The 243,793-nt window shown below is 42.1% G+C and overlaps 3 protein-coding genes and 1 long non-coding RNA gene across 7 annotated transcripts; 2 read left to right on the plus strand and 2 right to left on the minus strand.

The window, feature by feature from the left end:
- Positions 1 to 54,833: 54,833 nt before the first annotated feature.
- Positions 54,834 to 67,263, minus strand: LOC143745259 (uncharacterized). The gene is made up of 4 exons (XR_013205967.1): positions 67,178 to 67,263; positions 60,745 to 60,908; positions 60,170 to 60,281; positions 54,834 to 55,384 (listed from the first exon to the last, which is right to left on the minus strand). It is a non-coding gene; the product is annotated as an uncharacterized LOC143745259 (long non-coding RNA).
- Positions 67,264 to 87,288: 20,025 nt separating this feature from the next.
- On the plus strand, positions 87,289 to 95,962 carry LOC143744715 (uncharacterized). Its single transcript, XM_077236352.1, has 6 exons — positions 87,289 to 87,383; positions 87,493 to 87,578; positions 87,712 to 87,826; positions 88,149 to 88,267; positions 95,147 to 95,261; positions 95,411 to 95,962. The coding sequence occupies exons 1-6, from the start codon at positions 87,335 to 87,337 to the stop codon at positions 95,584 to 95,586; spliced, it is 660 nt and encodes a 219-aa protein (XP_077092467.1). The 5' UTR covers positions 87,289 to 87,334; the 3' UTR covers positions 95,587 to 95,962.
- A 668-nt stretch (positions 95,963 to 96,630) lies between these two features.
- LOC143745256 (coiled-coil domain-containing protein 172-like) lies at positions 96,631 to 118,179 on the minus strand. Its single transcript, XM_077237265.1, has 8 exons — positions 117,977 to 118,179; positions 117,696 to 117,781; positions 115,862 to 115,978; positions 115,407 to 115,572; positions 105,907 to 106,008; positions 105,710 to 105,812; positions 97,083 to 97,170; positions 96,631 to 96,928 (listed from the first exon to the last, which is right to left on the minus strand). Exons 1-8 carry the CDS (start codon positions 118,053 to 118,055, stop codon positions 96,899 to 96,901), a joined length of 771 nt encoding a protein of 256 aa, XP_077093380.1. The 5' UTR covers positions 118,056 to 118,179; the 3' UTR covers positions 96,631 to 96,898.
- Positions 118,180 to 118,698: 519 nt separating this feature from the next.
- On the plus strand, positions 118,699 to 240,428 carry gfra1a (gdnf family receptor alpha 1a). 4 transcript variants are annotated; one of them, XM_077237261.1, is made up of 11 exons: positions 118,699 to 118,771; positions 120,893 to 120,980; positions 123,348 to 123,650; positions 124,241 to 124,324; positions 136,094 to 136,231; positions 196,259 to 196,610; positions 204,318 to 204,427; positions 206,598 to 206,732; positions 234,341 to 234,546; positions 237,359 to 237,403; positions 238,172 to 240,428. In XM_077237261.1, exons 3-11 carry the CDS (start codon positions 123,461 to 123,463, stop codon positions 238,313 to 238,315), a joined length of 1,404 nt encoding a protein of 467 aa, XP_077093376.1. In that variant the 5' UTR covers positions 118,699 to 118,771; positions 120,893 to 120,980; positions 123,348 to 123,460; the 3' UTR covers positions 238,316 to 240,428. The 4 variants fall into 4 exon arrangements, with proteins under 4 accessions (XP_077093376.1, XP_077093377.1, XP_077093375.1 ...); XM_077237262.1 differs by lacking the exon at positions 120,893 to 120,980; XM_077237259.1 differs by lacking the exons at positions 118,699 to 118,771; positions 120,893 to 120,980 and adding an exon at positions 122,438 to 122,817.
- Positions 240,429 to 243,793: the final 3,365 nt, after the last annotated feature.

Here is a 243,793-nt window from a genome sequence, read left to right on the forward strand (position 1 = left end):
GCAATTAAAAAAATGGCACCAAAAAGGTGTGTTTTTGGTTGCCAGGGCAAGACAACATTACACAAATTTCCAAAGAACCCAGCGTTAAGGGACCTGTGGATGGATTTTGTTTTTCCAGAGCAGCAACGGAGTTGTGCAAGTGTTTTTGTTTGTTCCCTTCATTTCGACAGTAATAGTTTTATAAACAAGGCCCAGTTCAACGCCGGATTTGCAGATCGCCTAATACTCAAAGATGGAGCAGTCCCAACGATAAAGGTTCACGGTCGTGCGTTGGAACCGCAGGCGGTGAGTAAAACTGCTTCAAATGTCTGTGAGTTGTTAACTATCCGCGTGTAAGCACAGAAAGTAAACAACATGATCACATACAGTTAATGTATCTATGGAGCATGCGATGTATGGTGTGTGTTTAAATACATTTGTTTAGCTGGCCACTGTAGGTTTCAGTTTGTTTATTGTAAAAATAAATCATGTCCTCATAAACCAGTCTGTCTGTTTACAACACACAAATGTTGTAAAACTCGCGCATGACATGGTGTCCTAAAAACACTGCGCTCAAGTTCAAATCATTTCTATTTTTAAAAAAACGCTCGAGACCTTATGTTCCCTTACGAAGGGAACTCAACGATGCGTCCATCGACGCCATGGGAACGCCCCCAGCGTGACTGCGTCTGAAGCATCTATGTCAACTAGTCCAATGGAAAGAATGAGCGTCACGGGCGGGTGACGTCATGACCAGGATATGATAAAAGCACATCCGGTGCAAACCGGCATTAGCTTCTGTTGCCTCAGCAAGCGATCTGTGTCAAACTGTCTGTTATATTTACTGTTGTCTGTCTGATATATATATTTATGGAAACTAAACAATTGCACAAACTCTGTGTTCTCCCTGCTCGCGCTATTTAACGAGTAGGGACACACACAAGCTTTGTGTGATGGGTTTGGGAGTAGAGCATGCGGTATCAGCCTCCGAGGGGGCTGATTGCCAACATTGTGAGAAGCTTTCGCTTCGCATGCTCCGCTCCCGCCTGTCACTTTTCGAGGAAAGTGGCCGGGCTCGCAATTCTCAGGGTGACAGGTCCCGCGTCTGCCGAGGCAGCGCGGAGAATGCATTCCTGTGGATCGCGAATAGGATCTCTTTACGGGGTTGGAGACGGGTCCGCGGATCTTATCTCCTCCCTTTCCACGAAGGATCCAGTGCTCTCTCGCCGGTCTCGGAAGCCCGCGCTGCGGTCTCTTCCGCCCGGGGAGAGAGAGAAATCAATGCTTCAGTGCTCTACCTCCGAGGAGGTAGATGTGCTGGGCATTGAAAGTGACACAATCATGGGGGAAGTGAATTTGCCATCTCTTTCCCCAGCGTATGAGAAATATATATAGCCTATATATATATATATGATAGTTTATATATTATATATAAAATAAAGTGAATATATATAAAAAATATATATAAAAATAATAAGCTGGTGGAAGTGTTTACTAAGGCTGTAGATAAATTAAATATTTATGGCCAGCAGAAATAAGGGGGCACTCGTCCTAAAAATAAAATAGATTAAACGAGTTTCCTTCCCTCTGTTTTTCCACCTCCATCACGGGGCCTTCCATTTTTCCCGATCTGCACAGCGAGCTGTCTAGATCATGGAAAAAGCCTTACTCCTCTTGTCTTTTAGCCCCCACATTCATGTATATTCAGATATTTGGGGGTTAAGAGGGTATGGCTATGGGGCAATACCCCGGGTAGAACAGACGCTTGCGAGCTATCTGTCTCCCGGTTCAGTATTGTACCTGAAGGCGTCGGCTTCTCTCACTAAACCATTAAAGAAAACTATTTTTTAATCTAGTGGGAAAAGCATATATGGCAGTGGGTCTAGCATGGGCCTGCTTGCACACCATAGCAGTGCTACAAGCATATCAGGCTGACCTGCTGCGGTATTTGGACAGAAGTGAGGGAGTTTGGCCCGATGGGGTTTGAGAACTCCGTCGGGCCACAGATTTATCTCTCAGGGATGGCAGCCCTTGTGGTCACTGAGAGACACCTCTGGCTCAATTTGATGGGAATCATAGAGAAAGATACAAGATAATCTCTCCCTCGCTATGTCCAACCCCCTGGGGCTGCTGGGCGTGAGCAGCTCCAGCCGTCTAGTTTCTCATACACAACACAGCAGCCAAAGCCTTCAAAGCAGAAGCCGGATCCGAGGACCGTTCTTCACGCTGAGAAGGCTGCGGCTCAAAAGAAAAAAGGTCCTGATGTTCACGCATCAGGCCTGTGAGGACAGCCCCGACCGAAGTGGAGCGGTGTACACCTCATTTTACGGTGCCCGTTCCATTTCGGGGTCCTCACGAGACCGTTCTGCCAACCCTGCCACCCTCGGTGCTTCAGGGCGCAGCGGTCTCCAGCGAGTCGCTGATGCTATGCTGCGGCACAGCATCGGTTTCGCGCCCTCTGAGGGGGGCCTTAGAGCGGCCAGTTCAGGTAGTTCCTGCCATTATGTTTCAGGCTCCGGAATTGGCTGTCTCGATAACACCAGAGACCAGCCTCGAGAGGCTGGTTCCCTTAGTAAATTTTCTGGCAGCGTGGAAGCTTCTGCCGAATATTTCTCATTGGGTCCTGCAGATTGTAGAGAAAGGATACAGAATCCAGTTTGGTTCTCGTCCTCCTCGTTACAACGGGGTGCTGCCCACAGTGGTGCATCCCGAGCAGGCTCTGGTAATGGAGCAAGAGGTAAAGGCCCTGTTAGCAAAGGAAGCTATAGAGCAGGTGTACTCACCCGACATTGCGTCGGGTCTTTACAGTCGTTATCTCATTGTTCCAAAAAAGGATGGAGAGCTGCGTCACATACTAGATCTTCGTCTGTTGGAGTGTTTGGTGCTGGAACTCAATTCCAAAATGCTGACACTCAAACAGATCGTGACTCAAATCAGATCCGAGGACTGGTTTGTCACGATAGATCTAAAAGACGCATACTTCCATATCTCCATCCTCCCTCAGCACAGGAGGTTCCTGAGGTTTTCTTTGGGGCAAAGAACACCAGTATCAGGCACTTCCTTTCGGTCTAGCTCTATCACCCCGCACATTCACGAAGCGTGTAGACGCAGCTCTGGCCCCGCCAGGCTGCAGTGCATATGCATTCTGAATTGCATAGATGACTGGCTGATTCTAGCGGAATCAGAACAGTTAGCGGTTCGGCACCGAGGTGTCGTTCTCGCTCCTATGCAGATGTTGGGGTTGAGGCTCAATGCCAAGAAGAGTGTGCTTTCAAGAAGTCAAGAAGCTCAATGCCAAGAAGAGTGTGCCAGTACAGAGAACCACTTTCCTTGGTGTGGTATGGGATTCAGTGACGATGCGGGCCACTCTGTCGCCCGTTCGTGTAGCTGCTATCCTAACAGCCACAAAAGAGCTGAGGCTAGGCCAGTCACGCACTGTAAAACAGTTAGAGAGACTGTTGGGTCTTGTGACAGCAGCGTTCAACGGGATAACTTTTGGCCTGCTGTACATGAGACCTTTACAGTGGTGGCTCAGGACCAGAGGGTTCTCCCCGAGGGGAAACCCACTTCGTATGATCAAGATCACGCGGCGGTGTCTCCGCACCTTGGTTATATGGAGGAAACACTGGTTCTTAACCCAGGGTCCGGTGTTGGGAGCTCTTTGCCATCGAGTTGTGATCTCGACAGATGCTTCCCTCACCGGCTGGGGAGCGGTATTGGAAGGCCGCTCAGCTCAGGGCTTGTGGAGGAGTCATCATCTCTCTTGGCACATGAATTGCCTAGAGATGATGGTCGTCTTCAATGCGTTGAGACATCTCCTCCCAGACCTGAGGGGCCATCATGTGTTGTTCTGGAACAGTGACGGTTAGGCCTCAGGGCAGCAGCGTCCAATGTGATACCCTTTGACCTGCTGTACGTGAGACCTTTACAGAGGTGGCTCAGGACCAGAGGGTTCTCCCTGAGGGGAAACCCACTCCTTACGATCAAGATCACGCGGCAGTATCCCCGCGCCTTGGTTATATGGAGGAAACTCTGGTTCTTGACCCACAGACAACACGTTGGTGGCCTCTTATTTTGGTCCCTCAAGAAATTACGCTGTCTGAGGGCAGTGTATATTCCGGGGGGGGCCAGAATATTGGAGCAGACACCCTGTCGAGGCAGGGGCTGAGGCCAGGGGACTCCACCCCGAGGCGGTGGAGCAAATATGGGAGTTTTACGGCCAGGCAGAAGTGGATTTGTTCTCGTCTCAGCATACGACGCACTGTCCACTCTGGTTATCCCTCACTCAACCAGTCCCCTCGGGGCTGGATGCTATGGTGCAGACGTGGCCGAGGCTACGTCTGTACGCATTTCCCTCCGTTGCTCTGCTCCCAGGAGTTCTGGAGTGAATCCGCCAGGATGGAATAAGCCTATTTAGTAGCACCACCCTGGCCGAGCTGAATTTGGTTTGCGGACCTAATTTTTCTCCTCGACGGACCTCCCTTGGAGGTCCCGATCAGGAGAGACCTTCTGTCTCAGGCAGGGGATGCAATATTGCACCCCCGGCAGGGGATTTGGGAACTGTGGGTTTGGCCTCTGAGGGGGCCCAACTCATAGAGAGTGGTCTCTCAACCGAGGTTGTTTAGACCATTCTAAGCTCCAGAGCTCCCGCTACGAGGAAACTATATTCACTATTTCGAGAGTTTTTCACTTCTTGGTGTTACCAGCGTCAGTGGGATCCGGTTAACTGTTCAGTAAACACAGTATTCGAGTTTCTGCAAGAACGCTTTGTATCAGGTCTATGTCCTTCCATGCTTAAGGTATAATATGTGTGGCGGCCATTGCGGCTTTCCACGCCCTGGTGGGTAGTACATTTTTGGGTCGAGACCCCCTGATCACTCGTTTCCTTCGTGGCACTTTGAGGCTGAGGCATGCAACTTGCACTAAGGTGCTGGCTTGGGACCTTGCAATAGTTCTAGAAGGCCTATCTGGGGCTCCCTTCGAGCCCTTAGATTTGGTCTCAGAGAAGTTCCTTTCTTTTAAGACTATTTTCTGCTAGCTATTTCGTCCCTATAAGAGTCAGACCTTCAGGCCCTTTCGGTCCCCACCTGCCTTGAGTGCACCGGGATGGCCAAGGCAATCTTACCCGAAACATGGATATGTTCCAAAGGTGCCTACCATTATTCCGAGGCCTATTGTGCTGCAGGTTTCTGTCCTCCCCCATTTTTCGGACCAGGAAAAGCTGAACCTCTTGTGCCAGTGCGAGCACTGGACACTTATGTTCATCGGACTTCTCTGTCGAGAAATCCAACCTATTGAGCATATAGATAGTCGAGACTATTCTTCTTGCTTGTGAGTCTTCTGGCCAACCATTTGGTGGTCAGGGCTCATTCCACTAGGAGTATGGCTTCTAAGCGTATTATCTGGAGTTCTCTCCAAGACGTTTGTGATGCGGCGGGCTGGTCCTCACCGCTCACATTCATGAGGTTTTACAGCTTGGACCTGGATGCTGCCCCAGGATCCCAGGTGCTTGGTGCAGTGTGACAACAGGCTGACACTCAGGCATTTGAAAGTCTGGCGCTTTGGGTATTCTCGTTCCCATGGCGTCGATGGACGCATCGTTGAGTTCCCTTCGTAAGGGAACGTCTCAGGTTACTATTGTAACCATAGTTCCCTGAGAACAGGGAACGAGACGATGCGTCACCCTGCCATACTTCCTGCATCCCTGTGATCGGCTTGCTTCGGCAATTTTCGAAGCTAATGCCGGTTTGCACCGGATGTGCTTTTATCATATCCTGGTCATGACGTCACCCGCCCGTGACGCTCATTCTTTCCATTGGACTAGTTGACATAGATGCTTCAGACGCAGTCACGCTGGGGGCGTTCCCATGGCGTCGATGGACGCATCGTCTCGTTCCCTGTTCTCAGGGAACTATGGTTACAATAGTAACCTGAGACGTTTTTCACCCATTTCACTGCCCATCTCACGTTTTTGTGAGCAAAAACGCGTTCTGTATGAACGAGCCCTTATATTGTTTAAGTTATAAGTTATACCGTTCCAGTAGGCCTACACACCACATAGAGACGTCCTGCTGTAGTCGTTGCTGCTGCTGCTGGTCGTCTTCAATCTCAGCCTCGGGATCTGATTCTGGATCAAAAATGTATGGCTGAATCTGATTGTTAGCCATGGTTTATTTTCGGATGTCACTCACAGCTTCCAGACGCTCTCAACGCAAAAGCTTCGCGCGCTCGTGTCGTGATTATTTAGCTCCGCCCACACGGTACGCCTCCACCCGCTCGGGTTTTTCCGGAAAGACTCGGTACAGCCTATCTTTCTTTTATAAATATAATAAAACTAAAGACTTTTTGGAGATATGAAGGATGCAATACTACTCTATAGGTACTCAAGATTAACATGAGATTGAGTGAATCTGAGCATTTCACCCCCCCCCCCCCCCCCCCTTTAAACTGACAATTACGATTTTTAGTTTGTTTGTTTAAAATAGAGATATCTATTTTCTCAAAATTCTGAATAGACAACTAAACAAAATAACATGCAATTTAAAATTTTAATTGCTGCAGTTATTTAAAAAAAACTGTTTGAATTAATGATTCAATGACTCACTCATAAAGACTTCACTTGTTTCATTATTGGATGAATCAGCATTTTTGAAAAAATCTCTTAAATTATTAAATGACAAATTCATTTTTAACTCATGTGTCACCACCTACTGGTGTAACGATGTCTTTTCCAAAATCTTTATTTGTAGTATTACAAGTTTCTTTTAAAAGGTGATTTACTTTATTTTTTTGGCTACCGTAGACATCAGTGTTTATATTCGAACTATAAACTTTTATCCCAGTCTTTCTGTGATAATGTGATCTATTGAAACAGAAGTAATGACACAGTGTTGAAAAGACTTGTTTGTGAAGCTGTTTCATACCTATAATGTGGTACATGATAACTGCTCTCTCTGGCTCAGCGGCAGCGCCAACGCAGATTTAAGTGTTCACTGTGATCGTACGTGTCAAAGGTTTTACAGACACAGGCGGCTTGTTGTCATTTAGGAATAAGATTACGTGGGTGTTTGAATAGAGATCACAATCTTTTAACGATTAATCGTGCAACTCTATTGTTTACAGAACCAAACAGAACAACTAGTTGTGAGGTTTTGGGGCGACTCATTAGAATCAAGAGCCCATGTTTATAAGCAGCAGCTTAATGAGCATAAACAAAACACGGTGTCTTAATCGATGGTGATTTCTTAAAACTGCCGGACAATAATATGTCTCTCATCACTAATAGTAAAAAATTAAACAGGTCCTGTAATCCATACACACACCAAATTATATTTTAGGGTATAAGTCCCGCATTTAAATGCAGTTGTGACTCCCAAAACTCATCAATGTTTACGTGGGCAAGGAAAACAGTTCTGTCAGTTTGTTTTTACAGTTTTGACTATTTTCATTATTACAACTTAATAACTCACATTGTAACTTATGTGCATGCAACTTTATTTCTGTCTGATTTTACTTCTTGTAATAGTAACTTTATCCCAAAATTATGGAAAGATGGAAACTTGCATGCTCTAGAGTTCAAAAGATTGGTGTCAGTAAAAAAAAAAAAGAATTCTTACAAATGTTATCATAATAGATAAAAAAATATGGAAAACCAGTAATATTATATATTATTACAATTTTAAATAACACACAAACACACATATACATATATACATATTATATATATATATATATATATATATATATATATATATATATATATATATATATATATATGTGTATGTATATATGTATATGTGTGTTTGTGTGTTATTTAAAATTGTAATAATATATAATATTACTGGTTTTCCATATTTTTTTTATCAAATATATGCAGCCTTATTGAGCATAAGAGACTTCTTTGAAAATTCTTTAAAAATGGTAGTGTAGATTTTTGTATAAATTGTTCATAAAATGTGATCTGATCCCCATCTGAGTCACAACAATAGACAAACACAGTCTGCAACAAAGAACACAAACGAAATGGCCTGTTCTGTATTGAACATTCTCAGTAAAGGATAGAAAAAGTATGTGAACTGCTTTAATAACGTTGATCCCGCCTTTGGCAGCAATAACCTCCACCAAACATTTCCTGTAATTGCGGACAAGACCTATACAACGATCAGAAGGAAGTTTCCACCATTGCTTTTTACAAAAGTGTTTCAGCTCAGCAATATTCCTTGCCACTCAAAAAAATTAATTTTGCCTCTTGTTAAATTGAATTAATTAAAATAAGCAAAAGTAACACGATTGTTTAATATTTTGTCACAACTTAATTTAATTGTGTTCAATCAACCTAATAAACCTGATGTTTACTTAATTAATTTGTGTGAAAACTACATTAATCATTTTTGTTGACAACTAACTGGGCAGTGGATCAGTAGTTCCCAGCATACTTTGCAAGGGACTGCATTAGGAGGGTACATTTAGGGATTAAAGTGTTATTGTATGTGTTTTTCAGTAAAAGGAAAGATGTTGTTTGTTAATGTTAGTATTTAATGCTCAGTTATGTTAGAAACTTAGAGGACTTTCTGTAATGTTTTTGAATTTTGTGGTTACATTATGAAGAAGAATGACGACTGTGTTTAGGCTGTGGGCACTCAGTATACACTACATATGCATTAAACCTCACTCACAGACCTGCATAAGTCATATCTAATATTACCTTGTAAAAAATTGTTCTAATTAAATTGAATGCTAGTAGCTACTATCATTGGAAGTAACTGAAGAGTCAAATTAGGTAAAGTTATAATGACGATTTTAGGCAGGACAAAATTTAATGTAGTTAACTTGACAAAACTTTATCTAGTAGGAATGACACCAAGTTCATACAGCAAGATTATAACTAATCATTTCAAACAAATTAGATTCTGTTGGAAAAATGTAATTCAATTTCGTGGAAATGTTTTCCTTAATTTAATTATGTTGGTTCAACAGCTTTTTTTGTTTTCTTTTTTGAGTGTGGATTCTGGTCTGAATCGCTCAGCTGAGGTCATTCCAAACCATCTCAATCCATTTTTCCTTTTTCCTGCAACTGTTCAAAAGCACATAGAAGAGTAAAATGAAAAAAAACGTAGAAGCATTTGTTTCAGCAATGACAGTTGTAAGTTTGCTAGGGCCATTGCAGGACATTCAATTTGTTATTGCTACTCCAATTTTAATTTGGCTTTCTGTGTGGGAATTTTATCTTCCTGAAAAATTAACTTTCTCCAAGGCTTGAGGTTTCAGAATGAAGTAGGTAATATCACCGTATTTCCTCTATTCCTCTTTCTACATTAACAGAATGCCCAGAACATGATAATGAAAAGCAACCTCACAGCATAAAGATACGTGTACTTCACTGTAGGCATGGTGTTTTATTAGATGCGGGCAGTGTTAGATTGCTTTTATATATCATAATTTGTTTAACTCTTACAATCTGTCCCCAAGCTGAAACCTAAAAACAATGAAAAGTCATCTCACTTTCAGAAACGTCTAAGGTTACGTATGTAACCCTGGTTCCCTGAGTAGGGAATGGAGAAGATACGTCGGATGACGACCAATGGGGTTTCGCTTAGAAAGCCTATCAACTTCGAGTATTACAAAACGAGGCAATGGCAAAGAAATGCCATGGGTCTGCAGAATTTGCATGGCGTAACTCCGCCCCACCTCGTGGGTATAAAAGGAGGGCCGTAACCCACCGGTTTTCTTGGGGACAATGAAATAGGGGCTGTAGAAGCCGGACCTCATATCGGCTGGAGGGACAGTCTCGATTGCACCCTTCGCCAGCAGGGTGGCAATCTCTGCTCTCATGATAGGGGCATTGCCACCGACCAAAGCGGAGCGGACTCCCCTGAAGCGGGGAGGAGACCGTGCGAACTGAATCGCATAGCCGAGCCTGACGGTCCGCGCGATCCAGCGGGACAGACGGGGAAGCTCTAGCCAGGCTCCCAGGAACTGAACCAGCGGGATCATGCGAACCACAAGCGTCCCCCCGGAGGGGCAGCGAAGCGGAGTAACTGGCCCAGACGTGGACGGCATAGCGGCCCGGTGTGGGGGCACAGTTAGCAACCGCGCCATGGCAGAGGGGGCCAGGGGAGGACCAGGCTGGTCGTCCCGCGGGGGCCTGCTCTGCCAGGGGTCTGGCGACAGAGGGAGACAGGGGCGAAGCGGTCCGTGGACGGCACGCCGTGTCAACCGCCTCTGGGACAGAGGGGGGCGAGGAGAGCACGGCTTGTGGGCGGCGCTCTGTGTCGCCCGAGAACTCTGTGAGCTCAGGGAAGAGGGGATTGTTTCTGTTTTTTAACCACATTAGGGTGCTGCCCACCCGTGGGTGAGCAGCGGGGAGTGCAGAACAAAAGATTCTCCCCCGGCCCTCCACCGGGGGAATGAGTGGTCCTGCTACCACCTCCTGAGAAACAACCATCATCCCTGAGCAGCCCGTCTCAGGAGCGCCGCTTGGCCCGGCGTTTAGCGGGGGGCAGGGCAGGAGAGGGCTGTGGTGCCTTCTTACGGCTTCCTCTGCGACCGGCCCCGGGTGGAGACTGCTGCGTGGTCCGGGTGGGTGGGGCGGGAGCCGCAGGAGTGCGCCCTCGGCGGCAAACAGGTCGAGGCGTCTGCCCGGCCGGCTGGGTGGAGGCAGCAGCGGGCCGGCGGGGCAGGGTGTGTCTGATGGCCTCGGTCTGTGTCTGGGCAGTTGAAAACTGTTGGGCAAAGTCTTCAACTGCACCGCCGAAGAGGCCGGCCTGGGACAAGGGGGCGTTAAGCAGACGGGTCCGCTCGGCGTCCCGCATGTCAGCCAGGTTCAGCCACAGATGTCTCTCCTGGATCACAGCTGTGGACATCACCAAACCCAGGGAGCGCGCGGTAACCTTCGTCGCCCGGAGAGCAAGGTCGGTCGCGGCGCGCAGCTCATCAAAGAGCCCTGGGTTTATCCTACCCTCGTGCATGTCTCTGAGCACCTGGCCTGGTAGACCTGCAGAGTGGCCATAGCATGCAGTGAAGCAGCTGCCTGTCCCGCCGCTCTGTAAGACTTCGCCACCAGGGTCGACGAAAATCTACAGGCTTTGGATGGTTGCTTAGGCTCGCCCGAGAAGAAGCACTCTGAGGACATAGTTGCATGGCAACAGAGCGTTCAACCGGGGGAAGCCCAGTGTACCCACGGGCAGCTGCCTCATCGAGGGGAGGAAAGGCGTATGAGACCAGCGAGCGGTCCCGAGAAGATAGGGGGGTCTTCCAGGACTTCGAGATCTCATCATGCACATCCGGGAAGAAAGGTATTGGGGTTTGCCGAGGACGAGGGTAGGCGGCCTTACCCAAAAACCAATCGTCCAGCCGCGAGCGCTCGGGACAGGGTGGAGGCCTCCACTCAAGTCCGATGCTCGCGGCTGCCCGGGAAAGCATGGCCGTCATCTCCGGATCAGACTCGAGCACAGCCGTATGCACACCGGAAGGTGGCAGCTATGCCGAGCCCTCACTTCCAGAAGACTCAAACCCACCTAGTGATGCTGCAACAGACATGGCATCTTCCTCTGTAGCTTCAACTGAAACACGCGGGCCACCAGAGGGTAGACCCGCGGGAATCAGCAGTTCACTAGCGGGCACCGTCATTGAAGAGGGGGGCTGGGCTCGCGGACACATAGTCGGCGCCTTGTTCCAGACCGTAACCCTCAGGTCACCCTGGCCACCAGCCACAGGACGGGGGGTGGATGAGGGGACTTTCACTCTTGCGAGTTCACGGAGTCTCGACCGTAATGACGCGATGGTCATGTTCCCACAGAGAGAACATGAGTCATCCACGAGCGCTGCTCTAGCATGATCAATGCCCAAAACATACTATGCAACGCTCGTGCCCATCAGAGTCCGATACCAATCTGCTGCATACAGAAGTACACGGGCGAGACATCTTTAAAAAGACGTGCCACGTGTAAGCTCTTTTAGTGAGAGAAAACTCAAGTGTTGAAGCACCCGGGGAGAAACGCACCGACTGGCAGACCACTGCAACAGATCAGCAGGAAGCACGCTCTCGCCGTAGATCGCCGTCACACCAACACTCGAGGTACTCGTTTGTGAAGCTGACAATTCAGAGATGGCTTGTGGAGAGAAGAATACATTTGGCTCCGAAGCGAAAACATATCTGCATGTTGCCGGCTTCCTCCTTTTATACCCACGAGGTGGGGCGGAGTTACGCCATGCAAATTCCGCAGACCCATGGCATTTCTTTGCCATTGGCTCGTTTTGTAATACTCGAAGTTGATAGGCTTTCTAAGCGAAACCCCATTCGTCGTCATCCGACGTAACTCGGAGTGACAACGAAAGGGAACTAAGGCTGCCGTTAACCTGTAAAGCTGACTGTTTAATGCAGCATAAATAAATCATAAATAAAGTTTTAAATGCAAAATGATGGATATAGAAACATAAAATTGATGAAAATATAGTTACACATTATATCAAATATATGATCTGTCGTAGACATGGTGGGGGTCAATTTCTGCCAGCATATACAGTCATGGTCAGAATTAATGGCACCCCTGGTAAATATGATCAAAACTGGCTGTAAAAAATAAATCTGCATCGTTTATCCTTTTGATCTTTCATTAAAAAAATTGCCAAAAATCTAACCTTTCATTGAAGTAAAAGAATTGAAAGTGGAGGGGAAATCACATTATGAAATAAATGTTTTTCTCCAAAACACGTTGGCCACAATTATTGTAACCCTTTTATTCAATACTTTTTGCAATCTCCTTTTTTTAAGATAACATTTCTGAGTTTTCTCCTATAATGTCTGATGAGTTTGGAGAACACCTGACAGGAGATCAGAGACCATTCCTCCATACAGAATCTCTCCAGATCCTGTAGATTCCCAGATCTATGTTGGTGCTTCTCCTCTTCAGTTCACTCAACTCAACTCATCAGGTCAGGGAACTGGGACGGTCATGGCAGAAGCTTCATTTTGTGCTCTGTAACACATTTTTGTGTTGATTTTGATATTTGTTTTGGATTGTTGTCCAGGTGGAAGATCCAAACATGGCCCATTATAAGATTTCTAGCAGAAGCCGTCAGGTTTTGATTTTTTATCTGTTGATATTTGATAGAATCCACGATGCCATGTATCTGAACAAGAAGTCCAGGACCTCCAGCAGAAAAATATGCCCACAACATTAAAGATCCAGCGGTACATTAAATTGTACACATGGGGTACTTTTTATCCTTGTGTGCACCAAACCCATCTAGCGTGTTTGCTGCCAAAAAGCTATTTTTTTAGTTTCATCTGACCACAGAACCCTGTGCCGTTAAAAGTTCCAGTCATTCTGACAACTGAATTTGCTGGAGTTTTTTTTTGGACGAGCGAGGAGGATTTTTCTTGAAACCCTCCCAAACAACATGTGGTGATGTAGGGGTTGTTTGAATTTTTTTTTTAAATTGGCTTTCTGACCCCATGACTCAAGTAATCTCTGCTATTCTCCATCTGTGATCCTTGAAGAGTCTCTGGCCACTCAAACTCTCCTCCTCACCGTGCATTAAGGCAATATAGATACACATCCTCTTCCTGGCAGATTCATAACATCTTTAGTTGATTGTAACTTCTTAGTTATTGCCCTGATGGTCAAAATGGGGATTTTCTAATCTTTAGCTATTTTCTTAGAGCCACTTTCTATTTTGTGATTCTCAACAATCTTTAGATGCACACCAGAACTATATTCTTTGGTTTTACTCATTGTGATGGATGGATGAATAAGGGGATTTGGCCTTTGTGTTTCCTCATATTTAAACTCCTGTGAAACAAGAAGTCATAGCTAGACAGTTTCATGTTATTGTCACCCTGGTGTGCTAAAAAAGGTAAACATTAATGGGAATATACTTCAGAGATATTTTACTCGTAAAAAATTCTAGGGGTACCAATAATTGTGGCCAACGTGTTTTGGAGAAAAACATTTATTTCATAATGTGATTTACCCCCCACTTTCAATTCTTTTACTTCAATAAAGGGTTAGATTTTTGGCAATTTTTGGAATGAAAGATCAAAAGTATAAACGATGCAGATTTATTCTTTACAGCCAGTTTTGATCATATTTACCAGGGGTGCCATTCATTCTGACCATGACTGTAACATTCAACCGTTTTTCTTTAAAAAAATTAATATTTGTATTCACCAAGGATACATTGAATTAACCAAAGGTGCCAGTGAAAACATGAAATAAATAAAACATAAATAAAACTGCAAAAAAATTAAATAAAACTATAGCAATTATTTTAAATTGTAACAGTATTATTTGTAATAATGTTTAGCTATATTACTATCTTCATTGGATTTTGATCAAATAATTGCAGTCTTAGTTAAGATATGAGACTTCTTTTAAAAACATTCAATTTTACTAACACAAATCTTTTGACCAGTAGTATAGATTTTTGCACAAATAGATTTTTTGCACTAATCTGTTCCCCATCTCAGTCACAACAATAGACAAATTAATTCTGCTTTGTCAAAAAAACAATGCACTGTATGTGCTTATTCAGAAAAACTATGTGAACCTTTGACTTTAATAACATGTTGGCCCTGCATCGGGAGCAATAACCTCCACCAAATTTATGGAATTGCGGATCACCGTGGTCAGGAGGAATTTTTCACCACTCCTTTTAACAAAACTGTTTCAGTTCTGCATTGAACTGCTTCATTTTATTTACACAGAATCAAAGCAGCATCAGAACTCCTTCGATACAAGTGTCTGAGGTGGACAGAGCTGCCACACGGCTTTTTATGTGGTATAGAGCAGCTTTAACTCATCTACTTAGATGAAAAAAAAAATATGACATGCTACATTAGTACAAATATCAACCCCTACCATATGCTCCATACTCAATTTCATCAACTGTGAACGCCAAACCTCTGACTTCAGGCAACCTGCACGGATGCTTACCCTAGCTGTGAAGACAGATATATTCATATAAGCTTGTACATGCAATTTGATCATGAACACGCAATTTTTTTCTTTTAAATGTGACTTGGAGTAACTCCACTGAATCTAGTACACCAGTGAACATCCGCCCTGTCTCTGACCTTGTTTTCCGCTCTCAGTTCTAAAGGCATAATTCATGCTTTGATCAATCTGTGCTAAGTGCAGGTCTGAAGCATTTAATCACAATCATTCCCAATCATTGCTGTGCATCTTACATAATGATGGATTGTGTGAATAGACTTAAAACACCACATTACCGGGTAAACCAAGGCTGATCAAAAATGGGTGCAGAATGGCTCTTGGAGTGGCAGGACTAAAAGATAATCAGGGAAATTGAGGGAAATGCTTTAATCTAGTTTCAATATTCGCTGCACACTCCTCTGCCGCCCGGCTGTTGTCTGGGTGGTTATTTTCGCATCAACACTCCACCTCTTTAAGAAGTTCGTTCCAGGGTTTAATTCATGGTATTCTCTGCTGTGCTGCTGAAAACATGCATTAGTCTCTCAGCGCCCCGAGATTAAGTAAACAAAAAAACTGTACTTACTGCAAGAGTGAAGAAGCAGGAAGGAGAAATGAGAAAGAGTGAAAATGTGCCATGGGTGCTGGCAGTTAAAACAGACATCAAATTCTTGACCTTTTCGTGACAGTAGTTTGCTGTGATAGAGGGGAGAAATTCTCCCTAAAAATGTTTTCTCCCATTCATCCCCATTCCATTCTCTGAATGTTGGCATGTCGTTGAAATCTCAATCTTTTCACCTAATTACATTGCAGTCTGCCATCAATCATGTGTCTAATGAGTTTAAAGGTTATGAGTCAACAGTTAGGACCGGTGCTATTTGTTTGTCTTCTTTTGCCTTTCTCTAGCAAGATGTGGTGTCATAAATCCACAACATTTGACTCCCTGGTTCTCATTTCTCCTTCGTTATTATGTTCTTCCCTCTGAGGTTTTAGCCATTTCTTTCTCTCCTGTTATTTAGAGTAGAGCTGAGGGAAATTCTATACTGTATGTCTGAAACAATCCCCAAAATGATCTTCAAGGACTATAAACAAAGTCCTTTTAGGCAAGTCATGCCACTCGGCCGCCATCTTGGCAACGCCTCCGGGCAGCTATTTCGGACTAACAAGACCAGGCTCCTATCTAAATGAATGGGCAGAGAGTCAGAACTGCACATTCACTGGTCACCGGGACATAAAAACTGCATGTATAGAAACAGCAGTAAAATATGATAAAAATCGCTGAAAAAGTTTGATGACTTTGCCCCAAAATAAGGTTTAAAACGCCTTTTCCCCCACAGGTTATACTTTACTACGCATGCGCAAGGGTTCTCTCCCTCTCTGACGTGCGCGCGCTGCACGGTTTGAAGCACAGTATGTGTGAGCTCTCGCTCGCTCGCTCTAGATTCTGGGAGATTTGAACTAATTTGCGGGCTTTCAGTAAGTTTCAGAAAGTAAAAGAAAGTAAAAACTTACTTTCAGTAAGTTTTTAAAAAAAATCAGCAAGAATGCATTAAAATAGTCAAAGGTGACAGTAAAGACTTTTACATGGTTGCAAAAAGATTATTTTAAATAAATGAGTTTTCTATTCACGATGTACCATGGTTTCCACAAAAATATTAAGCAGTACAACGTCCCGGGTTACGTATGTAACCCTAGTTCCCCGAAGGGACGGACGCTGCGTGAAATCGCAGTGGGAACGCCCTCAGCGTGACGCGTCTGAAGCATGAATGAAATCAGTCAATGGAGAGAATGAGCGTACGGCGAGTGACGTCATCGACCAGGAAGCTATAAATATCCCCTGAGTACACAATACGCCAGCTTAAAAGTTACTGAAGCAGCGACCCAAGGGGATGCCGAGAGTATGGCAGGACACGCAGCGTCCGTCCCTTCGGGGAACTAGGGTTACATACGTAACCCGGGACGTTCCCCTTCAGGGACTACCGCTGCGTGAAATCGCAGTGGGAACGCAATACCCACATCCCCATACGACCAAACCCCCGTCGTGTGTCATTAGGAGACACAAACCGACCAGAGAACCTGAGCCCCGGGAGTGGAGCTAAGATCGAGGGAATAAAATCTAACGAAAGTGTGCGGTGAGGACCAGCCTGCCACATCACAAACGTCCTGAAGAGAAGCTCCTGAAAGAAGAGCTGTAGAAGCAGCCATACTCCGGGTGGAATGAGCCCTTACAGCCAAAGGTGAAGGCTGATGGGCCGAACCATAAGCAAGTGGGATGGCCTCGACCACCCACTTGCTCATCCTTTTTCTAGATGCAGGACACCCTTTCTTAGGTGACCCAAACAGACGAACAGTTGTTCCGATCTCCTCCACAGGGCAGCTCTGTGGACGTAAGCATCAAAACCCAAACTGGGCACAGCAAATTAATTTTCTCCTGGTCTGACGTCAGAAAAGGCGGAGGACAGAAAACCTGCAGAACTATAGGTCTAACTGAAACAGTTGGAACCTTATGAACATAACCTGGTCTCGGAAAGAGAAAGGCCTTAACCAACCAGGAGCAAATTCCAGGCATGAGGGAGCCACCGAAAGTGCTTGAATATCTCCAATTCTTTTTAGAGATGAGATAGCGAGAAGAAGGATAGTCTTTAGAGTAAGAAACTTTTCCGAAACTTCCTCGATGGGCTCGAAAGGAGCAAGGGAGAGACCTTCTAAGATGACGGCCAGATCCCAAGCTGGTACCCTTGTGCGAACTGCAGGCCTCAGCCTCAAGGTGACACGAAGGAAGCGAGAAATAAGCGGGTGTTTCCCGAGGGAACCTCCACTTGAAGGGGTGTGGTAAGCAGCTAAGGCCGCCACATACACATTCAGTGTGGAGTGGGATAACCCTGTGGAGAGACGGTCCTGCAGGAAATCCAGGACTGTACCAACCGGGCAGTCAACTGGGTCCTGCTGGCGCTCTCCACACCAAGAGGTGAAAAGTTTGCACCTCGCGGCATATAACTTCCTCGTGGAGGGAGCTCTGGATCGGAGGATGGTCTCAACGACCTCAGCCGAGAGACCAGAATCTATGAGCTGGGCCCCCTCAGAGGCCAAGCCCACAGCCTCCATAGCTCTAGACGGGGGTGAAGGATCGACCCACTCGCCTGAGAGAGCAGATCTCTCCTGATCGGTATCTCTAGGGGAGAGCCGTTGAGGAGAGACACTAGGTCCGCAAACCATACCCGGGCCGACCAGAACGGGGCTATTAGCAGGAGACTGAGCCCGTCCCGGCGAACCCTCTCCAGAACTCCTGGGAGCAGAGCGATCGGGGGAAAAGCGTACAAGCGTGACCTCGGCCACGGATGTACCATCGCATCCAACCCCAGCGGGGCTGGATGGCTGAGAGAGAACCACAGCGGGCAGTGTGATGTTTCTCGAGAAGCAAATAGGTCTACCTCGGCAAGACCGAAATGTTTCCATAGGAGTTCCACCACCTCGGGGTGAAGACTCCATTCCCCGGGCCTCGGCCCCTGTCTTAACAGGATGTCTGCCCCCTGATTTAAATACCCCGGGAGATAAAAGCTCTCAGAGAAAGAATTTTCCCCTGGGACCATAGAAGGATCTGACGTGCCAGTTTGTAAAGCGGGCGAGAACGCAAACCCCCCTGATGGTTGATATAAGAAACCACCGATGTGTTGTCTGTCTGGACAAGAACATGGTGGCCCCTTAGGTCTGGGAGGAAGTGTTTCAGAGCCTGAAACACCGCCAACATCTCTAGGCAGTTTAAGTGCCACAGACGATGATGGTCCTCCCACAGACCCTGAGCCCACCCGTGAGAGAGGCATCTGTCATTAGCATAACGCGACGACAAGGAGCTCCTAACACAGGGCCTTGGGACAGAAACCAAGGATCTTTCCACATGATCAGGGCGTGATGACACCGTCGCAAACTCACGATCATGCGAAGCGGATTTCCCCTCGGGGAGAATCCCTTGGTCCTGAGCCACCACTGTAACAGTCTCATGTGCAAGAGGCCAAGAGGTATCACGTTGGACGCAGCTGCCATGAGACCTAGCAGTCTCTGGAACTGTTTTACAGTGGATGACTGGCCTAGCTTGACCTGATCTACTGCAGCGAGAATCAAAGCAATACGAGCAGGTGACAATCGTGCCTGCATCGTCGTTGAATCCCACACTACACCTAGAAAAGTGGTTCTCTGTAATGGAGAAAGAACACTCTTTTTGGCGTTGAGCCTCAGCCCCAGTCACTTGATATGAGCAAGAACGACATCTCGGTGCCGAACCGCCTGTTGTTCCGATTGAGCTAGAATCAAGCAATCGTCTATGTAGTACAGAAAGCGGATGCCCTGTAACCTCAGCGGGGCTATAGCAGCATCCGTACACTTCGTGAATGTTCGGGGTGACAGTGCTAGGCCGAACGGAAGAACCCGATATTGGTACGCTTCGCCCCCGAAAGCAAACCTCAGGAACTTCCTGTGTTGAGGGAGGATAGATACATGGAAGTAAACGTCCTTTAGATCTATCATGACAAACCAGTCCTCGGATCTGATTTGACCATCCCCAGTGACAGACACAGCGCCCTGTAACGTACTGGCAGGGAACAGCTGGTCTGGACACTCCACAACCCTCCTCGGAGGGGGCGAGCGTCCCTCGGGAAATCGCTCGCCGAGTCTCTCTACGCCCTGTGAAGGCAAGGTTAGTAGAGCAGACCACTGAGGGCATCGGAAAAGACAGGGCACCGTGTTCTTGTGCAGTGAACTCAGGTCTTTCACGATAGGGACCACCCTCAGAACCCTGACGTTCAGCACGTCAGGATTTTTTTTTTTTTTCGATGAAGTAGTATCCTAACTCCCTGCTGGGTGGGGGACCCATTCCGCCAGGAACTCTACTAAGGGAACCAGCCTCTCGAGGCTGGCATCCGGATGAACATCCCGAGTGACAGACACAGCGCCCTTTAACATACTGGCAGGAAACAGCTGGTCTGAGCACTCCACAACCCTCCTTGGAGGGGGCGAGCGTCCCTCGGGAAATCGCTCGCCGAGTCTCTCTACGCCCTGTATAGGCAGGGTTAGTAGAACAGACCCCTGAGGGCATCGAGAAAGACAGGGCACCGTGTTTTTGTGCGGTGAACTCAAGTTTTTCCTGATGGGGACCACCCTCAGAGTCCTGACGTTCAGCCCGTCAGGACTTTTTCGACGCGGCCTTTCTGGCGACAATGACTGTCCTCAGATCAGTCCTGCCCCGAGAAGGCCGCGCCGGAGAGCACCCCGCCTCATCCCTCCAGTTTCTCTGCAGGGGGGCACGAGACGTGACACTCCGCTTCTGCTGTGCTCTTTTTGAAGACGAACTCGACGAAAGACTTTGCTCTGGTTGAACATTCTGCGTGACAGACACAGTGCCCTGTAACGGCGCACCGGCAGGGAACGACTGGTCTGAACACACTAGAACCCTCCTTAGAGGCGGCGAGCGTCCCTCGGGAAAGCACTCGCCAGACCCTTCTACGCCCTGTTTCGGCAGGGTTAGTAGGACGGGCCCCTGAGGGCGCCGGGAGAGACAGGGCACCCTTAAGGGAGGTGAACGCAAGTCTCTCTCGGCGGGGACCCCCCTCAGATTTCCTTTGAGCAGGTCGGCCTGAAAAGCCTGCATAAAAGTCATCGTATGCAAACATGCAGCCGCCTGCCGAGCCACCGAGTAAGCCTTCCCCACCAGCACAGAGGTATATAATATATTTATTTATTTATTTATTTATTTTTTGGTGGAAGAGCCGGTGCTTTAAGTGAAGACGATGAAGCAGGAGATAGATAGCTCGCAAGCGTCTCCTCCGCCTGCAGTATCGTCACATAACCAGCAGATTTAGCACCAACAATGTTACCATAAGCATTGGACTGATTTGTGTAAATTCTGCTTGAAACCGGTCTAACCCAGGTCTTTGAAACCTCAGCATGAAGATCTGGGAAGAACGGTAAGCACCGGCTAGAAGGTTGAGGTCGTGCAGACAGAAATCTATCATCTAGATTGCTTTTAATTCTAGAAACCTGTCTATCAGCTGGCCACTCGATACTGTTATTTATTTTATTTTTTTTAGCTTTTCAACAGCCCGAGATAATACATCCATCAAACCTTCTTCATTTGCAGTATAATGTGATAAACTAGTTTTCTCTGATAATAACCTTTCGACATCCAGCTCCTCAGAACTGGAAAATCTCAATTCAACATCATCATGTGCCTCCACCCGGGCAGAAGTAACCGCCGCAGCGCGTGCTTCCAGAGCCGGGTGAGAGGCACTAGATCTCGTCGGAGATAGCTGAGATAGGGCGGAGCCCGTCTCAACGTCGCCAGCGAGATCCATCTGCGAGCCCCAAGACAAGCGCCGCCGCTCTGCCTCAACAGAAGCGGGACCCGAGCCTCGGGGAGCTCGCAGCAAATCACTCTCCTCGAAGAGCGATCGCCGCGAGCGCAGAGTTCTCAAGGGAAAACGCTCGCAATGCTGACAATCGACTCCCTCGAGAGCCGACTGGGCATTGCTGCACTCCCAAACAAGCCACACTTAGCTCGTGTGAATCCCCACCCGTGATGTACCGAGTACAGGGGGGAACACACTTCTTATACTGCTCGCTCATATTGTTTTTTTTATATAAAATATATATAGTGAAAACTCCTGACAAAACAGACAAACACAATCGACAGATTCAGACACACACAGAGCTGCTGAAGTAACTAAAAGCTGGCGTATTGTGTACTCAGGGGATATTTATAGCTTCCTGGTCGATGACGTCACTCGCCGTACGCTCATTCTCTCCATTGACTGATTTCATTCATGCTTCAGACGCGTCACGCTGAGGGCGTTCCCACTGCGATTTCACGCAGCGGTAGTCCCTGAAGGGGAACTGTTTTTAACATATATAATAATAAGAAGTGTTTTTGAGCACCAAATCAGCATATTAGAATGATTTATGAAGGATCGTGTGAGTAAATTCACCTTTACCATCACAGTAATAAAATATTAAAATAGAAGTTATTTTAAATTGTAATACTATTTCACAATATAACTTTTTTACTGTATTTTTTTCAAAATAAAATAATGCCGTCTTGGTGTGCAAACAAAAAAACCTTACCAACCTCAAACTTTTCAATGGCAGTGTACTGTATACCGAACACTGTCGAGAAGTTATTTTTTTCAATCAAATTCAGTACATACTCTGAAAGTACAGAGGAACCTTAAAGCTGGAGCAGAACTGAAACTCTGAAATACTGAAAACTTAAATACCCAGTCATGAGTGACTCCACAGAAAACAACGCATACATGTTTAAACACATTTCCAACGACTTCTGTAAGAATCAACATTTCCAAAGCCCAGTAAACAGCCCATCCAGAATGTATCATGTGCACTTTTGAGAGATTATGCTAAAGACAAAACATTTATAATGCATGTAAACTGACGTAAATCTTTTCCATTGGTTCACTGTAAAAATGTGCTATCTACTAAAAAATGATGGTACCAATATTACACATGAATTTTTTAGTAGTGTTTAATGCTTGATTTTTTTTTATGGAATCTACCTGAATAAATCATTAGATCTCCTAAATTATTTAGTTTATGACACAATGAATTTAATATTTTTTGTGAAATATTCCTTTTTATTTTAAGTTTACACTAAAATGTGTGTGATTTGGAGTGAACAGAAATGACCTTTTTGTATTTGACAGTTATGTTGTACAATTAAAAACTATGTGCTGCTAGCACAACACAAGTAGAAACAAACTTGTTACTGCACTGGCATTAGCAAAGCTATTGCTCATTGAACAAAGCTACATGCTTCATAGTATTAGTACATGTAGTTTTGCCAGTGATAGAGATTGGCATGGTAATGGATATGGCAATGTTAATGTATTTGGTCTTGGCGAAAAAGATCTGCTACACTGCTGCTGCTGCTGCTGCAGAGCAAGTGCACTTGCTACAGCCAATACATTCACAGACATTGCTGTGAGCATGTAAGACATGCTACTGCTGCTGTACATGTACAGTACACACGTTTTAACCCATATCAGATCTATACAGGTGGAGCTGGGGAAGGTGGAGGGTTCCTGAAAGCGCGCTGCATACAGCTAACAGCAACACACATTTGTTTCAATGTTGAGCCGCAGCTCATTGGCCGCTGATGCAACAGCAACCAATCATCTGTGCTATAGTAGATAATGATCTGATCGCTACCAAATGAGTTAAAGACCTATCAGCCTGCGCCATTTAGATTTTGGTAAATGGACAATGGTAACGATCGAAATCTCAAAATAACAAAAACTCTTTAAAATGTCAAACATAACTTATCATCAAACATTATCAGATGTTTCCCTTCACTCATCCGATAATTCATTTTATATGCGCTTGTCCGGTACAAGGGGATTTTTTGAAGGACAGGTAAAAGAGAATTTAACTTGCCCGACCGGACAAGTAGCCTGATTAGAAAATCAATAACAAAAAATAACTTGGGAGTCACTAAAACGAGAGAATGATTCTTATTTTATTACATTTATAGTAAGTTGTGATTGATAGTGGATAATAAATGTATTACTGACGGTAACAAGGTTGTGCTGTTGAGGCTCGCGCAGGAGAAACTCAGCTAACAACACACGAGTGCTGTTTTCCTGAATACAATCAAGATTGAAAACGTGACATTGATTTCATACAACAGTTCAATAAACAGTTCAAATTAAGTCACTTACATTTTAGATGCAATATTGAATGATTTTGTTCCATTTCAGCAGCGAAAATAGTTCCAAACAAAGATCACAGTAGAACCATAATACTTCTCACAGGAACACTCAACCGTGTTTTTATTATTGAATAATTCAGCATTTTGAATGAATCAGATAGTTCGAAGATTCAATGACCCATCCATAAATATCTGTCTCATTCTTGAATTAATCAGTTGTTTGACTGAATCGTTTAAATGAATGACTCAATGACTTGCTCATTAAGACAGTCGCCTACTGCCACATACTGGCGGTTTAGTGTTATGTTTAAAAGTATCATTCTTTCCAACGTTTCTTCTTTGTAGCATACATTTAATAGATGAAGCATACATTTAATAAGATGGGGGGGGCCTTTAAAGGTGCATATATTACAATATGCAGATTTAAATATATCAAAGCTGATTAAACACTGATGAGAATATTGGTTCAGAATAAATTATATTTACAACACACACACAAAAATCTGGACAAGCAACTTTTTTACTATGACAAGTAAATGACAGAAATGACATGAAAAGGCTTAATGTCGAGCTCTTGATATACTGTATGTGCTGCATTGTTACACCAAACAGGGGGGGAAAAAACTCTTTTTGTGTAAAATAATCACAGAAAGGATTCTAAATGAGATCCACACTGACCTCTGGGACTATTATTATCTCTCAGCTTAACTCCTTGTTCAGCTAAATTAAAAGTAGAAATATATTTTAGATTTTCTGACACATTGATATCAGTCACCTAGAAGTGGGTCTAAATGTTTTCTAAACACAGAGTCGTGACTCTCCAGGTTCAAAGCCAAACCTTTCTGTGGCCAAAGAAAGGACTTAGGTTTGCTATAAGTGGACTATTGGAATCCACCCAAACTGAAGGGCATTCAAAGGTCTGCTTTGAAGATAAGAGGCTGCAATTACAGCAAGCAGAAGGGATCATTTAGGGACAAATCGTGAAAGTCTGTCTTCCTTTCCATCTCGCACCGAAAAGAGTGGGTTTGGCGCTTCTGAAAAGTTAGTGCAAACCTTGCTGGTGGGGCTGATTGTTTTAAATCTGTGCACGTACGTTTCACAGAGTGCCAAAGCTTTGAGTTCGACCAAGCCTCTCCTCTGAGACGAGACCCCAAACATCCTCTAAATTAGAGGTCAAGAGAGAAATGACATCAGCTTCTTTTATACAGAACCCCTCGTGCCCAGCAAACGACATCCCACAGTGAGCAAGGCAGCTGGGGTCAGTCAGGGAAACCGCAGCCTGATTAAACTAAAGAGGCAAAAGAAAGAGCAGGGAATGAAGAGAAAGCTGTTGAGTGCCATAAAAACTATAATGAAGATTGTGAGGTCTTCGAAACTCCTTCTACTCTACCATGATGCCAATATCAAGGACATCAAACCTCAAAAGTGTTTTATCCTTTCTAACTCACATGGACAAACACCTTTTAGTGTGTGTTAGGGGTTGAACCGACTAGTCGACCTTAATGCAATGCCGTGACGCTTTAAGCTTGACTTCGACTAGTCGCGTAAATCGTGTGACACTACGATTGCGCTAATTTTGATACTAACAACATTGCCGCCTTGCAGACGACAACAGATGAAGAGCCCAGAGGGTCATTGCAGCGACAGCTTTGGTACATAAAGTATGTGGAAATACTTTACTAACTTAACACTAGTGTAGTGTTACAAATGTATTATAATGTTTTCATTTAGGTTCCAATACAATAAACTGAGACAGTTTCGTATACTGAATTCAGCGTTTAAGGTTATGATGATGATGATATTTGCTGCGAATCAGTTTTCCAGCAAGAGAGTGTGGCAAATCTTGTTCTGTATCTGGCAGAATTCTGCTCTCTCTATCTAACCGGCTATTCCTGTTTCTCTCTTTTGTAAGCAGATTACTGAAACTTTGGTAGTCTCACTGTTTGAATAGTTATGCTGATTGGATTGGAATTGGTAACACTCCATGTATAGGGCCGGTTCCTAAACCGGTATACATCATTTACATGCTTTGTTCATCACAATGTTAAGCCCTGCCCCTAAAATGTTTATAAATTGCAAGGGAAGTTTCCTTTAGTCAGACTTGGGTAAGATTTTGGACGAAGCAGACTACAGCAACTAAACAATCCTGCTTAAAAGATACAATCCCAACGTCTCCTGGTTTTTCGCTTCTAAGTCTCCTACACTTAAGAAGAACAAGGTTTACAACACTAGATATTGTTGAAAACTAAAGTAAAAGTATGACGCACGCTCATTGTTTTAAATTCAAAAAATTCAGTCTCTTCATTAAAATCATTAAAACATTATTTTTTTCATATATTTATTTAAACATATTAATGATTTATCTCTAATTCGCCCGCAATTAATTGGAATAATATTTTGTATGGCCTACTTGGATCTGCGCATCACTAACGCACAGATGTGAATTTATAGCTTTTTTTTCCCTTTGCTTTTTTCTTTTCATCCTAAATGATTTAAACAGCGAGCTGTTAACACCAGGCCACTTCATGTGTTTCTGTGGTCTGATAGCTGTCCGATCATGAAAAGACCAGGTGTAAATGTCCTCCGAAACGCATTCGAGACGGATTTAAATCCGATCGCTCAAACCACTTCAGGAGGAGGTCTGGGCCGCTTTACAGACGAAACTGGACAAGTGTAAATGCATCTGGTTGTTGAAACCACATTGTAAATTAGAGTGTTATAGGCTATATGTCATGTTTTATTCATTATGACGAAGCTATGGCAACACGCATAACCGCAGATGAGCAGCTCGAGCATCTATTCATCAAGCCATTGTGCAAACTATCGCAAATCAAAGTTAAAGTCGCAGACGCTTAACACACAATCATCTTCGTTAAGTAAAGAAACAAAATTATCTTACCAGTGCTTTTGCGGTCTTTGATTTTAAAATTAGCTGATGATCAATAAAATGCAGCTCATTATAGCCTACTGTTGCTTTCGGAAAGGTGAACTCCGTTAAATCTGTGTAGCGGAGGGAAATATGCCGCCACTTTGTGGGGGAAATGTTCAGCAATATCCTAAGGAAGATCGAGTGAGCAACAGGATCTGTGTCCCCCCACCCAATGCTTTTGGTCTGGGTACAACTACTGAGTTGTAGGTTGTGCCTATCGTGCTGCAAGGTTGGTAATGCTCAAGAGGCGGCGAGGTGGGCTCCAGGATTTACTCAGTGCACGGCAGCTACCTGAAGTGTGTGTGTGTGTGTATAGAAAACTCACGTTAATTCTAATTAACTACAAAACCCACCGTCCCCGGATCCAACAGGATAGGTCAGACGCCCCCACTCCTTAGTATAGCCTAAATAACCCAAAAATTATAACAGTGTTATAACAAAAACAACATTTATTGTTGCTGCATGAATTTTAGTTCTCAGCTTTCCCTTGCCTTCCCAGGAAGCATAAACAAACAGATTCAAATGCAGTAAAATCACAATGAAATAAAAATGTAGAAAACAATAAAGAAAGAAATAGAATCACTAAATTTGTATTGGTTTCAGTTCAATCTCCAACAGATTCACCTAACTGAAACAGTTCACAGATCCATTCAGTTGGCTCAATGTTACAGATAAAGTTCACTTGGATGATCACTCTGATTCAGAGGTTCACTTAAGAAAAGTTCACTCCAATTCGGTTCAAAAATATCCAAAAATCCAACTCAAGAATCCAAGAAAAAGAAAAGGAAAGTAAGCTCGGTCCACTTATGAGTTCACGTGTTCAAATGGACAGTTATATGTAGAAAAAAACCGTCCATGAATCCCTTTGCAGGCAGATTCACTTATCACAGTTTCAGGTTAGATAACTGTATGATTGAACAGTTCAGTTCCGATCACTCATAGACAACAATTTGGTATTTGCTTACCAGTTTTCAGTAGAAAAGGAAACATAGTGTACTTCACCACTTTCAACTCGGGGATTAGATGCTGAATGATGTCCTACGGAAGGCAGGGTAATGTCTCTTCACTCACTAAACCCTCTGCGATTGTCCTCGCGATCCTGGTGACAGCCGCTTAACTCGACGAGGCCGCAATCTCAGCTGATGGGGCGCAATGAGAAGACTAACAATACCTAACTCTATCCGACGACACAGCAAATCTTCTTCACTCGATCAGTGACAGTTTTCACAGTTTCACGTTCGTTTGAGCAAAATGAAACAAAACAAAAAAAACTGTCTAAACAAAGAAAACGCGAGAGTGTTCAACTCCTTCGCGGCTGAAACTTTAGGAAACTAACAGGCCCCGCTTGACACAAACACGGCAACAGCTCGTTTTTCACTCGTTACACAAACTTATTCACCTCCACGAAGACTTGTAGACAACGTCACGCAGCTCTGATGTATATTTCGGATCTCGACGTAACTTTTTAACGAGATTAAACACCCGAGTTTAACATTCACTGTCAGTTCACCGCTGCTCTCTCTTCTCTCCTCGTGCAACTCGTCATACTCCCAAAATGGCGACGCCCATGTCAAAAATCAAAATAAAAGTCTTCACAATCACAATTTGTAGATCCCCTACATTCCCCCCTGCTAAACCCTGCCATACCATCGGACTTCCATTCAGCAACTCAGTCCCTGACAAATATATAACAGAGAATAGCAGGTTAACATTCTTCACAATGCAAAACATTGGTACCACAGTGCAAAGATTCAAGGTTAATCAACTAGAAATTTTTATTTACATTCACCTTCAAAGAAACTTCTCAAACATTCAGGTTTTGCATATAATTATTCCAAAACATAGTCAGTCCTATACCTAACAGGCAATGTACCTTTGTTCTGTCGTTGAGAACGTCTAGGTTCAGGAATACTTTCATTTTCACTTTCAGCATCAGATTCACCTGAATTTACTGACCCAAGTACAGACTGACCCACTGAACCATCAGCTAACACCTCATTGTCATGGTCCCTAACACCAGTGTCTAATCCATCCCCATCCTCCCCTCGACACCCTGTGTTTGTATGCGTGTCGGATGCTAATGTAACAACAGGGACTGCAAGAACATAAGGATCTTCTGAGTCAGTGTGTTCCTGTTCTGCATGTTCTCTAGATTTACGTCTGGATGTGCAGGGTAGTGGTGATGACTGAAAAGTGCAATGCTTGAGTTGATCCCTATGTACAACTTTACATGGACCCCCTTTCTCTGGACGAATTGTGTAGACTGGTGTGTCTGCGTGATTCTGTTTCACCACAATATAAGGTAAAGATTCCCAGTGATCTTGTATCTTTTTCCTTCCCCTATGTGAATGATTCCGTAACAGAACACGGTCACCAGATCTCATGAGTGCTCCATGCGATCTGCGATCATAGGCTCTTTTTCTCTTCCTTGAAGCCTCTTGTGCTGCATGGTTAGCTACTTCCACAGCAGTCTTTAGTCTGTCGTGATGGTCTTTCACCCAATCGTCAAGATTGTCAACTTCACTGTTCTCCATGTCTTTCCATCCCAGAATGTCTAATGGCATACGAGCGTCCCTCCCGAACATCAGGTAGAAGGGTGAATAGCCGGTCGAAGTGTGGGTTCGGCTATTATAGGCCATGACCAACTCAGGGAGATACTGCTTCCAGTTTCTTTTCTTTTCCGGAGGTAATGTCCGTAGCATGTCGTGCATAGTCCTGTTAAATCGCTCGCACTGGGAGTTACCCTGTGGATGATACGGGGTTGTGCGACTCTTTCCGATTCCGTAGACTTTACATAGCTCTTTGATGACATTAGCTTCGAAACATCGACCTTGGTCGGAATGGAGTCGTGCAGGGCAGCCGTAGTGAACAAACCAATGCTGTACCAGTGCTTTTGCCGTGGTGTGAGCAGTCTGATTTCTAGTTGGCACTGCCACCGTGAAACGAGTGAACATGTCAGTTAAGACAAGGACATTCTCATATCCTCCCACAGATTCCTCCAAGAGAGAATAATCCATAGCAAGGACTTCCAGAGGGGCAGAAACGTTAGTGCATGTCATTGGGGCTCGAATTTTAGGGAACACATCCTTTGCTAGAGTACATCTCTTACACTCATGAATCCAACTTTGAACATCCTTAGTCATTGTTGGCCAGTAATAACTTTTCCTCATACGCTCTATTGTGCTTCTTTCTCCAAAATGACCACAATGATCATGCTGACTTTCATACACTTTGAAACGTAGAGATTCAGGAACCACCAACTGACAAATTTCTTCTCCGTCTCGTGGATCAAGGATAGTTCGGAACAGCAATCCTTTCTTAAGCTTGAGTCGTGTGAACTGTCTAGCAAGTTTCTTTGATTCCGCATTCGTGTCTCGCTGCTCGACCGGACTCAGATTCTTGTTGGTCAGTACAGCGCGATAGATAGGTGCTATACTAAGGTCAACCTTTTGTTGCTCTTCTATTTCACTCCAGCTATGTCCAGGAACTTTCCTTGTCACCGACACCTGTACCGATGCTTGAACTTTCTGCTGCTTTTTGGAGACTGGCCATAAGCATGTGCGCACTTCCTCCGAGTTCATCTTAATGAAGTCTTTAGCAGAATCCTCCTGCTCCGGCTCCTCAACTGATGGGATCCTAGACAACGCATCAGCGTTTACGTTTTGTCGTCCTGGCTTGTAGTAGACTTCAAAATCAAACTCTGCTAACTGAGCCATCCACCGTTGTTCAACAGCTCCTAGATTTGCCGTCTCCAGGTAACGCAACGGGTTATGATCAGTGACCACAGAGAACTTTGAGTAGATCAAATATTCTTTAAACTTTTCAGTCACCGCCCATTTTAGAGCAAGCATCTCTAACTTGAAAGCACTGTAATTTCGATCGTTCTTTTCTGATCCACGAAGGCCTCGACTCGCATATGCGATCACACGCTCAACCTCTCCTTGTCGTTGACTCAATACGGCTCCAAGACCATGCAGGCTCCCATCCGTGGTGAGTACGAAAGGCTGACTGAAATCTGGGTACGCGAGGACTGGTGGACACATCAAACACTGCTTGAGTTCGTCGAGTGCAGTCTGGCACTCAATCGTCCAGTTAAAAGGTTCTATCGTTTTCCCTTTTACTCCTTTACCGACCAAAGCATGTAGTGGTCGGGCCAACCTAGCAAACCCAGGAACAAACCTTCTGTAATAACTCATGAATCCCAGGACTTGTCTCACCTCCCTGACATTCTTGGGTACAGGCCAGGTTTCCAATGCCTGAGTTTTCTCTCCATCCACCTGTATTCCCTTGGAAGAAATTAGGTGACCTAGGAACTTCACTTCGGGTCTCAACAGGAAACACTTGCTGGGTTTCAGCTTCAATCCATGTTGTCTCAACCGGTTGAACACGATTTCCAGTCTTTGACAGTGGCTATCAAAGTCCTTTGAAAAGACAATAATGTCATCAAGATAGATGAGTAATATGTCAAACGTCAGATCACCAAGCACCACTCCCATCAGACGTTGAAAAGTTGCAGGAGCGTTGCAAAGTCCGAACGGCATCCTGGACCATTCAAATAGACCAAAAGGGGTAGTAACAGCGGTCTTTGCTCTGTCCTCTTTACTCATAGCCACCTGGAAATAGCCTGAAGTTAAATCAAGTGTGGAGAATAGTTGCGCATTTCCCAAGGCATCAAGTGACTCCTCGACACGTGGAAGGGGATAAGCGTCCTTGCATGTCACTTTATTCAGCCTCCTGTAATCACAGCAAAACCTCACGCTGCCATCCTTCTTGATCACGATTACAGCTGGAGAAGCCCATGGACTGCAACTTTCTCGAAGTATACCTTGAGATACCAGATCTCGAACATGTTTCTTCACTTCCTGAAATACCTGGGGTGGAATTCTACGATGCCTCTGCTTAATGGGAGGAACATCTCCTGTAGGGATGTCGTGTGTGACAGCTGTCGTATAACCGAAGTCACATTCGTTCTTAGAAAACACGTCAATGTGCTTTGCCAGTATGTCCTGGAGTTTTCCACGCTGAGTATCTGTTAGATCTTCAAGGTTTGTGTGAACCGCAACAGGCAACTGCTCTGTGGTGTTCTTCTCCACCTTTACCTGATGTTGCTGCGCCACCTTGACATGCAGAGCACCCTCTTTCTCCTCAAACTCAACAAGTACTTTAGGAACCACCTCCTGGGGCTTACACAGTGCTGCTATCCTACATCGCGGCATGAGTTTTACAGCTTTCTCACTAGAATTCAAGACTCTGACCGGAACTTTACCATCAGCGGTCTTGGCGAGCACATTAGCAATCAACACACTCTTTGGTAGACTAACTTCTGATGAAGCCTCAACCAACACTTCGCAGTTTACCTTCGGCGGTATTCTACAGCGACCTTCCAACACACGCTCACTGAATGGAGGAATAGTGATTGCTTGCTTCCCAGCAACTTTCACAAAACCAATCTGTTCTCCACAACTCAAAGTTTCAGTTTGCGTCTGAAGGTTAGCTAACATTCGCTGAACTTTTGCCTCCCTGGCACCATGGCTATACCGGTCCATTTTCCTCATACCTCCAGTGGCCATGAAGAGCTCTTTGAGGTCATTCAACACGTTCATTCCAACAATGCCAGGTAATCCTTTCAACTCTGTTCCATTGGAATTGTCCTCTCTGATTACGAACACACACTTTCCATGCAACGTCTTCCCCATACACTCAACGTCAGCTTCCAAACAACCTATTATAGGAATGTCTAAGCCATTAGCCGCGGTGAGTCGAACCCAATTGGCCGATGACAACACAACGTCTCCAAAGTGAGCTTTAAAATGAGACTCAGTGATAGTAGTTACTTCCGACCCCGTGTCGAAGAGGCAAACAGTTCTAACACCAGCAATTCTCAAGTCAATGGTAAGACAGTCACCGAAAGCACTTTCACAGAGGGCCTTGGAAACATTCTCTGCATCACAGTCTGCAGTGTGACTCCTGATAACGGATGGACCTACACTCTCTAACACCGAGGTAACTTGATCAGCTGCATTTATCATTTCTACTTTGTGTTTCAGAGGTTGCACTCCACTCGAGTTCTCTCTGCTCCGAGCACAGCGTCGGCTAGTGTGCCCTGGCTTGCCACACGTATAGCAGATGTATCTTCCTTCACTGTCTTTTAAAGGTGCACTTTTAGTTTTGCCCTCCTTTTCTACAGGTTTCACTTTCTCGTTGTTGTTCACCATCTGAAAGAGTTCTTCTTGTCTGGCAGCTATCTGTTGAATAGCTTCATGAAGCTTCTCCAGAGTGAGAGGAGCTGAAGAGCTATCTGTCGCAGTGGTAGCCTGGACGACACCTCGTGAACGAGTACTGCTTCTCAAATTACATGGAACTTGCACCTCCTCTTCTTCCGACCAAGTAATCGCTTCCTGCATAAGCTGAATAAATGTCAGGTCCTTCTCAGCTTTGATTCTTCTCTTCATCTCACGTCGTAACAAGTCATCCTTGAGGCCTAACACCAGCTGTTCTTTCAGTACGCCATCAGCATCAGAAACTCTAGACGGCTCACGATTCTGGATGGTGCTCAGCTTCTCCTGTAAGTCATAAGCGTAAGAGCGGATGGTTTCTCCAGGCATTTGTTTGCGGTCATAAAACTCTTTCAGTCTGCTGCCAATGGGAAGTTTGTCCCCATAAGTCTGATCCAAAGCATCAAAAATCTCATCCACTGATTTCTCTTTTCCATTAAGCATAAACTTAACTGTCATTTTAGCTTCGTCTTTGAGGTACTGCTTAACAAACTCAATTTTGTCTTCTTCAGGAATTTTCATTACTTTAAAGGCGGACTTCATTGAGTTTATCCAATCCTCTATACTCGACTCACCAGGCTTGGAACGGCATCCGCTGAACTCTGGAAGTTTACGGTCTCTTGGGATGTAAACGGTAGATGGCACTCTCTGAGCAACTGCCTGTTGATCGATAACAGCTTTAGCAAGTGAAAGCGCTTCTCTCTGTTCGGCTCTGGCCTGTATCAACATATCCGCCTGTTCACCGAACCTCCTTTCCATCTCGTCAAACTGTCTTTTTAATTCTTCTAGTTCAGCCATAGCGTTGACTCAAAGACCAGGAACTTACACTTAATTAGAATACTCGCTAGTTTATCCTGTTCGTGACGCCAGTATGTAGCGGAGGGAAATATGCCGCCACTTTGTGGGGGAAATGTTCAGCAATATCCTAAGGAAGATCGAGTGAGCAACAGGATCTGTGTCCCCCCACCCAATGCTTTTGGTCTGGGTACAACTACTGAGTTGTAGGTTGTGCCTATCGTGCTGCAAGGTTGGTAATGCTCAAGAGGCGGCGAGGTGGGCTCCAGGATTTACTCAGTGCACGGCAGCTACCTGAAGTGTGTGTGTGTGTGTATAGAAAACTCACGTTAATTCTAATTAACTACAAAACCCACCGTCCCCGGATCCAACAGGATAGGTCAGACGCCCCCACTCCTTAGTATAGCCTAAATAACCCAAAAATTATAACAGTGTTATAACAAAAACAACATTTATTGTTGCTGCATGAATTTTAGTTCTCAGCTTTCCCTTGCCTTCCCAGGAAGCATAAACAAACAGATTCAAATGCAGTAAAATCACAATGAAATAAAAATGTAGAAAACAATAAAGAAAGAAATAGAATCACTAAATTTGTATTGGTTTCAGTTCAATCTCCAACAGATTCACCTAACTGAAACAGTTCACAGATCCATTCAGTTGGCTCAATGTTACAGATAAAGTTCACTTGGATGATCACTCTGATTCAGAGGTTCACTTAAGAAAAGTTCACTCCAATTCGGTTCAAAAATATCCAAAAATCCAACTCAAGAATCCAAGAAAAAGAAAAGGAAAGTAAGCTCGGTCCACTTATGAGTTCACGTGTTCAAATGGACAGTTATATGTAGAAAAAAACCGTCCATGAATCCCTTTGCAGGCAGATTCACTTATCACAGTTTCAGGTTAGATAACTGTATGATTGAACAGTTCAGTTCCGATCACTCATAGACAACAATTTGGTATTTGCTTACCAGTTTTCAGTAGAAAAGGAAACATAGTGTACTTCACCACTTTCAACTCGGGGATTAGATGCTGAATGATGTCCTACGGAAGGCAGGGTAATGTCTCTTCACTCACTAAACCCTCTGCGATTGTCCTCGCGATCCTGGTGACAGCCGCTTAACTCGACGAGGCCGCAATCTCAGCTGATGGGGCGCAATGAGAAGACTAACAATACCTAACTCTATCCGACGACACAGCAAATCTTCTTCACTCGATCAGTGACAGTTTTCACAGTTTCACGTTCGTTTGAGCAAAATGAAACAAAACAAAAAAAACTGTCTAAACAAAGAAAACGCGAGAGTGTTCAACTCCTTCGCGGCTGAAACTTTAGGAAACTAACAGGCCCCGCTTGACACAAACACGGCAACAGCTCGTTTTTCACTCGTTACACAAACTTATTCACCTCCACGAAGACTTGTAGACAACGTCACGCAGCTCTGATGTATATTTCGGATCTCGACGTAACTTTTTAACGAGATTAAACACCCGAGTTTAACATTCACTGTCAGTTCACCGCTGCTCTCTCTTCTCTCCTCGTGCAACTCGTCATACTCCCAAAATGGCGACGCCCATGTCAAAAATCAAAATAAAAGTCTTCACAATCACAATTTGTAGATCCCCTACATCTGCATATAGCGCGTTGTTTGAAGATCGGATTTATATCCGTTTAGCGAAAAAAAAAAATGTATGTGACCAGGTGTAAATGGAATCGTTTTGATAGCTATCCGATCTGAGAAAACGCATGAAGTGGCCCTGTGTAAACAGTCCCATAAGCTGTCTGTCAGCATCTGTATAATTGTCTGCTAATAAATTGCAAATTGTGGCCTGTTGCAAAGCAAATCACATAATCCCATGTCTTGTGTTTTTATGAATGACGTCAGTGACTAGTCGACGTCGACTCCACTTTGATGCCATAACAGTCGACTTCAAAAAATCTGAAGTCGTTCAACCCCTAGTGTGTATCCTCAGTAGTTGTATATATTGAATCAGGATGCGTGTATCATGCAATATGCATGCATTTTGCTGGAAAAGTCCCATCAATACCAGAGACATCCTTTCATGTGTACTCTTAGAGATCAGATATAGGGAATATTGCAGATCAAAACAGAAGTTTGAGGGAGGCAAATCAATGGATATTTAATTTCCATTCAATTCCTTCTCCCCTGTGTTCTCCCTCCACATTTCACACCATTTCATAATACAATAATATTGGGTCTGATCAGTGTTAGCGACGCCTGGCCATGTGCTCTCAGGACAGAACCTGATGTTCAATGGTTCTCTCTCTCTCTCTCTCTCTCTCTCTCTCTCTCTCTCTCTCTCTCTCTCTCTCTCTCTCTCTCTCTCTCTCTCTCTCTCTCTCTCTCTCTCTCACCCCATCTTTTTCTAAACCAAGTCTCTTGAGCTCACCAAGGCTGCATTATTTTAATCAAAATACAGTTAAACAGTAATATTGTGAAATATTATTATAATTTAAAATCACTGTTTTCTATTTTAATATTTTAACATTTTTATTAATTCTTCTGATGGAAAAGCTGAATTTTCAGCATCGTGACTCCAAGTCTTCCGTGCCACATGATCCTCAGAAATCAGACTAATATGTTAATTTGGTGCTCAAGAAACATTTCTTATTATTATCATTGTTGAAAACAGTTGTGTTGCTTACTATTTTTGTGCAAACTGTGATACGTTTTTTAGGATTCTATGATTAATAGAAAGTTCAAAAGAACGACATTTATTTGAATTAGAATTTTTATAACAATGATTTTCTTTTAAATAATTGTATTAATTTAATGCATCATTGCTGAATAAAAGTATTAATGTTCCTTTAAAAAAGTCTTACTGACCCTTTTGAACAGTAGTGAAGATGCACACATGAACACAAAACGCAAACATATACAGGCATGAACCTAATGAATCATTCCATTGCGAAGTGAAATAAATAATTGACGGTATAAATGGAAATTCCATTGCTAAACATCCATAAAAGAATACTTATATTGGCTGTGTAACAAAACTTAATGAGCTGACTCACTATTGTCTCTACATTAAATGGCCCGTTGTCTACATAAAAAGCATTTTAATTAAAACAGAATGTCATAAGCGACTCATTTAAGACGTTCTTCATAGATTCCAGCTTCATTAGCAGAATTTCGCAAGCACACCATGCAATAGACAGAGCAAAGTGCTTAAAAATCACCTAATGCCAGTCCCTTTTAAAGCCAGTCAGTCCCCGGCCATTTTAGCTCATTCTGCGCAGCTATTATATACTATTGAGGGCCATTCCACTCCATAGCTAATACAGGCACTTGATCAAGTAAACAACACTGATGACACAATTACATGCATCAGTAATGCCATTGTGCATCTGCGTTGTATCTTTTGAAAAGAACAGTGAAAAATTTTTGTTTTACACAAACAGACATCTTCCACTGATTTTACACCTCTGACCACCTCAAAGCTCCTTTTTATATTGTACACAGTTGGTCATTGAAGAAACTACTTTATCATTTATAAATATTCCCATGACTGTATATATGAAAAGGTAATTGTAAACTAAGTTTTAACACAAAAAATAGCAGTATGCAGTTCATGTTGTTGTGCCACGGAGTAGCCATATTTTATGTTTCACCTCTTCCAGCCAGCTGTCATTGAAATGGCAGCCTGCATGTTGATGGAGACAGGACATGTGGATGCAACTTCTCAGGGTGTCAATCATGGTTGGTGTAAGATGTACAAGATGTCAAGAGTTCAAAAAGTGATATTTTCTTCCCCCTTATACTGACCAATGGAAAATGAATTAAATAAAATGTCCCGACACTTATGGAATTATTTAGTTGTTTACATATACACAATATACTAATGACACATCAGGAATTTTTAATTCTTATTGGTTAACATCAGCTTATAGGTTAAATATTGATATATACAGTATGTAATGAGCAGCAGTTCAAAAGTTTGGGGTCGGTACGTTAAAAAAGAATATGTTTCTCATGCTCTGTTTTTATTTGATCGAAAATGAAGAAAAACAGTAATATTGTGAAATATAACATTATTGTTATTTTGTGAAATGTGACCCTGGATCACAAAACCAGTCAGAAGTAGCACGGGTATATGTTTGTGGCAATAGCCAACAATACATTGTATGGGGCAAAATAATTGATTTTCTTTTATGTTAAAAATCATTAGGATATTAAGTAAATATCATGTTCCATGAAGACATTAGTAAATTTATTACCGTAAATATAAAACATTTATTTTTGTGAGTGAATGCAGCACAATCGCTAACATAATCATAATTTTAGAAAAATTGGCCCATGTGACTTGTTTTGTGGTCCAGGGTCACAAATATTATTACAATTTAAAAAAAAAATTTTTAATGTAATTTTAAATTTACTTTTCCCACTCTTTCTGCAGCCATTACTCCAGTCCTCAGTGTCACATGTCACATTAAACTTTATTTCTTTAAAATAAATTAAAAACATTAACAGTTTTTTTTATTATTATTTTTTTATTATTATTGAATTATAAAACAGAAGTATTATATGACAACTAAAGTACTTAACTACAGTTTACTGCTGAAGCCTCTGCTATTGTAAGTGTTTCTGCATGACATTCAGGAAATTCTCCGTTGGAATATTCTAGGACATGAATGATTTTGCAAATCAGAATCTTGGTGTGCTGAGCCCACCCAAATGTCTGCCTTGCCCACCCAATCAGAATGTAGGCACAGTGCATTGTGCATTGATTAAAAACAAACTGAGGCAGACTGTGTGTTGCGAAGTTTGATGAAGGGCTGTAGAAAGTACGAGGCGAACTCTCTGCTTAACTCCACTGAAATAAGAATGCACTGTTTATCTTTCAACTAGCCAGTGGCCATTCACACAGAATGCATTTTTGCGGTTAAAAACGTGAGATGCTGGTCAACAAAAGCAAAAATTAATGCAAGGTCTAGAGACAAGTTTAAAAGTTGAACGTATTTTAACTTTAACACTAAGTTTTTAGAACGCTGCATTATGCCCTAGACTCTGCAAAAGTATGGACCAGTGTTAAAGGTGCCTTGTGTAATATCCGCAAAAAAAATCAATTCATACTCCACATTCCATACCAGATGGGGGCAGTCTACCTCCAGAAAGTGAATTGATCTACTCTAGAGTAACAAACAAGAAACGGCATAGTCTCTATGCTCAGCCCCTACCTTCACAACGACCCTAGAGCCATAGCCGAAGCCGAGCCAACTCCTAATAGAGGACGCTTTAAGTCCAGAGGAACGTTGGTTGATGTCAAGTGATTTTTAAATGACATCTTCAAGCTACTCCCCTTCACCAGTGAATGTTCATATTCGTTTTGTTCATATTACATTTTTATTGTTAGTTTGAATTACATTAATTTGACGGACAGCATTCGCTGCTGTTGACCAAGCTAGCGCCATTCAGAGCTGCCAACTCTCACGAATTCACCGTCACCGATTCTGTCAATGTTATTACGCAATTCAAACAAAAAATACCGTTTTGGCGCTTGTAAATGTTAACGTTACACGACAGATCCCTAGCTCACGTGAACCGATCATCTCTACTAGCTAATAGTAAAAACACAAGAAACACTGTTGAAAGATACAGTATGCTACAACTTACCAAAATGTATTCTTCATACATAATACTGACCAATAATTTTTTTAATCAGCTTGCAGAGGTCAATAACATAGCTGCAGAACAAATGTCAGATTTACCTCAGGAAAACAATTTAGTAAACATAATATAGCTCACGTAGTTCTCATTAGACCTTTCAATGTACCCATCGCTAACTTTAGAACTTATATCGAACAGCCTTCGATACATTTCTATGTTATAACTTCCCGAAAAAACTAAACAAACATATAAAACAAACTTCTAGCGAAATACCAACAGCATCTTACTTACCAATCCAAAAGAAATGTTGCAAGTTCGGAGTCAAACCTCATTTCTTTCATTTCCATTAGTTGTCTCCAACGATGGAAAGCAGTGCCAATGTTAACTCTGGTTCTGCTCCTTTTTTTATCCGATTTTATTTGTGATTCCGAGCGCGTTTTTTTTCCCTGCAGCGGGTGGTTGTGGTAAGGGTCTCTTGCCAACGGCTTCAGCCATTCTTCCGCTCTCTTCCCTGAACTGAACTGTAGTAATGGGGTGTACTTTCCACACGATTGACATCAGGTTCAAATACGCCCACAAGCCGAGCGACTTATTCGTGTATTGCAGTTTGGCAGGTGTTGCCCGCATACCGCCTCCCATTGCCGAAACTTGTATTATGACATCTGTCGGGCCGGGGCTAGTAATTTAGGTTGATATCTCTGCAACACTATAACTTTTCATTTTTTTAATGACATCATCGCCCTTATTTCTTCTCATTCTTTTGATCCGTGCAACTCATTTTTTGTATATTTTTAACTCAATTCTGACACATGGCACCTTTAAAGTTCTGTTCATTACTATAGCAACATTAGGTCTATGTCTATCAATCCATCATGATGATGATGATGATGTACTACGTACTGGTAAGCAGATGAGCTCGGAAAATAAATGCATAATATATAAGTGTTTTTCCATAGAAAAAATATTATAATGAAAATGCTTTCCATTCATATTCTGGGCTTATCTGCTCGCCTGTTTGTAGTATGCAAGTACATTAAGGCGCTTTAAGTGTTTTTCATGTTAAACGTTTTAGAATGTCCCACTGTTTTAATGATTGAAATACTGCAGCAGGTGCTGTATATGGATCACAAGTGCCCAAAACTGTTCTCATATTTTAGTTTTTCCTCTTTTGAGATGGAAAATTGACATGCCTATACTGCAGTTCTATGGATGTTTTGCCCACCAGGTCTCCTCGCCAACTATATGAATGAATCACACGTGAACCAGCTAATAATAGACAGCTGTGTTGGAGCAGATTAAAGCTAAACTCTGCATGATGTTGGACCAGTATTAGGCAATATTAGACTCAAAATCTGAAGTAATAAGAAAATTCTTTTTAAGGTTTGCAGATGCAATGCAGAATTAGGAGAAAAATGCAAACAAATAAATAAATAAAACAGTCTGAGAAAATTTGAAACAGAGGGTAAAGGAACAAAACAGTTAGAACTAATTTCTCAACTGAAAGCGCAACAGCCTGATAAGGAGAACACTGCGCTTGTGAAGAACAGATGTGTGGGCATTGTGATATAGAATGAGCAATGTGAAGAAAACAAAAGAGGTGCAGAGGAGAGGAGAAGAAAGGAAGAAGCGAAGAGGGAGAGTGTGCAGTAATGACGTCCCTCTCTGGGACTGAGCTTCAGAAAAGCTGCAGGTTGCTATAATTCTAGTCTTGATGATGATTTAAAATCTGCAATTCACCAACGGCCTTCATGATACACTGGAGATTTTGCCACGGTAAAGCCAATAACTAAGGAACACAGCTATAACAGTCCTAATTAAGATGCAGATGCAATCTCCGTGTGCAAAAACAGTGCAACCAAGCGACAACCCAGGTTCCTACGTATTAGTGCTTTTGACATCTATTACTGTGCAGATATATTCAAAATTAAGCTTATATGTATTAGCTGTAGTGGATGCTTGCAATAAAAACAGCTTGACCGTCTTTACAGAACAAAAAGAGAAAATTTTATATAGTCCACCAAAGCCATCAGTGTAAAAATCTCGTTCTATGGAACAAAGGGGTTTATAATCAAAAAAGGAAGAGCAGTACAGCACAGACCGTTTTTGGGAAATCAATAGCAAATATAGTGCAGGAATGAACTAAATGATTTGAGAATGTGCTGAAAGACTCATTTTACCACCGGTAATGCCTATCAGGCAGGTATTATTACAGCTGCAGAGCCTCAGGAAGTCACATCTAAGGAAAAGAGTTATAATGTGAGAAGAGTGATCATGAGCATTAAGATAATCTATAATGAGGCAGATGAAGTGCGTTTCAGAGATGGTGTGACTCAGCCAGACTTTTGCACTATGAGCACACGTTTGAGTGCATGACAGCGAACCCTGTGTGGCCAACTCTCTCTCGCACCGTACCACCAACGCACAACAGCTCTGCCTCTTCAATTAATGAAGAGGAGGAAAGTCATGCAGCACTTAGTCACAATTCATTCCCATCTCGTTCTGATGAATTCACCAGAAATGCAATACCTTTAATGATAGTGACTGTGGCACCTTAATAGACACCACCTGCATGTGAACATATGAACATGCTACAATGACAACAGCACGGGTGCTCGCACACTAGAGGAAGCTCTGGCAGAGCGTTTGACAGATTTAAAAGTGTGTGGTGTGTTTTGAGTCTGTGAGAAGCGCAGCAAACTAGGCCTATATTTCAGAAAAGTACAAATGGACTGTCTGAAATTGTCTATGTTTAAAAACTGTGTCAGTGCAAGTTGCGAGATATCAAGATTAGCAAAAATGCCACATGAAATACAACCCATGTACATTCTTCTCTGAGGTAAATATATATCCATTGCGTTCATCGTAACAAAGTTATCGCGTTCACATCTGTCAACTGGCATTCTGACTGTCATCAGAATAACGGAGTCCCGGTCCAGTGATAGTTGACATGGAAATTTTTTTAGTATTTCTAGGCGTTATATTTCATCTTGTGTTTTTGTTAATCTTGATTTCTCACAACTTGTGTGCTTTTTCTGGGTGAGACGGAGTGAACTGCACAATGCTCATAGTCTCACGAACACGCCGCCGTCGTGCAGCCGTACAGAGAAGAGCAATGGCCAAAGTCAAGAATTTCATTAAATAATACATTACTTTTTTTTTTCTTCGCCAAACCCTACAGTATAGCCCAGAACACTTGGGATATATGACGCGTGCTGTCACATGGGATCATTCTGTGATACTTTTGCATCTTTTTTAAGCTGGTCGCTATTCACTGCCATTATATGGACGAGTGGAAGCGGGGCATTTTTTCTTTTAATTCTCCTTTTGTGGTCCATAAAAGAAAGAAGGGCATACACCATTAAAACAACACCAGGGTGAATAGCCTAAATAATGATTTTCATTTTAGAGTAAACTATCCCTTTAATTTGTTTTTCGATGATTAACCAAAGAAGTTTTATGGATTTGGAGTGACATTCTAGAATCTTTGGGTGAACAATTCTTTTAAGCAGAGGAGATAGGAGTGTCTCCTCAAAAAAAATAATAATAATAAAATAAATAATAGAAAATACAATAAAAATTAATTATTATATAATTAAAATAAATGAATAAGTAATACATTAATTAATTAATATGCCAAGAAAATAATTAAAAGTACAGAAATACAGCAAAATTACAAAAAAAATATTCTAAAAGGTAAAACTGCCAAACACTGACACCAATGGATACAGTTTCAGATGGAGGAAATATATGTGGTTGCACTTTATTTTACAGTATGTGCACTTGTGTGTTCATACAGTTCACTTGTGTGTACATACAGTGTTAGTACTGGGTAATATAAGGTAACTACATGGGTTAAGGTTAGGTTTAGGTTCAGAGTTGGTACCTTATTACCTATAGTAATTGCTATAATAATTACATATTATGTACATGGTGAACAGTAATGTAAAATAATGTGCTACCATATATGTAACATTAACGTAAAAAATAACAAAATTATTAATTAAATCTTACATACTGTTAATGTGTTCCATACTGCCTCTCTTTTTAATAATTGTTTTGCCATGTTGAGATCTAGCATGTTGTTATGTAATCTGGCAGGTCACTTTTAAGGTCTTTTAATGAGTCTCTACTGCTGTCTCTTTGAATACATCCTCATAATGAGTATTTCCCAGAGTGAATCATTGAGGATCAGGCAGAGATAAAGTCAAGCCCCTATTGGGTGTGCTTAGACTGGTCATGTTGGGTCATTGCAAAGCACTGACAGCCAGAGCAGAGCCAGAGTTAATCAAATAAATAAACAAAGCAAACCCCCAGCAAACCTGCGAGATGAGTTAAAAAAAATAGATTTCCTTTTTGTAATAAGTATCTGTTTGCCCTTTAAAACCACATATAAGTATGTAATAAAGTCTGGAGTAATTGAATACGTGACGTGAATGAGGAGAGATGGGTAAGAGGAGAGGAAACAGCAGAGATGGTGTGAGGTAGTAATGCATCTCAAAGGGTGTATCTCGTTATGGTACCTAATGAAAGGGAATAGCTGGTAGAATGGGTTCTGTCATTCTGGGAAGCCATCGTGTGTAACCATATGGAGTCAGTTCTATGTGTGTGTGTGAGGAAAACACACACTATACCGCCCACCATCACAAAAAGCATGGCTTCCATTTGAAGCTAACATGACAACGAGGAGCCACAAACACACAGATGATGTTCTTCCCTGGTGTGGATTGTGACAGATCTATCATCATTAGTTCTATTGATAATAATGAGTGTTGGGGCGTCTCTCACCTTCTGCAGAGTCTGGATGAAAAGAACAATTACACAGATGCTGAGAAATACTACAGAAAGTGAACAATCATTCTAAAAAACATTATGAAACATAGTACTGATTCTAAAATATGTCTGGATAAACCATGGGTCAATATCTAGCCCTAATAAACAGATTAACAATGAGGACCTTAGTAGGGGCCCCATCGACGCAGGACCCAGGGCAGTATTGACCATGACCATGAAATGGAATAGTGAAAATGACCCCAAAAAAAACATGATATACAACAAATTTTATGTATAACATGCATTAAACAACTAAAATGGTATGTTATAGATAAAAAATGATGTGAAATAGAGAATTTTGAAGATGAGAGAAAAAATTATTTTGCATTCTTTTGCAAATGTTTTGCATTCCCCAAGAAACTTTGCGTTTGCTCACAAAATGTTTGTGTTCCCCCTAGAAACCTTGCATTCACTCGCAAACACAAAAGTTTTGCGAACGAACGCAAAAGTTTTCGCGAGTGAACGGACGCAAAGATTCTCAGGGTATGCAATTTTTTTTCCGAGAGAACACAAAAGCATTGACAAATTATTTTAGATCCCATCTCATATTTATACCACCACCATGTCACCTTAGGGGCTCCGATACTTATGCAATAAACAATGCTCAGAATGTGTGACATACTGCAAGACCCCCAAATTAGTCTTAATGTGTACATCAACTAACATTTAAAGATATATGCAGACTGCATGGTCCTTCTGGTAGGTATTCAACAAATAAACTGGATAAATGCCTATAACCTTTCATTGCATAAAACTATCACAGTTCTCACAAAAATGGAGACCAATGCATTATGCATTAAAACGGGAACATTGCTCACAGCGGGCGATCTGAAGACTGACAGTAACTGTCTTGAAATTGATTACCGAGTGCGGTGAATTTGTTACACAGGCGGTGTTTTGATGGCTGTAGTGGCAGTGCTTTAAAGGGGATGCATTTAGAGATAAAACTTCTCTGACAGTGTAGCAGCATGTTAAAGCAAAACACACCGTCAGCCTGCTAAAACCCTTCTGAAGAAGCTGCATCACTAAATTGATCCCATTTAAATTAATTTTATGATTGCCATTTGACTAATCAGCCTTCCTAACCCTTCACAACGTGTGAACAGCACACCAGGTCACATATATATTAATACCTGACAGCTATAAACAGATATAGACATATAAACCCGCAGTTAGGTTAAGTAAAGCATAATGTACAATCAGCTGGTCACTAGACACCAAGGTGAAGCAGTGACTAACTAGTTTGGCTGCCATTATTGAAAATGTTTGACCATAGAAGGCTGCTACTGTGTTGTTGTTTATTTATAATATTGTTATTGTCATTTATAAAATATGTAGTTATGTAGTTTGCTAAGATGATCTGGGGTGCATTTCCCAAAAAGCATTATTGAGAAGAGTTCAACTCTGCGAAAACTCCACATCTGACTCGGATTCCAGATGAAAGACTTGTGAACATCCCTGGGTTAATCATCAGTGACTGACGAACTGGGATCTCGCCTGAGAGCCCAATTCATCAGTCACTGGCGATTAACATCAAACGTGACTGACTGATAGGGAACGCATGTTGTGTAACAATATATTGGATCCGTACATAGGCTCTTAAAGTGACAGCAGCCTAATAAACCTCCTGCTGTTTGTCATGTTAATCCGAGAACAAAAGACAAAGAGAAAATCACTCGCTGCTCTTTACTGAATAACTTTTGTAACTTTAATTGTAAGCATTAACCTGTTTTAATTTTTACAATGAAAACTATCAAGTGTTATTTTACATTTTATTACTTTAATTTCTGTAGTATTTCCTATGTGAATTCTACTGTTAGATCCACCTGAAAAACTCAAAGGCATGTTTATTTAATATTGTCTCTTTATATTGTATTTATGTGTGCTATCGTTTGCTATTTATTTGTTCTTATTTTATTACTGACTGTTTACTTTTTTATTTTATTTGTAAATTTAAACTCTAAAAATTTTGTTTTTCAAATCTGTAACTGTCAAATCCTCCTCATTACTGATTTTCTGGAGCTCACACAGACTGTCAACATACTCTCAACAGGTAAATGATTTCTTTCTTAAAATGTCTATAAATTATAACTTAAAAAATTGTAACAATCATTTCCTAACAATCATGTCTTTTTCTCTTTTTAGTTTAACTGAACATGTAAGTGTGAGCAGCTCTGTTCAGTTAAGGATACTCATTTTCTCTTCTTCACAAAGTAGATATGGAATTTATGATCCATATTGTTTGATTATTTTAATTATGACTTTATGCCTAAACATACCCAGTCAGAAAAAAAAAAACATTAAAGCTATACCATGACTTTATATAACTTTTTCCATTTAACATGGTAATGGGCTCATACTGTCCATTTTTGCTAATTTTGGCCTTCATTAACATAATTGTTTTTACATAATCAAATGAAAGAGACACATAAACTCAATTGTGTATCTTAGATGCTGTCACTAACGTATCATAACCTCATCATCTGCAGAGAGAAACTGCATAGAATACACAATGAAGGACGTAAAGAAATCATAGGGGATTGTGAAGATATATCACTGGAATGTCGTCTTCATTACATCTATATCGTGTTCAATGTCAATTATATATTCAGCTAACCTCTGTTGTAAGAACACTGTCATTTTTGCTACAATCTGCCATGTCATATAAAAAATAAATGTACCTAATTGACACAACATGTTGTTGTTGTTTTTATGTAAAACCCAAATAGAGGCAACAAGATATAAGACCAGGCAGATAGAGGGCTAAAAAAATACAATTGTAATAAATAATTTATAAAAAATTAATAGTAAAATGAATAATATGTAGATACTAATATTAATGAAAATAAATAAAATTGAAAAGGTCGTAACACCATTAAGACCCTATATAGCACTTTAAAAGGCATGGTTCTTTATGGAACCTTATAAAAAGGGTTCTATTTAGCACCAAAAATGGTTCTTGTTACAACCCGAAGAACCCTAATTTGGTACCGTTTAGAACCATTTTTCTTAAGAGTGTAGTTCATCGATTAAAATACAGCCTCCCTGTGTAAGCTATTACAAAAAAATTACCCAAATCATCAAAAAATTATGAGATAAAATTATCTGTATGGCGGTATATATGGCAGTTCTCTAGGTTGTTGCTTACTGGCTTTAAGACAGCATTCTGACTGTAACGCAAATGGTGCAAGAAGCATTAAGGACCGAAGTTTAATACTTTTTAAGATTTCAGATTAGCTACAAGTATTACAAGTATGAGCAGCAACAGTAGCAGCGACCATTAATCAGACAGCAATGTTTATGATTCGCTGTCAGATATGATACATTGTGTTGCGTAAGCCTTGTATGTAATGAACACTGCAGATGCAAGCTACTTCTATTCAGCTTCTCCTTTCTAACATTCACATAAAGAGGGACTTGATCAAGTATGTGTCTGCGAGATATATTACACAAGATAATGATAATGTGAGCTGAAAGTCATGTCCAAAAATACCTAATTACAAATGACAACATCCTTGCTGATTGGCTTGTTTTTCAATAAAGCTTGGTTACACTTCTGATAAAGAGAGGTGACCAACAAGCATACTAATGACCTGCTTTACATGTGTGTGGGTGAATGTGTGTGTGAGAGAGAGGGAGAAATGGATGGAGAGAGGAAGTGAAAAAAATAACTGAGAGAAAAAGAGAAATTGTGTGTCTCTGGCAGTTCCTGGCCTGGCTTTGTCCAAAAAGGCTCTTTTAGACTACAGACACAGCATTGTATTATTGCTGAGGAAAGTGGAAGATATTCTGGACTCAAGAAAGGACTCTTGGATCATCACTTCAGCGAGTGTTGTAGGCTACTAGAGGAAACAACAAATGATAGGACCACAATAACATTGGGTTGATGAGCAATTCTGCCCAATCATAGGTTATACAATGCATTTCAATGATTAATTTCTCACAGATTTGTGATGTGGCGGAGAAACAGGAAAAGATGTGTATTTAGGGAAGCCAGTAATGCCAGGATCAAGGATGCCAGAGCCACATTGACAAAACCACACTGACACCCAGAGGACTGTCTGAGAAATGCAGCATGTGTCAGTTATTTTATTACACCTGCAAACCTTGAAGTTACAAAATTCAACTCTTGAAAAACAACTTAAGAAAAACCTTGCAGTACTTTTGAAAAGAACAGTGAAATCACATCAGATTGACATTGCTTTCAATGACTCTTCCAGTGTCCAGTTTTTAACAACATCCTGTTGTTGCTCTAATCCTATTAGCTGAGGATATATTTCACTTTAAGTCACAATTTTCTCTATTGCCTTTCCACTGTTTTTTTCTTTCAGTGCAGTGCTTATTCTACGTGTTTGTCTAGTGAGCTTTTCGCGAGCTTAACTCCTTGGCAGTTTAGTCAATAGGCTATAATGAAGGCTGCTTTCATGATTGTGTCAGCTTATTCCCATATGGTGGCTTGCCTATAATTCTAAGTAATGGTTTTCAGCCTGTTGATTTATTGATTTCAGTGATTTGAAGCTTCAAAAATCACAAAAAGAAAGATAGATAGGAGATGCAAGAAGGTAAACAAAGTTTCTAGGTGTTTTTTTTTCCTTTTCAGGTATCCCAACTTTTGACATGGTAAGTTACTGTTTATAGAGCTGTGTATTCATAACACCGATTGATTGTTGAGATTTTCATTAGCATGTTGATGCTCTACACAGATATACATGTGAATTGTGCAAAGGATCAAAGCCACTCACTGCAAACAAGGATCAATTTGCGACACCACTTTCACACGGTTTTAACTAGAATGTGTGATTTAATGTATTCAAAAATACATTAATACAATTAATACAAACAACTTTAATTCACCTCTTCTATGATGAACTATTTAATATAATGTTATTGACTTTTTTAAATTAATATGGCATAACCAACATACAATAAGCCAATTTATGCACTAAAAAATTACTAAAAATATGACTAAAAAAATAAAATTATAAAACAGAGTGGACTCCTTTAGACCCTCATATTTTGTATCCACATCAGTAATAGATATATAAATAAATACATATTTGACCTTTGAATGTCAGATGTCAGATTGAGCAACTATAGATACTTTCTATATTTATGGATTTCCCATCCATAATATAAAACAAATATTTTGTATAAAATAATATTCTTGATAGATAATCATATAATAATCACAATAAAAAAAAAAGAATATTTTGAAGAATATGGGTAACCAGACAGTTTCATTGACTTGGTAAGAGTAAGTATGGTATGGTAAGAAAATATATGGAAGTCAATGGTGCCCCACAACTATTTTCTTTCAAACATTCTTCAAAATAATTTATTTTGTATTCAGCAGAAGAAAGAAACTCATACAGGTTTGGAACAACTTGAGGGTGAGTAAATGACAGAATTTTCATTTTTAAGTGCAAAGAAAAGATTTCAATACTTTTTACTTGAAGCCTATACCTCGTGACATTTTCATGTCTTTAAACCTTTTTTTCAAAGTTCTTATTGAAAATGCTTTGAATAATTAAATTGATCATTTCTAAGAAATAAGACTTCTTTTCAAAACTGAAACCGAAGTGGAAGTGGCTGTTGACAGTGACAGCGCATATTATTCACACAATGGCTTTAAATCATTCATAATTTGATTCTCCCTATAATTCTTCTTTTTCATGTTTTAAATGTTCTTTTCTAAAAAGCGTGTTGCTTTACAAAAAGTCTTCTAGTTTGGTGAAATTCCGCACGGCTAAAATTACATTGTAAATTGAGATGCCACAAAGCATTTGACTTTTAAACAGTGTTTTCTCAACATTGCAATTCAAACTCCTGACAAGCTAATTTATTTGTATTTGAATTATCACTCTGTAATTAATTGTGTTGCAATTGTCTTTGGGAAGCTTTCAAACTATTTTGTATTATTTTAAAATTATTCATTTTCATTTTAAATGTTTATGATTTATTTAATTATTTACTTTTCATTAAATTTACAAAACCCCTGCAGTTCCTTTACGAACCCCATGCAGTTTCGGAAACCCTGATGTAATGTAATGTTTAATGCACTTCATGTTAATGATAACATAAATGTAATAGATTTCCTGTCTCTTTGTATTTTTATATCAATATGGTACACTATTATCCTATTCATTTCAATGTAATAAACAAGTTAGGTCAAAAGTAATCTAAAAGTAGTCTGATCATTTTACATAAACTGTGTAATGTCATGATGAATTACATTACTAACTACAATATGTATCATGTAATTTGGAATCAGTAACAGATTGCAATTTGTAAGTAATCTACCCAGCACTAGCTGTTGAGATGATCCAAATATATATATACCTTAAGACAATATATCAAACCTCAGTAGGATTCAGAAATGTTGTTGTACAGTAAAGTGTTAATCGTACATCAAAGCAACAGAGAAATCCTACAGGATTTCAGTAATTACAGTTTCATTCAAATAGCTAAAAGAGGAATGGAGTTCTGGGAGTGAAGGTGACTGGTATTGAAGAGTTCTGAAGTGGCAGCTTGATGAATACCAGTCCCATTATCCAAAGACACGAGTTCAGACTCTAAAGCATTTCTTTTGGTTAGAATGCTGGCTGAACAGGAATAGGCATAAATCGCTCATTAAAACATTCAATGTTAAAAACTGTATTAAAAATGAATTTTGCCATTTTGTTTCACGACAAAATGGCCCTGCAGTAAAGGTGTCTTTAGGTCAGTTTCACATCAAACACATAGCAGCACATTTACGAAACATCAGCTTAACTACAACAGAAGACTTATGTTGTTCTTTTACACTAACATTGTTGCGTAATAGAAATATTGCTTAATTTATACTTGAGATTTTTGATTCTTTAATAACAGAAATAGATTTTTATCTAGTAACATTTTATTTGAGTGTTGTTACAAATGTTACATGTAGTTATAGCAATTACTATAATAAATACATGATACAACAAATCCTAAACCACAGCCTAATCCTAACCCTATAGTAAGTACATGTAGTTAATTATTATTACTCAGTATAATTACACTGTAACGCGGACACCTTATAATAGAGTGTAACCTAAAATGGTTATTGCAAGTGAGATACTGAGGTTGATTGCAAAATTTATAATAATGAAAACTAACTTGCAAAAATTCACATCCAATTGGTAATGAATTTACATGAACACAGAACCTCAACTCTAAACTATAGCTAAAAAAAACAAAAAACTAAACAATTGTCTGGATTCAGTCACACTTATTGAATAGAAAATGTGAATACTGAAATAAATGTGTGCTGCTTACATCAGCTCTATTACTACCTATACATTATAGAGAGAACAAAATGCGGTATTGTAGCAACCCTGGACCAATTTGCACAAGTTTTTGATGCTCAAGGGCAGAATTGCTATGCATAGTGTAAAAAAGGAACCTTTAGTTTTAATTAGAGCCCCAGTATATCATCACAATTGGCACCCTACAAAAGCTTTGAACCACTGACCCTAGTATTTACAGACACAAACACTGCACAGTGTCTTAATTCATGTGTTCTCATAAAGACTTGGAGAAAAGGCAAATTCTAATCAGTTTTGCAACTGTCTTTCCAAAATGCATCTGTAACAGTTATCCTCTGTAAGAAGAAGACTTTTGTGTTCCCACAGGACAAAGAAAGTCATACAGGTTTGGAACAAAATGAGAGTGAGTAAATGATGACAGTCTTCATCTTTTGGACGAACTATCCCTTTATTAACCACACTGCCACCAGCTTATATTTCACTTCCATTTGAACGGCTAAAAATATCAAGCAAACCATTTTTGCGGTCGAAATCAGATCTCTGCATGTGAGCCTATCCCCCTCTGGTATACTCACTGTACTTACATCCTCAATAACCAACAGATTCACAAATTATATTGTGTTTAAAAGCATAATAATCACACATACAAGAGTGAATTACCTCTCCATAATGATATACAATTTCCAATATCAAAGAAATGTACAATAAATGACCCTATACTTTATACTAAGAGGTACTCTGTGAGAAAAGTGTTTTTATCTCAGATTATCATTAGAGTGTTACATTCACAGACCCCTGCTGGGTCTAAAACCACCACACTTGTCCATTCATGGGAAGTATTCTCTGTTCCCACACAGTATGTTGTCTCCTGTCTGTTTTCCTTCTTATCTCTCTGACCCCGAACATGATGTGCACATGAGCGACTCACATACACACAAAGATAAGAGCTGTGCTCTGTAAATCAATACTGGGGAATTATATACTATATGCAATGCAGAATTAGGAATATTGGAAATTATATTTCATATTAAAGGCTGAGTATGGGAATACGAGGCTTTCAGTGATAAGAACAACTCCAGTGTGTCTTAAAACAGGAGGAATCCCCAAAGAGCCATTCACATCTGAGGCTGAGATGGAGTGTGAGGCTTACATGGGCCTGCAGGCAGAGAGAAGTTAGGCATTGAAATGCCATCTGTGCTCATCCTGTCCATATGTTCTTGATGGATACCGTCATTTAACATGGGTAAAAATGGTAAAGCGAATAGGGTTAGAGGGCAAAACACCAGTCAGTGCTAAAATAAGAATAAAAACATAAATGAATTACAAGTAACAGGACAAAAAACTACAATAGACACAAACGAAATAGACCTATCTGAAAATCTTCGAGCACTATAAATAGTGTAAAAAAAAAAACTACACTAGAACAAAGATACAAATGAAATAGCTGAAAAACATCAAGCACTAGAAATAGAATTACTACACAAATTGTAAAAAGTAATCAAATTTACATTCATATTAAAGTAACAAATGTGATTAAGTCAAGAGCAGAGAGATTGTTTGATTAACATTAATGGCACAGGTGGCAGCAGGTATTAGGCTGCTGTCACTTTACGACCAAACTGTTTACGATCACTTAAGACATAAACGACAGCGTTTACTTGTACTCACAAACTCACAAAAACGGGCATTTTGACACATAAGTTTGTATATTTGACCGTTCAAGCCCAATATAGCACCAAAAAGAACTCATTATAATCACGCATTGTATGAACATTTCTTTATCTGCCCGCGTTTCAGGTGTGTGTCCTCAGAAGCCGTCTCTTCTCACACAGGGCGCACATATACAAAGAGTGTTCTCTTTTGCTGCTTACTGTGCTCGAACGGTTTAAGATCACTTGTTTTTAAAGTGCACGGTTAAAAACACATTCAACTGATAAGCTTTTGTGACAGCACAGGACGGCTGTGGCGAGAGGGGCGTGGTTCCGCGAGGTCTGTAACGGGAGAGAGAGAAAGGAGACGACCGGTGCGTAAGTAGGTCAAGTGCAAACGACGAACACCTGTGTCTTGTTGCAGTAATTGCCGTAGAGACCGGATATAAGCCGCTGTGGAGTGAGAGAAGAGAGAGAGAAGGACTGGGACTCGTACGCCATAATCAGCCGACCCGAAAGAAGGAAAAACAAGAGGAAAGAGTATTTGTATTGTGTATTGAGTTGAGCTGTAGTTAAAGCTACGGTGAATGCGCTGTGTGCTCGCCTTTTGTTTATTGTGGTTTTTGAGTGAATAAAACGTACAAGTCCCCAGTCACGCCGACCCTGTCTTCCTTCCAAACCCTGAACCTCATCACAACGGCAATGTCACATAAGCGTAACCGTGATAAAGACGACAGTCCAAAATTTCAATCAGTAGACAAATTTCTACCTGTTTATTGTGTCTACTGGTATATCGCCCCCTCTAAGACTGAATATGTCTCAAAAAGACAACTAAGGCTAACTGGAAAAACATGCCTGCGGCAACATTTCTGCAAAAAGATACTACATTGCTTCTTGCTTGTTTTTGCAATAATTCCAAAGTTAAATGTCCATTGAGTGGCACTAAATGGGAGTTAAGTTTTTTCCAAAAAAGATGAATGTGAATATGGCTAAAAGGCTATATACTGTAAAAATAAAAGGTGCCTGGAGGAACCTTTTGGGGTTCTTCACTTTGCCACACCAGCGGAGCCGTCTGTAGATCCTCTAGGCCCTCTAAAAGACCCTCTAAAAAGGGGCGGTTCTCTGAGGAACCACCCAGGTTTCCTGAGGAACTCTTATATAAGGCACTGTTAGGAACCACTTTGGGTGCCTCAAGAAACCAAATTTATTTATTTTTTTCATTTAATTTCATGTTGTTACTATGGTTACCATTAACTTCTATTATAATAAACAAACTGAACAAAATTCAAAATAAGAATTGTTTATTACATATTTTAGATCAATTTTAATACATACTAGAGATGCACGGTTTGCGGTTATAGCAGCGGACTCCGCGGATAAACCGTGGATCGGGCGGATGACGTGACGAAAAAAAATATTTTAATTCAATTCGGGCGGGTGGCGGGCTGTTTCTAGTCTCGCAGCTGTCATCAGCAGCGCCTTGTATCAGCGGATCGCGGGCGGGAAATTGGTCAAAAACGTTGGTGCGGATGGATGGCGGACGGATGATGAGTTTTGTGATGCGGTTGCGGATGAAATAATAGCCCATCCGCGCATCTCTAATACATACACTTAATGCACTTGGGGAAAAAAAAGCTAGCAATAGATTAATATCAATGAATACACAAAAAAGCAGTATAATACATAAGCAACATGAATAATCAACCATGTATATACAATAGGCTATACAAGAAAAGACATCTCAACAAAATGCATGGAAACACATAAGTTCCATGTAATAAATCAATGTAAAAATTTTACATTTTTTGGAGTTTTGGTTCCTTGCCACTGTTGCCTTTTTCACCTTTCTTCACCTTTGTCGCCATTGGCTTTTGGCTTGCTTAGTTGGGGACATTTAACTTTATATTTAACAATATTATTGCAACATTATTTTCCTGTTATGTCTGTAAAGCTGCTTTGAAACAATCTGTATTGTAAAAAGCACTATATAAATAAAGGTGACTTGACTTGACTGGAATTCGCTGGATTTGACCAACAGAAAGCTGCTTGAAAGTGACTCCTGTGTGAGCTGTGCTTCATACAGTACGTCACTACACTGCTGACAATGGTCAATGGACTTTTTTACCTGTGTAATTTCACGAAATTCACAAATGTGACACCACCTTTACTCGCTGCAACATAAAATGCAATCAATAATAAAATCTTCACAAGGGACATGAGGTACTTAACGAGTCAGAAAAGTGAAAAGGTGCAGCAGCTTCGTTTTACTTTTGTTTTTCCTCTTTTCTGGTGGATGGTCCAGGCACTTCAATGATTTTCAGGACTACAGGACGATTTTTATTCTTGCTCAAACTTGCATTTCAGCTTACCGAGGTCCCTGCAAAGAACAACAATTACTGTTAGTAATGTTATTAAAGTGATAGTTGTAAACTAAAAATAAGTTCCTCAGCCTGGTGACATTCCAAACCTGTTTGACTTTCTGTCTGTGGAACCCAAAAGCAGATCTCGGGCATAATGCAACCCCAGTCACCGTTCGCTTTCACTGCATGAAACACGGTCTAGTTTAATTGTCTAGTTCAATTCAATGCATTAATTTATGTAAAAATGGATAAATATTCTGTTAAGCTCCAAAAATATCCCAACAAAGATCCTAAAAATATGAAAAATTAAAGTTATGAGTTGTGTCTTCTGAAGCAATATAATGGATAAATATTCTGTTAAGCTCCAAAAATATCCCAACAAAGATCCTAAAAATATGAAAAATGAAAGTTATGAGTTGTGTCTTCTGAAGCAATATAATAGCTTTTTTAGGTCCCACTTTATATTAAGTGGCTTTAAGTATTATGTACTTACATTGAAAAATATGTACAATGTACTTATTGTGTTCATGTTGTATTGTAAAACACTTTTGCTGCTTGAGGTGTGATACATGTAAGGTTAGGGACAGGTGTGGTGGTATGGGTAGGTTTAAGGGTGGGTTAAGATGTAAGGGGGAAGGGTCAACAGTGTAATTATAAATGTAATTACATACATTAATTACAGCTGTAATTACATGCAGGTATATTCAAAATATAAGTACAATGTAAAAATATGCATGTACACAATAAGTCCATTGTATCAAATTATTAGTTTCAATGTAAGTACATAGTACTTAAAGCCACTTAATATAAAGTGGGACCCTTTTGGTCTAAAGAGACTAAACTTGAAGTTTTAATTCAGAGTTCAAATGTCTTATATTCAAATGCAAATGATTAAAGTAACACCAGGTAGCTTTTGCTCTCGGGGTCCCCCTACAGTTGGGAAACAGTATTGTCTTCTACTACTGTCGTAAACTCTGTCATCGTGCATTTGTTGACAACCAGGATAGCCCTGAGCACTGTAGGAGGAGCTCACATGCAGGTGTTCTGCTTGCGTCGCGTGTGAAATGTCTTCATCCCAGGTACAGTGGCATATATTTCAGCATGTCATATGAATATAATTTCATGGGTTTTATTTTTTTTCTAACGACAAATGATCGCGATGATCACGTTTACAAGCCAGTGTCATTATAGTAGCCTAGTCTATTGGTTACCGTTTTACTGAATCTATATGATACTTCAATGCAATGTTTGAGTGGTAGATAATAACCATATATCGTCAATATTATAATATCAAGCTACCATAAATAAATCTGCAAATTTTACAAATCGATTTGCATTATAGCTTGAGGCAAGACAAATAATCATTACCTGATTCATGAAGATAAACGGAGGATAAGATAGCTTCCGTAACATAGTCAGGCAGACAAAAAAAAAAAACTGGGTGTCATTGGTTGTTGTGTTAAATGTTACCCAGATACAATAGTGCTATTTTCTGATTGGCTAACAACACCAGACGAACAACTCCAGAGGAGACGCGCTTGAATTCATGCCTGTTCCACAGTGAGAGCGGCGCAGCCAGAGTTTTGGGCGCTGCGGCATATTAAATATATTACAAATAGTTTTTCAGCGTGAGAAATACAGTGTGTGGCGGGAGAGCGTGACAAAAGACCGAAATGAGTGACTATCACGCTCAATGCGTGACACTTGACAGCCCTGCGATTTTAAGGAAGTGGGGGTGGTGGTGGAAGTGACGTATATGCCGTAAAGCAGTCGAGTTTTGTAGTTCTCTTTGTTCGCCGGTTACTACCCGAAACCCGAAGTTTAAAAGTACAATTAAAAACTCTACAGACCCCGTCAGGCTATGGCAGACGTGTCATTCAACCTATTGTAAGTCGATGTACCATCACAAGAGACTTGGAAATATATTATGAAGGTTGAAAAGTTACCTGGTGTTACTTTAAGGTATAAGAAAAAATGCATAGCACTATTGGCCCCAAACCTGTGATATTATTTTTCTGAGTAACATGAATGAAATCTGAGAGCATGAGGGAAGAATTTCAGAGAATAACTGATTAAAAAACACAAGTACACAGTCAAAAAATACAAGATAATAATAATCTTATTCTGGCCTCAGAGAACCATTGGGTTGCTCCAGATGCTGGCTTTAACAGAAGAGATCTTCCAGGAAGCACTTAAATGTTAAAAGATTTTACAATAACCCTTTCATAGCATTCAAGTTCCTCTAATTTCCCCCAAAGCACTTTGAGGTCTCATGGTAATGAAAAGGTGACTCCAGAACCTCTGAACTGAATACAAAGTGCTTAAAGGATCCCATAAGTTCCAGCAAGAAGATTGTCAATGGTCCACCAGTAACCCTACTATAGAAGAAAGAGCTTTGAGGCACTTAAATTACATTTTGAAGTATCCGACACCTTGAGTATCCGACAGGATATTTGAAGCACCTTTAGTGTGTACCTTTACAGTGTAGCTCCATCGTGTTTGAAAATAACGTACATATATGTGAAATAAAAACGCATTTTCTGAAGCAACCATGCCCTTTTAGCTAGCTTCTAGTCTTTAAGCTCTTTTATTCTGACTTGTATTTCTTGCAACTTGTGCCCGAGTGCTCCATTTCACATGTGCAATGTTGAATCAGGTGAGCTACCTAGCAAGTTTACTATATCAGAACAGCTCTGCATATAGAGCTGGTTATGTGATGCCAATGTCAGAATGTATTCGTTTACAAATAATGCTCTATAGTAAAAGTGTTGAGGTCAGAATATAGTATTGTGCAAGGAACTGTGCAAAAATCTTTCTTTATTAATCAATAATCTGTCCCATAGTCATAATCTGTGTGAAAAGGGGAGGGGGGAAAGTGTTGCTGTTCATTTCAGCTAGAAACTGCAGTTAATTGTACATATACATGTTTGGAGTTTTGCAAAAATATAGCTAAGTGGCACGTTAAAAATATTTGTGACAGCTATAATACACGAGCTAATGCTTACAATCATGTTAGGGACAAAGCACATCTCACAGCTGTCAAATGTCCCATCATCCTTGCATTTCCTCTCTGCTCTGCGCTCTAATGAAGAATCCAATTAAAGAAAATAGTGAAGCATGCCAAAAGACAACGAACGTGCTCACATTCAAATCACATCCAAAGAAAACTTCACAGAGGAGAGATTCTATTTTATAAGTTAAACATTTTAAATTAAACTTTCAGTATAATGTCGCTATAAAACTGTAGTATGGGAAACCTAGATTCCTCCATTAGGCAAGATTTCTTACAAAATCCAAACCACAAGCCATATCTATCCTGCTGTAGTCTAATGGGGGTCAGAATGGTTCAGAAAAGGCTATTTTTCTGCATAGTTTGGTCTATGAACCACAACCTTTACATGGTATACTTGAACGCACACGTTCTCAGAAATGCACTACATAGTCAGCCAGGGTCCAAAATTAACACCGCCAAGCGCCAAATGCGGGTAGATTTTCCGTTTGGCAAGTAAATCTCAAAAGGCTATCCACCACACTGGCGGGTGAATGTTCCAGACATCCCAATTCCCCCGCATATTGATAGAGGCTCCCTGATGCCCACAAATTAGTTCAAATCACCCGGAATCTAGAGCGAGCGAGAAAGAGCGCGCACATACTGTGCTACAAACGTAACCGTGTAGTGCGCTCGGCAGAGAGTGAGAGAGCCAGAGACCTTGCGTGTGTGCGCCTCAAGAAGTGTGTGTGAACCTTCTTCACACCTAAAATAGACCTACACTAAATATTTTTTTTTAACTTAAATAATTAACAAATTAAGATGACAAAAAGAAAACACTGAATCAGTTTGAAGCTTAGAAAAACGGCTTTTTTCCCCATCAGACTACGTTTTTTTTTCGTCAAATAAAAATAGCAGGCCTACCTCCATCCACAGCTTGTCTAGTTTTTACTTAAAAAAAGTAACATGTCTACATGATGTGGGGTTAGTCTGGGAGGGTCTACGATGCCACAGATATCCCGGGAATACAGAGATAACGTTTCGCTAGAGTGGCCAACTTCGGAAAGCGACTTTCATTTGCTTGTGGATGTTTGCTTCGCAAATGATATTGCATTGTACTTGCACTAGGCTTACTGCTTTATTTTAATACCGCATAGCATATTTTGCAAGTAACTTCGTCGCCCTTTCTGTCGAATGATCCCACACAGTAGTTCTTTTAGCTTGCTTCATTTTGCTTGCTCAGCGAAATATGTCTTTTGGCACATGTGGCTGCGCGTGTCGACGCACCCCGTGATTTAACAAATATAGGCTATATACTGTTTTTTTTTACCATGCAGCAAACAAAAAAAAAGCTACATATATATATAATTTAAAAAAATGTTTTAAACCGTTTAACTGATAGTATTAATCGGTAAATGTTTTTACTTTCGGTAAAGTATGATAGTTTTACAAAACCTTCAAATGTACTGTTATGAGCACTAGTTCCATGCTCACATCTTCCAAGTCTTACTATTTGTTGCTCTGTTTTGACTTCTATGAACTCTTATTCATTCAACATAATACCTTATCTCAATTAAATGTACTGAAATGAATGTATATGTGGCACAAAAAGGCTGTTTATTATTTTGGCCGTTAAAAAATATGCTTGGCTGGTGGATTTTTTTCATCTACCAGTCCCTGTGGCAGGTGAGCCAAAATGTAAATTTTGGACCCTGTAGTCAGCCTTGTATTGTAGTACAGATGATGTTAAAAGCCTGCCCTTTTAACATCATCTGTTAAAAGGGCAGAAAAAAAAAAAAAGTTGACATCATACCTGTCTAGATTTCACATGAGCCTTTTACATTTACTGTAAAAGTCATCCCCAGCACACCAGACTGACAGATGCAACCGATGGAGGTGGATCTCAACCAAGGCCTGCTGTGCTTCTAATAAGAACACAAAGCAATTCCCCACAATGATAATGGCAAAGGGCATGCACGGAACAGAAGATATAGGGCTAAACAAACAAATCCAATCAAATTAGCAGCAAGAGACTTCAAATAACCTGCTGTGAGCAATATTCCCATACACAATATGAAGGTCTCTATGATAGTTTGGTGCATATTAAAGGGACAGTTCACCCAAAAATGAAAATTGTGTCATCATTTATTCACTCTCATGTCCATTCCAAAACTGTACAACTTTGAGTGTTTGAGTGTTTTTTTGTCCATTCAATGGAAGTCATTGGGCACCAAAACTGTTTCAAAATATCTTTTGAGTTTTACTGAGGAAAGAAATGTCTAAAGGTTTGAAATGACAAGAGTGAGTAAATGAAAATATGAATTTTGGGATGAGCTACACCTTTAAGTATGTTAAGTTATAATACATTTGAATGATGGATTTACTCACCCTGTGTGTTTTCAGTGTCAAATGGTCTCATTTTCTCCCTGTCTGAAGGGTTTGGGATTGTGCCCATTCTTGTGGTGATCAGCCAATCAGCATTCCAGAGGAATCAGTCATATGGCACTCGCAGCTTAGGATAGAGGCTAGTGATTAATGTCATTTTGCACATGCTTAATTTAGAGAATGAGACAAGTAAAACTATCATCCTTCATGAAAAATTATCAGGGAATTGCATTTTACAGTGAATTACTCTGACTTCAAAATAATAGTATTCGTTAAACTTGCCTGCACTACTGGAGATTTAAAATAAAAAACACTTTCCATAAATATTGTGAGGGGGCATAAAAGCTTTAGTGGGGGAAATGACTATGTAACTAGATGAAAATATAGTCTTTGGGTAGATTAAACTGGGTCAGTATATGGTTCATTACACAGCTCTTTGGGCACTGTAGGTTTGCAGATGTCACGCACACTGGCTGCACTATATGGATGATGCTATGTTTGGGATGAGGGATTACATGTGCTACAGAGTGCATGCATTAAAGCCACTCAAGGCACATTTACATTTAACAAAGTCTTGCTTTTAAAAATGATCTAGTCTGTTATCTAGTTGGGTGTTTTGATTAAAAAGTCGATCCAGAGATTGAAAGAACTATAGTCTAAATCAGGCCCGGCTCCAGATATGAGATGAAAGGTGGGCCAAGTGATATTCCAGGTGGGCCGGTCAGAAGGAGGAGGAGGGGGAGGGAGAGGGGGGGGGGGGGGGTATACGGGACGATTATTTAACATATTTTGGAACTATTTAGTAACTTTATATATATATATAGATAAACATGTTTAACGTGTTTATTTTTACATTCTTTTTTTCTGCATTTGTAATATTGTTTTGACCCCTTAATAGATCTTGTATCAATTAAATAACTAGATTTGATTTAAAAAAAAGGGCAGGTATTTTAAAATAACTATTTACATCAACTAAAACAAACTTGTGACAAACTAAAAATAGAAATTTGATCTGAAAATCAGTTTTTCTTAAGAATTATCCTCACGTCTGTTAATATAGTATAACATTACAGATTTTTGGCCATTGTTATTATTTACATTTTTCTTTTTACAATCTTATGTAGGCCTATATTTAGAATCTTTTTTTTTTTTTTTTTACCACACAACAGATCTTGTATTAGTTTAGTAACTTTAGATTTGAGGAAAACAGGGCAGGTCTTGAAAAAGGTCTACTCATATAACTATAATATTTACAGCATTAGCTTTCTACTCATTTTAGAGAATTCTGTTACAAACTCATCCATGTCCAGCTCATGTGTTATTGCTTTTTCATGAGCTAAAAGCACAAGGTTTTTTTTCCTCTCATGAAGCATTGTTTGGCGGAATGGTGTCAAAATTCTTGCCAGAGTAGAGAATGAGCTCTCACATGAAGCAGTAGAGACACCCATGACCATAGCAGATACATACAATTTATGAAGACCTGCAAATGCATCTTTGTATTCCTGCAAGAGTTTGCAAACAGCAGAACATTCAGCATCAGATGGAAGTTTTTTTGGACAGCATTGGTCTGGCAACAAGAATTTCATTCTGGAGTTCATTTTTTGCAACCCCTGCAAGACTACAGAGAGGCTCAAGCAACTGGATGTCAAGAAATTTGTTAGATTTTGGCATTTAACCTGAGAGGGCGTGCATCAGCTGCAAATTCTTCGTGGAAAACCTGTTTTCTATCTCTGATACAGCTGTATCTAGTATGTTCAACATCTGTCGTCTCAGAGCTGCAGTGGCACATTCAGAACCTGACTGCCCTTCTTGCCCTAAAGGTGAAAAAATGACAGAGTCACCATAGGAGGGATTCACAGTCCGTTGACGTTTTGGTGAGGGCTCAACAGTAGACATGTCAGCGCAGTACTGCTGAAATTCACTTTCCTTTTCTCTGAGATTTTTCAGTGCACCAAGACATCCCTGCACAACTTCAGCTGCACTGCACAAATCAACATGGTGAGATTGTAGGATGCCATTTGCTGGTTTTAAAATGGCGAGAAGATGTATCAGAAATTTGCCAATTTTAAAAAAATGGCGTCGCTTCAGCTGAGAGAGAAGCCCAGAGGCTTCTTTTGCAAGGTCAACTGATGCATTGTCATCATTGGAAACCTTAAAAAGAATGTTAAGAATTACTTCCTCATTATCCACAACACATTTTGTGACTTCATAATGACTTGTCCAGCGGATTTCCAACAGCCTCTTGAGATACGGGCAACTGTATCTCTGAGAGACAAAATGATGCCTGAAAAAAGAGTGCAGGGAGCCTGACAAGTCAAAGAATCTTTTGGCACAAGGTTCACTTTGAATCGCATGTATGACAGTGAGGTGAAGCTGGTGATTATAGCAGTGGATGTAGGGGATATGCCTGCCCAACCTTTGTTGTAATAAAGCCTGAACACCACCTCGCACCCCGCTCATCACTGATGCTCCATCATAACACTGGCTCATTATATTATCAGCACTGTATCCTGTTTCAGACAAGTGTTGTAATATTTCAGTAGTGATGTAATCAGCATCAAGCTGCTGGAGTTCTAACAACCCAATGAGATGTTCCTCTGGCACACCATTGCACACAAAACGAATTATAACGGACAAATTTTCCGTGTTGCACCGATCCCTTGTGCCATCACTTTTTAAACAGAATGCAGCTAAATCAGCAGTGTCATTTCTGTTTTATTTTTTTCAGAACCATGGATGCCAAAATTTCAATCACTTCATTCTGGATGGTTTTGGAAGTGTACTTTGCATTTTGTGGGATACCTGATGTAATGTCAGCGATGTATTTATCTTTTTCCAACGTGTATTTAAACAACTTGGCAAAAAGCCCCGCAGCTATGCAATCTTCTTCACTGTCACATGTTTCACAATCCCCGCGTAGTGGAAGCTCATTGACTGCTAAAAACTTCACAACACCTGCCATGCTTTTTATGTAATAGCGATTCTTTTCTATCTGTTGTGGGCCGAGCAAACATGCTACGGTTTCCCCCGACAGTCTTGTCGGCGGCAAAACTCTGTCCATGAGGTAGAGGCTTGTAAATGAGCTTGACTGCACGCATGTTTTTGAAGACCGCGGTCACGTTCTAATGCTGCTTTCCAGTTTCGAAAACCTGTCGAAACGAACGTGTCATTTTCAGAGAAAGCAACACCGAACACTCGACACGGAAAACCAAAGCATGCATCGCGATCTACAGAATATTCAAGCCACGGCCGTGACTGATACCAAGCGGCCGAAAAGCATCTCTCTCTCCCTCCAAAAAGAGTTCGGGGGTACGATTTCAGAACCGGCTGGTAAGGATTTTCCCTGTTTAAATCATTTGGGACAGAATTGCTGCATCTTTGAGTGGGTGTATTTGTGCTTTTGACACCAACAGAAGCTGCTGATGTACTCGACTCATCCATTTCTTCGACCTCATTGCCGCAAATGGATGAGGAGGTAGCTGTGTCCTGGAGACCTGAAGTAGTTTTCTTTTGTCCTTTCGGAACAAGAAATCTGTGCATTTTATGTTTTATTAGGCTACTAGAGTGTGGTAATCAAGTTCACTAATTGTAATAGTTCTTCTAATAAAGTTCATTGGCTGTTACTGTCGTTATATTGCTTCATAATTCAGCACGTCCGTTTACCTCAAAGGTTGCGAAGTGAATGAGCTAAGTCTGTCTCGGAGGGAAAAAAAGGAGGGGGTTGGGTAGAAAATAGAAAATAACGTATCTCGAGCTGAATTGAATATCGCACCAATTTTGTGATTGGCTGTTATGTGGTGTGGGGCCAGGGTGGGCCAAGCTTCTGATTGGGTGGGCCAGGCCCACCGTGGCCCCCCCGTGGAGCCGGGCCTGGTCTAAATTAACATTACCACAAAGCTTGACACTGACTGTCTACCAACATTTGTTGCTATTCTCCACAAACATATTATAAATCTTATATTTTTAACAACCAACAACACAAACCTGAGACCATAACTGTCTGACAGTTTAAATGTTATAGTTGGCAGTGTGTTGCATCTATAATCATTTTACATTTTTGAAAGAAATTAATACTGCCATTCAGCAAGTATGCATTAAATCGATAAAAAGTGACAGAAAAGACTTTAACATTGTAACAAAAAATTTAGAAAAAAGTTATTTTGAAATATTAAGCAGCACAACCATTTTATGATCTTAGCAAATCAGCATATTAGAATGATTTCTGAAGGATCATGTGACACAGAAGACTGGATGAACGATGCTGAAAATTCAGCTTTGCCAACACTGGAATAAATTACATTTTGAAAAATGGTAAATGATGTTGATTGTGCCAATGATTTTCTACAACAGACCAATCAAGAAACTCAAAGCTAAAAATTATTATGGCACATGAAGTGAGAAGCCAATGAAGCCACAACTCAAATAAATGGCATTTCTGATGGAAAGGGTGTGAAAGCATAAAGGACACTGGTGACATTTAGAATTAGGAAAGCACTGGAGGAGGGTGCTTAACCAAGCATTGGCTAAGGTGTTCTGGTATTGAAATGCCAGCAGGGTTTTCCCCCCCCCCTTTTCCTCCACGTTCGCAGCTTTGAGCCTAAGCAGCTGTGACATGGCCGTTTTCCTGGTTCTTTACTGCTTTGCACCACTCATAGAGCAGAAAATGCTATATGCTTAGAATGCCCAAGGGTGGATTTGACTCATAGTTAATCCCAAATGTGACTGAATCGTACCGTCTCTACCTCTTCCATTCATCTTAAATGCTAATCACAACAATAATTAATTAATGACAGCATATGCTTTTATTGCAAATGCAAATTGTACCCACTGCTAGTGCTAACATTAGGTGAACCATTAAGTGGGCCTTTTGGTAAACTCAAAGTTTCCAGTATCTTACTAAACGGTGCTGCAAAGCTTTCCCAAATCCTTTTTCTGGAAAAAAAAAAGTTATTAACATTTATCGCTTAAAACATTCAAAAGCTTCTATGTGCAGAAAAATTTATAATATACAGTACTTGCCAAAAGTTTGGAAACATTACAATCTAATTTTACTGTTTTTGAAAGAAATCTCATTTGCTCCCCAAGGCATACTGTGAAATATTATTACAAATTAAAATAAATGTTTTATATTTGAATATATTTTAAAATGTAATTAATTCCTTTGATGGCAAAGCTGAATTTTCAGCATCATTACTCCAGTCTCCAGCATCACATGATCTTTCAGAAATCATTCTAATACGCTGATTTGCTGCTCAGATAACATGTATTATTATTATCAATTTTGAAAACAGTTGTGCTCCCTAGCTTTTTTGTGGAAACTGTGAAACATTTTTTTTCTGGATTCTTTGATGAACAGAAAGCTCAATGAATGACATTTATTACATTTTTTTTTATAACATTTATTAAAGCATTTATTCAATAGAAATCTTTTGTAACATTATAAATGTCTTTACTGTCACTTTTGATCAATTTAACGCCTCCTTGATGAATAAAAGTATTAATTTCTCTCTTTTTTAATCTTATCACAAATGTTTGATCATTGTTTCCAAAAACTATTTTCAACATTGACAATCATAATAATAATAAATGTTACTTGAGTACCAAATCATCATATTAGAATGATTTCTGAAGGATCATGTGACACAGAAGACTGGGTGAACGATGCTGAAAATTCAGCTTTGCCAACACAGGCATAAATGGCATTTTTAAATGTATTAAAATACAAAACAATTGTTTTACATTGTAATAGTGTTTCACAATATAACAGTTTTTACTGTATTTTTAATTCAATAAGAGACTTCTTTCAAACAAATTAAAAAATGGTAAAGTTTCCAAACTTTTGACAGGTACTGTTTTGTTACATTTCAAACAGGTGTTCATGTCTGATTTCTGGAAGCTCAACACAGAACAGAATTTCCTATTTAAAGTAACACTATGTAGTTTTTCAACCTTCATAATTTATTTCCAAGACCCTTGTGATGGTACATCGACTTACAATAGGTTAAATGACACGTCTGCCATAGCCTGACGTGGTCTGTATCGCTTTTACTGGCACTATGTAACTTCGGGTTTCGGGTTGTAACCGGAGCACAAAAAGAACTACAAAATTCGACTGCTTTACGGCATACATCGTTTTTCTTCGTTTGTGATGTCTTTCATAAAATCATCTATCATACTCTAGTTTGTCTGTGGCCATTGTTGATTCCAAAGCCGGTGCTGGATAAACAGTTGCGCGTGCAACAGTAGGCGGTAGGCTAAATTATTTACGACAATGGTAATGGACAATTCCGCTTCCAACCTGTAGGGCAACCGCAGAGGAAAAGTTCCTTGGTGTTGCTTTAATTTCAAATGTGTAAAGACTACGCTCAAGGTCTGAAAAGATGCAGCTACTTTTTGACTGAACAAGGTGAGAAGAGGGAAAAGAAAGAAAACTCACTGTCTTTCTCGATCCCTCCCCTTGAGTAAGCTAGTCTGTGTTGAGACATCATGAACCCTCACTTCTGTTTTATGCCAGGTCTATAAATACCACGGCCCTTGTGAAGGCCTTGCATCAGAATTTGCCCTTGAGCTCCTCTATCCAAGAATGCATCAGAGAAGGCTTCCAGCTGTTGGGGCATATTGGATAGATTACTGCCTGGGACCCTCTATAACAATGACTGGCCAACACTCGGTCCATGCCAAATTCCCAGCTACACAAATTTCTCCGTTGAGTATACTGCTTAAGGCGTGCCATTAACCAAACCCTCCTTCCTTTACACCCTTTACTTTAGTCTACTTTAGTCTCTTTTATACTTTTTTCTACACACATAAACATGAAACATTCAATACATTGCAATGTAAGCTCCCACTGTTTTGTATCTTCTCTTATAGAAAATATAAAAAGACGTGCACATTCTCTCTTTACTTCTGCATTACTTCAAAGCTATGTGTTCTTGCTGCCAATCTCTCTTTCCGATTGTTAAAACTCTGTTAAACACATGAGTTACACTTACATTATGAGTTCACCTTGAGTTAACTCTTACCCACCCATTTACATTCTCCCATCTATTTAAGTAAAATGACTGAATAAAATTTTATGAAATTGCACTTAAAACGCACATGCCAAATCTACCCTCATGTATACCCGTTTAAGACCACAATTAGTCTGAGTAGATACTAATATGTAATAGCTTCAATTTCCATAAAAATAAAAGACTTCCATTAAACCAATGCAAACCATGCAGGGATCAATCATTTAAAAGCATTAACATTAAAATATTAGAATGAAGAAAGATCAATAGCTTGTGGATAGTGAAAATGTCACTCTGGTGCCACACAATTTTAAATTGATGACAGCGAGGAAAGATGGACACTTCAGCAATGAAAGTTTACTGATTTAAGGAAACTTAAATCAGCAAACGTTCACACCAAGGACAATAACTATAACGATAATGATAAAGATATAGGTCTAAAAATCGTTCTAAATATAAATAAAAAAATATAAGTTCACACAACTATAATGATAATGGCACAGAGAAGTGACTTTTCAGAATGATTTTTTTCCAGCTGATGAATGATAGAAACATTGACAGCCAATCAGAATTAATCCTGCTTGAACCATTTAAAGCAGCAGACTGCAACACGCACTAAGGATAAACAGAACAATATTGCGTGTTGGTGTGAATACTAATTCAGTTATTGTTATAGTTATCTTTATAGTTTCTGTTCTTGAAGTGAATGAGCCTTTACACTGATATTACTGGTTCAAAATGTGTCAAATAATGCAACATTTAACATTTAGGGTAGCTTAGCTTACTATAGCTAAGAAAATAAAATTATTGTAAAGGCTAACTTATCAAAGTTTATGGATCAGGGAAATATTTTAAAATAAAAACCTTTAAAATTGTGAGTTTATATCGCACAATCCTGATATTTTTTCTCAGATTTCTGACTTTGCATTTCTGAGAAATAAAGCAAGAATTACAGGATATAAACTCGCAATTCAGAGAAAAAAAAGTCAACATTTTGTTGCAAAGTCAGAATTGTGGCGAAATAGGGGGAAAATAATTTCAATCTGAGCAGTATCTGTCACAGTCCTCGTCTGCACCTGTCTGTCCTTGTCTGCACTACACTTCCCAGAATCCTCCTTGTCTCCACACCTGAACTCACTCCCTCACTTACCAGCCTGTTCCTCGTTATCATCATCTGTGTCACCTGTCTTCACATCATTATGGTTCATTTGTCTCTGTATTTAGTTTCTTCTGTTCAGTCTGTCTTTGTCGGTTCTCGTCTATGTAAAGTTATAGTGTTTTGTGAGTGTACCCTCTGCCTGCCTGTACCTGTTTGTTGTTGCTTTTGAGTAAATCTTTGAATTGGAGCCTTTTTGCCTCAGCCTGTCTTCATCTACACCACAACCGTGACAGAAGAACCGACCAAGACAAAAGATGGACGAAGCTGGATTAATTTTGTGTTCTATTACCCAGAATGGCCGTGGGATAGAATCTTACGTAGAGGAGTTCATTAAGTACAGCCATCAAACCTCGCTCTCTGATCAGCAGTTGGGGGATCTATTTTGGAGTGGACTCGATTCACACTTCTACTCGTGGATCCCGCCCAGAAATCCCGGTGAGACCATTGAGTGGTACCTGGATCTTGTGCTGTGGTTGAGTGGCTCAACCCTCACCGTAGGCGAGGTTGATGACATCGCCACTCAACCACCGTCTCCAGCCATCTTCACCACGCCTACCATCAAACCAGCCTCCGGATCAGTATATGGACGTCCTGGACTGGTTTCCTGCATAGCCGATCCCCCACTTATATCAGCACGTGCTGCCAGGAAGGCCATAGTCCCAGAGACCGTCCAGCCAGAGACCGTCCAGCCAGAGACCGTCCAGCCAGAGACCGTCCAGCCAGAGACCGTCCAGCCAGAGACCGTCCAGCCAGAGACCGTCCAGCCAGAGACCGTCCAGCCAGAGACCGTCCAGCCAGAGACCGTCCAGCCAGAGACCGTCCAGCCAGAGACCGTCCAGCCAGAGCCTTCACCGCTGGTCCCGTCCAGCACAGAGCCTTCACCGCTGGTCCCGTCCAGCCCTTCTGAGCCTTCACCGCTGGTCCCGTCCAGCCCTTCTGAGCCTTCACCGCTGGTCCCGTCCAGCCCTTCTGAGCCTTCACCGCTGGTCCCGTCCAGCCCTTCTGAGCCTTCACCGCTGGTCCCGTCCAGCCCTTCTGAGCCTTCACCGCTGGTCCCGTCCAGCCCTTCTGAGCCTTCACCGCTGGTCCCGTCCAGCCCTTCTGAGCCTTCACCGCTGGTCCCGTCCAGCCCTTCTGAGCCTTCACCGCTGGTCCCGTCCAGCCCTTCTGAGCCTTCACCGCTGGTCCCGTCCAGCCCTTCTGAGCCTTCACCGCTGGTCCCGTCCAGCCCTTCTGAGCCTTCACCGCTGGTCCCGTCCAGCCCTTCTGAGCCTTCACCGCTGGTCCCGTCCAGCCCTTCTGAGCCTTCACCGCTGGTCCCGTCCAGCCCTTCTGAGCCTTCACCGCTGGTCCCGTCCAGCCCTTCTGAGCCTTCACCGCTGGTCCCGTCCAGCCCTTCTGAGCCTTCACCGCTGGTCCCGTCCAGCCCTTCTGAGCCTTCACCGCTGGTCCCGTCCAGCCCTTCTGAGCCTTCACCGCTGGTCCCGTCCAGCCCTTCTGAGCCTTCACCGCTGGTCCCGTCCAGCCCTTCTGAGCCTTCACCGCTGGTCCCGTCCAGCCCTTCTGAGCCTTCACCGCTGGTCCCGTCCAGCCCTTCTGAGCCTTCACCGCTGGTCCCGTCCAGCCCTTCTGAGCCTTCACCGCTGGTCCCGTCCAGCCCTTCTGAGCCTTCACCGCTGGTCCCGTCCAGCCCTTCTGAGCCTTCACCGCTGGTCCCGTCCAGCCCTTCTGAGCCTTCACCGCTGGTCCCGTCCAGCCCTTCTGAGCCTTCACCGCTGGTCCCGTCCAGCCCTTCTGAGCCTTCACCGCTGGTCCCGTCCAGCCCTTCTGAGCCTTCACCGCTGGTCCCGTCCAGCCCTTCTGAGCCTTCACCGCTGGTCCCGTCCAGCCCTTCTGAGCCTTCACCGCTGGTCCCGTCCAGCCCTTCTGAGCCTTCACCGCTGGTCCCGTCCAGCCCTTCTGAGCCTTCACCGCTGGTCCCGTCCAGCCCTTCTGAGCCTTCACCGCTGGTCCCGTCCAGCCCTTCTGAGCCTTCACCGCTGGTCCCGTCCAGCCCTTCTGAGCCTTCACCGCTGGTCCCGTCCAGCCCTTCTGAGCCTTCACCGCTGGTCCCGTCCAGCCCTTCTGAGCCTTCACCGCTGGTCCCGTCCAGCCCTTCTGAGCCTTCACCGCTGGTCCCGTCCAGCCCTTCTGAGCCTTCACCGCTGGTCCCGTCCAGCCCTTCTGAGCCTTCACCGCTGGTCCCGTCCAGCCCTTCTGAGCCTTCACCGCTGGTCCCGTCCAGCCCTTCTGAGCCTTCACCGCTGGTCCCGTCCAGCCCTTCTGAGCCTTCACCGCTGGTCCCGTCCAGCCCTTCTGAGCCTTCACCGCTGGTCCCGTCCAGCCCTTCTGAGCCTTCACCGCTGGTCCCGTCCAGCCCTTCTGAGCCTTCACCGCTGGTCCCGTCCAGCCCTTCTGAGCCTTCACCGCTGGTCCCGTCCAGCCCTTCTGAGCCTTCACCGCTGGTCCCGTCCAGCCCTTCTGAGCCTTCACCGCTGGTCCCGTCCAGCCCTTCTGAGCCTTCACCGCTGGTTCCGTCCAGCCCAGAGACTTGTAATGACTCTGTCACTCTCCCCATTAATTTTTTTGGGGGGGGCCATAGGCCCTCGCCGTGGGCGCCCAAGGACCCACGGTCACCCGAAGGGGCTTCTCCGCCATGGCCGCCCGAAGGGTCCTCACCGCCATGGCCGCCCGAAGGGTCCTCACCGCCATGGCCGCCCGAAGGGTCCGCACCGCCATGGCCGCCCGAAGGGTCCGCACCGCCATGGCCGCCCGAAGGGTCCCCACCGCCCTGGATGCCCGAGGGTCCGACAGCTCCACCCTGGACGCCCGAGGTTTCGTCTGCTCAGCCACGCCCACGTCCTGCTCCGCCATGGCCACGCCCAAGTCCTGCTCCGCCATGGCCACGCCCAAGTCCTGCTCCGCCATGGCCACGCCCACGTCCTGCTCCGCCATGGCCACGCCCACGTCCTGCTCCGCCATGGCCACGCCCACGTCCTGCTCCGCCATGGCCACGCCCACGTCCTGCTCCGCCATGGCCGCCTGGTCCATCCTGGAGTCCATCCTCCTGCACCCGGTCCGCCTTCCCGTTACAGACTTCAGGATGCCCACCCTCCCACCCCTGTTTTAAGGCGTGAGGTCATGCCTACCGGGAGGGGGGAGTAATGTCACAGTCCTCGTCTGCACCTGTCTGTCCTTGTCTGCACTACACTTCCCAGAATCCTCCTTGTCTCCACACCTGAACTCACTCCCTCACTTACCAGCCTGTTCCTCGTTATCATCATCTGTGTCACCTGTCTTCACATCATTATGGTTCATTTGTCTCTGTATTTAGTTTCTTCTGTTCAGTCTGTCTTTGTCGGTTCTCGTCTATGTAAAGTTATAGTGTTTTGTGAGTGTACCCTCTGCCTGCCTGTACCTGTTTGTTGTTGCTTTTGAGTAAATCTTTGAATTGGAGCCTTTTTGCCTCAGCCTGTCTTCATCTACACCACAACCGTGACAGTATCTTTATTGAATTCTCGGTCTCAATAGGCCAATCAATTGTTTATGATAAAAGGAGAATCTAATAGGGATCTTGCTCAATCCAGGCACTTTTATGAGTTATGGTTTATTTAAATAGTCCTATTTACAGGTGTGTAAAATTAAATTAAAACTATAACTCAAGGGTAGAATGTCATATGGAGGATATTAATATAGATGTTGGCCTACACATGCAATGGTATGTTTGGTCTTCACTTCTAAAACTTAGAAAATATTAAATGAATTGTTTACTAGTGCAAAACTGCAAAAAAAAGTTTAGGGGAATTTTTTTTTCCACTTTGTATATGTGACGATATGCGTCTACTGTATACTTTTCCAATACATTTTATTCTAAATTTTTTAAAAAGGTAACCATAAAAAGCCCATTTGTGTTTGTTGTGTCCTGTCTATCTTCAAGCAATTCTTTGCGGACGAAATCCTTCAGCAACATTACAAGAAACTTTTTAAGATTGTATTTAAAAAAAAAAACGTTTTAAATATTAATCTGTAAATGCCCCTTAGACACCCATTAGCATCAACAATCTCTCTGAGATATTAGTGAGTACATCCGTGGTTTCAGATGTGACAGTGTGTTGGCGGAGGTCCCAGGCCTCCAAATTGCAGAGAGAACATGTTTTATGATTCACAAAACGCCTGAGCACACCTCAAATCTCTCCCTGTCTTTCTCACAGTGATTTCTTTGTGTTACCATCTTCCATTTAAATAAAAGATGCCACTGAAATGAGTCTCAAACAAAACCACCCAAGCACACTGATATACACACTGATTCAGAAACATTATCTGCTAATTTGTGTATAAAACGGTTTAGGCAGCGGTTGTCCTAACACAACATGAAAAGCATTCACATTTGTCCCTCTGCCAGGCTCTCACAGTTAATTGCCCCAGACTGAAAATAAATAAAGAACTATGATTTATGCTCAGTAATTAAAATCAGAAAAATGCTACGTTTTTTCCCCAAGTTCTCAAGCTTGAGCAGCTACCTTTTCCTTTTCTTATATTGCTAGACATAAATCCATAAGTTTGAAAGTCATTGCTAAAATGTAAAATGAACATAACCCCAATTATTTGGCTGGAAAAGAATTACATTGCAATAAGTAGCTTTAAGTACTCAACACATTTTTGATCAAAAGGATGTGCGTATGCTACACAAGACAGAAAAGCGCACTCATTTTGGCTTGCAGGCCAGTGGCTTGGCATTAAACATTTAATAATGTAAAGCTGGGTTTAAGCCACTTTTATGTGAAGATACTTAAAGAATAGTTTAGGACACCACAGGCATACACTCATCTCTTCCAAACCTCTTAAGCCACAACAGGAGAGCTCTCATTAAAACAGCGTTCTCCCTCAAATACACAATGAACTAAAGACTCTATAATCAAGTGAAATGAGTTAAAGCCTTTGTCATCGCTGTGTACTGCAGTAATTAATCCTTAAATTAAACAAACGAGCAATTAGAGGAGAAAGTAATTATTATGATTTAATTTGTTTGAGCGAGCAGTCCTTTGAGGCATGATTTAATGTCTAGGTATTCTTGCAGAGTGAATATTTATTAGCCCCAAAAGTAGTGCTCCCTCTAGTGAATTGTTTGACAACGGTCTTACATACTTTTACTGCCTGAAACACACTAATACAGTACAGATTAACTTTAAGATGAACTCACAGTCAATAAAGGTTAATGCAAGAAGAGATCAACAAATGGAGGAAATGACAACAGGTGAACCCACAATAAGATCTGTAAATAAAAATTACATTTGTAAATTCAATTTAAATTTGACTTGACATACATTATCATTCATAAGGTTAAGGTCTGTAAAACGTCTCTTATGATCACCAAAAAAATAAAGTAAAATAGTAATATTGTGAACTATTATTAAAATTTAAAATAACTGTTTTCCATTGTAATATATTTTAGAGTGTATTTTGTTTTCCTGTGAAGGCAACGCTGAATTTTCAGCAGCCATTATTCCAGTCTTCAGTCACACCTTTTTCAGGATTTTTTTGATAGATAATAGATTAAAGTTCAAAAGAAAAGCATTTATTTGAAACATAAATCGTTTGTAACATTAGAACAGTCTTTACTATCACTTCTGATCAGTTTAATGTGTCTTTGAATAAATGTATTAACTTAAAAAAAATCTTACTGGCCCCAAACTTTTGAATGGCAGTGGCATCTTCATACAAATATCTTGGAATTTGGCTTGATAGCTCTTTAACTTTTTCTGATCATATAATGAATCTTCAGAAGAAAGGTAAATCTAGACTTGTAGATCTACGTTTACTACATCAGCCAAGATATATCTTGTTAAAACCACTATTTTACCATTATTTGACTATGGTAATGTAGTTTATAGGAATGCAAGTAAATTTGTTTTAGAACAATTAGATGTGTTATATCACGCAGCTATTAGACTCATTATTAATGCAAGGGAACGTCCTGGTTGCGTATGCAACCCACCGTTCCCTGAAGGAGGGAACTGAATGGGGATCGCGTCAGAGAGCCAATGTTCTTCGTGTACTATTGAACGAGCCAATGGAATTGGCGTGCGTGATTCGGATCACACACTCCGCCCCCGGGGCGCGGTTATAAATACGGAAGTGGATGCACGCACTAGTTGCTTTTTCGCTGAGGAGCCGAGCGTAACCCGGAGTAAGCAGTGGTCCAACGGAAGTGGCAAGGGGACTACGTCCTCCATTCCCTCCTTCAGGGAACGGTGGGTTGCATACGCAACCAGGACGTTCCCTTTCAGTCGATAGCGTCATACGTAGTCGACGTCGACTGAATGGGGATAACCTTTGAAAACGCCACTAAAGCTGCCACCTTCCAGTGCCTAGGCAAAAGCCTCCTGATGCCCCGCAATTTTAAGGTGGGGAAGGACAGAGTTTAGGCCAGGGAAGTCACTGCTGTTCCTACAGGACCACTGGGAAAGCGTTCCCGTACACTGAAAGGAAGGGACGCTGCGGAAGCCACATCCTACCCAAGGGGAGGTAAGTGGAGAATACACATATGAACTGGGCGGATGACCGGGCAGTACGACATATGGTATGTCACTGGGGTGGCTCCAACCTAAGACGGGGGGAGACTCACCAGACAGTGATGGCAGAGAGCCTCTGCCGAGGGAAGACACGGGCTCGACTGTAGGGAGCCGTATCGTGGAAGAATACTCATATGGGGTCGCCGTAGGGACAGCAACACATGGACCCAGCCAAACACAGGTTCCACACTGCTTACAAGTGGTAGGCCTAACACCAGACGTTCCGCAAGTCCGACGTCGTAGGGGTGTGGAGGAACTCAACAGGGTTCAGATTTAAGGGAACTCAACTGGAGTAGAAAGGCGCACGTATCCAGTCCATAGGAGGGGAATGGCGCAGCAAGCCGACACTTGAACCGGGCTCACGGTGAAACTGGCTTCATGAGAAGGAAGCCCACGGGAGGCAGCGGTTCAACTAGGTGTCGTCCAGCCCCCAACTCTAGAATCTGTTTAGCAAAGCATATCGTCAACGTACAGGCGGAGCACTTTACACTCATCATAGAGGAGCTCAACACCTAAGTGGACATGTTGCATCTCGGAATTTTTTACCAAAATGAAAGTAAGCACTAAGTGACCAACTTTGCTTGGAAACAGCCTTCCCTCTCTGCTGAATTCCTAACAGAAAAGAGCTGGTCTGAGGTCTATGGCTTACGTTCTGTACACGTCCAACCGCTATAAGCGAACGGACAGAGAAAGCCAGGGCTGGATCTGCCTCCACCGGGGCAGCGCTTGCAGGCTCACCACCTGCTCCTATTACGGGAGAGGTAGGAACCTTGGGCACAATCCAAGCCGGGGTCTCAGCTTGTGAGAGTTAGCCAGCCCGAACTCCAGGCACAATATGTTGACCGAAAGCCAGCAAGTCCCTTCCCTCTAGTAGAGACCATGCGAGCAGGAGAACTTATATAACAGAATTTTTAACTCACTGCCTGCAGTGGCTCAGGGGCAGTCTCTGCAGTGCAGTTGCACCAGAGATAAGTCCCAAGAGAATAAAGAGGGACGCAAGGATTTACATTACCTTGCTCCTCAGGAACCTGACGATCAGGACGTGCTTCTCCATACTTCTGCATCATGATGAGCGTCGTTTAAACACCGAGGCAACATCATTTTGAGGGTGAAGGAAAACAGCCTACCCCAACCCATCTTGCAGGAAAGAGAGCACTGAAATGAGAGCACTGAAATGATCGAAAGCTTTCAGGATCCCCTCTGGAGAGAAGACGCAGTCAACGACTAGGTTCCACTTCTAAAGGCATAAGCACGCTACCCATTTCTAGGGGGTGCTCGCAGAAGTGATGGTAACTATCACATGTCCCTGTGATAGCCACCTGAACCTCCGCGTTCAGACATAAGACCGCCCGGAATCTCCAGGGGTAGAACGCGGGTGCCATCGTGCCCCGTCCCTGAAAAAACATATTCAGGGGAAGTCAGGAAGGCTGTTGATTGGAACCAGGTCTGGTTGGGCCAATAAGGGGCAACTGTGAAGACCTGCTCCCTCCTGACTTGGCACCCTAGGTGCCAAAGTCAGACAGGACGCAAAAAGACAGGAGCATTGCTCAACACAACATGTGAGGATCACTGAGCTTCAGGAGCATTTCTGCTCAGCACTTGAGTGTGATAAGTTCACTGAACTTCAGGAACATTTCTGTTCAACACTTGTGTGTGATAAATTCACTGAGGTACAGGAGCATTTCTGCTCAACACTTGAGTGCGAAGAAATTCACTGAGCTACAGGAGCATTTCTGCTGAACACTGAGTGTGAAAGAATTCACTGAGTTTCAGGAGCACTGCTGCTCAACACCTGAGTGCGATGAATTCACTGAGCTACAGGAGCATTGCTGCTCAACACCTGAGTGTGAGAAACTTCACTGATTTTCAGGAGCATTTCTGCTCAGCATGAAGTGTGATGAATTCACTGACTTGAGCAGGCGCCAAGCGACCATGAGTCGCAGACGCTTTTAGGAGGCTCACTGGGGAAACGCATTTCTGCGGGCCCCTGGGGCAGCTGAGAGCTAGTGTCTGTCCAAGGGTTGTCCGCTCGGACATAAATAACTGGCAGGGAGACGAAACCGGAGAGGCAAATGAGCGGCCCCGGAGTGGTCATGACTCAGCTGGGCCCCAGGGGATGGAGTCTCCACTCACCCTGGCTGTAACTGTCGTGACGCTCATTGGCGGCACGATTGAGTAAAGCGGGAAGAGTGGAACAAAGCACCCTCAGAAGCTTCTGACTCCAACGAGGAGGTGATGGGTGAGTTGTGACATGCAAGGGAAGCTTGCGCAACGGTCGCAATGTCTAACAACTCGAAGCATGAATGCCCGTGTAATCAAGGGTCGCCCAGGCCCCCGTTAAAACACGCCCTTTATACATGGCCCCTCAGTTGAAGAGGGTTTGACAACAGACCGGGATGACTATAGTCACACAGGGTGAGCTGCTCTGCCACGGTCACATCGGGACTCGATCATGAAGCTTGCGCTGAAGCGATCATATATGGAGGAAGCCAATGGCTGCATCTACCATATGCCCCAGGAGCCTCTGAAAGTTCTTTCAGTGGGACCATTTCTCACTTCAAACACCAGCTGAACACTCTCATTGGAGAGACGTGTTAGACCGAGTCCATTTCCAAAACTGAAAAAGAGATACTCGGCCTGAGTGACCTGAAGACCCAACGGGCTCTGAAGCACTCGAAGGGAATGACTCTGTACTGATACTTCAACCCTCACATGCAACACACTTATCCAGCAGGATAAGATAAGCACGCACAAGTCAGGAGCACTGCTCAACACTAGGTGTGATGAATATCACTGGATTTTCAGGAGCACGTCTGTTCAAGGTGATGCTTATCACTGACTTGAGCGGGATAGCCGAGCCTGAGGTGGGGCAGCAAAGTAGAGTGAGTGGTGTTAGTGTGCTGGGCAACACTTACCTGTCTTCACTAGCGGCAGGGGGCGCGTGAGAAGGCGGATGACCGGGTCCTCAAACGCACCAAGCTGCCTGCTGGCGACCAAGGGGGAGCTGAGGGGTGTAAGGCTATAACAGGGTCACACCTGCCAGACTGGTCTTCTTGGGACCCAGGAACAGATGAATTTGCTCTCTCCTTGAAGTGTGGGTACCGCTTGCTCCGCTTTTTTTTGGGGGGGGGGGGGGAGCCAGCGGCAGAACAGACACACACACACAAACAAAGACTTCACCCGGCCCTCACCCGGTGGGAGGGAGTGATCATGCCAACTCCAAGAGCATCTCATCCATCCCTGGGCGGCCCACTCCGGAATGCTTTCACTGTCGCTTGCCACTTGGCTTGGCAGTGCCTGGAGCGGGCTGGGCGTCTCTACTGGGGCCGGCTCCATGCTGAGGCCTGGGTGGAGGCTGCTGCGGAGGCCCAGCAGGAGCGGCGGCCGGGGAACGCCCTTGGCGACAAGCAGGCGGAGGAGCTGCCACCGGTGGCGGGTGGAGGCAGCAACTGGCCGCCGGGGTAGAATGTGCTGGATGACCTCCGTCTGCGCTTGAGCGCCAGAGAACTCTTGGATGCAGTTCTCCGCCGCGTCGCCGACCAGCCCAACCTGGGAAATTGGGGAGAACAGGAACCAAACCTTGTCCGCATCCACCATATCAACCAGGCTGAGCCAACGATGGCGCTCCTGGACCACTAAGGTGGACATCGCCAGACCGATCGCGCACGCTACGACACTCGTGCCCCGGAAGGCGAGGTCGGATGTAGTGCTCAACTATGAGCGCACGGTCTGGACTACCCTCGTGCATGTCCATGGGTGCCTGACAGACCTGAAGCAACGCCATGGCACGCAAGAGGAAGCGGCTTGCCCACAGGCTTTGTAAGCTCTGCCCGTCGGAACGGACGAAAACTCACAGGCCTTAGGGGGGAGACGAGGATCCCCCCAGAAGGCAGCGGCCGCCGACAGACCGCTCCATTGGAGGGATAGCCTCGCAACCCTTCACCGCTCCTCCATCAAGGGTAGTGAGGGGGAAAATCTATTCAGGCAGTTTCTGGCAGAGAAAGGTGCCGTCCACAACCTGGTAAGCTCTCCATGCATTTCGGGAAAGAAAGGCACTGGGGCGGCGAGCTGAGAACCAGCGCGCCCCGCCCCGAGATACCAAACCTCCAACCGAGACTGAACGGGACACGGTGGAGGTTCCACTCGAGCCCGGCAGCCTCGGCGGATGTTTCAGCATAGCTGACATTTCTGGACACTCCCAGAGGGAGATAACACAGCCAAGTTGTCATTTCCAGAGGCCAGCTCACCCTCCGATGCTGCTATCGACATCTTATCCTCTGGGGGAACCCCCATTGAAACAGCTGATCGGTCCATTACAGAGGGACCAGCATGCTCAACAGGAATTCCATCGGCTGCGGTGTGATGGAGGAGTGAGGAGCCCACAGGGAATGGTTACCGGGCGAGACACCCATCACTATCCTCCGATCACCCATCCCACAGGGCGCCCGGGGGTGGGGCATGGTAATGGGGACTCGCGCTTCGAGGAGGAAGGCAAGTCTCGATCTCAACACCGCGATAGTCATATTCCCGCAATGAGAACATGAGCTGTCCACAAAAGCTGCCTCAGCCTGCCGAACATATAAATATATATATATATATATATATATATATATATATACACAATTACACATATTTATATACATAAATACATAGCTCAAAAACGTGATGCAACAAATATGACCGTCAGAGTATGGAGCTAATAATATGACAAAATGATTTGAATTTGAATTGTGTAAATTTGAATTATTTGCAAGTGTAATCTAACAAAATTGAATTTTAGGTGGTAGTTTAAATAGTTCTGAATTTGATTTTTTTTTAAACGAATATTGAAGATTTGAAATTTAACAAATTTAAACGTTTTTATGGCTGAATTTTATAGACATGTATTTTCAAACAGCTAGTTTTTTTGTTCTGAATTCTTATACTGCAAATATTCAGTTTTAAAAAATTCAGATTCAAGTTTTCAAGATGAAGAAATTCGGAACTTCAAATTCAGTTTTCTAAAATTCAAACTCAAAAATTCAGATCTTACAGAAAGTAGGTCACAGGTCATCCACAGGGAAGAGTAGATGATCTCAGAAAAATCGAACAGAGCATTTTGGCCAATATATTCGCCTGCCTCTCGTCCTTACACAAGGTGTTTTTGAACAAAATGGTATCCCCAGTCAGTGGAAGCCAGAACGCAACGCCCAATATGTCAATATTCACCATTTAATAAACGCGTTTCAACTGGCTTACAGCTACTAGATACTCCGACTGATGCATGATCAAATAGACATGCATTCCGCGTCATCTTGTCTTATTCGCTCTATTTGCCCGTGATGGAGCGCGTCTCGTGGCTCTTACTAAGCGTCACCAGCCACAAGATCTCTCACTGTTTTCATCTACCAGACACTCGGATTGATACACGAAAACACATCTTATCTAATATTTTATTTGCTCTTTTTGCCCGTGACGGAACGCGTCTCATGGCTCGTCGCGTCAGCCACTAGCGTCGCACCTGCCACAAGATCTCGTTTTCATTTACCAGACACTCGGATTGATACACGAAAACACACAAACAGTGCAATCCTGCTCTTATTTACCTTTATGTCATCTCATCTATTATTTTATTTGCTCTTTTTGCCCGTGATGGAGTGCGTCTCGTGGCTCTTACTAAGCGTCACCAGCCACAAGATCTCTCACTGTTTTCATCTACCAGACACTCGGATTGATACACAAAAACACACAAACAGTGCAATCCTGCTCTTTTACCCTTTTGTCATCGTATCTTATTATTTTATTCGCTCTTTTTGCCCTTGATAGAGCGCGTCTCGTGACTCTTACTAAGCGTCACACCAGCCACAATCTCTCACTGTTTTCATCTACCAGACACTCGGATTGATACATGAGAGCACACAAACAGTGCAATCCTGCTCTTATTTACCTATTTGACATCTTATCTTATTTTTTATTAGCTCCTTTGTCCCGTAATATGGAGCGCGTCTCTTGGCGCGCCAGCCACAAGATCTCTCACGTTACAGCGCCTGATACTCTGATTGACATATTCTGAAGGAGAATGTTTTTGACCACTCCATTAAGGTTTGTTTTGTATAAAGCATTTCCTTGAAAGTGAATTTCGTTTTGTATAAATTGTATCTTAATTTTAATCAATGTTTGATCAACCAATTTCCTGGATTTAATAAATATAGCAGACATAGGCCTATAACAATAAAATCATGACATTTTTGCATTGCACGTTCCTCACATGCATGAGAAATATATCTAGAAAGGTAGAAATGTCTAGCCTAGTTTTAAACGAAACAATTCAAAACGAAAATAAATAGGTTACTCTCAGATTATGTAATCCGTATGAAATGAGCATTTCTAATCTCGGCGCGTTCACTACCGCGAAGATGGCGAGTCCAACTTCATCTTTGTAGCCAACACTGCCACAGAAAACACTTTATGGATGGGTGGAGGTGGTGGTTGTGTCACCCCGTGCCACCCACACGCTCCCTAAAGAACCTATTTTCTTATTAATTACTCGATAGCTGAAGCTAAGAAAATGTTGAGTTACATCAGGTAGCCTAAATTGGTTGCAGAAAAGTTTCATTATTTGAAATCAGCTACCCCCACTCGAGAGTGAATACATGTAGCCTAACTACTTAAAAGGGTACTTAAACAATATTTCATAAACCACAATGTGATTTTTAAATATTCAGTTTACTCACTTGACTTTGGCATGTTCTGTGACAGACAGTTTGTTCTGCACCATTCCTGGATGACAGGCTGTAAAACAGTGAGAGATCTTGTGGCAGACGCTAGTGGCTAACGCGACGAGCCACGAGACGCGCTCCATCACGGGCAAAAAGTGCATATAAAATATTAGATATGATGACAAAAGGGCAAATAAGAGCAGGATTGCACTGCCTGTGTGTTTTCATGTATCAATCGGAGTGTCTGGTATATGAAAACAGTGAGAGATTTTGTGGCAGGTGCGACTCTAGTGGCTGACGCGACGAGCCATGAGACGCGTTCCGTCACGGGCAAAAAGAGCAAATAAAATAATAGATAAGATGTGTTTTCGTGTATCAATCCGAGTGTCTGGTAGATGAAAACAGTGAGAGATCTTGTGGCTGGTGACGCTTAAGCCCAATTTATACTTCTGCGTCGAACTTACGCCGTAGCTACGCCGTAGGCTGTGCGTAGTGCGCGTACCCTCCGGCATACCCTGACGTGCACCTCTCCAAAAATGTAACAACGCGTCTATTCTACGCGGACGCAAGCGCTGTGATTGGTCTGCTCAAACCGCTTCCTCGGGTTTTCACATGCGTGCGTCAACGCGGACAACGACGCAGAAGTATAAATTAAAACCAAAGCGTAGGCTACGGCGTAGAGGCTCCGGCGTAGGTCCGACGCAGAAGTATAAATCAGCCTTTAGTAAGAGCCACGAGACGCGCTCCATCACGGGCAAAAAGAGCGAATAAGACAAGATGACGCGGAATGCATGTCTATTTGATCATGCATCAGTCGGAGTATCTAGTAGCTGTAAGCCAATTGAAACGCGTTCATTAAATGGTGAATATTGACATATTGGGCGTTGCGTTCTGGCTTCCACTGACTGGGGATACGATTTTGTTCAAAAACATCTTGTGTAAGGACGAGAGGCAGGCGAATATATTGGCCAAAATGCTCTGTACGATTTTTCTGAGATCATCTACTCTTCCCTGTGGATGACCTGTGACCTACTTTCTGTAAGATCAGAATTTTTGAGTTTGAATTTTTGAGATTGAATTTTAGAAAACTGAATTTGAAGTTCCGAATTTCTTCATCTTGAAAACTTGAATCTGAATTTTTTTAAACTGAATATTTGCAGTATAAGAATTCAGAACAAAAAAACTAGCTGTTTGAAAATACATGTCTATAAAATTCAGCCATAAAAACATTTAAATTTGTTAAATTTCAAATCTTCAATATTCGTTTTTAAAAAATCAAATTCAGAACCATTTAAACTACCACCTAAAATTCAATGTTGTTAGATTACAATTGCAAATAATTCAAATTTACACAATTCAAATTCAAATCATTTTGTCATATTATTAGCTCCATATCAGAGAGGAAAAGGGAATGACCGCATCCAGAAACGCAAAGGTGGAATGACATCTTGAAAAAGACGCAAACGCACCCGTTAGAGCTGGACGATATGGCCAAATTTTATATCACAATATATTTCTTAATTTCGGTCGATACGATATCATTCCAATATCGATATGAACAATATAAAAGCCTCACAAAAACTGCCAAGAACGCCCACAACAGATGTCTGTACCTACAATCTTTTGAAAAATGAATTGGCCGAGTCTATGAAACCTGCTGGAGTCTTTTGGTACTGCACCATAACAAACTACATGAACCAATGAACTAACCCATCATAACAATAATATTCTCTTCTCAATACCTGCTACAAGACCATGAAAGCATTTGGGTGGCTATATTCAATTTGAAATGTAATATGCAAAATGACAATGCAATTTGTAAAATGGCAATGCATTTCTGTTTTTAATTTTACATTTGCCATTACATTTGTGCAACGTTTGGTGCAAAATTAAAATTCAATTATATAATTTACATTTGCCAATTCATACACTAGTTTTAATATGTAAATTGAATACATATTTTAACGCTTTATAAGTTGCAAAATTAAAATGTATTACAGGTATGATTAGATATGTTTAACATTTTCAAGCAAAAACTATAGCAAAATTATCATTTAAATGTTATTTTTCTTAATTGCATTTACACTCAGTTAGACACTTGCGATTGCATTTTCATTAAATGTCCCGCAATGAATGTAGCAAAATTCAATGTGCAAATTGATAATACATTCCGAGCCGATCACGTCCCGCCCCCTCCCGCCCTGTCAATCACTGTGTGAAGTTTCGGTTTCGTAGATATTAAAATCATATGTATTGGTCATTCTGAGGTCACTCAGCATCCCCACATGCTCCAAATTAACGCAAAAAAGTCTCGTTTGTTGGTGCCAGTTAAACTGTTGTTTGTGCTGCTTCTATCGGGTGGAACAGATCTGATGTGTTCCCGCTGCTAGTCGGCACCACTCTCCGCCACATTTTGCAGCTCGCTGAAACCAGAAGTTTTGAGATCTCAGGCGAAACACCACTGAATTTATACCACTGAATTAGTCTTTCCTCTCTTATCAACTATTTCGTCTACTTTCTCCTCACTTGTGGAAGCTCGTTAAGTCACATTTTTATTGCGGTCAGGGGCGCTCATTCTGTAGCTGAAACTTGCCGCGCTGGAGATCAGCCTACTAGTGCTGAGCACTGGCTGCGTCCGCGTGTCTGTGGTGAACGTCATCACGAAAGTGGCCAATTGTGTTCTGCTCTTTCTGACGGCTGCGAGCCTAACGTCAGTCAGTGACAAATGCTGTATATCGAAATATCGAAAATGTGTTTAAAAATCATATCACCGTTATCAAAAAAAAAAAAATATTGCGATATATATTGATTTATTGAATTGAATTATTGTCCAGCCCTAGCACCCGTGTTGCTCTTACAGAAAATAGGACCGTCACCAGTGCCGGAGCACACAGGGGAATGACCGCGGCAACACTGAACAGTGAACTGAAACAGTGAAGCACTCACTTTTCTGCCCTCTAACCAGCCGTCAACATACACAAACATTTAGAATTTGTTGCTGTTAAAACAGCAGTTGAGAGCTCAAAGCTCGCGATCACCACTGCACTCGTGCTGTAGAACGCCAGCACTGGGAGAGTCTTCCTGAAGAACACCGACACACTCACTCGATGTAAACAACAGCACTCTCTGAGACATCAAACGATCGGCTCCGAAGCGATGGCAACTAATCCATGCATCTACTTCCGTATTTATACCCGCGCCGCGGGGGCGGAGTGTGTGTTGCGAATCACACACACCAATTCCATTGGCTCGTTCAATAGTACTCGAAGAACATTGGCTCTCTAACGTGATCCCCATTCAGTTGACGTCGACTACGTCCGACGTTATCGACTGAAAGGGAACTGTATTCCCTTTTAAATTGGACGTAATTACATATTAGACGGAAAATAAACTAGTGTATTTTTATTAATAAAGTTAAGTACATATACATATTTATAAAGAATATGTACATTAGAACATATTTAACCAGATAATCTAATAATATTCTTTTGATTGTCCCTAGAAAGAAAACAGTTTATGGTCGCTCAGCTTTTGGCTTTGCTGCTCCAAATAATTGGAATGTGCTACAAGTCATTGAAATTAGAGTTATATATTTCAATCTCTGCATTTAAAAAACTACTTAGGAGTGTTTTTATCACAGCCTGTAAATGTTTTAAATTAATGTATATATTGTAATGCATATTTCTATGTCTTTCAGGAGATTTTAACTCTCCTGCCAGGCTGTTGTTGAAAATAAGAACTTGGGGATAGTTCACCAAAAAATTTAGATTAGCCCATTTACTCACCCTGAAGCCATGAGGTGAATATGACATTCTTCTTACAGACAAAATCAATTGAAAAAATATATGTATTGTCTCCTCTAAGCATTAAATGTGAGTGAATGGCTGGTGAAAATTTGAAGGCCAAAAAAGTGCATCCATCCATTATAAAAGTAATCCATATGGCTCCGGGGGGTTAATAAAGGCCTTCTGAAGCGAAGCCATGCGTTTGTGTGAGGAAAATACCCATATTATCACTGGCTTCCCACAGAAGGCCGTATGCATCGATTTACGGTGGAAGACTAACCCCTGACCCGTGAATTAGAAATGTTTAAAGGACATGACAGTGGATTACTATATAATAGAAGAGGCGCTTCAGTTTGTTAAACAGCCCTATTTGTTTAAACCGCAAGAGGCGTCTATCATATGTTGCTCCTACATCATACATACGTCTTGTGGCTCAAGTCGACTTGCGTAGTATGCACGCGGTCATCTGGCGGAAGCAAGTTATTTTAGATTATAAAGTTTAAAATATGGGTATTTTTCTTACAAAAACCCTTGGCTTTTCTTCAGAAGGCATTAAATATCCCCCTGGAGCCATGTGGAACACTTTTATGATGGATAGATGCACTTTTATGGACTTCAAAACAGAAAAGGCCATTCTGCCATTATAAAGCTTGGTAGAGCCAGGACATTTTTTTTATATATATATATAATTCCGATCATATTCCTCTGAAAGAAGGATGTCATGTACACCTAATCATACACTCACAATTGAGGGTGAGTAAATCATGGGGTAATTTTAATTATTGGGTAAATTTAATTATACCGTAACTATCCCTTTAAGTGACTTGCCTGGTTGAATAAAGGTTAATAATAATAATAATAATAATAATAATAATATGTTGTTATATTTTTAAGAATACCATGTTTTGGGCATACCAGAAATAAATGTGTAAAGTTTTTTCTTCCTCTTTTCTCTAATATATTCAATGCTAGAAAACGTACTAAACCTTGACTGTTGAGTAAAATATCCTACAGTAACCCAGGGTGCAAAACACATCAAAGCAAACAGAAGTTGAAAACTAAAAAATGAAGAGTTATGAAGGTTCCCAGACTAATTGTTGTTTTGGCAGTCAGTCGATTCTATTTGAATAGTGGAAGCAAACATGTTGTCTGATCCAAAATGAACTAAACTGATTCTTTCAAAACCTTGGCAATTCTGATTGTTCAAGGCAGGTGTGTTGTAATTTGGTCAACAAGATGTGCGTACATTAACCTATGATGCAATATATTTTTTCCAAATAGAAAGATTAAGAGGTAAACATCACAGCCTTTTCCCAACAGCACAAACAACATGAAATCTACAATAAGCAGAACATGGAAGATGCTTTTCTTGCTCTTTGGTAAGCATAGTTTCGGTTACTTACTTCACAGTATGCATGCTAAACCTAAAATTAATTGATTCTAATATCTCTAGGACAATTTTGAGATGTCTTTGTGGTTCTTTTACAGCGTTTCTCTTGACTAGAGCTCATGGACAGAATACTTCCTGCTCTTCTTCTGAATTCTCTTTTGAGATGCTCAACAAAAAACTTAAGGTATAGCATATCTGTATTGACAGTTTTTTACAATGTAAACGATTGTAATAAAATAATGGTATTTTGACTATTGCAGGCACATCTAATATCACAGTTAAATTTTGATTTTTATACTAACTTTTTTTTTATGTAGGATATAAAAAATTGTCTGGAAACTGTATCTGATACATGGACAACATATCAAACCGCAACTATTTTTAATCAACTAAAAATGCTGACTGATATCAACCAGAAGCAACAAAACAAAGGTAATTCAGTCTGTATCTCTCCTTCCAAAAACAAAATTTCCAAACAACATCTCAAAGAAATGAAAGAAACACCCATCACATCCTTTCAGCTTATGCTACTTAATATTTTAGCATATATCGCATGCTATGCTATTTTTTCAAAACTTCAACACAGAGCTGTATATCACTTATCCATATGTTTTAAAGTTGCATATATAGCACCTAACCTAACTATCAGATGTGTACCAGATAAGCTATTTCTTTCAAATATAGTTGAAAAAGCATGTTAAGCACAGCTAATATTTATATCCATAAAAGTACTAAAAATATCCTGTCTTTGCAGGGTTACGGAGGTTAATGCCAACAAACTGCACAGCTCCAACAGTGCCTGAGGATGGAGGACTGCTGTGTGTATCTGTGACGGATAAGACTAAGACCTACTGTAAACCTATTTGCAATGCAGTATGTACATTAGTCTCACTGCTATCAATTTTTTCAATTAACTAAAAAACGTATGCTTTCATATATAGTGCTGTGCTTTAAACACATTTTGGATTAACTTTCTTTCATTTAAAATTGAATACGACATAATATATATTTTTTTTTAAGCATACTATAAAATAAATTAACTTTTCCACTATAAACTACATCCTCAATTTAAAAAGGTATCCGTCGGTTTCATTTTAAATTAATACCATATTGGGGTAGGGGCATATTATAACTATACAGTATAATTATATTATATTATATATGACATTTAATTTATATATACACACACACACACACACACAAATTTAAAATTTGATTATATAATATAATATTCTAGATACCCTATTGTTCTACGATTTTTTAATGCACATTGGGAAGCACATTAGCTTCTCATTGTTCCTCCAGTTAACAATCAAAACAATCCGTGTAAGCAGTGTAAAAAATGTGGTTCGATCCTCACATTGGTGTGGACAAGAGCAGTCAAGAGCAGACACGCTGAATTCAAATTCAATCTCTGACAGTAGATGGCGTTTATGGAACAGCAGAAATATAGCGGTGTTCCGCCCCCAAATTTAATGCCAAATTTACACTTCCAAGTGTGAGCTCTGCTCAGAGCAGAGGCGGCATAAATGCATTTACGCCACCATTTCAATTGTATACTTTGATTCAAGGAGATGAGGTGGGTCAGAGCAGGCATTATTTGGTCTGACTTTTATGCAGCATTATGTCTTTACACAGAATTTTGAGCAGGCACAGAGCAGCTTTAACTCTCTCTGTGTAAAGAAGCCTCAAGACCTCTTGAAATTCAGGCTTTTGTAATACCATTTATATTTAAGGCTTTTTATGAGTTTAAATTTGATAAAACAAAAGACTTTTTAAGATCCACGGGGACCTTGTAAAATGCACACAAACTGGTGCAGGTTAAAGGACTTACACATTTACAGATAGACTATAGCCCAGTTCTCTTAGGGCCTGTTCCAATATCCACACTTGCGTTCTTGGCCACTTAAGAGTAAGTGCACATGACAGGAAGTAAGTGGCAAGCTTGTTTCAGGTCTGATAAACGCCCAAAGCTCAATGCCCTTATCAGAGTGGCAATTATATTTTCACATATAATTTGGTAGTAAAACGTCTCAGGTTACGTATGTAACCCTGGTTCCCTGATAGGGAACGAGACGCTGCGTTTGAGACGCGGTGGGAACGCTCTGCGTGATTACGTCGTGAAGCACGTGTAAAATCAGTCCAATGGAAGCCCGCTACAAAATAGGTGACGTCATAGACCAGGAAACTATAAAGCAACCCTGAAATCAGACCGCGATAGCTTCTGAAAAACCTGAAGCAAGTCGATCAGGGCATGCAGGAAGTATGGCAGGCAAACGCAGCGTCTCGTTCCCTATCAGGGAACCAGGGTTACATACGTTACAGACCTTTCAAGGGAACTCGAGCTGCGTTTGAGACGCGGTGGGAACCCTATACCCACTACGCCACAGTGACAAATGCCCGTTCAGTGTGAGGTCCTGCGCACACTAAGAAGCAAGCAACCTCGCCCCAGGAGTGGAGAGGTCAAGGTCATAAAACCTGACAAATGTATGCGGAGAGGACCATCCTGCCGCATTACACACGTCAAGAAGGGAAACTCCCGAAATTAAGGCCATAGAGGCCGCCATACTCCGAGTAGAATGGGCCCGCACAGCCATAGGTGAAGGCTGTCCGGCCGCTTCATAAGCCAATGAAATAGCCTCGACTATCCATTTACTCATAACCTGCTTAGATGCAGGGCATCCTCTCTTGAGTGACCCAAAACAAACAAATAGTTGCTCAGATTTACGCCACAGGGCAGCTCTGTGAACGTAGGCATCTAAAGCCCGGACTGCACATAACAGGTTAAGCTGTTCCTGGTCAGGGGTATTAAAGGGTGGAGGATAGAAGGCCTGCAGCACTATTGGGCCCCCAACATTCAGTGGGACCTTAGGAATATAACCCGGCCTGGGGTAGAGAAATGCCTTCACCATACCAGGTGCAAATTCCAGACATGAAGGAGCAACCGACAAAGCATGTAAATCACCAATTCTCTTGATAGATGAGATAGCAAGGAGAAATAAAGTCTTTAGAGTGAGGAACTTTTCAGAAACCTCCTCGATGGGCTCGAAGGGAGCTAAAGCCAGACCCTCGAGTACAATGGCCAAGTCCCAAGCCGGTGCTCTAGCGTGCAGTGCAGGTCTCAACCTCAATGTACCACGGAGAAAGCGAGTAATTTTTTACTTCTATTGGGAGAGGGTTTCTCCCAGTAGAAGTACCCCCCAGAGGGGTGTGGTAGGCAGATATAGCCGCCACGTAAACCTTTAGGGTGGAAGGAGATAACCTGGCCGAGAAACGGTCTTGCAGAAAATCAAGAACTAAACCAACAGGGCAGTTAAGAGGATCTAACTGACGTTCAACACACCACGTTGTGAAAAGTTTCCATTTTAGCGCATACAGCCTTCTCGTGGAAGGAGCTCTGGATTGAAGAATGGTTTCTACAACATCAGTCGAAAGACCGGTCTCCCTGAGCCTGGCCCCCTCAGAGGCCAGGCCCACAGTTTCCACAACTCCGGCCGAGGGTGAAATATCGTGCCCCCGGCCTGAGACACGAGGTCCACCCTGATTGGGATCTCCAAGGGGGAGCCGTCCAGAAGAGACACCAAGTCCGAGAACCAAACTCGGGTCGGCCAATAAGGAGCTACTAGAAGCAGACGAGCCCCTTCTCGGCGAACCCTCTCCAGAACCCCCGGAAGCAAAGATATCGGGGGAAAGGCGTACAGGTGCGGCCTCGGCCAGACCTGCACCATAGCATCCAGACCGAGAGGAGCTGGGTGCGTTAGAGATAACCACATGGGACAATGGGTTGAATCTGATGATGCGAAAAGGTCTACCTGAGCACGACCGAACTTTTCCCACAGGAACTCCACCACTTCTGGGTGAAGTCTCCACTCCCCGGGCCTCAGCCCCTGTCTCGACAGAATATCTGCTCCCACATTCTGACGCCCCGGAATATATACCGCCTTGAGCGACAGTAACTTCCCCTGGGCCCATAGGAGGATCTGATGGGCCAATTTGCAAAGGTGACGTGACCTCAGACCCCCCTGATGGTTAATATAGGAGACCACCGAAGTGTTGTCTGTGCGGACCAACACGTGATGGCCTCTCAGGTCTGGCAGGAAATATTTGAGTGCTACAAATACCGGCATCAACTCTAAACGATTTATGTGCCAGGAACATTGATGGTCCTGCCACAGACCTTGCGCCGAGCGGCCACTCATGACCGCCCCCCATCCCGTGAGGGAAGCATCCTTCGAAAGCGTGACGCGTCGACAAGGAGCCCCCAACACTGGGCCCTGGGCGAGGAACCAAGGTTTCTTCCACAGGGCCAAGGCACGAAGGCATAGCCGCGTGACCTTGATCTTGCGGAACGGATTTCCCCTCGGAGAAAACCCCTTGGTCCTGAGCCACCACTGCAGGGGTCTCATGTACAGAAGGCCAAAAGTAATAACGTTGGACGCAGCTGCCATGAGACCCAACAGTCTCTGAAACTGTTTCACAGTGAGTGACTGGCCTAGTTTCACATTCTTTGCGGCTGTGAGAATCGCAGAAATACGAGCAGGAGACAGGCGTGCCTGCATTGTGGTCGAATTCCAAATTACACCTAGAAAAGTGGTCCTCTGAGCAGGGAGGAGCACACTCTTTTTGGTGTTTAGCCGCAACCCCAAACTCTTTATGTGGGACAGAACAGCATCTCGATGCTGAACTGCCACCTGCTCTGACTGAGCTAAAATCAACCAATCGTCGATGTAATTTAATACGCGGATGCCCTGGAGTCTCAACGGAGCCAGAGCTGCATCCACGCATTTTGTAAAAGTGCGGGGAGATAAACCTAGGCCAAATGGAAGAACCCGATATTGGTATGCTTCGCCCCCGAAAGCGAACCTCAGGAACCTCCTGTGATGAGGATGGATAGATACATGGCAGTACGCGTCCTTCAAGTCTATTGTCACAAACCAGTCCTCGGACTGAATCTGTGATACAATCTGTTTGAGTGTAAGCATTCTGAACTTGAGTTTCTGAACCCTGCTGTTTAACTGGCGCAGGTCTAGAATAGGACGCAGCCCTCCATCCTTCTTTGGAACAATGAAGTAACGGCTATAAAACCCTGACTCTCTGGCTGCTGGGAGGAGAAACCCTTTCTATAGCCCCTTTCGAAGAAGTGTCAGTACTTCTTGCTCCATTACCAGAGCCTGCTGTGAGTCCACCACCGTGGGGAGGACTCCTTGAAATCTGGGCGGACGAGAACCGAGCTGAATTCTGTAACTCTTTTCTATTATGTGCAGGACCCATAGAGAAATATTTGGCAGAAGTTTCCACGCTGCCAGAAATTCCGATAAGGGAACCAGTCTCTCGAGACTGGCCTCTGGATTTGATTGAACAACCATTTCGGTGCCCTGAAGCGGCGAACCGGCAGGGAACAACCGAACTGACCATTCTACAACCCTCCTCAGAGGATTGCACGGGGACGCTGACACCTCGGCGCCCTGAAGCGGCGAACCGGCAGGGAACAACCGAACTGGCAGCGCTGCGACCCTCCTCAGAGAGTCGCACCCCAGAGGGCGCCGTTAGGAGAAACGATTTCTCAAAACCGTCCCTCTTTTCTTTTTTTTTTTTCATTCGACAGGACTTCTTGTCTAAGCTTTATTAGAGATGACGACAGTCCTCAGATCTTGCCTACCTCTAACTAGCTTAGTTCCTACGACCCTCCTCGGAGGATCCTAGGAAAAAGCAGGCACCTCGGCACCCTGAAACGGCGAACCGGGCAGGGAGACCGAACTGACTGCTCTACGACCCTCCTCGGAGGATCGTATGGGGACGCTGACACCTCGGTGCCCTGAACGGCGAACCGGCAGGGAACAACCGAACTGGCAGCGCTGCAACCCTCCTCAGAGAGTCGCACCCCAGAGGGCGCCGAGGAGAAACGATTTCTCAAAACCGTCCCTACCCCGGAGGGGACCACCCTTAGAAGCCTGATAGCCTCGGCATCAGGTCTTCTTTGTACTCTATGCCAGTTTCAGGAACATAGATTGGTGAGGAAGAAACCTCTCGAACACCGCTGAAAGGTTTAGTTTTCTTGAAAGCGGAGCATCCAGAAGAACAGACATTTTTATCTTTCTTTTTCTTTATTTTTATATCAGAAAAACGTATATATATATATATATATATATTCTCGAATAGAGTCAATGCTGACATCCTCACATTCATCTATGTCCTTAAATACTTTACCCACCAGTACTGCCTAATAAAATTTATTTATTATTAAAGATGGCTGGTGGGTAACGTCGGGGTTAAAAATGATGACGCCGACTCGGGAGAGAGAAAGCTCGCAAGCATCTCTATAATCCAAGGCACTGTCATACCATGATACTTAATACCCATAACATTACTCTAGTTAGACGTTTGGGTATTAAACACATAAAATAGAAACCGGTTTATTCCACGATCTCGACACCTCAAGTGTGGAGATAGGGAAAAACCAGTAGTCCCCGACGAGGAGGCTGAGATACAGAGTTTTCCTGTTTTTTTAGATATATTTCATCTAATAAACTCTTTTTATTTTCACTCTCATAATGTTCAGCTGTCCAGTAAATATTTAACTAGCAACAGCATTAGAAAAGCCTCCTGTTAAAAGCTCCTCTTTATTCAACAGATTTATGAGCTGCCTATTTATTGAAAAATCAAACATCTGCCTTTTTCTTAATATTTTTATTTGTTTTGTTCACTTTTTCTTAACAAAACACTAACGATACCAATTCCTCAGAACTGGAAATCGCAGCACACTGGATCTGCAGGTGAAAGCTGAGATAGGGCGGGGCCCGTCCCAACCCACGCTGTCAGATCCGATTTCGAACCCCAAAATGCGAGTCGCCGCCGTGTCTAGGCAACAGCGGGACCCGCGCGGGGAGCGCAAACTGTACCGTCCTCCTCAAAGAACGATCGGCGAGAGCGGAGCGTCTTCATGATAGACTCATACAATGCTCACAATCAGCCCCCTCGAGGACTGACTGAGCATGCTCCACTCCCAAACAAGCAACACAAAGCTGATGTGTGTGTCCCCACCCGTATATAACGAGGGCAGGGAACAACACACCGTCTATAATCTTGCTTGCTCGCCATAATATTGATAGATATATTGGGCTTGACAGACAACAATAAATAGACAAGGACAGATATACAGAGCGCTTGCTGAAGGTGCAGAAGCTATCGCGGTCTGATTTCAGGGTTGCTTTATAGTTTCCTGGTCTATGAAATCACCTATATCGTAGCGGGCTTCCATTGGACTGATTTTACATGTGCTTCACGACGTAATCACGCAGAGCGTTCCCACCGCGTCTCAAACGCAGCTCGAGTTCCCTTGAAAGGGAACGTACATTTTATTTGATCACTTAATTGGACGCACAATCTTCTACATACAGACTACCTTGAAGACATTTAGAAGTTTATTTTAAAGTGCAAAGTATTGAAAATCAAAATGTATAAATGAAGATATGTAAAAACTTCATTTGCATTTTTTATAACACTATGTAAACACTACAAGTGTGGATATGGGGACAGGTTGTATATAGTAGTTGTATTTGAAAGTTTGTGAAGTAAACACATTATGTTTAACAGACTTTAATAGACAGAACCCAATGATTCATCAGCACCTCCCAGTGGACAACCCAAGATATTGACAAAAAGCTTAAAACCAGAATCCAAACCAATAGGATACGAACCATCATGACAAACAACACATTTATTTTTCTATATTTCATCTTTCCATGCAAACAGGGTTATGATTTCAACTTTATAAGAAGATCACGGCTGTTCGAGGAATGCAGTGCTACCACACAACACAAATGGACAACACAGTTTATTGGTGGCAACAGGCTGGCTATATGCAACAGTAAGTTTTGCACATTTCTCCAATTTGAGATTTATAAATGAAGGAATCTGTGAGGTTCACAGGTTACATTATTTAATCTATATTCTGAATACTCTAGTACTGCATGCTTAGGTGTACTGAAAAATGTGTTTTCCTACATTTCTCTGAAGAGTCCAACGTTGCAGTATCAGGGGCCCCCTCTGCCTACTTCCCTGAGGGCCATGACTGTCACAAAATAAAGAGCCATGAACAACTACTGCGGAATATAACAAACATCTTCCAATCAGAGCTAGAAAAGGCAGGCATCACACAATCATTGAGGTCTTTCAGCCTTCTCTGCAGCTAGAACAAAAAGATTCAAGGAGCTCTAAGTGTTCAGGACTGGCTTTGTGCTGGGTATAAAATTAGAAAGAAACCAATTTTTTTTTTGGGGGGGGGGGGGGGGGGCATTGAATGTAAAGCATGATTCATGGAAGTGTAAAAATGTAAACTGTAGAAACACTTAAGGAAATTAGAACCTAGTGGTGTGATGAAGAAACATTAATAAATATGCTGTGAATAGTGTGCTCAAATCAAATTAACCACAATAATTTAATAACTTATAATTTAACAATTAATGTATTTTCATAATGTCAAGGTTCAGTATGGAAATACCACAGTAGATGACAAAAGGAAACATAAGGAGCAAACTGGCACAGGCAGCATCACACACACACACACACACACACGCACACACACACATATATATATATATATATATATAATTTTTTTTTTCTTTTTTTTTTTTTCCCAAGCTCTAATTGTTGGGCTGGGGAGTCTTAGAAAATCTTAAGACATTAGTCATGTTTTTCTAAGCAATTTTACAGTATACAATTAATCACCCTCAGACAATGGGAAAATAAAGCAGCGGAGCCTATTACTAAGGGGTTTCAGATGATTTAATTTCTGTGGCTGGAATAATTGGGGTCTAATGAGGAGACGAGAATCAGACGGATCAGCTTAATGGGAGATGAGCACCAGTCATCCAACTTAACCAATCATAGCCTAAGGCCAATTCATCTGTCCCTGTTTATTTCATACGCAAGTGCTGCATGTGCAACAGAAATTGTGTGATTTTTTTCAGGCCATTTCCATCTGTCAAAAATGTGTATTAAAGAATTTCTTAGGATTAATATGAATCCAATTCAGTCTGTACGCAACCCTTTTATTTTCAAACATAGATATCTCTGTTCGGCTGTATTATTGCAATAGGACCACTAGATGCCAGTGTTGTCAGCATTTTAAGTACTTGTATTTGAATACATACTGTAACACAGACTCACATAATCTGTGCCTGAGATGAAGACAGGTATCTATAGAAAAAGAACATTTCTACTTTAGAAAGAGCTAGTATAGTTCAACACATTAGATTTATTCAAGCTTTTCTAACAGTACAAACAAGCAAGATCAAAACTACAGATCACATTATCTAAAGTTGTTACAATGTCGGTTACACTGTATATGAAGCCTGTGTCCAACAAAATTAAGTTATTCCCAGGCAAAAAACAAAACAAAAAAAAACGGTCACTATAAAAACGACAAACAAAATGAAGGATATACAAATTACACAAAACAGGCTTGTTCAAGCATACGTTGAAGTCTGACTGAAACCCTCATCCTCAACAGACAATGCCCTTCTGTGATAACTTCTGCCAAGAAAAAAAAGAGAGTACATTTTTCAGATTAAAGAGCTTAAAATGCTTCCTTGGTGCCTTAGCTTTGGGTATATAAGGAGATTACATTAGCAGCGTCAATGAGAAAGACCATTTTTTCTATCATTGTGTTTGGAAAGTACATAGTTACCAGTTGCAGGGAGTGAATCTCAGAGCTGAGGGTCTCTCGCAGAAGCTCAAGCTCTTCTTCTTTATATAACTCCAGCTCTTTCTTGAGTCTGAATGGTACACACAGACACATTCATGCAGGAAGCAAAATGATCATGATGCCCAAAGCAAAATAATACAATCTTAAAATGACACTAGCTATTTTAATGTCTTAATCTTCAAATCTTTCATTTAATTTAAAAATGAGTTTAATTTAATTTAGTAATCTTCAAATCTTGTTCAATCCTACAAGCAAGTTAATACTTTATACTATATTAAAGGGGTGGTAAAACATTTTTTTGAATTCTTGATTGTGTTTGTGGGGTGCACTGTAACGTGTTTATGCTTCGTTTTTAAAAAATTGCATTATTTTTCATATATTTTACCTTTGTTCTACACTGCTCTGTCCCTCTTTGTACAGGGTTCGCACACCTTTTCCAAGGTCAAATTCAAGCACTTTTCAAGCACTTTCAAGGTCCATTTTAAAGCCTTTTCCAGCACCTTACACCACCGTAAATTACATACCAATGCATAGTCAAAATTAGTATATAGTGTTTTTATTACATTAAAAGCAATAATGCTATAAACAGGCAAAATTGTGTTTTGCAATAGCAGAAGGATCACATATTTAAGCAAATCACAAGTTTTATTTTTCAAAATGTATCACTGTCTAAGTAGATATGCCTATGAATAATACTTTTCATTATACTGATTGTCGAAATATTGCTTCCCAGATAATATGATTTTTTTTAGGCTGTAAAACTGAAGAAATTTAAAAGGCTGAAAATATAAAGACAAGATTTGAAGAGCAATATTTTACAGGCATTGGTTTTGGGACACATTCTTGATATAGACAAGGTTTGAACAAAATCTGAGATAGTGCAACAACAACCTGTAATTCCATTTTAACCCAGAAGACTCTGACAGTGCACAGGCACCTACTTGATAAATAGCCTATATTAATATGTTTTTAAAGTATTTAATTGCCAAGACATATATATTTATCTACTGGAATAGAGCAGTGTAAATATTGCATAAGGCCATCCTCAACCTTACAGTAGTCTACTTGTATGACACTCCATCTGACACGATTTCTTTTCATCAATCAACGATTGTTGTTATGCACTGGGATAACGTAATTAACGTTACAGTTACAGTGCTGTAACTTTAGCTACGTTCACTGCATATTGCTGAAATGAACGTGCCTTAACGGACATATACAGGTCCTTCTCAAAAAATTAGCATATTGTGATAAAGTTCATTATTTTCCATAATGTAATGATAAACATTTAACTTTCATATATTTTAGATTCATTGCACACCAACTGAAATATTTCAGGTCTTTTATTGTTTTAATACTGATGATTTTGGCATACAGCTCATGAAAACCCAAAATTCCAAAAAATTAGCATATCATGAAAAGGGTCTCTAAACGAGCTATTAACCTAATCATATGAATCAACTAATTAACTCTTAACACCTGCAAAAGATTCCTGAGGCTTTTAAAAACTCCCAGCCTGTTTCATTACTCAAAACCGCAATCATGGGTAAGACTGCCGACCTGACTGCTTTCCAGAAGGCCATCATTGACACCCTCAAGCAAGAACGTAAGACACAGAAATAAATTTCTGAACAAATAGGCTGTTTCCAGAGTGCTGTATCAAGGCACCTCAGTGGGAAATCTGTGGGAAAGAAAAAGTGTGGCAAAAAACGCTGCACAACGAGAAGAGGTGACCGGACCTTGAGGAAGATTGTGAAGAAGGACCGATTCCAGACCTTGGGGGACCTGCGGAAGCAGTGGACTGAGTCTGGAGTAGAAACATCCAGAGCCACCGTGCACAGGCGTGTGCAGGAAATGGGCTACAGGTGCCGCTTTCCCCATGTCAAGCCACTTTTGAACCAGAAACAGCGGCAGAAGCGCCTGACCTGGGCTACAGAGAAGCAGCACTGGACTTCAGGCATTTTGGCATTTCCTTCTCACCAGTCTTCCTCCAGACTCTGGCACCTAACGTAACCTCAGTTCTCTCTAGAGAGGGAACGAGTATTGCGTAAGTTTAGCTCACGGTACGGGAAAGATTCATCTTCTCGAGATATTGAAGCCAAAAAATTATCCTTAATTTTGTATTCATTGTCAACGCAGTGCAGCAGCTAACAGACCTAGAGCAGGCCATCTCGCGTGCTCATTGGCTGCCCTGCGGGCAACTGCTGCAGCCTACCAGTGAGCCCGGCGTGACGTCACGCCCAATGAAGGGCGCCCGCACCTTCATAGCGTCACAGCCCGCCAGAATGGGCGTGCTTAGTGTATAAAAGTAGGGGCTGACTTCCCTGGTTTTTCGTCGACTGAAGCGAAGTCGCTCGTGGCGCGAGCACGGCCGGTTACGCAATACTCGTTCCCGCTCTAGAGAGAACCAAGGTTACGTTAGTAACCGAGTATCGTTCTCTTACGAGAGGTTCTCTCGTATTGCGTAAGTTAAGCTTACGCTACGGGAACACTTTGTCAACGCCGTGCGTGCCAAGCATCCACCATGAGACCCCGAACTTTCGGGGGAACCCCATAAGTGGAAAAAATAAGGTGGCCAGCCACGCGGGCCATCACTTGTACATAAGCACACATAGGGAATACAGAGCAGCGCGCCGGTCTGTATAGGCACATACCCTACTAGTGCAGCTCAACCAGGAGAGCTGAGTCACGTGAGAGTGATCTGAGCAGGAAGATCTGGGCAGAATACACCTCTCCTTCAAACTGACAAAAGTTTAGCCTGCAAGGCAGGAACTTCTAGGTTATAAAACCTGACAAAGGTAGACGGAGAGCTCCAGCCTGCCGCTACACATATGTCATGGATTGAAATCCCACTGGACCACGCCCACGACGAGGCCACGCCTCTCGTGAAATGAGCCCTGATGCCCAGAGGGCATTGCAGACCTTTTGACGCGTAAGAAGCTGCTATAGCGTCCACTATCCATCTGGACAGGCTCTGTTTCGAGGCGGCGAGACCCTTGGTGCGCCCACAAAACGAAACAAAAAGCTGATCTGAACGCCTGAAGGAGGCGGAGCGCGTAATGTAAAATCTCAGCGCCCTGACAGGGCAGAGGAGATTCACCTCACTTTCACTGTCAGATGCTGGCAGAGCTGACAGCAAAATAACTTGCGCTCTGAATGGATTGCCCATCACTTTAGGAACATAGCCATGTCTAGGTCTGAGGATGACTTTAGAGTCATTCGGCCCGAACTCAAGACACGACGGGCTGACAGACAGCGCATGCAGGTCCCCCACACGTTTTACTGACGACAGTGCAGTCAGAAAGATGGTTTTCCAGTGATAGATATTTCAACCCCACGGAGTCTAGTGGTTCAAATGGAAAGGCTTTCAGGGCCTCGAGGACCAATGAAAGATCCCACATAGGAACCGTCGGGGCTATGGGAACCGTCGGGGCTATAGGAACCGTCTCCCAACGCGGGCTATGAAGAGCACAGAGTGACGCGTTTCCCTGATTCTCTTGATCACCTGTGGTAACAGAGAGACCAGAGGGAAGGCATATAGCGGGAGGCTGGGCCAAACCTGGGCCAGCGCGTCCTCGTCCTTCGAGACGAACGTCGGGCATTGAGCGTTGTCTTTTGACGCAAATAGGTCGACTTTCGCTCTGCCGAATAGGCGCCACAGCTTCTGAACCGTTTGTGGGTACAGGGACCATTCCCCTGGGGGAATATTGTCCCTGGACAGTTTGTCTGGGCCGTCGTTCAAATGGCCAGGCACATGCGCCGCCCTCAGCGAACTGCATCTGAGACCAAATAAGGAGGCGTTCCGTCAGATTGTCGGTCTGCCCTCGAACAGCACGAGCCAACCCGTGTTGGACGCTTCCGTCGAAATGACTTTCCAATAAGAGATGGTTCCCATCATCACTCCCTGCTGGTACCAGTCGGCTACTAACCAGGGCTGCAGAGCCGCTATGCAGGTCTGTCACTCTGATTTTCTGGCCGCCAGAAACCCAGGCTCGGCGGGACGCGCGAGCATTCAACCAGCGTTGGAGCGGGCGCATGCGCAGTAGGCCCAGCTGAAGCACCGCTGCCGCTGATGCCATACAGCCCAACATCCTTTGAAATGTTTTCAAAGGGAGAAAGCTGCCCTTCTGGAAAGATGCGGCTAGGTGGCGAACATGGCGCGCACGCTGTGTCGATAAACGAGCCGTCATGGTCACCGAGTCCAGTTCTATTCCTAAAAAGGAAATTGACTGGCTGGGCAGTAATGAGCTCTTGGTCCAGTTGACCGTGAGACCCAAGCTTTCCAAGTGACTGAGGAAGCACTGTTCTGTGAGCTAGCAGTTCTGTCTCTGACTGTGCCAATATCAGCCAATCGTCCAGATAGTTCATTATTCGCAGCCCCTGACTTCTCAGGGGGGCGAGCGCCGCGTCCATGCACTTTGTAAATGTACGGGGTGCTAGGGACAAGCCGAACAGCAGGATGGTGAATTGATTTACCTAACCGTCGAAGGCGAATCTCAAAAATTGCCTGTGACGGGGTATTATCTGAATCTGAAAATAGGCATCCTTCAGATCTAGAGAAATAAACCAGTCCCTCGGGCGAACGTGCGCGAGGATTTTCCTGGTCGTAAGCATTTTGAATGGTCTTTTCGCAAGCACTTTGTTCAAATGTCTAAGATCTAGGATAGGTCTGAAGGCTACGTCCTTCTTGGGTAGGAGAAAATATCGGCTGTAAAAACCTGACTCGCTTAGAGAAGGCGGTACATTTTCTATAGCCCCTTTGCACATCAGCTTTGCTATTTCTGCGTGAAGTAGGTGTGCTACTTCCGCATTCACTATCGTCGCGGTCCGGGCTTGAAAGCGCGGGGGACGGCGAATTAATTGAAGTGTATAGCCCTGCTTTATTGTGCTCAGCACCCATTCTGAAATCCCTGGGATAGTTTCCCACGCAGCTATGTGAGCCGCTAGGGGGCGAATTGCCTCCGGGTTCAGATCGCAGCCATTTGCGGGCTTGTGAAACTGAACCGGAGCGCGCGCCGCGCTTTCGGTTCTGGGCAATGGCTGCTCACTGAAAGCCGAAAACCGGCTGATTTATGTGAGATGTCCCAATCATAAGGTATGGGGAACATTCTTTTTTAACTTTTTGACGCGCGAGCTGCGGTCCGGGCTGAAAAGCTTCCTGTAAGCGTGAGCGCGGGTACGAGACTTACAAGCGTATTTGACACCCCGATCATAATGGATGGGGAGCGTCTTATTAATGCCCTGCGTTTTGTGATAACACTTAAACGCGCGGGCGCAGCCTGGGGGGAGGTTTGTGTTAGCAAGCATGAACGCTCTCTGGCGGGCACGAGACTTACATTCATAACCTGGTTTTTTGATTGTGTAACAGAGCGGGCAGATAGTGGGCACAGACCTGTGGACACATTTCTTACATTCAACACTCAAGCGGCTTTTCTGCGCTTTATGAGAGTGTGCTCTGTGAGTGACCCGAGATTCGAAGTGCTTGTGTGTAGGGGTGAACACTGGGGCGTGGGCACTTTCACTACACTTAAAACACCGACGGCGCGAGCCGGACCAGACATTATACTCTTTTTGAGATTTCTCTGGGTCGCCGTGAAAACGGCGTTTGTGTGTAGGCGAGAGGGTGAGCAAACCGGCTCGTTGGCTGCTAAATGAACCACTGCAGTAGCCTGTTTGAAGGGGACTGACAGGGAAATAAACTTTGACGGCGATCCGGCCGCAGCGGGACACGCGCGTCTTTTCAGAGGCGATGTGTCTGTTAGTAAAGGCTGATTTATACTTCTGCGTCGGACATACGCCGGAGCCTCTACGCCGTAGACTACGCATTCGTTTTAATTCATACTTCTGCGTCGTTGTCCGCGTTGACGCACGCAGAGGGAGCATGTGAAACACGAGGGAGCAGTTTGAGCAGACCAATCACAGCGCTTGCGTCCGCGTAGAATTGAGGCGTTGTTACATTTTTGGAGAGGTGCACGTCAGGATACGTCGAAGGGTACGCGCGCTACGTACAGCCTACGGTGTAGCTACGGCGTAAGTTCGACGCAGAAGTATAAATTGGGCTTAAGCGTGAGCGCTCGTGAGTGGGCACGTAACTTACATTCTTAACCTGACATGTATAAGGCTGTTCTGGCCGTGTGACAGAGCGGGCAGAAAATAGGCGTGAGCACACAGCTGTGGGCACGTTTCCTACATCTAGCACTCAAGCGGCATTTGCCAGCTTTATGAGAGTGGGCTCTGCGGGAGACACGGGGCGTATCGTGTTTGTGTGTAAGGGTGAACACAGAGATGTGGGCACCTTTTCCACTTTCAAGACACCAACGGCGTGAGCCGGATAACCAGATATTATACTCACTTGAGATTTCTCTGGGTCGCCGCGAGAACAGCGGATGTGTGCAGGCGAGCGGGTTGCATTTACCGGCTCGTTGGCTGCCAAATACACCGCTGCAGAAGCCTTATCTAAGGGGACTGACAGGGCGAGACATTTCGACGACGGCGCGCAAGCCCGTCCGGGTCATGCAGAGAGCTGGAGAGGGCTCTGCATGACACGCGAACGGGGACGCGAGGGCGGGGTAGCTCTCTTGTAACGTAAAGAGAGCTAGCCGTGTGCTCGTTGGTCGAGCAGAACTGTATAAAAATTTCTGCTCTTACCACGCATCCAGTACGTTGCGTATGTTGATGCCCGTCCGGGTCATGCAGAGAGCTCGAGAGGGCTCTGCATGACGCGCGAACGGCGACGCGAGGGCGGGGTAGCTCTCTTGTAACGTAAAGAGAGCTAGCCGCGTGCTCGTTGGTCGAGCAGGACTGGGAACAGTGTTTATATGAAGGCGCGCGCACTAGTAGTGGGCACCGGACCTACATGTGACACAGATGATGCCCATCCGGGTCATGCAGAGAGCTCGAGAGGGCTCTGCATGACGCGCGAAACGGGGGCGCGAGGGCAGGGAAACTCTCTTGTAACGTAAAGAGAGCTAGCCGCGCGGCGCTGTGGTTAAAGACTTTGATTCGAGCCCGCAGGGTCGACATCGGAAGTTCCTCGCAGTGCTCGAAAGTGTTCGATCTTGAAAAAGACGTCTCGCTACTCTTTTAGGAAGTGTAGAACACAGAATACAGAGATAAAAGGATATGTCGCCGGATAGCGTAGCTCGCACGGATGGCTGAAGGTGGCGAAGACGGCCGGCTTCCTCAGCGCTGTCCTAAGCTGGCTGTTTCGCTTGTTCGATGGCTGCGGTGGCTTCTCTCAGATCCAGCGATGCGAAGAGCTCGCTGAAGAGACGAAAAATCAGGGAAGTCAGCCTACTTTTATACGCTAAGCCACGCCCATTCTGGCGGGCTGTGACGCTATGAAGGCGCGGGCGCCCTTCATTGGGCCTGACGTCACGCCGGGCTCACTGGTAGGCTGCAGCAGTTGCCCGCAGGGCAGCCAATGAGCACGCGAGATGGCCTGCTCTAGGTCGGCTAGCTGCTGCACTGCGTTGACAATGAATACAAAATTAAGGAAAATTTTTTGGCTTCAATATATCGAGAAGATGAATCTTTCCCGTAGCGTAAGCTAAACTTACGCAATACGAGAGAACTTCTCGTAAGAGAACCTAAAATTCTCGGGACAGCAGCATGTGTCCAAATTTTAATCTTAACCGTTCGATTTCATCAGAAACGATCCTAAAACAGGGCTTTACTTGTAAAACGCAGAACTTACCCTTTAAGGCGAATCAACATAACAAAAAATGTATGCACACTTTTCAAAGAGATTAAAGGAATTACGAACACAGTTTAGAACAATAGGTAAACAATTGCACTATATGAACAAGAAAATTTGATTATAGTTGTTTGGTGTAACATGTATCCCAAAACATTATAATGAGGAATGTGAATAAGCTCACTAAATACTACCGGAAACCAACTCTGAGGTTTAAGAAAGTTTTGAATTAACCCAAAGTGCCTGATAAAACACATGAAACCTGAAACATCTTTACATGTGCAAAATAAATCACTTCAACCCTGCTATGTAGTAAAGTTTGGAATGCTGATGGAGTCTTTCTCATAACTTCCACTTAAATAGACACTGTTAATTTCAACTGACGTGTTCAATATCGGATGATCAATACAAGGGAAAAACTGCCCTCTGCACGATAGGGGCATGTGTTTAAGAGTGATTCATGACTACATAGGAGAGGAATGAACATATCCTGAGCTTAGCAGCGCTGTCCCAAAAGCCTCCCCTCAGCACATCCTGAGGGCTTATACAGTCTTTCCTATTAACGAGGAAGATTTGCTCCACATTACCCCCACATATGATTTACACACCCCTTTCTTCCTGAGACAGGACAGCTATTGATCCCCTTTCCATCATCACTTCCTAGTGGGGCGTTGATCTGAAGGGGTTGTGTTTATCTAACTCTGGACCGGACATAGTAAGCAACATATCAAAGACCTAATTAATAGGATGGATCTAATGCTGCATTATTTATACATGGTGAAGTAACAGGAGGACGACAATGGAAAGATGGATGAAGGGAAATTCAGCATTCTTTGCTCACGCTCCTCATGGATTATGTTTCTCTGGGTAGATGAAGACACACTAACATTACGATAGGTCTTAACTTTCTTGCCTGATACAGGTGCTGTCTGTCAAAGGTTTCTGACGGACCGTGAGCTTCTCTGTCTTCAAAATCCCGGTCAAAGCCACTGCTTCCTTCAGATCTCTCTCTATATCTGTAGAAGAACGGGGGATGAGGCCTTTTTTACACATGAATACTTTTAAAACTATGTCAGAGAAAGTTCGAAAGTAAGCAGAGCCTTGTTTCACCTGTAAGCTGTGATTTTATATCCTGGAGCTCAGCTTCTAGTGATCTTTTCTCTGCCTCCATGGAACTCAGCAAAGTGTTCTTTTGTTTCAGCAAGTCTATCTCTGAGGAACAGCAAAGGTGATAACTAGGGCTGGGTATTGACACAAATTTCACAATTCGATTCGATTTCGATTCACAAGCTTGCAATTCGATTCGATTTCGATTCGATTTGATTCAAAATTGATAATTTTGGATATCAGGTACAATACATGGCAAATTTTCTCAAGGAAAACAAATCTCTCAACCAATGCTGTAAACTATGGGAGCCAGTTGTAGCTTATAGGCTTCATTAGCCTACTATAATATTGAAGGTAAAAATTAACTGATTTGTAGAAATACAAAAATTGAAATTACACTCATTTATTTTTATTATAAGAAAGTTATATGAAATATAAACATTTAAATAGTGGCTGTCATAAAAACTTGCCAGATTTATCCTAACATGCATTAAATATTGAAGAAGATTAAAAATGATAATGAACAAGGTGCATATATTCAGCAAAATGCTCCTCTCTAGAGTTATTTTTTCTAGCTGACTAACGAGTTTGTCACATATGGGTTTTTTTAAGGTAAATGTGACGTTACATGACACTGTTTACAAGCTTTTTAACTGACGTCTTTCCAATATTGAAACACTGATTGAGCGATTCCATGTAACATGATACGGATTTCGATAAGTTGTTCTCTGTCTTTTAACACACTGTAGGATTACAAATTTTATTTAAATGTTTAATTTAGATTTCCATTACAATAGTATTTTATATTGAGTAAGTTTATAAATGATGAGACCAGGAAATCTCTGCAAACGGTAGGGGTTCCCAGCGGGATATTCCTGATTGTCCCATCTCAGTACGAGTAGGCTAAGACGAGAAGTCCTGCACCGTTCTGTTCTCATGTCTCAGCTCATATACATGCTTTGTTCATCACAATGTAATCCCTCCCCCTTGAAATGTACTGTATATAAACTACAATGTAAAGTTCCCTTGACTTGACTTGACTTGGGTAAGATTTTGGACGAAGCAGACTACAGCAAATAAAGAATCCTGCTTAAAAGATACCCCTAAGTCTCCTGGTTTTCGCTTCTGAGTTTTTCTACACTTAAGAAGGAAGAAGTTTACAACAACACTTTCAGATGCTCATTCATGTTTATGTTGTGCAGTAACTAGTATTAAGGCGGAAGAGAAGGTCATGTGCACTCCGCGCTGCTGCTGCTTCTCTTGAGCTGAGTGATCTCATGCCACAGCACCAAAACCGTATTTATGTTTTTGAATTTTGTAAGAAAATGGACGTAATCTGAAATCTGAGACTTTATTTCATATCAATAGTAACAAAGCACAAAGATTATTGCGTTTATTGGATGGGATACGCACTACAATGTTCCATTCATTCATCAATTGAAAACAGGATGACTAATGGATTCTTGGGATTTAAGAATCGATATCGGTTCGTAAAAATGAGAATCGATTAATATCGAGAAATCAATATTTTTTACCCACCCCTAGTGATAACTCATTTAAACCACTGGCAAGCAATCAGACTACAACAAACAGGCGTTTGAAAAACAATAACTTCTTCAAAGATACTTTGTGGCTGCCTTGTGAAAAAGCTTTGTTTTCTTAACTTTACAGGCCTGTTTGTCAAATTACATTATGTCGACAAAAGCTTGAAAGTCATTCAATGCTCATTAACACTACTTTTGGCTCAAATAGTTTGCTAAATCTTGTGTGGTGAATGGTTTGCTGGTTAGTGAATTAACAGTGTAAAGCATATTTTAAGTTAAAATACAAAATAAAAATGTTTAGTGCAATAAAAACATTTATAATGTTACAAAAAATATATATTTCAAAAGAAAACTATTCTTTTAAAGTGCCCCATTATGGATTTTTGAAAATTATCATTCATGTAGTGTGTAATATAGCTCAACGTGAATGAAAACATCATGCAAAGTTTTAAATCTGAAAGTGCACCGTATAAAGTTAGTCTCTCAAAAGTAAGAGTCGACTCTGAGTCAATTAAATTAATCGTTTTTCAAACGAATCCTAAGCCGTTTCGTTGTGACATCAAGACGAAACATTAGCATATTGCCACTTATTGCGCATGCAGAACCCAGGGAAAACTTGAACCCCTCAAACACTGCAGCTGATTCCTGTGGATACTGGACAGCATCACGTCGAGAACACGCTGTGCTCTATGATGTGAAGATAAAGCCAGTTTTTTTACACAGCCCAATGACGAGCATGTGTAGAGTCAGTGGTTAAAGGTTATCTTTACAACGATACCACAGCAGTATAACCTGAACCTTGTGCTGTGTTCCCATCATTTTACTGACAACTGCTTCTTCAACCTAAATGCATTCAATGGTGTATTCACAAGCTGGTGGTTATTGAAGGATGGGTCATTACATGTACTACTGTAAGTGTCAAAAGCACAAGTATTGCAGAAACAATACACAACCTGTCGTACTTCCTTGTAGCAAAGATTTTCAGGCTCGCTTGACATTTTGATACAGTTCCCTCAAGCGCACCTAAATAAATTCGGCCATGTCTGTTCTTACACTATACGATTTTCAACACTTGACAAGCCGTAATGCAGTAATGGTGATGACCGTTCCGTTTCCGACATGCTCTGCATGCAGTATACCAATCACAACTGACCAATCACCGCAGATTAACGTCACACAAAGGAGGGGTTTGGAAAAAGGAATCATTGAGCGAATCCTTTGGGAGTCGTTGAGCAAATAAGGTAAAAATAAATGCATATTATAAGACAACGAAAGTGGTTTTTGTCCTTGCATGCATGAAAACCTGTTGTTGGGGACTCCCAAAACAAAAATAGGAACCTTTCAAATGCCTATTCATCAAAGATTCCTAAAAAAAGTTATCACTATTTCCGCAAAATATTAAGCAGCACTTTTTCAACACTGATAATAAGAAATGTTTCTTGAACACTAAATCAACATTTGGACCCTTTTCACATTTCTAGGGTTCTCAGAGGCTGAAGTCTTTATAGTTGGGTAAACGTCTATTGCGGTGAATGGGAGATGACAGGAAATATCATTTATTTATTTGCATTTGCTCTAAAAGCAAAACAAAAAAAATTCTGCATTAGTGTTTCCATGACTTTCCAAAAGAGGGAAAAATATAGAGATTTATTACAACATTCAGAAGAGAGAAAGATGTCAAATTTGCCATCACTCCCTCAGCCGTTGTATTAGAAACGTACTCGGTTACTAACGTAACCTTGGTTCCCTGAGAGTAGGGAACAAGTATTGCGTAGCAAATACGCAGTGGGGAAACTCAAAACTACGAAATATTAGAGCAATAATTTAAAACGCAGTGCAGCTATGCACAGCAAACACAGCAGAGCGTCTAGCTCACTCATTGGCTGTGCTGCGGGAACTGCACATCCAATGGCCGAGTGCCTCAGACGCACAAACGAATCAACTGACTTGGCGCCGAGTACATCAGAGGGCGCCTAAATGGGCGTGGCCTCAGCCTATAATAATTGCCTATTTCGGCCAATATATCCGGTTTAAATCGACTGAAGCGACACACCTGACAGAGTGCAATAGTGCGGCAGGCTATACAATACTCGTTCCCTACTCTCAGGGATTCCGAGGTTACGTTAGTAACCAAGTACGTTCCCTTTTGAGAACGGTCACTTCGAATTGCATAGCAAATACACAGTGGGGACGCAATGTAAAATGCCGCACATTAGCATCTGGCTGAATAACTGGAGCCTAGGGACCCCGAGGCTCAACAGAATAAGCCAAAAAGCTCTCTCCCAGCATAGTACACTAACCAGACAGAGTCGGGCGTATAATGAACTGGGCTCATAACAGTCCTAGAACTACTTGTGCTTATGGACAGTAACATACTAGACAAATAACCAAACACCGTCGGGTCATATATCATACAGAGAGGACCTTGGCCTGCCGCAGCACAAATGTCTTGAATTGGAACACCACTGGACCAAGCCCACGAGGGGCATGGCCTCCTCGTGGGCTTGGTCCAGTGGTGTTCCAATTCAACACCGCTGGACCACATTGCTGAATGGGCTGCAGCAATGTGGAACAGTGCTAATAAGGTAATGACCTGAGCTCAGAACGGAGTTGAGAGAACCTTAGGTACGTAACCATGCCTTGGCTTAAGAATGACTCTAGAGACATTTATCCCAAACTCCCAAACAGGTAGGAGGGGCTCACGGAGAGAGCGCCTGTAAATCACCCACTCGCTTGACTGATGCCAGAGCCAGCAGCAGAGCGGTCTTCAGCGAAAGAGGTTTGAGATCAACCAACTGTAGAAGTTCAAACGAGGGGCCCTTCAGGGCACCAAGAACCGTGGAAAGGTCCCATGCCGGTACAGTAGGATGCCTAGGAGGGTTTAACCTCCTGGCACCTTTTAGAAAACGAACGATCAGGCCGTTTATCCCCAATGACTGGCCAGCCACAGGAGCCCGGTGAGCTGCCATGGCTGCCACATAAACCTTGAGCGTGGATGGAGAGCGACCCACATCCAAAAGCTCCTGTAAGGAGAGCACCACCGAACCTTCATACGAGTGGGGTTCAAGCCCTCTGGCTGAACACCAGTCAGTGAATACTGACCATTTTAGAGCATAAAAGCGTCTCATAGACGGCGCTCTAGGCTCAGTGATGGTGTTTACAACCCTCCCTGGGAGGACCCCGGATACCCGTTCAAGGACCACACCTGAAGGGCCCATAGGTCGGGGCAAGGGTGGTAGATCTCCCCGTTCGCTTGCGAAAGGAGATCCTTCCTCAATGGCACTGGCCATGGGGCAGTGTCCGCCATCCGTGCCAGCTCTGGATATCACGCTTGTGTTTTCCAGAGGGGGGCCACTAGGAGGACTGAGCATCCACTCTCCCTGATCCTTCTGATGACCTGAGAGATCATAGAGACCGGGGGAAACGCATACAGAGGGCGTCTGGGCCATGGATGGGCCAGAGCGTCCCTGTTCTTCGAAAAGAACGTTGCGCAGTGAGCGTTGCTCTCTGAGGCAAAGAGGTCTACTTCTGCCCTGCCGAACACACTCCATATCAGACGAACCGTCTGAGAGTTGAGAGACCACTCGCCTGGGGGAGTGTTGTTTAAAGACAGCATGTTCGTGCCCACATTTTGGACTCCTGGAACATGCACAGCTCTCAGGGAGCGCAGGTTTGCATGCGCCCAAAGGAGGAGCTTTCTGACCATGGCGTACAGGGTGCCCGACCTGAGGCCGCCCTGGCGATTTATGTAGGATACCACAAACATGTCCGTGCAGACCAAAACGTGGTGTCCCTTGAGGTCTGGTAGAAAAGTATACAGGGCTAACCAAACTGCTCTCTTCTCTAGGCAGCTGATATGTTAGCTCTTCACCGCGTTCAATCAGAAGCCGGAGGCAGGCCTTCCCTCGTACAGCGCTCCCCAACCTTGGTTGGAAGCGTCGGTGAAAATCACTTTCCTCCTGGGGGCCACACCCATAATCACACCCAACTGGTACCAGTTCTGGGCTTTCAGGGGACCAGGGCTTCCACGCAGCGCTGGTTCACCATAATGTGCATGCGGCCTGACCGCCATGCATGGAGTGGCACACGACGCTTCAGCCAGTGTTGAAGGGAGCGCATATGCAGGAACCCCAGTTGGAGTACTGACGATGCGGAGGCCATGAGACCGAGGAGCCTCTGAAACTTCCTGAGGGGCGTGCACGCACCTACCCTGAAGGAGGCTACCAGCTGTTGAACAGAGAGCGCGTGTAAGCTGCTCGTGTAAAAACTCATTGTCACAGAGTCGATAACTGTGCCCAGAAAGGTTACATTCTGACTGGGTGACAGTTTGCTCTTGGAAAAACTGATCATGAGACCCAGATTTCCCAAATAGTCTAGTATCATGTACCTGTGCGCCAGTAATTCGGTCTTTGACGAGATAATTCAGCGTGCGCACTCCACTTTGCCTTAGGGGAGAAAGCGCGGCGTCCATGCAATTTGTGAAAGTACGAGGTGCTAGGGACAGGCTTAACGGCAGGACCTTGTATTGATAAGCCCGCCCCTCGAAGGCGAATCTCAAGAATGGACTGTGACTGGGCGTTATCTGAATGTGAAAGTAAGCATCTTTCAGGTCTACCGTAAAAAACAATCACCTGGGCGAACCTGCGCAAGGATTTGTTTGGTAGTTACCATTCTGAATGCCTGCGTCATAAAGGCCTTGTTCAGAAGTCTCAGATCTAATATGGGCCGAACGCCGCTGTCTTTCTTGGGCACAAGAAAATAACGGCTGTAAAACCCCGACTGACTCAGCGCGGGGGGGACCAACTCGATCGCCCCTTTTGCTAACAGATTTTGTACTTCGGTGCAAAGCACGTGAGCCACGTCGCTTCGCACTGAGGTCTCGGTGACCGCCTGAAACCGTGGGGGTCTTCGAGAGAATTGGAGCGAGTAGCCTTGCTTTATGATGTTCATGACCCAGTCTGATACATCGGGGATGGCTTGCCAGGCCCTGGCCCTTGTAACTAGGGATGGAACATTTATTTGGGTTTGTAGCCTTCGTTGCTACGCAATACGAAGTGACCGTTCTCGAAAGGGAACACCCTCGCAGGAGCTTTAATTTGTATTTTGTCGTTATTATAATTTACTGCCAGGATAATATAACACAAAGTATAGCTTTATACATGTCCTTCTCAAAAAATTTGCATATTGTGATAAAGTTCATTATTTTCCATAATGTAATTATAAAAATTAAACTTTCATATATTTTAGATTCATTGCACACCAACTCAAATATTTCAGGTCTTTTATTGTTTTAATACTGATGATTTTGGCATACAGCTCATGAAAACCCAAAATTCCTATCTCAAAAAATTAGCATATTTCATCCGACCAATAAAAGAAGTTTTACAAAATACAAAAAAAGTCAACCTTCAAATAATTATGTTCAGTTATGCACTCAATACTTGGTCGGGACTCCTTTTGCAGAAATGACTGCTTCAATGCGGCGTGGCATGGAGGCAATCAGCCTGTGGCACTGCTGAGATGTTATGGAGGCCCAGGATGCTTCGATAGCGGCCTTAAGCTCATCCAGAGTGTTGGGTCTTGCGTCTCTCAACTTTCTCTTCACAATATCCCACAGATTATCTATGGGGTTCAGGTCAGGAGAGTTGGCAGGCCAATTGAGCACAGTAATACCATGGTCAGTAAACCATTTACCAGTGGTTTTGGCACTGTGAGCAGGTGCCAGGTCGTGCTGAAAAAACAAATCTTCATCTCCATAAAGCTTTTCAGCAGATGGAAGCATGAAGTGCTCAAATCTCCTGATAGCTAGCTGTATTGACCCTGCCCTTGATAAAACACAGTGGACCAACACCAGCAGCTGACATGGCACCCCAGACCATCACTGACTGTGGGTACTTGACACTGGACTTCAGGCATTTTGTCATTTCCTTCTCCCCAGTCTTCCTCCAGACTCTGGCCCCTTGATTTCCGAATGACATGCAATTTTGCTTTCATCCGAAAAAAGTACTTTGGACCACTGAGCAACAGTCCAGTGCCGCTTCTCTGTACCCCAGGTCAGGCGCTTCTGCCGCTGTTTCTGGTTCAAAAGTGGCTTGACCTGGGGAATGCAGCACCTGTAGCCCATTTCCTGCACACGCCTGTGCACGGTGGCTCTGGATGTTTCTACTCCAGACTCTGGTTCCGCAGGTCCCCCAAGGTCTGGAATCGGTCCTTCTCCACAATCTTCCTCAGTGTCCGGTCACCTCTTCTCATTGTGCAGCGTTTTTTGCCACACTTTTTCCTTCCCACAGACTACCCACTGAGGTGCCTTGATACAGCACTCTGGGAACAGCCTATTTGTTCAGAAATTTCTTTCGGTGTCTTACCCTCTTGCTTGAGGGTGTCAATGATGGCCTTCTGGACAGCAGTCAGGTCGGCAGTCTTACCCATGATTGCGGTTTTGAGTAATGAAACAGGCAGGGAGTTTTTAAAAGCCTCAGGAATCTTTTGCCGGTGTTTAGAGTTAATTAGTTGATTCAGATGATTAGGTTAATAGCTCGTTTAGAGACCCTTTTCATGATATGCAAATTTTTTGAGATAGGAATTTTGGGTTTTTATGAGCTGTATGCCAAAATCATCAGTATTAAAACAATAAAAGACCTGAAATATTTCAGTTGGTGTGCAATGAATCTAAAATATATGAAAGTTTAATTTTTATCATTACATTATGGAAAATAAGGAATTTTATCACAATATGCAAATTTTTGAGAAGGACCTGTAAATGTGTATTTCTTTTTTTTAATGAAAATATTAAAAACTTAGACTTAAAATACTAGATTTGCAATGTTGATAACTGTGGAAATGCATCATCATTGTCCGTGAAAAGGGTTAATTAGAATGATTTCTGAAGGATCATGTGACACTGAAAACTAGAGGTGTGAACCTACACTGGTCACACGGTTCGGTTCAATTACAATCATCATGTCATCGATTCAGTTCAATACGATATTGCGATGCACGGCATCCTCAATTTTCAATTTTACTTCAAAAGTGATGTATGCGTGCGCGCGCACGTGAGTGTTCGCCTGTTCGGGAAGTCGCAGTGACACAGAAACAGAGACATTCCAGTTTAAGTTTCATGGGACTAAAGCCTGTTTATGTCATTAAGAAAATGAAAATCTGTCAAATCAATTTTTTTTAAAGAAATGTTCATTTAAAAGCAGCGCTCATTCATCAGTGTATAATGTTACCCTGGAGACGAGCGCATCAACCATCACCGAGTCCGCTGCTGAAGACGATCATCCATATATAATCACGCGTAACAACACAGAATAATTGTAATTTGACCATCGGGTGCGAAAGGGTTGCCATCTGTCCCGGTTTTACCAGGATTGTCCTTCTTTTTAATAACCTGTCCCGGGAAATGTATCCACTCTCCAGGGACACTGTTCAAACCGTGTAGCGCGCGCACGGCAGAGAGGGAGAGAGCGAGACCTTGCGTTTGTGTTCTAGTGTGCCTCAAGAAGCGCATGTAACTTGCATGCACGTGTAAGAAGGATATGAAAGAATGTTTAATTACTCGCACTCGTGTCTCGCCTCCCTCTGCCAGTGTATGCTACCGCGACAAAGCACATACGCGATACATGATGTAAGAAATGCGTCAGTACATAACCGGTTATGGTCTATTACTGAACCGATACCGAATCTTCGATGTATCGTAGAAACGATTAATTTCGACACCCCTTCTGAAAACCCGTGTAATGTCTGCTTAATTAATTTTTAAATTGTTTAAATAATAATATTTCACAGTAACAATGTTTTTACTGTATTTTTGATAGAATGAGAGACTTTCAAAAACATTAAAATCTTACCGATCATTAAAGGATTAATTTAGATCGGATTGGACTTATGTACAGTAGTTTGTAATGCATTGATGTGAATGAAATACTTTTGTCTAATTTTCAACAATAAAACACTTACCTCTGTGTAGAGTTTCAGCTTCCAACTCCAGACTCTGGATCTTAGAGCGGGTTTGGGTGTGAAAAACAGCATTTCTGTTGCTGATTAGGTTGAATGTATTATTGAAAGTTATCATCTCCCTCAGGAATTTCTCTCTTTCTTTACAAAATTCTCTTTTCAGTCTGTCCTGAATTTTAAAACAATGGAAAGACTTTTATGCAGATAACAAAAAGAGTACAAAAGCACTTTTAACACTTCAGCATGTACATTGTATTAGATGACGGATAATCCATGGCTCTGAAATCTTCAATGGCCATGACGTCTTTCTTTATCAGTCCACATGATGGTAACAAGCTTCATAATAGTAATAATATTGTTTCAGGCTTAACTTTGTTGTGTTTTAATGGGGTGTGTGATGAAGAGACAAAGTTCCAAAAAGACAGAATACAAATATTCTTCAATGTGAAAGTATGTACCAGGGTTTCTTTGAGGTCTCTCTGCAGTTCCAGGAGTTCCTCTCTCTTCCTTCCCAGTTGATCACGTCGCTTTGTCATCAAAACAAGCTGCAGTTTGTTTTCAGACAGGAGCTGAGCCTATGGTCACAAATTAATCATGAATTTGACCAGAGTCTTATTCAGATGGTCCCGAAAAATGTCCCTCAAATGAACTTTTTATTCACAGCAATGAAGTTTTATAACTGGCTGCATTAAGACATTGTGGCAGCACAGCATGTTGCTCATCTGACGGATCAGTGGCTTCAATGCTGTTGTCATTTTATTTGTAGGTCATTCTGTACTTGACATAGCATTGCCTTTTGAATTCAAGTCCCTGCTTCTCTCCTTTTACCAGCTCAGTCAACTGTGAAAGACATCAAGGATCCTTCAGGTAATTAATCTCTACCTGGCTTCAAAGAATGCAAGCAAATTATGCTTTGTAATTACACGGCACACGTTGGTCTGACCAAACATAATATTACGCAGAAAATTAGGCACGTCTTTCATGACATTCACTAAGTTACCTCATGCAGCCAATAACCATTAAAAACTGGAATATTAGCAATAACCCGGTCTCGCACGGCCATGTAAAAAAAAAAAAACCCGGATATGATCCCTGGGGTACCCCTTTTCTAACCCGAATTTTTGGTCATGTAAACGCGTATCGGCATATCCCCATAGTGATTTGTGTTCTGCCCATGTTCTATTCGCAAGGAATCTTGGTCTTTTGAGTAGAAGAACTTCTCAGCGCATACAAAAACCTGCGTGCAGTATACCGGAAGTAAACACAGCATACTTTTGGAGCGAGGTCAGTGCCAGCACCAAAGCGCAAACAAAGGCGATCGCGATCTGCCACGAACTATTCATTATCCCTGTACTGCTGCTGTTGTTGTTGTCTTTGGATACAGGAAGAAGAATCGGAAATGACGCATATTGCGATTTAGGTTGTCCGTACGTCCAGACGCTAACCGTGCGTCGCCGTTTACATCGCCGTTTACATATTGCAATTCCATGTATACAGGAATAACTCTCTCTGCTCACGCATGTAAACGGGTTATTCCTAATGTTTCAGAAACCCGAATAGTGACCTTAACCCGACCATAACCCGAATATTGGCTGCATGTAAACGTGGGTCATTCAAGAAGTCGGTATTAAATGTTCTACACTTTCCACAATGCAAAATGGATGAATTTAAAAACGGTGAAAATGTTAAATATACATTTTAAAATGTACTACGTGATGATCAGTTTAAGTGAATGGGTGACATCGGAAGTATCTGCATTCAGAATCCTATTGATTCTGTATTGACCTCAGTATTCATGAAAAGAGTGACCTCTTAAATCAAATGATTCAATTGCTCATTGACTTACTATGTCTGACATTGGTATCAAACAAACGCTGCGCCATATGTTTGCAAGGAGAATTGTATTTTTTAAAGGTTTTTCAACAATAATACTAATGTAATCTGAATGAAACGAGATTGATTTTGCAGTGCCGCTTTGAATTGATCCACTCAATTTTAATGTATCCTGTCCATTAGATGAAGTGTTTTAATCATGAAACAGAAATGTCTTTTCACAGCGCCAAAATATATTAATACTGCATTTCAGCTTTGCACAGATAATCTTTAAAGTGAGTGACAGTGGACATTCTCTGCTGTGTGGCAATAGTTCTATAAGATGTTAATCTGGCCTATTTATTCAGATAGCACTTTAAGAAGAAAAAATGACATGGGAAATGTATCTTTTCTAATCTTCCATTGTGTGTGTTTGTGTGGTTTAAAAAAAAAAAAACACTAGGTAATAATTGTCCAAACCTTATCGTCCAGTTCGTGATGTGCCTTCTCCAGTTTTTCACTTGAGGAGTTTATTTTGTCCTGTACAGTCTTGATGGCAGCTTTAACTGAATGAGCAGAGAACCGAACATTATTCAGTTTTTCTTACTCTACGAACGTATTTTTTACAAAATACTTTAATATTCAATGTAAAACAACTTTAAAATATTTTTGTGTTGAATTTTCTTTATTCTAAAACACTCGCGAGCTCATCTTAATAAATTAACGTTACCGTGCTAACCTGCCCATGTACCCAGCGTTACCTTCATGAAGCTGCTTGATATTTTCCGTCACCTGCTGCTCTGTCAATAGAATTTGCTCGAAAAGAGATTCTAGGCTCATTTTTAATCATTGAATACCAAATACCAAAATGAAGGAAACTGGCTAACTTAACTTAGTAGCTATCAAACGACGAGGACAGCTTGTTTTGTTTCAGGGGAAAAGGCGTTTTGTATTCATGCGCATGCGCAAACCGCATTTCGCATATGCACGCGCGCCAAAGACGTAAGTGATTTGCTTTCTCTTCTAGTCCGCATTATAATGTTGATTTAGTGTTGCTGAAGACAAGAACTCTTGTGGTAGTTCAGAAATAGTAAAGTTAAATTGAAGAAATCATGTTAAAGAAATAGTTAACCTGAAAATGAGATTTCTGTCATTATTTAGGCTATTCATCCTCATTTTGTCCAAAACTAGACTTTTTAAAAGTTGTAAATAAAACAAAGATGATTGGAGCATATTTTACAGTAATTCAACGCTTTACTTTTTTCTTTTCTTTTTTTCTTCTTTTTTTTTGAATTGGGACCTACAGGAAAACAGGACTACGGGTAGTGGCATCCGCCTGTCGTAACAGCAGAACGAGGTTTTTATTATTATTATTATTATTATTATTATTTAATTATTATTATTATTATTTATTTATTTTATTTTTTGTAGCATGATATTTGTGTGCAGTTTAAATGCATCTTTTTCATATTATACTTCATGCAGTTTCTGTGCTACCTTTCCTGGGTGAAGATGGCAAAAACAAGGAATCTGTTCTTCGTACTTCCTGGAATCAGGTGACTTTATTCTCATTATTGTTTCAATTCAAACTTCTCAGAAGTTGCACTGCCATTACCCCATTGAGAACATGTAGAGTGGATACCTGTGGATACAAACAATGGCATCAACTTCCAGGCAGTGGCTGTCTGACAAATAGCCTTGCAGTTATGGCAAGCCGTTTTAACTTTTATTCATTTCCAGGATATGAATTCTTGACATCAACAATTCAATTTTAACTAGTTAAAATTATAGTTATTGATATCAGGAATTAGATTTATACTAGTAACAATGGCATTTTTTGATATCAGAAATTACATTTCCACTTGTAACAATGCTAATTCTTGATATCAACAATTAAATTTTTACTAATTAAAATGCTCATTCTAGATATCAAGAATTGTATTTCAACTAGTAAAAACTATAATTCTTGATATCTGTAATTGAATTTTCACTATTGAAATGTCACCATAGGCTGCCATTCAAAATCAATTGTTGATATCAATAATTGATTTCTTACTATAGTTGCAATTCCAATTTACATATCAGAAATACAATTCTTACTAGTAAAAACGTTTATTTTTGATATCAAGAATTCAATTGTCACTAGTTGAAATGTATATTCTTGATATCAACAATTTAATTGCTACTAGTAACAATGTTCATTTTTGATATCAATAATTCCATTTTCACTAGTGACTATGTTAATTTCTGATATCATGAATGTGATTGTTACTAGTAAGAAAGCCATTTTAGATATCTGAAATAATATTGATATCAGAAATACATTTTCAGATATCAAAAATGAAAGTTTTTACTAGTAGCAATTAAATTGTTGATATCAAGAATAGACATTTCAACTAGTGACAATTGAATTATTGATATCAGGAATTCACATTCTTACTAGTAACAATGTAATTATTGATATGAAAAATTATATTTCTACTAGTAAGAAATCAATTGTTGATATCAACAATTAATTTTGAATGGCAGCCTATGGTGACATTTCACTAGTGAAAATACAATTACAGATATCAAGAATTCAATTGTTGATATCAAGAATCTAATTGTTGATATCAAGAATTAAATTGTTGATATCAATAATTAAATTCTTGATATCAAAAATGTAATTGTTGATATCAAAAATGTAATTGTTGATATCAACAATTGAATTGTTGATATCAAGAATTCATATCCTGGAAATGAATAAAAGTTAAAACGGCTTGCCATATGCAGTAGCCTTACAAACCGATGATACACTGGCAGAGATGATCAGTTTTGCCATATTGCAAATGTCCAAGTATCGTACCAGAAGGATCAAAATTATCGTAAACGAGTCAAATGTTTGGAATACAGCTATTTATCTAGACCACCAACTTGTTGACACAACCTGCAAATTACTTGCAAAACATACAGAGATGACATGTTTATGATATACAACTTTTTATACAATATACAAAAGGAACGTTAATCCTGTGCTCATGAGAGAGAGTCATTCTCCACGATGAAGGCCAAGAAGACGCAATGTGAGATGAGATGGAAGACAAGTGTAACACCACGTTCAGGTTTTCCTCACAATCATGACGATAGATGTAGAATCCACTGCTAGATCAATGAGTATGAGCCCTATGATTACAACGACCATCATTTGAATTTTCACAAAATTCATAAATTATCGTGCATTATGGGATTTTTTTCATTATTGATCGTACAGAGGTTAAAGTTATCATACAAATATGATAATTATCATATGTCTGGCAGCACTGTGTACCAGAGATGCACCACATGTGAGAAATGTGTCAGCCAATGGGATAGCTCAGTAGTTTGGCCTCCTCAACTAACAGTTTCATTCATCAACGGCATACTCTGAAGTGCAATTTAAACTGCCAGTGTCCGTATTGTTTGGCGTTTATAAGCACAGTGAGCAATCAATAAGTTTAATTTGGTGCCATTTGGTCCTGCAGTATTTGTCATGTCATTCTTTACCTTCTACATCTTTTAGACACTGCTGGAAAGGATGGTTTTGATCTGGTGCCACACTGCACATTAAAGTGTTCTAGTTTATATGACCACGACTGTATCATTTTGACATTCATTTGCAAAATGAATAGTCCATATTGATTAAAGTTTATGTTTTTCAGACTTTTCCTTCAAGAATCGAACCAACACCCACCAACTCAACTGTCTGAGTCTGACCCACCTTAAATCTTAGAGCCGAAGCCAGGCCTTGTACAAATACCCTGCTTGTCACCCATGCCCTGTATAAACCCAGTTCTCTACTTAAGTTTATTCAAATGAAATGAGCTCAGGTTAATTGAGAAATGCATTTAAATCAGACAAGAAGCATGCCTATTGAATAGAACAGTTGTCAATAGATGTGGTCAAAATTATTGATCCCAATAAACAATGGACAAACGTATAGATAAATGTCAAAAGGTTTAGATTTTTTGTATGTAAAAGTTAATCTCATTCATAAAGAGAAATTGATTTGTGTTTAACCAAGTTAACTATAAAGCCATTAAATTGTAAAAAGCATTAACATATATATATATATATATATATATATATATATATATATATATATATATATATATATATGTATATACTGTATGTGTGTATATATATATATATATATATATATATATATATATAATACAATTTTAAAAAAATTAGGAATAAATTTTCAATTCAACAGGACATTCCTCCTGTACTTTATTTTATTATGTGTTTTGTTATTTTATTTTTATTTTGAATTCGTTTTTTTTTTTCACTTTTACTTTTTGATGTTTTTGTAATGTTTCTTAGTTTTTCAACAAAAATATTTTATGTCTATGTAGTTTTTACTGAAATAAATAATACTGAAAATAAAAGGTGTTTTGCTTTAGTTTCAGTCAGCTATTAACACTGGTTTGTGTTAATAAAGGTTTGAAAACAGACACCTTTGTTCTTTCACCAGAAGTACAAAAGGGGATAAAAATCATAGCTTGTTTGGATGACCATCTAATATTGACTTTGACAATGGAGGACCCAAAGTTACAAAGGCTGAGAACCAGTGGTCTGTAGTCAGTGGTTAGCTAGATGCATATACGTAGCCTACCAACAGATGGCGAACTCCACCAGTCTTTCACCGTGAATCACCGTGAATCAGATCGCAACAAAACTTTGTGAAGTAACGTACGCTGTGTTTATCCGGCAAGGAAAACCATACCATAACTTCAATATAGTGTCATTCTGTTAAGGTTTTGTTTACCTACAACAAAAACTTTTTACAAATGTTATGGCATGTTCCCTACTTCCCTTAGATAAGTATTTACACGAACCGAGATAGACTTCATTGTTTAATACTTGTAAATCATTTACTTGATTTCACTGGTTAGATATAGGCTACTTATCTTCCCAATTCTATTCAGACAAGATTGTCCAACTAACATCTACAAGTAAGGCCAACAAAAGCGATTTCAACATCTGCAATGCAATTTCTAAGACACTCAATCACCAATTGACAAGGGAAAAAAGCATCTTGCATGAGGCTGAAGACACTCAATAATGTAGCCTACGTGAAAAGAACGAAAGAAACGTGCATTATATAATAAACTGTTATATAGCAACAGAGACGAGACGTCTTTGTCCTGTTGCCGTGTTTTACGCAGAAGTGCTGAGCGTGCAGTGAGTCGCGTGTGGCTCTTGGTTTAGTTTACAGCGCAACTGAATCCCACACTGCTGTCGCGCGCTCAGTCGCAAGAGCATATCTTGAGAGCTGGAGTTTTTTAATCTGCTACCTTGCGACTCATTTTCTGCTTGTTTGTTAGGCTACATCGTATATGCGTCTTAATCCTAGAAACCGTAAAATATAGGTTACTGACAGTTTTTGACCAGGTTACGGGGCATTTTTTCTTATGTAGCCTACTCTGGATGTACATTGGACCAACGATGTTTCAATGGACCTGAATGAGAAGGATTATTCTTTTCATCGTCAAAACTATATATTGCGTGTTTGAACCAACTTACCCGCGGATAAAAAGCGCAATGATCATCTCCGCGATTTACATATTTTTACCACTGCTGGGTGAGTTAGAGTGCGGTTTTACATATTCAGTGATTGGTAAATTATAGCCTATACTGGTACATCGACGCGCAGTAACCTATAGCTTTAAGTTTAAAACTCCAATGGCATCATAAGACCATAAAGATAGTTTTGTTTTACACTGTGTTCTTTTTGATCCCGTCAAATAGCCATATAGCTAGCCTATGCACTTAGGATGTTACAATTGTCTCATAACTGGGGCAAATTTTAGCTATTGAGAATCGGCTCTGCATGTACTTCCACTTAAGTCTTCTTAAATGTTCTTGTGTTCATATTTTAATCTCTAAAGCACCTAAAGTTTATTAAATCCCTTTATATTCTTGAACAATATTAGCAAATGTTTAATGCGACGACAATAAATATAATATTTATACAAATTAAATATGAATAGTTAATTTGTCAGTAACCGTTCTTGTTTAGCTTGTAACAGTCTGAGTAGGCTAGTGCTTGAAACATTTTAAATAAAACGGGATCCTGTCCGTGATATGATTTTTTTGTATTGTCCTCCATAGATGTGCTGTTATCTGCCGAGGAGTCTTACTTTACTAGTTCAAACCGGCTGGACTGTGTGAAGGCGAACGAGCTGTGTTTGAAGGAGCCGGGATGCAGCACAAAGTATCGAACTATGAGGCAGTGCGTGGCGGGGAGGGAGACCAACTTCAGTATGGTGACTGGAATGGAGGCGAAGGATGAATGTCGGCTTGCCTTGGACGCTTTAAAGCAGAGCCCTTTGTATAACTGCCGCTGTAAAAGAGCCATGAAGAAAGAAAAGAACTGCCTGCGCGTCTACTGGGGGATCTATCAGCATTTACAGGGTGCGCGGACCTCATGCACTAATAATCATTAATTATAGCTGTGCCTGTGATCATATTTAGGTTCAGATTGAAGTTTGAAGTTACAAATATCATTTTTTTCTGACATTCTCTTTATTTTTAATACTTAGCAAGCAATAATACTAAGCCAAGGAGTTGCTTTTCTTGGTTCTGTTACCGGATTGGGTCAGTGTAAAGTCTTCAAATGCCTGAAGTGTTTCCAATAAAGTTTATGGAGTGTGAGGTCATCTGATGCTTTATGTTAGTCTATATGTGTGTGTGTGTGTGTGTGTGTGTGTGTGTGTGTGTGTGTGTGTGTGTGTGTGTGTGTGTGTGTGTGTGTGTGTGTGCTGGATGGGGGCTGGGCTTTTTCAGTTCAACTGACCAGTGCAGCTAATCAACCAGAAACTGTCTCCAGAAATGTAAACCAGTCCCATGAATCAATGACCCAAATACTAACAAACATAAAGGACAGTTTGCAGCTTTGTTGTTTAATAATAATATTAAGAGTGCAGTTAAGAAAAACAGATTTAATAATTAATATAGCATTTCATTATTGGTATTTAATCACATTTCATTTGTTAATATTGCAGGGAATGATTTACTTGAGGATTCTCCATATGAGCCTATGAACAGCCGGCTTTCAGATATATTTCGACTGGCCCCCATCTATGCAGGTAGGATGTGCTTATTTATTAAAGAGGCTGTTTGAGAAGAAGAAAAAACAAGACTTTGAGATTGTACAGTTCAACCAGTTAGGTTGGTATCTCATGTCCTACTTGTTTTCCTCCCTCTTTTTCCTCTATATGCCCTTGTGGATGCATGCTATCTTCCGGTCTCTGATCCTCTGGATCTTGCATGGGGAGATATAGTTCTGAATGTTCATGGTTAGTGCTCAATGAACCATTATAAATGCTGTACACTTCACTGAACTCTATGGGAAATGGAAATCGTTCGGTGCTGGGATTCAGCCTATGTGAGATGCTGCTGATGTGACAGTAGTAGCAGTTGAATGTGTTTTATTTGGGGGAGGGGTTGCAATGAAATTACTTTTTAAATGTGCCTCGGGGTTACTTAGGGAAAATGTTCGTGAGGGTAGCAGGGGTTGTGTGAATCTGACCTGAGATGCTGGATGCTGACTTGGATTGTCCTCTAGGTGGCAATGTTGTTCCCTACTTCACCATGGAAAGGGCCCTAATAAAAAGAGCAGAGATGCACTGCCAAAGGTGTGCACAGCAGATGGTGACAGCAAAGGTTTAAGAGCACCAGATGAAGGCAGAAGGAAAGTTTGAGTTTTCAGAAGCAATTGATTTCATCGACATGTGAGAGTGTGGATGAAGAGAGAACACTTCATTTAATTAACTAATATTAAAGCATTTGTTAGAGATTTGTTGTTAAAGAAAAAAAAAACTTGAGAGAAAACTTAAACCTTCCAAATTCAATGTCACTGGTAAGTCATGTCAGTCAAAATAACGAAAGTGAAAAACTGCAAATCCTGGTTGGAGCTTCCCTCAGGGAACCGGAATAAGGTGGTAAACACCTCAGTAATTAAAATAACATGTAGATTGGTACTTTCCTCAGACTCTCTCACTCTGTGTTTGTGAGAACAGAGAGAGTTGCGGCAGATTGCTCTAAATCTGAAAGTGCTCCTTATTGACGGCTGAGTTCCATGGCTAAGAAACAGGCCAAGCGGGGAATCAGTTCCCCACCTACAGTACGTGAGAGACAAGGCAGACTCTGGGTGTCTGGAAGTAGTAGGTCAGTTTTATTAGCACTTTCTTTTCAACAGCCAAAAGATTAAAAATAACTTTTTAGTTTTAATTTAATTAGCATGTTTCATTGGTCTGGGCTAATTTAGTTAAATCATTATATATGTTTGTTTTTAATGTGGTGGAGATATGGTAACAATAAAGGAAATGTATCCACAATATAGTTATGCTTATGATTTCTTTAAAATTTCTGGCTCTTACAGAACCATTAACTACATCTTTAATTTGTCTGGTCAGTAACCGAACGTAGAGGACTATTGAATCTAAATAATAATACATAATACCCTAAACAATGATTAATACTTTAAATTTATAGTTTAGGATGTGGGAATTTAGATTTGTTAGATCTGCTGAGTTTTGCATAATTCATTTATGTCAACTTAGATCAGGGGTGTCCAAACTCGGTTCTGGAGAGCTATTGTTCTGCAAAGTTTAGATCCAACTTGCCTCAACACATCTGGCTGGAAGTGTCTTTGCCTAGTAAGATGTAGATCAGCTGGTTCAGGTGTGATTAAATGAGGTTTAAGATAAACTTTGCAGAACAGTCCCCTCAGAACCTTTTGAATGTTCATGTTTTTGAAATCCCACAGGTTAAAATGGGAAAATATTCTTCGTGACAACACTGAGAGCATATTTTAATAAAAGCTGAAACAGCCAAGGGTCACAAAAACTTTGTTCATAAAACAGTCTGCCTTTATAGAACACAGCTGTGCTCTATTGGGGTGTGTGTGGAGCATGGTTGTGTGTTCCCTATGTGAAACATACTGAGTTCTCATGAAAACTACCTCTCCCATGTCCGTTTTCCTGCTGAGTATCTTGCTGCGTTTTACCTGTATTGATGTCTGCTCTCCACCCGATTAAATGATTAATTGAATGCTGCAGGGCTTCCTCTCTCTTGGGATTATTGGCCCTTATTTGCCTGAAGTGCCCTCGTATGCCTCAGTCACAGTGCCAATAAAACAAATCCAAAGACAGGGTAATGCAGGGGTCAAAGTGTCTACATTTTCTATAGCAGAGCTGCTATAGATGGATTGAGTGACGAAGTCTTGCTTCAGAATGGCCTGAAATGTCAACAAATAGGTGAGGACAGGAAAATGTAAACTGTTTGAGAGATCCATTTCGCCTGGGCTGAATGCTTCCAGAGGTGTTCTAGTTTTTTTTTTTTTTTTTCAAGTTTTGTCAGTTAGGCTATTTAAAAGGGATAGTCCACCTACAAATGTTATAATTTGCTCTCGCTTTCCAAACCTTTGTGACTTTATTTTTATTTTTCTGGAACATTGAAGAGGATTATTTGAAGATTGTTGGTAACCAATCAGTTTTGGTTCCCATTGATTTCCAATGTTTAAACAAAAAATACAGTGGAAGTCAATTGAAACCAAAACTATTTGGTTACCTCGAAATTTTCATTTTTGGACAGACTATCCATTTAAGAAGCCTGGTGGGAACACCAGAAAACTGCCATCCAAAATGCATCTTACTGTATGCTGGTCTTTTCAAAAAACAGTAGCTGGTTATAGATGTGATGATAAAAAAGCTTACAAAAATGACACCTAATTGGGTGGGATTTTCTCACTATAAAACGGTACTGGATGTAAACAGAGAATTAGTTAGTAGGAGGCAGTATGCTTAACGGAGCAAGGAAACCACCACTTTTCACAGCTAGTTTATTCACACTTACTTGGCACTCTCCCGTCCCCTGATCTAAGTTGACTTTGCATTACCTCCACATCATTAGGCTTTATGCAGGAGGAGAACAGAGAGAAACAAAGCGCCTCAACACTCAGAACACCCTTTACTCTCCTATGCTGGAACACTTTCGTTCTGTATCTCAGCAGTATCTGTTTCGACAGTTTTCTGTTGCAGAATATCTGAACCTGGCCTCGGCAGTAGTAATTTAACCTTGTCAGGGGGGAAAAAAATGCACAAGGTTGGGAAAAAAGCTGTTATTGTCGTGGAGAGATGCATGGTGTAAAATTTGGAGTTTGTTGATAAAGTCCTTGGCAATATCAGACAATTGCCATTTAACGTTCAGTGGCCCTGTAATACAAATAGGACTAGTTTTGTTGGATGTAGGGGGAAGATGTAACACAAAGCATAATAGCCAGCTATGCTGCTTGAGTTGTCTGGGATGAAATTGCCTAAATGATTGGGTAGCCATGAGAAAAAGAACAGGACATCAAACAATTTCGGAAAGCACGGCTCTCTTTTTGTTATAACAACTGTTCGTCTGTCATTGTGGAGACATATAGGCCTAGCACTAGAGTGAAATATGTCTATCTATCTATCTATCTATTCTTCTGTCTGTCTGTCTGTCTGTCTGTCTATCTATATCTGTCTATTCTTCTGTCTGTCTGACTCTAAACTTTTTGTTTTGACTAACTATGCTTTAGTTTATGTAAGGGATAATGTACATCAAGCCAGTTAATGTAGCCATGTAATAAGCTAATTACACAGTTACTTGCCATGTAAGTAAACAATTACACATGAAATATTGATTTGAGTTGAAATATTTTATTAGCTCATTAAACACAAAGCTTCTGCGAAGAAAAATAGTTCCTAGCAAGCAGCTTTGAGCCTAGATGAACAAACAAGTTCAAATGGATAATGTACAGAGACATTTAAAACCACTATGAAATCAAAATTGACAATTCTTATTTTTTATGGAATGTTTGTGTATTTATTATAAATGATTTATCCATGCACATCATTATTAGTATTTTTAATTTAAATTCATGTGCCCTCATAATCTTTAATTAAAATAACTGCCCCATCCCTCTTGCAGCGACATCTCGCTCTCACTAGCTGCGTTTACATGGACCCTAATAATCCGATTGTAATCGGACTAGTGACTTTCTTATTCCGACTGTGCTACATGTAACCACGTCAATCGGAATGAATTTGCCAAATTCAATTAAAATGTCATTCAGATGATAAGGGGGTGGTTTAAACCTTTTCTACCCTGATCGTTTTTGTTGGTGGTGTTTTGTTCAAGAAGCTGTTTTACTCAGATATACGTCACAATAGGGAAGAAAAGATTATCGTAACTTCCATTTCATGCTGACTTTAATACTGACATCCTCTGGATTCACTTTACAGTAAAAACAGTCAATAACTGAGGAGCAAGATGGCACCAGAATGAAACAAGAGAGCGCAGTGTGATGGTTATTATCTTTGAATAATTATGCATTCTGTGTGCAGCTCAATTCTCAGTTCAACTTCAGGAATCGAAAAAATTCTCAATTCATTTCTGAATGGCTAACACATTTCAGAATGCAGCACACAAAAATAAGTTTGTTTGAGTTTGTCATCATCTCTACATGATGTTATGTTCAATGTTTATTATGTTTCTCGGCTAATAAAGGTCTTGTTTTACTTCGTAATTTTTATGTGATTTTGGGGTCTGCAGAAGGTTATAGAGTTCCCTTTCCTTTTGCTGTCAACTTTGTGCAGTGTGAGTTGTATGACCTTCCAGGCTAGCCATGTAAAACTTCTAAGAATCCCTATACTGACATGATGTTGTGAAGCTGTCGACACCTAGCTAGAGTTGCAGCAGCACTCGGTTAATCAGTTCCAGACCGAGAACACGTTGTTTCACGGAGTACACTGGTCACCATAAACTCACCATGACAGCAGGACATGGATAGAATTTGTGTAAGATTATAGTACCATAGCAGTAATGTTGCATAATGTTCTCTGGCTTTTTAATTAGCAAGTATTTAGTGTTGACATTCACAGCCACTTACAGTTCTGCTGTTTCCACACACTGCCTTCCCAGAATTGCTCTCCACTGCACAGGTATTTGATGCCTCTCATGACACAAAGCACCGGAACTCCTTTCATTTCAGCGGGAGTGGGAGCACAGCACTTGGCAAGCGCTCCTTAAATGATTCACCCTTCGAAGTCATCCTCTATTCCCCATTATAAAAGCTCTGTGCGCTGTGGTGATGTTCTGGGAAAGTCCATCACGCAATACAAAAGCCTTTCATGTTGCCAACTGTACGCTAACTGTGCTTAAGCAGGAACTGTTAGTGCAGATCAAGCAGGCCAAGGAAGCATCAGTTTCTATCGTTTCCCAGCTCCCCTCTCTCTATTTTGTGGGGTTTGTTCTGCTAAAATCTCTTCTATCCTCCTGAGCGAGCTGCTGCTCAGGGAGACTTCAGATATGAAAGCTAATCAATAGCAGGCCATGTTAAAATAGAAACCTGAATCTGCGAGTACAAGAAACCATCGATTTCTTTGTTTCTTTTTTATTCCTCCCATTCCTTCCGTTTAGATGGATCAGAGGAATATCTGTCTGTCACTAATGCTCAGGTAACATTTTAAAATTCAAGTGAAATGCAGTAGTTCCATAGTCTGACATGCATATACAGTATACTGTATGTGTGTTGGTATAATATATATATATATATATATATATATATATATATATATATATATATATATATATATATATATATATATATATATATATATATATATATAAGCCAAACTATAAGATGATGTCCAGTGTATGATCTGGGTAAAAATGAGTAGAGAGCCACTGATCTCCAAAAACTAGTAGAGAGCCACTGATCTCTATTAACAGTGTTCCCCTTTAAGAGATCAGCTCACCCCTGTCAACACTGAGCTTGTTATTGGCTAAATGCCAATGATGAAGTGTAGAGATGTGCAGAGTACATTTAGGACTTTGATGGAGGACTGAGGAGCTCTTGAGGGAAATGTTAACAGACTGACTGTACAGCATGATGTCAACTAGATTTTATGTGGCATAGAGCTCATCACATAACCCAATCACATTCAGTCGACCATCTGTCTTTCTGCCTTCTGGAGGTCAAACCTTCTCATGGCCTAGGGGGAGATGGTAAAGAGAAAAGCGGAAAGCTAAGGAAAGTGATTGATACCCACTGACCTTGACTTCTAACTTGCAGGACCACACCAATGAAAAGTGAGACCAAAGAGATGATAGTATATCTACTTCATGATGGAGAATGGTGGAGGAACAACTGTTCATGCAGTATTTTTTTCAGTTAAATGCTTGCAATGTTTATTTTAGACTTTCAAAAGTGATGCAAAACCAATATCCGATTCTGTGTGTCTGTTTTAGCAAATGTAATGACTGTGGTAGCATATAGCTGTGCTACCAAGTTTTTGCAGATTTGCAGTTTGTAGAACTTTTTATTGTTATGGCTTCCACTGTTCGCTTTCCTAATTTATTCATGTTGTTGTTTTGCTCTCCTCTGAGGCTCAGTGTATGGAAATCAAACACTCTAGCTGATAACAGCATGAGAAACTAATTTCACTTAATTGTAAAAGTTTTTCTTTGAATGTTATTTTTAAGTATGTGGGTGGGGGTGTAGGGTGTGTAGGGTGTGTACGGGGGAGGGGGGGGGGGGGGCATCAGGTAAACCCTATGTTATGGAGACTAAATTTCCCCACAAAGTTATATGGTTATACATAAAATCCTTGTCCTTGTGGGGTCATGGCATTGTCCCAATAAGGATTATTTTTTAAATCATATCATTTTATGTTGTTTTTTGTTTTTTTTGTTTTTTGAAAATGTAAATGTGCAGAAAGTTTTCTGTGATGGGTGGGACAGCGTTAGGGGATACAATAAATAATTATGTCTATGGAAAGTCCCCATAAAACATGAAAACCCAGCATGTGTGTGTTTCTTAGTATTATTTTATTTTCTATGATAGTGTTTTTGGATAATTAGCTTTATTAATTAATAATTTTAATAATTATTTTGTTTGGATTAGATTTTATATTTTTATTTTCTGTTTCAATTTAATTTAAGTTTATTTTTAATCATTTTGTTATGTGCTTTTGTCATTTTCATTATTTTTACAAAAATATTTCTATATTTATTTATTTTATTTTATTTGACATGGACAATACAATTACATTGGACGAACATATGCATTTGCTTGGGTGTTATAGCACACATGCTAATTTTCAACACCACGGGAGACTTTTAAAAATTTCACTTTCATTTATGTTTCATTCAGTTTTAGTAATTTTAGTACTTCAAGTTTTATTTCAGTTAGTTGCCAAAGCAACATTACTATTTTCAATTTTGTAACTTTTTTTAATTAAAATTTTATCATCTACTATTTACATTTTATTTGATCTCAGTTTTATTTCAGTTAATGAAGTTTTAGTTTGTTTTAGTTAATAATAATATACAGTCTATGGGTGAATTGGCATATTTGTTTATATTGCTCTACAAAAGCAAAATGCAGTAATTGCACCAACCCTGAAACTGGCAAAATAAATGACAAAAAAAGTTATTGGATTGAATTTAGATAATTTAATAATTTGTTCTTGTCTTGTCTTGTCTGTGCATGACAGTATAAATACAAAGAGCTACATAAACCGAAGAGCTTTACATGTTTTGGTTGTGTGTCTTGCTTTGTTGTTTGAGTACCACAGTTACAAAGGTTTGCTGGAAGATGTAAAGCTCAGAAGCCTGCAGGCTAATAGCGTAATCTAACACAAAGCGTCGACCGGGTGCTCTGGCGGGCCGCCCCACGTTGTCCAAAAATCATTTAGTCAGAGGTGACCAGATCTAAGTCCTGCTGTGGTCTCTATGATTGGATTGAGAAGTGGGGGAGTGATTCATCATTGTTAATAGACACTGCTGACAGCTGGAATCAGTAGGGGCGATGTCTGTGCCAGCTCCAGCCTCGGCCAGTCGCCACAGATGCATGCAAAATTTACACAATTACCAAGGCAACAAGTGCCAGTCAGGAAGCAGGTAGATTTGGCAACCACATAATTACTCTCTTTTTTAACAGTTGGGAGGGATGCACCCAGGAGACAGTAATAAATGGACTTTTAGGCAATAGCATGACAGGATTTCGAGAAACTAATCCTGTTAATCACTCTACAAGGATTTATAAGCGGCTTCTATATATGACTACGCTGAAACTGAATTTTTCTTAAATTAGTTTTATATATTCTGTTATATTAATTATATTTGATTGTTTATTAGATACATATATTATATTTTTCCCCTAAATGTTAATGTCTTCTTTCTTGTAGCATAGATATGTATGATATTTGAATAATGAATAATAAAAAATGAATAATATTTGTGTTTGTAGGTTTTTTTCTTCTTCTGTCAACGTTAACTTGCACACTAATCACTATTTTAAAACTCTATGTTCTGTAAAGCTGCTTTGGAAAAAATATTTATAAGATTTTGGGTAAAAATAACTTTAGTACAATGCAAATTTTACGAAAGCCAGTCATAACTCTGCATCAGTATTATGGAACATATGGGTCCAAAAGTTTTTAGACCACATTGAAAATCGGGAATTTAAAAATTTTTAAACAATGTATTATAGGTTTTCAATAAAATAAATATATGAATAAATAGAAAATAATTGTTTTAACTATTTCTGGGTCACTAATCAAATAAGTAAATGTGACCTTGATCATGTGATCCTTTGTACTGATGGCCAGACATGTCTTAAGAACTAGTATGACCAACCAACAGTTAGTTAGGGGTCATCAGTCTTACTTTTCGGTATCAATTCAGTATTAGACCAATCAACGTTTTTATGTAACTGACTTAAAAAAAAGTTATGAACAGACTTAAAGAAAAAAATAGCGTCAGTTTATGCAACCGGCCTTAGGTTTACACTTTAACTCAAATTGCGTTTCTGATATATGCAGTTTCTACTAAATAAAACCACATTAAATTAGAAAAAAATAATTAGAAGCAAATTAGAAGCAATTCACTAATGGTCTCAGACATTTGCACCCTATTGTTGTTGGTTTTGTCCAGACAGTTGAGAAATGTTGGCTTTGTCTGGAAATCTCTTGCAAATGTTGTCTGTTGCTCAGAGTTTAAAGCCTTTCAATATAATGAGGAATCGGCTCGCACAATCTCACCAAGACCTCTGGTTCACCGAGGATTTGGCGAAAGCTTGGTGGGAGGGAAAAAGAGAGGCTGGCAGGGCTTGAAAGAACAAGAGATAGAAAGGAAGATAAAGGTTGCAAATGAATGAACCTTGAAAGCCAGGGAAAAGACACATTAATACATGATTTTCATCTCAGCGTGCTTCCTACTCTTCTAATCATGCGTTTGCTTCATGACCTACAATTGGACCAGTCTAGACACATCGCACTTTCTCTCAGAACATCACTGTTTTATTCTCTCTGTTCATCTAATCACAGATGCTCTCCACAAATATTCAGGACCTACAAAAAATGAAATAAATAAATAAATAAATAAACAGCTACCCTGGTATCCAGCTGTTCCTGGCTGTGTTCCAGTCTTACACATGATCAACCCCCCTCACTCAAATCCTCTGTTGTGTTTTCATTTCACTCCTTTTTATGCTAGAAATATAAAGTCAAGTACAAAGGCATCCTACGGACACAGCGACATCATTAATCCATTAATCCAAGTCACAATATTTCATAGACTGCTGAGTACATATATTCTCTCTGTTAAATAGTTATTCTTAGAAAATAAATTTGATACTTTTTAAAAAATATTTTTCATGTTTTTTTTATATTTGTAATATATAATCGTTTTTGTTTTTGCGTTTCTCATGCAACCAATTTGCAAGGGGTCTTTATCACATCTCAAAGTACCTTGAATTTGTGTCCAAGATTTTCTTTGACTTTCTGTTTCTGTCTGTACTGCGCTGTACAATATCTCACACTGCATCCAAATTTGTTCCCTGTCAGTATATATACTGCAATACTTGACTGCTAATAAAGTGCGCTTTATGCATGTGTGTAGTATTAATAATACAATATGTAAAAACTTTATTTTGTTACCTTAAGGTGCTTTTTCTACCAAATATACACTACCTTTGAAAAGTTTGGGATCAGTAAGATTTTTCAAAAAGAAAGTAATGATTTCATTCTTCAAGGATGCATTAAATTGATCAAAAGTAACTGTAAAGACATTTACAATGCACAAATGATTTATATTTCAAATTATTTTTGAACTTTCTATTCATCAAAGAATTCTAAAAAAAAATAATGCACCAAGGTTTCCACAAAAATATGAAGCAGCACAACTGTTTTCAACATTGATAATAATAAGAAATGTTTTTTGAGCACCGAATACAGCATGTTGAAATCCTTTTTGAATGAACGTGTGATACTGAAGGCTAGAGTAATGGCTGCTGAAAATTTTGCTATGACTTCACAGGAATATGTTTTATTTTATTTTTATTTCAGAAAATAGTTATTTTAAATTGTAACATTATTTCACAATTTTGCTGTTTTTACTCTATTTTCAATCAAATAAATGCAGCCTTTGTAAGCATAAGAGACTATAAAAATCATACCGATCCTAAACTTTTGAATGTTTAAATTAATTTTGAATACCTTTAAATTAATTTCTACCAGAAAGACTTGGGAGGTAGAATACCGTAACAAGTATGCATTTATTAATAGCCCAGCAAGCAAGTATTATGATATAAAGTTCTTTGGCGTAGGCCCCGTCCGTAGCTTGCAATGCGAGGGTACGGAATCTGCATTTCCTGCCTGAAGACGAAGGCAGGGGCGTAGCCGACCCCCTGGGAGGTATAGGGGGGGACCATCCTGGTGGTGGTGGGGAGGATGGAGGGGAATGGGCGTCAGCATCTGCAAACTCAGACGTGTAAGTACCGATCTTTTATACTACAAGTATTAGAGCAAGATTGGATGGATGAGAAGGTAACAACTGACGTAACAATTGAGTCTTTCCGGCAGAACTTACGCTAAAGCTTTCATTTTTGTTGGTGTAACCTAATTTATTCAGTGATTTTACTATTTTTGGCTTGAATAAAATCAATGAAGTTACATACTACCTTAGGAATAAATGTATTTTTTTGCCAGTGTACTACATCCACCATGTTGGCATTGGCATGTGACCTACTGTACAACGTCAACCACATTGCTGTTCTGCGCTATTTATGAATATGACTACTGTTACTCCTCTCTCATGGCCTTATGGAATAGTAAAGTGTCCATCTTTTTCTCTTACTATTTCATGAACACTGCATATTTGGACATATTACTCATTTGACATACTACTTTTGATCTGACATACTATATTCTTAAGTAGAGAAGTACACATTCAGATGCTGGGTTTCAACTTCTTGTTCTTGCTCTTGTTTTGTTTAGAACTATACTCCCATAATTCTCTTTTGTCTCACCTCTGCTTTATGCTGATTCCCTCTGTTTTAACCTTGCCATCTCCTTTTATTTGCTTTTGAATGCATCTTCTTCTCATTTTTATACACAGTTTTTGGGTCTTTCTAGCTCTCTTGTTCTGTTTGTTGAGTGTTCCTGGTTGTCAGATCTTTTTGTGCTCCTTCCAGCTTTGTATTACATGGTTTTTATCTTGTTTTTGTCCTCGCCTCCCCAATGTACAGGTCTTCGTCTTTGTGTAGCTGTGCATTGTCTGTTTCAGATGTGTTGTTAATTGCTCTGCAATGTGATTGAGTGACTTTGAATGCAAAAATTACTTTCATTAGTATGATAGCAAAAATTATTTCATTAACAAGATCATCTCACAGTAGCATCTGAAGATTTTTAAAAACAACTAGTTAATTCTTACTTTGTTAAACAGAACTAATTAATACAGGCCGCAATATGGACTTCCTAATCTTAGTTGGCGTCTTTTAAAATTACTTTGGAAGTTACTGAGTACTAGTCTCTTTGCAGAGGGAGGGACTGGTGGCGGTCCCTGGAGCAGTCCTGTCACCGTGGCCCCAGGGCGAGGGTCCCAGGGCAGGTCAAGACCACTTGAGCCTCAAGACCCCAGTAGAAACAGAAGGGCACACCCGAACTGGGCAATTCTGGGTAAATACGTCACTAATAAATACGCTGAAAAAGACTGGAGTAAGTGGATAAGTGTGCATGCCATTAATAAAGTTAACATTCTCCATTGTGTGCCACAATGACTATATTGTGACGTTGGTTTGTTATGTCAGTTGGGGTTGTGTTCTCATTTTGCTCTAGGTGGCTGAGGGAAGAGAAATAGAAGAGGAACGGATTGAAAGAAAAGTTATTCCGTTACAGTAGTTCTGTTGAACTGAGACCTTTTTTGTATGAACGCACAAAGAACGCAAAAAGAGCCAATTCAATTTCAAAAGGTCTTGCAAATAATTTGAGCTCTTGAACCTAATCATTGACAACAAACAGATATACAAGGAAAGGGCGCAATGGGGTAATTATGAATTATTCAACTAAACAGGTAGGGTTCCAAGTTGCATACTTGCCATCTATTGATCACAGTGTTGTTATATTTAGCACTAAAGCACTTTTGTAATTCACTGTGGATAAGAGTCTAAATGCCCTGAATGTAAATATGAATAGCTATTCAGACTTACAAGTGCTTGCTTTGTTGTTTAGTCTCTCTGCAAGTCACATAATGATCTCTAGGTTCAATAGAAAATTGGTAAATATTTATGAGTTTGTGCACCAGTAAATTTGGCAATTTAACAAAGTTGAATTTAAATTAAACCAAGAGGAACATTACTTTTTTGCTATGTATGACTTTTAAATGAAAATTTAAACAATGAATGAAAACAATGAAAATATAAGCTTTTGCACTGATATTCTTCATCTCCACTCAAACCCTCTCCATCAGCAAAGCTTGCCAGAAACAGCAAAGAAAGTTAAATGGCATATGGTGAATCATTTGCATAAATTAAACAATCAACTAGTCAGTTTAGTCAAATTAGTTTTCTAGATGACTATTAACTATAAAAAAATTAGTAGTTGTGCAAGCACTGGGTTAAGCACATTCATTTGGCATTCGTTTGTATCACAATTACTAAAAAAACAAATGTGTGCAATTTTTAAGCCTGTTTGCCAGCAAGGTGAAGGCAATTGACGGAAAATGTTACATAGTGATTTATGAAAATTACACAGAACTGTTTTCTTTGTTGTCAAAAGTAAGAACATAGCTAGATCTCTTAGAAAAGAAAAGCTCTTTATCTCCCTTTCGGAGTAAACAAAGCTGTAAAATATAAAATGGAATATAAAGTACAGATTAAGAGGCTGGAGTTTTGGCTCTGAGTGAGACCCCAGCGTTCGTACATGATGAATAATTTAAGCACCTGCAATATTGTGTGTGCTGCAGAGGGAGACAATTTCCCTCTTGTACTGCTGAACAAGTGGCGCTCATTCCCTGGGCCTCAGATGTTGCTTTCTGTGTGCCACAATGATATGTTATTGGCATGCTCTGAACTCAAAATGTTATAAAACACAAAATATGTAAATGGAAGTGGGTTTGATGTTGAACCAACATAACAGTGACAAGAGAACTTGAATATGGAGGCATTATTCAGATTTAGTCTGGAATAGCAGTTTTCTGTACAATGAATATGAATGGAAGACTTATATTAGTATGCTGTATGCAACAGGGAACACCTCAGATAAACATGGATGCATACAGGAATACACACACACATACACACGTATATCAAGTTTTCCCCTCAGATCTTTTCTGCATTGTAATTGTCAGGGCACAAACATGGAAATATGTCAGATGATCTATTTCATATTTAACATGGAGTCGACTAACCCATGAGTCATTGAACAGAAATGAATGAAGTCTTCTTTTTTGGGGGGATAAAAAAAATTATGATATTTAATGCATGAGCATGATGTGCTTCAGTTGTTTGCGTGATAAAACCCTCTCAGAGGCATTGTGTCTTTAAATCCTTTAAAAACAACAACAACAACACTGAAACAGCCATAGGCTACACGTCAACGATTGTCATTGGCCAGTGTGTCGTGAAATGTTTTCTGAGCATCTTGCATTTGTATGGTGTCAAGTTAAAAATAGTTCAGTAACCAATGTCATTGTCATGATTTCTTTATTCTGTTAATGAAATTGTCTAATTATGGTAGGATTACCGAGGTAAAGAAAATAGCATTTGGCTGATCAGGTGATGTAATTGTTGGACCCATGAGGCTCAAAGTAAAATCTATTTTCATTATTTCATTTTAAAATTTTAATCAAATAATTAATGGTAAATTGTTTTTTAAATATTATTTATTTCTTTATGGGTAAAATAAATAATGAGAAAAATATGACACTTTAAGACCAATTAGCCGACTAGTAGATGAGGCAACCCACCGGCTGGTTGATTTTGAAATCGTAGTTTGAAGTATTTGTCATCACTATCGATATTTTATTACATCCTTCAAATTTACTTTAAATCCAAATTTACTCAGACAGCTGTATGATCCTCACTGTAGTTTTTTCAAAGTGCGTTACACTGTATATCAATATTTTAAATGTATAGCCAAATATATTAGCATTCAGAGCCTCCAAACTTGGGCCAAGTAAACACACAGACCGGGCTGGGTAATATTACTAATTTTATAGAGAACAGTGGAATAGAAATTAAATCCAGCTCATTTGCATAACAGACACTTCTGTTGAAGCATTGGTGAATGTGCTCAGCTCTGCGTGAACATTCCAAGCTGTTTACAATGGACTGGGGAGGGGATTGTTTAGCCATGTGGCCCCTCTCCTCCACGCTCGGCGCCTTTCATGTGCTGTTGATTTAGTTCCTGGCCGTTTGCGATCAGTATTTAGAGGCGGGATGAAAGCAGGAAGCAGGTCAGCGAGCCCTCTGTGAAAGAGCCTGGAGGATTTGCATGGGCCAGGCCCAGTCATGCATACATAATCACAGCCACTCGAAAGGTGATTCTGGATAAAATAAATAAATATAAAAAGGCCGGAAAGCACTGGCTACTCCCGGAGACCTTGAAATTATTTTCCAGTTTTAGAGCATTAACTGGATCCAAGCTGGCATGGCAGCTGGCCTACGGGGCAATAGACGAGGGGTAATGGAAGTAGGCCGTGAGCTTTAGAGAGCAGTCTCACCGCCGCTCGTTACACAGTGCCGGGTTTTAGCCAAGAATTAGTATTATTCTCTTTTTTCTAGATGCATGTTGTCTGTTATCACAACAAACAGAGATAAAATGTATTTTCTTTCAAATTAAATGACTGTGTTGTTCATTTAGTGCTGTTTTTGAAACAAATCTTTTAATGTCCCCTGTAGTTAATAATTGTATCCCTTAAAACTCAACTTTGAATGCCAAAATGACATATTTAGACGCTTTTTCCTTGAATATAACTCTACACCCTTACCGTATTTAGAATACGCGGTTCTATGAATATGTAAATTAGCCCCGCCTCCACTCACTCACACCAGCTCAGAGATCCACTCGATGACGATCACACGTTGACGTGATTGGTTACAAGGTAGACATGTGACATCAGAAACACCAGCGATTTCAAACCACGTTTATGAGACTATCTTTGGTTTACTGCAGTTTTAATGAGAAAATACTCAGCAATGATGTTGACTTATGAATTTGTACATGGTTTGTCTTAAAGTTTATTTAAAACACCACATAGATATATAAACAACATTAAAATTTTGATTTTCTCCACAGGGGGACTTTAACTAAACGAATCATTCTCTTTCACTTGCATACACTTCACTCATATTGTTCGAAGTATCTTCATTTAGATGCACTCAACTGCTTAACACAAACCAGTAGCCTTTGAGTGCGAACTGTAAAAAAGCACTTAATTGATTGGACTTATTGAATGAATACGCCCTGTTCACATAATGAATCGATAGTTGTATCTGAAATCGCATCCTATATTCACTATTACCTATATTTTACTCCACTAATAAAGTCCACTTGAACAAGTGAATGAAAACGAGTGAGCTACTTCAGACACTGATTGCACTGGAAGGACAATTCTAGTGGGACATGAGAATAGTCCATTTGGGAGTCAAACAGCGATGACGTTTTTGTGGGTGGAGTTGGTGGCAGAGAATTACAGTTCTGCAGTAGTAGTCTATGGAAGCCACGGAATAAAAGAATATAAAGTGAATTTCGAGTTTATATCCCACAATTTTCCTCCCAGTTCTGAGTTTATATCTAACAATTCAGATATTTTCCCCCATCAGAATTGTGATATAAACTTGAGTTATAAAGTCCGATTTAGGAGATATAAACTCGCAATTGTGAGAGGAAAAGTCATATTTGTAAGACAAATGTTACATGTTTATATGTTATCTATGTAAAATGTTTTTACAGGTTTAAATATTATTACTAATTATGGCTAATAAATGATATCCCCTATGAACTGCACATGTGAATATTATGTATATGTTTACATCATATTCATGCTTTAATACTCGACTAATCGTTGCAAGTTTCATCAGTCCAGTCTGTGGCTTGCAACCATAAATGTCTGAATTTAGCATCAAAGGGCATCTTCAACAATGGTATTATTATCTAAAAATGGAGACTATCTTTTTTGTTTTTTGATTCTGACATCCAAAGGCAGAATACATTTTTTGTCTTATTCCATGGATTTTGCCCATTTTCCTCCACTTGCTACCACTGTTTTTTCATAAAGCTTTATAATTTTTTTCTTTTATCCCAGCCTGCTAACTTGTAATTTGGCAATCTTCTTGACTTTCAGCACAAGAAAATGTTTGCCAATTTGTAAAGCACAATTTTCCCCCTAGCAGTTTCCTTCAGTGGTGTTCTTCTGCCCTTAATGGCATAATTTCTACAAACAGGCACTGAGCAATCCATTTCGCTATTTCATTTAAAAAATGTTTTTATGACAGACCATTTTAAGCAAAGCTGAGCTGATGAAGATACCGGTGTCTGTTGGTGGATACGGCACAGAATACCGTCTGTCTGAATGCTCTAAACTCTTATTTAGTCGCTGCCTGCTGTCTACAGTGCTGTCCAGGTTTTCACAGCTTGTACCTTATACATTATTCACCAGGTCTGATTCACTGAAACCTGAGAAGTCAGGCGCATGAGAGAGGTAGCGAAAGAACAAGGGAAAGTGATAGAGTATGTATAGAGGAAGTGGGCAGTAATAGGACCTGTCTGGGGTACATCTATACATGTGGTTGTGTGTTTCTTCACCATAAGCATATATATATAGAAAGCCTGCAGTGTGTGAATTTATGTAAGTGAAGTATATCTGAGACGCGGCAGGTGTTAGGCAATGTTAGGCTTAAAGGAATAGTCCCGAAAAAAAGAAAAAGAACAAAAAAACATATTCAGCTGTATTTTTCCATACAATGAAATTCAGTGGGGTTCAATGTGGTGACATGATATATAGCATAGACTTTTTTTTCTACATTTTTTGGGTTAACTGTCCCTTTAAGTATATCTTGCTACATCCCAATTTGCCTACTTATACTTTGCTCTATTTTTGTGAAGATAAAGTACATACTTTTGTAGCAGAAGGGTAGGAAAGCTTTGGGATATACTCCCAAATGCGTACAATTCCATCTTGAAACCACGCACCGTTTTGTCACATAGTTACGTGCATCATGGCACTGTAAACTTGCCTGTGATCTTGTCACAGTTATCCTCATTTGCACTCTCCACATTTCATTCCATTTACGCTACTCAACATACTATCATATCGTGTAGAAAAAAGTGTTATTTTAGTATTAGTTATATACTTTTGTAGTATTTATTGATATTTTGAATCCGCTTTAATATTTTCAGTTCACTTTCATTTTAGTTTTAGTAATGTTTAGACCCTCTTGGAATTGCTCTGTTTTTAGTTTTAGTTTCTACTTCAACTTCAACTTTTTCAGTTAGCATTTCTAATTTTCTAGTTTTTCATCTAATAATTATATTTTATTTTATTCCAGCTTTATTTCAGTTAACGAAAACAAATTTTAATAGTTTTAGTTAACAATAACTTTGGAAAAGACAACTCATCCCATTGTTTACAATGTTGTTACAGATGAAATATGACACAAATAATATAATCAAATGTATATTTTTCATCAGGTTACATATCAATTATTAATCACTTAAACCCCTTTCAGGGCGTCTCTGCTTAACCACTGGTCTCACAAACATCTGCAATGTTTGTAGTTCTGGGCCGAATCCTCATCCAAAGCACAATGGGTCGTGCACAATAATAGCCGGTAGAGTGTGCACGCATCCATACTAGGGCTGGGACGGTTACCGCATTACCGCATTACCGCAATAACGCGGTCACGTGACTCCAACCACGGGTCTGACCTCGTCACCGTCATCACCGCAAAAAAAAAGAAAAAGAAAAAAAGTGCCTTGGCCTGCACATGTGTGCACGTTGTGTCTAATGACATGGATTCATTGATTCTAATGAGATGGATTATGTCTAATGATATTGTGGCTTACATGGATTCAAGGTTTTCTAAACAAAACTTATCATCAAAAGATGGAGCAAATCCGACCTTTCGCGAGTTGAGGAGCGCAATGTTCCATGACGCATAATAACATTCCATTCGTATTAGAGATGCGCGGATGGGCTATTATTATTTCATCCGCAACCGCATCACAAAACTCATCATCTGTCCGCATTCCACCCGCACCAACGTTTTTTGATCAATTTTCGAAACCACATCCGCGGCGCTGACTGTTTCAAGGTCTATGAGCAATGCGAGGCGCTGCTGTCGCGAGGCTTGAAAGCTCTTGGCTGTTCAGGAAAGAACACTGATCCAATGCACCAAAGATATTTAAAGGCTAAAGTCCCTAGTATATTGGCTATGTTGTATCCCCAGAATATCAGCAGTGAACTCCGTCTCCGATCGGCGCCCAGGGATAAATATGAATAAGTAAATAGCCTATAACTCACATCGGCAAACCTGACCTTACCTGACTAGGCTACTGTAGACTAAAATGTTATCATTTCGTTTTGAATTTTGTTTAAAAGTAGACATTTAGGCCCAGCCTACGCCGAGTTTCGGTTCATTTATGAGACGAGCTCCAGTTCACGCGCGAGAGATCGCACCCGCGCTTCCACGTCCTCCTGATTATATGTCTGCTATTTGCTTCTTATTTCTTAATTCCAGGCAATTAGTTAATGAAACAGTGATTAAAATTAAGGTACAATTTATGCAAAACGAAATTTAATTTAAAGAAAGGCTTTCTACAAAACAAAACTTAATAAAGTAATCAAAATCGTGTCTGACCCATCTTATGATCCTATCTTACTCATGCTGTTCACTCTTCATATAATCGACATAGATTAAATCCAAAAATAACACTATATTATGTAAACATAAATATGGAGTATAATATTTGTAATTAAGACATGTTGCAATAGGTGTTGTTTCATTTCCAATGTGAACATCATAATGTATTCTCCTGAAAAATTCAATGCGAATGTATCTGAGAATATTCTTAAATAAGGAAATCTATTCAATGATTGGTTCATGCCAAATTACTGCTTGATGAAAATTTGACTATTTCAAATTGTGCTCGTTTTTTTTCGGATGTAGTTGACAATATTTAACAAAGTCTGTCTAGCAAAAACGACTTCTGGTGCGTGCGCGAAAGTCTGTCGGGGGGGGGGGGGGGGGGGGGGCGGTTCGGGAGCTGGCTATTTAAAGCGGTTTACCGCAATACTGCGGGAAAATCTTGCTTTTCGACCGCGGTTAGAAAAAATCCATACCGCCCCAGCCCTAATCCATAATTCAAAATCTACCAGAATCAGTTGACCATCAGGATAGTTTTGGCATACTCTCTTCAGCATACAGCACTATGCTTTGCGACACATTTATTTTAATCTTTCATACAGTACAAATTAGGATGGATAGAATGTACATTGGGATGCAGGGTATGTCAGACTCTGTGTGTTGTGTCAGTGCTCTGTGTGTTGTGGGTCCTAAAGCTGTCTGTGCAGCTACTTGCGTTTTCTATAGTCACACACACTGCGTGCTTGCCTCTCCGCCGTGCCGCTCTGCTGACTAAATGACGGGCAGAGCAATTTTCCTCAAACGGATCCCTGTGGGAAATGTTTGCCCCAGGCAGCAGCTTTGGGGACTGTACGGACACAACGGCTTGGACTGTACGGACACAACGGCCCCATACCTGCATCTACTCACCCTTCTTTCGACCACCTGAAATTCACTGTTGACCCATCAACGAGACTGGAGAAGAGAGTGAAGGAAAGAACAAACTTGAAAGCCTGGTTTTGCTTTTGTTCCTTCTTTAATTCTCCTTCCCTCCTAATGGTAGGTGAGTCGCGGCAGCTGTCTTACAGGCCAAATCCCCACAGTGTGATGAGGAGGGATTTACTGGGCTGCTTATGAGAGAGACGCACCCGACTCTGTGCTTGAGTTTCAGATTTACATACAAAGAACGGAGTGCACGGGAGAAAGCGGGTCTGAAATAGTAGTGATGACTTAGAAATGCCCCAGCAGGTTAAGTGCAGCAGAAGCACAGTTTAATATCCATAATGGGAAATGCCAGCCTGGTGGATTAAAAACTCTGTTGTTATTACTGATTTTACCCCTCGCTTCAATTTTAGGCAAAGGCAAGGCAAGGCCAGTTTTTTTATATAGCACATTTCAAACACAATGGTAATTCAAAGTGCTTTACATAGAATAAATTAAAATAATCAAAAGAAATCAAAATGATTAAAACAGTTTAGAATAAAAGATAAAATACAGAAATAATCAAATGAAATCAGAATAATTAAAACATAAAATAAAATACAGTACAAACAGTCGGACGAACAGTGGCACAGTGCTCATTCAGTAAATGCACAGTTAAACAGATGTGTTTTGAGTCTGGATTTGAATGTGACTACTGTAGGAGCACATCTGATCTCTTCTGGAAGCTGGTTCCAGCTGCGGCTGGCATAGTAGCTAAAAGCAGACTCGCCATGCATAGAGTGAACCCTTGGTATTTCTAGCTGATGTGATCCTAGTGATCTGAGTGATCTGTTGGGTTTATATTCACTGAGCATATCTGCAATGTATTGAGGTCCTAGGCCATTGAGTGATTTATATACCAGTAATAATACTTTAAAATCAATTCTATATGTAACTGGCAGCAAGTGTAAAGGGCTGGTGTGATATGTTCATATTTTCTGGTTCTGCTCAGAATCCTGTCAGCAGCGTTCTGTATGAGCTGCAACTGTCTTATGGTCTTTTTGGGAAGGCCAGTGAGAAGTCCATTACAATAATCCACCCTGCTGGTGATGAAAGCATGCACATGTTTCTCTAAGTCTTGACTGGAAACAAAGCATCTAATTCTTGCAATATTTTTCAGGTGATAGCATGCTGATTTAGTTATATGCGTTCACCTAGAGAACTTCATCTTTGTTTCCAAACTCAATGACTTCAGTTTTGTCTTTGTTTAACTGAAGAAAGTTTTGGCACATCCAATTGTTTATTTCATCAATGCATTGGCAAAGAGAGTCAATGGGGCTGTAATCGTTAGGCGATAGGGCTAAGTAGAGCTGTGTGTCGTCTGCAAGCTGTGGTAAGCGATTTGATTCTTTCTCATTATTTGGCTCATTGGGAGCATGTACAGGTTGAATAGGAGTGGCGCAAGAATTGAGCCTTGATGGACTCCGCATGTCATGGGTGTCCACTCAGACTTATGATCTCCAATACTCACATGATAACCTCTCCCTACCAAGTATGACCTGAACCATTTTAAGACTATCCCAGAAAGCCCGACCCAGTTTTCCAGCCTGTCAAGAAGTATGTTGTGATCGACAGTGTCAAATGCTGCACTGAGGTCGAGTAGTACCAGCACTGATAATTTGCTTGTATCAGTATTTAAGCGAATATCATTTATTATCTTTATGAGCACTGTCTCTGTGCTGTGATGCGGTCGGAAACCAGATTGAAAATTGTCAAAGTATCCATTCGAGCTTAAAAATTTGTTAAGCTGATTGAAGACAACTTTTTCAATGATTTTATGAGAACATCTCTGTGGATGTTCTATTGTGTTTTGCATAGTAATTTCTTTGTGCATGTGTAACAGGTTAGATGTCCTAGCTAATATTATATAAACTTGTATAATACTATTGCTAACATGATTAAAAATCATCAATCATAATTTGACACTTAAGGGTGCAGAAGTTTTTAGCTGTTTTAAGGCCTAATGTGGTTTGCAAAAAAGCACCATAGAAACACAAATTATTTATTTATTTTGAATGCATAGACAATTTGTATAGCTGAGAGGAAAAAATAGAAAATGGCATACTACCGCTGTATGATATTTCAGATTTATGATAAAATTTGGGGTTGTGTGATTTTATGTATGTGAAAGAAGTCTCTTATGAAGACTAAGGCAGCATTTATTTGATAAAAATAGAGTAAAACTTGTATGTAAAATGTAAAATATTACTACAATTTATTATAGCTTTTTTTCTATTTTAATTTATTTTAAAATGTTATTCCTGTGATGTAAAACTGAGTTTTCAGCATCATTCTTCCAGTCTTCAGTTTTACATGATCCTTCAGAAATCATTTTAATATTCTGATTTAGTGCTCAAAACACATTTCTTCTTATTATTATTAATGTTATACATTTATACATTTATTTGAAATATTTTTTTGCAACATTCTAAATGTCCTTACTGTCATTGTTTTTAATTGAATTGAATGCATCATTGCCTAATAAAAGTATTTTATATTAGAATAGTAGATTTAGTTGATAATTATACATTTAACAACTGAGTAATATATAAATTAACTACATGTATTTACTTAAAGGACAAGTTCGGTATTTTACACTTAAAGCCCTGTTTTAAGATCGTGTCTGATGAAATAGAACGGTTAAGATTGAAATTTGGACAAATGCTGCTGTCCCGAGAATTTTCGGTTTCTTTGTTAGCTCCCCCCCCCCCCCCCCCCCCACCTCCTCCAAAGTGTTCACTGATATGTTCACACAAAAATCGCTGCAAAAGATGCTTTCCAACAGGTTTTATCGTAGTTTTTGTCCAACTCCATTGACTTGTATTGGATGTTCTGTGATGTACGTTATTACTCCGCCGACGGAAACGGAAATGGGCTTGTTTGTATTCTTTCTGTAGTCGTATGCAGTCGCGGTATCGTAGGCTACGCTATCCAAACATTGGCAAAAGGTGCATTATCGCCACCAACTGGGCTGGAGTGTCTATTATTCAAGCTCTCAACGGAAGAATGTCCAGTTGTGAGGCGTTAGGAAAAATAGGTCCACAGTTTTATATCGAATGGTACCTGTTGGAAAGTATCTTATGCAGCGATTTTTGTGTGAGCATATCAGTGAACACCCCAGACCACTCGGTGAGTTTCACGTCTTTGTAAACTTTAGTTTTAATGCGTTTTATGAATGATTCTTCCAGTGCCCCTATTAAACCATTGTGGAAGTGGGGGGGTGCTAACACAGAAACCGAAAATTCTCGGGACAGCAACATTTGTCCAAATTTCAATCTTAACCATTCTATTCAGGGTCCAAAATTTACATTTTGGCTCACCTGCCACAGGGACTGGTAGATGAAAAAAATCCACCAGCCAAGCATATTTTTTACCGGCCAAAATAATAAACAGCCTTTTTGTGTCACATATACATTCATTTCAGTACATTTAATTGAGATAAGGTATTATGTTGAATGAATAAGAGTTCATAGAAGTCAAAACAGAGCAACAAATATTAAAACTTGGAAGATGTGAGCATGGAACTAGTGCTCATAACAGTACATTTGAAGGTTTTGTAAAACTATCATACTTTACAGAAAGTAAAAACATTTACCGATTAATACTATCAGTTAAATGGTTTAAAACATTTTTGAAATTATATATATATATTTCTTTTTTGTTTGTTTGGAGCATGGGGGAAAAAAACAGTATAAAGCCTATAGTTGTTAAATCACGGGGTGCGTCGACGCACAGCCACATGCGCCAAAAGACATATTTCGCTGAGAAAGCAAAATGAAGCAAGCGAAAATAACTACTGTGTGGGATCATTCGACAGAAAGGGCGATGAAGTTACTTGCAAAATGTGCTACGTGGTATTAAAATAAAGAAGTAGGCCTAGTGCAAGTACAATGCAATATCATTTGCGAAGCAAACATCCACAAGCAAATGAAAGTCGCTTTCCGAAGTTGGCCACTCTAGCGAAACGTTATCTCTGTATTCCGGGGATATCTATGCCACCGTAGACCCTCCCAGACTAACCCCACATCATGTAGACATGTTACTTTTTTTAAGTAAAAACTAGACAAGCTGTGGATTGAGGTAGGCCTGCTATTTTTATTTGACGAAAAAAACGTAGTCTGATGGGAAAAAAAGCAGTTTTTTCAAAGCTTCACTGATTCAGTGTTTTCTTTTTGTCATCTTAATTTGTAATTATTTAAGTTAAAAAAATATATTTTTAGTGTAGGGCTATTTTAGGTGTGAAGAAGGTTCACACACACTTCTTGAGGCACACACGCGCACACACGCAAGGTCTCTGGCTCTCTCCCTCTCTGCCGAGCGCACTACACGTTTACATTTGTAGCACAGTATGTGCGCGCTCTTTCTCGCTCGCTCTAGATTCCGGGTGATTTGAACTAATTTGTGGGCATCAGGGAGCCTCTGTCAATATGCAGGGGAATTGGGATGTCTGGAACATTCACCCGCCAGTGTGGTGGATAGCCTTTTGAGATTTACTCGCCAAACGGAAAATCTACCCGCATTTGGCACTTGGCGGGTGTTAATTTCGGACCCTGGTTCTATTTCATCAGAAACAATCTTAAAACAGGGCTTTACGTAAGAGTAAAACTTGTCCTTTAAGGTTAGAGTTTGGTTTAGGGTTAGTTAGTTGCATGTAATTATGCATAATTTAGAGTTAATACTATACACATTGAAATAAAGTGTTACCGATTTTTAAAGTAAAATAAACTTCCTGACCCCAAACTTTTCAAAGATTGTGTTTGTGTGTGTGTGTGTGTGTGTGTGTGTGTGTGTGTGTGTGTGTGTGTGTGTGTGTGTGTGTGTGTGTGTGTGTGTGTGTGTGTGTGTGTGTGTGTGTGTGTGTGTTTTTAACGGTACACAGAAGTCACGGTTTGGTACGCACCTCGGTTTTGGGGTCACGGTTCGATACGAGTTCGGTACAACATGAAAAAGCAACATTTCCCTAATGCTAGGTTTATTTATTTATTTATTTTTTGCTAGTGCAAATTACAGTTTGTTCCACCTAGCAGCATTTAGTACCCCCTGAGGTAGTTGGTACTGTACAGCTTACTTAGTGTATTAAGCACTAAGCGGTAAACATTCACTCTTGCATAGGTCATATTTTTTTGTAGGGCTGATAAAAAAAATGTATTACTTTAGGAATCGGTCACTAATTGATTGACGCATTCTCATGTTCATCTATGTCCGTGTCATTTTTCCATCTATTCAGGGCTTAAATGATTTTGCCCCAACTGGGATTTGATTTAGTGCAGTGTCTCATTTCAGATTGAGTTTTATAAGTACAATGGCCCATATGCCGTCTCATGTGACACCAGGGTTACACGGGTGAGACTAATTGGAAAAGTCTACCGTGAAGCATAGCAGCAGACAGGCTATGTGAATGTGAGAGGGGGAATGAAAGTACGAGTTCAGGTTTCAGGGGGGACTGTATCAGACGACACACCTGTTCTTCCCTCTGAACCAGTGCTGGTTGAATGAGGATGGTGGGTCATGTGTCCATTCACCATCTGCTGTTGGCTTAACTCACAAAAAAGCACGCTCTCAGGCTGGTGCACAACACTCACTGTACCATCACAAATGTCGTGCCATGACTACAAAATAGTATAATGAACTGCTTTTTACAAATTTTGAAATCGGTTTCCTGAATTGTCTAAAATTTGATTGTGAATGTATGTAATTGTAATATCAGTGTCAGTGTGCCCATGTATCAACCACAGTCCCGTCCACTGTTATAATCATCATTTAATCATTTACATTTTAAATTGTAATGATAATTCACAATATTACTTTTCTTACTTTATTTTTGATCAAATGAATGAAGCCTTGATGACCATAAAAGACTTCTTTTAAAAACAAAACAAAAATATTCGTACTATAAACTTTGAATGTGTATAGTCTGGTTGTTTTTGTGCATTTATAATACCTTTTTTATGTCCGCCTGTTTTGTATGTTGCTGCAGCTGAACACACTTGAGTATTCTACTCTATGAGACACCAGCAACATCACTATCCATGTGCTTATTTGAAGGAACAATCCAGGACTATTGCGAGGACATGGTGGCTAACTGGTGGGAAAATGTCATCTGGGTCTCTTTTCCTTGCAGGATTAGGTGGTGAGATGAATGTTGAGAGCCTATTAGCAGCTGTGAGATAGCGAGATAAATCAGTTTTGAGGTGGATGTTAAGTCTGTAGGGACTGATAACGTCTCGGTTATGTAACCCTAGTTCCCTGATAGGGAACGAGACGCTCCGTCAAGCTGTGGGAACGCCTCTGCGTGTGTGCGTCATGAAGCACGTATGGAATCAGTCCAATGGAGAGACGGAACGTCATAGGCGGGTGACGTCATCGACCAGGAAACTATAAAGCACCCCCAAAACACAAGCGCGACAGCTTCTGATAGGCCTGAAGGAAGCGCTAATGGGCTTGCTGGGAGTATGGCAAAACGACGCAGCGTCTCGTTCCCTATCAGGGAACTAGGGTTACATACGTAACCGAGACGTTCCCTTTCAAGGGAACTCGAGCTGCGTCGAGCTGTGGGAACGCCAATACCCACGTCGCCATAGGAGCAAATGACCGTCATGTGGGAACTAGCGCGCAGAGGACGAGCACCTGCGCCTCCATGTTGAGCACCTGCGCCCCAGGAGTGGAACTTAAGTCCAATTCATAGAACTTAACAAATGTATGCGGTGAGGACCACCCAGCCGCATCACAAACATCACTTAGCGATACTCCTGACAACAATGCTTTAGAAGCAGCCATACTCCTAGTAGAGTGGGCTCGTACAGCCAAAGGTGAAGGCTGACCAGCCGACTCATAAGCAAGTGAGATGGCCTCAACCACCCACTTGCTCATTCTCTGTTAAGACGCGGGACACCCTTTCCTGGGTGGTCCAAAGTACACAAATAACTGTTCTGATTTCCTCCACAGGGCAGCTCTGTGGACGTAAGCGTCTAACGCCCCAACCGGGTAGAGAAGGTTAAGTTTCTCCTGATCTGATGACACAAAAGGAGGAGGATAGAAAGCCTGCAGCACTGTAGGTCTAACAGCATTAGTAGGGACCTTAGGGACATAACCTGGTCTAGGGTATAGAAAAGCCTTAACCATACCAGGCAAAAACTCCAGGCATGAGGGTGCAACCGACAGGGCCTGCAATTCTCCGATTCTCTTAAGTGAGGAGATTGCAAGCAGAAAAAGAGTTTTGTAAGTGAGAAATTTCTCAGAAACTTCCTCAATAGGTTCAAAGGGGGCCAAAGAAAGGCCCTCTATTACAATGGCCAAATCCAAAGTCGGCACCCTCGTACGAACTGCAGGCCTCAGCCTCAAAGTGCCACGAAGGAAGCGAGTTATAAGTGGGTGTCTCCCAAGAGAAACTCCACTGAAAGGGACATGGAAAGCAGCTAGTGCCGGAGGGGGATAACCCTGCAGAGAAACGCTCCTGCAGAAACTCCAGCACTGCACCCACTGGGCCGTTAACTGGGTCCTGCCGGTGTTCTGCACACCAAGAAGTGAAAAGTTTCCACTTCAGGGCATATAACTTCCTCGTGGACGGAGCTCTGGAGTAGGGATGGGAATTGATAAGATTTTATCAATATCAATGCCACTAACGATTCTGCTTATCGATCCGATTCTTTAACGATTCTCTTATCGATTCCTGATAGCACTGTGTGGGAAAAAGTAGTCTTTTTCGGGGGGGAAAACAAGTCGTTTTAATGCTTACACTTGACTAAGCAAACTGTACTTTTTATGTAATTTCTGTAATAAATGGAACCTTATTGTAAAGTGTTACCGATTAGTTATACACCGATTAAACGTCCCGTGAGTTCAGTGTTGGAAAGATCAGTTGTTTTAACCATTCATTAAAACGAATCAGTTCAAATGAGTCATTAGTTCGCGAATTGGACGTGTCATTATCGGACGTGTGCGCGTTGTGTGATTATCCCGCCAGTTGGGACATCCCACAAGATGTGTGTCATCACAGAAAACATTTCATCACTGGATCGTTTTTTTTTCGTTTATTTGAAGTGTGATTATGTCAGCTGAATGTGCGGAAGACTTTTCAGAGAAGATAAGGCAACGTATTTTAGCACAATTCACACCCAGCGGCAATTCAGGAAAAACAAATCTCCGAATGCTCCACATAAAACTTTAGTCTCCCTACCTTACCATCGTGTCGTTTATTTTGATTAATATGTGCGAGGGAGAGAGGAAGACAGCGCTTAGTTTTGAGACGGTGAAGCCTACTTTCGCCTTGCTCCGAAGAGAGAGAGTGCGTGCGCGCGACCGGGGCTCTCTCTCTCTCTCTCTCTCTCTCTCTGCTCGATCAGTTTAACATGCGCCCTGTCACAAGCGCAGCGGTTCATCTACATTACCAGAGAGAGACAATTTTACTCACTGATCAAATAAGACTTTGCAGGACAAAGATTATCTTTGGACGCGGTGCTATGGTGCTTGATAAAGGACAAAAGGGACAGTTGTGAGTTCACGGTCTGTACATACTATGGCTGACTCAGAGCAGGAGCATCGATAAGAGGACTCGTTAACGTCGAGGGCATACAATATCGATGGATCGTAAAATTTAGAACCGGTTCTCGAGTGGAACTTGTTTTCGATTCCCATCCCTACTCTGGAGTGAAGGATGGTCTCAACAACCTCAGTTGAGAGACCAGATTCTATGAGCTGGGCCCCCTCAGAGGCCAAGCCCACAGTTTCCACAACTCTGGGCGGGGGTGAAATATCGTACCGCCCTCCTGAGAGAGTAGATCCCTTCTGATCGGAATCTCCAAGGGAGAGCCGTCCAGAAGAGATATTAGGTCCGCGAACCATACTCGGGCCGGCCAGAACGGGGCTACTAGAAGTAGGCTGACCCCGTCCCGGCGAACCCTCTCCAGAACTCCTGGTAGCAGAGCAATCGGGGGAAAAGCATACAGACGTGACCTCGGCCACGGCTGTACCAGAGCGTCCAACCCCAGAGGGGCTGGCTGACTGATGGAGAACCACAGATGACAGTGCGTTGTCTCCTTGGAAGCGAATAGGTCCACCTCGGCACGACCGAAACTCAACCAAAGGAGCTCCACCACCTCGGGGTGGAGCCTCCATTCCCCCGGCCTCGGCCCCTGCCTCGACAGGGAGTCTGCTACCACATTCAAATAACCAGGAAGATACATAGCTCTCAGAGACCGTAACTTCCCCTGGGACCACAGGAGGATCTGACGGGCCAACTTGAAAAGTGGACGCGACCGCAGGCCCCCCTGATGATTTATATACGAGACCACCGACATGTTGTCTGACTGAACTAACACATGATGACCTCTGAGGTCTGCTAGGAAGTGTTTTAAAGCTTGGAACTCGCCAACATCTCTAGACAATTTATATGCCATGATAGATGATGGCCCTGCCACAGACCTTGGGCTGGACGACCACTCATGACCGCCCCCCACCCTGTGAGGGAAGCATCCGTCGTTAGCGTTACGCGACGACAAAGAGCCCCCAACACAGGCCCTTTGGATAGGAACCAGGTTTCTTTCCACATGACCAGAGCACGAAGGCAGCGCCGCGTGACTTTGATCGTGCGGAGGGGATTTCCCCTCGGCGAGAATCCCTTGGTCCGGAGCCACCACTGCAGTGGTCTCATGTACAACAGGCCGCAACGTATTACGTTGGACGCTGCTGCCATCAGACCCAACAGTCTCTGAAACTGTTTTACAGTGAGTAGCTGGCCTAGCTTTACTTGTTTCATAGCTGAAAGAATCGAAGCGATGCGGGTCGGAGAAAGTCGCGCCCGCATCGAGATCGAATCCCAAACGACACCCAGAAAAGTGGTCCTCTGAGAAGGAGATAATACACTTTTCTTTGCGTTCAGCCTCAACCCCAACTTTCTCATATGAGCAAGAACAACATCTCGATGCTGAACCGCCATCTGCTCTGTCTGAGCTAGAATCAACCAATCGTCGATGTAATTGAGGATACAAATGCCCTGAAACCTCAGGGGCGCTAAAGCTGCATCCATGCATTTCGTGAAAGTGCGGGGAGATAAAGCTAGGCCAAATGGAAGAACCTTGCACTGGTACGCCTCGCCCCCGAAGGCAAACCTCAGGAACTTCCAGAACCCGTTCTATAGCTCCCTTTTGAAGGAGCGCTTTCACTTCTTGTTCCATTACCAGAGCCTGCTCGGGGCCCACCACTGTGGGCAGAACCCCTCTGAATTTTGGTGGACGACACCTGAATTGGATAGTATAACCCTTTTTTACTGTGTGCAGAACCCACTGAGATATTTTTGGAAGGCTTTTCCACTCTGCCAGAAATGCTACTAAGGGTACCAGTCTCTCGAGACTGGCCTCTGGTGTAACTTGAGCAGCAAACACAGCGCCCTGTAACGGCGTACCGGCAGGGAACGACTGGCTTAACTGCTCTGAGACCCTCCTCAGAGGGGGCGTGCGTCCCTCGGGAAAGCGCTCGCTGGGACCGTCTGTGCCCCGGCATGAAGGCGGGGTTGGCCGAACGGGCCCCTGAGGGCACTGAAGAAGAGCGGGCACCGTGTAATGCGGTGAACACCTCTCTCCCACGGCAGGGACCACCCTCAGCATCCTGACGCCAGTGGCGTCAGGACTTCCTCTTTGCCGAAGCCTTCTTAGCCATAATAACTTTCCTCAGATCAGTTTTGCTAGAAGACTTCGGCAGAGGTTTGCCGCGTCTGGTCCCCCTGTTTGGAAGGGGGAGCGCGAGACGCGACACTCTGCTTCTGTTGCGCCCTATGTGAGGAGCTGACTGACGGCCTGGACTGCTCCCGCCCAGCAGTACCGGGGACATGAATTTTAAGAGTCATAAATTTCTGAAACGCTGCCGACTGTTTCTTCTCTTCCTGAAATCTATCTATGACAGTATTTACAGAATCACCAAAAAGACCATGAGGAGAGAGCGGAGCGTCCAAAAGAAAAGCTTTTTCTTTCATACCAGAGAGATTTAACCATAGATGCCTCTCTGCGGCCACCAGGGCTGCCATAGTACGGCCCATTAGCTTGGCCGACTCCTTGGTGGCGCGCAGAGATAAATCTGCAGCCTGACGCAGTTCGCGAACTACGTCAGTGCTGACCTCTTGAGTGTCACTCACATCCTTTAATAAGTCAGCCTGGTATGCCTGCAAGATGGACATCGTGTGCAGGCACGCCGAGGCTTGACCGGCCGCCGAATACGCCTTACCCACTAAAGCTGACGTACTTCTAAGAGGCTTAGAGGGTAAAAGTGGTGCTTTAAAAGAAGACGCAGCTTCAGCAGAAAGATGACTAGCAAGCGCCTCTTCTGCTTTGGGCATCGCCCCATAACCAGGAGATTTAGACACCACAATGTTTGAATAAATGGAAGTTTGAGGGCTAAAAACACGATAAGAGACCGGCTTTTTCCACGATCTCGAAACCTCTGTGTGGAGATCAGGGAAGAAGGGCAAGCACCGGCGTGGAGGTTGAGAACGGGAAGGCAAAAATCTTTCATCTAATTTAGATTTTTCTCCAGACTCCTGCCTAACAGATGGCCACTCGATGCTTAATTTAGAAACAGCACGAGTGAGCACCTCCATAAGCTCCTCACTTTCGGGAGAGCGAGATGGCGAATCATCGACATCTCCCGCATCCAGACTAACAACATCCAGATCCTCAGAACTGGATAGTTGCAGTACTGGGGCATCAGTTCGGGGGGAAGAAACCGCAGAGCGTGCTTCCGAACCCGAGACTGAGGCACTGGATCTAACAGGTAAGGGCTGAGATAGGGCAGAGCCCGTCTCAAGCCCCGCTGTTAGATCCATCTGCGATCCCCACGAATGACGTCGCCGCTCAGCCTCGGCATAAGCAGGACCCGATCCGCGGGGATCGCGAACCGAACCATTCTCCTCAAAGAGTGATCGGCGGGAGCGGAGCGTTCTAAGAAGCAAACGCTCGCAATGCTCACAATCAGCCCCCTCGAGAGCTGACTGGGCATGCTGCACTCCCAAACAAACAACACATAAGCTGTGTGTATCCCCGCTCGTTAAATAGCGCGAGCAGGGAGGAACACACTTCTTAAATTGTTGTTCGCTCGCCATTGTCTCTCAATATAATTATATATATATATATATATATATATATATATATATATAGTTTTTTGAAATAGTGAAACTCCTGCTTAGTGACAGACAAAAACACTTGAGACAGATCCACATATAGCGCTTACTGAAGGCAAAGAAGCTGTCGCGCTTGTGTTTTGGGGGTGCTTTAGTGCTTTATAGTTTCCTGGTCAATGACGTCACCCGCCTATGACGTTCCGTCTCTCCATTGGACTGATTCCATACGTGCTTTCATGACGCACACACGCAGAGGCGTTCCCACAGCTTGACGCAGCTCGAGTTCCCTTGAAAGGGAACCATGGGTCTGCTGAGAGGTTTGTTGTTTAAAATTAGAAGGAGATGAGTTGTTGAGGGAATGACTAACTGTGGGTGTTTAGCCTGTCCAATAATTCTGCTAAAGCGCAGCTTACACGTTCAGAGTAACGTTTCATCCAATCAGTTTGCATTCTGTCCTGCAGTTTTGTTTTCACTCAGAAACATGCACTCACACTTTGAACATCATAAGGATTGTAAGTCACAGAAATCCCTCTCTGCCATTTAGCCGCCTTGCATCTAAATGCCGATCAATAGGGCAACAAAGATTGATGTCCCAATGGGCATAGCTTTAATGAGAGCTTTACACAAGCAACAGATGCAGAATTATAGACTTTTGATGCCTAGTGTTGCGCGCACACACACACACACACACACACACACACACACACACACACACACACACACACACACACACACACACACACACACACACAATAACAATCCATAGACATAATGATTTTTATATTGTACAAACACTGTATATTCTATCCCCTAACCCTACCCATCATTTTTCCCTGTGTCCCGATAATATAGTGTATACCTGAACCACACACACAATAAAGAATAAGAGTAATTGCATGTGTGGATATCCCCAGACAAACAGATATATTTACAGTTCAGCATGTTAATTTCATACACCCACATTTACCATGTTGATGGAGTTATGCTTTTGAATTCGTTTCCATATTATTTGCATACGTTGTTTGGTAGTGATAAAATGCTTTAAGTAGATATCTTCAGGTCATGTTGTAAGGTGTTAAATCCGCCCAAATGAACCGACTATAGACTGTCATAACTGTTAATGCGCATCTGAAACACCTTTTTGGGGGTTGTTCATGAAAGGGCACTCAGCTCATAACCTTGTGATTTCTGCTCAGCAGGGGGAAAGATTAATAACATGTTGTTAACCAGAAACAGGAGTCTTCATAGCTACATCATTATATGACGGCTCATTCGTCAATCATTTTAAAGATGTTATGCTTGTAGGTCACATTAAGGTCCTGGTGTCTTTTTTTCTTCAATGATGATGTACCTGAATATATTTTTGAGATTTTTGTAACTAAACAAGTTTTTTTTTATTTTACATTTAAATATTTTTTAGTTGAAATGTGACAAAAATACTGTGACAATCCTCATTCACCAATCGTCACCTCAACACGATCTTCACTCACCAGTCACTTCACCGTCATCGGTTACCTCCTCACTACATTTCCCATAATCCCTCCTGGCTCACACCTGCACACATTTCACAATCATCCACACCTGCCATAATTTACCCTCATCAGCTCCATCAATTTGGTAAAAGTTATGAGCTTAAAAATACACATCTTAATACCTTAACCATTTTTTGTTTGTCAAGTAAATGTATCATGTTTAAATGATGTTTATTTTTCTTGAAAATTAATTAAAAAAATACTGACAAAATACGGAGAAAATTTTGCAGTGCGTTAATAGTTTCCAAATCTTTCTTTCCTATATTCTCCTTCCACACCTTCTTAATAACCTCTCCATGCTTTATACACAGGCAGCATAAGATAAGGACATCGATTTCTTTCTCCTCTCATGAGCGGTATTTCAGTTGTCAGGGACATGGAGAAGAAGTTGTGCTTGAGAGAAGTTATGTATGTTATTAAGGGATGGCTGTGCCGAGCTTCTCCTGAGAGCTGAGGGATAAAGCTCTTTTCAGCACAAGACCTGATGGAGTTAATATCACGGCAGCTGGAGATCAGCCCTGCAGGCGGTGAGCACGTACATGCATTTCTGCCGGGTAATTATAGTCGGGTGGCAGGGAGGATGGCCGGCTGGGTCTGGTAGCTCTGTCGCTGGGAGATGAGGGACCCTAAGCCTCGGAGGCGTCCATCCTCAGGATGCCTAAGCTTTAGCCCCCGCCGTTCAGCATTCTGCCTCCAGCATCCTTTGTTTAAATGGAAACAGGTCAGCTGTGTGCTGGGGGGTGGGTATAGGGGGTTTGGGGCTTAGTGGAGCTGACAGTCGGAGACAACACAATTACACAAGCTCATACACACAGGCTTATCCAAAAACACATTTACGGTCATGCAAGCATACCAACAAACAAGCCAGCACTCAAAATGTAATTTAAAAAAGCCCTCAACAGACACAGACAGACAGACAGAACATACTGTGGTGCTAAAAACATGGTATTTACAGAATCTCCTAAAACACGTTGGGACACTACTTTAAAGATTCCATTTTGTTTTGGAGGGATGGGACAAAATATCCATAGGGCGATATATCGTTGCCCTTCTTCGTGCGATACGAGAATCGATATGCTGGTGCTAAATATTGATATTTTAATTAATAAAATATGGCCAACTAAATAGATTTCCCTGTTCCAAGCATCGCTACTTCATGGCTCCTCGAGGTGGCGCTGAAAACATGAATGAGGGAAACATGAAGATAAGTTAACTAGCCTAAGAAAAAGAAGTATTGAACGGTATGGCAACAGCATTGTGAGTAAAATAATAGATGCCCTAGCCACGTATAATTTCAAAGTCTGGACGCACTTAGGCTTTTATACCATTGATGGGACAAACATCTTGTACATCTTTAACGTTCTTCATCAAGCGCTTACACAGATACACATGAGAGCGTTTGAAAGCAAGCGTCTATCAGCGGATTCGTCTATCAGCGGATATATTAGGGCTCTGCTGATAGAGTCCTGCTTTCAAACACTCCCATTCATACCGCATTTCGTGAAGAGCGTCAAATATGTCTATTTACAACATTTTCGAAGCGTTGATCATTGTAGCCAATCACAGACATATATGTCAAGCGTGTGAACACAATGGCCAGTCAGAGGTGTTTAAGAAATCCGCTAAACAGTGCTCAAAATGCTAGGGGGAAATGCTGGTATTGTCACATTTTTTAAATTAAAAGTTGGTACCTTTGACAACACTATTCCCAGATTTATTTTAAGGAAGCTGGTAAACACTGAGATGTTCCCAGGTTTAAATAAAAGAGGTTGGTAAATTTTGAAATTTACCAGGTTTATATAAAACAAGACAATAAGCAGTTCAATATGTCAGTTTACACACAAAGAAAAGTTTAAGCTTTTAAAAAGTAACATTTTAATTACTTAAAATTTTACATTTAATTTACAGACTGAAAAACATTTTGTGCTGTTCTCTGTTTGGACTTTAATAAAGAGAGATAATCTGCTCTTAATCTTTTCACAGGCATTTTGTTTACATAGTTAGACAGATATTGTGAGGCATCATTATAGGATTGTTTAGCAATATATCGATTATCTCAGAATTGCTGTATCGTGATATTATCGGTATTGTGTGAGTTATGTATCATATCGTGAGGTACCCTGCGATTCCCACCCCTACTTGTGATTGGTCTGGTGCTTACAGTGTATGTCAGTAAGTGTCCATTACCATATCTGAATTTCAGCTCTTGAGGCTTTTTTTAGCACTTTTTCACATCGATAGAAATAAATTCGAGGCGAGTCTGGATTGTTTGGAATTGCATGTAGAGTGGATTTGCTATCGCAGTGCGGAACACATTTTCTTTTCGATTTTTTCAACAACACAAACCAAACTCTTCCAGGTCTCAGCTACAACTACAGTGTTTGAGAGCAGGTCAGAGTAGACTTTGTTTGTATAGGTGGCTAATGAAGACCATTGGCTGGCATTATGCACATTACAAACATATAGGTTTATGCAGGAAGTAAGACTGGAATTACTGATGCCTCATTTTAGGCAGTTAATAATCAGTTCTCACTTTTGGTAGACAATAACGTCTCCGTTACGTATGGTAACCCTCGTTCCCTGAAGGAGGGAACAGAGACATACGTTGTGACCGACGAATAGGAATCTCGCTAGAGAGGCCAATCTACTTCAAGTGAAACTAAATGAGCCAATGCACATTGGCGTGCAATCATTTGCATCAGCTGTTCAGCCACGCAGCGCTGGTATATAATGAGCAGAAGGTGCGATTGCACTTCAGATTTTTGATGAGGAGCTGAGCCGATGAACTGGCTGCCCCGGCGGGTCGCAGCAGATGTGGCGATGGGACGTACATCTCCATTCTCTCCTTCAGGGAACGAGGGTTACCATAGGTAACCGAGACATTCCCTATCAGACGGTCACTCTCGGCCTACGCCGTGACCGACGAATAGAAACCCCTACCAAAGCACCACAACTGCTGACCCCATCCAGTGCCCTTGCGAGCCTCTTGCCCCTTCTTGCCTGGAAGGATGATAGGAGAGGGCTTACACAGAATGAATCTGTCACTGTTGTTCCGTGATAACCCATACAGTGAGATTATTGGATAACACTGGGAAAGCGTGCCCTTTCTGTTAGGAAGGAGAACACTGCGGATCCCACATTCTTCCCCGAAGGAGTTATGTGGAGATATAGATCGTGGACGGCGCTCATGCAGAAGTGATGGTGTTAAGTACCTCTAGGGGTAAGACACCTAGAACCTCCACGTCCCGTCCAGGGGTCCGGACGCGGGTGCCATAGGGTGCCCCGTCTCTGAGTCAGAAGGTCCTTCCCCAGAGGAATGGGCCAGGGAGGGACTGTCACAAGAAGCATGAGTTCTGGGAAGGTTAAATCACTACAGATTTTTGCTAGTTGATTTCTTATCAAAACAATACTCGAGTTACTCGACTACTCGTGGTTCATGCTTCTGTAAATGAGAAGACATGAAACGGTTCTTATCAATAAATGTTTATTCATTCGTAGCCTAATGCAACACTTACATAAGTAAACTCTTAAAACATTGTAATTATGACATTACATATTTAAATTTCCCATGTAACAGAGTAAAGCCAAATAATTAGCCGTTCTTGCCTTTCATTTCAGACGTAATGTCCACATTTAGAGCCCGTTCACATATTGCGTTTTGTGCGTGTGCAAATTCGTTATTTCAAATGTAGGATAATGGAGCGACGCCTTCATTTTTCCAGGCACGCTTATGCCGCGGGAAAAAGAAAACAGGCTTGTTCGACTTGAACTGGCACTTCACAGACAGATCGTTGAATGACATCAAAGTACAGCAAGAGCGATTAGAGAGCAGGCGGCTCCGTATGCTTTTGAATCGCTCTCGCGGTAGCTTGATGTCATTCTCCGATCTGTCTGTCCGCTACGCTCGCTCCGTGCCAGTAGACACGCACCGTAACATCTCAACTTTTCAGAATGCCGCAAGCGCGCCACAGGTCATGTGACAAAAACCAACCGATCAGCTTCGGCCTTTCCGTAACAACATCGAAAGCTCGGCCGAACATAGCTGTACAGGGCGGGTTTTTATTTCTCATCTCTATAAATATATCTAGCAGTAAAGCTATCATGGAGAGAGCAGTTCATGGTTGCATAGCAATGGCAGATGCCACGGGAGCGCACGCGCTTGTGGAATGGAGAAAGTTTCCATTCACGCTTTCCATGCGTTTTTAGTCATGATATGTGAACGGCCCCTTACAGAGATGACAAATTACAATATTTATGTCATCTTGATGAAATACCTATGTGTGTGTCTGATGTGTGGTGTCTGCTGGTGACGTTCGCCATTTTGAATTCATTTATGGTTAATGCACGCTCGAGTACTCGATTGTTTTAGACAGCGCCGACTAGTGGTTGAAGTAGTCGATCTCTCGACTACTCGACTAGTCTGTGCAAGCCCTAGGGTGGGCCAATAGGGGGCCACTAGAAGGACCTGCTCCGTGCCTCCCTGACTTTGCACAGGGTCTGTGCAAGTAGGCTCACTGGGGGAAACTCACTATCTGTTCCCTTGCTTGGGTAGTAAAACAGTTGGAGGTCTCTGAGGAGGCAAACAGGACTACCTGAGCTTCCCCAAACTCTCTCCAGATCAGCTGAACCACCTGGGGCCATTCTCCCGGGAGCACAGAGCGTGACAGCTCGTCGGCGATGGGGTGGAGGCAGCAGCTGATCACGATCCCGATCCTGTTGGCGGCCTGGTAAAGTATGGCCATTATCTCCAAATCTGACTCGGGCACCATTGCCACACCCGAAGGGGGCAGCAGCGCCGAATCGTCATCCGCAGAGAAGAAAGACCCACCCTCCGATGCAGCGATCAACATCTGTTCATCATGGGGAGCGCCGAAGGAAACAACTGGAACACAACTCGTGGATGGTCCAGCACGTTCCGTTAGCGGCTCTACTGGCTGCGGAGCGTGGGAGGGATGAGGGTTCCTAGGGGGTTGGTTCCCCAAAGAAAGCGCGCTGACCGTGATCCTCATGTCACCCACACTACTGCCTGAAGTAACCCTCGGAGGAGGGTTAGATCGTGGCGGAGGCGCAGGGACTCCGCCCCTTTCCAGGAATGAGAGTCTCAACCGTAACTCCGAGATGGTCATCTTCCCACAATGGGTACATGAGTCATCCACGAATGCTCCCTCCGCGTGTTCAATGCCCAGACACGCAATACAGCGCTCGTGACCATCCCGTGATCCCAGGTAACGACCACATCCAGAGCTTCTCTACACAGATGTAACTCTACACAGGTAGAGTTACATCTTTAAAAAGACGCGCTCTACCCATGTAAGCTCTTTTAGGGACTGCTCTCCTTGGTGCTGAAGCACGCAGGGGAACGGTCACAGCGAACACAGACAGGAATGTGCACCTGTTGTGTGCTGTCTCTCTTGCTGGCGATCTTACCAGCCATGAAAACATCCTTTCAGCACTCTCATGGCGCACCTTACCAGCTGTAAAAAGCTTTTTTTTGCTTTTGTTCTTACAGAAAGAAAAAAAGACAGAGAGAGAGAGATCAATCACGCTGCCGCGCTGTATCGGGCGCATCAGCTCCCGTTGAGATCTCGCTCGTCTTGAAAACACTCTGTTGTAGAGAACACAGCATCGAAGTGCCTTGCTCCGAAGCAAAAAGCTGAAGTGCAATCGCACCTGCTGCTCATACCCGCGCTGTGTGGCTGAACAGCTGATGCAAATGTTTGCACACCAATGTGCATTAGCTCGTTTAGTTTCACTCAAAGCGAGATTTCTATTCTCGACGTACGCTGAGAGTGACCGACTGATAAACTTTTCAAACCTTTTACATTCATAAACAGCTATATTGCACTCTACATGAAGGGTAATATCCGAAAAAGCCTAATACTGGCACTTTAAAATGGCATCTATTTTGTAAATGCATGTTATAGCTCTTATTGTGTTTTTGTTTATTTTATCAAAATGTCAACTTGAACAACCGGTGAAACGATGGACTTCTCTCTGGTACGTTTGCCTGACTTCTCCAATTATTTAGTGAGCTTAAACCCCACTCCTTTCATTCAATCCACTGCCAGTTTATGCTGAAATGCTTTTACCTGGATGTTATAGCTGGAGTTGAAAACGTTTCAGTATTGGGTATCAGAAAAGGGGTCAGAAAACTAAGATGGACTTGCCCAGTCAAACCTTTGTTGTGGTTACTCTTTCGGAATACAAACACATAAAAAAGCTGTATTGTGCACAGATAATGCCGAAGTATCATGTCCACAAATATAGGTTGGATAGTACTGTGGACCATTCCAGTGAAAAGTTCCTTCTGGGGACTAGGATTTTCCCACTTCCGAGGACAAAAAGATCACACCAGATATAGATCTGCCTCCATTCAATCAGCAATATCGCTGTTACATCAGAACTTTAAGTAAAACTTTAATGCCTGAATGTATTTATATTATTTAAAATATCAAGGTGTCATCTGCAAGATCTAACATCCCTTAATTTAACCAACAATTGTGATTCTTTACATTATGAACCTGTTCTACATTTGAAGACTAGAAATTGTCACAGTACTTTTTTTCTTGCAATTGTCTAGAGCGTGGCACTGTTATCAACTTCATATACCATGATATAGGCTATGTATTTCAGAGTTTATCATGTTAATGTAAAGGTGACATTAACTTTAACATTAACATTTTTTTTGTCTTCTTTCCGTTCACATGGTAAACCCACTTTCTTCTAGCTCCTCTCATCTTGATTTTTAATATCCATGAGACCTGTGCGAGACGTTCCCTGTCTGTCTCTATCATGCACACATCATTCCTGGAGCTGATCTCTGTCCCAAATGGTATGAGCACAGACCAGCCCCTCACTGCTTTACACAAATCCTCCGTCGTTAATGGTGGTTTATGGTTTTTACTGCTAATGCGGGAGAATTTGAAAAAGGGCCCCCGGGGTGTGCGACTGGGCCTCTGGCAATAGTAAAAGAGCAAATGTACATTTTCATAGGTTATTAGGCATTGATTTTTTGCCGATTAAGAGGTCTCGTAACATTAAGCACTATGAATTTAAAATGCACGAGGTAATGCCGTTATCAGCTTTACAGAAAGACTGAGTTGCACACATTCACTCTCACACATGCATATATCGTGCATGATTGTCATTCTTTTTTACATACAGTACATACTCATTCACGTTTCTCATGTTTTCTTTTAATCCCGTCAGTGTACATAGTCCTTTTCGTTTCGACTGTCTCTTCCCGTCCACCGTGGTCTTTACTTTTCATTTTCTATTTTTATTTTTATTTTTATTTTTATTTATTATTTTTTTTCTCTCCTCGCCACTATTTTAGCAGTCCGTAGATTAACTTCTTCCCCAATTAGCCTCTCTATTATCCCAGGTTCTGAGGCTAGACCATAAACACCCGGAGGGCTGCTGTCTTTTTTTGAGTTGTTGAAATTGGCAGGTGAGGCTGAATGCTTCATTGAAGGGCATCCTGCAATGACAGATTGAGACTATATTGGCACATCAAGGTCAATCGACGGTTGTTTTTGGTTTTTATAAAAAACATTCTGTATTGTTCCATATACTATATGAGTCAGGGCTTGTTTATACTTGTGGTCTGCAAGGTTATTTGGTAAATAATCCACAACTGTTGTGAATATGAATCATTTTAGTTGAATGACATGTATTGTACATTTTAAGCGTCATATGAGGACATTGTTTTGCCTGGAGAAACAGGCCTTAGAACTATAGTATTATAAAGGGAGGGAAAAAACCCTGCTTTTATTTTTTACTTAATAACGAGATAGTTCACCCAAAAATGTAAATCTTTCCATAATTTACTCACTAATGATGGGTGATACAATGATGGGTGTTCAGCTCCAAAAATAAAAAGACTCCAAAAAGGACTTTCAATAAGTCCACTTTATTTGTGCACTATATCCCAGTCGAAGGACCTGCGCTGCTCATTTGCATCTCTGTATAGCCATAAATAAATTAAAGTAATTTATTTACTGATAATATTTCCCCTTGAGTGAGCGTTTAACTTGAGAATTGGTAAATGGGTTACAGAGTCAATGAGTTGAACTCGAGAACTGGATCAGTAAATGAATCGTTCTTTTAAATCAGTTCTTTTTAGTGAACCAGCTGATTTGGTTTAGAAAATGGACTGAACAATTAAAACATGAAAGTCAATGGCTATCGTGACCTGTCAAAAAAATACATACAGGCAAAACCAAATTGATACATGTAGCTTCTGACAATACACTGTGGATTTCTGAAGCAAAAAGATCAGTCTGTGTAAGAAACTGAACATTATTTACAACATTAATGCGTGAGCTTCCTGTCGCACTATGACGTACGTGCTGGAGAAAACCCACACATGAGCTGAGAGAGGGAAGATGTGTGTGTTGTTTTTTCATCAAAATGGTACTTACTTGTGCTTATTCTGGATACCACAACCTATATAAAAAATTAAGATTAAGTTTGTTTGCACAATCTCAATCGAGAAGATTGACTTTTAACAGATTCCCAACGTTTGAGCTCCTGCTCATACGTCATTATGCTTCAGGAAGCTCGCGCTTGATAACACACTCATGACTGTTTCCTGAGGCTGTGGATTACAGGTAATAATGTTGAAAGGATGTTCAGTGTCTTGCACAGACCGATCATTTTGCTTCATAAGACCTGAATGTATTGTCAGGAGCCACCGGTATTAATGTAGGTTTGCCTGGGTTTTTTTTATTTTTTTTTACTCTCAAAGTGATGGTAGCTATGGACTTTTATTATATGAAACTCCAAGAACTGCGGTTTCAGCTAAAAACTTCTTTACTGTTCTACTGAAGAAAAAAATCACCTACATCTTGGATGGCCTGAGGGTGAGTAAATTAACAGCAATTTTTATTTTGGGGTGAACTATCCCCTTAATGCCTTCCATACACTTAAGGGAATATTGTTGTCTCTTGCAGAACAGAAACAGACTCTGTTATTATAAAACAGAGGGGAAGTGGGGGGGGGGGGGGGGGGGAATCCTAAACTCAAATCTTTAATAACCGACTAAACCTTACTTGTGCCCTGTTATCTATCTATCTATCTATCTATCTATCTATCTATCTATCTATCTATCTATCTATCTATCTATCTATCTATCTATCTATCTATCTATCTATCTGTCTGTCTGTCTATCTATCTGTCTATCTGTATGTCTGTGTTTGTCTGTCTGTCTTTCTGTCTGTCGATTATCTGAAAATTATTCTGCAAAGGAGCCCAAAAGTTGGTAAGACTCAGAATTGGACTTTATAAAAATTATCTTTTACATTTTTTATTCCGTGGCGGAAACAAGCTTCCATACAAATTAATATTTCATATCCATGCATTTATTTATAACCACGTAGATTTAAGTCAGTGTCCTGGTCACCCTGTCTGGGTTTGTCTTAATGACTGTCTGGCTGTACATTATCCTATACTTGAAATGAGTGTCGGTACTGTGGCTGAACGGTAAATAATGAAGTCTCTTTTCCTAGAAAAGCGGCAAGTTAAAATAATACAGAATTAGTAAATGAAAGGAAATCTGACATCAGGTTCAAAGTCAAACACAGCAATGCACTAACTAACATTAGTACTGTAGACCAATGAAAGCCTCCCATTATCTGTGGATTTTGCATGCTTAATTAATTTGTGCCTCCTTTTAATGTTTATGCACATTTAGTCATTGTGCACATCAGGAGCAGTTAAAAGTGAACTCATTTATTGTCTTTCTCTCTCTGCCAACATATTAAACAAATACAAATGACAATGAATGCTTTTCTTGAAACAGTGCCATTGTTATGGATTTGTCTGGACTGAGAATGATAATGAAATACAGTGTCTGGAATATGAGTCGTATTATTAAATCGCTGTTTCTAAACCATGAAACGTCTCGGTTACGTATGTAACCCTCGTTCCCTGAGTAGGGAATTGAGACGTTACGTCGGATGACGACGAATGGGGGTTTCGCTTAGAACACCTATCGACTTCGAGTATTACAAAACGAGCCAATGGCGATGAAATGTATCAGTAGTATCTAGTAGCAGTATCTCTGCCCCACCGCGTGGGTATAAAAGGAGGACGCCGGCAACATGCTGATATGTCTTCACTGAGGAGCCGAGACTGAACTCAGGCGTCTACCCAGTGGTACAGCGGAAGTGGCAGGGAGACGTAAAGTCTCCGTTCCCTACTCAGGGAACGAGGGTTACATACGTAACCGAGACGTTCCCTTTCGTAGTCACTCCGAGTTACGTCGGATGACGATGAATGGGGGTCCCCGTGTAATCACGCCACTTCACAGCTGTCTTCCAGTGCCCTGCGTAAAACTGAGATCCCTGTCGTAAGACTAGCAAGGACTCCTATTTAACACAGGAATACCAAGGTACACTGGGAAGCATATCCCATAGTTTAGAGGAAATATGCAAAATATTGCCAGCCCAAACGGGGGGGGACTTTTAAAGTATACACATATGACCCGAAGGATGCATATGGAGAACACTGGGGTGTCCAGCCGCAGGTGGAATATTTCAACCCCAGGGATGGCAAGGTGGCTTGCCAAGGGAAAGACACATGCTCAAGGAGGCTTACAGTGGAAATACACATGTGGGGGTTAGTCAGGGGAGGAACCATGCACACGGAGGCACCTAGCCGACGCACAGGCAATAGACACTGCCGCCAGCGTCAACAGTGCTGGAGGAACTCAGGGCCTCAGAGAGGAGGCTCACCTGAGGAATATATCTCACGTATCCAGTCCGTAGAGTGGAATGGCGAGCAAGCGAGACACCTGAGCGGGTCCAATACTACCTGGTAGAAGCGAGTACATGAGAGGACACTGGCTCCACTCAGAGATTATAGAATCTGGTGAATGAGTTAGGTGTCGCCCAGCCTGCAGCTCTGCAGATGTCTGTTAGCGAGGCGCCATGCGCTAGAGCCCAAGAGGATGCCACACTCCGGGTGGAGTGGGCGGTCACACCAAGGGGCACGGTCGACCTTGCTGCTGGTATGCCAAAGCAATGGAGTCCACTATCCAGTGAGACAACCTCTGCTTGGAGAGAGCCTTTCCATTCAGAGGAGGTGGCGGACGAGTTGCGACCTACAGCGCGAGCGTAGACCACCTTGACGGTTGATGTACGCTACTGTGGCGGTATTGTCTGATCGGACTAGTACGTGTTGACCCCAGAGCAACGCCCGGAAGCGGTGCAGGGCAAGGCGTACTGCCAGCAACTCGAGGCAATAGACATGCCATACTGCTCAACACTACATGCAAGAATCACTGAGCTTCAGGAGCAACCTTGCTCAACACCTAAGTGTGAAGAAATTCACTGAACCTCAGGAGCATTTCTGCTCAACACCTGGGTGTAATAAATCTCACTGAATTTTTCAGGAGCATTTCTGCTCAACATGAGAGTGTGACAGCATGTCCATTGCGGATGGCGCCCCAGCCCGTGGAGGCATCTGTTGAGACAACAGCATGCCGGGAAGCTCGTTCCAGGGGCACTCGGGCCCGTAGAAAACTGAGGTTCGACCACGGGGTGAGTACTAACGGCAGGTCGGAGTAACTGGTACTAGGAGGGTGCCGTGTTGCCATGCCCACCTCGGGACTGGGTCGCGAAGCCAAAGCTGAAGCAGTCTCATATGAAGCAATCTGAGCGGCGTACCGCTGCTGCAGATGCCATATGCCCCAGGAGCCTCTGAAAAAAAACTTCAGTGGAACCGCACTCTTGCGCTTGATAGTCTCAGGCAAGTCAGCAATGGCTGAGTGGAGAAGGCGACCAAGTCCATACCGAGAAAAGATCTCCTCTGCGCGGGGCAAAGTTTACTCCTTTCCCAGTTGACCCGAAGGCCCAGACGAACTAGGTGCCGGAGCACTGGGTCCCTGTATTTGCAAACCTGGTCTCGGAGTGAGCTTAAGACAGCCAGTCACCGAGATAGTTCAGGATGCGAACCCCGTGTTCCCATGGAGGAACAAGGGCTGCCTCAACAATCTTTGTGAAGGCGCAAGGAGACAGGGCTAGCCCGAATGGGAGAACAGCGTACAGATATGTGCGCCCTGACAGCAAACCGTAGGTATGGTCTGAGTCGAAGGAGAACGGAGACATAAAAGTAGGCGTCCTTCAGGTCGATCGCTGCAAACCAATCTTGTGGCCGCACACATCCAGAAATGCGTTTGGCCAGGAGCATCTTGAATGGCAGCCTGTGAAGGGAGCGGTTCAGATGCGTAGGTCCAGGATTGGCCGTAACCCACCAGACTTCTCCAGGACAATGAGGTAGGGGTTGTAAACCCGGACCTCATTTCGGCTGGAGGGACCGTCCCAATCGCACCCTTCACCAGTAGGGTAGCAACCTCCGCTCTCATGATAGGGGCATAGCCACTGACCAAAGTGGAGCGGACTCCCCTGAAGCGGGGAGGAGACCGTGCGAACATAATCGCATAGCCGATGGTTCGCGCGACCCAGCGGAACAGATATGGAAGCTCTAGGCAGGCTCCCACCTGTGCCAGCGGCGTCAAGAACCACAGACGTCCCCCCGGTGGTGCAGCGAAGCAGAATGACCGGCCCAGACGTGGACGGCATAGCGGCCCGGTGTGGGGGCAAGGTCATAACCGCACCCTGACAGAGGAGGCCAGGGCAGGACCAGCGTTCCATGGGGGCCTGCTCTGTCAGGGGTCTGGCGACAGAGGGCGACAAGGGCGAAGTGGTCCGTGGACGGCACGCCGTGTCAACCGCCTCTGGGACAGAGGGGGACGAGGAGAGCACGGCTTGTCGGCGGCGCTCTGTGTCGAGAGACACAGAAGAGACGAGAGAGTCAGTTCTTTCTGAATAAGGATTCTTCCCAAGCCCTCCACCGGGGAAAGGAGTGGCCCTGCTACCAACTCCTGGAAAGAACTGAGTCTCATCTCTGAGCAGCCCATCTCAAAAGTGCCGCTTAACCGGCGTTTAGAGGGGGGCGGGGCTGGAGAGGGCAGTGGCATCCCCCCTACGGTCTTCCAGAGCCAGGCCCGGGTGAACGGGCGGGGTTGGAACCGTCGGAGGGAGCCTTCGGCGGTGGGCAGACTGAGGGATCTGACCGGACGGTGGAGCCGAAGAGGAGAATGCCGAAGAGGCCGACCTGGGAGATGGGGGTGTCGATCAGACGGGTCCGCCCGACATCGTGCACATCAGACCGGTCAGCCCCAGACTGGTGAACACCACCTGACTCCGAGAGCGTACGGCCACTTTCGTCGCTCGGAGAGCAAGGTCAGTGGCGGCTCGCAGCTCACTGAAGACACATAGTCGGCGCCTTGTTCCAGACCAACACCCTCAGGTCACCCTGGCCACCCTGGCCACTCTCTCGGAGTAAGGTGATGTTCACCAGTCTGGGGCTGACCGGTCTGATGTGCACGATGTCGGGCGGACCCGTCACACCAACACAAGCTCTTTTATGAGAGGAGAAAAAACTCTGCGATGTTGAAGCGCACAGGGAGACACACACACACTGGCAGATCACTGCACAGATTAGCAGGCACTGCGAGCTCGCTGCAGATCGCCATCACACCAACACCGGAGAGAGAAGCTCGTCTCGTAGAGCGAAGTCAGAGATGATTGTGGAGTGAAGAAATACTCTTGGCTCCGAAGCGAAAACATATCTGCATGTTGCCGGCGTCCTCCTTTTATACCCACGCGGTGGGGCGGAGATACGCTATGCAAAATCCGCAGACCCATGGCATTTCATCGCCATTGGCTCATTTTGTAATACTCGAAGTCGATAGGTGTTCTAAGCGAAACCCCCATTCGTCGTCATCCGACGTAACTCGGAGTGACTACGAAAGGGAACAGAATTATTTAGATTGGCATTTTATTATGATAATTAGTCATCCTCATTTATAGTCATCCTCATTTGTAGCTCATTTATAGTTCACATGCAAATTACATAGATTCACATGCAAAAACGAAATATGTTTTTGGACTGCATGCATTTATGTAGTGAGGAGAAATAAGTTATATAAATAAATAAAATGATATAAATTATATAAATAAATAATGAACAGTGGTGAAATTTAGTCCAGCGTTTTAAATGCACTATATTGTGTACTTTGTGAGATAATGTAAAATACATTTTCTCATTCTCTCCACTGTTCACAAATCATATTAATAGCATGCACAGATTTTGGTGAGGAATTAAATGGGTGAATAGTAGGGTATAGGGATTTGACTTAATACGTCATTTTATCACAATTACAATTGAACACTGCATGCAACTTATAGATATCCTACAGAGACTTAAAGTTGATTGCATTACTATGACCTCTTTCCAACAGACAACATATTGAGGCATCATCCCAGTAAAGTTTTTTCTGTGATATATTTTAATAATGTGTGGGTTGACTCATGTAATGCATTTTCAAATATGGTTTTGTGAGGGGGAAAAGGAGATTAGATTTATAATGTATTATAATCACTTGCCTTGGAGATGTTTGGTGAATTTTCTAAATGAATAGGGCATTTTAGAATACCTTTTAATGCAAGTTACTATGGCAACAAAATGCTGCACATTCTCATAAATCCTTGGACATTATGCAACTCTCCCCCAAACCCTCATCACTTTGTTCATGGAGTGAATCATTTCGGTCCGTGTGCACACGTGTATGTGTGTTTGTGACTTAGAGAAAAATTCCCTCGGCACAACCCGCTTTTCTAAGCCCCTGCTAACAGGACGTAAATGTTCTCACAGATGCATTAACAACAGCGGCAGAGTTCCAGCTTCTTGTCATCCAAACGCATGAGTCAGCAAATCTGTAAACAAAGTTGAACATTTATTCCACAAAGCAAAAACAAAGTAATCCAAGCATAATAAATCTTAAGCTATAGCCTATTGTAGCTAATACCAATTAAGTTAGGTCACGGCACCACTTCCACATTTTCAAATCACAAGTAACTCACAGCAGTAGCCAACAGCGGATAACAGAACACTTAAACTTAAAGGGGGACATTTTGATGATGTATTGATTTCTCCTTTTCATACAGTTACATGCAAAAGCACCATAACAGTTTCATAAACATTATACTGTCTACTGAAGTCATATGATGGCGTTTGAGTTCTTTTCAAAGACGGGTTGACATGGTTCATATATCAGTGATGCATTACTAAATTACTAAATAAAAAAGATTAACATCTTTCAGTAACTACAAACAATTCCTCTGTCATGGATAAGTCATGAAAATGCATTGACCACTTTATTCCTCTTCCTCACTGTTTGTGTTCCACATAAGAAAGTCATACAAGCTTGGAATGATATGAGGGCGAATACATGACAGAATGTTTTAATGGGGAGGAGCAAATGTGTAAGTATGTTGACTTTCAACAAACTAATGTTGCTATACAGACAAGGTAGGCATATGCACAATACAACTTTTACAACCAAGTATTTTGAAAAACCTGTTTATTCATGTGCATTCAGTCACCTTGTACAGGAAGCAATACCTCCACATACTGTAACTGCAAAGAAACATCAAGACATAACATCCTTTGTCAATCAATCGTTTGGTAATTTTTTGCTCTGTTTTTTTTTTTATGGTATTGTTAACACTGGTTTCTTACTACACAAAGCCTTTGATACTCTTCTATCTAGATTTGTTTACATTTGAGAAATCTCACTTAATCTGGGATATTGTGGTGTTCCACAAGAAGACAATTATCACATTTATCACATCTCATTTTTACCCTCAAGTTTAGTGTTCATCTATGTCTCTTCTTTGTTCCCCCATTATACTTTCTCCTAACCATCAGTTTTTTTTTTTTTTTGGAGCTGATGTATCTGAGCTCAGGTGGAACACAAACAGATTAAGAGACGTTTAATTCATTTGAGTGCAGTCTCTCTTGCTCTCTTTACCACTCCTGTGCACCTCTTCTGTACTTTTTTCTTCTGTCTCCCTGGACACACTGAAGAGTAATGGGAGCACACACTCCATTTGTTTCCATTTTTGCCTCATTAAAGCTCATAGCTGTAAGCTTATCCCAATTACTTAGGGCATATATCCCACAATGCTATGTGCAGGTCATATGTGCCCAGTCCCTCTGTAGGGATCTTTCATAACATCAAATTGGCTTCACTGTGAGAGCAAATTAACCGACAGGGAAGACACTATACACACATGAAAGAAGGCTACTCTTTTGATCTAACTAGTTTTCTAGACATACCACATTTAGGTCGAATAAACTTAAATCTGGGCTTTTCTATGATACATAGCCTCTTGAACCTCAAAATTGATGATTAAAAACTGTAGGCAACTATTAACAAACATACAGCATTAATGATTAAATAAAACCATTGATTGTCGAAAGATTTAAGTCATTAAATTGCAAATATATCATAAATGTCGTTCACACATTAACAAGTGCTTATTTTTTAAGAAAAGAAAATAGTGTGCAAAGTATTGGGTTTGTAAGATTTTTTAAAATATTTTTAATCATAGTCTTCCAAACTGTGAAAAAAAGCAATATTGTGAAATATTATGACCATTTAAAATGATGTAATGTAATGATAAAAATTAAACTTTCATATATTTTAGATTCATTGCACACCACCTGAAATATTTCAGGTCTTTTTTTGTTTTAATACTGATGATTTTGGCATACAGCTCATGAAAACCCAAAATTCCTATCTCAAAAAATTAGAATATCATGAAAAGGGTCTCTAAACGAGCTATTAACCTAATCATCGGAATCAACTAATTAACTCTAAATACCTGCAAAAGATTCCTGAGGCTTTTAAAAACTCCCAGCCTGTTTCATTACTCAAAACCGCAATCATGGGTAAGACTGCCGACCTGACTGCTGTCCAGAAGGCCATAATTGACACCCTCAAGCAAGAGGGTAAGACACAGAAAGAAATTTCTGAACAAATAGGCTGTTCCCAGAGTGCTGTATCAAGGCACCTCAGTGGGAAGTCTGTGGGAAGGAAAAAGTGTGGCAAAAAACGCTGCACAACGAGAAGAGGTGACCGGACCCTGAGGGAGATTGTGGAGAAGGACCGATTCCAGACCTTGGGGGACCTGCGGAACCAGAGTCTGGAGTAGAAACATCCAGAGCCACCGTGCACAGGCGTGTGCAGGAAATGAGCTACAGGTGCCTCATTCCCCAGGTCAAGCCACTTTTGAACCAGAAACAGCGGCAGAAGCGCCAGACCTGGGCTACAGAGAAACAGCACTGGACTGTTGCTCAGTGGTCCAAAGTACTTTTTTCGGATGAAAGCAAATTTTGCATGTCATTCGGAAATCAAGGTGCCAGAGTCTGGAGGAAGACTGGGGAGAAGGAAATGCCAAAATGCCTGAAGTCCAGTGTCAAGTACCCACAGTCAGTGATGGTCTGGGGTGCCATGTCAGCTGCTGGTGTTGGTCCACTGTGTTCTATCAAGGGCAGAGTCAATGCAGCTAGCTATCAGGAGATTTTGGAGCACTTCATGCTTCCATCTGCTGAAAAGCTTTATGGAGATGAAGATTTCATTTTTCAGCACGACCTGGCACCTGCTCACAGTGCCAAAACCACTGGTAAATGGTTTACTGACTATGGTATTACTGTGCTCAATTGGCCTGCCAACTCTCCTGACCTGAACCCCATAGAGAATCTGTGGGATATTGTGAAGAGAAAGTTGAGAGACGCAAGACTCAACACTCTGGATGAGCTTATCGAAGCATCCTGGGCCTCCATAACACCTCAGCAGTGCCACAGGCTGATTGCCTCCATACCACGCCGCATTGAAGCAGTCATTTCTGCAAAAGGATTCCCGACCAAGTATTGAGTGCGTAACTGAACATAATTATTTGAAGGTTGACTTTTTTTGTATTAAAAACACTTCTTTTATTGGTCGGATGAAATATACTAATTTTTTGAGGTAGGAATTTTGGGTTTTCATGAGCTGTATGCCAAAATCATCAGTATTAAAACAATAAAAGACCTGAAATATTTCAGTTGGTGTGCAATGAATCTAAAATATATGAAAGTTAAATTTTTATCATTACATTATGGAAAATAATGAACTTTATCACAATATGATAATTTTTTGAGAAGGACCTGTATATATATATACTTTCCGCTAGAAAAAATGGTGCCGGTCACAGTGACCGGCAGAGGTTTCGTTTTACGGACATTTTGATGATATGCAAGTCAAATATTGCCTCTTAATTAGTCGAGTTGAGGAAAACTGGAGGCAGTCTATGTAACTTAAAAAATGAAATAATAAGGCCGCATAGAATGCAACATGTTACTATTAGCTTAACTTTCAAATAGACGGGAAAAAACATGAACGTCCGATTGGCGTCCAACACACGTTTCACACACATTCACTTTTTGAAACATTGAGGTACGGATGTACCAAATACAAATAAATAAAACATCTCCAGTTAACTAGCAGATCATTAATTTAGTACGCTATTAAATAAGAGATCTAGCGCTAAAATCGGTTGTTTTTTTAAATCAAGCTGAGCGCTCGTGTCCGCTGCTATCAGTTGCATGGACGACGCGCTGCGCGAGTTGCGCAATCTTCACTCGGACGCGCGTTTCAATCTATCGCCGTTGCGGAGACTCTCTTTCATTCCGGTGAAATCACAAAATAAAATGCACACAAAGGTGTCCCTGCTTGATATAGACTGTCTGTAACCATGCACTGATGAACATATAGGCTATTCAGTTTTGATGAGAGAAAAATAAACTGTAGGCCTACGAGTGCGCGGATTAGAACCACTGATCTATAGGCTATAATGAGATGTTCCTGGTTCACCATCGTCTGGCCTCTGAAAAAATCTTTTATGGCTAGTCTGCATGGGCCTGGCCATATTTTAAACGTCTCACTCAATCGTTCGCTGTTTAGGTCTATATTACAGCCGTTTTAGGCGTGCGCTTTATTTGAAATGCAGCATGCGATATTGTTTCATAACTTTCAAACAGTAGAGCCTGTTCCTTTATATTTATAACATAGCCAAAGGTCGGTGTATTTTTGCTTTAGGCCTATACAATTTAGGCTTATTCTCAAATTCAGATTGTGTTAGGGGGGACGGGATTATTAGGCAATTTTAATTGGACAATTTGACCGGAGAGATTTAATTTTGTCGGACATTTCATTTTTTTCCCGGCCAATGTCCGGTAATTACCGGACAACGGAAACCCTGATATATGATATATATATATATATATATATAGTATATATACACATATACAGTAGGCTATATAATTAAGAAATATATATATATTCTTTTTTTTTTCTTTTTTTCTGTGATGTCAAAGTTTAATTTTCAGCAGCCATATCTCCAGTCCTCAGTGTCACATGACTTAAAGGATTCTGATATGCTGAATTGGTGCTCAAGAAACATTTCTTATTTGGTAGTTGTGCTGCTCAATATTCCTGTGGATTCTTAGATGAATAGAATGTTCAAAAGAACAACATTTGAATTTTTTTTTGTAATAAGTGTTTTCTGTAATTTATGATTAATTTAAAGCATCCTTGCTGAATCAAAGCATTATTTTTTTAAACTCTTACTGACCCTAAACTTTTGAACTGATGTATATGCAATAACTTTTACACTTCAGATTTTGAACTAATGAACGTGTTTGACAATGTTGTCATCTAATCTACATCTTTAGCACCATGACTAAAACCACTCCAGCTTATCAGCGTAAGGAATGTATAACATTTAGATAACACTTCACTTCCCTGCATCTGGCCACCCTTTCCATTATCTACAGGTCACTGGTTTCAATGGATGATTGCTTCCTTGGGCTTTTTGACCTGTTAAAACTTGCAGGTTTGCTCTTCTTTCCAGACACCGTGTCTGGAGTTGTGTTGTGCAGAAAGACACATTTTTTCCCTGGCCTGTGAATGCTCCATCACCATACTCCACATTTCAAACACTTTATGCATCTGCACAGTGTCAGCAGCAACAGCTCAGCACACTGCATCAGCTAACCAAAAAGCTTTCAACAAAAGCGCCGTCTGATACCACTCCAATCTTCCCAATCCAAGAACGGTGGAAAAGACATTGGGAAAAGAATGTGCCATAGAAACTCTAATGGAGATTAGAGGGGGGTTGTTCAATTCAATATGTTCTTAAAATGTCAGACAGGCACAGATTGGGCTCATGGGATCTAAACTAAAGCAGGTGGTCTCTTTTTTTCTGTGGGGTATGTGCATACTGTCCTCACACACCTGCTAAGCACTAATCAAGAGAGACTATTTCTCCCTTATCGTCCATTTCATAATAGAACCTTTAAATGCAAATCCAGAATCATGCAAATCTAAATTGTTTTAAACAAGTAGAGAGGATTGATTAAGCTTGAAGATACAATATGGGTTTTAAAATAACCACAGCAGAGCTACAGCCTGCCAAATGGATTTTATAAGTGCACCAGAAGATTTTCAGGTCTTAATTCCCCCAATTAAGAACACAAAGAAAAAATTTGATATTCTCTGACACAGTTTATATCAAGACTGAGAAATGGAGAGGTGAAGTACAAAGGAGGAGAGTTTGCATGACCTTTAGCAGAGTTATGTAATGGCAGAGCGCTTTACTCAGAAGCAAATTTAAACTCAGAGCATCACATTGATGCTTACCAGGATGTTTTCTCATCATTCCACACACCAGAATAGAGCCATTAATTACAGACACGGGAGCCAGAAAAGATTATAGCCTGGCATTGCCTAGCATAGACCTGGGCAGGATTCTAGACAATTACATGCAAACACACATCTCAAAGAAACGGTCAAACACCTGTTGTGTAGGCAGCTCCAGTGAAGTCAGTACCTGCCACTCACTTTTCTCCCAATAACTTACAGACCAACAGCCAGCTAACATGGGTATTTAGATCATACGTCACATATTCTTAAAGGGATGTCTCTGTCACAATAACGAGTCCCAAGATCCAAGTGCAAGTAAAAGACAGTTTTTTTGACAGAAGTATACTCAGAAGGTCTGACAAGATGCAGGAGACAGAAGAAACTCTTAGTGTGGAATCACTGGTTGATGTAACCCCGAACTGGTAATCCAACATGCTGAGGAACTCAGATGAGAGCGCAGGGATCAAACTCAGCAAGAAACTCTGACGAGGTAACTGGCAACAAGAACAAGGCATGAATAACGAACCGACAACACACAATTCACACGCCAGCTAGATAAAGGCAGCGGACAAACAACAGCTGAAACTCTGATTAGAGTGATCAGCTGTTGCTAATAGGCAACGCACACCCACCGACACACATGCACCCACATACCATAACACACCAGACATAGACACAAAATTAACACATGGATTCATGAACCGTGACAGTCATACATTCTAAAATCATGTTTTATTTTTTTCCACTTATTGTTAGTATTGTTATTAAATATTGTTAGTCAAAATCTCTTAGTTGGAATTTGGTTTAATGATATATATATATACATTGTCATACACTTTTAAATCAAGGCACACATGTTTTTTCTCCCCAAATGTTTTTCTCTCTTTTATATATATATATATATATATGGTTAACTTTGACATCCCTAAAAAAAATCTCTTTTGTTTTCCGCATACCCTGTAACAAGAAATTTACAGATTGCATTATGAATTGTGATAGTTAGCATGTTTACTGTTCATATATATTTTACATGCTCAAGTTATGATTTTACGCAGCCCTTGCTGTCATTATTAATAACCATCCACTGTAGTTAAAAACTTGCTAATTAGTCAAATAAGTGTGTAGTAGAACATAGCTGGAATAATAACCCCTGAGGAGATGAGATCAGCGCCCATGTTCCAAGTCATCAATGGCGCTTTGGATTCAATTATTCCTGGAAGCTCTGCGAGTGGCTCATATTGCATTGCGTTGGCCTTTTCAGTCGCTTGGAAAGGAAGTTGGGTGACATGTTAAGTTGTGCTTAATAATTCTGCTCTCCATCCAGAGTAGAGTTATTACATGAAGTAAAAAAAATTGACTTGTTCTTTGATGAACACAAATCTTTGAATGTGTCCTATTCGTTTAGCAGCGTGCTACCAGACTATTGATCGGCATATGAGTCAATTCCTCGTGTTCTGGCTTTTGCTGAACTAGACGTTTCTTCCATCATTCAGTCCATTACAGTGGGTCAGTGCTCAGCACTAATGCAAAATCACCAGCGTACACTTTCTCCCAACACAGAACAAGACTCAAGCCCCCTGATTTCACCCTTTATAAACTTCCCTCTTTTTATAAATGTCCCTTTCTACTGCTAAGTACTGCACTGGTCTTTAAATATACATCACAGCATACAGGCACTTAACTCTAAGTACAAATCAAAGAACTGGCACTTGTCATGTAATGCTGCAGAGAGTCCAGACTTGACTTTAATCTCCTGTCATCCAGTTTCCTTTAGACTGAAGTTCGTCCTGTCAGACAAGCTCATACTAAACTCATAACTCTTACTAAAACGTCTGATCTCCTCCCTCTTCACTATCAAAGGACAAACGACAGTGCTTTTTTCCTGTGGGAAAATAATGGTTTATTTTGATTATAATGGAGCCACACTAAAAACTCACTATCTCGCTGATATACAGTATAAATTGATAGAAAACAGTGAACTGATATGCATGTACAGATTTCCACAGAATTGAAATGACCCTTATTGTGTGTGTGTGTGTGTGTGTGTGTGTGTGTGTGTGTGTGTGTGTGTGTGTGTGTGTGTGTGTGTGTGTGTGTGTGTGTGTGTGTGTGTGTGTGTGTGTGTGTGTGTGTGTGTGTGTGTGTGTGTGTGTGTTCATGAGATATTTTGGTTTATTTGATTATATGCTTAACCGGAATATGGTAATCTCTGCTTCATTTAACACATTTTACAGTGTTTAAATCCATTTCACCCAAATATTCAGCTGAGGAAATGCTTTAGAAAAGTCTTTAGATTTTGTCTGGGCTAGCTGATAAGTGATGCAATAGCCACCGGCTCTTCAACAAAACGTTGCAGGACATTGTGTTTTAGTTTTCTAACTGGTCCATTTAGCTGTTTCTTGAAGTAGCAGGCAAAAGCAAAGGGCACCCTCACTCAATCTGAGCTATGTGCAGTGATCCCTGCAATATGTTTCCACCTTTGAGAACAACTGCCTCCTTTCATCCAAAATCAGAGCAGTGTAGTCAGACTTGTGCTGGATAGTTGGATCTCATTGTCTTTTATTGCTGCTTTTATTCTGTATTTATGGTCTCTCATAAGAGTTTTGTGACCATGATTTAGTATAGGGTTTGTACAGGGTTTATGGAAAAACTCAATCCACTACCATTCAAAAGCAAATTTATACTTTTATTCATCAAGGATGCATTAAATTGATCAAACGTTTTATAAAGACATGTATAATGTTGAGAAAAAATTATATTACTTACAAATAATAATAATAATGTTCCTTTAAACTTTCTATTCCTCAAAAATCGTGGAATGGAATGTATCACAGTTTTCTCAAAAATATGAAGTACAACTGTTTTCAACACTGATAATAATAAGAAATGTTTCCTGAGCAGCAAATAAGCACATTAGAATGATGTGGCACTGAAGACCAGAGTAATGGCTAAAGAAATTGCAGTTATTTTAATTGTAATAATATATCACAATATTACTCTTAATATCGTGTTTTTCCTAAATGCAGACCTGGTGAGAATAAGAGGCTTCTTTTAAAAACAAATCTTAACAATCCCAAACTTTTGAACAGTAATGTATATCATGGAATATAAAAAAAATGTTTTAAATCAGAAATGTATAACATGAAAGGTCATATTTCATTGGATAGATATTGCTCTTTTATAGCGTTATTGTGTGATCGATCCTGTGTGATTCATTGGACAGCACATGATACAAGCTAATGGATAATAAGTATAGATGGTAAAGTGGGCTTGAAAAAAGCTCAAAAAGCCAAATCGCATGTTAAAAAAAAAAAAGGAATGTGGAAGGTCATGGAAAAGTAATTCAAATTCATTGGTCATTAAGTGTTAGAACCTTGTTTGGCTTTTTACAGCATTTAATGTTGTAAAACTGTTAATTTCCTCATCTATTGATGAATGAGTATAGGAAATAGGCCTACTGCGATTCAGTTTTTCCTCAGACTGTTAATTCTTTATTTATGTCTGTCTGGGTTTCATCACTAACACTCACACTGAAAGATTTCATCATCACATCTTCCCCAACTATTGATTCACCCCTTCATTTATTATCAATGTCTTCTGTTTCTTTTCTTTTTTCCTGCTCTAGCCCCCTCGTCATCTCTTCATCTCTCTCTATCATAGTCTGAGCTGTATGAGTGATGGATGCAGTCATTCTCATTGTGCTGTGATTTATAATCCTGTAGATAACCCACCAGCATGTCCTGACTGACCTCCATAGTAATGGGTATTAATGAGAGGTCATAAAGCATATCTGGTCTGACCACAGTAAAGTATGCCGCCAGAGGTCTGACAAACCCAGACGAGCGACTGTTTCAGAGTATACATCCTCTCACTTTCCATGCAGCTAAATTAATTATGTGCCATGCATTCATTAAGATGATGGAACGGAATTTATGGAAAGCGGTTGTACATCTATACATTCATTTGAATGTGCCACTATATGAACTTAAAAAAGGGAAGTAAGGTGAATCTGTGTGTGCTCAGTCTGATTTAAATTCAATCATACTGTAGGCTCACTTCCTAAAATGTTCCTAAATTCCAAAAAACTTTTATCAGCTAATCACAAAAAGAAAATAAGATTATGCTTGGTTTACAAATTTGCACAATCATATGCACCCTAGATTTATGTTTCTAGTATTTTACGACAAAAAAACTGTGGTATTGGTGCATGGTGATGGGTTTGTGGCTTAAATCATGAACATCACTAATCCAGCTAATCAAAGAGTGTTTTCAACAAACCAGCCTTGCTGTGCTCTGTGAAGCACTCAGACAATGTGATTAAAATGTCGTGGCTTAATGTCGAGGAAGCACACACTGGTGTTTCCAAATAATTACAGGGGAAGTTATCTGGCAGTTATTGGCTCTGGAACCCCTGTGAAATCATTAGGTAATCTCATTAGGTAGTAATGACCTCATTGGCTTGTTCCTTTACCTTCCAACTGGTGTAAGCGAGCAATTTGGGAATAAATAAAATCAGGATGTCGTGTGTATCTGCATTGTTTTCCGTTCTCTCCCCCCATCCATTTCTGTTATACTTTAGTTTTTTAAGTAGGATACCAAATATCCAAACTCCAGCAACAGTGACAGTGAATGAAACACCAGCAGTTTTTAGCGTTCAAAGAAGGAACCAAATGCAGGAGAGTAACATGTTGGTGTGTTTGATGTGAAAAAATATCTTTGCATCATTGCTGTTTCTTTGAGGGCAGAGAGACAGATTCTCCAGAGACCCTACATCTCCTCCAATTAGATATGAGAGCAGTGAAGTGCGCCTTCTTTCTTTCTTTCTTTCTTTCTTTCCTTCCTTCTTTCTTTCTTTCTTTCTTTCTTTCTTTCTTGATCATGAAATTTCAGGATGGCCAATATGATAAGCAAATAATTACGTTCATGTTATGTCCGATAAATGGCCAGTTATAAATCTATACTATATTGTAAAATGATAAAAAGAAATAGTGGTGTAGTTGGCATCACAATGTTATAATGTAGCCTACAGTATGACAGTTAGTCTCTAGCCTCTGTGATCGCTCTCTAGAGCCCTTTTCACACAGCGCGTTGATCCCGGGAAATTGCCAGAACACCTTCTGTGTGAAACTTGGAACGCAAACATGACCCAGGATTGATGCTGGGGTCGATGCCGGGTTGGGGACCTAGTAACATTGCCGTGTTCAGTCCCGGAACGCGTGCTGTGTGAACAAAAGCCGTAATCAATGCCGTGTCGTAATGATGGCGCTGAAGCCGGGATTGTACGCGATTGTGAAACGTTACGTAATGTGCTAGTTTATGATCGAATCACAGAAAAAATGCACAAGCGTGGTTTCTCTAGAGAGAAATCGCAGCTCATAAGCAAACTATAGACGCTGCTGATACATTACATGTCACATCAATGTCACGTGTCTTTACGGGATTTTTACGGGTTGTGTGTGAACGAACTCTCTGATTCCGGAAAATCACTGGCAGTGTGAATGAACCAAAGTCAAACGAACCCGGGTCAAATCCCAGGTCACTTTATCCGTGTATTTTCCGGAATCTCTGTGTGAAAGGGGCTTAGGTCTTTCTGTTTCTCTTTGCCCCAATCTCTGCCAAACCTGACTGTTTTTGCTGTGCGATCCTCAACTATACCTGCCAGAATTGGGAGTGCAGTAGTCATCCATCTTCAGGGCATACTTTACCACTGTGGATGTTAAATTAAAAATGTATAGCCAACAGAACTAGGTCATATGCACTTTAAGTGTCGAAGACAGCGCTTAGGAAATGAGCATCATCAATCAAACCTGTGAGTCTGCAATGGTTTGTGAATTCAGCAACACTACAGACCAATTATAAAGGTTGATAGACTGGAGACAATGTTTGTTTTTCAGCAAAATGTAAACTTTTCAACTGTAACCACCAACTGTGTTGATTAAACGTTTGCTATTATGTCACATTATGTTAATCACTTTGTTATCTTTAAGCTCTCGTTCCTGTCTTCTAGAATAATTCAGCTCAAATACTATCCTTAACTTTGTCTCTGTAATTCATTTTAGGTATTTTATGTTGATGTTGTTTTTAGTTTTAATGTTCAACCATCTCTTGTAAGTTTAGATATCAAATGATTCCTGCTTTGAGAGTTATTTTTTTTCAGGTGTCTGAAAATCCCTTTAGATGCATGAATCCCTGTTGTAACCTCTCAAACTGAATGAAAGCTGTAGATTTCAGCATTTAGAACAAACTGTTCATTTCCTCTGCATGGCTCCTATGATTGGCAGCTGACATTCTGAGTAATGACAAGGATGGCAAAGAGAAATATCATATCTCTGATATAATAATAGACCAGGGACTCTTAAAAGCTGGAGAGAGAACAAGCGAGATTACATTCTCTGATGACTTTTGCACCGCTGAACACTGAGCACACCCAACTACTCATATAGTTATTTAAAGTGGTGGGATGCTGATTTAAATATAACTGTAAACTTATATAAAATGGATATTCATAACTTTTTTATTTTGTTTCATTTGCGAAAATTTGATTTTGGCCTGATAAATAGAAAGTGGGGATGCATAGAACTTTTCATTTTCATAATCAACTAGTCAGTGGGTTGTCTGAAGAACTAGTTGAGTATACCGTCTTAGCCCTGGATAATTGGGCTGATTTATGGTCCACCACATATAGTAAAATTGTGTGCGTTAATGAGCAGCTAGATGGTCTGCATCTGAATGTAACCAAATGCTTGAGGTCTTAAGATATGCTTTTAAAGTCGGCATGAAAAAAAGTTTTTGTCTTATTGTAAACGAATTTTCAATGCTTTCCTTATTTTTATATTTGACATCGTAATTTTTAATCAAAATGTCTAAACGTGCTCTACTGGTGACTTCTTCAATCATTTTGATACTCTCACTGCTCAAACTCTGCCCCTCTAACCGCACTCTTGCCCTCGAACTGTCTCAGGCAAGTCAGCAGTGACTGCGCGCGCGCTAGCTCGTAAGCTGCGCGGACATGGCGACCGAGTCGATATCCATACCGAGAAAAGAGATCCTCTGCACGGGGCAAAGTTTGCTCTTCTCCCAGTTGACCCGAAGGCCCAGACGAGCTAGGTGCCGAAGCACCAGGTCCCTGTGTTCGCAACCTGAACTCGAGAGTGAGCTATGATCAGCCAGTCGTCGATATGACTCAGGATGCGAACCCCGTGTTCCCGAAGGGGAACAAGGGCAGCCTCGACGACCTTCGTGAAGATGCGAGGAGACAGGGCTAGCCCGAAAGGGAAAACCGCGTACTGGATGCCTGCCCCTCGAAAGAAAACCGAAGGAACGGTCTGTGTCAAGGAGAATAGAGACATGAAGAAGGCGTCCTTCAGGTCGATCGCTGCAAACCAATCCTGGGCCGTATGCATTTGAAAATGCGTTTGAGCATCTTGAACGGCATCCCGTGAAGGGAACGGTTCAGCACGCGCAAGTCCAGGATTGGCCGTAACCCACCGGTTTTCTTGGGGACAATGAAGTAGGGGCTGTAGCAGCCGGACCTCATCTCGGCTGCAGGGACAGTCTCCATTGCACCCTTCGCCAGCGGGGTGGCAATCTCTGCTCTCCTGATGGGGGCATAGCCACCGACAAAAGTGGAGCGGACTCCCCAAGCGGGGAGGAGACCGTAGGAACTGAATCGCATAGCCGAGCCTGATGGTCCGCGCGACCCAGCAGGACAGACGGGGAAGCTCTAACCAGGCTCCCAGGAACTGAACCAGCGGGATCACGCGAACCACAGGCGTCCCCCCGGAGGGGCAGCGAAGCGGAGTAACTGGCCCGAACGTGGACGGCATAGCGGCCCGATGTGGGGGCACAGTTAGCAACCGCGCCCTGGCAGAGGGGGCCAGGGGAGGACCAGGCTGGTCGTCCCGCGGGGGCCTGCTCTGCCAGGGGTCTGGCGACAGAGGGGGACAGGGGCGAAGCGGTCCGTGGACGTCACGCCATGTCAACCACCTCTGGGACAGAGGGGGACCAGGAGAGCACGGCTTGTGGGCGGCGCTCTGTGACGTCCGAGAACTCTGTGCTCAGAGACGGGAGAGTCAGCTCTTTGAAGAATAAGGTTTCTTCCCCGGCCCTCCCCCGGGGAAAGGAGTGGTCCTGCTACCAACTCCTGGAAAGAACTGAGTCCCATCTCTGAGGAACGGGCGTGAACGGGCGGGGAAGGAGCCGCGGGAGGGCGCCCTCGGCGGTGGGCAGACCGAGGGATCTGGGCAGACGGCGGGGCCATCGGGACAGAATCAACCTCAGTCTGCTCATGGGCGGCTGAGAGCTGTTGGGCAAGCCCTCAACCGCACCGCCGAAGAGGCCGACCTGGGATATGGGAATGTCGGACAGACGGGTCCGCGCGACATCCAGCACATCAGACAGGTTCAGCCACAGAATGGTGAGCATCACCTGACCCAGGGAGCGTACGGCCACTTTCGTCGCTCAGAGAGCAAGGTCAGTGGCGGCGCGCAGCTCAGTGAAGAGCCCTGGGTCAGTCCCCCCCTCGTGCAGGTCCATGAGCATCTGGTCAGGTGGACCAGCAGAATGACCATGGCCTGCAGTGAGGCGGCTGCCAGTCCCGTGGCGCTATAGGATCTCGCCACAAGCGTAGACGAAAAACTACAGGCCACGGGCGGGTGCTTAGGATCGCGCCGAGAAGAAGCACTCTGAGGACACATAGCATCGCAACAGAGCGTTCAGCCGGGGGGACCCCAGTGTACCCATGGGCAGCGGCCCCATCGAGGGGAGGAAAGGCGGATGAGATCACCGAGCGTTCCCGAAAAGACAAGGGGGTCTTCTTGGACTTCGAGATCTCATCATGCACGTCCGGGAAGAGAGGTATTGGGGTTTGCCGTGGACGAGGGTCGGCGGCCTTACCCAAAACCCATCGTCCCAGGAAAGCATGGTCGTCATCTCCGGATCAGACTCAGGCACAGCCGTATGCACACCGGAAGGTGGCAGCTGTGACGAGCCCTCACTTTCAGAAGACTCAAACCCACCTAGTGATGCTGCAACAGACATGGCATCTTCCTCTGTAGCTTCAACTGAAACACACGGGCCACCAGAGGGTAGACTCGCGGGAATCAGCAGTTCACTAGCGGGCACCGTCATTGAAGAGGGGGGCTGGGGTCGCGGACACATAGTCGGCGCCTTGATCCAGACCGTAACCCTCAGGTCACCCTGGCCACCAGCCGAAGATCGGGGGGTGGATGAGGGGACTCTCACTCTTGCGAGTTCACCGAGTCTCGACCTATATATGACGCGATGATCACGTTCCCAGCGAGAACATGAGTCACCCACGAGCGCTGTTCAAGCATGATCAAAGCCCAAACACACTAGACAGCGCTCGTGCCCATCAGAGTCCTTTAAAAAGACGTGCCGCGTGCGAGCTCTTTTATGAGAGGAGAAAAAAACTCTGCGATGTTGAAGCATATAGGGAGACACACACACACACTGGCAGATCACTGCACAGATCAGCAGGCACTGTGAGCTCGCTGCAGATCGCCGTCACACCAACACCGGAGAGAGAAGCTTGTCTCGTAGAGCGAAGTCAGAGATGACTGTGGAGTGAAGAAATACTCTTGGCTCCGAAGCGAAAACATATCTGCCTGTTGCCGGCGTCCTCCTTTTATACCCACGAGGTAAGGCGGAGATACGCTATGCAAATTCCGCAGACCCATGGCATTTCTTTGCCTTTGGCTCGTTTTGTAATACTCGAAGTCGATAGGCGTTCTAAGTGAAACCCCATTCGTCGTCATCCGACGTAACTCGGAGTGACAACGAAAGGGAACTATTAATTTGATGGATCAACATGCTGACCCATCGCTAATAGAAATCTCACTTTTCTTTTGAAAAGTTGTTTAACCTGAGTACATACAGCCACATTTACCTCTCTCATTACAAAAGCCCCTGGGTCTGCTAAACAGCTCTCCGTATTTTTGTTTCTGAATGTGAGCAGAAAGAAATATCACAGTACTTGTGTGATTTAGAAGTGCAGCAGGCGCATATGACTGCCAGTTTAGATAGCCACACTGATACTACACTCCCAGTTGGTTTCCGCATTAGCTCAGAGCAATCTCTCTCTTTTCCGGTCCTTTATGAGCAGTTCAGTCAGTGGGCGCCTTTTGAACGTGACTGCCGTTTAAGTATTTTCCCTCCCACATTGTTCCTTCTCTCTTAGAGGATTCACACACGAGTAGAGCTGTCTGATGCGATGTCTCTTCACTTCAGCGTGACCTTTGACTCATAGTCAGTAGGCGCAATGATAAAGAGTGCAGTGATGACTGTGACGTCTGTCAGATGTTATAGGACTAGAGCTGTCTGATGCTTCACAAGTCTCAATAGTAGTTTTAGCTGTCATTTTAAGGGCGCTTGGTAAGCCGCACAACCCTCTGAGTTTCAGAGCAGATGGCCTCTATCAGTGCTGCCAGTTTTCATGCAACAAGTACTGTCCAATCAGAGCCAAGCACTGCTGCTTTAGCCTGATTGCACTTTGGAGGTTATATACACTACACTTTAAGCCTCTGGCAATAGATGCACTTTCACCGAATTTTCACCATTCTGTCTCACTTTGGTGAGTTGATCGATTCCAAATTAAATAAAAAATTATTCACAGTCATGAAAGCATTGGGTTTGGACCTGAAAAACTTTTATATCACAAGCTGCCGAAACTAACTTAGTAATGATGTTGTTTTTGGCCATGTTTATCAAGACCTGCAGCAAAGCTCCTGCAAACTGCACGCCCTGCTTCATTGTGCTGTAGATGGCCTTCACTCTCTTACATAACAGGTCATTACAATTTGACAGAAAATATTTTAATATAATTATGAATGCAATTATGTTCACATGTATATGAAACCAATGAAAAATCATGAAAATCCATATATGTTGAAAAGTATTTAGGTTTTTGTTGTGTTTTAATGTATTTCTAAATTTAACTTTTTAAATTAAAAAAATTACCACTGTATGAAATGTGCAATACAATCTTGCCTTGCCTAGTGTGAAGGACCTTCATTAATAAATAAATAAACTATAAATAAACATTCAAAAGTTTGGGGTCAGTAATTACAAATAAATAAATAAAATTGATAATTGTATTCATAAATGTTACTTTTTACACTTTATTCATCAAAGAATCCGGGGGGGTTGGTGACACTGAAGATTGGGGTATGTCTGTGCATATTAATGCCTCACAGATCATGTTTGTGTACAGGGCCAGGCAGTCTGGGCCATGAATCCTCATCATTCGAGAGTTCTACCAGGATGGTGATGCTAAAGCTGGAGGGAGTGTGTATGTGTGTGAGGGATGTTAAATTCTCAAACAACCTCCCATTTTGGTGGGAGTGGAGATATCTGACATAATAAAAATATAATGGGTGCTGCTCATAAGTCCTTCAGGCTAATCACATAGCCAAGGCATCAATTGCTAGTTTACTCAGAATTACTCAAACTGTTACTAATACTAAGTATCATATTTTATTAGCCAACATAATATTGTCAACACCGGTTTCCTTACCAAACCCACCATTACCTTAGGATTTAACCAATCACTACCGAAACCCTATGCACCCTGAAGAAATACTTAGAGGAATGTCCTTCTCTGAGAGCATACCACCTTGATCGAAAGAGTGAGGAGAGACAGAACAAGGGCTTCAGGGATCAATTACAGAGGTCTTGAGTTATAGGAAGGCTACTGTTTCATTTGGCTTTATTAAACTGGAGGATTGTTTGCAGAAACAGAGTTTATTAAGCACTACAGGGAACCAAAAGACAGGAGAAATAGAGGGTCTTCTTTCCAACCACGTGGCTTCTCTGGTTCACTGATGGTATACAAGGAAAAAGCTCTTGTACTGAGTACCAGTGGTGAAAATATTTTGAATGTTTAATGTACAGTTATTGTAGTTAGAATTTTGGACCAATGAGATTTTGCTGTGGGTGTGGCTACTAAACACAACGCTAGGAATAGAAACCAACAAAATGACCTGTTACTCGTAGCTTTTATTGCATGATGTTTTAGTTGTATTTATGTCATTATATGCTTTTGTGTTTATTTTAATCATAAGGTGTTCATTAGGACTACACATGGCTTTGGCAGAGCCCCTATATAGCTGACTAATTACAACACATTATCAATCACAGTCCTTACCTTATATTATCAAACATCTCCAGTAATGAATCTACATCTGTATGAACACAGGGAGGGAAAACCTGGACACACACCAGTAGTGTCATTCGAAGTATTTTTTAATGTTTCCCATCCTTTTAGTCTCATTAAAATGTCTTTGTTTTCAGTCACTGGACTGCAGGGAAAGCAAATAAAGATACAATTATAGAAACAATCACCTGAAAGGCACATAAAAAGTTATAGTGAGAGACTAACACACACACATACACACAGTGCACACACTCAAGGGGACATCAGGTTCTAATCACGGTGGTGTTTTAATCAAATCCACGACCTCTCTGCTAATCGCTGGTGACATTACAGTTCCAGATAAAGTATGAGAGGAGCCTGCTGGCCTCCCCTCCTCGTTTCACTGTACGTTTCCCATTAACCCTCAGGTGAGGCTTTTATTAAGATTTAATCAGGCCTCTGTTTTCTGATCCTGGAGAGAAAGTATTTTAAAACAGCAGAGACGAGAGAGAGAATTAAAAGAGTGACACAGTGCCTTTGCTCACATTTTATTGAATTGGAACGTGTATGTTCTCTGTATTGCTACACACCGGCAAAACAAGTTAGCCTAATTGTTTTCATTTATATTTTGGAGCTTTTTGCCTTTTTTCCTATCCATCCATCCAGCCATCCAATCAACCATCCATCATCCAATCTATCTATCTGAGAATTGAACCCCTGTCCTTGGTGTTGCTAGTGCCTTACAAGTACTTTGCAGGTTGAGCTGCTACAGGAACACACACCTGTGAGATTATGTGAGCTCCACCTTCTAAAGAACACACATTCTATCTGCTGCACTAAAGCTCCAATTTATTGTTTAATGTAAATCAATATAAATAAATACAAATCTGGAAAAAAAACTTTGCTTACCCACAGTTAGATCACTATTGTACTGGCTCAAGGAAAGAACAGATGATAACTGATAACAGTCCAAATAAAACACAAGAAGCAGATCTGTAAATACTCAGGTTTGCTAATAGCATTCAAGGTCATTATTCAGACTGATTCTCCTGTAAATTGAACATTAGAGCCTAAAGAGGAAGGAAATAGGAGACACTAATCAATTTTAGGCTTTATCAGAGATGAGACACAGTAGGGAAGGGGGTTCTCTACCTACCAGGCAAGATGGCCAGTGTGTGTGAGGTGTGGGGTAAATGTGTGATTTACAGATGCACCGATTGACTTGCCAGGGACCGGAATCGGACGTTTTTCCTCATGATGATCAGCCTGGACCGGTGACTGGCCCGTCAGTCTTACGTCTTTTCGTCTCCGTGCTGGTCCGTTTTGTGTCCAACGGAACATGCAAAATCATCAGCTGCGCGTTCTCGCTATCTTCTCTCCGATGGTGAATTGACACACATCCACGTCCTCTCACTTACGCGTCTCATTTGCTCCGGTTAAATAATGCTTGTATTTAGCATAATTTTACTAATTCCCACAGATCCCGCCAATTGGGTTTAAACCTTGTATTATATAGCAATTCTTCACAAAATTACCAGCTAACCGCAAGTAAATGTTTTATTTACCCGCCATAGCCCCTTTTTATTCTTGCGTGGTGCTTGAGGAGTTTAAATGTTAGACATTGGTTATATGGATTGTGTGTATGTGTGTTCATGTGTGATTTGGTCAGTCTCTTCTGTGTGACATCTGGTACTAAGGGTTCATACAAGAGGTGAAGGATGCAGACAGATGTAGAGGATTGTTTCAACCTGAAGCCAATTGTGCCAAGCCACAGAATAGGTTTTTTATTCTTGTCAGCCTCAGGGCATCAGATCAGAAGGGCACATCGCACACACACTCACACACACAGAGAATGTCTTTTTTTTAATGATGACATCTGACAGTGGTGTAACTCGGCAGAGAGGGTTTTTTTTTTTTGGCTTTGAGTGTCTGTGTGAAAGTGTGTGTGCATGTCTGATGCTCTGACTGAGAACATCACACTGTTTATGAATAAGCGAGATTGCATTCCACTTTTTCTTCCACACAAAGATAAGCACCCATTCTCAGAGAGAAAAACAGAGAGAGAGAGACTTTTCTTTGCTGAAGGGCTTGAATGGGCTGATGTTGTCTGGGCAGATGGACTTTAAATGTGTGTACATGCTTCTTTGTGTGCGCGTGTGCGTGTGTGAGCGCGTGTGTGTGCGTGTTTGTGTGTGTGTGTGTATGTATATTGAAATGATGTTTCACTAAACAAAGTTCAGGAGCATGTTCAAATAATCAATCCAATTAACTTGCCATCAACAATCATCATGACTATCCCATCAGCATGAGAGGAAGCATACACAGTATATAGGAACTCAGTCGACTCACCTACATTCTTTAACAGTTTTTCAGCATCCCTCCACCACCCCGACACCTCACTCTCGGCTTGTTCCTTCCACCGCCAGGCATACGGGGGGAGTACTCTGGGTTCGGGCCAAATACAGAGCCCGGAGCCCTCTCCTCGGACAGCACGCCAAATATGCATACCATTTATTCTATTTCACTTATTTGTAAGTGTGAACTCGTGAATTACAGTCCACACGGTTAAAAGATTGAGTGGAGCGTGTTGTTTTACATTGTTCTATGGAAGGTCAAGGGGTCATAGTGCATCTCATTAAGATACACTACTGTTTTATAAAAAAATATATTTATTTAAAGATTTGTGGGTTTTTTATGTTTTTGAAAGGACACTTATTATGCTCACCAAGGATGCAATGATTTGATAAATGCTCAATTAACATTTCTTATTATTATTATTATTATTGTTATTAAAAACAGTTTTGCTGCTTTATATTTTAGTTGAAACCTTGATGAAGTTTTTTCAGGATTATTTGATGAATAGAAAGTTCAAAAGAACAGCATTCTTTTTTTAAATTAATCTCTTGTAACATTATAAATGTATTTAATGCATCCTTGCTGATTGTTAATTTCTTCTTTCTTTATTTGTTTGATGAAGTCTTACTGACCTCACATTTTTTAATGATTTTGTATATGCTATTGACTTCAGCACAGACTGACATTAACTTGTTATAGAGACAGTCATCACTCAGCACTGATCTTATCTACTTATTATTGTGCATTATTATCAGAAGCATACTGCAAAAATTGTTACCAGTCCATTTTACAAACACAATTTGAGTGAAGGCTATGGCTACATAACACAAGAAGTCAGGTATTGGAAGGGGTTAAAAAGGTAAAGAGGGATTTATGACATTATGTAAGGCATTTCAGAGGCAGAAGTTTGGATAGTTTTTGATAAAATATTACTACATTTTGCTTTGCATTGTGCACAATTTGAAGCATCCTTTTCAGTATGTCCAACAAATACAGACTGGATGTCATTGATTTCGAATGGAGAGTAATACAGGAGATGCATGGAGTTCTTGCAAATGGGAATTTTTTAGGTCATGTGCGACCCAATGTGATGCATTATAATCAAAACTATGAGCGTCAGGTGAGAATTACTAATTATTATTTCTGTAAAATGGGCAGAAATAATATTTTTTTTAATTTTTACATAATTATTTACATTGATTAGCCCTAGAAAACCTACTGTGCTTTTCTTTCAGACGTATTTGTTTTGTGTGGATATTTTCATACATTCATCATTCATTCATTTTACAGAAGCGAAGGTAAACAGCTGCTTCATGACTGATTTAAAAACTTCTGTGCGACTGCCACTAGGGGGCAAAATGCGACAATCGTATTAAACACTAATGTTGGAGATTGTGGAAAAGTGCCTTAAGCCATTTCATACACTTGTTTTTAGCCTTGGTCTGATCCAACATGACTTACATGAGCAAATGGCATCACCTCCTGCTGCTAGGCTCTGTGGATACAGTCTCCTCCTGGGCTCCCTTAAAGACAACCATCTTATTAGCACTGGCTTTACACACACATGCACATGTACACCCCACCCTCACTCTAATACAACCCATCTCTTGTTTTTAATTGGCTCTCATTATAAACCAAACTGCTGCTGTAGCTCAGCAAGTCTCCAGAAATGTTAGTTAATGGTGGAATGTGCTAGAAAGCCAGCAATTAGCCGTAGCTGACAGGCGAGAGAAGAGCCGTGCCGGCCGCTTTGATGACTCCCCTGTTCGGTCAAGATGACTGTTTGTTTAGGCTGCAGGGATCCAAAGGGACGAGCACAGTTTCATTTAACATAAAAAAACAGCCTAAAACAAAAAACAGGTTCCTTATAAACAGCCTCTGTGTTTTGGCAGACCTGCAGAAATAGGGATGATTAATTCACATGCCTGACAGTGCCGTGGGTTATTCAAATGAAAGTTTTTTTTGTTTTGTTTTTTTGTTTTTTTTGGTGGAGCAGGGGTTTCAACGCTGTGGACAGTATCAGACTCTTTGTTTTTCATTGTCTGTTTGTTCTGCTTTCTTTTTTTATTTCTCTTATGGAATCTTTTTTTTTTTACTTTTAAAAGTTTATTTGTATTTGTCGTTATTTATTTATTTTTACAGATATAAAGGTGATGTAAGCTGCTGATTATGCTCATTTCAACCACACACCCTCTCTGCAAAACCCCGCCTCAAAGGACAGGCAAAACGATTGACAGAAAGAGAGTGTCTGTATTCGGCTATTGATTCTAATCGGCTTCTGATTGGCACAATTAAATTGTAACGTGCTAATCTACCCTGTGGGATATAAGTTGGGATACACTTGCCGCATGTCTCAAAACGTTCAGTGTGAACATCTGGGAGAAAGAGCAGACATATGGATAAATCTTAAAAAGCGTGACGACGCGAAAGAGAGCTCAATTCAGTCCGTCTTTCAGAAAGCCGAATTTCAGACAGTACAAGTAGCCTACTGAATTGAATTGTCTTTTGCATCTTTTTAACGCTTGAATGGACTAATCCACACAAAATTATGCCAACAATAAAAGTTTTGGCAAGTATTCACGTAAACAGTCGGTTATGTCTTAAACGTAAACAGTTGGGAGAATATTGGATGTGAATCAGTGTTTTGGATTTGTGTATTTGCCTTAAAGTGATGGACAGACAGACTGTTATCTGTAATTAATGTCTGATTGGAAGACTGAAGAATGTGCAATGCTATTTTGTTATAAAGAATGCATATATCATTAAATGAAAAAAAGAACATGTTCTTGTTTCTTTATGAGAAGTGGTTTTATTTCATTTTAATATAAGGACATGTCAAAGCAGTTAAATCTGTCTGTATTGGATGTTCAAAAGAGTATATAATGAGTTCGGAAATTTTAGAGTGATGCTTAACTAAACCCATTATATTTACTATAGATTTAGTCGACTAAAATCTTATGATATTTAGTTGACTAAAACTAGATTAAAATAGTTTAGATTACTAAAATATAACAGACTATGACTAAAACTAAATCAAAGTTTGCTGTCAAACTTAACACTGTTAAATACTGTACACTACAGTCAATAGGAACACACTTCACCAAATAATTTGTTATATTGTGTATTCTCTGTCTTTGCAGGTGAGCCTGCGCTAGCAAAGGAGAACAACTGCTTGAATGCTGCAAAGGCCTGCAACCTAAACGACACCTGTAAGAAATACCGTTCGGCTTACATAAGCCCCTGCACAAGCCGAGTCTCAACGGCTGAAGTCTGTAACAAACGGAAGTGCCACAAGGCCCTGCGACAGTTCTTCGACAAGGTGCCGCCCAAACACAGCTACGGTATGCTCTTCTGCTCGTGTCCTCTAGGGGATCAGTCGGCCTGCTCTGAGCGCAGACGCCAGACCATCGTGCCAGCCTGTTCATATGAGGACAAGGAAAGGCCCAACTGCCTGACACTGCAAGCATCATGCAAGACCAATTACATCTGCAGGTCTGAACTGGTTTACAAAAGGCAACAAAGTTACAAAATGTTATTCTCTTGAGCATTTTTTTAATATTGTTTGGTTAATTAAGTTCTAATAAAATAATAAATCGTTTAGGGCTGCAACTAACGATTATTTTAATAATCGATTAATCTGTTAATTATTTTTTGGATTAATCAATGAATCGGATAAAAAAATAAAATTAAAAAAAGCATTAATTTCTAACTCTTTATTCAAAAACAGAACTAATAGTGAAAAAATGTACTGTGCAAAAAATCTTCAGAACGTGCACAAACAGGTTGCTCCTTGAACATCCCTGAGCAGTTAAAGTAATAATAATAAAATGGACTAACAAAAAACATACACATGTATGCTTTACATCTGCCAAATATATAGGCTTTAAAAAAAAGTGTACAAAAAGATAAAGCGACCTGAGCTGTCAGAACAATAAATAATTTATACAAAAATAAAGAAAATTACAAATCAGAAAACTTAACTGGATTTGTCTGAACGTCAGAAGTTTCACTACACTCGCACACACTCACAAACTTTCACACTCACTGATGCACACACTCACAAACTTATGTTTTGTTTTTTGTTAAAGATGTTATAATCTTTAACAAAATGTTTGACATTATTTGACAAGCAAATGCACAAAAAAGACAAGTCTTTTTTGGACTTTTGCATGGATAATAGGTAATAATAATAGCAATAATAATAATTATAACAGAAGATAATATCTCTAGTCTATCCTAATATTAATTGTACATAAAATGTATATAAAATATAAATACAATATAAAATAATATAAAAAAACAAATACAATGGATTGACGATCTCCTATGATGTGTAAGGTATTTTGCAGGAGTCATTTAGAGTAAAGAATGAAAAATTCAGTGCTGCAATTTGTGGAAAAAATATTCCCCTTGTAGTGTTACTTGGGACAAGAAAGTGTTTTCATCTTCTGTCTATCTGATTGAAATCACAGTCTGCTAATTCAGTGGTAAGAATTTAATTGTTGTTTTTATTTATATTGTTATCCATTTATCAAACTTCCATGCCTCTTATATAGTAATTATATATTACTATGTAGTATCTACCAATTTACTAATGCTCAGACACACTCAGTCTCTCTCGTGAGCAGACACACTCTGTCTCTTTTGCGCACTGTCACTTGCGCACAGACACACTGGGTCTCTCTCCCGCGATCTCGGACACACTCGGTCTCTCTCGCGCTCGTTCGCAGAGTTCGCTTCACTTTTGTCCAGTCCGGCGCCTCATAGATCTGCTCCGCTCTGCACTCAACTTTTTTAATTTATACTTTTAATTATTATTATTTAAAAAAAAATCTTTATTAAATCTTAATGATATAAATAGTAAGAACATACATTTTTAATTTATACTCAAACATCTCTGCGAATTATTGACTGGCGTAAATATCGCACGACACAACGAATCGATAATGAAATTCATTGCCAAGTATTTTAATAATAAATTTTATCGATTCGTTGTTGCAGCCCTAAAATCATTAACACTTTACTTCAGTGAAAGGTTAGATTTTTGTAAATCTTTGGATGATCGATCAAAAGGATAAGCAATGCAGATTTATTTTCACAACCTGCTTTGCTCATATTTACCAAGAGGAATAATAATTCTGAACACAACTACATATATAAAATAAAGTCTGCTTTTTAACTAAATTGTTATAATAGTATATAATATATTTTTTTATTATATTATTACATAAAAAAAACGTCTATGGTTACGTGTGTAACCCTCGTTCCCTGAGTAGGGAACGGAGACGTTACGTCGGATGACGACGAATAGGGTTTCGCTTAGAAAGCCTATCAACTTCGAGTATTACAAAACTAGCCAATGGCAAAGAAATCCATGGGTCTGCGGAATTTGCATGGCGTAACTCCGCCCCACCTCGTGGGTATAAAAGGAGGAAGCCGGCAAAGATGCAGATATGTTTCTTCGCTGAGGAGCCAAGACTGAGCTCAGGCGATCCCCGCGGTACAGCGGAAAGTGGCAGGCAGACGTAACGTCTTCGTTCCCTACTCAGGGAACGAGGGTTACATACGTAACCATAGACGTTCCCTTTTGTTGTCACTCCGAGTTACGTCGGATGACGACGAATGGGGTTACCAGTCTAATCACGCCACCTTCTCAGCTGTCTTCCAGTGCCCTGCGTAAATAGAGATCCCTGTCAAGACTGGACGAAGGACTCCATTTATCACAGGAATACCAAGGTACACTGGGAAGCATATCCCAAGCTTAGGGGAAGTATGCAATTAATGCCAACCCGGAGGGGGGGGGGGACTTAGAGAATACACATATGACCCGAAGGAACCAATGGAAAACACTGGGGTGTCCAGCCGCAGGTGGAATATTTCAACCCCAGGGGTGGCAAGGTGGCTTGCCGAGGGAAAGACACATGCTCAGAGAGGCTTACAGTGGAAATACACATGTGGGGGTCGCTCAGAGGAGGGACCATGCACACGGGAGGCACCTAGCCGACGCACAGGCAATAGACACTGGCGCCGACGTCAGGAGTGCTGGAGGAGCTCAGGGCTTTCGGGGAAGCTCACCTGAGGAGAATATCGCACGTATCCAGTCCGTGGAGTGTAATGGCGATCAAGCGAAGACACCTGAGTGGGTCCGGTACTAGCTGGTTGAAGCGAGTACATGAGAGGACACAGGCTCCACTCGGAGATTATAGAATCTGGCGAATGTGTTAGGTGTCGCCCAGCCTGCAGCTCTGCAGATGTCTGTTAGCGAGGCGCCATGCGCTAGAGCCCAAGAGGACGCCACACTCCGGGTGGAGTGGGCAGTCACACCAAGGGGGCACGGTCGACCGTGCTGCTGGTATGCCAAAACAATGGCGTCCACTATCCAGTGAGACAACCTTTGCTTGGAGAGAGCCTTTCCCTTCAGCTTCCCACCATAACAGACAAAGAGCTGGTCTGAGGTCCTGAAACACTGCGTTCTGTCTACATAGGCGCGGAGAGCTCGTACTGGACAGAGCAGTGCCAAGGCTGGATCTGCCTCCTCCAGGGGCAGCGCTTGCAGGTTCACCACCTGGTCCCGGAAGGGAGTGGTAGGAACCTTGGGCACGTATCCAGGCCGGGGTCTCAGGGGTCTAGACCTTCAGGGTGGAGGGAGACAGCCTTCATTCCAACCCCTGTTAAAGGAAGTCGCCATTCTCCAGGGAGTGGCTGAAGCCGTGAGAGCTCGTCGGCTGCACAGTTCAGCGCTCCGGGAATGAAGATGGCTCGAAGCGACCTCAGATGCTTCTGACTCCATAGGAGGAGGTGGCGAGCGAGTTGTGACATACGGCGGGAGCGTAGACCACCTTGTCGATTGATGTGCGCTACAGTGGCGGTATTGTCTGAACGGACTAGTACGTGTTGACCCCTGAGCATCGCCCAGAAGCGGTGCAGGGCAAGGCGTACTGCCAACAACTCGAGGCAATTGACCTGCCATAGCCGCTGGGGTCCTGTCCAGGAGCCCGCAGCAGCATGTCCATTGCACATGGCGCCCCAGCCCGTGGTGGAGGCATCTGTTGAGACAACAACATGCCGGGAAGCTCGTTCCAGGGGGACACCTGCCCTGAGAAAACTGAGGTTCGACCACGGGGTGAAGAACTGACGGCAGGTCGGAGTAACAGGTACTCGGAGCGTGCCGTGTTGCCATGCCCACCTCGGGACTCGGTCGCGAAGTCAAAGCTGAAGCGGTCTCATATGAAGCAATCCGAGCGGCGTGCCCGCGGCTAAAGATGCCATATGCCCCAGGATCTCGAGAGTGAGCTAGGATCAGCCAGTCGTCGATATAACTCAGGATGCGAACCCCGTGTTCCCGAAGGGGAACAAGGGCAGCCTCGACGACCTTCGTGAAGATGCGAGGAGACAGGGCTAGCCCGAAAGGGAGAACCGCGTACTGGGATGCCTGCCCCTCGAAAGCAAACCGGAGGAGCGGTCTGTGTCGAGGAAGAATGGAGACATGAAAGAAGGTGTCCTTCAGGTCGATTGCTGAAAACCAATCCTGGGGCCGTATGCATTCGAAAACGCGTTTGGCGGTGAGCATCTTGAACGGCATCCTGTGAAGGGAGCGGTTCAGCACGCGCAAGTCCAGGATTGGCCGTAACCCACCGGTTTTCTTGGGGACAATGAAGTAGGGGCTGTAGAAGCCGGACCTCATCTCGGCTGGAGGACAGTCTCGATTGCACCCTTCGACAGCAGGGTGGCAATCTCTGCTCTCATGATAGGGGCATTGCCACCGACCTAAGTGGAGCGGACTCCCCTGAAGCAGGGAGGAGACCGTGCGAACTGAATCGCATAGCCGTGCGAACTGAATCGCATAGCCGAGCCTGACGGTCTGCGCGATCCAGCGGGACAGACGGGGAAGCTCTAGCCAGGCTCCCAGGAACTGAATCAGCGGGATCATGCAAACCACAGGTGTCCCCCCGGAGGGGCAGCGAAGCGGAGTAACTAGCCCAGACGTGGACGGCATAACGGCCAGGTGTGGGGGCACAGTTAGCAACCGCGCCCTGTCAGAGGGGGCCAGGGGAGGACCAGGCTGGTCGTCCCGCGGGGGCCTGCTCTGCCAGGGGTCTGGCGACAGAGGGGGACAGGGGCGAAGCGGTCCGTGGACGGCACGCCGTGTCAACCGCCTCAGGGACAGAGGGGGGGCGAGGAGAGCACGGCTTGTGGGCGGCGCTCTGTGTCGCTCGAGAACTCTATGAGCTCAGGGAAGAGGGGATTGTTTCTGGTTTTAACCACATTAGGGTGCTGCCCACCCGTGGGTGAGCAGCGGGGAGTGGAGAACAAAAGATTCTCCCCCGGCCCTCCACCGGGGGAAGGAGTGGTTCTGCTACCACCTCCTGAGAAACAACCATCATCCCTGAGCAGCCCGTCTCAGGAGCGCTGCTTGGCCCGGCGTTTAGTGGGGGGCGGGGCAGGAGAGGGCTGTGGCGCCTTCTTACGGCTTCCTCCGCGACCGGCCCTGGGTGGAGGCTGCTGCGTGGTCCGGGCGGGAGGGGCGGGAGCCAAAGGAGGGCGCCCTTGGCGGGAAACAGGTCGAGGCGTCAGCCCGGCCGGCTGGGTGGAGACAGCAACGGGCCGGCAGGGCAGAATGTGTCTGATGGCCTTGGTCTGTTTCTGGGCAGTTGAAAACTGTTGGGCAAAGTCTTCAACTGCACCGCCGAAGAGGCCGGCCTGGGACAAGGGGGCGTTAAGCAGGCGGGTCCGCTCGGCGTCCCGCATGTCAGCCATGTCAGCCACAGATGTCTCTCCTGGACCACAGCTCTGGACATCACCAAACCCAGGGAGCGCGCGGTAACCTTTGTCGCCCGGAGAGCAAGGTCGGTCACGGTGCGCAACTCATCAAAGAGCCCTGGGTTTGTCCTACCCTCGTGCATGTCTCTGAGCATCTGGGCCTGGTAGACCTGCAGAGTGGTCATAGCATGCAGTGAAGCAGCTGCCTGTCCCGCCGCTCTGTAAGACTTCGCCACCAGGGTCGACGAAAATCTACAGGCTTTGGATGGGTGCTTAGGCTCGCCCCGAGAATAAGCACTCTGAGGACATAGTTGCATGGCAACAGAGCGTTCAACCGGGGGAAGCCCAGTGTACCCACGGGCAGCTGCCTCATAGAGGGGAGGAAAGGCGGATGAGACCAGCGAGCGGTTCCGAGAAGACAGGGGGGTCTTCCAGGACTTCGAGATCTCATCATGGACATCCGGGAAGAAAGGTATTGGGGTTTGCCGAGGACGAGGGTCGGCGGCCTTACCCAAAAAACAATCGTTGTTCCAGACCGTAACCCTCAGGTCACCCTGGCCACCAGCCGCAGGACAGGGGGTGGATGAGGGGACTCTCACTCTTGCGAGTTCACGGAGTCTCGACCATAATTACGCGATGGTCATGTTCCCACAGAGAGAACATGAGTCATCCACGAGCGCTGCTCTAGCATGATCAATGCCCAAACATACTATGCAACGCTCGTGCCCATCAGAGTCCGATACCAATCTGCCGCAACCAGAAGTACACGGGCGAGACATCTTTAAAAAGACGTGCCACGTGTAAGCTCTTTTAGTGAGAGAAAACTCAAGTGTTGAATCACCCGGGGAGAAATGCACCGACTGGCAGACCACTGCAACAGATCAGCAGGAAGCACGCTCTCGCCGTAGATTGCCGTCACACCAACACTCGAGGTACTCGTTTGTGAAGCTGAGAATTCAGAGATGGCTTGTGGAGAGAAGAATACACTTGGCTCCGAAGCGAAAACATATCTTCATGTTGCCGGCTCCCTCCTTTTATACCCACGAGGTGGGGCGGAGTTGCGCCATGCAAATTCCCCAGACCCATGGCATTTCTTTGCCATTGGCTCGTTTTGTAATACTCGAAGTTGATAGGCTTTCTAAGCGAAACCCCATTCGTCGTCATCCGACGTAACTCGGAGTGACAACGAAAGGGAACTCGCTTTTTTTTTCAGTATTTGTCTTTCTCTTTATATCCATCCTGTTTATGTACCCATGATCATTTTGATGCTACAGTAGGTGTAGCCCATAGCTGTACCAAGAGCATATTTGTAGTTGTGCAAAGATCCCACACTATTCCAACACCATATGTCTTAGGACACACGGCACAGCACATTCATTTACACATTCATTCTCCATCCTTAACACTACGAGAAGCAGAAAAGAGAAGCATTTCACTACATATATAGAAGTAAAGTTCATACATCCACACTTCACGGCAACACTTATCTTATGTGTATTAACACATGGCAGTGCAAAATGAGCTATTTAGAGGTGCTAAGAAATGCCTCAATGAATCTGAGAGGCAAGATCACAACATGCCATCTGTAATAACACGCCATCTGTAATAACACATATTCAGCACTAGGGACAGCAATGGCCATGAGCAGCTAAGCTGCATCTATTGGGAAATAAAGTGTTTATTAAGGTAAGGGAGGAGAGCACATTGCGAGGACAATCGAGGTGATTATTGAAGTCTAGCAATAAAAACTGCAGCCCTAAATCTGGTTTGTGCAGGAAGGAAACAACCCCAGAGTCCTTTAAGTGGCTTGTTAAGGATTCATTGGCTCAACTAGATGTAGTTTTGCCAAGCAAACGTCTTTAGGCACATAGAGAGTGACAGCTAATGACCCTGCTCAATCAGAAGAGCCACTGCTTGGCATTCTGGGGGCACACTCAGACACTTATACAAATAAATGGAATATATTTGCACTTGTGCTCCAGGTCTGTACAGTTCACATTCTCCATTCTGCTTGCTTTTTTTCTCATTGTTTGTCTTTCTCTTTATATCCATCCTGTTTATGTACCCATGATCATTTTGATGCTACAGTAGGTGTAGCCCATAGCTGTACCAATAGCATCTGTGTGGTTGTGCAAAGATCCCACACTATTCCAACACCATGTGTCTTAGGACACACGGCACACCACATTCATTTACACATTCCTTCTCCGTCCTTAACACTACAACAGACTGCTGCTGAGAGTCTTCCAACACATTTAACAGCCAAGAACTGTGTGTGTTGTTTGCTTTACAAACACATATTTGGCAAAATATGTTTTATTTCATTTATAATGAACAGTATTTAATTATAAAGTAATGTTGCTAGTACTCAATGTACCAGAATAGATGTCAAGAAAAGGTGATAACTATTCTATATAAAGTGTGTATTTGGTGTTTCAGGTCTCGTCTGGCTGATTTCTTCACTAACTGTCAGTCTGAGCCCCGCTCTCTCTCTGGTTGTCTGAAGGAGAACTACGCTGACTGCTTGCTGTCGTACTCTGGTCTCATTGGTGAGTCTGTCTTGTAACTTATAAACAAGTTCAATACAAAACATCTGAGAAACAATGCATTTATAAATGTATCTTTCATGCTGGACAGAAAGATACATTTATACCTCAAATGAAGTTATATATTATATATATATAACTATTATATAACTATAATATATAACTTAATTTGAGGTATGTTTTTAAGAGATAATCCATGGGTAGCTGACTATTCAATAAACCGTTTTAATGCACAACGTGGAGGCAAATAACCGCCCAACGTGAAACGGAGCCTGCGGAGTGCATTAAAATCGTTTAATGCACAGCTAGACATGAATTATCCTGCTTATACCATGGTCATTTGCCCGCTTTGACAAGCTTAAGCTTTCATTGATGTTTGATTTAATTACTTCAAAAACAGCAATGTTACTTCCTCCTTGCTTAGTAATATAATGTAGCGATTCAGTAGCGGTTAATTAATGATTTAGTAAGTTCATTTATTAATAAAGGTCTCGAGGGCAGCATTGACAACATGTATCTGTTCTCCCGTTTCTGTGTGTGCGAGTGACGTGTGTGCTTCAATGAAAGCAGCACATTAATATAGAAAAGTGATTAAACTGACTTGGAACTACTGTACCTGTGCAGTAAACAATTTTACACACCTCCCAGCCAATCAGAATTGAGTATACAGACAGAGCATGATATATGATTATTAACTAATACTGGGTGACTGCTAGTTCACAGTGATATACAATCCACTGAGATATAAAGTGATGTGAATAAGTTAGGACACCCATGCTAAAGTTGCCTAAAAAGAGGAATAAAAAATCATCTTTTGGAAATTGATCTTAATGCCTTAATTAGAAAAATGAGGAAAAATCCAACCTTTAAGGACACCAATTTTCTTTGTGTATGAATAATGTATCATAAATAAATAAATGTTCTTTCTTAAAATACAGGGTGCATAAGTCAGTACACCCCATGTTAAACTCCCATAGAGTCAGGCAGATTTTTATTTTTAAAGGCCAGTTATTTCATGGATCCAGGATAATATGCATCCTGATAAAGTTCCCCTGGCCTTTGGAATTAAAATAGACCCACATCATCACACACCCTTCACCATACCTAGAGATTGGCATGAGGTACTTTCCATAAGATCATCTTTCAATGCAAATCAAACCAGGTACTAGGCTAACTGAAATAAAACCATGCCAGTCTCTAGGTATGGTGAAGGGTATGTGATGATGTGGGGATATTTTAATTCCAAAGGCCAAGGGAACTTTATCAGGATGCATATTATCCTGGATCCATGAAATAACTGGCCTTTAAAAATAAAAATCTTCCTGCCTCTATGGCAGGGATGGGCAACTCCGGTCCTCGAGGGCAACTGTCCTGCAGAGTTTAGCTCCAACCCTAATTAAACACACCTGAACAAGCTAATCAATGTTTTCAGGATTACTAAAAAATAATTTTTGTCAGGGTCCGAGCTAAACTCTGCAGGACAGTGGCCCTCGAGGACCGGAGTTGCCCATCCCTGCTCTATGGGAATATAACATAGGGGTGTCCTGACTTATGCACCCTGTATTTTAAGGAAGAACATTGATTTATTTATTTATGATACATTATTCATCCACAAAGAAAATTGGTGTCCTTAAAGGTTGAATTTTTCCTCATTTTTTAAATTAAGGCATTCATATCAATTTCCAAAAGATTATTTTTTTATTCCTCTTTTTAGGCAACTTTAGCATGGGTGTCCTAACTTATTCACCTCACTGTATATAGAGAAAGCCTATGTGAAAACGTGTTTGTTCTCTAGTTCTTTATGTTTTGCTTGTGCTGGAAGTCTTCCCAATGTCGTGTGTGCAGCACTACAGATACAGCAGCTGGACACACGGGAATACAGCAGTGCAGCTATTAATCTGTGATTAGCTCATGTTGTTGTTCTACCGGTGGGAGACTGTTTCACTTTGTGGGCTAACAGTGTCACATCCCCACAGTATAGTTTTTATGAGGCACACTGCACCAAAATTATTGTTTTTTTAAGAAAGCTCAGTGAGAACAAGATAACAGCTAATCTAAGATGACAAGGCAAACATTAAGCATATATTTAGCTTTAAAATTCGAAACTGATGCTTTAATTTTTAAAATACAATATTCCCAAAGAATGTTGGAACATATATTCTTTCTTATCCAGGTACGGTGATGACCCCAAATTATCTGCGTTCACCCAAGATCAGCGTGTCTCCATTCTGCGACTGCAGCAGCAGCGGCAACAGCAAAGAGGAATGCGACAGATTCACAGAGTTCTTCACTGACAACACTTGCCTGCGTGAGTTACTGCTCTGTCCCGACTCTCCCTGCTTCTGTCTAAAGTAAAATCTGAGGCACACTAGCTGATTTACATGTAGAGTTTGTGTTAGGGCTGGGCCATATAGCTTAAAAAATAGATCTCTTTTTTACATTTTCAGTCTTTTGATGAGATCTTGTTGCCAAAACAAATCAAAATGTTTAGGGCCCAATTAAATGAAAACAGCAAAAGTTGTTCTCTATATCAGTAACTATATCAGTAAGCACTGTTTCTGAACTACCTAAAATGCCTCAATTGTAGTCTTTAGTATTTCTTTTCCAGGCACGTACTAGTCACAATATTCCTCATTTAAATAATTCCCACCTAATACATACACAACAAACGTGGGGTGAGGCCGGATCAGTTGAATCTTTATCGGACTTTGGCTTGAACTGATATAGCAAAACTGACACCATAGCATAGTTAAAGTAGTGTTTGCAGCGCAGGAAGCCTCTGGAGCTGGACCTTTGGCGGTTATTAAGAGTCGATACATTTCCAACACATGCTCTAAACGCTAGACCAATCACAAAAGACTGGGGCCGGCTGACCAATCAGTACAGACTGAATTTTTTGGTAGGCAGGTTTTAAAGAAACCAAAACTAAAACAGAATGTTCAGACAGAGGGTGAAAACACTTGCTACAACAATTAAATTATAAACTCAATAAATATTGAGTTTGTTGAACATCAAATTTTGTAAACATATTCTAGTAGACCCCATAAACAAAATTATGAACCTGTAAATGAGCATAATAGGACCCCATTAAACAATTTGCTGTGTTTTCACTTAGGAACACTAGGAATCATTTTCAAGTCAAGACTTTATTTATATAATACAATTATTTACCTACATCTGTTTTTACTAAAACATTTTAAAGCATGTAAATAGCCACAAAGAGAGAGTTTCATGACATTTTTTTTTTTTTGAGTGATGATGCCAAACTTATCTTTGAATCAGAGTTTGGAATCACTTCATTGAAATGAGCCATTTTAAATAATTAAACTTACCAACTCTAATTTCATTTTTCCAACTGAAGTTTAAATAAGGACAGTATTAAAACATTGCTTATTTAATGGTCTCATACTTGAGCTGTGAAAGTACTGTAGTAGAATGACAGGCTCTTTAGGAAAGTAAGACCAAATAAAAAGTGACTGCTTCATTTATATGTAAGCTCTATTATATGTAAGACATTGACCAAGCAATTAAAAATACCTTGGGTGTGTGTTATTTTTCAAATAGTTTAACGGCCCAAAGCCAATTAGGCTATTCACTTGTACAACGTTTACCACAACTCAATACATTGTTCAGATGTTCCCTTTCGTTGTCACTCCGAGTTACGTCGGATGACGACGAATGGGGTTTCGCTTAGAACACCTATCGACTTCGAGTATTACAAAACGAGCCAATGGCAAAGAAATGCCATGGGTCTGCGGAATTTGCATAGCGTATCTCCGCCTTACCTCGTGGGTATAAAAGGAGGACGCCAGCAACATGCAGATATGTTTTCGCTTCGGAGCCAAGAATATTTCTTCACTCCACAGTCATCTCTGACTTCGCTCTACAAGACGAGTCTCTCTCTCCGATGTTGGTGTGACGGCGATCTGCAGCGAGCTCACAGTGCCTGCTGATCTGTGCAGTGATCTGCCAGTGTGTGTGTGTGTATCCCTGTGCGCTTCAACATCGCAGAGTTTTTTTCTCCTCTCATAAAAGAGCTCGCACGCGGCACGTCTTTTTAAAGACGGCTCGCCCGTGCATTTCTGGTTGCAGCGGACTGGTATCGGACTCTGATGGACACGAGCGCTGACTAGTGTGTTCGGGCTTTGATCATGCTTGAACAGCGCTCGTGGGTGACTCATGTTCTCGCTGGAAACGTGATCATCGTGTCATTTATAGGTCGAGACTCGGTGAACTCGCAAGAGTGAGAGTCCCCTCATCCACCCCCCGATCTTCGGCTGGTGGCCAGGGTGACCTGAGGGTTACGGTCTGGAACAAGGCGCCGACTATGTGTCCGCGACCCCAGCCCCCCTCTTCAATGACGGTGCCCGTTAGTGAACTGCTGATTCCCGCGAGTCTACCCTCTGGTGGCCCGCGTGTTTCAGTTGAAGCTACAGAGGAAGATACCATGTCTGTTGCAGCATCACTAGGTGGGTTTGAGTCTTCTGGAAGTGAAGGCTCGTCACAGCTGCCACCTTCCGGTGTGCATACGGCTGTGCCTGAGTCTGATCCGGAGATGACGGCCATGCTTTCCTGGGACGATTGGTTTTTGGGTAAGGCCGCCGACCCTCGTCCACGGCAAACCCCAATACCTTTCTTCCCGGACGTGCATGATGAGATCTCGAAGTCCTAGAAGACCCCCTTGTCTTCTCGGGACCGCTCGCTGATCTCATCTGCCTTTCCTCCCCTCGATGGGGCCGCTGCCCATGGGTACACTGGGGTCCCTCAGGCTGAACGCTCTATTGCGATGCTATGTGTCCTCAGAGTGCTTCTTCTCGGCGCAATCCTAAGCACCCGCCCGTGGCCGGTAGTTTTTCGTCTACACTCGTGGTGAGATCCTATAGTGCCACGGGACTGGCAGCCGCCTCACTGCATGCCATGGTCATTCTGCTGGTCCACCTGACCCAGATGCTCATGGACCTGCACGAGGGCGGGACTGACCCAGGGCTCTTCACTGAGCTGCGCGGTGCCACTGACCTTGCTCTCCGAGCGACGAAAGTGTCCGTACGCTCCCTGGGTCAGGTGATGCTCACCATTCTGTGGCTGAACCTGTCTGATGTGCTGGATGTCGCGCGGACCCGTCTGTCCGACATTCCCATATCCCAGGTCAGCCTCTTCGGCGGTGCGGTTGAGGGCTTGCCCAACAGCTCTCAGCCGCCCATGAGCAGACTGACAATGATTCTGTCCCGACGGCCCCGCCGTCCGCTACATGCCGGGTTAAGCGGCGCTCTTGAGACGGGCTCCTCCGGGATGGAGCAGACTGAGGTTGATTCTGTCCCGACGGCCTCGACGGCCCCGACGACCCCGACGGCCCCGCCGTCCGCTCAGATCCCTCGGTCTGCCTACCGCCGAGGGCGCCCCCCCCGCGGCTCCCACCCTGCCCGCTCACCCGGGTCGGCTCTGGAGGCCGCGGTCGGACACCACAGTCCTCTCCAGCCCCGCCCCCCGCTACACGCCGGGTTAAGCGGCGCTCTTGACATGGGCTCCTCAGAGATGGGAATCCGTTCTTTCCAGGAGTTCGTAGCAGGACCACTCCTTTCCCCGGGGGAGGGCCGGGGAAGAATCCTTATTCTCCAAAGAACTGACTCTCCCGTCTCTGAGCATAGAGAGTTCTCGGACGTCACAGAGCGCCGCCCACAAGCCGTGCTCTCCTCGTCCCCCTCTGTCCCAGAGGTGGTTGACACGGCGTGCCGTCCACGGACCGCTTCGCCCCTGTCCCCCTCTGTCGCCAGACCCCTGGCAGAGCAGGCCCCAGCGGGACGACCAGCCTGGTCCTCCCCTGGCCCCTTCTGCCAGGGCGCGGTTGCTAACTGTGCCCCCACATCGGGCCGTCCACGTCTGGGCCAGTTACTCCGCTTCGCTGCCCCTCCGGGGGGACGCCTGTGGTTCGCATGATCGCGCTGGTTCAGTTCCTGGGAGCCTGGTTAGAGCTCCCCGTCTGTCCCGCTGGGTCGCGCGAACCATCAGGCTCGGCTATGCGATTCATTTCGCACGGTCTCCTCCCCGCTTGGGGAGTCCGCTCCACTTTGGTTGGTGGCTATGCCCCCATCATGAGAGCAGAGATTGCCACCCTGCTGGCGAAGGGTGCAATCGAGACTGTCCCTCCAGCCGAGATGAGGTCCGGCTGCTACAGCCCCTACTTCATTGTCCCCAAGAAAACCGGTGGGTTACGGCCAATCCTGGACTTACGCGTGCTGAACCGCTCCCTTCACAGGATGCCGTTCAAGATGCTCACCGCCAAACGCGTTTTCAAATGCATACGGCCCCAGGATTGGTTTGCAGCGATCGACCTGATGGACGCCTACTTTCATGTCTCCATTCTTCCTTGACACAGACCGTTCCTTCGGTTTGCTTTCGAGGGGCAGGCATACAAGTACGCGGTTCTGCCTTTCGGGCTAGCCCTGTCTCCTCGCATCTTCACGAAGGTCGTCGAGGCTGCCCTTGTTCCCCTTCGGGAACACGGGGTTCGCATCCTGAGTTATATCGATGACTGGCTGATCCTAGCTCACTCTCGAGTTCAGGTTTGCGAACACAGGGACCTAGTGCTTCGGCACCTAGCTCGTCTGGGCCTTTGGGTCAACTGGGAGAAGAGCAAACTTTGCCCCGTGCAGAGGATCTCTTTTCTCGGTTCGAGGGCAAGAGTGCGGTTCCACTGGCATATGGAATCTGCAGCCGCGGCAACGCCGCTCGGATTGCTTGATATGAGACCGCTTCAGCTTTGGCTTCGCAACCGAGTCCCGACGTGGGCATGGCAACACGGCACCTTCCGAGTACCAGTTACTCCGACCTGCCGTCAGACCTTCACCCCGTGGTCGAACCTCAGTTTTCTACGGGCCGGAGTGCCTCTGGAACGAGCTTCGTGGCATGTTGTTGTAACGACAGATGCCTCCTCCACGGGCTGGGGCGCCATGTGCAATGGACGTGCTGCCGCGGGCTCCTGGATAGGACCCCAGCGCCTATGGCACATCAATTGCCTCGAGTTGCTGGCTGTATGTTTTGCTCTGCGCCGCTTCTGGGCCTTGCTCAAGGGCCAACACGTACTAGTCCGATCAAAAAAGACAATACCGCGACTGTAGCGTACATCAACCGCCAAGGTGGTCTGCGCTCCCGCCGTATGTCGCAACTCGCCCGCCACCTCCTTTTATGGAGTCAGAAGCATCTGAGGTCGCTTCGTGCCATTTATATCTCCGGAGCTCTGAACTGTGTAGCCGACGAGCTCTCACGGTTCCAGCTCCTCCCGGGGGAATGGCGGCTCCATCCCCGGTCGGTTCAGCTGATTTGGCACCCTTTGGCACCCTCTTGGCACCCTATGGCACCCTCGTCCCGATCTTTGGAACCTCCACGTCTGGCTCCTGGATGGGACGAGGCAGGTTTGAGTACCCTACCACCTACGGTGGTGGCTACCATCACTTCCGCTAGAGCTTCGTCCACGAGACATCTCTATGCGTTGAAGTGGAACCTCTTCATCAACTGGTGCTATCCTCGCCAAGAAGACCCCCGGAGATGTTCGATCAGCGTCGTGCTTTCCTTCCTACAAGATGGGTTGGAGCGAAGGCTGTCTCCCTCCACCCTAAAAGTCTATGTTGCCGCCATTGCCGCACAGCATGACTTCGTTGAAGGTAAGTCTTTGGGAGGGAACGACCTGATCGTCAGGTTCCTGAGAGGGGCAAGGAGACTGAATCCTCCTCGCCCTCCTCTCGTTCCCTCTTGGGACCTCTCAGTGGTGTTAACTGCCCTGCAGAGTGCTCCATTTGAGCCTCTGCAATGAGTAGAGCTTAAGTTCCTGTCAATGAAGACAGCGCTCCTGGTTGCACTGGCCTCCATCAAGAGGGTAGGGGACCTGCCCGTTGACGAAGCGTGCCTGGAATTCGGGCTGGCTTACTCTCACGTGATCCTGAGACCCCGGCCTGGATATGTGCCCAAGGTTCCTACCACTCCCTTCCGGGACCAGGTGTTGAACCTGCAAGCGCTGCCCCTGGAGGAGGCAGACCCAGCCTTGGCACTGCTCTGTCCAGTACGCGCTCTCCGTGCCTATGTAGACAGGACGCAATGTTTCAGGACCTCAGACCAGCTCTTTGTCTGTTATGGTGGGAAGCTGAAGGGAAAGGCTCTCTCAAAGCAGAGGTTGTCTCACTGGATAGTGGACGCCATTGCTTTGGCTTACCAGCAGCAAGGTCGACCATGCCCCCTTGGTGTGACTGCCCATTCCACCCGGAGTGTGGCGTCCTCTTGGGCTCTAGCGCATGGCGCCTCGCTGACAGACATCTGCAGAGCTGCAGGCTGGGCGACACCGAACACATTCGCCAGATTCTACAATCTCCGAGTGGAGCCTGTGTCCTCTCATGTACTCGCTTCAACCAGCTAGTACTGGACCCGCTCAGGTGTCTTCGCTTGCTCGCCATTCCACTCCACGGACTGGATACGTGCGATATTCGCCTCAGGTGAGCTTCCCCGAAAGCCCTGAGTTCCTCCAGCACTCCTGACGTCGGCGCCAGTGTCTATTGCCTGTGCGTCGGCTAGGTGCCTCCCGTGTGCATGGTCCCTCCCCTGAGTGACCCCCAGATGTGTATTTCCACTGTAAGCCTCTCTGAGCATGTGTCTTTCCCTTGGCAAGCCACCTTGCCACCCCTGGGGTTGAAATATTCCACCTGCGGCTGGACACCCCAGTGTTCTCCATATGCATCCTTCGGGTCATATGTGTATTTTCTAAGTCCCCCCCTCTGGGTTGGCAATAATTGCATATTTCCTCTAAACTATGGGATATGCTCCCCAGTGTACCTTGGTATTCCTGTGCTAGATAGGAGTCCTTCGTCCGTGCCAATCTCACGACAAGGATCTCAGATTTACGCAGGGCACTGGAAGACAGCCGAGAAGGTGGCGTGATTAGACTGGTAACCCCATTCGTCGTCATCCGACGTAACTCGGAGTGACAACGAAAGGGAACGTCTCGGTTACGTATGTAACCCTTGTTCCCTGAGTAGGGAACGGAGACGTTACGTCTTCCTGCCACTTTCTGCTATACCGCGGGGATCGCCTGAGCTCAGTCTTGGCTCCTCAGCGAAGAAACATATCTGCATGTTGACGGCGTCCTCCTTTTATACCCACGAGGTAAGGCGGAGATACGCTATGCGCATTCCGCAGACCCATGGCCTTTCTTTGCCATTGGCTCGTTTTGTAATACTCGAAGTCGATAGGTGTTCTAAGCGAAACCCCATTCGTCGTCATCCAACGTAACGAGACGTTTTATTTCAAGACATTTGTCAGTTTTTTGTCCTTAAAACTCTCTTGTGAGTAGGACTAATTTCTTAAGCATCTCATCCCAACCTTCCATTTTTAATTCCAAAACATAATTTAAGAGCTGATAACAGAGGCTTGATATGCAGATAGAGATGAATAGATTTGCAGGGCAGCGCTGACAAGAAGTTTCTGTGTGTGAATGTTTCCTCCTTTGTGTCTGTACTGTATGTGTGTGCATTTATGAGAGAGAGAGCGGAAGAGAGTAAGGTTTTCATAATGAAATGCAGTTAAATGAGGAAAACATGGAAATAGTTTTTCCTTTTTATCCTATTTTTTACTATATTTATTTGCTTGGTCAATGTCTTTGTATGGGTTTTTTGGTTCATTTGCTGTTGTAGGCTGTAAGGACCTTTGAAATAACTGAAATCATTTGGCGAAGTGATAAGGAACTGTAATGCGGTCAAGACCTGCCTGGAACTACTTATCTGTGCATTTAATAAGGGGAAAAATGCACATCTTTGAACGTTCATCAATCAATCAGAATCAAGGATTCAACAGTCCCGCAGTATAATACATAAAATAGGCACGTCAATCTGAGCTTCAAACAACACTCCTCATATCTTCTGTTAGTTTTTTCTCTCTCTTGTTTTCTCTCCATTATACTCTGTGCGTCCATCCATGCCATCTCTCTCCTAACTGTCAATTTGTCTCATTCTCCCTGTGCTCTGTCCATCTCTTCAGACTCCAGCAAGTTGTTTTTCGAGGCCTTTAGCTATCCGGCTGTCAGCCCGTTTTTACCTCTGCCTCTAAAAAGGCCCTTCCATCTTCCTTTTATGTGCACTTCTTTCTCTACCCTTTCTCCTGTACATCTCTCGCTCGCTACACTTCCTAACTGCACCTAGTGTTTCCTTTTGTTCTCGTAAACTCTTAGTATGGCGTGAAGTACAAAGTGGCAACAGCAAAGAGTGAGCTTTCAGGGAGGGCTTGTAGTACTGAAAGATCCATAAAGGGATCAGTTTAGAAAGCACTTGAACTAAGTTTCTTGTGCAGGACATTGTGGAAACGAATTGGAATAAGAATGGAAAAAGAAGGTCCTGTCAACCATCATGCCCAGTGCTTTTTGAAACAGCCCAATTCCCTGCTAACAGTCAGACCTGTTCACAGTAGGGGGAAAAATCTAATTGTTATTTTTCTGCTAAAAAAATTAGGAGATTAGGGTCCAAATCTCACAATTAACTAACTTTTAACTATGACTTTTGCCTCAATAAACTCATAATTACTGCGTATCAATAGTTTTTGTTAAGTAATTGTAGAGTAATTGTTAAGTTTAGGTATTGGGTAGGATTAAGCGATGTGGAATATGGCGTTAATATGTGCTTCATAAGTGCTAATAAACAGCCAATATCCTAGTAATAAGCGACTAGTTAATAGTGAGAATTGGACCCTAAACTAAAGTGTTACCAGATCAATAATAATAATTATTATGATTATTATTATAACTACTACTAAATGAAAAATAAAATAAAAATACTAAATCAAAAAAAAATTAACAAAAATAAGAAATATTACTGTTGTATTATTTGACTAAAATTACAGAGCTGCGTTCTCACACTTGAATAGCTCCTCATAGCTTCACTTGGTAAAATCATAGCTCTTGTGATTTGATAATCGCAAGGTAATCGTGCTGTTTAAGTTGTAGTTTGTTACTTCTAAATTATATATATTTGATTTAAAGAATGGCTGTTTGTAGCTGACAAAATTCACCATTTAGCCACTGTGGATGGTGGGCAAAAAAAAGTTTATTTCCCAACCTGATTGAGAGTCTACATGGAATATTTGAACTTTTAAAAATGCACACATCAAACTGTTACACATCAGGACCATTTACATTGAATTAAGCACTGAAGTAAAAAAAAAAAAAAAGATTAAAAAATGATGATACATGTAGGAATTGGAAAACTTTCACTAAACCATTTTAATTAAAACAGCAAATAGTTCAGATCTTCAAATCAGACTGTTTGGCATGTACCACCATAGGGCAGGATGGATTCACTGTAGGAAGAGTGTATCTGTGAACAGTCTGAGCTCAATTTGGTTTGTTTCTTTTAGTGCTGAGTGCTTTGAGGGGATGGTGAAGGAGACTCTTCAGGAGGTTAAACTGGGTTAAACTCTTTATTTTTCTTTCTTTCTTTCCCTCTCTCTCTCTCTTCTTCTCATTACCTCATTCTCTCGTGTCTCATTACCTGATTTCAGTGTTAAGGCATCCTGACAGTTCTGGAGGTTTGTTCCCAGCGCCTTCAGTATCTAGGTGTTTAGGAGGCTATGACGAAGTGCTTTGGCCTAACACCCTACACTCGCCTCTGAGCATTATACATCTGTCTGCCCTTGGAACACGCTGTCCTCAGCACAGGTTGGAGCAGAAGTAAGCTACGGCAGTACAGATAGCTTGAGTAAAACTGTGATATTGTTCAATAGTTTTAAAAAATATTAAGTTGAGAATGTTTATTTCCCCTCTAATATTCACCTTCACCTTTATACCATTGCTTTTTGAGTTTTGCTGGCAATACTCAAACTGTTGTACAGCATTGGACCTTTCCAGAAACATACTGTCCCAATCTAAAAGACACATGGGGTCCGAAAATCTGCGATTCAAAATCTAATTTAAGTGTTTTAAAAACACTAAAACAAAGAAATACTATTATATAAATTAATGAAAATAAGAAATAAATTTTACTGTCTATATATACAGTATATATAGTTTGGTGTCAGTACATTTAAAAAAATATATATATTTTGAAATGAGGTTCATAATCTTATATTTACCAAGGGTGCATTTAAATAAAAGTACATTTATATTTTGATGTTAAATTAATATATTTTAAAATGTCATTTATTCCTATAATGGAAACACTGAATATCCAGCAGACATTACTCCAGTCTTCATTGTCACATGATCCTTCAGAAATCATTCTAATATGCTGATTTGATGTGTAAGGAACATTTATAATTATTAAAAGTTATTATTATTATTATTATTATCATTAGGTCAAGGCAATATTTTTGTGATATCTTCAGGAGTCTTTGCCAAATGGAAAGTTCAAAAGAATAGCAGTTTTGTAACAATGCTAAAGTGTTCATGTAATACATATATATATATATATATATATATATATATATATATATATATATATATATATATATATATATATTATAGTATAATAGTATATATATATATATATATATATATATATACACACACACACACATATGTAACACACTATATATATATATATATTAAGGTCTAGGAGAAGGAACACAACATTCAGATATCACAATACTGCTGGTAGATTGAGTACAGCAGAAAAAACATGAATAGAATACACAAAGTGTTGGAAACATGAATTTATTACAAAAAGCTGAAGCCACTAGATACAGTGAGTGAGCTATGTACAATGTAAATGAAACGGGACGTGAGACCAACTAAACAATTGACCCTTCGCTAAGGCACGCCCGAAAACTGCCACTGGCAAATCGTGTCATAGCAACTGTAAATAGGCGAGGGAGGTCTGGCAAGCTTTCGAGCGAGGGGAAAATGCTGAAGTTTTGTGCGTATGGATTGTGCAAATCTGATTCCCGGTATCCTAAATGTTTGGACGGGGGAGTGGAATTTTTTCCTTCTCGAAAATCTAAAAGCCAAGGGGAGAAGTGATGTGCGTGGATCCAGCAGTGTGGGACACCCCATTCACAACTACATGTCTACAGGATTAACAAAAACACCCATTGCTTGGAAGTTGGAAATAATGACGGTTCTTTATTCATAATGCATATATTTTAATGTAAAATAAGACGATTAAAGACAAGATATATACTTTAAAATATATTTCAGCATTTTGTTAATCGACGGCCTACTACCCCTGACTGAGTAGCCTAACTTTATCCGATCGCGGCTCTCTCTGTGTTAGTGTTATTCCACAAGATTTATGGATAAACTGTTTGATTTATAATTATTAGATTATTTTCACATTTCACTTACCCTTCTGTGCACGAACATAGCTGTTCCTCAGTTTGTGTGTTTCCCATTTGAATGGTCAGCGTATGAGGCGCTGCTGCTTGCGCTGGGACTATTGGCTTTAGCTTCAATTTTTATGAAATTATTCGCTAATCGGTTGCATATTATGTCGTGGATATATTCCTCGAATGCACACTGCAGTCCCTTTTGTCTTGCTCTCTCAGATATTTCACATGTTCGCCAAAAATTACAAATTATCTCATTGGGAATGTCTGACACCGGTGCATACATAGTTATCACACTGATGTAATTTCAAGTGTTTTTTTTTTTAAATAAGTTTGTTTTTAGTTAGTTATTTGATGCTATAAAAACGGCGCTGTGGCGTCATGATTGACAGCTGTGATTGACAGGTTCTCTGAGCGAAGTAGTCACTTAAGCACCAACGGACTTTTTTTCGGGATCTTTGGAGGACTGAGGAGATTGGAGCTTTAAATTTAATATCTAAATTTATATAATTAATTATTTAACACCGACTGGCGGATTAATACGAGAATGAAACACAGGCTTAATTTTGGATACACGGAAAAACGTGATGAACCCTCCTGTATGCCGGAGGTAAATTGAGGCGGACTGCCACCGGACTAATGATCTTGGTGACAGTGAACAGGCCAATGAATTTAGGAGCAAGTTTATTAGACACGGAGCGGAGAGGAATGTTCTAAGTTGAAAGCCACACTTTTTGACCTACAACGTATACGAGAGGTTTCGACTGGTGGCAATCGGCCTTGGCCTTGGTGCGCGCCCTCAATTGTGGGCGTACTCCACCATGGATAGTTGTTGGCTCCATGAGGAAGGATTCTTGGAAACCATACATCGCAACACTCTTTCCAGATCTTGGTTGGCCCTCTCGGTTTGGTCATTTCTCTGGGGATGAAACCCTGAGGACAGACTAACCGTCGCCCCCAGTAATTTACAAAACTCACTCAAAAAACGAGGTGCAGCATGGGTCTTGGTTCTCCCACACCTATATCCTATATCAACACATTAATATATCCTATACTATAGGATATATTAATGTGTTACTTTTTAAATATGAATATGTGGTTAGTAGTTGTATTTACCTTATTGTAACGAGGTACTGTACTGCAATCAGCAGACATCAAAATTGGAGCAGAACGGAGCAGACAGGCCACTTAGAGCAGACAGGCCACTTAAAAAAAGTGCAGGGGCGTGTGCTTGCGATTGATTCAGCGAGAGTGAGGGCGGGGCGCTGATTTCACGGCTTTACTTCCTGCTCACTACTGCGCAGGTCTGGTCCCGAAAACGCAACTGCGCAGATGTCAGCGCCATATCGGGACACTGGCGGCTTCACTTCTCGCCAATGGAAGAGAGCGAAGGGGTGTCGTCCATATTTTTTTACAGTCTATGACTGGAAGTCTTTTAAAACAACAGGGCGACAACAGATTGGACGCAGAAGAGCCGCCCTGATGATGATTGACAGCAGCTGACATGGCCTATCACAGGAACCTGAGAACGAATAGGAGGCATACAAGAGAGGGATGGAAAAACAAAAGCACAGCAACAAACACCGTAACAGAGTGTGTGTGTGTGTGTGTGTGTGTGTGTGTATATATATATATATATATATATATATATATACATATATACAGGTGCTGGTCATATAATTAGAATATCATCAAAAAGTTGATTTATTTCAGTAATTCCATTCAAAAAGTGAAATTTGGATATTATATTCATTCTTTACACACAGACTTGATATATGTCAAATGTTTAGTTAGATTTGGCGAAATTAAACAAAACAGCTTTCAACTGCAGATAGGCCTATTGCTTATTTATCGTCTCAACCCTGGCTCACTAACAGTAACGTTATACCAGTCAACACCAAAGTTACACTGTCATAGCTAAGCCAGTGTAATGTTATTTATGCTACGTAACGTTAGGTAGCTCTATTAGGTAGCTACGTGTGCTAGTGATACATGCTTCATGAAAAAATAAATGCCATCAAAATGCAAACAGCAAGATTACCTGTCCAGCAGAAATAAAGCCATCATGGAGTCACTTTTCAGCCCCTTGTGATCCCTCAGTTGTCGCCACCGCTGGAAAGCCCTGCCGATATTGACTCTCGTATGATTTCTTGATTTATCCAAAGACTTTTTGTTCATAGCCTTTTCAAATACTGTCTTCCTTTTTTTAACTTGTTTGACTTCGCTGCCTCTATATGCAGGTACTGAGAATTTTGACTGTTCTTTCTCTGCCATAATTGTTATTACTAGCTTCCGTGCCTCTTCAAATGGGTGCGAGCATTTGGGCTGCTCCTGTATCAGCAGAGGTGGTATCCATGGTAGTGAGGGAGAGTGAGTCGACAGAGCCAATCATTTCTTCGTCCCGAATGGAATAATGAGCTGTGTTTATTACAGTCCTGAGAGGCCTACAGACACTCAATTTTTACTAACCTTTTAATTATGCATTGATATATAAAGACAGTTTAAACAAATTTGGAAAAAAGTATTTTTGGGGATTTCTACCAACCCTGCCTTTAAGAACAGGGATACCATGGTCCTTAAACCAGGTACTGGTAGCATTGACACTGTGTGCAGGTGCCAAGTACTGTTGGAAAATTAAATATGCATCTCCATAAAGTTGGTCAGCAGCAGGAAGCATGAAGTGCTCTAAAACTTCCTGGTAGACGGCTGCGTTGACCTTGGACCTCAGAAAACACAGTGGGCCAACACCAGCAGATGACATGGCACCCCAAACCATCATTGACTGTGGAAACTTTACACTGGACTTCAAGCAACGTGGATTCTGTGCCTCTCCTCTCTTCCTCCACACTCTGGGACCTTGATTTCCAAAGGAAATCCAAAATTTACTTTCATCAGAGAACATAAATTTGGACCACTCAGCAGCAGTCCAGTCCTTTTTGTCTTTAACCCAGGCGAGACGCTTCTGACGCTGTGTCTTGTTCAAGAGTGGCTTGACACAAGGAATGCGACACCTGAAATCCATGTCTTGCATTCGTCTGTGCGTGGTGGTTCTTGAAGCAGTGACTCCAGCTTCAGTCCACTCTTTGTGAATCTCCCCCACATTTTTGAATGGGTTTTGTTTCACAATCCTCTCCAGGGTGCGGTTATCCCTATTGCTTGTACACTTTTTTCTACCACATCTTTTCCTTCCCTTCGCCTCTCTATTAATGTGCTTGGACACAGAGCTCTGTGAACAGCCAGTCTCTTTAGAAATTACCTTTTGTGTCTTGCCCTCCTTGTGCAAGATGTCAATGGTCGTCTTTTGGACAACTGTCAAGTCAGCAGTCTTCCCCATGACTGTGTAGCCTACAGAACTAGACTGAGAGACCATTTAAAGGCCTTTGCAGGTGTTTTGAGATAACTAGCCGATTAGAGTTTGGCACCAGGTGTCTTCAATATTGAACCTTTTCACAATATTCAAATTTTCTGAGATACTGATTTTTTTCATTAGTTTTCATTAGTTGTCAGTTATAATCATCAAAATTAAAAGGAATGAACACTTGAAATATATCAGTCTGTGTGTAATGAATGAATATAATATCCAGATTTCCCTTTTTGAATGGAATTACTGAAATAAATCAACTTTTTGATGATATTCTAATTATATGACCAGCACCTGTATATATATAATTTATTTATCTATTTTACACAAACACTTTCACATTGTTAATGTGTGTTGCAGAAAAATGTCTTCATTTAATCAGAGAAAAAGACAATAGCCTGATATTGCAGTACATTTTCCTTTCTTTGAAACATAAAACCTTGTGGATATAAAGGTCTCCAGACATCAGCTGTTGGAGTGTAGAGTGGATTCAAAGAACATGACTCATTGAAAGACATACACATGAGAGGAAACTACACGATTCATCTGCTGAAGAAAATGTGTCAGGGCTCATAGACTCAAAACAATGATCAAAGCGCTCTGAGCCTTGTGGGTCTTTTCCAGTATTTCCTAGAGAGATGGAGAAAAAAGCATCCAAAAATAGAAACAACTAATTTATCATGTGTTTGTTCAAACTATTTACATTTGAGTATGATAAAATTAGAGGAGGGGATGAAAAGGACACATTAAGAGGTAACATAGCGACAGAAAGAACTTGCACTATGCACTATGAGAGAGGTATTACATTTCCGATAAAGAACAACACAACAACTACGCACATACTGTACCAAACATACTTGGGGTTTTCTTAAAAACTCTTCACAGAGTAGTGTGCTGTCTGTACTGTTTCAGTGGAGATAGCAAAGAGAGCAAGAGCCTGTCAGTAGGGCTGGGTCTCGTAATTTTTTTTAAAATATATATATATATACAGATACCTTGATTTCGATACGGATCCTGAACTATATTTTTTCAGATTACATGAAAAAATCTGTGAAATCCGGTTTAACAAGATTACAGTACATATTACCACAAAAAAACATTTTTTTCATTTTGTTGATTTTTTTTTACAGACTCAATGACTCATATAGGCCACTAGGGGGGCGGAACATAGGCCTCACGCTCAAGCACACACATAAAGCTTTCCGCAAAGGACTGGCAAAAGTAACCTAATGATTATGAATGTGTCGGGGGGGAAATAACAAGGAGGCATTTTAATTATTTATTAATAAACTAGTGTTTTCTGAATCAGTGTTGACTACAAAGATGAAGTTGATGTTGCTGACTCGTCATCTCCACAGTATAGTGAATGCGCCCGCCTATAGAGAGAAATGGACCTTTCATCTGGATTACATAATTGGATTATTTGTTATCTATTTGAATTTGTTTAGTTTAAAAGTAGATATTTCAAGCTTTCTATATCCCTATTTCTCATGTCTGTGAGGCAAGTAGCCTATACGCTAAGTTTCGGTTAATTTGTGATGCATTCCAGTTCTTGCAGTCGAAGACGGAGCAACTTTCTGCTTTTAAGTTTATTCCGTGCACTGTCAAGTGCTTCATCAGATTTGATGTGTTGCCGGTCTTGGCAGCAATTATCTTGTCGCAAATATTGCATTGTGCGCTGTTGGCATCGAGCCTTGCATGTGTTGCCACACATTTGATCTTTTCCACATATTTTAATACTCAATGGTATCAATGCAATCTGGTCGGTGCCTAAAAAGTATCGAACTCCATACCCAGCCCTACCTGTCAGCGGCCCATATGAGGCGGCTGATCCTAGTTCTGGGAAAAGACCTTAAGGTTGAAAGTGACGTGAAATATGGTAACACATACTCGGAATTTGACCTCTGCATTTAACCCAGCCAGGTTAGTGCACACACATTAGTGAGTAGTGAACACAGACACACTGCAAACCGTGGACACACACACCTGGAATAGTGTGAAGCTATTTTTTGCTATGGCACCCGGGGAGCGATTGGGTTAGGTGCCTTGCCTTGCCAGTATTGAGAATTGAACCCGCAACCTTCGGGTTACCAGTCTGACCCTCTAACCATTTGGCCACAAGTTTTGGCAAAAGTCATTTCCAGTCTATGACACAGGCACTCAAAGCAAACAGCACATTATCTATGTTAATAGCTCAGGTTTAATAGTTAGCAATGACTGTCCTTGCAGTCACTCTGTCATATATTGAATGGTACACAGTCCTGGTCCTTCTGTTAGATCAATGATTATAAATCTCAGAAAAGAGAGGTTAAGCTGATGGTCATTATGCAGATGCTTTTTGTGTAGGAAATCAGAAACATAGAAACATCACCTGTCACGTACAGTATACAGTGTAATGTTTCATGCCATCACTCTCAATATCTATGCATGTATATATATTCTGTGAAATATTTTGAGAAATCTGTGCTACATGCATATACTGCATGCATTCATAAATATGTTAATGAATTCCATTATTTATTTAGGCCTTGATTTACAGTTGAACACATTTGAAACACTAATTAAGTCATAGATTTCTCATGGCACTTTAATTTTATATTAAACATCTCCTGGAATATGACGTTGGGCCTTCAGGGCTCTCAAGTTTTATCAAAAGTTTGGAGTGAGATCTGTTAAGGGAGGAGCCACCCAAATATTTGCAGCAGCGGCCCCTCTGCCCCACCAAATTTGCTTAAATTTTTGCTAGCAGTTCAATTTTGCCCATTGTTCATAATTGACCAGCACAAATGGAAATTATAACAATTGGTAAATCTGATAAAAGACATACACATCATTCCAAATAAAATAAATAGTTATATTTAAAAAATACAAAAATACATTGGAAAGGCAATATGCGAAATGGGCGTGACTCATATATAATGGTCTGATTCTCACCTAAGAAGACAAAAGACCTGCTTAATGAGCCTGCATAATGAGCTTTTCACAGGTGTGTCACTGAGCCACAAGAAAGAATACAAGGACACAAGAAAAGAAATATATATATACTACAAAATTGGTTCACAGTTGGAAACATCTAGAAAAAAATAGTATTTTTCCACTTTTTGCTTGCAAATTGTATAATATCCAAGGTGAACATTTCTAGTAATTGTGTAGTTAATTCTCATACTGTATTTTCAGAAAGTTTCGGATATGTATCCTCTCCCCAAATTTGTCACTAATAAAATACAATACAAATATTTGAAGAGAAGGCTTATATTGACCTTTTAAGATTTTGTTTACATCTACCTCGTAAATATATTATTAGCTATTTTATTAAAAAGGTTACAATTACAGCAACAAATAAAATAACAATATATTTCAAGTGTAATATTTCTTTGTAAAAACTAAAGTATACATTTTATCATACATATTTCAAAGTTAAGGATTCATTAGTTTGAATAAACCCTACATTGGAACAAACACTATAATAGCATCCTAGTTGATGACTTTATTTTTGACAAAACAAACATAGCCTAATATATTTAACATTTGAGCAGAAATTGGTGAACAAAAGCTTATTCAATGTGGCAGTAGTCTAGTTTACAGTAAACAGTTAATAATTTACCTCCCCCCAAATTTGTCACTAATAAAATACAATACAAATAATTGAAGAGAAGGCTTATATTGACCTTTTAAGATTTTGTTTACATCTATCTCGTAAATATATTATTAGCTATTTTATTAAAAACGTTACAATTACAGCAACAATTAAAATAACAATATTTCAAGTGTAATATTTCTTTGTAAAAACTAAAGTATACATTTTATCATACATATTTCAAAGTTAATGATTCATTAGTTTGAATAAACCCTACATTGGAACAAACACTTTAATAGCATCCTAGTTGATGACTTTATTTTTGACAAAACAAACATAGCCTAATATATTTAACATTTGAGCAGAAATTGGTGAACAAAAGCTTATTTGATGTGACAGTAGTCTATTTTACAGTAAACAGTTAATAATCTATCCAAAACTAGACAACGAAATGTTGTCTTTCATATTTTGTCTGTAACATAGGCATATCGTTTGTTGTTTTTATGATAGCCTATATTAGGGCATATAAATATTAATTTGCAGTTTAATACATTGCTAATACAAAGACATTTTGACATTATTTCAACATATTTCAGTCAATTTTCACTCATCTCAGTATAGCAAGAGGGTTTGGTAAAAACTGTTCAGTTCATTCATTCACACACAGACGCGATTCATATTTAAACAGTCTTTTTGCGGTTTAAATACACTATGATATCGCGATTAGAACAATAATAATAAAAAAACGTACTTCTCAGATGGATCCGTTGCTCCTTGAAATGAAAATAAACCAGCACATGTTCTGAGGTAAATGTCCCAGGATTATTCCTCACACAGCCTCGCAAGACGAAACAGTACATTAATCTGATGATTACATTTGTTGTGTTATCCCGTTTATGAGGGGCGTTGACACGTTTGCATGTGTTGCTTCAGATCATTTGCATTTGAATATCGCGCGCTCTCTGTGGGCGTGTCACATTAGCAGAATAATGAGCTGAGAGAACAATAATGAGATCGGCTGACACCTCTCTCTTTTTTATAGATTACATAAACAGAGGATATTTATTTTAGTTTTGAATTAGATATTTTAAAAGTTCAAACTTAAATGATTATAAAGATATATTTCTCATGCTTGGGTGAATAGTATTTGCTGAGTTTTGTTTAAGTTTAGAGACGTGCTCCAGAAAAAAATTAAATGGAGACAGATAGGCAGAAAGCACACCCTGTTTATTTTCTTTATTTTACAAAAGCACACGTTCCCTTTCAAGGGAACTCGAGCTGCGTCAAGCTGTGGGAACGCCCCTGCGTTGTGCATCCTGAAGCACGTATGGAATCAGTCCAATGGAGAGACGGAACGTCATAGGCGGGTGACGTCATCGACCAGGAAACTATAAAGCACCCCCAAAGCACAAGCGCGACAGCTTCTATGCCTTCAGTAAGCGCTATATGTGGATCTGTCTCAAGTGTTTTTGTCTGTCACTAAGCAGGAGTTTCACTATTTCAAAAAACTATATATATATATATATATATATTATATTGAGAGACAATGGCGAGCGAACAACAATTTAAGAAGTGTGTTCCTCCCTGCTCGCGCTATTTAACGGGCGGGGATACACACAGCTTATGTGTTGTTTTTTTGGGAGTGCAGCATGCCCAGTCAGCTCTCGAGGGGGCTGATTGTGAGCATTGCGAGCATTTGCCTCTTAGAACGCTCCGCTCCCACCGATCACTCTTTGAGGAGAGTGGTTCGGTTCGCGATCCCCGCGGATCGAGTCCCGCTTATGCCGAGGCTGAGCGGCGACGTCATTCGTGGGGATCGCAGATGGATCTAACAGCGGGGCTTGAGACGGGCTCTGCCCTATCTCAGGCCTTACCTGTTAGATCCAGTGCCTCAGTCTCGGGTTCGGAAGCACGCTCTGCGGTTTCTTCCCCCCGAACTGAGGCCCCAGTACTGCAACTATCCAGTTCTGAGGATCTGGATGTTGTTAGTCTGGATGCGGGAGATGTCGATGATTCGCCATCTCGCTCTCCCGAAAGTGAGGAGCTTATGGAGGTGCTCACTCGTGCTGTTTCTAAGTTAAGCATCGAGTGGCCAGCTGTTAGGCAGGAGTCTAGAGAAAAATCTAAATTAGATGAAAGATTTTTGCCTTCCCGTTCTCAACCTCCACGCCGGTGCTTGCCCTTCTTCCCTGATCTCCACACAGAGGTTTCGAGATCGTGGAAAAAGCCAGTCTCTTATCGTGTTTTTAGCCCTCAATCGTCCTCTTATTCAAACATTGTGGGGGCAAAATCTCATGGTTATGGGGCGATGCCCAAAGCAGAAGAGGCGCTTGCTAGTCACCTTTCTGCTGAAGCTGCATCTTCTTTTAAAGCACCACTTTTACCCTCTAAGCCTCTTAGAAGTACATCAGCTTTAGTGGGTAAGGCGTATTCGGCGGCCGGTCAAGCCTCGGCGCGCCTGCACACGATGTCCATCTTGCAGGCATACCAGGCTGACTTATTAAAGGATGTGAGTGACACTCAAGAGGTCAGCACTGACGTAGTTCGCAAACTGCGTCAGGCTGCAGATTTATCTCTGCGCGCCACCAAGGAGTCGGCCAAGCTAATGGGCCGTACTATGGCAGCCCTGGTGGCCGCAGAGAGGCATCTATGGTTAAATCTCTCTGGCATGAAAGAAAAAGACAAAGCTTTTCTTTTGGACGCTCCGCTTTCTCCTCATGGTCTTTTTGGTGATTCTGTCAATACTGTCATAGATAGATTTCAGGAAGAGAAGAAACAGTCGGCAGCGTTTCAGAAATTTATGCCTCTTAAAATTCATGTCCTCGGTACTGCTGGTCGCGCTCCCCCTTCCAAACAGTGGGACCAGACGTGGCACTCTCAGCCGAAGTCCTCGGGCAAAACTGATCTGAGGACAGTTATTATGGCCAAGAAGGCTTCGGCAAAGAAGAAGTCCTGACGCCACTGTCAGGATGCTGAGGGTGGTCCCTGTCGTGGGAGAGAGGTGTTCACCGCATTACACGGTGCCCGCTCTTCTTCGGTGCCCTCAGGGGCCCGTTCTGCCAACCCCGCCTTCATGCCGGGGCACAGACGGTCCCAGCGAGCGCTTTCCCGAGGGACGCTCGCCCCCTCTGAGGAGGGTCTCAGAGCAGTTAAGCCAGTCGTTCCCTGCCGGTGCGCCGTTACAGGGCGCTGTGTTTGCTGATCAAGCTACACCAGAGGCCAGTCTCGAGAGACTGGTACCCTTAGTAGTATTTCTGGCAGAGTGGAAAAGCCTTCCAAAAATATCTCAGTGGGTTCTGCACACAGTAAAAAAGGGTTATGCTATCCAATTCAGGTGTCGTCCACGAAAATTCAGAGGGGTTCTGCCCACAGTGGTGGGCCCCGAGCAGGCTCTGGTAATGGAACAAGAGGTGAAAGCGCTCCTTCAAAAGGAGGCTATAGAACGGGTTCCTCCTCCCAGTTTGGAGTCAGGTTTTTACAGCCGATATTTCATCGTTCCAAAGAAGGATGGGGGGTTGCGTCCAATTTTAGATCTGCGCCTGTTGAATCGCTCGGTAGGGAAGCTAAAATTCAACATGCTCACTATCAAGCAGATCGTGTCACAAATCAGATCCGAGGACTGGTTTGTCATGATAGATCTGAAGGACGCGTACTTCCATATTTCCATCCTTCCACAACACAGGAAGTTCCTGAGGTTCGCCTTCGGGGGCGAGGCGTACCAGTACAAGGTTCTTCCATTTGGCCTAGCTTTATCTCCCCGCACTTTCACGAAATGCATGGATGCAGCTTTAGTGCCCCTGAGGTTTCAGGGCATTCGTATCCTCAATTACATCGACGATTAGTTGATTTTAGCTCAGACAGAGCAGATGGCGGTTCGGCATCGAGATGTCGTTCTCGCTCATATAAGAAAGTTGGGGTTGAGGCTGAACGCAAAGAAAAGTGTATTATCTCCTTCACAGAAGACCACTTTTCTGGGCGTCGTTTGGGATTCGGTCTCGATGCGGGCGCGACTTTCTCCGACCCGCATCGCTTCGATTCTTTCAGCTATGAAACAAGTAAAGCTAGGCCAGCTACGCACTGTAAAACAGTTTCAGAGACTGTTGGGTCTGATGGCAGCAGCGTCCAACGTTATACCTTGCGGCCTGTTGTACATGAGACCACTGCAGTGGTGGCTCCGGACCAAGGGATTCTCCCCGAGGGGAAATCCCCTCCGCACGATCAAAGTCACGCGGCGCTGCCTTTGTGCTCTGGTCATGTGGAAAGAAACCTGGTTCCTATCCAAAGGGCCTGTGTTGGGGGCTCTTTGTCGTCGCGTAACGCTAACGACGGATGCTTCCCTCACAGGGTGGGGGGCGGTCATGAGTGGTCGTCCAGCCCAAGGTCTGTGACAGGACCATCATCTATCATGGCATATAAATTGTCTAGAGATGTTGGCGGTGTTCCAAGCTTTGAAACACTTCCTAGCAGACCTCAGAGGTCATCATGTGCTAGTTCAGTCAGACAACATGTCGGTGGTCTTGTATATAAATCATCAGGGGGGCCTGCGGTCGCGTCCACTTTACAAGTTGGCCCGTCAGATCCTCCTGTGGTCCCAGGGGAAGTTACGGTCTCTGAGAGCTATGTATCTTCCTGCTTATTTGAATGTGGTAGCAGACTCCCTGTCGAGGCAGGGGCCGAGGCCGGTGTAATGGAGGCTCCACCCCGAGGTGGTGGAGCTCCTTTGGTTGAGTTTCGGTCGCGCCGAGGTGGACCTATTCGCTTCCAAGGAGACAACGCACTGTCATCTGTGGTTCTCCATCAGTCAGCCAGCCCCTCTGGGGTTGGACGCTCTGGTACAGCCGTGGCCGAGGTCACGTCTGTATGCTTTTCCCCCGGTTGCTCTGCTACCAGGAGTTCTGGAGAGGGTTCGCCGGGACGGGGTCAGCCTACTTCTAGTAGCCCCCTTCTGGCCGGCCCGAGTATGGTTCGCGGACCTAATATCTCTTCTGGACGGCTCTCCCTTGGAGATTCCGATCAGGAGGGATCTACTCTCTCAGGAGGGCGGTACGATATTTCACCCCCGCCCAGAGTTGTGGAAACTGTGGGCTTGGCCTCTGAGGGGGCCCAGCTCATAGAATCTGGTCTCTCAACTGAGGTTGTTGAGACCATCCTTCACTCCAGAGCTCCGTCCAAGAGGAAGTTATATGCCCTGAAGTGGAAACTTTTCACTTCTTGGTGTGCAGAACACCGGCAGGACCCAGTTAACGGCCCAGTGGGTGCAGTGCTGGAGTTTCTGCAGGATCGTTTCTCTGCAGGGTTATCCCCCTCCACACTAAAGGGGTATGTGGCGGCACTAGCTGCTTACCATGTCCCTTTCAGTGGAGTTTCTCTTGGGAGACACCCACTTATAACTCACTTCCTTCGTGGCACTTTGAGGCTGAGGCCTGCAGTTTGTATGAGGGTGCCGACTTGGGATTGGGCCATTGTACTAGAGGGCCTTTCTTTGGCCCCCTTTGAACCTATTGAGGAAGTTTCTGAGAAATTTCTCACTTATAAAACTCTTTTTCTGCTTGCAATCTCCTCACTTAAGAGAATCGGAAATTTGCAGGCTCTGTCGGTTGCACCCTCGTGCCTGGAATTTTCGCCTGGTATGGTTAAGGCCTTTCTATACCCTAGACTAGGTTATGTCCCTAAGGTCCCTACTAATGCTGTTAGACCTACAGGGCTGCAGGCTTTCTATCCTCCTCCTTTTGTTTCATCAGATCAGGAGAAACTTAACCTTCTCTGCCCGGTTAGGGCGTTAGACGCTTACGTCCACAGAGCTGCCCTGTGGAGGAAATCAGAACAGTTATTTGTGTGCTTTGGGCCACCCAGGAAAGGGTGTCCCGCGTCTAAACAGAGAATGAGCAAGTGGGTGGTTGAGGCCATCTCACTTGCTTATGAGTCGGCTGGTCAGCCTTCACCTTTGGCTGTACGAGCCCACTCTACTAGGAGTATTGCTGCTTCTAAGGCATTGTTGTCAGGAGTATCGCTAAGTGATGTTTGTGATGCAGCTGGGTGGTCCTCACCGCATACATTTGTTAAGTTCTATGAATTGGACTTAAGTTCCACTCCTGGGGCGCAGGTGCTCTCGTCCTCTGTGCGCTAGTTCCCACATGACGGTCATTTGCTCCTATGGCGACGTGGGTATTGGCGTTCCCACAGCTTGACGCAGGTCGAGTTCCCTTGAAAGGGAACGTCTCAGTTACGTATGTAACCCTAGTTCCCTGATAGGGAACGAGACACTGCGTCGTTCTGCCATACTCCCAGCATGCCCGTTAGCGCTTCCTTCAGGCCTATCAGAAGCTGTCGCGCTTGTGCTTTGGGGGTGCTTTATAGTTTCCTGGTCGATGACGTCACCCGCCTATGATGTTCCGTCTCTCCATTGGACTGATTCCATACGTGCTTCAGGACGCACAACGCAGGGGCGTTCCCACAGCTTGACACAGCGTCTCGTTCCCTATCAGGGAACTAGGGTTACATACGTAACCGAGACGGTTTTGATGTTAATGTGAGTGTACACAAAAAAAAGAAGACCCTCTATAGTTTATAATCATGTATTGATTTTATTTATATGACCAAAAATGACGGAGTATTTTAAGTCTATGTTGCTACTAAGTGGAAAAAAAACAGCAAAACGCGCCGGCGCGTTCCTCGACCCCAGAGGGTTAAAGCACTGTGGCTCAAGGCCAGCCATTTTCACAGTCATGATGGATGATAGCGTTCCATCCAGAGCCAAACTGTTCCTAGTTTTAGTTTTGTTCAAACCCACAATGGAGAACACTCTCTCTGCATCTGTATGCGGGTGGGGAAGAACTAAAACCATTTTGGCAATTTTAGACACAAAAGGTCAATGCCAAAGAGGCTGGCTGTTCACAGAGCTCTGTGTCCAAGCACAATAATAGAGAGGCGAAGGGAAGGAAAGATATGGTAGAAAAAAGTGTACAAGCAATAGGGATAACCGCACCCTGGATAGGATTGTGAAACAAAACCCATTCAAAAATGTGGGGGAGATTCACAAAGAGTGGACTGCAGCTGGAGTCAGTGCTTCAAGAACCACCACGCACAGACGTATGCAAGACATGGGTTTCAGCTGTCGCATTCCTTGTGTCAAGCCAATCTTGAACAAGACGCAGCATCAGAAGCGTCTCGTCTGGGCTAAAGACAAAAAGGACTGGACTACTGCTGAGTGGTCCAAAGTTATGTTCTCTGATGAAAGTAAATTTTGCATTACCTTTGGAAATCAAGGTCCCAGAGTCTGGAGGAAGAGAGGAGAGGCACAGAATCCACGTTGCTTGAAGTCCAGTGTAAAATTTTCACAGTCAGTGATGGTTTGGGGTGCCATGTCATCTGCTGGTGTTGGTCCACTGTGTTTTCTGAGGTCCAAGGCCAACGCAGCCGTCTACCTGGAAGTTTTAGACCACTTCATGTTTCCTGCTGTTGACCAACTTTATGGAGATGCAGATTTCATTTTCCAACAGGACTTGGCACCTGCACACAGTGCCAAAGCTAACAGTACCTGGTTTAAGGACCATGGTATCCCTGTTCTTAATTGGCCAGCAAACTCGCCTGACCTTAACCCTATAGAAAATCTATGGGGTATTGTGAAGAGCAAGATGCAATACGCCAAACCCAACAATGCAGAAGAGCTGAAGGCCACTATCAGAGCAACCTGGGCTCTCATAACACCTGAGCAGTGCCACAGACTGATCAACTCCATGCTACGCCGCATTGCTGCAGTAATTCAGGCAAAAGGAACCCCAACTAACTGTTGAGTGCTGTACATGCTCATACTTTTCATGTTCATTCTTTTCAGTTGGCCAACATTTCTAAAAATCCTTTTTTTGTATTGGTCTTAAGTAATATTCTAATTTTCAGAGACACTGATTTTGGGATTTTCATTAGTTGTCAGTTTTAATCATTAAAATTAAATGAAATTAACATTTGAAATATATCAGTCTGTGTGTAATGAATGAATATAATATCCAAATTTCACTTTTTGAATGGAATTACTGAAATAAATCAACTTTTTGATGATATTCTAACTATATGACCAGCACCTGTATATGCAAACACCATATAAAAGTGAATTTTGCATCCGATGACCCCTTTAATAGCAGTTGGAGAGTTTTTGACTGCATCAAAAATAATTTAGCACGAGTTTGGCTATATTCCTCAACCTCAGCTCCCACTGTCTTTGATCATAGGCAAGAGATTTCGTCCAGGAATCATAAAATCAAAATGCTAAGAAAAACGTCTCCGGTTACTATCATAACCTCGGTTCCCTGAGAGGCAGGAACGAGACATTGCGTAGCTACGCTGCGTGAACTCTCCCTTCTCCACTTTTGTTGAAATCTTATGGGCTAACGCCAGCTTGGAACAGCTGGCCAATTGTCACAAAGTATGCACATACTGACAGGCTTGCGGGCAGTATAAAATGCATGGGCAATTGCGTCAGAATCACGACTGAATGCTGCACAGCTGATCGAACAGCAAACACGGCTGCTAACGCAATGTCTCGTTCCCGCCTCTCAGGGAACCGAGGTTACTATAGTAACCGGAGACAGTCCCTTTCGAGAGCGGTAACTTAACATTGCGTAGCTACGCTGCAGGAACTGTATTAAATCCCGCAGTGAGAGTAGTGAAGATATGCCCGGGGAAAACGGGGCCAAGCTACACCAGCCACGGAAGAGACAGATGGTCAGCCAATAGCCGCGCCGCTAGCAGTGCTCGCATTTGATAGGTGGTAATAGACCAATGAGACATCATCCCCAACCCTATCAAAATTACATATACAAGCGCAATGAAAGCGATGGCTGCACTGATCCAGGGCAGACACAACACAATAAGCACTGCGTCAACGGCGTTAGTGGTAACAACTGTATTAAACACTAGTGGCCATATACACAGAGTCAACAGCATATAGCGGTAACCACTGCGTACAACTAGAACAGTTCACAATACATGAGTAAGGGATTTAACCGAAAGCACTTGAGATGCCACAGACGGTACATCCAGGTTGTAAAATCTGGCAAAAGTGTGCTAAACGTGCACGAGCGGTGTCGTGCATGGCGGGGGAACATTGGCACTCTTGTGTTTTTCCATCGGGAGGCCAATATAGGCACGGACTGCGACTCCGCGCTGCTCGTGGCAGGGCGAGTGTAAGCAGCGTAGCTACGCAATGTTGAGTTACCGCTCTCGAAAGGGAACTGCAGTTCCTACCGCAAACCGCATTCATCAGATCTTGCTCTTCCAACTACCACTCCATGTGTGCGCATGTTGCCTAGTAACGAACGTGCTTGCAGCGGGAACAACTAATTCTAATTTCTGATTGGCATGTAGCTGGCATTTAACTCGGTATAACTCGAGACAGCAGCTATGAACTCGGCATAGAACTTCCCTTCGTTTGCCTGCGCCTAGTCCATTAATTTGTATAGCGGGACAAGTTATCTCTTCTCCTCAAGAAATACAAGGTGTGACGTGTGAGCATGTGAACTGGTTGAAATGCATGTCTCACGGTGAATGCTTGAGACTTGAGAGCAAACAGGAGGAAAACCTATCCACAGTGTTTATCCTGTGTATCTCTTTATTGGCCTTAAAATTTATTATTGAAGATTTCATATCTCTCTTTTTATATGAGGTAAATACTATCTTTGCTCTTTGTATGTAGGCAATGCGATCCAGGCGTTTGGAAATGGGACAGACGTGAGTGTGTGGCAGACGGTGCCCCCAGTGCAAACCACCACCTCTATAACAACACCATCCCAGAAGGCCAGGGATCGAGAGAGATCACCTAATGCCATAGAGCCTGCGACACACATCAACCATCTCAACCCGGCTGATAACTCCCTCTACCAGTTCTGTGGTAGCCTGCAGGTCAGTGCAACTATTGCAGACATAGATCTTCAAGTTTCATGTATGTATTGTGGGGTTTGGTGTATGTGCCCCAGGGAATGCAGGGTTGTAAAAAACACTTTGTGTTTGTGGTCCTTAAGTGTCATCAGATAATAAACACCTCTGGTGATCTTGAAAATTATGCTTTTATGAAGGGAATATTTCAGTTGTGTATGCTTGATTTGAGAGAGTTATACAACGTTATAGGGGAGACCGATTTGTCACTTCTTACTCCACTGAGTATTTGGGGGTAAGTTTATTTTTGAAAGTAAACTTTCAAGTAAAAACCTTAAAGTCTTCCTTACAAAAAAAGCTATTATCAATGACCTTTCGGGGCATGTTGTCAAAAACAAGAAACGCTGTATTATGCATGCTAGGCAAATAGATGGCAATGCCACTTTATAAAGAAACACTACACGCCTTGACTGAACACATACTACATCACCGTTTTCACAAATTCAATTACACTTTGAAACCGTTTTCAAAAGTTTCCATTTTCAGTCCCCAAAAAACAACGTTGTGTAGATGAACAGCCAAAATGCATAAAAAGTTTCCCATTTTAGTTGTTAGTTATATGCTATATCATGTCTCTTCTTCGATAACACTTGGCCCATTAACACTTTCTATTCCATGTCTATTCTATTTTTTCTATTTATTAACAAAAATACCATGCTAGACTAAGGCCACATTTACACATAGCAGAGTATTGAGAGAAACTAACATCCCCCCCATCATAACTATACCAAACTGGGCGCTCACATGACGTTAAGTATTTTCTGGCGCATAATGTGACGTTTGAGAACCTAAAACCCCGTTTCTCCCAGTTGACACGACAACACATAACCGCCGTTATCAGAAATCTGCACTTTGGCTGGAGTTTTTAGAAATAATCGTTTTCTGTGATAAAAACAGGGTTTTCGTGGAAATGAGAGGCCAAACCGCAAGGAAATATCTTTGTCTTCCCTTCGTGTAAACGGGGCCTAACTAGGACTTGTCACAGCACTTACATATTGTTGCCATTTGTTGGTTTAAATTATTCTATTGTTCTCATTTGTAAGTCGATTTACCGTCTGCTAAATGATTCAATATAACTAAATGTCTCTCAGCAAAATGTAAAGAGTAAAACAATTATGAAACACAAAATGATTCATAAAACAGCAAAAATGTAACATACTGTACAGAAGATTGCACAGAAAATATATAATCACAGACATTAGGGCGAACACACACTCACACCCATACACTCCAACAGAGAACAGCACAGCAGCAGGAGAAAGTGAAGTTAATGAGTTTACATGTTTCTGTATTAGCCTCGCTGCTAAACGTAGTCCTCTGAGGGGGAGCAGCTGTCAATGTGAAAATGAGGAGAAGAACAGATACAGGGAGTGCAGACTCATGGGATATGTCTGTCAGTCTTTCTTCGTCAGTTACAAATGATCGCAGCACACGCAGCTGACCTCCAGGAAAACTAGCGAGACGACTTCAGTATGCAAATACTTTGCTGCATATCAAACTGCCTCTCTCTCACTTTCGTTTAGAACTGAGATGTTTACAGCCAGCTGTACTGCTTACGTCCCCCTTTAGTTATATGGTAGAAAGGGTTTTTGCCTTTGCGTGTTTTCCTGTGGGTAAAATGACAGAGACAGATGTGCATTACCTCCCTCAAAACAAAGAGACATATGGTAATACCTCATCTTGTGTAAAAGTGTCAAAATGCAAGTATTGAGCACATTTGCTAAATTACTGAATGCTCTGCTTTAGCGGTACAAATCAGATCTCTTGGTTCAGTGTGAACTCATGATCTAAATATACAATTAAAGTGAGAAACTCTCTGCTTAGTATGCTGTCAAGTGATTCAGTGAGATTAAGGGCCACTTTCATGAGATTTGTTCTATTTTTCTGTTTCTTCCTTTTTTGGACTATTAGAGTGACATATATTGCACTTCGGGAGCGTTTTTGCTTCAATGTAATCAAAAATTCAATGTAACAGCACTTGATGTATTCACAGAACAAATATCCAACTTTTTTTTGTGCCTGAGAATTATACCTGTTTTTTGTTGGTTTATTTCTTCAATTTTTAAAATGTTTAAAGGGTGCTAGGACCGCTCTGGGAGAAATTAATCTTTGATATTAAACCTCAAATCCTATTTTTGCTGGTCCGTAAATGCGGTTGTTTATAATGTTTCTTTCTGGTCGAGGCATTGCTTTATCATGCTGGGCTCTGGCTTAGATTCAAGTTGGCTTCTTTCAGGAGGATACCGAACCGCCAACACACAGGAATCCATTCATTATATTGTCACCAGCTCTCCTATATCACCACCGCTTCTCACTTCCTTAGACACACATACCTATGCACAACAAGAACACACACATAAGGATGTGAAATCCATACTTAATTGTATGCTACTGGAGGGGTTACATTTAAAATGCTAAAATTTGATTACTGTTTGTGAGAAATATAAGGTGGCCTCAAATGGGAACCTTCCAGTAACCTACCGGCTATGATTAGTATTTATATCAACTTGCATGCCCATTTACTTCTCTATGGTTATATTGACACTGTATCTGAGGACAGAATCACAATAGCATAATAAAGCACATTACTAATACAATGCAATTAACAGCTATAAACAGCAGTCTGAGTTTTTTGTTAAAGATTATCTGGTGTGGATCATTCTGGAGCATTATAAGGCAACATAGAATGTTGTTTGGCAAGGATTTTCTTGGTCTAAGATGTTATTATTTAATTTCGATCAGATTGATTTATTAATAGAGCTTTATTTTTCCTTTCTAGGCTCAGAAGCAGAAGACAAACAACACAATAGATGTGTTATGTGTGGTAAGTATGCTTCTTATTATGCTTATCTCAAACTAGACATACATCTAATATATTTCAAGTGCTATTGAAAGGATGAATAATAATGAATGAAAACAAAGATAAAGCAGTAATTATCTCATGTCACATTAGCCCAGTTCTGCTGAACTTTGACCCGGCACTTGAGGGCCCTTCCTGCCCGGTATGCACATGATCTTTGCGGAGGGCGATGGCAAAATGTGAACGTTGCTTATCTTCTGCCTTTTAAAGTTCACTAAATGTCACTGTACATAATAAAAAGCAACATTATATGCTAGAATGACATTTAGTGTTGCAACAGCAGGTCCAACCAGCCCCTAAAAATGAGGACCACTTTTCAGCGAATAATTTTATTGCCGAATCAAATAGCTTTTTAATCTATGGACATCTATAGACATCTAAACCCACGTTAGGTATAACTCAGACATAATGACATTTTTTTTTAAAGAATTTGAAGTGTTTTTTATCACAATTTTTTTTTTTTGCTGTTCTGTTGGACACTTCTATAGTGTTTCAAGACATTAGCAGTTGTTTGCTGGTGAAAGTCCAGTTTTAAAAAAAGAAGTCTCATTACGGTGTATTAAAAGCCTTGAAAAGCCAAGCACATATGCGTACAATTTCTGATAGAAGAGTTCAAGGTAAAACATCATAATGGAAAAATATGTGCATTTGTGATTTATCTAACTATCTCTTGGCTGTTAAGAATAATTGCTTATCCGCTTTCTCACATGTTTACTGTTATGTTCCTCCAAGGACCCACAGATCGATGACCCCAGCTCCTCCAATGCCATCTCCAGGAATTCGTCCACTCGACAGGTGTCTTTATCAGCCCTTAGCTCTCTGCTGCTCCTACTGGCTACCTCCTTGCACTGCATCTTCATCGCGGCTATATTGTAGCCACCTAAGAACATAAAACATGGACAGTCACAATTTGTACAAAGTCGATCTCTGTTCCTGGTCAATCTGTTGTACTCAGTTCTCTCTCTCTTTCTCTCTCTTTGCCCATCCCATTCTCTCTTTCTCTCGCTGTTCTGTTTTTTAAGAGCTTTTGTTGATGTTGTTGATGCAATGAAACTAAGTGTACTTGAGTTTCTGTCTCTTCCCTCCTGATTTTGGGTTGGAAGATGAAACGTGAAAGAAATGCAAGAGTGCCTCGGATTCATTGCAGCATTCCCATGTGATGTTGTGCCGTCTACGCAACCGCTGGTGTTTCGAGGGCCAGAAATCATAAGGACTCCTGTCAAAGCAGTAGAGATTAATCTTATCTGTGCATATGTGTACTTAAAGATGCAGTGTGCACCATCCATTTCTCACTGGTACACACAAAAACAGCAAAAGTGAGAACAAGACACTATAGAGATGTGGTCACTGTTTATTTACACAAATTGTCTTCTGTCTCTCTTTTATTTTGGTTGACATTTTGGTGAAAATTAGATTCTCACAAGTTGTGCTTGTCCTCTGTAGTTTTTCTAAAGCATCATTGGCCAGTCTGTAGATCAAACATATCAAAAAAAAAAACATTTGCAAAACATCTAGTCACAGAAAGTGAAAGGTGAGTTTAGAGGGGAGTTTAATTATTAAGAATTTCCAGCCCAAGCTTAACCCAAGAAGGACCAAAAGGACAGTAGCTTGTCTGATAAGACATGAAGGAGCCTATTTGATCGTGTGTGTGGCTGCACGTGTGAATGCATAATCCTGTTTGTTTGTTTGTCTTTGTTATGAACATGAGGATGAGGTCACAGGTTGACTGGATGTATGGATATGTCAGTAGAACTGGGGCTTCATAACTCCTATGCCACAGTTTACAGCGAAAACATGGACTTAGGCTAGAAAGCTATTGATTTTTGCTTAATCGGACAATATGTCAAGGTTCTATTTTACAATTGCATATATAAGTATCTGTAAACTGCACTTCACCACTCACCAGGCTAAACCAACCGGCATCCGCGTATCTATCAAGTGTATATTGCCTTTCTGATGTTGCTTTAACAGGGATTTTCATACTTCGGCCCAAACTAAACATGCAAACTAGTCATGTATGTATTATATAAAGTAGCCAGTTTTTTGTACTGTATGTCTATACAAAAGTTACTGAAAGAGTCAGTATCAGTGATCCTGCACCATAATTACTTCAAATCAGTGAGAATTCTATATGTCAGTATGAGGCATGTGCAGTTAAACCACCTCAGCGGTACACGTTAAAAGAGTCTATGACATGCTGCTTTGGTTCATGTGGCATTTTGAACAAAAAAATAAATAATGTATTGTTGTACTTCTTGTTATTTACAGAACATTTTAAGTGCTACATAAAAAAAAAAACATATATATACTTCAACATGAACTGTTTATAGAGCCTGCTATATTTGAATTGGAATCTGGTTGTACAATGTATTATCATATTGGATGAGGATTTATTGTTTTTCTCAGTAACTATATATACAGTATATATTTTTGTTTAGAGATAACAGTACAAATTGAAGACTTACATCTGTTATTATTGCTGTCCAGTAGTATCTCAAATTAAGGAGATATACAACAGCCATTTATTTACTATAACACTATGCTATTGTTTTATGGTAAGCCAAAAAGAAAAGGGAAAGAAACTCATATTTTTGTATCTTTTTGCATTATGGGTTTATTTATTGTAATGTTGTCTTTTCTGCTGGTAAGCAGTACAGGAACTTTAAAAGTATGAACATTAAAAAACCAAGCATGAGAGATGGTAATGCAATAAAGGCTTCTATGGATTATGGATTCTACACAGGCATTCTGCGTTGGGCTGGTGTTTCTGGCTTTGAACGCAACACAAAGTTGCTGTATGCTTCAGATGGGAGCAGGAAAGTGAGAATCCCACATTGTAAAATCTATATTTCTCTATATTCACATCTTTTTGCTCCACAGCATTTAAAATGCAAATACAAGACTCCTCCACAATCTGTCACATTTCTTCTTAGCTTGTGAAAATGTAAAAAGTATTCTATGAAAACGATTAAAAATGTTGACACATTCACCTTTGTTGTTGTCTCTTCTTGTGATGAGTGTTTCATTTTGTTTTGTTTTTTATGTGCAGGATGTATAAGAATACAGCTACTGTTGCATGTTTCTGTAAACCGTGGCACTATGTTCATTTACACACATTCAGCTTGTGGTTTCACAGTGGGTCGGTTCACAGTGAATGCTGCAAACTTATAATGTACATTTGAGAACGCAATGTGTGCCAGGTTCACTATATTTTTACATTTACATAATTTCCAGTTTTGTTTTTTTTGGACAGAAATATTCAGCATTTCACCAGATTTGGGACAAGAAAAGTTGTGTAAACCTGTTGTCAAATAAACATAAAGACTGCAAGGTCTCCCTAGAGATCAAGGGTTTAAAATTTCAGACATTAAAACAAATATATTTGTATTGTAACTTTACTATTGTAGTGTAAAATAAAGTTTCTATTATAATGATCAAATATGGGGGGGAATCACATTATGAAATAAAAAAAATTCTCCAAAACAAATTGGCCACAATTATTGGTACCCCTAGAATTTTTTACGGGTAAAATATCTCTGAAGTATATTCCCATTAATGTTTACCTTTTTTAGCACACCAGGGTGACTAGGAACATGAAACTGTCTAGCTATGACTTCTTGTTTCACAGGAGTTTAAATATGAGGAAACACAAAGGCCAAATTCCCTTATTCATCCATCACAATGAGTAAAACCAAAGAATATAGTTCTGGTGTGCATCAAAAGATTGTTGAGCATCACAAAATAGAAAGTGGCTGTAAGAAAATAGCTAAAGAATTGAAAATCCCCATTTTGACCATCAGGGCAATAACTAAGAAGTTACAATCAACTAAAGATGTTAGGAATCTGCCAAGAAGAGGACATCTTCTTGTCTATATTGCCTTAATGCACGGTGAGGAGGAGAGGTTGAGTAGCCAGAGACTCTTCAAGGATCACAGATGGAGAATTGCAGAGATTACTTGAGTCTAGGGGTCAGAAAGACTTTTTTTTTTTTAAAAATCAAACAACCCCTACATCACCACATGTTGTTTGGGAGGGTTTCAAGAAAAATCCTCCTCGCTCGAGCCCTTCCCAGGAGATTGATCTCCTGTCAGGTGTTCTCCAAACTCATCAGACATTATAGGAGAAAACTAAGAGCTGTTATCTTAAAAAAAGGAGATTGCAAAAAGTATTTAATAAAAGGGTTCCAATAATTGTGGCCAACGTGTTTTGGAGAAAAACTTTTATTTCATAATGTGATTTCCCCTCCACTTTCAATTATTTTACTTCAATGAAAGGTTAGATTTTTGGCAATTTTTTGAATGAAAGATCAAAAGGATAAACAATGCAGATTTATTTTTTACAGCCAGTTTTGATCATATTTACCAGGGGTGCCATTAATTCTGACCATGACTGTATTCTTAGTGTTTTCATCTTAATTTTTATAATTAAATTTATAATAAATTGTTATTACTATTATTCAAACTGGTGTTACTGTAAAACACCATTTAATAGGTAAAACACCAATTATTCAAACTGAGTTACTGTGTGACTGTAATGTGGACTGAGACATTACCATAACAAAAAAAGAAACTAAACATAACTAAAGTCCCGCAAAAAGTACTAAAGTCAATGCAAAGACGATTTATTTATAACTTTTTTTTCTCTATTCAATTTGATCAAGGAAAGAGATCTTAGTTGGTTCTTATAGAGACTGAACCCAAGTCACTCTTAAAAAGCAACTCCATTGGCTCCATTTTTAGCTCATGTCTCAGATTCCAATTGCAGCCCAGGCTCATAAGAAAAACGTAAATGGCAACATTTTTCCAAAACACAAAATACATTGCTTCGTACACGTTTCGTGACAGTTTGAAATGTCCAGTGAGTGTCGCTAAAAGCGTGTTAAGTTTTTTTCCGGAACAGATTAACTTGAATATGGCACCGTTTTATTACGTTGGAGTTAATACGTATCACCGCAGTTCTAAATTGAAATGTCCGGTGAATGGCGCCTAAAAGCTTAATGCTCCATTTTAAAATAACGCACACCTCACTAAACCAATAGGTTACTGTTGTAACCCCGGTTCTCTGAAACATCGAGTGGAGAGATCCATCTATGGGAAGGGCATCCGTACCTGACCTCTGCAGAAGCATCCAATTGCACCAAGTCTGGAAAGACAGAGAGAAGCGCACACCCAGTGCCAGGTAAAGCCTCACTCCCTTACCTGCAGGCATATAAAGCTTGCATGCGCTACTGTTCTCCAGTAAGTATATTCGCTTCTCATGCGGTAAGCGGGGCAAAGCTGGTGGATCTCTCTTCTCGATGTTTCAGAGAACCGGGGTTATGATAGTAACCTATTGTTCTCTTTCATCATCTCGCTTGGAGGCACGCTCGCATGGAGACTGAGTTCAACTGCAAGCCCAGGAAAATCACAGTCTGACTGGGTGTAAAATTGCTCGTTCACATTCACCCTGAAACCGAGAGATGTGATGTGTGTGAGCACACGGCAGGTGTCCTGCAACACTTTCTCCTTCAATTCAGCTATAATGAGCCAATCGTCTATCTATGTCAAAATCCTCAGACCTGACATTATCATGGGTGCTAAGCCCGCCTCCGCACACATACAGAAAATACAGAGGGCTTAATGAGAGCCCGAATGGAAGAATGGAATTCGGTAGGCGAAACGAAGAAACTTCCTGTGTGGCAGATAAATGCTTATGTGGAAGAAAGCATCTTTCAGATCGACCAATGTGAACCAGTCGTTCCGTTTTATGGTGTGGGCGACCGAGTTGACATTCTGAAATTGTATTTCCTCAAATGTTTGTTCAACACACGGAGGTCCAAGATTGTCCAAGATGGGAGAGAACCATCCTTCTTTGGGACCAGGAAATAACGAGAATAAAATCCCTGATTTATCAGATTGGGGGGCCCACCTGAATCACTCCCTTGTTCAGAAGGGAAGATATTTCCCCTTTCAGAATTTGTGCGGCACTCTCCTCAGTGTGTGAAGAGAGAACGCTGTTAAAATGCGGGGGTTTCATTGCAAACTGCAATCTGTAGCCCTGCATTATCGTATGCGTGACCCTCTCGTGAGCCGAAACAGTTTGCCAAGCCAATTCGTGACACGCGAGTGTTTCCACCCGAGCCGGAGTGGCTCTGTGTATGCCCAGCTGGCTCATTTGTCATGCAATGGCACCCTCTACCTCGTCTTCCTTTTTCTTGTCGTCACATTGTTGCTGCATCAATGCGACGGCAGGGCAAAAGAGAGGTAGGCCGGGCTCTACCGGACCGCCTCTTCTCACTGTCAGGGAGGCCCGACAGGTTCAGCCAGAGCGCGTGCTCTCCCACCACAGAAAGCGCCATGGAGTGCCCGCAGGTTT

The sequence above is a fragment of the Siphateles boraxobius genome, unplaced genomic scaffold (genome assembly GCF_051911475.1).
Source record: "Siphateles boraxobius isolate OS27281-9 unplaced genomic scaffold, OSU_SipBor_1 20, whole genome shotgun sequence".
Taxonomy (NCBI): domain Eukaryota; kingdom Metazoa; phylum Chordata; class Actinopteri; order Cypriniformes; family Leuciscidae; genus Siphateles; species Siphateles boraxobius.

What these genes read in the sequence shown, in the direction of transcription:
- LOC143745256 (XM_077237265.1), bottom strand. Translation starts at nt 118,055, where the DNA reads ATGAGCCTAGAATCTCTTTTCGAGCAAATTCTATTGACAGAGCAGCAG. An exon ending in GAGACCTCAAAGAAACCCTG is followed by an intron (nt 115,573 to 115,861) that starts GTACATACTTTC and finishes TTTAAAATTCAG; the next exon opens with GACAGACTGAAAAGAGAATT. An exon ending in TATAAAATCACAGCTTACAG is followed by an intron (nt 105,813 to 105,906) that starts GTGAAACAAGGC and finishes GTTCTTCTACAG; the next exon opens with ATATAGAGAGAGATCTGAAG.
- gfra1a (XM_077237259.1), top strand. Translation starts at nt 122,700, where the DNA reads ATGAGAAGGATTATTCTTTTCATCGTCAAAACTATATATTGCGTGTTT. An exon ending in AAGACCAATTACATCTGCAG is followed by an intron (nt 196,611 to 204,317) that starts GTCTGAACTGGT and finishes TTGGTGTTTCAG; the next exon opens with GTCTCGTCTGGCTGATTTCT. An exon ending in AGTTCTGTGGTAGCCTGCAG is followed by an intron (nt 234,547 to 237,358) that starts GTCAGTGCAACT and finishes TTTCCTTTCTAG; the next exon opens with GCTCAGAAGCAGAAGACAAA.
- LOC143744715 (XM_077236352.1), top strand. Translation starts at nt 87,335, where the DNA reads ATGAAATCTACAATAAGCAGAACATGGAAGATGCTTTTCTTGCTCTTT. An exon ending in GATGCTTTTCTTGCTCTTTG is followed by an intron (nt 87,384 to 87,492) that starts GTAAGCATAGTT and finishes GTTCTTTTACAG; the next exon opens with CGTTTCTCTTGACTAGAGCT. An exon ending in GTAAACCTATTTGCAATGCA is followed by an intron (nt 88,268 to 95,146) that starts GTATGTACATTA and finishes CCATGCAAACAG; the next exon opens with GGTTATGATTTCAACTTTAT.